Source organism: Homo sapiens, chromosome 2 (assembly GCF_000001405.40).
Source record: "Homo sapiens chromosome 2, GRCh38.p14 Primary Assembly".
Taxonomy (NCBI): Eukaryota; Metazoa; Chordata; class Mammalia; order Primates; family Hominidae; genus Homo; species Homo sapiens.
Genome location: NC_000002.12, coordinates 221,405,524 through 221,635,353, shown reverse-complemented (window position 1 = coordinate 221,635,353; position 229,830 = coordinate 221,405,524). Strand labels below are relative to the sequence as shown.

The 229,830-nt window shown below is 39.7% G+C and overlaps 1 protein-coding gene, 1 long non-coding RNA gene and 2 pseudogenes across 5 annotated transcripts, besides 13 other annotated features; 2 read left to right on the top strand and 2 right to left on the bottom strand.

The window, feature by feature from the left end:
• The first annotated feature begins 24,933 nt into the window (after positions 1 to 24,933).
• On the top strand, positions 24,934 to 47,943 carry LOC105373897 (uncharacterized). Its single transcript, XR_923939.2, has 3 exons — positions 24,934 to 25,073; positions 47,344 to 47,389; positions 47,867 to 47,943. It is a non-coding gene; the product is annotated as an uncharacterized LOC105373897 (long non-coding RNA).
• Positions 35,006 to 35,509: an enhancer, noted in NCBI's record as "H3K27ac-H3K4me1 hESC enhancer chr2:222464565-222465068 (GRCh37/hg19 assembly coordinates)". NCBI's record gives its function as "activates a minimal SCP1, AML or CMV promoter by ChIP-STARR-seq in primed H9 embryonic stem cells {active_cell/tissue: H9 hESC(primed)}" and the evidence as "EXISTENCE:reporter gene assay evidence [ECO:0000049][PMID:30033119]".
• RPL23P5 (ribosomal protein L23 pseudogene 5) lies at positions 42,423 to 42,921 on the bottom strand (annotated as a pseudogene).
• Positions 58,369 to 58,881: an enhancer, noted in NCBI's record as "NANOG hESC enhancer chr2:222441193-222441705 (GRCh37/hg19 assembly coordinates)". NCBI's record gives its function as "activates a minimal SCP1, AML or CMV promoter by ChIP-STARR-seq in naive H9 embryonic stem cells {active_cell/tissue: H9 hESC(naive)}" and the evidence as "EXISTENCE:reporter gene assay evidence [ECO:0000049][PMID:30033119]".
• EPHA4 (EPH receptor A4) lies at positions 61,152 to 217,327 on the top strand. 4 transcript variants are annotated; one of them, NM_001304536.2, is made up of 19 exons: positions 61,152 to 61,393; positions 63,073 to 63,196; positions 66,569 to 66,636; positions 70,960 to 71,623; positions 134,182 to 134,337; positions 152,664 to 153,002; positions 177,364 to 177,488; positions 178,582 to 178,741; positions 179,696 to 179,807; positions 189,173 to 189,231; positions 191,748 to 191,861; positions 192,340 to 192,525; positions 198,232 to 198,293; positions 198,746 to 198,955; positions 201,063 to 201,212; positions 205,203 to 205,396; positions 208,735 to 208,890; positions 209,212 to 210,145; positions 214,802 to 217,327. In NM_001304536.2, the coding sequence occupies exons 2-18, from the start codon at positions 63,106 to 63,108 to the stop codon at positions 209,324 to 209,326; spliced, it is 2,961 nt and encodes a 986-aa protein (NP_001291465.1). In that variant the 5' UTR covers positions 61,152 to 61,393; positions 63,073 to 63,105; the 3' UTR covers positions 209,327 to 210,145; positions 214,802 to 217,327. The 4 variants fall into 4 exon arrangements, with proteins under 4 accessions (NP_001291465.1, NP_004429.1, NP_001350677.1 ...); NM_004438.5 differs by lacking the exon at positions 61,152 to 61,393 and having other exon boundaries at positions 63,050 to 63,196; NM_001363748.2 differs by lacking the exon at positions 61,152 to 61,393 and having other exon boundaries at positions 63,050 to 63,196; positions 208,735 to 208,919.
• Positions 61,585 to 61,744: a silencer, noted in NCBI's record as "silent region_12366". NCBI's record gives its function as "represses an Ori minimal core promoter by ATAC-STARR-seq in GM12878 lymphoblastoid cells {active_cell/tissue: GM12878}" and the evidence as "EXISTENCE:reporter gene assay evidence [ECO:0000049][PMID:35858748]".
• Positions 61,795 to 62,074: a silencer, noted in NCBI's record as "silent region_12365". NCBI's record gives its function as "represses an Ori minimal core promoter by ATAC-STARR-seq in GM12878 lymphoblastoid cells {active_cell/tissue: GM12878}" and the evidence as "EXISTENCE:reporter gene assay evidence [ECO:0000049][PMID:35858748]".
• Positions 62,675 to 63,094: a silencer, noted in NCBI's record as "silent region_12364". NCBI's record gives its function as "represses an Ori minimal core promoter by ATAC-STARR-seq in GM12878 lymphoblastoid cells {active_cell/tissue: GM12878}" and the evidence as "EXISTENCE:reporter gene assay evidence [ECO:0000049][PMID:35858748]".
• TMEM256P2 (transmembrane protein 256 pseudogene 2) lies at positions 102,346 to 102,686 on the bottom strand (annotated as a pseudogene).
• Positions 107,738 to 108,238: an enhancer, noted in NCBI's record as "H3K4me1 hESC enhancer chr2:222391836-222392336 (GRCh37/hg19 assembly coordinates)". NCBI's record gives its function as "activates a minimal SCP1, AML or CMV promoter by ChIP-STARR-seq in naive H9 embryonic stem cells {active_cell/tissue: H9 hESC(naive)}" and the evidence as "EXISTENCE:reporter gene assay evidence [ECO:0000049][PMID:30033119]".
• Positions 116,989 to 118,188: an enhancer, noted in NCBI's record as "P300/CBP strongly-dependent group 1 enhancer chr2:222381886-222383085 (GRCh37/hg19 assembly coordinates)". NCBI's record gives its function as "activates an origin of replication core promoter dependent on BRD2, BRD4, P300/CBP, MED14 and CDK7 cofactors, with strong dependence on P300/CBP, by STARR-seq in HCT116 cells {active_cell/tissue: HCT116}" and the evidence as "EXISTENCE:reporter gene assay evidence [ECO:0000049][PMID:35650434]".
• Positions 117,014 to 117,513: an enhancer, noted in NCBI's record as "H3K4me1 hESC enhancer chr2:222382561-222383060 (GRCh37/hg19 assembly coordinates)". NCBI's record gives its function as "activates a minimal SCP1, AML or CMV promoter by ChIP-STARR-seq in naive H9 embryonic stem cells {active_cell/tissue: H9 hESC(naive)}" and the evidence as "EXISTENCE:reporter gene assay evidence [ECO:0000049][PMID:30033119]".
• Positions 117,371 to 117,665: an enhancer, noted in NCBI's record as "tiled region #1377; K562 Activating non-DNase unmatched - State 24:Quies". NCBI's record gives its function as "activates a minimal TATA promoter and a strong SV40 promoter by Sharpr-MPRA in K562 cells {active_cell/tissue: K562}" and the evidence as "EXISTENCE:reporter gene assay evidence [ECO:0000049][PMID:27701403]".
• Positions 117,514 to 118,015: an enhancer, noted in NCBI's record as "H3K4me1 hESC enhancer chr2:222382059-222382560 (GRCh37/hg19 assembly coordinates)". NCBI's record gives its function as "activates a minimal SCP1, AML or CMV promoter by ChIP-STARR-seq in naive H9 embryonic stem cells {active_cell/tissue: H9 hESC(naive)}" and the evidence as "EXISTENCE:reporter gene assay evidence [ECO:0000049][PMID:30033119]".
• Positions 166,115 to 166,720: an enhancer, noted in NCBI's record as "OCT4-NANOG hESC enhancer chr2:222333354-222333959 (GRCh37/hg19 assembly coordinates)". NCBI's record gives its function as "activates a minimal SCP1, AML or CMV promoter by ChIP-STARR-seq in naive H9 embryonic stem cells {active_cell/tissue: H9 hESC(naive)}" and the evidence as "EXISTENCE:reporter gene assay evidence [ECO:0000049][PMID:30033119]".
• Positions 166,721 to 167,327: an enhancer, noted in NCBI's record as "OCT4-NANOG hESC enhancer chr2:222332747-222333353 (GRCh37/hg19 assembly coordinates)". NCBI's record gives its function as "activates a minimal SCP1, AML or CMV promoter by ChIP-STARR-seq in naive H9 embryonic stem cells {active_cell/tissue: H9 hESC(naive)}" and the evidence as "EXISTENCE:reporter gene assay evidence [ECO:0000049][PMID:30033119]".
• Positions 209,206 to 210,405: an enhancer, noted in NCBI's record as "BRD4-independent group 4 enhancer chr2:222289669-222290868 (GRCh37/hg19 assembly coordinates)". NCBI's record gives its function as "activates an origin of replication core promoter dependent on BRD2, P300/CBP, MED14 and CDK7 cofactors, and independent of BRD4, by STARR-seq in HCT116 cells {active_cell/tissue: HCT116}" and the evidence as "EXISTENCE:reporter gene assay evidence [ECO:0000049][PMID:35650434]".
• Positions 217,328 to 229,830: the final 12,503 nt, after the last annotated feature.

The window sequence follows — 229,830 nt, the reverse complement described above, 5'->3', positions numbered from 1 at the left end:
CTGGGCAACAGAGCAAGACTCCCTCTTGGGAAAAAAAAAAAAAAGAATTTGAATAATGTGAAAATTTCTAGTATATACACACTACCCCATTGCTTAGAAAGCATTGTTGTTCATCTATAAAATTAATTTGCCTTTAAATTAAATTTAACTTTAAAGTACCATTTATTATTCTTCTATTGCATAAATAGTACATATTCATTACAGAAAAATTAAACAATACAGATAAGTAACAAGAATGGAATAAAAAGCATGTGAAATTCCACCACTCAGAGTTATACATACATATATATCAAGTTCTATAAGGTCTCAAAGAAGAAACATCACAGACTACTATCGATAATGAGGATTTATATCAGGAGTGCATAGGAACATGGAAAAATAAGGGAAGCTGTTCTATTAGCTGTATAGTCACTCCAGAACCAAACGCTTCAAAGACAGGGATTTCATTAGGCCAAATGCAGAAGCAGATTGAAATCCTCTCTTTGTACATCTAACCCTAGTTCATCGTGTGTTTTTAGCATTTTTACTTCCCTAAGAAGAGATTGGGTTGGGTTTGTTTGCTATCTTCTACAATATAGAACCTACATGGAACATTCCATATCACTTTTGGGTAGAGTTATCACAAGCCACCTCCAAGGCTGTTGTCCTTCTTTATACTCAGCCATTATATATTTACCTCGTGCCCCTGTTCAAACACCTTCAATCCTCTGTTTTCATTCCTACCAGGCAATTTACAAAGCAAAGATATACTTCAAGCTACTTCAAGACTCTTGAAGTATAAGATCTAAGGAGGATCTATATTTTCAGAATGTCATTCACATTGTGCTATATGATCTATTCAGTATAACATTGTTTTATAATCCACTTTATTCCCTTAATACTGAATCTTCAACACTAACTCTTAACATTCTGCCTTGTGAATGTGCCATAAAATAGCCAGTCTCCTGTAGCTGGATACGAGGTTGCTTTTGATTTAGGGCTATAGATTCTTTTAAATGATGAAGAGAAACTTCACAGACAAATTCTTTTCGGTTTCTTTCTACCCTAACATGTATTTGCCCACCTGTTTTATTTATTTGTTTTTATTTTATTTTATTTGAGACAGAGTCTCACTCTGTCTCCCAGGCTGGAGTGCAGTGGTGCAATCTCAGTTCACTGCAACCTCCGCCTCCCCGGTTCAAGCGATTCTTGTGCCTCAACCTCTCGAGTAGCTGGGATTACAGGCATGCGCCACCACACCCGGCTAATTTTTGTATTTTTAGTAGAGATGAGATTTCACCAGGTTGGCCAGGCTGGTCTTGAACTCCTGGCCCCAAGTTATCCACCCGCCTCCGCCTCCCAAAGTGCTGGGGTTACGGGTGTGAGCCACCTGGCCTATTTTATTTTAACTCTTATAATTAATTTATTTTATTTTAGATGTGTTATCTTAAACCAACCTGAAATCTTTGGTTTTTTTTTAATAGAAAAACTTTATGTATTCACATTAATTTTGATAACCAAATATTCATTGTCAATTTCCCGCCTGCTTTTTTGCTGTTTTCCCTGCTTCCTTGGTTATTATTTTCCCCTTACGCTTATTTGTTTTATCGATCAAGTTTTATTTTGAAGTAATACAATCTCTGATTTGGAAATAATACATTCCAATTTTTTGCTAGTTACCTTTAAAGTAAAAGAAAAAAAAATCTACATTTTTCTAACAAATAAAAGGTAGCATCTTTTGGTGCCCTTCATATGGGCTAATAAATTTAAACAAAAAATTAGTTCTGCTACCCCTGAAACTACCATATTTTATAGAAATAAACTGTTTAAATACAGATCATTATGGATAGACATGCTCTATTCTTCCTTGCTAAAGAATTCCAAGAAAATGCAAAATTGCAAGAATTTTAACATTTCATTGTTTTATAACCACATTTCCAAACGCTATTTATATACAGTTATGATTTACTGATTTTATTTACATCATTTTAGATATCTTCCTTATTTTTAGTGTATTCTTTTTATTGACTTAGTTTTAGTAGCTAAGTCAATTAAGTAGTAATTATCATATAATTTAATTAGAAAAGTATGCAGGTGCTATATTTTCTGAGTGACTCCTTGTTTCAGAATAAAAGAATTTCTTAATTTGATCTTCAAATACCTGAATTGGTTTTCTGCACTACCCAATTGGCTATTCACTATCTCCACTTCATTTTAAAATTCAATAATCATACTTTTACGGAAACCCAGGCTTCTCTGATTTCACTTCTTTCCCCCTTTATTACTCATTATCCTAAAAATTATATTGATAATATACATTTAGTAATTTATAAATACAGTCTTTTGTGTTTTTACAGATTATTTTCATACAAAAGTGAACCATCTTACTTCTCAGATTGGTCTTTTTATTTGGACTTTCAGTCTTTTCAGATGACTCTTGATTTGTTTCTATATTCTTAATTTATGGATGGAAGAGTGTGTATGAGTATGTACATGTGAGTGTGTGGGGGGAGGGTATCTATATATACAGTTCTAGGAGTTTAGATTATTGCTTTCATTGATTTTGTAAGACTATAAAAACCCTGTTTATGCTCAGTTAAGAAGAAAAGGAAACTGCATTTGTATTATGTGCTGTCGTTTGGTTTTGCATTTTTTGTTTACTTGTTTGTTTTTGTATACAATTACTTCCACATATCAGAGTTCAAGTTGTATGTGGGGATTAAATTGCACTAAAGATATAGATAGACATCCTAAGACTTGTACAAAAAAAAAGGTTTTTTTTTTTTTTGCATTGTGAAGTCAACTGGGGCTCTCTTTTGAATATTTTATTACATTCTCTCTTATTATGTTTTATTTATACATTACCTTTATTGTTATGGATTCAAGTCTATAATTTTTTTTTTTTTTTTGAGACGGAGTCTCGCTCTGTCGCCCAGGCTGGAGTGCAGTGGCACGGTCTCTGCTCACTGCAAGCTCCGCCTCCCGGGTTCATGCCATTCTCCTGCCTCAGCCTCTCAAGTAGCTAGGACTACAGGTGCCCACCACCACGCCCGGCTAATTTTTGTATTTTTAGTAGAGACGGGGTTTCACCGTGTTAGCCAGGATGGTCTCGGTCTCTTGACCTTGAGATCTGCCCACCTCGGCCTCCCAAAGTGCTGGGATTACAGGTGTGAGCCACCGCACCTGGCCGACAAGTCTATCAATTTTTTTAATGAAAAAATAATAAATTTCTTGTCTGGCTAAGTAAGGGCCCCCTCTACCTCAAAGTGTAACAAATACTTGCCTGTATATTCCTCTGTTACTTTAAATTTACGTGGATATTCAATCTTTCTGCAAGTTATTGTTGTATATATTATGATATAGTAGTTTTTTATTAGTTTCTCTCAGAGAGCTAGTCAGTCGTTCTGATGTTATAATGAATAATCTATCAATTTTCCATCGGCTTCCAGTGCCACCCCTATCATGTAGGTCTCCATATAAACTTGACTTTATTTCTGTATGTAGATTTCTATGATATCTAATGATATCCAGCCTTCAGCGTTATATTTTGCTAATCTTCTGCCAGCATAAAACTCTTCTAATTATAGTTGCTTTTAATCCAGGGCTTTCTCTAACTTTTTTCTTAAAGCATAGCTATTCTTTTACAAAAATTTGCTTTTAACAAATGTATTAACACACATTTTTCCACATATTATAGCACATATTATAATTTATCACTAACCATTTAAATGTCACTCTACATTTTGTAAGTCATTATTCACCATTGTTTCTTATATTGTCTTTCTCTATCTTGAGTTCTTGATCTGACTTCATTTTTGTTAGTCTGAAGTAATTCCTTAGGGCTTACGAGTGTTTTTGGTGATGTATTTTCTGAACTTCTACATATCTGAACATGTGCTCCTTTTCTCCCACAGGTGAAAGATACCTTCATTGGTTATAGAAATTTGGGATTTACAAGTATGTGCATATTGTTCCACTGTCTTCTTAGCTTTCAGGTTTTCAAAAAGAAAAGAAAACTTAGACTTTTCTGATGTTCTTTTTTACGTAAATAACCATTTTATTGTTGTTTTGCTTTTTCTGCCTTCAAACTACTCCCACAGGCCAAATATAGCTGGCTGCTTCTTTCTGTAAATAAAGTTTTATTGGGCCACAGCCATGGCCATCTTTTACATATTGTGTGACTGCTTCCACCTGCTACCCTGCAGCGTTCTATAGTCACAACAGGGACTGTATGGCCTGCAACATTTACTACCTGGTCCTTTACAGAAAAAGTTTTCGGACCCTGTTCCTAACCTAGCCCACAAGAACAAGGCTCCAGCGAGAGCACTTCAAACCTGGAAGTAGAGCAGAGGAGAAGACACTTGGAGCTTGGTAACCTTTGGATGGTGCTCCTAATACCATGCCATGAATGTGCCTCCAACAAATATGGGAGACCAACTTCGTAAACACTGCTTTAAAACAATGAACATGCCAAACATCTGATACCCTGATAGGTCTGCTATCAATTCTAATTCCAAACAACCTGCTGGTGCCAATTTTGTTTTCTCTAAGGAAGGTAGGAGCCAAGAAGGGAGAAGAGGAAGACCTTTTGGAATGGCTTTGTAAGTTCTGTGGCAGATCCAGATGTCATGTTATTGAAGCTATATATTGCCTGAAAGCAACACTTCTTTTAGGGCAGAACAATCTTGCCAGTGGAAGAGGTTTAATTTATAAGCAGTCTGATTTAATTTTCTCTGTTTGGACAGACTGTAATTTGGTGCTAGAAGGAAACCCTTAGAATAGCTTTGTTGTCTTAGCTGACAATTACACAACTTAAGTTGCTCTACCTCTGAACTTCATTACTCACACATACATGGCAGATTTATATTCTATTTCTCTTTAGCTGCTATTTCAAATCAGCGCTTAGGTGATAACAACTTAGGAAGACAAAGTAGCTCGTCTAATTCTACTTATGCCAAATTACGTTCGGTACAAGAGAGCAGAACATTTTAAATCACAGAATAAAAAAAAACTCAACTTCTTTTAGAGCTCCTAATTGGAAAAGGTAACATATCCAGCAATACCCTAGGACTCTGGAAGATCTAATTCATCTCTTCAGAAGGAACAATTATTCTCAAAGGCCAGCATTCTTAGCTCATACCACACAGGACCAGACACAGAGAGGAGCTGAGCTTTTTAGAATAGTGCATTTAATTGAAACTTGCTTTCTGTTCCATCTAGAAGAATTTAACTTGCAAAAAACCACTGGGCAAGCAATATGACTTTCAAGACCATTCTGTGGTTCACCGTTTTTATATAAGTCTAGAAATAGTCCAACAATCTTAGCAGGAGAAAAAATTAAGCCCATCTGTTTTGGAGACTTGAAAAAGCTTCCTTTACCCTCAAAACACTCCGAGCTTTACATAGAGTTCCAAAAAAACAGGTTCATTTGGTCTCAGATCTTTGTTTTATTTAACAAACACTAGCACAGTGCTTACTAGATGCCAGGCACTGCTCTGAGCACTTGACAAACATTAACATATTTAATTTTCACAATAGTTCTATGTGGGCAGGTGTTATTACTAAAATCCATTTTACAGATGAGAAAACCAAGACACAGAGGGTTAAGTAATTTGCCCAAGATCAGAGAAATAGGAAAAGTCAGAATGGGGATTTGCATTCCAGAGGCCTGAATCAGGGCTCAAACTCTTAACCACTAAGCTTTTCTGCCCGTGTGTCATCTCCACCAGCATGCCTTGCGACGAAAGGGAAATACTGAAGTCTCATGGCCCCCATGAAGCAACCTTGGCTCGCCCTGAGATAGCACCATGAGCTCTTCTAACATGAAACTGCTATAGCATTTATCCAGTCCCCATGACTTGTACTGAGGATTCTCGCATTGTTAAACAGCATTTCAGATGTATGCTATAAATCTACTTACTCTCTAAATTTTGTGGGGAGGGCACAAGCTCAGCACTGTGGTAGGTACCTAGGTACTGACTTCTACATTGATCCTTATCGTTCTTGGAGCTCGACTCTGAATATTTTATTTACTAAAAATAAAGGTGTCTTCTTGAGATGTGTTTTGCCTGGGGCAATTTGCTGGTGCAGCATCACAGGCATCCCCTGGAAAGGTGAACAGACCACAGGCCAAGGTATTTTGAGGGCTTTGGGACCTCTAACTTTAGGACGCCCTGCTATATTTAAGTGGGCATTTGTGGTTCTGATTATCTATTGATGAACCGTATTCCACAGTTTATAATTTATTTTCCCTTAGCATGAAGTAGAGTCCCATGTGTTCCAAGGCTGATATATGAGTGAAAGTCAGTTAACTAGAGAAAGACGTGCTCATCAGCCAACTTTCCTCTTGACGCAGCTTCATTGGTCTCTTTATTCAACATCCGGTCTCATGTAACACCCCCAGCACCATATGATACAAACATTATTATGTCCACTTCCCAGATGAGAAAACTAAGAAAACTAACTGTGTAGTGGTTATTTGCAAATGCTACTTCGGGGAATTGTGAAGGTCTCAGGATATAACCCTGGAGACTATCAAGGTTTTACGATAGTTGACAACTTATAGATTGATTTTATGATAGATCATGAATGTTCAAATACATTTATAGCAGTGGAATTTCTCTACAATTAAATGTTAGAGAAAGCCCCAAAACATAAAGCAAATTAAGGCTCCTTGATCTGGCCTCTATAAAACTTACAGTGCAGTCAGAAATCCACTTCCATAGGTCAGGAAGGGCTACCTGTTTTCAATGTTGTCAGGCAGGGGCCAGGCAGTAGCTGGAGGTGGGCATGTGCTTCATATTTCATGGCTTCATGAGCATGTACCCTTTATTTTCATTGAATATTTTCATACGCAAAGATGCCAAAAGCAGAATTTGTTGAATTTGCTTAGAATGCAACTTAGATTGCCACTTAGGGATTTTATTTTATTTTATTTTTATTTTTATTTTTTGAAACAGAGTCACCCTCCAGTCACCAGGCTGGAGTGCAGTGGTGCCATCTCAGCTCACTGCAACCTCTGCCTCCGGGGTTCAAGTGATTCTCGTGCCTCAGCCTCCCGAATAGCTGGGATTACAGGCGCATGCCACCACACCCAGCTAAATTTTTTTATATTTTTAGTAGATACAGGGTTTTGCCATGTTGGCCAGGCTGGCCCCGAACTCCTGGTCCAAGTGATCTGCCCACCTCGGCCTCTGAAAGAGCTGGGATTACAGGCATGAGCCCCTGTGCCCGGCCTACCACTTAGGCATTTATTTTATTCCTACTCAAATTAGATATTTTTTATAACACAGACATAACTCGTGCTCTCTCATTTCATTGGAAATAAATTTCAAATGTAATTCATTGTAACCCAAGGGACATAGACTCAAGATGGCTCTGTAATTTTATGATCTGTAATACTCCCCAACCCCCTGCTCCAAACACTTTTGAAAAGACTGATGAAAAGCAGACAGAGGGCTGGAGAAACAGAATAGAGCTGAAACCTCTGGTCTGCTGTACTCTGTTGCTGAAAACCAATAGTGATGGCTGAGAGTCCAATTTCTGAAGGATAATGGGAACTAAAATTACAAAATTTCAAAATGGAGTGCCTGAAGATGAGAGCTAAGTAAAGCTTGCTTGCTTGTAAAGAAAGAATGAGGGAAAAGGCTGCCCAACTGAATTGTGGAATTGGGGCTTTCTGAGAAGCTATGCCCTGACGTTCTTATGACCAGGAATCAAGCAGGTCACTGCCCTAGATCTGTGATATTCTCGATATTGCTGCAGAACAGGTATTCTAAAGTTGCATTTTAGGACCTGGTTCTAAATTGGAAGCAAAAGGCCTTGGTGGGGGAAACTCAAAATTCCAAAGCTGCTAGAGACAAAGAAAGAGAAAAACAAAACCTGATCAGAAACGTCTCTCAAAATGAATGTGCAAAGCAAACTTTCAAACAAGAAAAAAACTAAAGCTAAGAAAAGCAGACAATAAAATTAACATAAGTCTCCTATTCTGTTCTGAGTTTCTCAGTCTATACCTTTAATAATACCACACTCACTTATATTATATGCTTTGCCATATATGTTTTACCACATAGAACAAGCTCTCACTCCCTTACTAATTTTCTTCAGAATTGTCTTATTTTCGGCCTTTGGTGATTTCATGATAAACCTAAGATAAGCCTGCCACGTTCTATTAAAAATCTAAGATGAGGTTGCCATATCTGTTAAAAATGTTGGAATATGTATTAGAATTGAATGGAATTTACAAAGAATGTATATTATTGTCATACACATCCAAAGACATGTATGGTTCTACATATCCATGAACACAGACCATCTGTGAGGTTATACGGGTCTTCCTGTAAATGTTTTATAATTTTCTCTACAAAGGTCTTATACATCTTTGTGTTTTGTGGTTTGTAGCTTGTAGTTTTTGTTACCATTGTGAATGAGACATTTAAAATAACATTTTAAATTAATTATAACTGTGGTGTACTTTACCTTAAATGAATGGCAATTATATTGGCAAAGGACTTCTCATGAGCCATAATAGAGGCCAGGAGACAATGAATTCATACTTGTAGAGTGCTGACGTTAAAAAAATGACCAACTTAGAATTTAATATCCTGCTAGACTGTAATTCAAGGGAGAAAGAGAAAGAAAAATAGAGAGAAAAGGAGTAAGAATTTTTAATATACAAAGGCTAAGAGAGTTTACCACCTATAGATTACTAAGTTAATTCTTCGAGGAAAAAAATAAAGCCAGTGCAAGATGTAGGAAGCAAAAACCAATAGGAGATTTGTAGATTGGGGTTTTGTTCCTTGTTCTTCAGTTTTACTACCATGTTTGTAGATGTGGCTTTATCTTTATTTTTCCTACTTAAATATTCAAAGTATACTTTTGTGCTGAGATTTGTTTCTTTTTAAAATTCTGGAAAATTCTTATTTCTTATATTTGTACATTTTCTTCTTTCCGAACTTTTATTAGAGGCATACTAGAAATTTTTAATTTAAAATGTCTTTATTCTGAACTTTTAGTGGACGTCATTTTTTCTGTCTTTGAGTATCTTAAATATACTTTAAAGTCTTTATCAGATAGTTCCTTAAAATTAATTTTATTTGGACTGAATCACAGATAAAGACAAATGACCAGATAGTGAAATGGGCAAAGGTTACATGCAAGGAATCACAGAAGAAATCTAAAAGCCAAATAAACATAAAAATGTTCACTCCCACTAGGGAACAAGAACAAACATTTGTACAGTATTTACTATATGCCAGGTACCACTCTAGCACTCTATTTCATCTGAACTCATAAATTATTTTGAGAAAAAAAACAAAAACAAAAAAAAAACAACTAGTTTACGGGAAATGGAACAGAGGAATGGAGAGATTAAGTAACTTGCCCCGGGTCAAATATCAAATAGCAGAGCTGGGATTTGAATGGCTAGCCTAGAGCTGTGCTATCTAATATGGTAGCCATGAGCTGCATGTGACTATTTAAGTTTACATTTACATTAATTACAATTAAATTAAATAGAAACATTTAGTTCCTCAGTCACATTGGTACATTGGTCGCTGTTCAAGTGTTCAATAGCCATGTCTGGCTTGTGCTTTACCATAGTGGAAAGCACAGATAGAGACCATTTCCATTATGTAGGCAGTTCTGCGTGGCAATGCTGCCCTCAAAGCCTCTGCTCTTGTCGGCAATGCCACAGTCTTATCAAGGTGCTGTTCTTAGATGAACTTTTGTTTTCCCTTGCACTTTTAAAACTCCACTGAAAATTCAAGGTTCTGAGAGAGAATCCTATTGGCTTAGTTAGACAAATACAATTAAGAAAATTTAAATTGAATAAGTAATAAAATTTTTTTTATTTGTCAAGTTAGTAAAAATAAAGAAGTATGGCATTTTAAGTTATAGTAGGAATGTGGGGAAATAGAAATATTCACAAGCTGCTCTAGAAATGTAAATTAGTACAGCCACTTTGAAGAGAAATTTGGCAAAATCTTGTTAAATTGAAAATGTGGCCACGCATGGTGGCTCACGCCTGTAATCCCAATACTTTGGGAGGCTGAGGCAGGAGGATCACCTGAGGTAAGGAGTTCAAGACCAGCCTGGCCAACATGGTTAAACCCCATCTCTTCTAAAAATACAAAAATTAGCTGGGCATGATGGTGCGTGCCTGTAATCCCAGCTACTTGGGGGGCTGAGGCAGAAGAATCGTTTCAACCCAGGTGGCAGAGGTTGCAGTGAGCTGAGATCACAGCACTGCACTCCAGCCTGGGCAACAGAACAAGACTGTGTCTCCAATAATAGCAAAAAAATGCAGTATCCTCCAACCCAGCACCTTTTTTTTTTTTTTTTAAACAGCAGTAGCACTCTACGTTTTCTTACGCAATGACTTGTTGCTTGGGCCTAATGTTCTCACATAACAGTAGAAAACCAAAATTTGTTGTCACCTCTTAAAGAATCAAGAATTGCATACCAAAAAAAAAAACCTTACATAAATTAGAAGGATGAATAAATTTACAGGTGTAAATGCAAACTGTTTCCAACTCAAGGCAAGTAACAGCCCAGGGTGTTCTGGCAGGAAAACACAGGTAAGAAAAAAAGCTGAGTCTTATGGTTTGGACTGACAAGACAGGAACTACAACTGGTTCAGGAGCCCTTGCCAGCCTCTAGAGCATTCCCAGAGCACTCAGTTCTGATACATTAATACCCTGCACAGATCAGAGACAGCTGGTCACACAGGCTCACCAAGCCACAGACTTGTCTTCCACAGGCATGTTCTCACCTCAGCCAAGAAGTGACTGAGCCACACGTACTAAGGGTTTCAATCAAAGATATGTGCAGGGTATTAAACAAATACCAAGAGAACAGTTAACTTGAACACAAGATCACAAACAGCAATAAGCTCTACAATCCAGTCCAGTAAATCTTCTAGATATGTCATGCTTAGAAAAACTTATACAGGTAAGATGACTTGAGTATTTTTATAGGGAGAATTGTTTTCAAGGGTGAAAAATTAAAAACCGTATAAATATTCAAATTTAGGTTAATATATAGTGTAAATAAATGTGATGCATGCACAAAATTAAATGCTAAAAGGAATAAAGTATGCATATATTACATGTCATGTATAACATGTATAAAGTACAACAGAAACGTATAAATTGTTCAGTGAAAAGGTTGCAAAATATGTCTGTGTTAATAGCTAAAGTGTTTGTGTGTGTGTGAGTGTGTGTGTGTGTGTGTGTGTGTGTTGTTGTTTTTTTTTTTTTTCAGGAGATCTCACTGTGTTGCCCAGGCTGGAGTGCAGTGGCGTGATTTTGGCTCACTGTAACACCCACCTCCCTGTTTCAAGCGATTCTCCTGCCTCAGCCTCCTGAGTAGCTGGGACTGACTACAGGCAGATGCCACCACACTTGGCTAAGTTTTTGTATTTTTAGTAGAGAAGGGGTTTCGTCATGTTGGCCAGGCTGGTCTTGAACTCCTGACCTCAGGTGATCCACCTGCCTCTGCCTCCCAAAGTACTGGGATTATAGGCATGAGCCACCACAGCCAGCATTGTGTGTACTTTAACCACAAAAAGCAATACTACATGCTGTTCATGATTCCATATATTTGTATGGAAAAATACAAAGGATAGGCTGGGAGAACATCCACTATTGCAGGGAGAGAAAAGGAATCATGGATGGTGGTTAAGGAGAACTTCAGTTTCTCTGTAATTAATAATGTTCTTTTTAAATATAAGAAGCCAGAGAATTCTGGGAATATAACAGAGTAGAGAGCACCAGAAATCCTTTTCTCTACTCAGACAGCAATACTGGGAAAGGCTTAGAAGGTAAATTGCAGTTAATTTGGGTCAATTCCAGCCAAAGGCAAAATCTGGAAAGCAATTATATAAGTTAGCATTATTATAATTCAGGTTTGTAATTCTACATTTTGTTTTCTATGTAAGTGACTAATGCGTTAACAAATTATTAGTTGCCTGGGTATGGTAGCTCATGCCTGTAATTTCAGCACTTTGGGAGGCCAAGGTGGGAGGATTACTTGATGCCAGGAGTTAGAGGCCAGTGTGGGCTACATAGTGAGAACGCCCCCATCGCTACATAATTTTTTTTTAAAGTTAGCCAGGTGTAGTAGTGTGCACCTGTAGTCCCAACTGCTTTGGAGGCTGAGGTGAGAGGATTGCTTGAGCCCAGGAAGTTGAGGCTGCAGTGAGCCATGATCATGCCACGGTACTCCAGCCTGGATGAGGGTCTCAAAAAGAAAAATTGTTAGTTTATATTATTGGACATAAACTTTAATATCTTTAATGTGATATATTAATGTATCTTAATTTTATGCATGCATCATATTTATTTACACTATACTTTAACCTAAATGTGGATGTTTGCATTAATGTATATAAACTTTAATGTATAACGATATAATTTTGTGACATCAACAACTAAAAGGGATGTGGATGGGGCTGTAAAGGAGCAGTTTTGTGTGTTATTAAAGTTAATATGGTAAAAATTCAACTTAGAGTGCTATAATTCTAGGATGTTAAATGTAATCCCCATGGTAACCACAAAGAAAATAGGTATAGAATATACACAAAAGGAAATATGAAGATAATTAAAATGTTTCACTATTTAAAAATTAACTAAACACAAAAGCAAACAGTAATGCAGGAAGTGAGAGACAAAATTTCTCAGGCATATGGAAAACAAAAACATGATCCAGATGTATGCTTTCTACAAGAGACTTGCTTTAGATCTAAAGACACAAACAGATTGAAAATGAAAGAATGTAAGGAAATTCAAAATAGAACTACCATATGACCTGGTAATTCCTCTTCTGAATATATTATATACAAAGGAAATAAAATCACCACTTCATAAAGGTATCTGAACTACCATGTTGATTGCAGCATTATTCAAAGTGACCAAGATATGGAAACAACCAAAGCCCCAAACTGTCAGTTGACAAATAAATGGATAAAGAAACTATAGCATATGTGTATATGTGTGTATATACATATATATATATACACACAATTTATATATTATTCAGCTTTATAAAAAGAGGGAGCCCTTGTTTGTCACAACATGGATGAATCTGGAGGACATTATGTTAAGTGAAATAAGCCAGACACAGAAAGAAAACTTCTGCATGATCTGGCTTATATGAGGAATCCAAAAGAAAAAAAAGTGTCAAATACACAGAGATAGAGAATAAAACAGTGGTTACCCCAGGTGAGGTGTGGGAATTGTGGGAAGAATGGAGAGATGTAGGTCAAAGGATACAAATTATCAAATATATAGAATGAACAAATTTAGAGATCTAATGTGTAACATTAGGAGTATACTTAATAGTATTTTATTGTACTTGGGAGTTTTGCTAAAAGACTAAATTTTAGGTACTCTTACCACACACACACAAAATGTGTAACTATGTGAGATGATGGACATGTTAATTTGCATGACTATAGTAACCATTTCACTGTGTATATGTATATCAAACATCATTTTATTCAACTTAAAAATATAACAATATTTTTTAAAAAAAAGAAAGTGAAACGATGAAAAAAAGAGTTCCATGCAAACAGTTACTAAAAGAGAGTAGGTTGATTATACTAATATCAGACAATATGTAGTTTGAATTAAAAGGACATTAAATATTAATAAAGAATTTAATACAGCAAGAAAATATAATAGTTATAAACATTACACATTTAATAACAAACCATCAAAATATATGAAACAAAAATTGACAGAACTGAAGAGAGAAATTGAAAGTTCTATGATAATGATTGGAGATCTCAATACCTTTCTTAATAATAAATAGAACAACCAGCCAGGCACAGAGGTTCACGCCTGTAAACCCAGCACTTTGGGAGGCCAAGGTGGTCAGATCACCTGAGGTTAGGAGTTTGAGACCAGCCTGGCCAATATGGTGAAATCTCGTCTCTGTTAGAAAGACAAAAATTAGCCGAGCATGGTGGCAGGCACCTGTAGTCCTAGCTATTTGGGGGGCTGAGGCAGGGAAATTGCCTTAACCCAGGAGGTGAAGGTTGCAGTGAGCTGAGATCACACCACTGCACACCAGCCTGGATGACAGACTAAAACTCTGTCTCAAAAAATAATAATAACAATAATTAATAAAACAAACAGACAGAAGATAAGTTATGAAGTGGATGACTGAAACAACACAATAAACAAATTAAACCTAATAGAAGTCTACCCAATAACAATAGCATACACATTCATCTCAAGAATATTTGGGACATTTTCCAGGATAGACCGTATGTTAAGCCTCAATCAACTTAAAAAAATAGGTATAATATAAAATATCTTCTCTGACCACAACAGGATAAAATTGGAAATCAAAATGGAAAATTCACAAATTTGTGGGTATTAAACAACTTGTAAATAACCAATGACCAAAGAAGAAATCACAGGAAATTAGAAAATACTTAGAGATGAATGGAAACAAACACAATATACCAAAACGTATGGGATGTAGTGAAATTAGTACTAAGGGAGAAATTTGTAGCTACAAATGCATATATTAAAAACCAGGATATATCTCCAATTAAAAACCTAACTTTACAACTTAAGGAACTCCAAAAATAAGAATAAGCACAAAGCTAGCAGAAGGAAGGAAATAACAAAGATTGGAGCTGAGACAAACAAGCTAGAGAATAGGGAGGAAATCCTGACACATGCCACAACATAGATGAACCTTAAAGTCATTTTATTAAATGAAATAAGCTAGTCACAAAAACACAAATACTGTATGATTCCATTTATATGAAGTACTTAGAGTAGCACAAATTATAGAGAGAAAGTAAAGTGGTGTTTGCTAGATGCTGGTGGGAGGAGGGAATGGGGAGTTATTGTTTAATGGGTACAGAGTTTTAGTTTTGCAAGATGAAAAGCATTCTAGAGATGGATGGTAGTGATGGGTGTACAACAATACTAATGTACTTAATACCACTGAACTGTACAGTGAAGATGGTAAGTTTTATGTTGTGTGTATTTTACCACAAAACAGTGGGGAAAAATGATTTACAATTAACCATTTTGCTAATAAATTAAATTTTACTTTTAAAAGGTACTGTATAAAGGAAGAAAAGGAGAAAACCGTGTTCTACCTAGTCTAGGTGCCATGCGCTGGTGATATTGGTCAGTCCTGATTTTGTGAAGGGGCGTTGTTATTATTAGAATCAGCTTGTCCTTCGTCCTCACACTCCGGCTAATTTATAGGAATAGGTAATGGCCAATGCGAGCTAATATTCTATAGGCAGACAGAGATTTTTAAAAATACACAATAAAAAGCTAAAAAGTGGTAAGTGTTATGGGGACAAGAATAAAATCAGGAAAGGAGGGCATGGGTTATTAAAGTATTAAATAATACATCATCCCTGAGAAGATTAAATCTGAACTTCAGTTACTACTCCCCTTGCCCTGCAAAAGACTGGATACAGGCAGGCGTTTCTTTTCTAAAATTCTGTGCTGTACAGCAAACGTTTATATGCTTCTCTGGACCCCATACTTCTTTCTATGCTTCACCCTATAGACTAATGAAATTAACTATGCAACATTTGCATGATTTGATTACAAAGGCCATTTCTCCATGAAGAGACCTGAGCCTGGGGACCCAGAGGGGTTGTGTGGTGGCTAAACTTCTCACTTCCTGTGTTTTAGGATAAAGTATCAGCAACTGATAACCTGAGATATTTCTTACTTTCAACCTGAAAGCACCTAATATACCAACAATAGCTGTTCTCCCATTTTATAGCTGTTGTTTACACACACGACTCATTCATTAGGTTTGAAAAACGTGTTAACGAACACTATTAGAAACAAATATTAGAAAATATAAACTTCTGTAAATTCTGGATATTGAGAACTTAGGTGTCTTATTTTTAGTATTATTCTGTAATTTTTTAATTTCCCCCCTACAAAAGAGGCAAATAAATACTGCATTCCCCATTTTATAGATGAAACTCGTAAGGCTCCAGAGAGGTCAAATGATCTAGCCAAAGTCAGAAAGCAAATTACCGATGGGAGAAACGGACTCTCCTTCCATCCTCATTCAAACAGAACTATCTGGCAACTTAAAGGTAGAAATCTCTTAGAGGCAGCAATTTACTTCTTCCTTGTGTTTTGTTTTGTTTTGTTTTGTTTTGTGACAGTCTTGCTCTGTTGCCCAGGCTGGAGTGCAGTGGCGCGATCTCGGCTCACTGCGACCTCCGCCTCCTGTGTTCAAGAGATTCTTCTGCCTCAGCCTTCTGAGTAGCTGGGACTGCAGGGGTGTACCACCACGCCCAGCTAATGTTTTGTATTTTTAGTAGAGATGGGGTTTTGCCATGTTGGCCAGACTGGTCTTGAACTCCTGACCTCAGATGATGCACCTGCGTTGGCCGCCCAGTGTTTTCGGATTACAGGCATGAGTCACTGCACTGCAAAGTAGCTTGGTTTGACTGCCTTCAGACAGCCTGAATAAAAGGAAATATACAGTTCCCTCTGGGACTGGAAGGTGATGGGCTTCTCTAAGGACTGGTGCCTTAAGATAGACTGGTGCTTTGTAATTGCACAATAAAGGTTGGGTGAATTGCACTAAATCGAACCAAATTCGACGAAGTGGAACTGAGTTGCTGGTAATGAAGAGAATTAGTGCAGGGATTGTCTTTTCTGAACATCACAGAAGAAACAGAAACTGTTCTCCAGGGCTGGTAGAACCCAGGCATCAACAACCCCAATGTAGTTACAGTCTTTTCAGCTGCGATGAATTATGCCTGCTGAATAAAACAATCATCTTTCTAATTTAATGTGGAACAATGAACTCAGAAAAATAAAAGCAGACCATAGTCACTTGAAAATTTATTTTACTCCATCTTCCATACGTTTTTTCTATATCTAGGAGCAAATGTGTCAAAACATTTATTATTATGACTGCTTCCCCATAATAATGATGTTTGTCATACCAAACAAATTGAAGAAATATTTTCCTTCTGGAAAAAACATCTTAGGTAAGTTTTGAATTAGCATTAGTAAATCCTCACTTTTATCAGAATCTTCCAGTATTTTCTGGTTTGCCCTTCACTCCCTATGTACATATTTCCTTTAACATGTCACTTTTCCAGGTGACAACTGCCCTAAAGAGGCCAGTTTCCCACAGCAATATGTCAGAAACGATAAGCTTTCTTTGATTACACACAGCTAAACTTGGCCTTTTAAACACTGGTCTTTCCAGTCTATTACATGCTTACAAACCTTTGTTTTGCTGTCACTTGGGGGAAAAAAAGTATACAAATCAATTGGGTTAGGATTTTTTTTTTCCGTTGAATTAACTAGTGAAACCTTTCTCTTCTCTATTCCTTTTACTTACACAACTCAAAAAGTCCATCTTAATTCCTCCTAATGGTACCAGACAACTGTGTTGCGTGGTCCTTCAAGTTGCAGTAGGCAAAGTGCTTTGGGCCCAGATCAATCATAGCTGTACAAATGGGAACAAGCTACACAACCCATACTAAAACAGCAAAACAAATGGCCCCTACTTTTAATAATGCAGCTTTGCACACAGAGCACATAATGGCCTTTAAATTAAGAAATTAGTTACATTTCCTTGATAGCTCACATTCTTATTAGCACAATTGGCATACTTACTTGGCCACCTTATAATTATTCATAAAATATCATCTTACATGAGATATCTCATTTTCCACTACTTTTTACATTTTAAAAAATATTATTATTATTACCATTATTATTAAATGGCATATACCCAGCTATTTATGTAAAAGGAAGAAAAAAAGAAAAGATATTTGCTATGGGATGGAAGCTGGTAATTATGCTCTGCTAAGCATATCATGGACGTCCAGCTGGCACAATTAAAGAAATAGCTGATCAGTTCCAGTTATTGATTCTGCTAACATGTTTGTTCACGGTTGCTTCTTGTCTAATTAGTTTTTTCTGCTTTCTTAGTCTAAAAGCATACCTTTCCAGACGAGGCTATTTTCAGACAGTAGTGAGCAAGGCTTCCTTTAGTTACCCTCTAGATTTTTTTTTTATGCAATAGTTTGCCTATTCATTTATTCATTTAGCTAGGAGATGGCCTGAAAGCTAGACTTTTCTTTGGATTCCTTATTGAATTTCAAATCTGGATTTTACATGCTTTTCTTTTTAAATGGATGTCTCGGTAGCATTGGTACAGCCACATTTGAAGCTGTTGTCATCAGAGAATGACGTGGTGGTCGCCGTCCCCACAAATTGGAACAAGTTTGAAAATGCCTAAAAGATGCATGCTGCCTGTCCTATTTGGTGAGGCTTGTTAGAAGCCTTCATTCTCCCTCCTGCCAAAAAAGAAAATCTAACTCAACATAATTTCCATTTTCTAAACGTAGATTGTACAAAAAAAGTGAAAATCTTTTTGCTACTAACAAAATCAGGGGCGAAATGCAGCGTTAATTTCCAGAAATAAAAGCGTAGGTTGTGGTCCTAGAAAACCGACCTGCTCTATTGAAGGAGCAAATGCATATGGTATGGAATCTTTGCCTTCGTCAAAGTTTGTGGGATGAAGATTTAAAATACAGCAACAGATGCTAGTGCGAATTGGAGGCAGAGTGTCCGTGGCCCAGCGAGCAGTTTACTAATAAAGCCTGCCCTGGCTCTACGGCTAGGTGCCACGGCAATGGCAGCTGTCACAAAGCTCGGGAATGCCAGTACGCCGTCAACATTTTAATCACTCCTGTACAGGCAAAGAGTAAATGTTGCTCTTTTTTAATACTGCTACTTTTTTTTTCCTAATGCAAGATTTGGAAGCCAGGGTATCTGTTTGCCTAAGCATTAAAAATGAGACAGAAAAGAACCTTTGAGCATTCTAATAGGGATTTCTGTTCTCTCAGTAAAAGAAGATGGGATCGATCCATTTTTATCTGGTGTTTTTACTGTTAATTGCTGATTTAGTTGGTCCTGTTGCTATAAACCTTTCATACCATGGAATATGAGCCAATTTTCTTTCTTCAACAAAAGAGCATCTTGCAGATTATAATATTCCATTAACTTTACAGTTTTACTTTAGCACCATATCGAGGCATTGGGACACTTTGAGTCAAAGGATAGAAAATTAATTTTTACTTTTTTATTACGTTTGCAATAGAAAACTACCGATGACATAGCTGGTGTAGAATTAAAATGACACAAGAAATTATAAATGTTATTTCCTCCAGTGAAAAGAAAGTGGACAATTAAAAGCTTTAACACTGTTTGGATCCGTTATAAATGTCCACAAAAGACTGAAATTTGGGAAAAAAAAAAAAGTAAAAATGTGGAAAGTTTTAACCTTTTAAAACCACTGCTGTTAAAACCACAAGATTTTGGTGTAAAACATGATATACAATAGGAATGATAATGAATTACATCAACTCAACAAAAAAATAGTCACAAGTAAAATAATCTTCAACGAAGGCATATTTCGAAGATGATAATGTAATGGTGAAATTGGCCAACTCTGGCTCAAGGGCCAAATCTGGCCCACAGCCTGTTTTTACAAATAAAGTTTTACTGGAACACAGACACATTCATTCCTTTACACACTGCCTATGGCTGTTTTCATGCTATAGCAGCAGACCTGAGTGGATGCAGCAGGGAATGTATGGCCTGCATAGCCTAAAATGTTTATTTTAGAGATGTTTACAGAAAATGTTTGCAAATCCCTGGTATAAAACATAAAATATTTAGATATTTTCTGCCTTAAAAAAGCAGAAATAAGATGCAATTTCCTTTGCTCTTTTTTTGAAGGGGAGGGGACACAAAAACTAGTCAAATGTTCAAGAACCTAATACTGACTTAAGATAATGGATTGTTCCTAAAAGAACATTCCAAAGAGAATCAAAACCTACAGGAGGCTGGGCAAGGTGGCTCACATCTGTAATCCTAGAACTTTGGGAGGCTGAGGCAAGAGGATCAAGGGTGACTTGAGGCCAGGAGCTTGAGACCAGCCTGGCAACATAGCAAAATCCTGCCTCTACAAAAAGTTAAATAATTAGCTGAGTGGTGATGGTGTGCCCTGTAGTCCCAGCTACTCAGGAGGCTGAGGCAGGAGGATCAACTGAGTCCACGAGTTTGGGGTTGTAGTGGGCCGTGATCATGCCACTGCACATCAGCCTGGGTGACAGAGCAAAACCTTGCCTCAAGAGAAAAAAAAAAAAAAGAAGAAGAAGAAGAAATGGAAAAAAGAAAAAAAAATAAAACCTAAAGAAAAACTGAGACTTTGGAGCATCCCTGAAGAAATTAACTTGCTGATGTGTTCAGTTATTCAGATACTCAGAAAACACTATTAACAGGCTGGGTGTGGTGGCTCACGCCTATAATCCCAGCACTTTGGGAGGCTGAGGAGGGCAGATCACAATGTCAGGAGTTCGAGACCAGCCTGGCCAATATGGTGAAACCCTGTCTCTACTAAAAATACAAAAATTAGCCAGGCAAGGTGGCAGGAACCTATAGTCCTAGCTACTTGGGAGGCTGAGGCAGGAGAATAGCTTGAACCAGAGAGGCAGAGGTTGCAGTGAGCTGAGATCGTGCCACTGCACTCCAGCCTGGGTGACAGAGTGAGACTCCATCTCAAAAAGAAAAAGAAAAAAAAGAAAGAGAAGACAACACTATAAAAAATAAGAGAACCTGTCTTCACATTTTTAATTCAGTTTATTACCAATCAGTAATGCTTTCACTTTAACATATTGCCTAGATTCCCTCATTTCTCTGCCAATTATGTCCATAGCTTTTTGTCACTACCTGGCTGACCTCCTTTACATCTGTTTGACTGGATGAGCTCCACTTGTTCACATAGTCCATGTCCTGCCGCGCTGTCCCTCAGGCTGGGTTTACCTTTGGTGTCACCAACCCTACGATTCTCAGGCACTTCCTCCACCTTTTCCCTCCCCCCATTCCCACCTCAAACATTTAGTCATTTCAGGAGCTCCTCCCTTTTCCACTTCAAAACGTACTGGCAGGAGAGGCTTCAGACTCCTTTCCCGTGGTGTGGTGCCTGATAAGACTGACGCCACACTCCCCTCCTCCAAAAGCATTAGGTATTTTTTTTTAATTATTATTATTTTAATTTTTTGAGACTGAGTCTCTCTCTTTTTGTCCAAGCTAGAGTGCAATGACACAATCTCGGCTCACTGCAACCTCCACTTCCCAGGTTCAAGCGATTCTCCTGTCTCAGACTCCCGAGTAGCTGGGATTACAGGCGCCTGCCACTACGCCCAGCTAATTTTTGTATTTTTAGTAGAGACGGGGTTTCATCATGTTGGCCAGGCTGGTCTCAAACTCCTGACCTCAGGTGATCTGCCTGCCTCGGCCTCCCAAAGTGCTGTGATTACAGGCATCAGCCACAGCACCCGGCCAAGCATTTAATTTTATTTCAGGAGATAGGCACATCAAATGCACCTGTCCACACTTCAGACTTCCGAGAGTGGGAAATCCACCCTGGGGAATGGTGTTTTGCAGAGGTGAGGCTGTAGAGTTGGGGTGGGTCACTGAGGATAAGTCTTGGGTTGCCTTCCTGGTACCAGTCAAAGCATTTGACCAAGTACTGCTCACGTCTTAGACCTAATGGCCAATTGTGTCCTTTCTCTGCTATGCCTGCTCCCAATCTGACACATCCCTTCCTTAGGTGGTCCAGTAAAATAAATCCTCCAGTAAAATAAATTCCTTGAGGGCAAAGGCTGCTTCCACAGTCACCACTATATCCTCAGTACTCAGTACAACATCAGGTCTGAAACACAAGCTCGTGAAATATTGAAATATCTGAGTGTATTTCACCTTGCATAATGCCCCAGTGGCTGCCTTTTTTTTTTTTTTTTTTTTTTTTTGAGATGAAGTCCCACTCTTGTCACCCAGGCTGGAGTGCAATGGCACAATCTCGGCTCACTGCAATCTCCGCTTCCCAGGTTCAAGTGATTCTCCTGCCTCAGCCTCCCGAGTAGCTGGGATTACAGGTGCCTGCCACCATGCCTGGCTAATTTTTGTATTTTTAGTAGAGACGGGGTTTCACCACGTCGGCCAGGCTGGTCTTGAACCCCTGACCTCAGGCGATATACCTGCTTCAGCCTCCCAAAGTGCTGGGATTACAGGAGTGAGCCACCATGCCCCACCTGCTCTCTTAACTAAGAGTAAAAGCCAAAGCTCTCACTAGGGCCCCAAAGGCCCAACATGGTCTGGCTTCCATTTCCTCTCTGCCCTTCTCTCCTCTGCGTCTCCAGTCTCCTATAATCCCAGCACTTTGGGAGGCCCAGGTGGGCGGATCATCTGAGCTCAGGAGTTTGAGACAGCCTGACCTGTGCTCCAGGCCTGCTGGCCTCCTCTCTCACTGCCCTCCTTCTGCCGCCTCAGAGCCTTTGCACTTCCTGTTTCTTCTGCCTCGTGATACCCACGGCCTATGGCACTTGTTTCTTTCAAGCCTCTGCTCAAATGTCCATTCCAAATGTCGCACTTCCTCATAACCCTCCATCCTCTTAAACTTACTTTATTCTTTTCCCATAGCACATCACCTTCTAAGATAATATATGCCATACCTATGTATTTTTCTTGCATTATAGCTGTCTCCATTAGCATATAAACTGCACAAAAGCTGGAAATTTGTTTTCTTAATTGTTGTCTTCCCAGGATGTCAGTCCCTGACTGATACACGTCAAGCACTCCATGAGTATTTCCAGAATGAATGAGTTCCAAAACATATGAGCAAGAAACAGACTCACGATCACTCACTTTCTTTTTCTCATGACTCCACATTGTAAATATGCACAAATAAAGGCTAGTTTATAAAAGGGTGCTTCTTCCCCACCCACTCCTATTGTGCCTCCTGTTCCACCTGCTTCATCTCACCTTCCCTCTGATGTCTTTTCTAATTAAATAGAAAGTCTTCTCCCATCTCAAACTTCATCTGCATTAAGACCCTTGTTACAATGGACTCCTGAAGCCCGTGCGGCATTGCTGTCCAGCTGCCTGAAAAACCACAGGAGCTGAACTATGGGTGGTCCTCTTGGCCTGTGTCCACTAGGTCCCAGATGGCACAGATCTTCCAGACAGCAAATCTAATATATGTAGAGTCTGAACAAGTCACAGCGCTCTGTGATTACCAAGGAGAGAACCTCTTCAGAGTGATCATCATTATATAGCCATACGACAGTCCTCTCTCCTGACATATGGGCTGGGAGTTAGGATGACTGTCACCCCACTTAGTTCCTAAATTGCTGAAGGGCAAAAGAGCATTTCTTCAGACCAAGTAAAACCTCACAGTAGCTAGCATGATGTTTTTCCCCCAGTAAGTGTTCAGTGCAGAGATGTTGACACACAGTGGAAATGAGGAAACAAGAGAGAAATATGGCCATGGCTTAGTTATTTTTCTAGAACTACGTCATTACCAAACACATGTGATGGCTCTAGTAGGGGTGTGGTCCAGGTGCACAGGACCTGTTTTGACAACATATGCAATAAGTATACAGAGAGATGCAGATTCGAAGAAAGGTGTGTGCACAGAAGGAACTCAAAGACTTTTATATCTCTGTGATTTCACGGTCTTTTTTTGTAACATCCAGTATGCACCAAATATTCACAGGGAAACTTATCATCCAATTTTGTAACTTTTTATTTTTATACCAAATGAAAGTATGTACTTTTCCAGATTTAAACATAAGATGTAGAATTTCCAGAAACAGCTTCTTATCTCATAATTTCTAAATAAATTGCAACGTAATTCAACTAATTCACCTGTTATTTATGATTCAGGTATTTATTTTTCAATTGGAGAAAAAAATAGCCATATTACCATGGTTCCTGGTGAAAAACAAAACAAAACACAAAAGTATAAACAATTAAGAGATTCTGTGAGTGTACTATGGCCAGGGTGGGACTAAAACATCCACTCCGGTATAGCTGGGGTCGCAGCCCCTGCCGCATGGCTACAGAAACTCAACAGTTTTCCCTGCTACAATAGCAGCTCCTTTTCCTCCAGCTGCTACAGACCTCACAATTCTCTTTCCTTCTTTCTTTCCCGGTTCTTATATTCCCTCCACTGACCAAATACCCTCCTTATCAATTTGTCAGTGATGGCTGGAGAGGTGAGTCCAAATGACAAAGGCCAGGGAGGGCCACAGCCTGTCCTGTTTCCATGAGCCCGTCCCTCCATCCCAGCCCTCTCTCCCCAGTACTGCAGCTTCTCCTCATCCCATTGCCTGCTCTCTTGCTGTTTCCCTGCGCTGGTCCCAGTGCCTCAACGTGCCCTCATAGGACACTCCTCACTCCAGAGTTCCTATCCTGGTTTCTATACTCACAGCATAAAAAGCCCTAATTCCAAGCCCAGGATCTTCTTTGTCTAGCCGTAGGAAACCCCACCAGCAGCTTCAAGCTGACAACCAACACGGAGCCGGCTGACTGGCATCTCAAAAAAAGAAAGAAAAAAAAAAAACCTCTGCTCTCACTCACGGGCCTGCAGCAACGGGCGTGCATCTTCCTGGTATTGACCTTGGCATTGGCGGTGTACTTCCCCACAAGAACGTGTTGTGCTTGGAGAGTGGAACATGCAGTACCATACATAGAAACACCCTTCATGAATAGGTGGGAGTGGGGGAAGGGAGAATAATCCCTTACAGTCACACCTCAACTTCACAAGGAAAGGAAAAACCTTCACAACTGTGGGAAACCCTCAAAATTGTCAAGAATAAATGTCCCAGGTGAAAACTGCTATGCTGAAATTTCTCACCAAACTTCCTTTTTCTTCATTCAAGGCTCATTCGTGTAGAAACTTACACCAGTACAGTCAACTAATCTGCCTTCTACGTCTGAATTATGTCCTCCTCCCTTGCCCTAAATTCATATGCTGAAATCCTAATCCCCAGTACCTCATAATGTGACTGTATTTGGAGATAGGGTCATTAAAGTGGTAATTAAGTTAAAAGGAGGTCACTAGAGTGAGTCATAATCCAATATGTCTTGTGTTCTTATATGACACAGGCACACAAAGAGGGAAGACCATGTGAAGTTTACAGGGGGAAAGCAACCACTTAGAAATCAGGGAGAGAGACCTCTGAAGAAACCAACCTTCCTGACACCTCCAGAATTGTGAGAATATAAATTTCTGTGGTCTAGGCCACATAGTATGTGATATTTGTTACAGAAGCTCTAAAAAAATAACACAATATCCCTAAACCTTGTCACTGGTGTATAAATAAGATGACCCTCATTGGCAATTTAACTATGCCTGCCTTTGTTTTCATGTGAAAATCTTTTGCAACCTCTTAATTCATTAGAGAAAAAGAAACTTTTGAAATGCCACCCCTGTTGGAGATTGCTATGTAGAAGGGGTTTCAAATATTTTTCAGACACCAGTTTTGTAATCTAACAGAAATACATGGGAGGTACCTACTTGAGAAATCTTTCTAATCTCTAAATTCAGAGTTTAGTCAGGCGTGGCTGTGCACACCTGTAATCCCAGCTACTTGGAAGACTGAGGTGGGAGGGTTGCTTAAGCCCAGGAGTTTGAGGCTACAGTCGCTGCACACCAGCCTGGGTGACAGAGTGAGACCCTCATCTCAAAACAAATAAATAAATAAGTGGTGGGGGGAAATAAATTCAGGGTGTAGAAATCTGACAATTGGGGTGTGGAGTGTAATCCATCGGCAATTTTTTCTTCCCTTCTTCCACTGTAACAGAAGACTTAGCTAAGTAAAATGGGCACCAAATTAACAGCATATTTCCCAGCCTCCCTCTTCAACCTAGTCCTTGCTCCCCTTGCTGTTTCCCTGAACCTCACTAATAGAGGCTCAGCAGTAAGACTAGGATTTAGCTACTGGCAAGTGAGCAGAAGTGTACAACTTTCAAGTCATATCCATGAACAAAAAAAGCATGCCCCTCCCTTCTTTCCTCTTACCCCCGAGTCTGAATGCAGAAATGGTGATGACCTACCTTTAGGACAAGAGTATTGCCTTCAGAATTTCAGATATTGAGAAGGAAGGAGCCTCAGTCCCAGCATAGCTGAGCTTCTAGATATCCAGGCTCCTTAGATTGTTACATGAGAATGACATGAATTTCTTCCTTGTTTAAGTCATTGCATTGTGAGTTTCTTATTATAGCAGACTAGATTGTTTCTTAACTAATACTCGAGTGCTGTGAAATAAAAAAAAATAGATAAGAATCTGGACAGGATAAAAAAGAAAAAGCATGAAACATTTCCTATATATATCATTTATCAATGCACTGATTTATCACTTAAAATCAACGCTTTTTTACAAATAAAGGGAAAGTCAGATGATCAAATAGAAAAATGGGCAAGATACTTAAAAAGGCCCTTCACACACACAAAATATCTACATGAAACTGAAACATAGGAAAAGGTACACAATCTCATTCGTTATCACATGACCACAATACAACCCCAAAACCCCCACGATGGCTAAAATCAAAACCACTGACAACACCAAGTGTTGTCACAAATGTGAAGTGATTGGAGTTTTCCTACACTCTTTGCTGGTGGGAAGGTAAATTATATAATAATGTTTGAAAACTCTTTGGCACTGTCTACTGCCAAGAGCTGATTATATGCAGATCGTCTGCCCTACCAGTTGTGACACCTAAACAAATGTATGCCTATATTTCCTGAAAGGCATACACTAGAATGTTTTAAACAGCATTATTCATACTGACTCTAACTGAGAACATCCAAATGTCCACCAGTAATAGAGTAGGTGAATAGATTGTGCAATGTTCATACAATGGAATACTGTATAGAAACGACACAGCCACACAAAACAATATAGATGAATCTCAAAAGTGGAGTGCTGAGCAACGGAAGCCAGACACAAAAGAGAAGAGAAACTTCCTGAATCATTGTGCCAGGTAGCTCTTCCAGCCTAAGTAACTTCTGGGTTCTAGTAAATCCTGGCCAGTGGCTCCCTTTTGCTGCCTGATCCTTTCATGATAGCAACACACACGTATGCTTCACGAATGAGGACATTCAAGACTCAAAGAAAGATGAATTCTCCTTCCTAATCTATTATAGCCAAATAAAATAGAAGGAAAGGTAGGCCAGGTGCAGTGGCTCACGTCTATAATCCCAGCACTTTGGGAGGCCCAGGCGGGTGGATCATCTGAGCTCGGGAGTTTGAGACCAGCCTTACCAACATGGGGAACATGCTGGTCTCTACTAAAAATACAAAATTAGTCAGGCTTGTTGGCTGGTGCCTGTAATCCCAGCTACTTGGGAGGCCGAGGCAGGAGAATTGCTGGAAACTGGGAGGCTGAGGTTGCAGTGAGCCAAGATCATGCCACTGCACTCCAGCCTGGGCAACAAGAGTGAAACTTGGTCTCAAAAAAAAAAAAAAAAAAAAAAAAGAAGGAAAGACTCAATGACACATTATCATAAGGAAAGAAAACTTTACAATTAGCATATTTATAAGAGGCAAGTTAATGAGTTTTAGCTCAAGTAAGTTTCCAGTGTCTGTGTGTGGCTGGAAGCTGAGACTTAGCAAGAAAAGGCTGCAATGGATTGATAAGAGATGACTTGGGCAGACGAAAGTGTTGGTCATACAAGTAGAGAAGAAAAGTCTTATTTAAAAAGTTATCTGAGTACACAAAGCCAGAAAAAAACATGCTTATGAAAACAAAGCTTTGGAGCCAGATGGCTCTAGGTTCTAATCAGGGCTGTATAATTTACTATCTGTGCAACCTTGGGCAAATTACTTGGCCTCTCTGATCCTCTATCTGCCAAATAGGGAGAATGATTTTTTTCTATCTTGCAGCAATTTTGTGAGGATAAAATGAGGAATAGACATAGTACTCAGTAAATTTCAGCTGTAATCATTTCTATAGTTACTACTAATTTTATTATTCTTCTTATTATTATCATCTGCATAATTTAGCAGGGATATTGCCATTAAGCTACATGATTCATTGTAATTCTATTCAACATGATATATAAAGTACTTGCATGATCAACAGTACTGAATCTTAGGAAGAGATTTAATGTTTAGAAGATTTATTAGCTGAGGCATCGTTGTTCTTATGGCATTTTAAGTAAGTTATATTCTGGTTGTTCTTATTCATTCACATGAAGCGAGTTCTCCTTAGAGGCCTCCTGTCCTACTACGCAAATATAAAACAAAAAAGCCACTTGGCCTTTGTCTATCAGCTCAGAGAGTCATTTGAGCTCCCTTCTGTATGTAATACAAACCAGTTGAAAAAGAAACTAAGGACAATTATTCAGATAATTCAAGGAGCAAAAAAAACAAACAAAAAAACAAAAAAAAGAAATGAAAAACTTTATTGAATTATATTTTGTATGATGAGGCTCACCATGGAACTGTTCAACTACCAATTTCTTATAGTTTTACCACCTTTCTAGGCCTTCTAATTTTGGTTTTCTTGCTATTACAAAATGATATGTAGTGGTTGCCTAAATAGGCTTCTAAAATACAAAAATCTTGTTTATAGACATGGCTTAATACAGAAACACCTGAAATAATGCTCACAGTCTAAGATCATTAGGACAGAGAACCTTCTAGCTTGCTACACACTGGAATTCCCAATTGCATCTTCAAAGAAAGGTCTATGTTAGTGATTGCAGTCTGGATTTATAGACTGTTTTGGATTCTCACATCTCTATAGTCATTTGCATAGTACAAAAAACATGTTACATAAGAAGTCAGTCAAGCTAAATTATAGGCAGTTCTTTTCAATCAGGCCACTGCGGTTCTGTGTTGCTCAGTTCAGCTCCCTGTCTCCAACTGCTCAAATGTTGCCATGGTGACCGATTTTTGTCATGTACATTCCTAGGTCCCATGCAGCCCCCTCCTTCAGAGCACTTTGCCATCACGACAGCGACCGCTAGCTGTTATTATTTAATCTCCCCTTAGTAATACAGGTCACCTTTAAGGTGAATTCTTGAAACCCGAGTATAAATGATATGTTAGACAAATAAAAAAAAGTATACTAAATAAAATGATAATAGGAATGACCAAAAATTAGACTACTTAGCCTTCCATAAGCAGGAGCTCTATGAACTTACTCCCTTACTATTTTATAACTATATCACTATCCAGTTCATTGGAAGACAGATTTGATTCTTTTAAGACAAATGTAATAATGCGATTTAAAAACCATTGCGCTGAATTTGATCCACCATGCTGTAATCCATCTGATTGTTGAATTTTCCACTGTTATGACAGCTAAAAACAAACTCTCAGTATACTGGAAGAAGGAACTGAGGAATATAAAGACAGTCTAATTTATCCATATGCCTAAAAAGACAATGTCATATGGATAAACTAAATGTCACCTTTTTTTCCTTTTTAAATATTGTAGGCTGAACGTCTTTCAAATAAAAACACAACCTTAAGAAAATCACAAGAAACCAGATCAAAGACATAAATAGAACAAAATATGCACAAGAGATCTCATCCAAGATCAAAGATGTGAATGTAATTGCCATGAATAAGAAGTGCAGAGCTCACCAGAACAGAATGTCTTCGGTGCACAGAGAATTATACCCAAAAAAGAAAAAGAATAAAAGGAGGGGAAAAAAAGTATCTGGGAAATCAAACCCTCCACAGAGCAAGTAAAATGTCTTTATTTTCCCCTTAGCAGTAAGCAAAATTTCTATGCCGTCCCACTGAAATTACCAAATATGGGGCAATGCTTACCACATCCAAAAGAGAGAAGCATATCAGAATGCTGCCATTTTGTGGGCTAAGTACCTTTTTATGTTTTTTTCCTGCCAAAAAACCATCCCCAAATTTTTAATTTTTCAAAATCTTCCTCTATAAATCAACCTGGTACAGAGACAGTTTTCAAGAATGTGAAATGTTGAGGCAGCATTTGAGAGAGCAGCTTTGCTTGTTAAAATGAAGTAATTAATGCTTAAGGGAGAAATAAAAAAAAAAGTAGAGGGAGTTTCTTTTATTAAATATTTATCACTGGAGCCTTGGGTGGATGCCACTCAGAGAAGCAGTCGTTAGAGATGGGACATTGATTGAAGTGAATGTTAAGTAGTGCTTTACACTAAATAACGATTGCTGATTTCTTGGGAAAAAAAGTTCTTGAGATTCTTAGACCCTGTTCTTTCATAGTGCCTTACTGCATGTACTTAATTTTAAGTAATTCAGGCTTTTTAAAATGTACCTCTGCCTCTGACCTTATAGAACTTTCATCACATTCAAGTCAATGAACCTAACTCTCTTCTACCCACTCAACAGTAGCAGGATGCAGGAAGGAGGAGAGGGAGAGTGAGCAGGAAACAGAAACAGAGAGACAACTTGTGAGAACAGGTGCTGATCAGAAATGCAAGCTCATTTCTGCAGAAAGAGGAGGAATAGTAAATTAATACTCTATGATTTCACGTAGCCATCTAGGGGAAGACAAACTTATAACTCAGGTAAAGTTTGATCAGATGTCAACTCTGAAAGTAAATTTTCTGAATTTTGTTTTTGAAGCAAAAAACATTTGGGGAACCTAAACAATGCACTTCCTCGTGGTGTTTAGCCTTAAATATCTACATTAACATACACATACATTTTTACCCTTAGAATACAGGTATTACCATTGCAAATGGGTTTTTTAAAAAAAATACAAATTTGGGGCAATCTATCTCTATGAGGGTAATGTCTCCAACAAATGCACTTACATTCATCTTGAGACTATTTCTTATATTGTAGTATTATTATGGAAAGTGGTATTTTTATATCATTTTAGGTCCTGAGTCTTATCTGACTTTTATCTTGACCCAAGATCTTTACATGTTTAATGAGCTAATTTCCTAGACTCACTTCACCTGAAAGCAAAATTCAGCCTTCACTTGCATGAAACAAAGCACTATTCAAGGACACAGGATTCCTTACCACAGCAATTTCCATTGCAGTGTGAAAGCAAAAGAAAACTATTGCTACATCTTACATATTGCAAGAGACAATATAAGGTGGAAGGAGAATAGAAAATGTTATAAATAAACCCAGGATGTTGTAAGCAAGCCCTGAGTGACACTGGGGCTTGTGCCTCCTTAGCCCTAAGCATTTTGAGACAAACACATTTGTCCAGAGGAAGGAAGCCACCTCCCACTGGCAATATCCTTGTAATATTGATTGGAAAAATAAGCGTGGACTACGGATGAAGTGATTGCACCTCCTTCAGCTTCTAGAGTTTCTAAGGGAAACACTCTTTTCTCTAATCCATCTGTTCATGTTAACATTACAATGAGCAGCCTGCTTTGTATTTTCTGGAAGTTTAGAAATGTCAGTATAAGAAAAAAAAAAAGGACACTTTTCCATAGCCAAAAAAAGACAGTGTTTTACTAACATTGATCAGTAACACCTTTGGACCATTTCCTTGACAAACCAGTAAAATAGGTCTGGTAAAATGGAATTGCGTGCCTGTAAGTGATGCTAACACTGGGGTTCTGTTTCTCAACCCGAGGTGAACCTCCCCTCCACGCCCCACCACAGGACTTGTGACAGTGTCTGAAGACATTTTTGATAGACACAACTGGGTAGGGAGCGCTGCTGGCACCTACTAAGTAGAAATGAGAGACGCTGCTCAACATCCTGCAACACAGAGGACAGAGCCGCTACCTCCAAGAAAGAATTATTGTACCCAAAATGTCAGCGGTGTTGAAGTTGAGAATCCCTTCCATTTTCCCACCACTCACTCTTTCATTTCATGGAAGCAGTTTTTTACAAAGATATGAAGTTTTTGTTTACTTGGTCAGGCGCAGTGGTTCATGTCTGTAATCCTAGCACTTTGTGAGGCTGAAGCAGGAGGACTACTTGAGCCCAGTTCGAGACCAGCCTAGGCAACATGGTGAAACCCCATCTCTACAAAAAATACAAAAATGAGCCAGGCGTGGTGGTGTGTGCCTGTAGTTGCAGTTACTTGGGGGGCTGAGGTGGGAGAATTGCTTGAGCCTGGGAGGTCGAGACTGCACTGGGCCATGATTGTGCCACTGCACTCCAGCCTGAGAGACAGAGAGAGACCCTGTCTAAAAAGAACAAAAAACAGAAAACAATTTGAGTTTTCACAACTTTGCTTAGGTGTCTACTACATATTCATAATCCATTCATAGCAATGATGCTTATGATGCCTCTAATTCATGTGTTAAAAAAATTCAAAGTTTTATAAATATTCAGCTTGATTTTTGGACTCATAATTTAGTGACTGGACCTAAGCCCAAACCTTTTGTTGTGATGAGGTAGTTCTCCACACCGCTTTTCTTCTGCATTCCTATCATGAATTGGGATCTGGTGCCCAGAAAGGGCTTGGCAGCTCTGCAGCCCAGACTCCCACATTTTCCTTTGTGTGAGGACTTTTTGAAAGCCATCCTTACTAGAGATAGCATTTTTACTTTGGTAATTATTTGATTTTCACAGATTATGGCTTTTACAAAAAAAAAAAAGAAGAAGTAATTTCAACCACCTTTGTAGCCTATTTTCTGCTATAACACAAAGGCGGACTGGCGATTTTCTCAGAAAGCTCAAATATCTTTTTTGAACAAGACACTCGCTATGGTAGAAATTTCCAAAAAAGAATGTCCTCTTTTGGAGTCTTTTTGACTCATAGAGTTCTGCTAGTTGAGGTCAGAATGCTGCATGATTAGGAACTGACAGAGAAGGAGGCTGTTGAGTTTTGCCTGTGTGGTTTCATAGGGCATCCCATTAGAAGGCAATATCCTCTTTCAGATGTTTATAGTCCAATGAAAGAAATGCACCAGACAGTATCATGGCCACAGAGTCCATCCTTGGTCCACACACTTTGACAAAATTTATTGTGCAGTAAGTCATGAATAATTTAGTAACATGCAATGTACTAATTGTAAGTTATTTACTTCTAAGAATTCTAATTAAGACAAGTTAAGCACTACTTTTACTTGAAAATTTCTCTTATCTATTGTCAAACTACTCTGGAACTTTAGGCTACGTTTCTTTAATAATATTCTATAATCCAAAGTTGTCATGCAGTCATTCAAAATATGTATTGAGTGTACACTGCCTAATATATATATATTTTTTTCCTCTGCTTACTTCTGGATGTGGCAGTATGATCTATAAAGCAAAAATTCTTGGAAGCCTTTTATTTTTTCTTAAGTCAGTGTTTTCCAAAATATCCTGAGCATAAAGAATTATCTGGATGGCTTATTAAAAGAAAAGGCTCTGTAGCCCAAGACCTCTGTGGGAGGGTCTTAGGAATCCGTATTTTTTTTTTTTTTATTTTACTTAAAGTTCTGGGATACATGTGCTGAACGTGCAGGTTTGTTACATAGGTATACATGTGCCATGGTGGTTTGCTGCATGGGACCCAGAGATTCATGTGGCTTGCTAGGTTGAGAATGCCCAGAAAGAATGCATGTATATAGAAGACTTGAACAGACACTATTATAAACAATTAATGGATTGGGTATCTGTTCTTTGAAAAGTTGTTGGATACATATAGAGCACTTAGAAAAGTGTCTGGCACATAGTAAGCTCTTAATAAGTGTTGGATATTATTGTTTTCCCTTGTCATGCCTCAGTGTAGATTAGGGTTGTCATTTCCCTAAGTCAACCTTCAAAAACCATTAGCTCTTCTCAGTCAATGGCCCAGAGGCCTGTGTTTATTGGGTCCATAACTCCTTTTCTCCTTTTCCTCAGGTGCTTTTCCTAATTCCTTTCTGTTTTTCACTAACTCCCCTATTTTTAGTTGCTTTCTTATCTCTCTGTTAACTGAGTGTTCCTCCTGATACTGAGTTTTCCAAGAGTCTTTTCATTCTTCTAATTCCAAGAGTCTTTTAATTCTTTACCTGCACACAAGGAGTCCTTCCTGGGAATTCCAACATTCCGTTGATAATCATCAAGGTATGCGCCTTGATCCTACCTTCTAAGCCCAATTTTTCTGTAACCTGGAGTGTGAGGTTGACTATTTACAATTAATCCGAGACTTCTAAGGATTTGTCTGGCTTTTACCCTCTATAACTAGTGTTGCTTCAATCCATAAATGTTTAAACATTAGCTTGGAGTGTTTCATTTGAGTAGTTTAAAGCACCTACATGCTGCAAATATCATGGAGCATATGTTGAACTGGGAGTACCTGAATGGCATATTGCATTTTCTATAATTCAGAAGAAAATCCCTGTGCCCATTCACTGGCTTATCTATAACTGCAGCTTATGTTCTCTTTGAGCATAATGTTTGGAACAATCATTAGAAAGGAGCAGGAAAGGCTGTGTATAACCAATCTGCTCTTTTCCACATTACTCATCATTGCAGCTCTTCCGAAGAAAAAAACATTTACTTCATAAATCAGACATGTAAAATCTATGTCATTAAGCTAATGGGAGAAAATAAAGGAGAAGCTATAGCTTTGGCTATCAATTCATGTATATTTAACCTCTACACCTAATAGGAATTCTTATATTGTCAGGCTGCATTTTGCAACTGAAACATCACTTCACATTTTGTTAGGAATTCTTGTATGTATGCAAATGGCTTTATTCACAAAAAGAATATTTTTTCTTCGTAAAAATAATTTAATTCTGAAGCAGGTAAAAGAAAACAATTGCCTTTATCTTATTTACTGATTCTATCTTTTCAGATCTTAATGAAATATATTGGGGACACCTCAGGAAATTCCTAAATGTCCAGAGTAGCTACCATTACTGTGTTAAAAGAGGTTAAACTGCCCAAAGCCATAATTTCAAGTCTTAATTGAATGCTAGCAATTCAACCATGAGCAGGATCCCAGAAGAATGGAGAGGTTCTCTGTGAGCTTCACACAATGGGAATGCGTGGGCAGATGCCATCTGCAGCTCAGGGGTGGGGAAACAAAAAGACATTTGAGGAAGAGGGAATTTCTTACAGATATGATATAATGGGAAAGATCTGAAAGTCATCCATCATGTCTGTGACAATCATCACACCCAACAACAGCCAGAAGCCACGACATGTCACGTACCACCTGCGGCGTGTCAGGCCTTCTGCATCAGCACTTCTGTGCATCCTGCCACCTCCCCTTTGTTGCCCACTCCGCTGCACTGCATGGGGGGCTCGAGAATGCCCCCGCCTGACCCTGCCCCCAACATTTGCTAATGCAGGCTTTATTATCACACACCCCAACAGGCACTTAGTACACATTCATCTGGTGACACGGATTGACAATCGGCGCTGAACCAGGATGCCAGTGCCACCAGATGTTGCTGCATCTCATAAATTGAGTTAGCACAACTACACTGGTCCGAGAGGGTCAGAACAATGCAGCCCGGCAAAGGCGATGGTTACTTGGACGCTCTCATGTGGGCAGCTGCTGAGAGACGCAGAGAATGGGCCAAGCCGTCCATCCACTTCCTTTCAGTTTTCCTTAGAAGCCTCCCTTTTAAGTAATTTTCTCAAAAAAATGGGATACAGATTGGGTTAAGAGCAGAGCAAGAACAAAAATACAAGCTATGTTTTTACATCACTATGCATTAACAACCTGTAACTTATACCCAAGTGTTGTTCCTTTGATTTCAGAGAACCCCATGGCACATATACACACACATACACAGGCACTCACCCATTTAATGTGTGATGGTAGGATGTGTTATAGTTAAATTTGGATTCTATTCTCCTGCTTTAACCTCTGCATACTATTTGTCTCTATCTCATCTTCTCAACAAAATGACAATCTCCAAATGCAGGTACCATGGGCAGTGGTTCCCCTTTGGCCCTAATACAATACTAAACACATACTAGTTGCTTAATGACTGATCAGTATATTTTTGTTTAGTCGATTGGTTCTTATTTTTAAAAATATTTTCAAGGCCATGTAAGAAAACTGAAGACAACTTACAGAGTGAGAAAACCAAGGTTTGGAAATTGCTGGCCTGGACCATACTAAAAATGATCAGGCCAAGCAGTTAGATTTTATCACTCGAATTGAGGATATCAGGAGCCTGAAATTCCTATGCAAGTTCAGAATGATTTTTCAAGTTAATATCCTAAAAATTGTGCCAACATTTCATGATCCAGTCTTGTTTATAACCACAGTATAAAGAAACCATTTGCAGGTGCATCTAGGGGTATTGGTTACTAACGCATAGAAATCTATAAAATCTGCAAATAAAAGACACTTCTCCAGAGCAGTAACTTCATTGAGTGTAAAATAATTGGAACTCTTGCTAAATGAATAAATTGTTGTGTTTAGAAACAACCCTAGAAAAATGCCAGCCATATCCTGAAGCTGGCACTTCAAGATGATCAGGGAAAACCCGTCTTACCTAGGTATAGTGTTAATGTCTACACTGATGTCCTTTGAACTTGTCCATATTAATTACTTTTTACATCTTATTATTATTGTTTTTTCTAGCATTTTATGAATCTTAATCATACACATAAAAAGAGTTAAACTATATTTTGGTCAAGTTATTATATCCGTTCCTGAATATATTCTCTTGTTTGAGTTGTATACGTTGCTACAATTTTAACATCATATTGCATTTAAAACAACATTTATTTGGGACATGGATGCAATAAAAATATTTCATATTTACTATGTATACAAATGGTAGAGAGATGTCATGATGGATATAACAGGTTCTTCCTCTTTTTGATGGAAAGTTTACATTTAGTTTGTATATATAAATTGTGGACCAAAGTGTGGGTGGTGAAAGAGAACAAAAACAAAGTCAAGCATATGATTGTTAGTGATTATTAAGAACAAATTTGGAGTTATTTAAGACACAGTAATTATAGTATATCTGAACCTGGTTCTTAAACTGTAAGTCAAACAAAAAATGTAACCTAAGGACAATAAGAATTTATTGAATGTGTGTTTCCAATAAACAAAGTTTACATGTTAGAATTAAACTATGATTTAAATAACTAGATTAAATGCAGGCAAGAAATTATGTTAAAACAAATTAATTTGTGGGGTTTTGTTGTTGTTCTTGTTTGAGACAGAGTCTCGCTCTGTCACCCAGGCAGGAGTGCAGTGGCGTGATCTTGGCTCACTGTAACCTCCACCTCCTGGGGTCAAGCGATTCTCCTACCTCAGCCTCCTGAGTAGCTGGGATTACAGGTGTGTGCCACCATGTCCGGCTAATTGTTGTATTTTCAGTAGAGATGGGGTTTCACCATGCTAGCAAGGCTGCTCTTGAACTCCTGACCTCGTGATCTACCGGCCTCGGCTTCTCAAAGTGCTGGGATTATAGGCATGAGCCACTGCACCTGGCCTTAATTTGTGTTTTGAATATCTGTTCCTTTTTAATAGGGCACTTAGAAACTGACATTCTAATTTTGAAGAGCCAAGTTTTGTTTGAACTCAGGATAAAAATATACATGGCAATGCAATGTATATATTACATATATAAACACCAAGGGTACACCACAGGGCATGTGATGTATATGATATACCACCTCATCCAAGTGGCCTTGTCTGACACCCTATTCCTGTAACAGAAACCACTCATCTTATTTATTACATTATGTGATTTGTTCATTTGTGTTTTCGTCCCTCTCTCACTAAATTTACCTCTAAGAGGACAGAGACTTTGTCGCTCTGGTCCTTACAACATTGTGTTAAGTGCTTTGGACCTTACAGCATTCCTAGCACATAACACAATGCATGGCACTCAAAAGCTACGTATGAATGTTTGAATATATGTGGAATGCACATGCTCTTTTCTGAAAAGATAAAGATCTGTGATCTTATAATGTCAGTAATAATGTAAAATATTTCATTCAAATTAAATGCTTTTCATGAAATATTTTAGTATGCATTTCACAAATAATCTTTTTCAGTGAATCCTTTTCAATAAGTACTTTTCCATAGAGCAACTGAAAAGGGAACATGAAAGGAGGTTTAGATAAACCACAATAAAGCTTTATCATTAAAATTTCTGAAATCCTCAAGGTATTATTCCATGACTCACAAAATAAAGGCCTATAAAATCAATTAAATGAAACCAAGTTCAGCATATTGTATTCAATACTTAGATTTTCTGAATTTTATATGAAGTTCGTTTGCCAACATGGATGTATTATTTATGCCTGTATTAAATTTGCTTATGGTAACAACTACAATAATGAAAGGGGAGATTTTCTTGATTACAGAGAGTAGCATATATACTGTTTTAAAAGTTTCAGTGAATGTGTGTAATTTTAGAATAAAATAATTTTAAAATATTTTAGAATACTTTAGAATAAATTTATACTTTTTTCTAAAATTACACACATTCACTGAAACTTTTCAAACAGTATATAGCCAGGCATGATGGCCCACATCTGTAATTTCAACACTGTGGGAAGTCAAGGTGGGCAGACCACCTGAGGTCGGGAATTTGAGACCAGCCTGACCAACATGGAGAAACCCCATCTCTACTAAAAACAAAAAATTAGCCTGGCGTGGTAGTGCATGCCTGTAATCCCAGCTACTCAGGAGGCTGAGGCAGGAGAACCGCTTGAACCTGGGAGGTGGAGGTTGCAGTGAGCTGAGATAGTGCCATTGCCCTCCAGCCTGGGCAACAAGAGTGAAACTCCATCTCAAAAACAAACCAAAAAAAAAGCAGGATATATGCTACTCTCTGTGATCAAGAGAGTAGCATATAAAACTTTTAGAATAAAAGTTGCAGTGAATATGTGTAATTTTAGAACACAAATTTTAAAAATAAAATTTTATAATAAAATGTAGAATAAATTAACAATCTGAAATTTTTGTACCTGGTAATTATCTCTGATTCTAGTAAACCCTAAATGCATAGACAGATGGACATGTTGATAAAAATGGAAAGTAAATTCAAAAACGAAAGATTTTAGTTGTTGAAAAGTCTTGCCTCTAAGGGACTCAAGATTATACATCAAACAAACTTTTAAAAGTAGATGATTCCATAGACTTTTAGTGTATTAAAATACACTTTTCATACAAATTGTCTAAGATATTCCCCCTCAGCTGCACTTACTTAAGACTATTACAGTCCTCTGGCTTCGACATCCTAACAACTGACTCAGGCAATTGGCAAACAGCCAGTGTTACACAGTCCCACACCCATGAGTGATGCGTTTTAAAAATTGTGCACTATGTAATTCTGGAATTCTCTTTTTGAGAGAAGACCAAAACAGCGTGATATTTTATTTTCCAGATTTTGCCTTTCTTTGGACAAAATTTACTAATTGTTTTGCAAAAAGTAATACATATTTATAGGAGTCAAACATCAAAAAGTACTAAAGGCATATCATGACCCCCTTCTCTTACAAAGTTTTTTGTTTTGTTTTGTTTGTTGAGACGGAGTTTTGCTCTTGTTGCCCAGGCTGGAGTGCAATGGCGTGATCTCAGTTCACCTCAACTTCTGCCTCCCAGGTCCAAGTGATTCTCCTACCTTAGCCTCCCGAGTAGCTGGGATTACAGGCATGCACCACCACGCCCAGCTAATTTTGTATTTTTAGTAGAGACAGAGTTTCACCATGTTGGCCAGGCTAGTCTCGAATTCCCGACCTACGTGATCCAACCGCCTTGGCCTCCCAAAGTGCTGAGATTACAGGCGTGAGCCACCGTGCCCTGCCCAAAGTTTTTTTTTAAGTTGGCTTTCCTGTTTCATGAAGAAGTAAATTGGCATCTTTATTTTCTGTTCCATGTTTTGCTCTTGAGATTTCTAAGAAGAGATGCTTACAGCACTATGTTCATCCCAAAAGTTTGCCTTCTTGTTTGAAGATCAAACCAGGGCCTTTAGCCTGGCGCTGTGGATCATGCCTGTCATCCCAGCACTTTGGGAGGCTGAGGCAGGTAGACTGTTTGAACTCAGGAGTTCAAGACCAGCCTGGCAGCATGGTGAAAACCCATCTCTACAAAAAATACAAAAATTAACCAGGCATGGTGGCATGTGCCTGTAGTCCCAGCTACTAGGGAGGCTGAGGCCGGAAGATCGCTTGAGCCTAGGAGGCAGAGGTTGCAGTGAGCCAAGATGGTGCCACTGCACTCCAGCCTGGGTGACAGAGTGAGACCCTGTCTCAAAAAAACAAAAACAAAAAGACAGGGCCTTTGAACTTTCTTTAAGACCCTGGTTTCTCAGAGATTTCTCCCTGCCTGCTTTTCATAAAACTCCCCGTATCATTCTATATCTTAAAAAGGCAAATTCTTCCTGTTTAATTGACCTTGCCATTTTCTAATTGTCGGTGCCAAACAGCCCCCAAAGAATAATCCAGCCACCCTCTCTTCTTCACCTTCCACTCACTCTTTACATTTTTGAAATCTAGTTCAACACCATCACCCTACCACCACCCACAGAGACCTCAATGTAATTTGTCTTTCCTGGGGACCTGTTCATCATCCTAACCAACAGTTTTGGTTTTGTTGTTGTTGTTTGTTTGTTTTTGTTTTTGTTTTGAGACGGGGTCTCGCTCTGTTGCCCAGGCTGGAGTGCAGTGGCTCAATCTTGACTCACTGCAACCTCTGCTCCCTGGTTCAAGCGATTCTCATGCCTCACACCCCCAGGTAGCTGGGATTACAGGCATGTACCACCAAGCCCAAGTAATTTTCATATTTTTGGTAGAAGCAGAGTTTCACCATTTTGGCCAGGCTATTCTTGAACTCTTGACCTCAAGTGACCTACCTGCCTTGGCTTCCCAAAGTGCTGGGATTACAGGCATGAGCCACTGCGCCTGGCCCTAACCAACAGTGTCTGTCCAAATGACTTCTCTGTCACTCCTGGAGAACTGAAGGTTTCCCTCCTTTGCACGGCTCTCACCTTTGGGATTGATCTCATTGCCAAGCCTTGGCTTCTTCTCACCTCAGGACACTGCCTATGTTTCCTTCATGGGTAGTTTCTCTTCCTTTGAGTTTGTTTATTCCAGAGTTCTACGCTTTTTTTGTTGGTGTTGTTCTAAATCCCCACTTCAGATATCTTATCCACTATTGCTCCTTTGTGAGATAATACAAAACCTTCAAATCTTCCTATTCAGCTCTGGTCTCTGTCTCTGTCTCTCTCTCTCTCTCTCTCTCTAATCTCTGGAATTTCAGTTTTGCCTTTCCCAGGCCTCCTGATGCTCTCACCTGTTTGTCCCACCTAGTGCCTCAAACTCCTCTACTAAACTCACACTCTAATTCCCTAAACCAGTGTTTCTCAATCAAGGGTGATTTTATTGCTTTCCCTCCACAGCCCACCCCCATCCCAGCACACATGTGGCAATGTCTGGAGACACTGTTGCACTGGGAAGGGTGCTACTGGCTTCTAGTGAGTAGAGGCCAAGAGTGTTGCTAAGCACCCTGCAATGCACAGGGAAGTGCCCACAACAAAGAATAATCTGGCCCCAAGAGTCATAGATGTCCACACTGAAATCGTGTCTGAATCCATTTGCCACTGAAACCTCCCCTTATCTTGCCTGGGTGCATTGGCTTACACCTGTAATCCCAGCACTTTGGGAGGCTGAGATAGGTGGATCACTTGAGGTCAGGAGTTCGAGACCAGCCTGGTCAACATAGTGAAACCCCCTCTCTGCTGAAAAATACAAAAAAAAATTAGCCAGATGTGGTGGCACCCACATGGAATCCCAGCTACTCAGGAGGCTGAGACAGGAGAATCACTTGAACCCAAGGCAGAGGTTGCAGTGAGCTGAGATCGTGCCACTACACCACTCCAGCTTGGGTGACAGAGCAAGACTGCATCTCAGGAAAAAAAAAAGGAAAATGAAAGAAAGAAATAAACTTTGGCAGAAAGTCTGAGATTTAATCCTAATTCCTCAATTATCTCACTTTAGCCAATATCCAGAGTTTCATTTGGGTTTTTGCCTTGAAAGTTTCTGTTTGTTAATTATTTTCATCCATACTACTACCATTATTACATTCATGCGCTTGGGTAAAAAATGTAGTTTAACTGATCCCAATAACTCATCTCTTTTCCCTGCTATATTTGCACTCTACTGTTAAATTACATTTCCTCAAATACTGTTTTCCTCACATCAAAAACTTTCAGTGGCATCCTTCTGGAGCCTTTCTTATTCAGTATTCCTTGACAATTGGGCACTTATCAACACCTTCCTCTTATGTCCTAAGTGAACCTTCCATTCCAGGCAAACTGGCCTACTTGTTCCATTTTTTATTCTAAATGTAATAGTCATAATAAATAATTTTACAATACTGTATTAGTAGTTCTACTAGATAGCAAAATAGTTGATTAGTGAAACGTTAACAAAGATTGGTTTATCTTTTTGAAGGATCTATCCTTGATATCTTATGATACACATCTGTGGATTCTGGAGCTAAGCTAACTGGATTCAGTTCTTGGATCTGCCACTTAGGAACCTGGGCAAGTTGCCTTGTTTCCCTATCTGTAAAATGGGCTGACAATAATGCTTATCTCACAGGGTTGCTGTGCAACTTACAATAGTCCCTGGAATATAGTAAGCACTAGGTAATTAGGCGATTATCATTTCCTTTATGAATGCATATTTAAAGGCCATATTTTTGGGGGGTTTTTTGTTTTGTTTTGGGAACAAATACTTTTTAATTGGCTTAAAGTTTTTTATTTTTATTTTTAACAAAAAAATAATCCTGGAGAATCATGCAATGCTTCTAGCATTGGACACAATCTGGGATCACAAGTCTACACGCTTCTTTGCTACTGGTCCTGTAATGGCAGAACCTTTCATCTCACCTTTATTGTTTGCTATGACCCCTGCATTATCTTCAAAATAAGGAAACATGCCACCTTTTCTCCAGTATGACTTCTGTTGTGAAATGACCACTGCTGAAGGTACCCTTTTTCTGAGCTCTGGTTTGCCTTTCTTGACTGTGGTCATCACCATGTCACCCACATCAGCAGCGGGAAGTCTGTTCAGCCGTCCCTTGATCCCCTTCGTGGAGATGATATACAGGCTTTTGGCTCCGGTGTTGTCAGCACAGTTGACCGCAGCTCCTACCGGGAAACTCAAGGACATTCGGAATTTTGCACCAGAGGTCCCACCACGTCCTCGCGTCGCGTCAACATCTTTTTTTTTTTTTTTTTTTTTTTTGAGGCAGAGTTTCACTCTTGTTGCCCAGGCTAGAATGTAATGGCGTGATCTCGGCTCAATGCAACCTCCGCCTCCCCTGTTCAAACAATTCTCCTGCCTCAACCTCCTGAGTAGCTGGGATTATAGGCACCTGCCACCATGACCAACTATTTTTGTGTGTGTGTGCATTTTTAGTAGAGACGGGGTTTCACCACGTAGGCCAGGCTGGTCCTGAACTCCTGACCTTAGGTGGTCCACCCGCCTCAGCCTCCCAAAGTGCTGGGATTACAGGCTTAAGCCATTGCGCCTGGCCCACTTCAACACCTTGAACGATGGAAAGTAAAGGCCATATATTGATGTGTAGTGTAAATAATGTTATCATGTCTATTGGTATGCTAGCCAAAGTGATGTACCCCCAATGCATGTCTAATAGTTTGATCTGAATATTTTCTGAGCATATCATTAACCATTCTTTCTTTACGTAAGCATTATATATATACACACACACACACACACACACACACACACACATATATATTTAATGAGAGACCTAGCATGATTCTGGAAACCTAAAAATTCCTATAAGATGCAAAACTTCAGTATACACACTATTCCCACATCAGTAAAGGTCTCCATGTGGCCAGGGTTATCAAGTTTCTGAAGTTCAGTATTCAACTTATTCTTCATTAATTACAACGTGGCTCTGATCAACTTGGGGAAAACTACAAAAAGCAATTAAGAAAAAATCAGAACCAAGAATTAAAGACAAGCTTTCTTTCTACTTTTTATCTTTTTCCAGAGTTTCGATGTTTTCACTGTAGCTCCGCATGGATGGGTTGGAAGGTAGAGCAAACCATAAGTAATTTCTTTTGAAATGGGAGGACCAAGGAGGGGAGGAAGATGACATTTCTCCCAAAATCTGTGCCTTTCCTATAGAGTTACTGTTGTTTCTCTGTTCTTTCCCCTTTTCCGCCTGGGTGGTCTCTCTCCCATGAGTAATGGTAACAGCAAGAAAAACCACGGAAGTAACAATGTGAATATGTAACCACATGACTTTATTGCCTGTTATATAGGTTCCAGATAACCGTTTTATTTTGTAACTCAAATTCTTTCCTTTCCCAGTCTCCCCTGTGCAGTATCAAACTCTCCCCAACTCCTCTCTCAACCACCACCCTCTTAAGCTGAGCTAGTAGAACAAGTGAGGATCTGCCTGTAATTACTGCTTAATTCATTTGCATGTGGATGTTCTCATTATAATGTCATTAGCATGGGGAGGGAGTCTGGTTGCCAGAGCAACCAGGAGTGGGGCAGGTGCAGTTCAGCCTCAATTGGATTCTCTGCTCAGTTTGGTCAAACTCCACCTGTATTCCTGGCTCTTATCACTCTTGCGGCTGCCAAAATGAAAACATTCCGCAGTTACCCTCTTTATTTTGGCCGTGTCTCCAGAATTTCTTGGTAACCTGTACAGTTCACCTTGATTTTGCTAATAATCCCTTTTATTTTAACTAGCCATGCTCAGAGACTTTTTTCCCTCATCTTTGCTGTCCAATATGGTAGCCACTTACCATATGTGGTTACTGAGCACTCAAAATAAGATTAGTGTGAATTCAGATGTCCTGTAAGTGTAATATAAACAAAGGTCCTCAAATACTTAATATAAAAAATGTAAAATATCTCCTTGATAACTTCATTAATCTTAAGTCTATGTTAAAATGGGAATATTTTGGATATATGGGGTAAAATAAAATATATTATTAAAGTTAATTTCTCCTGGTTCTTTTTACTTTTTAAATATGGGTGCTAAAATGTTTAAGCTTACAAATGTGGCTTACGTATATGTTACACATTATATTCTTACAGACAGCACTGTCCTAGATCATTAATTCCTCTTGCCAATCTCTCCTATGATCAGTACTCCCATCTTAATCCACATAGACATTTTCAATAGCTGTCATCCTCTGCAGAGCCTCCACAGCTCATTCTTTCCAGATTGCCTTGCAATTTGCTTATTTCAGCCATCATTTCATAAAGACTCTTAGAGGTTACGAAATTCAATTTTCCTATCAACACAGGAATTCCCTCGTACAACGGTGCTAATAGATGGTTAACCGGAGCTGGGGGCCACTACTTAACAGAACAGCAGATACAGAAAAACTCAAATTCTAAGACAGTTTTTCCTTATATTGACAAGAAATCTGCTGTTTTTATAAAGTTACCTGCTGGCTGGGTGTAGTGGCGCATGCCTGTAGTCTCAGCTACTCTGGAAGCAAGAGTATCACTTGAGCCCAGGAGTTCAAGACCACCTTGGACCAGAGAGTGAGACCCTGTCTCAAAAAATGAATAAATAAACAAAATTTTTTTAAAAGCTATCTGCTGCTTTTAGTTCTGCCCTTGGAACAAAATTGAGTGAGGGTGCTCCTCTTCCAGATGACAACTCTCCCTTCACTGGGGGACTGCCGTCATGGTCTGCCAAGCTTTGCTTCTCTCTGTTAAATATTACCCACTCCCCTCAACAGTTTCTCATAAGACATGGCCTCGAGGCTCAACCATTCTTGTGGCCCTCCCCCAGATTTTTGTCATTTGTCAATGTCTCTGTAAAAATGTGGACTCCGGAAGTGGAGCCCCAGCTACAGTTGTGGAGCTACCGTGGACCATCCCCTCTCTCCATCTGGACACTAGGGTTTGGTTTAGTGAACCTAAAACTGCATTTGATTTATCATCTTCTCTATCCTGTTGTTGAAACATGTTGAGCTTTTCATCCACTAAACTTAACAGATCTTTTCTCACATCAACTGATATAAAGTCACAGCTTCTTTATCATCGACTTATATAATTGACCTTCTAAAAATATAAACCCAGGACTTTATGTTTATCTTAGTAAAATTTCACTTTGGGGCTTTATTCTACTCTTCCAGTGCATGAAGAGAATTTGAAGTCTGGTTCTTGCTCAGTGAATTAGCTATTCTTCTCAGTTGTGTACCAAAGATATGATAAACATGCTTTTGATGTCCTCTTAGTCACTGATAAGTGTGTTGAACTAGACAGAACCATCTTGCCCATTAAGATATGAGAGATTTTGTCAACTCTTTCTAAAATCAAGATAGATGATGATGTTATCTGATCAACTTATTCCACCAGAAAATAATAGCAGTTAACAACTCTTTATTGGCCTACTATGGGGGCCAATTTTTTGTTTTTTTGTACCAAGGTACGAGTTGAATTTAGTGTGACAATTCTGATGCCTGGACGGGCGCCGTGGCTCACGCCTGTAATTCTGGCACTTTGGGAGGCCAAGGTGGGCAGATAACTTGAAGTCAGGAGTTTGAGACCAGCCTGGCCAACATTGTGAAAACCCATCTCTACTAAAAATACAAAAATTAGCCTGGCGTGGTAGTGCATGCTTGTAATCCCAGCTGCTCCGGAGGCTGAGGCAGGAGAATCACTTGAACCGGGGAGGTGGAGGTTGCAGTGAGCTGAGATCGTGCCACTGCATTCCAGCCTGGGCGACAGAGTGAGACTCCATCTCAAAATTTAAAAAAAAAAAAAATTCTGATGTCTAATAATTACCTTTTCCTTCTCTACATGTTGCCAAGCTGTCTGTTTAATAATCTGTTAGGATTGTCAGGACATTTTCCCAGAGATAATCATTAATCTTACTAGTTTGTAGTTTCTATAGCCTAGCCTTTTCAGTCTTCAAATACCAAGATGCCGTTTGTCACTGGCCAGTTTTTTCATATCTTTTTCATTCTCAATGTGTTTTAAAGACGATCAATCATGATTCCACAATTGCACATGTAAGTTGCCTTATTTTCTCGAGAGAGAGTTGGATTGTACTCAGAGATTTATAATCATTTAAGATTTCTCTTTATTTTCATTTTTTTCCTTTCATCCTGGAGAAATTTTTTCTGCTTTAGTCAACACCATAGCCTGGCATCTAACACACTACCCGATTATTGACTGCTTAAGTTTTCGATCTTTTTTCCTTCCTGTTTCCTTTTTTTTTTTTTTTGAGACAGAGTTTCGCTCTATTGCCCAGGCTGGAGTGCAGTAGCACGATCTCAGCTCACTGCAACCTCCACCTCCCAGGTTCAAGTGATTATCTTGCCTCAGCCTCCTGAGTAGCTGGGATTACAGGCACCCATCACCACGCCCGGCTAATTTTTGTATTTTTAGTATAGACGGGGTTTCACCATGTTGGCCAGGCTGGCCTCAATCTCCCGAACTTGTGATCTGTCCGCCTCAGCCTCCCAAAGTGCTGGGATTACAGGCATGAGCCACTGCGCCCGGCCTCCTTCCTGTTTCTTATCAGTTAGAAAGTCCATCTCTTCATCTCAGTGAAAAAGAAGAAAAATTAAGTTATATAGGTCTTCTGCCTTCTCTCATTTAATATTAACATTAAAGCATCTTTCTCATCTTTCTAGCCATAATCAACAAATCTGTTCCTCCTCCATTTTCTGAAGACAAAAGGTAAATCTAGTTTTATATACATAATTTTCATCAAGGTGATGAAAATAGATTCCAGGAGGCACTTTCAGTTTCTTACAGTGAGTTTACTGATATTAATAGATCATTTGGAGCCTTTGTATAACTGTTTCTCCCCTCTAGTCTGTATTTCCAACTTAAAAAAAATAAAAATGTAGTCGTATTAAATAAAAATTTTAGCAAATTGTTATCAGATTTGCGATAGAAACATCCCATTAAACTTTCAATTTAGGACTGATGGCATTTTTGTAGCTTCTGCAGAAGTATATACTATTTTGATATTAACACATTTTATAAAATGGACTAATTATCGTGGAAAACATTATTCATTTAATTATTTGCTCAGGGTTTGCTCTGCTACCTATATTTCATATATGTATATGCCACAGTAGTTGGCAATAACTGAGTGGTCAGAATGGTCGAGTGTCATACATTGAAATGTTTTCTATGGCACTGCTACAGGGTTCCAGAGGAAAAGTCCTAAGTATGTGCTTTTGAAGAAGAGGATGATAAATTGTGACTACCTATGTTGCCATAAGGTAAGTGATTGTATATAATCGGTTGAATCTTGAAAGGTACTGTAAGCTATGCGTTTAGTGTTCTGCATTTATAAATGTTACAGCCACACTTAGATTGTATCTACTCCTGTAATGAGAAGGCAAACTGTGAAAGAGCAATTTGACTAATTCAGTCAAAATTATCATATCAATCATGTGGATATTTCAGAGAAAAGTTTTAAGTGCCTGGATTATCAAAATAATTACTTTATTTATCCATTCCCTTTTCTCTGTGCATATGAAGAGATAATCTGATAGCCTATTTTTTTTCTTTTTAGGAAAAGATATTCATTTAATATTGGGAACTACCCAATATAATCTCTGAAAACCTTTCACAGTTTTGCATCTGGCTTCTTTTGATAAATATTATCTTCTCACTTTTATAGCAGTTTTTCCAAAGCAAAGAGCATCTTTTTCCGAACTTATTTGTCAGTATAATACAAATTAAAAATTGAAGCATAATATTGTAGATTCTTTTCTCACAATATTTCAAAAACAGCCTTGAATTGAATTGGATCATACTGGCTTACTCAACTCAGTTAAAACAAAAAAGAAACTAGATACTGACGGCAATTTTATTCGTCTCTCAAATTTACAATAACCTTAAATTATTTTGCTTGATTTGTTTTTACACCAATCATTTAGTTTAATTTATCACTATACAAAATCTGAATAGGTTATCAAAGTACTGAAATATATAATTCTCTTAGAAAACATGTGATTCTGAGATTGTACTTCTTTTTCCACCCAGTGAAAGATTTTGTTACAACCTGCAAGAGAATTTTCTTACCAAAAGATAGCAATGGGCTGACTAGTTAAAAATGCATCCATCTGTTGGTTTGCTTATTGCCTTGCTATCTGAAACATGCAGATCTGAGTGGGTTGCTTTATTTATGAAGACCCTCTAGCTGTGAGAGCTATGAATCCATAGCTTGCATTCATAAACATAATAAAGGTTAACATTACAATAAAAGTTACATACACAGAGTAGTCTGTGTTTTTTAATAAATTTGAGTTTTTAAACAAGTAATTTTAGAAAACAGACCTTTTTATATAAAATATAAAATAGGATTCAGCTATTCTCCTTATAGAATTTTTACAGAAAATAAGGGATTTACATACAAAAACATCAAGTTGCATATGACCTGGTTCAATTTTTACTTTCTTTATAAATAGTAGAAAATTACCTTGAAGTGATTGAATTTGAAACTTGATTCTTCCCCAAGGAAAATATGTGGAAATTGATAGAGCTAAGATTATGTTATTTTATTAGAGTTGAAAGGGACAATCAAGATGATCTAGATTAGAACATTAGGCTTAAAGAGATGCATCTACTTGTCCAACATCAAACAATACAGAATCTAGGGCTCTTGCCTTCTAATGTGGTATTCCTTTCATTATTTAACATGCTTTTGTAGTACCCTGAGCTAACTTGTTTGATTTCCATGTTCTGCTTTGTTATATTTTAAGCATAATACACTTTCTGTTAATTAAGATTGTATTGTCTTTGGAAGAGAGCAATTTTGACTGATGTCTGTATTTCAATGTAAATTTCAGATGTGAAAAGATGTGAAAAGAAGCTGTGGCTCACGCTGATAGCCAGGCAAAGAGACAGCTTGCACACATGTACACACATACACCCATGCATTCTGCAACAGGTAAAGTCTAACATAAAATACTAAATATAAAAACAAATTAATCTCTGAAAGAGACAGTGCATGGGAAGGAGATGATTCCCGATGGACTAACATTGCAGCCGTCTCTGGTAAGACTAATAACAATGTTGAGAAGATGGAACCTTTTTACACTGTTGGTGGGAATATAAATTAGTATAGCCATTATAGAAAACCGTATGGAAGTTCCTCACAAACTGCAATTAGAATTACCATGTTATCCAGAAATCCCACTTCTGGGTATTTATCCAAAAGGTTTGAAATCAGTATGTCTGCACTCCTATCTTCATTGCAACATTATTCACAATACCCAAGTTATGGAATCAACCTAAGTGTCCATCAATAGATGAATGGATAAAGAAAATGTGGCATGTATTCAGAATGAAATACTATTCAGCCCTTAAAAAGAAGGAAATTCTGTCATTTGCAACATTGTGGGTGGAATTGGAGAACATTATGCTAAGTAAAATAAGCCAGGCACAGAAAAACAAATACTGAATATTTTCATTCATAGGTGGAATCTAAAACAATCAAACTCATAGAAGCAAAGGGTAGCATGATGGTTACAGAGCCTGGGGGGTGGAGAGAATGAGAAAATGTTGAGACCAGGCGCGGTGGCTCACGCCTGTAATCACAGCACTTTAGGAGGCCAAGGCAGGTGGATCACTTGAGGCCAGGAGATCGAGACCAGCCTGGCCAACATGGTAAAACCCCGTCTCTACTAAAAATACAAAAATTAGCCAGGTGTGGTAGTGTGTGCCTGAGATCCCAGCTACTCTGGAGGTTGAGGCAGGGGAATCGCTTGAACCTGGGAGCCAGAGGTTGCAGTGATCTAAGATCGTGCCACTGCACTCCAGCCTGGGTGACAGAGCAAGACTCTGTATCAAAAAAAAAAAAAGAAAAGAAAGTGCTTGACAAAGGGTACAAAATCTCAGTTAGACAGGAGGAATAAGTGTTTTCTTTAATTGATTGCATAGCATGGTTAATATAATTAATAATAATGTATTGCACATTTTGAAATTACGACAAGAGTAAATTTCAAATGTTTTCATCCCAAAAAATGATAAGCATTTGAGCTGATAGATATGTTAATTAACTTAACTTAATTATTCCACATTGTATTCATAAGTCATAACATCACTTTGTACCCCATAAATATATACAATTATAAATTGTCAATTTATAATAAAAGAACAAAGAAAAAAGACTAATGACAAATGGGAACAGTACTCTTCAGTAGAAAAGTACTTGTGAGACTCTTTTAAAAAACTTTCAATTATATTAAATAATAAAAATGTATGGTTCTTTTTTTTAACGATTTACTGTAATTACCTGTGACTTCACCCATTGAATCACAAATTAAGGTGCAAAAATATTAACAGCAACCAATTATTTTGTGTCAAGCACTCTGTTTATGACTTTATATAGAGTGTCTCACTTAGTTCTTAAAACAGTCCTGAGTTAGTCACTATTGTTAGCCCCATTTTAGAGATGAAGAAACTGAAACTCTCATGTAGACATACATTTCCCTCCTAGAATGTAATAAAAGTAAAGAGAATTACTGTGTGCGAGATGAGAAGCAGAGAACATGAGAGCTGAGAAGAGCTGAATTCAAATGATCAATGAGGGTCTTCCAAATGATTGCCTCCCCTATTTTGGCCTTAAAGCACTGAAATCAAATGTGAGTCTCAATAAAGTTACAAATCACATGTCATGGGCAATCAAGGCTACTCTCAAATGGTCAAAACCGCCAACATTACATCTGTGTGTGAGTCTTCTATGCCATATCCAAGAAGAAATCAATTTTTAGATAATGCTTAATTCTGAGAATATTTTTAAAGTTCAGCCAATTTTAAATTATCTTTGATTCCTGGAAAAAGTGAGAACAAAGGTAAAAATGGAATAGCCCTAGCTTCTCTAAACCTCATTTTAACCACCAATTGGCTATTCAAAACCATCAAACTTTTAAGCACAGTTGCTAACAATCAGCTAAGCTATTTGTGTTTGTTTGGGGATTTATGCCTTTCCTCTCTTTGTTGGGGGCAAATAACCAGCTAGAAGCAGCAGCAAATGTCTGCAGCTTTGGAAAACAGTCCTCAAGCTCCTGAAACCCAAAGTTGACTGCAGAGACAATAGGAAATGTAATGAGATATCCTGTTTACAGAAGTGGGCACATTTGTCCAATATGATATAACACAAGTCCATTCACTTTCGTGTGGCAGCAAGCAAGTAACTTCATGAAAATCTAAATTTGTTCCTTCAATGGCTATAATGATTGGACCCCATAAAGAAAGTCAATGCAAATTCTATGTGAGCACAGAAAAAAAGTAAACCTCCCAAAGTTTTGGGAAATTTTTCACCATCAGCTACTTTAATTTTATTTCATGGATTAGTTACAGACTAATCATTTATGAAAATATATATAGGGAAATATCCCTCTATACTGTATACATTCAGAAACTTATTTTTATGATTATTATTTCCCAAATGAAATACACTGAACATACATTGAAAAAAAATATATGTATTCCACGGTAAAGAAAGAATTAAAGAGAAATTTAATAATATGGATTTAAAAAAGAAAATCAATAACTTATCTTGAGGCTTAAAGAGGCAATTGTATACAGGTGCTGACTTTAATTAAGTCTATTTTTTCTTTAATAACCAACATCCTTCCCCCTCCTTTATATAAATTGCTTTTATTCTGAGTTAGAAGCTAAGAAGTATTACTTAGCAGGCATATTCTTTGGAAATAATGAACCTCTGTGGCTTGCAGAGTATTTCTGGGTTTGTGTGAGTTTGTGCCTGTGTGTGCACATGTGTGATATTTGTACAGATAATCTCCGGGTACACTTTGTATTGAAATACACCAAACCAACCCAAATTGAATTCTAAAGACCAATATTATTCTTGGCTTTATCTTACTAAAGAAGACAACTTACTAAAAGCCAATATCTATCCATAACCAAGTATAATTTATTGGGAGTTTCCAGAGCTTTAAAATACTAATTCCGAGTACTATTTCATTTATTCTCAACAATTTCATCATTTTGAAAATTAATCAACCGTCAAAAAAGTTGAACACTAAATGATACTAGATTTAAATTCTGCATGTGTTTTATCAGAATACGAATAGCAAAACATATTACAGAATTATAAATATGTAAATTATCTTTGAAAAAGAATCTGTGTAAACTGAGTAATCAATAATATGGCTTTAATTTTAAATGTTAAAAGCTTTATCTTTGCCACACTTCAGTCGTGTGTGTGTGTGTGTGTGTGTGCACATAATTTCCCAGCCTTCTTGCCTTCTTTGCATTTCATAGCCTTTTCTATTTTTATACTAAGTATTAAAAAGAAGCACTGTTTTTAGAGATTATGTTCAGAAAAAAAATCACAAAATTATTTTCTTGGTAATTATTAGCTTTATGCTTAACAAGTTTAAGGCATTGGTGAATCAAACATTTGCCAAACATTCCCCATGGATTTGCCAAGCATCTGTGTTAACATCTCAAATAAGCTCCAGGGTTATAAAGTTATTTGCTCAGGTTTATTGGTTATACTCTTGCCCCTGAATAACTACTGCTGCTTGCCTTTTGCCTTGCTAGATGAGAAACTCAATTGTTGTAAGAGACAGACGGCAAAACAGACAATTTATATAGGTAGATAAACCATAATATTCAAATTTATATCATTCACAGTTTTTACTTTCATACCTTCTTATCTCCAATAAAAGAAACCCAGAAATAGAAACACAAGAAAAGTAAAACTTGAGTATGGCTAATGTAAAAAGTTCATTTTAGTATATTATTATCTTATAACGTATTACATATTTCAGGTGACATGTGCCTTAATTGAGACAGAAGCAAATATATTTTATTTCTAATGACAAGGTGAAAATAATCTCTTTATTTTTAGAGAATATCAGGTTGCTGGTAGTTTTAGTGAAAAAACTTGGAACATTTTGTATAAAGATCCTGTAACTTTAGCTGATCAGGAATATGAAGTCAAATTTAAGAGACTCTATAATCAGAATGCAGATGGCACCAACTAAAAACAAAGTAATAAAAATAAGGCCTATGCCTCAATTCAGGCTCTTTTTCTAGAGATCAAAACCTAATTTGTATTAATGACCTATCTGACTTTTCAGGGAAGTAATGCACTGTTACAAATAGAAAGGTCTTAAAAGTGTGGCTTCGTATTATAAGATGCAACCTCCCTTCAATATTAAGACATTAAATTATACAGGGTGAAACCTGTACAAAGTAATAAGCAGAACATTCCTCCTGCTTCTCTCCAATTAGCAAAAACAAATGTTCCCAAGTAATTTTAGGAAGAGATGTTAGTACTTACAGGTCAGCTAAGAGTCAGTCAATCCAAGAAAGGGAAATCTAGACACATCGGATCACTCACATTAGGATAGAAACTAGGGCTATTCTTGGGCTCCAACCCCTGTTAAAGTACAGCAAGGGTGCTTTATTCTTTGCCTCAACAAGTCTTGGAATGGTTGACTTCCAGGATGATTTTACATTACACTGGTGCTAGGCTGCAGATGTGGGGGTTTGGTATATGTGTTTGCATTTTTGTGTGTGTTTGAGAAAGCAGTTTCTGAAGGAGCTATACACCAAAAACCTCCCACTAATAGTCTCCCACCCCCAGCGTTTGAAGAATCCCTTGTGTTTCTGCCACCCCTCGCTTTTTCCATCTAAATGTGGTGCTGGGCCTCAGGAGGTCTTGGCACACAAAGATTCTATCCAAGGCTGTCACTTGACTGACAGCAAAAAGGTTGCAGGAAAATGGACAGTGGTGTGTAGGTGGACATGGAAAAAGCAAAGAACTGAGCAGATTAAGTCAGAATACAGCAAGAGGAAGGTTCTAAATCACAGATTATTCCAGACTTAGAGCTAGCCCACAGTGATTGTTAACCATGTGAGGTACTTATGTATAAGAGCTTTAAAGCCAGCTAATCTTATTCTTAATCTAAATCAGGTTTTTAAAACAAGTACCCTAGTTTATAAATAGATGGCTATCTATTACACATACATACACATATTGTAAAGTGCCAAAAGAAGTGTATTGCTAAAGAAAGCTAGAGGTGGGAAGACCCAAAGCACCCTGAAGATCCTCACTACTTTTGCAATTCATTATGATTTCTACCTGTGCAATGATTTCTGCATTGCAAATTTAGTTCACTCAGTATCTTAACCAGGGTGATCCGTAAATAATACGGACACAACTAGGCATTTATCAGAGTATTTTAAATTGCAACAATCCGAATGAAAACTATACAAGTTTCAGATGAGAACATAATGAGACACGAAGGAAATGGGGCCAGCTTTCCTGAGCTGCAGCAAACTGACCATTTAATGGAACAGAGTTGATTAATTTTCTGCCAATGTTCAATCACCTCTGATGGGTGTCTAATGTAATATAAATAGGCAAGTTGAAGTTGCAGCTGTGGGACCTTACTCTTAAAGTATGTTGGAATCGCTCTCATAATCACCTGGGTATGTTTTGGTTCCAATTTATTTTAAATCAGAGCTGTAGGAGAGAAAGGGGATAGAGATGAAAAGGGTGGTTCTATACATGTTAATCCTGAATGTCAAAGAGAAGCATTAAATTTCAGGAGATAAATCCTGTAATAGTTATCATGTACAAAGAAAGACTTATACTAACCTGGGACAACATAACCTCCAATTCAGCCAGAGATGGCTAAGGGTGTTCTCTCTTAAAAAGCTACTTTTAAACTGGACGCAGTGGCTCACGCCTGTAATCCCAGCACTTTGGGAGGCCGAGGAAGGCAGATCACCTGAAGTCAGGAGTTTGGGACCAGCCTGGCCAACATGGTGAAACCCTGTCTTTACTAAAAATACAAAAATTAGCTGGGCATAGTGGCAGGTGCCTGTAATCCCAGCTACTCGGGAGGCTGTGGCAGGTGCCTGTAATCCCAGCTACTCGGGAGGCTGTGGCAGGTGCCTGTAATCCCAGCTACTCGGAAGGTTGAGGCAGGAAAATTGCTTGAACCTGGGAGGCGCAGGTTGCAGTGAGCTGAGATCGCATCAGTGCACTCCAGCCTGAGGAACAAGAGCGATACTTCATCTCAAAAAAAAAAAAAAAAAAAGCTACTTTTATATAGAGCCACAGATTTAAATAATCAATGGTGTAGAAATATCATCCTCTATATTTTAATGCCTTATTTTTAACTCCTTCTTCTGCAAAAGAAAAACCTGGGGTGCGTATACATACGGAGTTGAATATGAAGAAAAACAAATGGTTGAATTGAGATACCTTAAATGTCAGTTTGAGTCAAATGATCCGTTACTAACTGAATTTCTTTTTACCTTCTTACTTCAAATAACACATTGTTTGCCTGAATTAAGCCCATTTATTTGTGCAGAGATAGCCAAGGTCGAAGAGAAAGTGATTCCACATATCACTTTACATTGTTAAGTTGTATGACATATCTTTGTCTATAGACTCCTGAGTTAACACTTATTTTAGATAAATTCTTCATTGTTTTTAAATGTAATATGTCCAGAAAGTCCCCCAAAAATGTCAGTTTTAACCAAACCATATTTATAAATGTCACTTTGGTATTTCTGTATCTAGAGAGTTTTTGTCCAACTGATTTTAATAAGGTTTCACTAATTTACTGTGGAGCCAAATACTATGTAATTTCGGGAAAAGCCTATACTATGTTTCTTGGAGTTTTCACTGAGTTCCCTCTTTAGTCCATTTGAATAAATGGTCAAAGGCATAATCTTTAGCAGGGAAAAGGCTTTTTCTTATTTACTAACTGGTACAAATGGTTAGATTAAAGAAATAAGATATAAATATGATTTCAAAAGTAACATTTTCTTTATAAGTACACTTATTCCGTTATCTAAGCAAGCATCTAAAGGATTTGTACTGTACATAAAGAAATGCATTATCTGTCATTTTAGACATCTTTAGAATGTTCAGAGATCTTCTGAAATTACAAAATATTTGTTTGGAACATAAGTGCTTTGTAAATGCTTTAGATTATGATGGGGAAAGGAAAAGTTAGGTTTCCAAACTTACGTTGTCATTATGTAGTAAATCATAAATTATGTTCATAACCATATTATTTTCTTTCTTACAACATTGTATCGTAATTACACATTGTTTTTCAGAATACTATTGCAATACCTCTATAAATTGGAGATCTGATCGGACAATTATTTCTCCCTTAAGAGTGGCTAAAATGGCTGGTGGCTTATGCCTGTAATCCCAACACTTTGGGAGACCGAGGCAGGAGGATCACTTGGGACCAGGAGTTGAAGAGTAGCCTGGGCAACACAGTAAGACCATACCTTTACAAAAAAATTTTAAAAATTAGCTGGGCATGGTGGCATGTGCTTGTAGTCCCAGTTACTCAGGAGCCTGAGATGGGAGGAGTGCTTGAGCCCCGGAGGTAGAGGTTGTAGTGAGCCAAGATCCCACCACTGCAATCCAGTCAGCCTGGGTGACACAGTGAGATTCTGTCTCAAAAAAAAAAAAAAAAAAAAAAAGTGGCTAAAAAAATTGTGCCAGCTTAATTTTATTCACACGTATATCACACATGTATCACATATATTATTCATTTTTCATCATAAGACAACTATAATTCCAAAACTCTTCTGATAACCACAAAGTAACATGGCTGTTAAATATTAAAAGTGTTTAATAGCTAAAATATTTAATATCTGGGGCTTGCAGCTTTGTGTTGGCATTTTGAGTTAGAATGAGTGAACCTCAGTTCAGAGGTGTTATATTGAAAGGTTTCAAGTAAAAAGCATTTTACACTTCTTTTGGGGAATGGCTTTCATGCCTAAAACATAAAATTGTTCTGATGTTTTACTTTAACTCATTTTCTCAATGCAGCCAAAAAGAGATGCAAATTATCTCCTCTAATTTCTCCTCCAGAAGGACACATTGTCTCTGCAAAATGTTCCTGAGAGGGATCTAGAGTTATTACAGAACTGAACTGAGCATCTTGGCACATGCCTTCTCTGTCTCTCCTCCTCCTTCTTGGGCCCCTGGTGGTGGAAAGGTCCCTGATGGTTTCTGGCCCCCACAACCCTGTGCGGTGGATATCACATATGGTCATGACTAGGAAGAAATCTCTTTATTTATTGTTTTTTTTTGAGACGGAGTCTCACTCTGTCGCTAGGTTGGAGGGCGGTGGCTCGATCTTGGCTCACTGCAATCTCCGCCTCCCGAGTTCAAGCGATTCTCCTGCCTCAGCCTCCCAAGTAGCTGGGATTACAGGCGCCCGCCACCTTGCCCAGCTAATTTTTGTATTTTTAGTAGAGACGGGGTCTCACCATGTTGGCCAGGATGGTCTTGATCTCCTGACCTCTTCCTCATGTGGGATTTGGTACATTGTAGACACTGAAGAAATGTTTGTTAGAACCGAGTAAAATTCACGGACGGCATCAAATGAAGTTTTAGAAAAGCCTTGCTCCCTTGAGAACTGCAACCTTCCTGTCTGCCCCTCCTCACCTCAGTGATGCAAAAGAGATTATTATTCTAAGTGAAGTAACTCAGGAATGGAACACCAAACATCCTAAGTTCTCACTGATATGTGGGAACTAAGCTATGAGGATGCAAAGGCATAAGAATAATACAGTGGACTTTGGGGACTTGGGGGGAAGATGGGAGGGGGCAAAGGATAAAAGACAACAAATACGGTGCAATGTATACTGCTCGGGTGATGGGGGCACCACGATCTCACAAATCTCCACTGAAGAACTTACTCATGTAGCTAAATACCACCTATACCCCAACAACTTATTAAAAAAATGAAACAAACAAACAAAAAAAGGCCTCTTGCTTTGTCTTGCTCTCTCATCCTCTTGATGCATGAAGACCTGAGCTCTGCAGCCATTTTTTTTCCCACTCAGGTGTAAAGGGCTCATAAGTGTCCTGCTTCTTATTTGCATAACAAACAGCATCAAAGCCTTGACATCAAAGGATGAACTCTGCAGTTAGGTTTCCTGGGGGCTTCCGGAAGCCCACCAATTGTTGTGTCAAATTTGTATATTTAAGATGCAGTAGCTTGTGGTAGAAGCGTTTTCTAACAACGGTGGGAATTTCATTAGGTAGAGCTTTGGTTATTCATTACCACTTGGTTGTGGGACTCTGGATTCCTCACACCTTCTTTCACGTATTTTTTACACTATTCTATTTGAAGACAAGCATAGCCTCTAGGTCCAAATCCAGTGGAATTACCTAGGAATATAAAAGTTGGATGTCAGCTGTCATAAATCAACAATAAAAGAAGAGAAGAATTTAGAATTTATTTCCCTTCCCTACTCTAGGAGTTAATAAAATAAAGCATCTTATTTTCTCATGGAGCACGAAAGGTAAATCACAGTGCTTGGTTTCCTTCTGGAAGGAACAATTCAAGCTGAACAAATGATTTCTCATTTCAAAATGTGAATGCTTATTAATTAAATATTATTTTACAGAAACAATAGCCAGGCATGGTGGCTCATGACTATAATCCCAGCATTTTAGGAGGATGAGGCAGGAGGATTGCTTGAGCCCAGGATTTTGAGACCAGCCTGGGCAACATGGTGAAACCCCATCTTTACTAAAAATACAAAAAATTAGCCAGGTGTGGTGGCACACATCTGTAGTTCTAGGTATCCAGGAGGCTGAGGTGAGAGTATCACGTGAGCCTGGGGAGGGTGAGGCTGTGGTGAGCCATGATCACACCACTGCAATCCAGCCTGGGTGACCTGAGTGAGACCCTGTCTCATAAAATAAAAATAAAAATAAAAATGAGTAATAACAGCTGGCTAACACACGCCAGGTACTATACCAGAAGCTCTATAACATTCATTCAGTATTTAGAAGAACCATATAATGTTAACTATCTACAATTTGTAGATGAGAAAACCATATCTCAGAGAGGTCAAGGAACTTAAAGACACACAGCTAGAAAAAGCCCAGCTAAAGTATCAAATTGGGGTTGTCTGAATTGAAAGTTCTGGTTCTCTAAAAGAGAACTCAGGGAGTCATTGGAGCACTATGGGCAGGTTCCATTTTTTTCACAAAAAATCCACCAGGATGCCTAGAAAAAGCAGAGTGGATTCATCTTCTTATTCTCTCTGTCTCTCCAGTCTTTCATACACCCTCCTTATCATTATTTGTCTACGGGTCAAAGGCTCCTTTCTCTTTACTTTGGTGAAATTGGCCCTCCACATACAGGTGGAAACCCCGGGATGCTTGGTGCTATTTACAAACGTCTTTTACGGATTAAAAACACCTTTGGAATTCAATCTTAATTCAATTCAGCATTTACAAGGTACTTCGTAGCTCAAACGTTTGTGGTAGGCACTGTATAAAAAAAAGTATATCATTGTTTTCAGATTATTCAATTACTATTTTCATTAAGTGTGTAAGCAGATATGTTTTGACATGTTTCTTAGTGTATTCAAAATAACCCCAAATTTTTACTGTAGTAAGACTTGTCTTACTCAAGAGTAAAGCAATTTTATTTTAAAATTAGGTGATTTTAGGTACTTTTTTAAAGGTATGATATTCCATTGTATCCTTATGACTCCGTTGATGTGTTGTAAACAGTCTCCAACATTTGAAAACTCCAGGTTGTCTTCCCATAATGTGGGTGGTTTTCTGCATTGATGGTGGCCTTTGTCCACCATCATTTTTAAAATTTTGCCTTACTCTTCAAGGAATCATATCTGCTAGGTTAGAACACCTTTGTTCTAGGTAGTCACAATGGACAGAGGAATTTTCAGCAGCTCATTTCTGTTCTGCAACCCAGAAATGATTTAAAGAGGAAGTTATAGTTCAGTTTTTCCAAGTTAGCATTTCCTGCTTCTTGGTTCTCCTGATTATCGGGCTGCCTTGGGTCCTGAACTAAAACATAGGAAGAAAAAAGGGAAAGTCAGTGAATGTACTCTAGCAAATGATGCCTTGCTTTCAGGCAGCTGTGTCTGGAAAGACTTTGTTTAATATTCAATGTGCATATCCTGGGGAAAAAAATGGTACATGTTTTAGAAATTTTACTGTTTATAACAATGCAGGCAGTCAGTTTCCCGTTTCAAACACAGATAGATACATGCAACACTCAAGATCCTGCAGAGAGGCAGCCAGCATCTATTGTTTAAAAAGGTTTCAAAAAGAATTCGGATTGCTCTTTTCTCTTTTGAATCTGTGTGCCAAATGACAGGGACCAATATTCGTCTTCTTTTTCTGTAAAACTCAGAAAGACACATGAAAGAACCCAGAAATGCATTTCTTAAAGGGATTTAGTGCAGTTATTTTAAATAATTTATGCACGCACACACACATACATATATCCCCCGAGTACATATTTTTTCCCTTTTTACTTGTGTGCAATCAGTAGCTACAATGACTGAAATCCACTTCTTTGGACTGTGACATTTAAGCAAATCTTGTATCTAGAAACCGAAATGCCCAGAGTCTCGCACAAGCTGTTCGTCTGGGCCACCAACTCACACAGCCGCCGCCCAGCGCCTCGGCACGCGTGCTCATCTTGTGTAAAAGTAAAAGTTGCTCATGTCATTAGCTCGGCTCTGAGTTTGCATGAGAAACCAGCGCAGCTCTCGAGCCACGGGAGAAAACACGATCTGCTGCGGAGCCCAGTGACCTGAAACTGTAGCAGTGACTCGAGACCTGTCCTCTCCTCGACGTCGCCCTATAACCCTCCCGCTTTATTTAGGATCCGCTTTTCCGAGAGCAGCCACTCAGGCAACCCCCGGAAGGTTTGTTAGGAGTTTCTCCTTGAAACGCTTTCCGATTCCATCTTTTGAAATCCAGCAGGCGAGAGTCACGACAGACTCCAGGACCTCTTGAGCGCTGTCCGCAGCCCCACGGTAGGAGTAGCCCTAGTGCACGAGACTTGGCGGTGGCTGAAAAGCTCGCCCAAACGCACGCACCACCTCTCTGCGGGGTTGCGGATTGCGGGTTGCGGTCTTTGTCCGCTCGCCCTTCCTCCGGGGCCGCACACTCCCGCATCTGGCCGGCAGGTGGCGCGGTTGGCTCACGATGAGCTGCGGCCGGGGCTGGAGAGGCTCCTCCACCTCCCAGCGGCCGCCCGGCCGCCGGGACCCAGGCTCCCCAGGAAAACTCGGCCCTGCTCTGGAGGGAGTCAGAGGAGGGGCGGCCTGGGAAGGGGAAGGGAGGCCTCATTGCTAGGAATCAGTGCCCCTGCCAGCGCCTGGGGAAATGCACCGAGTGGCGTTGGGGACCGGTCCCTGGGACACCGGCTGCGCTGCCTTCGCCGGACCGCTCTTAGGTGGCCGCGTCCACGGCTCGGGCATCGGGAAAAGACCACAGCCCGATGGTGCCAGTGCCCCCGGGGCCGGAGCAGCCGGGCGGGGCTCTGCGGGTCCTCCTGCTCGCCGTCTTCTCCCGGGGCAGGGAGGGCTGCCCCGGCTAGGTCGGAGCGGAGAGTCGCAGCAGCCGCTCCGGGCAGCTTCCCAGTCCCGGTCTGCCTTGTCTGTGCGGCTGCAAGTCCCCGCACCCACACTTAAGCCTTTCACTTCTACCCCACCGCTCCCAGACGGGCTAGGCCCGGTTCCAGGGACTGCCCCCAACCCTGCCCCCGGGAAATCCACAACTGGTTCCCTGCCCAAGGCCATCTCGGGGCGTCCTGGGCCCTGGGCGAGGTCCACGGCGTGTGCAGGGGGACGGGGCCAGCGGGGACTTCCTTACTGCTAGAAAGTCATTCGTTCAGTCTCTGGAGACAGTGACGGAGCCCTGCTGCGGACTGGACGTTGGGGACCAAGTAGGTCCCCGCTCTCCAGGCATCTGGGGAGCCAGGGAAGAAGCGAGTGATAGAGCCACAAAACTCCCCGCAAAGAGTATTTCAGAGGGGGAAGCGCCATAAAGACAAAACAGGGCAAGGTGGCAGAGGGTGGCGGTGGCAGGCGCGAGTCTGCAGCTCAGCCCGGGCGCGCTGGACGCAGACACGTCGACTCTCCTAAAGAAGCAACCGCAGGTCAGCTTAGACTTCTTTTATTTCAATAAAAGAGCGTTTTCCTCCATCTTAAACCGCCCGTGGTGGGAGAAAAGGTTTCCAACCTCTTCTCTGGCTCCCCTCGGTCAATTCCGAGCTTTTCCAAAGTCCCTCCGCCGTCCAGGGGCTCGACCTTCGAGGTAACGTGGGGGATCCCGCTGGCTCCCTCCGGCAGGCGGGGGCGGGGACCGGCCGTGCTCGCCCCCTAGAGCCCCGGGAGACCGCGCGCCCCGTGGAGCCCGGAGGGGGCGGAACCCTGGGGCGGGCCCTGCTCGGTGAAGGCGGGGCTCGGCCGCCCTGTCTGCGCCGCCATTGGCCGCGGGCCCCGGACTGGCGGGCTCACGTCACCGGCCGGGCCCGCCCCCTTGGCAATGTCTTCAGCCCGCTGCTCTCCTAACTTAAGCATTTATTCCACTGGGATAGAAGCGGCAGGAGCAGCGTTGGCACCGGCGAACCATGGCTGGGATTTTCTATTTCGCCCTATTTTCGTGTCTCTTCGGGATTTGCGACGCTGTCACAGGTTCCAGGGTATACCCCGCGAATGAAGGTAAGAGCGGGACGGCCTTTCTGTGGTCGGGGACAGCGAGGGGCCATCGCGGGTGAGGGGTCCTCAGGAGCGCAGGGCCAGGTGGTGCGGGGGGAGCCCAGTGTGAATGGTGCGTCCCGATTCGGGAGAAGGGGGCTGAGGCGAGGGGATCGGCGAAGGGGCAGCGGGGAACCGCCGGACAGCCTGCCCCGAGGCGGTGACCCGTGCACGCGGCGGGTCTGTCCAAGTTTGTAACCAAAGGCCAAAGTTTATCAGCATCCGCCAGAGAGGCCCGCTCGAGGCGCCCTGAGGGGATGCACGGGAGACAACGCCGGGATTTAAAAAAAAAATTACAAGAACCACGTCCTCTCCTGAGCCAGCCCGGGGCGAGGGGAAAACGCAGCCTGGAGCACAGTGAAGGCTTGGTGCTCCCGGATTCTAGCGAAAGCCTTTCGAGCTCTGGTTTCTGCAAAGTTTCCCGAGCCCTGCGCTTCTCGGGACCGGGCTGCGGGGCCTGCTCCGCAGCGCAGCGGTCGTGGCGCCGCTCGTCAGGCGCCAGTGACCTGATTTCTAGCACCCGGAGTCAGACACCTTTCTCCTCGCCAAGCCCAGCGCCCCGAGGGTGCGATTGCGGGCCTGAGGGGCCCGAGCTCTTCGCCCCGCAGACTTGGGGAACCCGCCGGCAAGTTGAACGCAGTCGAGTTTTAGCTTTTCGCCCCAGAATTGCACACAGTTTAGAGCTAACGTGCGGGGTCGACGGGACCCGTCTGGGTGCTCAGTTTTCTGTGCATCCGTTCGGACGTGCTGGGAGGATTGTATGTGCCTGTGTGTCTGTGTCGGGAGGTGGGGCGGGGCGGGGGGGCGGTGATCATTTAGTTTCTGAGAAACCCAGGGAGAGGCGAACTGTGTGTGTGTGTGTGTGTATGTGTGGTGTGTGTGTGCATGTCTGCGTGTGTGTGCATGTCTGCATGTGTGGTGTGTGTGCATGTCTGCGTGTGTGTGCATGTCTGCGTGTGTGTGCCTGTGTGTGTGCGCGCGCGTGCAACTGCGTGTATGTAGGTGCGCGAATGCCTGCGTGGAAGCGGACGCGGAGGATTGTATGTCTGTGCGCAGATGTCCTGAGTGTGTGCGCGTGTGTTCGAGTGTATGCTCGTGCTCTGTTCCAGCGTATGCTGGTGCTCTGGCCTGCGTGCATCTAGTCTCACATCCGTCTCTCATTCTTCTCCTTTCCGGCATCCATCTATCTATCCGTCCGTCCATCCGTCTATCTATCCATCCATGCATCCATCCATCTCTCCGTGCATCCGTCCGTCCGTCCATGCATCCATCCATAATGCATCCATCCATATATCTGTCCGTCCGTCCGTCCATCCATCCCTCCATCCATCCACCCATTCATCTATCCATCCATCCACCCATCCATCCATCCATTCATCTTTCCATCTCTCCAGACATCCGTCCATCCATCCCTGTGTAATCTATCGTTTTCTCTGTTCCGAAGGAGGGAGCCAAAAACCAACTTAGCCTTGGCTGGGCAGCCGGTACCCGGAGCCCTCCAGACGGAGGCTCTGAGAGATTTATACACCTGCCCACAGACATCGCTTGGGAGGAAAGGGGCCCTCTCTCGCCCTCTGGATCTCCCATCTCCTTCCGACGTGGCTTCTGGTGGTTCTGGTGCCATCTCGGCCGTCGCCGCCCCTCGGTCCCTAGGGTTATTCATTCCCCTGAGAGGAATCGTGGATCCCGCGTTCTCCTGGCCACTTCACACACTTGTTAGGACGTCCCCTGAGACCTCTCTCGCCCCAGATGTAGAGACTGTTTTCTTTCTTTTTTTTAAACCCCCTCTTTTTTTGGGGGGGGGGGAGAAAAACTTGGGAGCCCAAGACAAAAAGGCTCTGAGAGCCCTAGGCTAATGTTGAAGGGGAGGGAGGGAGGTCTGTTCCCCTCCCCTCCCCCACCTCCCCCTTAAAAATTAATTCACTTTGTTGCTTTCTATTCCCATCACGTTTCCTTTTCTCTCTTTTACCCTCCCTTTCTACTCCCTCCTTTTTTTGTAAATTGGGTCTTATTGTTTCCTTTGTGTCCCTAATCCACCTTACATAAATCCAAATGGATGTAGCGGGCTTTTCTCTAGGGACAGAGAGAAGAGAATGGTTGCGGTGGGGGTTGGCGGTGGGGAGAGGAGAGGAGGGAAGGGGGCGGGAACTCCAGGCGGGAGCGACCCAGGGAAGGCTCTACATTTTAAAATCATTAACAGACCCCAGGAATTCAGACTCCCCGGGAAAAGTAGGGGAAAGAGACTGATTTTTAACTCCATTGACTTTGAGGTGAAATGAGAGGGAAAGTGGGCAGAATCCAGGGGTCTGGGGGTAAGCTTGAGTGTTGGGGTGCGCATGAGCACGGATGGCGGCTTCCCATTCCCACCCCTCCCCCAGCCTGAAGAGCCAGCCTGGCTGATCAAATTAATAACCCAGTGGTTCCTTTGAGGTGGGCCTTTCGACCCCCAGGACTGCAGATCTCGGTGGGAAAGAGAGGTTTTGAATTCATTGCGTCCCTTTGGATGTTCCCCTTACCTAGCGCTCTTCTAGCCTGAGCGGGGTACCGCAGCTCGGTGGGCTGTCCTCCCTTCCCCCCAAGCTTTGACGCACTCAGGTGTAGCACAAGCACACTAAAGCCGTTAGGCAGCACTCCATACCTAAAATTCAAGCCAGTGATTTCCTACGGGTGGAAGACGAGTCTCTGATTGTCCCCCAACACATCTTGAGAAAGAGAGAATACTTTCGGTACGTTTGCATTCTGATTCTGCACGTCTGGCATTCCCTCTTTCTGAAACTTTGATATTTAAAAAAGCAGCGGATACCATATTCAGGGACTATTTACTTGGTTGTGGAAGGGAAAATGTTAGGGAGAGCCTTTTCCTGACCCTTTGGATAGGATACTCTCTGATAGAAGAGAGAATTCACTTGTGGCTCTGTCACCCTGATGAGTTATGTGGTCATCTGAAACTTGCAAAAACAAATAATTCTAGTAGATACCAGACAGAGATGAATGCAGATTTTGCTCTGGAGTGTAACTGCTCTACATAGATGTATTTATCTTTTTGAATTGTACTTCAGATTCTCTATTCATCCTTTTTAGAAAAATGAATCAAGTGAGTCCTAGGATGGAATTTTAAATGTTAAGCAAGTTGAATAAATAAGAACCTGCAGATTTAAAGAGGGGGAGAAGATCAAATGAGTAATGATTATTTACATAAGTGAGCCCAAGTTTAGGTTTTGATCAGTGTTGGATATGCACAGCCTCAGCACATATGGAAACGCTCAGGCAAATGGTTTTTGTGTTATTGGCTTTTTGCAATTGGAAATTCATCTATTTTTCTTTTGTTTTTTGCAGTTACCTTATTGGATTCCAGATCTGTTCAGGGAGAACTTGGGTGGATAGCAAGCCCTCTGGAAGGAGGGGTAAGTCCTGAGTTGCTCTCTGATCCAAAGGGTAAAAAAGGAGTGATTAGCAACTTTCTGAGAGTCCTAATGGCTTGATTCTTGTTGATTGTGGTGAGGGGGTCAGATTTCCGCTGTGGCCTATGAAGTGAATTACGCTTTGTTGGAGAAATCCTATACTCCCTTTGGATAACTCTGTCATGGAAGAACTAGAAACCAAAAGGGCAGAAAGGGGTTTCAAAATTAGGAGACTGGTGGAGGCACAGACTTAGATGCCTATTTAAAACTAAAATACCAACAGGAAATATGATCCGGGGACCAAATTAGAATTTATGCCTATTACTGTGATGGCCATGAAGTCCTGACAAGGTTAATTTAAGAGCAATTGTCCTGCTTCCAGATGAAAAAAAAAGAATAAATAAAGATATGAGAGAGAAGACATTTCTAATTGTACCTGCATGAACTGCAGGAAGGCTCTGTACCTTGCTCTCACTCTTAAATCAGCTGCTGTTCTTTTGCACACTGAGAGACAGTCATGTGAACTTGTGTCCAAAAAACCCTAAGCCTGTGTATTAATGGTGCTAAATATGAAAAGTTTATGTGTCTGTAATCTTGAAGAATCTTTGGGGATTGAGTAGTCTGGATTATAAGGTCTGAAAAAAGCATCACTTCATTTATTCTCAAATTTGTAATACTTGTCATTACTGCCTCCATCTTACTAGGTCAACGGCCACATTCTCCTACTCCCCCTAAATAACCAGTCAGAATGAATCAGCTTTGGAAAGAAAACAGTACAACATGTAACTGACTTCTGCCAAACTGAAATAACTCTCAAATCCTTTTAAAATTAAACAAATCATCCTACCTTCACAGGCTTGATAGTTTATGGCTGAGTCCATTGATTAAAAACAATGGGGGTGAAAGATTAGGAGTTTTTACTAGGCAAAAATTGTAATGCTAGAACCTGGCGTGGGCTCCACACCGGTCCATTGAATAAAGAATGAAGGATTTTAAATTAAAGATTCATAGAGTCTGCTATCAAGGACATATTTCAGAACTAAGACTAAGCAAGAAAATAATCATGAAAATGGAGAATTTTAGGCTGTCTTGTTGCAAACAGATTTTGTAATCCACCTGAAATAAAACAGATTGCCCTGTCTTCCTATTTTTTCTGCCTGAACTTGACTGCCATTGGTTTGTTCTCTCCTGAAAAATTCCAGTCTGCCCTTAAAACCATCTTTTTAAAGGAGGGAGGAGTGATTGGCAGGCCTCTGGCAGTGTAGACAGGCTGTATTCACCACTGATTGCAGGCAATTGCCCTCATCCTTTGAATGTGAAGAAAGGTACGGCTTTATCTTGGTGAGAGTCAGACTCATTGTTAATCCTATACCCTGGAAAGGTCACTGATTCAGGCGAGGCTTTCCCAGGCTACATGTACCAGGGGTATTGCTTGGTAGGTTAAAATGTATTAGAACTGCTGGTAAAATTAAGGATGGAAAGTGTCAGTACTTGTATTAATAAATTCAGTGAGCCTTATTTTTCTTACTGGCTGCTTTTAAGTTTGAAGAGAGTATATACATCTAATCAAATTTTGAACCTGACTTGTTTCACTAAATATATGTGTGAGCTATATGACAGCAAGGACTGACACATTTTAGGGTACAGTCCATAGTCTATCTAGTTTCTGGAAAGCTTTTATTGCAATTTAATATGCTGCAGACATTTTTTTCTTCTTCTTCTTCTTCTTCTTCTTCTTCTTCTTCTTCTTCCTCTTCCTCTTCCCCTTCTCCTTCTCCTTCTCCTTCTCCTTCTCCTTCTCCTTCTCCTTCTCCTTCTCCTTCTCCTTCTCCTTCTCCTTCTCCTTCTTCTTCTTCTTCTTCTTCTCCTTCTCCTTCTCCTTCTTCTCCTTCTCCTTCTTCTCCTTCTTCTTCTTCTCCCTCTTCTTCTTCTCCTTCTTCTTCTTCTCCAGAGCTGCTGAAAGAGCACCTGGTCACTTTTTCTAGACACAAAACTTATCTTGGTTGACTTGAGGTCTATTTAAAACTATGCAGAGCTGACTGTATACGACCCAGTACTTTTAATGGGCTGGATATAAGCAGGTTTTTTTTTCTTTTCCTTAAATATTAGGCATGTAACATTTTAAGCATTATTGTAAGATAAATAATTTTATTTGTATATAAAAGAATTAGTCATTCCAAAATACACAGTAGCCATTGAGAAATTGTGTCAAGTTATAAAGTTTAATTAATTTCTAGATTTTATAATTGACGAGGACTTTTTCAGGATTAGAGCAAAGGAATGAATTGGGTATCTGTCAATGAGGAATGGATTGATTGTCTTTAAAAAGTTCTTTCTAGCTGAGAGTAAAAGCATATTGAGTCTTGATCATTCTAAAATCTCTGCTTGCAGTTAGGACATTTAATGTCTTTATTCACTGTTAACTTGAGATAGTAATTTGGTCTGATAATGACATTTATTTCTTGTTGTTATGTTTAAAAAGAAAAAAAAACAACTTGATTTGACAATACCACCAAGGAAAATATAAATTAGAATCAGAGACAATCCATTGTTTGTCTATAAGAACAACTAAGCAAGACATGAGAATTAGGGAAAGTGATGGCTCCTGATAACATCGTTGTAGCCAAAAGCTACTTTCTTGGTAATATTCACTTAAAAGAGTATATTGAGTTGCTGACACTGACTGTGAAATATAAAACTAAGGGAGGATTTGTCACTGTTCCAGTGAATTGATCAGTGTGGTTAGACAATTACGTTCAGGCTGCAAAGTTCATATTAGACCTGAATTATCCTGCATGAACTCTGTAGAGATACCCTATGTGCCTTCATTGACAAATGTGTTTTTCCAAATTCCCATTGTTCTGAGAAGAGAAGCATGCTGAGTAGGTGTTTTTGAAGATGGGAATCTATTTTTGGATTTACATGAATTTCCTAAAATAAGTAAATTACTGGTGATTTTATTGCTTACTGGATAAAAAGAAATTTTCATCACCACAGGGCACTTACCCCCTCCTAGTTTCAACTTTTATAATGGTGGCAGATGAAAAGGATACAGAATTTTATGGCTTATGGTCCTTCACATAGTAACATTTCCATCCATTAAGAGTTTGCCAGTGCATAGTTGGGAAACCTATTAAAAGATACATTATGATTCTATGCACTTCACTGGACTGCATGGAGCTTTACCTGGAGCTATTACAGAATACAATTTTTTAAAAAAACTATCTCTTGTTCCTTCTAATTATATTCATATGTTTGTTAAATACTTAAGCTGATTTATAACAGATCTGTATCAATGCATTACTGTAGATGTTAATGAAGAATTTGAGGCTGCCTACCAGCTTAGTAGGAGTCCCAAAAGTTTTGCTGCTTTTCGGATTATTTTTAAAAGCTATAATGACAGTGAAACTTTTAGTCACAGTGGTAGACGCAAGTTGTCCTACCATTAGATTCTTTGTGTTAGGAAGTGGAATGCAAAGAAAATGCTACCATCTCCTTTCATTTTCTTGGGCCTTCAGTCATAAACAGCACTTGCTATTTTATTTTTAATGTCCACGGAAGAGTTAGAAGCAAAGCATGTCTGTTTTCTAGTTTTGTTATTTGTCTATGTTTTAAAAATGAGAACATGTACAAATTTTTTAATTGAATACACAGTCTTGAAAAGTTGTCTACTGTTATAAATGATAGCATATTTGAGAAATCCAGCCATAAAATTTACTCCCTGTCTTCCTAGGATTACTGAAACCAGAATGGTGGGATTTTCTTTTCACCTTTAAAGAGTAGTGAGGGTGCCAAAAAAATCAATTGCCTTTTTTTTTTTTTTTTTTTTTTTTGAGGTATTAGAGAGCAAAGTTCTGACAGGAGCACTACTAATTAACTGATAATTGTCTTCCTTTGGCAAGCTCTGCTCTTCCTGCCCTTAATTTGCAGGTCTCTGCTCAGTGGTTGAAACAATACCCATACTAGTTTTTCCTTTATGAGTAAATTTGAACTGTTGCCACTTGAAATTGTAGCTGTTGTAATAGGTGAATTTGAGGTTGTTGGACCACCACAAGGAACTGCCGAGAACTCACAAGCAGTAAATCCACCATTGCCTCTGGATTTCAGGCAAAAGATTGAAACAATTAAACAAACAAAAAAAAAACTTCCTCAATAAAATATTGTCTTATCTCCCATAAGATCCTTTATTAGTGATGATTGGTGCTCAGTAGTTTGCTTCATTATTGAAAGAAAAATAATCAGGTGTCCTATGAGAATAAAATGGGATTGACAAATCACTGCATGATGAAACTTTGTAGTTGATACATCTGCTTTGGATCTTTGCAGTGGGAGGAAGTGAGTATCATGGATGAAAAAAATACACCAATCCGAACCTACCAAGTGTGCAATGTGATGGAACCCAGCCAGAATAACTGGCTACGAACTGATTGGATCACCCGAGAAGGGGCTCAGAGGGTGTATATTGAGATTAAATTCACCTTGAGGGACTGCAATAGTCTTCCGGGCGTCATGGGGACTTGCAAGGAGACGTTTAACCTGTACTACTATGAATCAGACAACGACAAAGAGCGTTTCATCAGAGAGAACCAGTTTGTCAAAATTGACACCATTGCTGCTGATGAGAGCTTCACCCAAGTGGACATTGGTGACAGAATCATGAAGCTGAACACCGAGATCCGGGATGTAGGGCCATTAAGCAAAAAGGGGTTTTACCTGGCTTTTCAGGATGTGGGGGCCTGCATCGCCCTGGTATCAGTCCGTGTGTTCTATAAAAAGTGTCCACTCACAGTCCGCAATCTGGCCCAGTTTCCTGACACCATCACAGGGGCTGATACGTCTTCCCTGGTGGAAGTTCGAGGCTCCTGTGTCAACAACTCAGAAGAGAAAGATGTGCCAAAAATGTACTGTGGGGCAGATGGTGAATGGCTGGTACCCATTGGCAACTGCCTATGCAACGCTGGGCATGAGGAGCGGAGCGGAGAATGCCAAGGTAAGAGGGTCCATATTGCAGTTTTTTCACTGGGGCTTAGTGCGAGTAATTAAATCAGAGATGAGACTAAATGGAGTAAAGCCAGTAATTAGTAGCCCCTGTGGGATGTGGTGGGACACAGGGGTCTAATGAGTAAGTGCTATAGCTCCAGGTGGCAAAGCTAAGACGTTTCTAATACTGACAAAATAAATGATGCTGCTGTAATCAGCAGAAAGCCAAACACATTTGCTAACAGGCACTTATATCTGAACTGGCTTGATGCGCCCTCTGAAATGTAAATGAACAAGCTGAAGAAACAGCCTTGATTGATCCTTACTTAAAGAGGGCGGACACATTTTTGAGCCATAGTTTTCCTGTCTATGGACTTGGTAAAATGACAAAGATTGTTAAATATCTCCCGTCTTCTGCATAAGTGCGTGAATGATCTAAATGTGAAATTAGGATTAAGTTGTTCCAGTTCCCTCCCACTGACTAAAATCGAGTGAAGAAAGTCCATTTTTTCTTTCTGCCTTGTGGACCGGTGGAGATATGACCCAACAAAGTGGAGGGACATTGCTTCAAGTACATTCTGTTCCCTGAACACCCACCGATGGGTTCTCTAAATGAAATTAATCTTGATGAAAGACCTCTTTATTTCTCTTAGGAGGTGGTAATTAAGCAAGCAAGAGTCTTCTTATTTGATCTGTGGTCAGAAGCAATAGCAAATTGTGACCCAATTTGGTATTGATTTCAGTTATTGAGTTTTTGAAGAAATCTATGTATTTTTATCACATTAATTACTACTTACCATATTACTAAGTGGATTTTTTTTTCTCACCTCAGGTTCAGTGTATGCAGTTGATTCTTGCTTTTTTACCCCTTCCTGTCAGAATACTGGGGAGTGTATAAAGTCCTTTGCTTTACAGAAAGTTTATATCTGAGTAAGAGATGAGAGTAATTCCTATTTATACAGATTGTTTGTCATGTGTGAAATAAGGCTCAAAAATATCTTTTATTCCAAGTTTTTGTCTTGCTTGATACTTGTTTTTATAATGTAGTTATCAACAGTCTGCGGCTGCCAATCCATTATGGTTACTACAAAATAGTTAGAATGTAATTCTGGTCTCATCTATGGAACAATCAGATTAATCTTTTCTCTGGGTAATTGTTGAGCTGTAGATGGCATTGCCACATGGTTCATCTGATTTGGTGGTTAAAGGGCCTGAATTAACTGACTGCCAAACAATTTGTCTGGCATTTCAACCATTCTAATGACAGGGTGGGATTAACTATGGGGCAATCCACTTGATTGACTGAAAATCCAGTTAGAACATGAAGAAAATTGCATTTTTTGGTGATTTGGTGTCATAAAGTTACACGTTACTCCATTCATAGTTTACACTTGTCTGAAGTGGCATTCCTGCTTAGCTATAGTTATTTCTAGGAGTAACTAACAGTGAATGTTCTTTCATTTTGTGGTAAATAGAAAAAAGAGTGGCTATCTTTTCTGTTGACTCAGTGTTAAAAATTCAAAAAAAAAAAAAGGAAATGTGTAAATTTAAAAGTTTACAAGTTGGAATTTAAGGATTTTTAAAATAAAGATTAAGGCCTCGATTTTTGGTTTGCTCTTGACTTAGCAACTACTAGATAAGCTGTACTGAATTGGTAACCCAAAGTATATTCTGGTATTAATATAAGAAAATATGTGAGTGCATTGTTACTGGCAACTAAATTACTATGATCATAGCAGGAACAGTGAAATGAGCAGGGCAATGACATGCCATCACATTTTAGAGTAAATTATTCTGCCTTTTCCGTTTTGTAAGACAGGAGCCGCACATCTTCACATGTCAAGATTCTTATATATATTTTTAAAAAAACAACATTGGCTTCCATTTCCTGCTAAAATGTTCACTCTCAGCATTAGCACATCTTCGTGTATCTAATGTCATTGATTTTCAATTGTCACAGAGCCTAGTAACTCATACATTGCTACATTGTGAAACTCCTTGACATTTTTACAACCAAAATTAGAAAGAAAAGAGAAAAAGATGGTGGGCAAAGTGAATATAAAAGCAATCGAACATTTTTCTGGTTTGCTTTATGGAAATAGTCTTGGGGGATCCAGTTAATCACGTGCGTCCTCGAAGGGGAGGAATTTAGGGTTTCAAATCTAGTCCACTTCCGAGCAAGCTGTTCCTAACATGAGGCCAGATATTTCACAGCAGAAGCAGGTGGATTGAGTCGTTTTTGAGAAACTTCAGTGTTTTCAGGTGTGTCAACCAAGTTTGTTTTTGTTTTTTGTTTTTGTTATTTTGCTTTTTTTTCTGCTAATAAAATGATTAACTCTTTCAAGACACTTTTTGCACAAGACCTTGCACTTTGGTTGTTTGTTTCTGTTATTGCCATGTAAAAATTTCTGATGTAGTTAGGTAAGAAAAAACTTGAATGACAAAGGATTCCAAGCTTGAGTGAGACTTTATTTATTTATTTATTTATTTATTTATTTTGAGATGGAGTCTAGCTCCATCGCCCAGGCTGGAGTGCAGTGGCGCGATCTTGGCTCACTGCAAGCTCTGCCTCCCGGGTTCACTCCATTCTCCTGCCTCAGCCTCCCAAGTAGCTGGGACTACAGGCGCCCGCCACCACGCCTGGCTAATTTTTTGTATTTTTAGTAGAGACGGGGTTTCACCGTGTTAGCCAGGATGGTCTCCATCTCCTGACCTCGTGATCCACCCGCCTTGGCCTCCCAAAGTGCTGGGATTACAGGCGTGAGCCACCGCGCCCAGCCAGAGTGAGACTTTTAAAAGATGACTTGAGACTCTAAAAGTCTTAGGAATAATAAAAACAGTTGGCCCTATCCTTGATATCATGATAGGCATCAAGAGTAGCACCCAGGCACAGTGGAAATAATATAGAGACGAGGAAAGATGTATGAATTTGGTCACTTAGCTAGATGACCTTGAGCATGTTTCTTAAGCCCTGTGAGCCTTGGTTTGTTCATCCATAAAATGGGATGATAATAGTTATATTTAGTTTACAGACTTGCAATGAGGACTTGGGGTTGTAAGATTGGTAAAAGTCACCTCAGAGATCATGCAACAACTTGATACTAGCATTTCTGTTGTCATTGTGCTCTTCCCAAGGTCATAGCTATTGACTTTTAAGAGCGTTGAGTTGAAATAGTAGAAGGAAAATCCATCCCCTGACCACTCCTTGATATCAAGGCTAAAGATAGGAAGCATCTCTCTCCTTTGCCCTAACAAATAATAATATACGTTTTCACACTTTGTATTGAAAATATTATATGGAGTATGTCATTTTTTTTTCCTCCTCGATAGGAAAGAGAAACTTCCTTTGAACGAGCAAAAAGTGACTTGTGGGTAGGACAAGAAAGAGGGTGTAAAGAAAGCTTAAGAAGGAATATAAAGGAAAACTGGCCAAGTCTTCAGAACTCTGGCAGCAGTTTCCTCCCCAATTGTCTTTTCAATGGTTCTACTGTGGCAGGACAAATAGAAGAACAGGTGAAAGGTCACCTACTTCCTCATCCATCTTCCTTGGGGTCCGGGAGGTCAGAGGGAAGATTGATTAAGATCTTAAATGTTTGACAAAGGATCCTTGGGCAAAAATGGGCAGGGCGGGCGGGGGCCTGGGGTGTGCTGTTGTTTGACTCTAACCCTGATCATCCACTGAGTCGTCAAAGGACCTTGGGGACAGAACTACACTTCCTCTTGCAGTTCCTACCCCCAGCAGTACATGCTAATGGAGAGGAAGGATGAGGGCAGGGGGATGGTGGCTTTGCCCTCTGAAGCAGAGGCAAGTTCATTCTGCTCTTGAATAACATTTTCTGAAATGATTTGGCTTGGTCTCAGTAGAACAACAATGTGTATGAGCTACTTACCCATCTTCTCAAGGAGAATGTATCGCAGGAGTTAGCAGCCCTTTGAACTTGCCTAGTGATTGGATGCAGAGGATAATATAATGATTCTAGTTAGTCCTGCTTCCAGGCCACATCAGACTGTTGGAAAAAGGAAACAAAATCCACTTCAGACATCTCCTTCCGGACAGACATACCCCTAATGAAGAAATGTTCCAGATGTTTTACAGGACTGTTTTCATTACTTTAGAAATAGTAAGCAGAAGGAAGAGAGGAAAATATTCCATTAAATTTTTTTTTAATTTATTTTTTATTATTTGTTTTTTAACATAAGAGATGAAGTCTCACTCTGTTGCCTAGGCTGGTCTTGAACTCCTGGCCTCAAGTGATCCTACCTCAGCCTCTCAAAGTGCTGGGATTACAGGTGTGAGCCACCTCACCCAGCCAAAAAGATTCGTTATTAGTGTATTTTTTGCTTAATTAAAAAGCTGAAAAATGAAAGGAGAGCTCCAGATTTTCTCTTTGGGAAATACTAATCAGCAGTTTTCAGAGCATACATATAAAAAATAATACCAATAAAAACATTCTTTTGGAGTCACTCTTAAGGCCAAATGATTACAACTATGACAAAATTAAGCTAGGTAAGAATCAAGCCTTGCTGAAGTATACAATTTTGTTGTATATTGAGGTCATCAGTATTAAAATGTACTCATATCAACAAAAGGTATCGTATTAAAAGCTTTTTAAAGAAAGAACAAGATAGAAATGTTCCAATGGTTTTAAAATAAACAGACTTGTGCTCTGAAAAGAGGAAGAGAGCTATGTCAAAAAAAATGATTTCTTTTTTCAACTATACTATAGAAGGAGCTTAGGAGAAAGAAGTAATGGAAAGGAAATATTTAAAATCTACTTCACAGAGATGCTGCTTCCATATCCTTTGCACTGTTGAAATTTTTCCTCTACCTTTGAATCGTATCATTAAGAATCAATTGCTTGAATCACATGGCTGCTTTTATCTCCGGCTTTGAAGCATGGCTGTGATCATTGAAAAAATGTAATTCTTTATCTATAAGAGAGCAGCGTTTAATTATTGTCCTTTTTCTGATATACTTTTTTTTTTCCTCTTTGTGTGACCAGGCTGCCTTTGTGAGTGTGAATCATGCAATAGTCTCTATTTGGGGTTCACCAAAACATCGCATAGAAATCATCTCAGGGATTTTTGAATATGGTATTCAAGATTTGATGACTTATTTTAGTCTAACTGAGCTTCCTTGTATCTTTCAGAAATGAATTAACACATAATTATTCTGTTAAGATCTGAGCCTCTAGGAAAAAGCCTTCTTAAGTGGTTTTTCAGTTACTGCTGTGCAAAGCAGGGGTGGTCATGATATAAGTTTGACTTTCACATAACTGAACTTTACTAGTTAATGGCGGGGGGTGGGGGAACGGGTAATTGGTAAATTTAACATTAGCAAAGGACTGCATGCTTGTCAGATAAATTTCTCATATAGAATTACATAAAGTAAAAATTGTAAGTCTACCATTCCCTGCCCACACACACACACACCCACATCCACCCATACATACACACACACAGTTTTCAAAAGCTTACTCCAACATTTTACAAGTTACCATTTTTCACAATTTGGCAGGCAACTCAAATATAGCCATATACATGTATTTTTAAAATAATAGATGGAATCATCCTTGTAATTGTCATCCTGTTTTTATGATGCTTGACTGTCATAGATATCGCTGTATATTAGAGAATATAGCTTTTCTTAATTCTCCTTCATTGAAGATGAATATTCTGTAGTATAAGTATACCATGCTTTATTTAATGTTTTCGTTATTGGTAGCTATCTAGGTTGTCTCAGTATTTCCTAGTAATACTTTTAAACTAACACATTAATGTGTAATCATACATGTATATTTTTGTTAAAACATTGAATGATTAACCTTGCTTTGCTATTTTTCTGCCTTTATCTTGGACATATGAATTTAGTAGAACTTCCTTATGAGAATGTCAGTGGGGGGAGCATTAGGCATAACCAAAGTAGTAACATCGATTATTTGGTGGAGTTATGTTTCATGGAATCAATATGATATGTTAAAATCTTTGCATGTGACTAATGTATTAATGAGGTCCTTGTTCATGATTTCTACTCAATTGGGTCCTTTTTAAATCGTGTTTATGAATCTTCTTTACATCTGAACCTTCAAAATTCTCTGCAGCACATGAAGTTAACATACAGTTAGCACAAAATGGCCAAGAACTGCCTTTGGAGTTGAGCCACTTAATCAGATGTGCAATTGTAGACACTAACTTAGCTTCCCTAAACTCAAGTTCACGTTTGCAAATTGGTGGCAATAGTATCTTATTATATATGACACACATATATGCATGAATGTATAAAGGGCCTGGCACAGTGCCTAGAATCATTAAAATGCTTAGAAAGTGAAAATTGTTACTCTTATTTTTATTGTTGTTAGATAGAAATATGGTGACAATATGGGCTGTTTGATCAATCCAACAAAGAAACCATTTCATTTAGGTTCCAGAGTAGAGAGTTTTTTGTTTGGTTGGTTTTGATCTTCTGAGGAGGCAATGGTGACAAATACAGGGAAGAGTGAAGCGATGGTACCAAATGGCTGGTCTTGTCTACATTGATCCAATCCTCTGTGCCCCAAGTCACTGTGGTTCTCCATGTGGTCCAGCTATGTTCCCCAAGACCCTTTCATGTGGTCTGCAAGGTCAAAACTTTCTTAATAACACTAAGATGTTATTTGCCTTTTTTTTCTAATTCTCTCATGAGTGAACAGTGGAGTTTTCCAGAAGCTAACTGATGTATGATAATGTTATTAAGTTGAATACAGAAGCAAATACAGTGATCCCCTTTAACTTTGGACGATATGTTCCAAGACCCTCAATAGATGCTGAAAGCTCAAATAGTACCAAACCCTTATACATTATGTTTTTTCTATACATATGTACCTATGCTAAAGTTTAAGTTATAGATTAAGCACAGTAAGAGAATGCCAACAACAATAATAAAATAGAACAATTATAACAATATATCTTAATAAAAATTATGTGAATATAGCCTCTCTCTATCGTTTTTTCTATCCCTTTCTCAAAAATATCTTACTGTACTGTACCTTCGGTAGGCAAAACCACAGAAAGCCAAATCATGGATATGAGGAGACTACTGTAAAAGAATCTGGTTGTCCTCTATTAAGCCAGACATTCAAGAATATGAAAAAAAAAAGTAGTGACTGGGCGCAGTGGCTCACGCCTGTAATCCCAGCACTTTGGGAGGCTGAGGCAGGTGGATCACGAGGTCAGGAGTTTAAGACCAATATGTTGAAACCCCAGCTCTACTAAAAAAAAAAAAAAAAAAAATACAAAAATTAGCTGGGCATGGTGGTGTGAGCCTGTAGTCCCAGCTACTCAGTAGGCTGAGCCAGGAGAATCGTTTGAACCTGGGAGATGGAGGTTGTATTGAACCAAGATCTCACCACTGCACTCCAGCCTGGGCGATACAGCGAGACTCTGTCTCAAAAAAGAAAGAAAGAAAGTAGTAAAACAATGTCACTTTTCTCACTAAGTTTACTTTTGTTTTGGACAACAGTGTTTAAAATATGCTATTTGTGTTAACATGCAATGCGTTAATTGTTATTTTTCAATGAATTAAAAATAATTTAAAAATTTATTTTTCAGTTTCAATTTGTATTGGTAAATATTAGTAGTTATAACTCACACACACGAAAACATTCTCAATAATTTTTGAGAGTATAAAATGTTTGAGAGTTCGGTTCTGAGGCCGAAAATGTTGAGAACTACTGCACCTAGTCCATCACTTTTCAGTTTCTTTGGAAGGTAACACAGACTGCACTTCTGCAGGTCATGGAGAGGCTTTAAAAATGAAAATGAAATCAAGCCCTAAAAACTTTTTCATAATCTGGGAGACTTAGGTAGTTTAGAAGAATGACATTTTATTTACTCAACCCTTTAGACATTTCTATAAAATTAGGCAGCAATTTATAGCTCTTGGCTTTTTAAAAACTGGTTATCTGTGTCCAATAACATGGCTCAGTGCTCCCTTTAGTTTTACTGTGCTCGTGAGAAGGAATGATTAAAGAAGGCCTCAGCTGTCCCCTGTACCCCGAGAGACTGTATCTCACTTAAGGCATAAAAGCTTTCTCCCTGTATCCTGTTACAGCTGGTACCTCTGAGCTGTTTTGGGGAGGAGAACAGGTGAGGTCACTTGGTTCCATGATCTGGAGGGTAATTAAGAATCCCATGACTAAATGAACATTTTATGAATATTCAGGGTCTATTTCTTTTTCCTGGGAAACACACATGTTGGTACTGCTTACAACTCCCTTTGGAGACCTCAGCCTTTTCTGGGTGAATGCAGGTCGTCAGCTGTCTGCCCAGCCCTGCAGTTCCAGGCAGCAGATTCTTCATTTGCATATTCTGTATTCGTCCTCATGCAAAACAGCACACCCATTTCCCCCTTTCACAAAGGCAATGAGGGCTTCCTTTGGAAACCCCAGCCAAAATCTCCTTCTGTTTATGCAGAGCCCAATGATTTAGACACCATGCAAATTAATTCGGTTTTGATTTGAATGCTTCCAGAGATCAGGGGTGGGAGGCAGAGAGGAGACTATTTGCACAGGGCTCTTTTTATGCACCTCTGCCCCCAGTGTGGCTGGTTGTCACTCTCCGGCCCCCCTGCCCCATGCAAAATAACCCAAGTCCCTGCTGCTCATTTCATTTTGACCTTTGGAAAAGGAACCCAGCCTTGGTGAATCCCTTGGCTTGTCTGTTTAGTGACAGCTTCAGCTGGAATCTTGCTGTTCTTTCTGAGGTGGGAGGGGATGGCACTATTCAGATTATGCTAGGAATGTTCAGATGTGTCCCAACAAAGGGCTTTAAAAAATTGTAAAGTAAAAGATACAATTCTTTGAAAAAGAATTGTCAGAGCTCAGGAAGTTCTGAAAATAGGCCTTAGGTCACTAATGGGCTGGAGTCCATTCATGCCATCAGTGAGTAGATATTTAAAGTCTATGATGTACAAATCACCACTGGGATTTTCATCTGTGTTTCTTCATCTATGAACGAATACATCAATCTTCATACCTAGAATCACAATTAAAATTTCATATTTTCACTTATGTCCCCAGATAAAATTCTTTAAAATGTGTATTGACTATAATTCTGTTTCTTATTATATTTGTGGATTCACTTTTTGTTGAATATTGTCTTTTGTTTCTGTCTCCCTCCTCCCCACTCCCCCCAGTGTCTCCAAATTTACTTATTTTTTAACCTTACCTTTATTCCTTCTAGAATGGGAAGGCAAGCGTACTGCATATTTTACCCAACAAACTTAACTCTGGTTGAAACCAGCACTATCTTCTGAAAGGCCACGATCATATATGCATTCTATAAACTAGAAGAAGAGGACTTTGCATGAAATGTTTTTGAAGTTCAATTAGACTTGAGTTCAAACTAATTTCACAGAGCAGAAAATGGGCATAGCTAGACGTTGCAGTCTAATTAAGTAAAAGCAAAGTCAGTTAAAACAACATCTAAATGTGGAAGAGCTTTGGTTTTGCTCCACATGGTCTGACAAAGTTTGATGATGCTGTTCAAAGTCCATTTGGGATGGATTATTAGGATTAAAGAGCAGCAGAATGCTCTCTGTACATGGTGTGTTCCCTGGTGTCATTAGCGGATGAGAAAATTCAGCTGCTTATCTGGCTCTTGTTTCTCAGGATGGATTTAAACAGACCCACACTTCTCAAAGGTGATCTTACTAACCTCTTCTTAATAAGTTACAGATCTCAAATTGCTCAAAATCCTTAAAATACCATTTGAAGTAAGTTGATTGATAATTATCATTTCCCTTCCGTTTACAGATATTTTCTGCACCAGTACAAAGCTGTGGTACAGTTTCTTAATTACCCAGATAATCCTGTTTGCTTGTATTTTTAAACTATGAAGTGCTGGGTAATTATTCAATTCTTAATAGAAGGCAAATGGCAATGTAAACAATAATTAGGATGTTAGACAGACTAATGCGCTTCAAAGCAAATTGGATTTTTTTCATACTGTTCAGCTTGAAGTCCCATAAAGCTAACAATTTAGAAGCAAGGCGAAAAAGGTTCCATGTTGTTCATATTTTATGGCGTTATCTCTTCATGGCTTGTTTCTGTGAATAGCAGTTTGCCCCAATGAAGCTGCCTGTGCCCAAGCCAAATGTTTCTGTAACAATCGCTTCCCTGCTGTTTGACATTTGGCTATGTTCTCCCAGGGCTCCAGATTGGGCCTTTGTCTGCTTCAGATCTGAGGGGTCAGAGGTTAACAGAATACTGATTTCCTCCTATAATACCATGGCAGGTAAATATGGGCCAACCTCATGATCAGTTAAGACTCAGCTCAGTTAGGAATGCTTTTTCTCTTGGGCTTTTGTCCTTAAGAACTTCCCTGATTTAAGACTTCACGTTTCCCAGCTATTGCTTTCCACAGTGGATTCTTCATTAGGATCGCAGCTGTCTCTTTTATGTGACTTCTTCCTTTAATAACCGTTCGCAACTAACTATCCCCAGAAATACCTGAGCTGAAAACTACAAGCAAATTATTGCTTTTGATGAATGAATTTTACAAACTGAATATGGTAATACTTTGCAATCTTTAGGCCCTTAATTATGTCTTGTAGTCTTATCCCTACTGTATGTTTCACTGATGAAATAATAAACTGATAACAAAGGCAGTAAACAAAGATACTTTTATAATGTGGCAATTCCCCAACCCCTCCTTTTTCTTGTCTAGCCTCATGATGTGTTGCCAGTTAGAGGTGCAATTAAATGAACAATCAGTTTTATTTTCCATTTTCATCACTTATGGAGAGGCCCAAGTATTCATCAATATCAATGTTATTAATGTTTTACATCAGTTTAATTATATCAGCCTTAATTTTTCTTCCATAGACTAATGTTACTAAATAGGTTGCATCTTAATTGGTTATGATGCATTCACAGGCTTTAGACATTTAAAATACTCGATCAAATTTCTCGATCAAAATTCATCAATTAATTTTAGGACATCTTTCTACATATTAGCTATCCTGTTTGTGTTTGGCCAACCTCTCTTGCTTTGCACTGTGAACTTGAGGCTTGGATTCATTTGTTTTCAGATTTAAGTGTTTAAAAAAGACATCTCCACTTTGAAAAACAGTTTCCTTTTGAAGTGCCCAGCCTGGCAATGGCTGAAGCAGCCCCAGGCAAATTAACATGTTAAAAGAATGGATCAATACCTTTCTGGCTCCTTTACCCTCCTCGCACTCTTCCAAGGGAGAAGAGTTTTGAAGAACCCTAGGAGGCCCTTGACAGAGGTGCCAGGAGGCTTCAAGAGGACTGTCAGTAGCCCAAGTGGGGAACATTGACAGCTTGATCTAGTGCCCAGATCGCTTCTCCGCTGGCCATTTGAAAATGGATGCAAGAGGAATTGACAGCTTCAGGAAAGCTTTAGCCGTTCATGTAATTATGGAGAGGATTAGAAGAAAAGTGTTGGGTGACATAAGAGATCAATACAAGGGCACTAGTTGACTGAATTCACCTTTAGCTGTTAGGGCACTCCATTTTGTAATATTTAGCCTGTGCTTAGAGAAGAATGTTTGATAGGCTTGTTTATTTTTTTAGGGGTTGTGTAGACCTATGCATAAGAAAAAGAAGACATAAGCAGCCTCTGGTTTTTGAGCGTGGACTTGTAGATAATTAACAATGTAATGCTTCCAGTCCTTAGGGTGCAAAGGTACTAATTAACTAATGGGAGAGATTGAGATTTCATTACTGTGTTCTTTAAGGAGGTGCCAGCAAAGAAGTGCAGTTGAAAGTAATATATGAATATTCAGGTTTCTTTTTCAAACCCTTTCTTTTAGAATTGCCTCTCTGCTTGTATCCTAGAGTTTAAAATTAGCACTGATACACTAAACCAAGGTAAGAGTGTGGTTGTTTTTGTAAGAAAAAAAAACTCATGTTGATGGAGAAGTGAAAACATTATCTTTGCATGAATGAAAAGCGTCTTTAAAAGATTTGGAATCAACCACTGAATGGTCTCAAATGATCTGACTTTTGGAAGTTTTCCTCCATAGGATAAAGAATGGCTAGTGTACTTAACTAAAATAAGCCCAAGTACCTAATTTATTCTAGCCTTCATACATGATTCTGGGATTCTCTTGTACAACATGTTGGAGCTACAACTTTTTCAATAATTTTAAATGGTTACTGAATATGACAAGAATCCTACACTATAATTTCAGCAATTGTACTAAAACTTTTTAAAAAGCATTGTTAGATCTTTCTTCTAGAGAACCATAAAATCTTTTACTGAAGAGAAGTAATGTTTTACCGTATGAAAATCATAACTTTTATTGCAACTTTGAAAACTAGATACACTAAAAAGAACCCCTCCCCAAAAAGGATTGTTGACTTCTACAAGAGATAGTGATTAGAAAACACAACCCATTGAGTTTTTCCAATATTTTCAATTATATCTTCTAGCTGGTTATCACTGATCTACAGGAAAGCTATTGATTTTTGTATGTTTATCTTACATCCAATCTTCTTATTGAACTATCTTGTGAATACTAATAAGTTTTCAGTTAATTCTCCGGAGTTTTCTAGAGAGCAAATAGTTTCCATTGCAAACAATCATATATGTATTTTTCTCTTATTTAAAAAATTAAGCCTCTTATTTCAAACTTTTATATTACAACATTGGTCAGAATTTTCAGACCAATAATAAATAATAGGGTAGATTGTGAACATCCTTATGACCAATTTTAATGGATATAACTTAACTATAATATCAGATCTATTTTCTTAATATCATATTAATTTTAAACACTTCTCAGAGGAGTGAATGTTGAATTTTGTTAAATTTACATATTTATCTTGGTTATGTTGCTTTTTTGGTTTGTTGTATTTTGTATTTATGAGATCTAATATATTAGTAGATTTTTTCTCGTGATAAACCATAAACTCTCTTTGCATTTGTAGAAAAAAAAAAGCCTTATTAGATAGCAGTGAATTTTGACAAATTCTTTTGAATTCAGTTTGTTAATTGAAAACAGTGATTAGGAGCCAGAACTTTGGAATACCAACTGAATTTTAATCTCAGCTCTGCCACTCACTATGTGACTATGGGCTAGTTAGTAAACTTTAGTAATTTGGCTTTCTCTTCTATAAAATGGGAATAATGATACCTATTGCATGGGTATACTTAGTGTTAAATAAGATAATATATCTAAGTCTCAACAAGGAAATGGTGTCTATTAAGTGTTCAGTAAGTGTCACAATTTTTATTGTTTATTTTGAATTTCTAATAAATATCCAGGTGACATTAGTCTACATTCTCTCTCTCTCTCTCTCTCTCTCTCTCTCTCTCTCCCCTTTCCTCATCAGGTTTTGGTACTATAATTGATTTATAAAATTAAAATAGTTTTACATTAAAAAATTAGCACTGTAGAATGTTAATGTGCATGAGAACTATCTTTTCTTTGCAAATTTGAAAGATTCCACCATTAACACTGGCTCTGGACTGTGCACTTTGAATTGGGGCACTTTTCTCTATATTTGCTAGACTTTAATAAAAAGTAAAATAACCACAACAAAGAAACTATCTCTCAGACCTTGTTCAGTTGCTTTTCAAATCACATATGTAGATTTTCCAGCCCAGCGTAGTGGATAAGTTCTTTGATTTGGTATCTTTTTAGCCTCTGTTTCTTTTACGGTGAACAGCAAAGATGACACATTGCTCTCATCCATAATTACATTATTGAAATTTCTCATTACTTGTGTAGTTTTTGTTTGTTTGTTTGTTTGTTTGAGATGGAGTCTCACTCTGCTGCCCAGGCTGGTGCTATCTTGGCTCACTGCAACCTCCCCATCCCTGGTTCAAGCAATTCCCCTGCCTCAGCCTCCCGAGTAGCTGGGATTACAGGCACATGCCACCATGACTGGCTAATTTTTTTTAGTATTTTTAGTAGAGATGGGGTTTCACCATGTTGACCAGGCTAGTCTCGAACTCTTGACCTCAGGCAATCTGCCTGCCTGGGCCCCCCAAAGTGCTGGGATTACAGGCGTGAGCCATGTGAGCCACTGCGCCCGGCTTTGGGCTTTGTGTAGATCTTAAACATGCGAATTAAAGGTAATGGGTTTGTTAAACTCAGTTAGTTCATAGGCATGGTAGAGCTACTCTTTAATCAGGAGCCCTGGCTGCCAATGAGAATTCTGGTTGAGAAAATACTTAATATCCCATTAGGGGAAGCTACTTTTCACTGCAGAGTGAATGTGGATGCAGCCTCTCTGAGCTGTGGTGCTTTACTCTCCTTTTTATTGAGAGACCAACAGCCAGAGAGAGAGGGGAGAGTGAAAGTGAGAGCAAGAATGAGAGAGAGAGACCAAGAAATAACTGTTTGGAGACACATCTGGTGCTCCTTAGATCAGCAACTTTGACACAGCAATTTGTAAATACTTTACATTGGTTTTGAGGATTGGAAAGTTTCATTTTTCACATAACCACACAAATTCTGTGGGCCACAGCAGGCAGGATGAAGACCAGAGGACAAACATTCACTGGCTCAGTATAAAGAAGAACTGTTTAGCATTTTGAACTAGGCAAGAGTAGAGTGTGATGCTTTTTGAGGCATATTTTTTGGATGTGTTCACATTGGCTGCATGACCCCAGGGTACCTAACAGTGAAAGATTGGAGGTCCTGTGTTTCTTAAAAGGAGCACCACTGGCATTTTGGACAGGATGATTCTTCATTCAGTGAAACTCCATGAAGAATGGAGTTTTACAGGACTCCCAAGTGGCTGGGACTACCGGAGTTATAGAGAATTTAGTAGCCCTAGTAGTCCCTGAGCGGTAAATCCTGGTGTCGTCCTCAGTCATTTTGACAGGCCAAAACCTGCCCTTGCATTTTGAAATGTCCTGGGATGGATGCTAATCTCAATTATGAACTTCTAGACTATGAGGTTACTAAGATTCTAAGATAGAATGTTGAGTACTCTGCTTTGGGTATTTCATATATCCTTGGGTAGACAATCTAGGTCTAAGATCTTGTAACATAGAAAAGATGGAGAAGCTCTTCCAACAATCCCAGCTAGCCATCTCTCTTTCTTATTTTTATTTTCCCTAAATCTAAGAGTACGTCATAATATTTCAAAATCAATATCATGTTTCCTCCATGTATTAGTCTGTTCTTGTATTGCTATAAAGAAAGACCTGAGAATGGGTGATTTATTAAAAAAAAAAAGTGGTTTAATTGTCTCATGGTTCTGCAGGCTGTACAGAAAGCATGGCCTCAGCAACTGCTTGGCTTCTGGTGAGGCCTCAGGAAGCTTTTACTCATGTCCCAAGGCAAAGGCGAACAGGCATTCACATGGTGAGAGTGGGAGTGAGAGAGAGAAGGACAACGTCCCAGACTCTTTTTTTTTTTTTGAGACGGACTCTCGCTCTGTCGCCAGGCTGGAGTGCAGTGGTGCGATCTGTGATCTTGGCTCACTGCAACCTTCACCTCCCCAGTTCAAGCGATTCCCCTGCCTCAGCCTCCCAAGTAGCTGGGACTACAGGCATGCGGCGCCACGCCTGGCTAATTTGTCCCAGACCCTTTTAAACAACCAGATCTGTGTGAACTAACTGAGGGAGAACTCAGTCATCACCAAGAGGATGGTGCTAACCCATTCATGAAAGATCTGCCCCCATGATCCGATCACCTCCCACCAGGCCCCACCTCCAACACTGGGAATCACATTTCAACATGAGATTTGGAGGGGAGAAACATCCAAACTATATCACTCAATAAACACAAATTGAAGAAGATAGGAAATATCTTTGGGAAGAAATTATTAACGTTTCACAAAAGTATCTGGAATGATGACCATCAGCCAAGTGCTCTACCAGTTTTAATTTATTTCATCCTTAAACAGCCTTGTAAGTCAGGTACTGTTATTATCCCCATTTTTACACATGGAAAGGCCAGGGCACGAAATGATGGATGTGTTTGGCCATGTATACTGCTTGACAATTTGAACCCAGATAGACTGGCTCCAGCTTACACACTTGAGAACTGTTAGAAAGAAACTTTCCCCCAGTGCCTTGCATTCTTATATAAGGTGAGAAGAGTATTTAAAAATGCCTGAGTGATTGACTTGTTAAGAGTGCCCCGTAATTATTCTAACATTTTTCAGATATTCACCTGCCAATGGGTGGCCCTTGTGTTATTTTGAACGGCCTTACAAAGAGCAAAATGCAGCTGCAAGGCTGGAGACCTTGTCAAAGAGTATATTACTGGGCAAATTATTTTTATTTTGACTCTGTATCACAGCAGAAACAGATGATCCCTTTTCTTTTCAACTTAAGTAATTGGGAAGTTACAAGCATAGACCCAACTTGAGAAAAGACAGAACATCATCTCATCTTAGCAGGAGGACAGCTTAACCAAATGAGAAGTTTTGGATTTCTCTAATGCTTCTGTAATAAATCTAGAGAGATTTAGAAGGAAAATCAATCTTAAAATGAGAATGAACTTTTAATAATCTAAATGTTGGGTATGTGATTTTTAGCTGATTCAGGTAGAATATTTGTTAAACGTTTACAGAATAAAACAATGGCAATGAACCAACCTATTTGGAAAGCAATCCATTTAAGTAATAAGAAGAAAAGGGAAAAAAGATGGAAGAAGCAATTGCTGTTGGAGGTACTTGTCACTTCCTGTAGCATCCACAAGTACTTTCTCACCTTCCCCTGTTGTATTGCTACCTGTGGCTTCAGTGGAAATGACTCACCTTTCAGCTCAGTAGAGCCAGTATATCCTGAATTATGATAGCCACAAAAATTTGTCCCCCCCCTTTTATTTTTTTAGCCTCTTAGCTATTCAGAGTCAGATTTTCTGTTTCTTGTAACACAACCCTAATTAATACAGGAGGCAGCATTATTTTAACAGGCAGACTAGCTATCTATATACAAGTATTTCACATATGAAACACGATGTTTGCCCAGGGTGAGTAGTTGTTTTTCCAAAAGATTTCTTTATAGTACTATAAACAATGGGGACATCTTAAATGGTTCTTTATTGTCTTTTCTCAGCCTTATGGCAAGATAGAACAGTTTGAGTCACTGACAGAGGCAGAGGGAAAGCCTCTTCTAAGCCATAGCTTAGTGAAGCAAAAAAATCTCTCTTTATAGCCTTGGAGAATATTTAAATGGGAAGGACCTTAGAAATCCTTTAGTTAGTTCATGCTTCTCACTTTACAGATGAGGAAACTGAGGCTTAAATTAATAAAATATATAATAAATATCAGATGGGAAGAGGTGGAGGGGAAAAAAGGAAATAAAAGAAAACTGATAAAAATAAAAAAGAAAAAAGTATATAATAAATATTAAAGACTGGTGCTTTAATTCCGGATTTTTTGAGTCTTACTTTCTTGGTAGTGTTAAAGGTAGAATAAGCTCAGAAAACACATGGGCAGCCGAAGGCAAAGTTGCATCTGTGTATCTTTGAAGGAGGCCTTGAGGAGTGAAGTCTCATATACCCAAACCTACTCCCAACTTAAGCCTTCGGAATTAGATCAAACTTGTTCCCTCACCACAATCACTGGGGTTTCAGCTGCCCCCTCCCCCATCCCCATATAGGCTTGAATGCCTGGATATATCGTGTCTATGCCAGTACATTCTGAGGTCTCCATGCCTTTCCCTGAACTGTTGCTTTGCAAGAGTTCACAGTCTAAGGTGATGGGCAGACCTAGAAAAATGATTGTAATATGTTATAACTAAGTTCAGGTAAAGCCCTGGGGGAGGGAGATGCTGAGTCCTGCTGGGGATGAGGTATAAAGGAAGGTTTTTGGAAAATTAAACAATGTTGAACAGCAGTTGACTTTCAACTATAAACCTTTCCTAAGCATCTGCTCAGACAATGGAAAGGCAAAAATGCCTGACATGGCCTTTAAGTGTAGAATCTTGTGGATTAAGCAAGTGCATTCCAGGTCAACAGAAGAGGGACACATTGTGTGCGGGTGGTGTGTGTATGTGAATGTGTGTACTGCCGGGAGCCCACCAATGGATACAGTGGCCATTGGGGTTTAGGGGATGAGTGACAGGGAAAGCTGTAACTTCTAAGTTTTAGGCTTGATCTATTGGTGCATGGTTATTCCATCCTTAGTTTCAGAAAATCCTTGAGGAGGAGGTAATTTTTAAGGGGTAGGGGTTTGGCATGGCAGGATAGAAGGTCAGTTTAATTTATACTTGCTGAAAGTAGAATATATAAACGGCTGAGAGTACTGATCCAGGAAAGGAGGGTGGTCACCTTTTGTTTTGTTTTGTTTTTTGTTTTTTTTAAGATGGAGTCTTGCTCTGTCGCCCAGGCTGGAGTGCAGTGGTGCAGTCTCGGCTCACTGCAACCTCCGCCTCCTGGGTTCACACCATTCTCCTGCCTCAGCCTCCTGAGTAGCTGGGACTATAGGTACCTGCCACCACGCCTGGCTAATTTTTTGTGTTTTTAGTAGAGACGGAGTTTCACCATGTTAGCCAGGAAGGTCTCGATCTCCCGACCTCGTGATCCGCCCACCTCGACCTCGTGATCCGCCCACCTCGGTCTCCCAAAGTGCTGGGATTAAAGGCGTGAGCCACCGCGCCCGGCCATACCTTTTTATTTGCTTTGTAATTCTGAATTTGACTTTGTAGAAAAGCAAGTTTTGAGAGGCTTTATTTAGATTGATACCTTTGGGAGACTTATCAGTCAGTTCAGGCTGGCATAACAAAAAATACAATACTACAGACTGGGAGGCTTAAACAACAGCAATTTATTTTCTCACAGTTCTGGAGGCTGAAGGCTCATGATCAAGGGTTCATCAGGGTTGGTTTTTAGTGAGGCCTCTTTCGTGGCTTGTAGCAGGCTGCCTTCTCACTCTGTCCTCACGTGGTCTTTTTTCTTTAGGGTAGAGTCGAGAGAGCAATCTCTGGGGTCTCTTCCTTTTCTTGTAAGGGTACTAGCCTTATCAGAATAAGATCTCACCTTTATGATTTCATTTAACTTTTATTCACTCCTCATAGGCTCTGTCTCCAAATATAGTCACATTGTGGGGTTAGGGCTTCAACATATACATTTTGGAGGGGGGATACAATTCATTCCCCCCACATTCATGTATTTCTTCTTTTTTCATAAAAGGTTGTGAACAAGCCTGTAGCCTGTAGCGTGGTGGCCTGTAATGGCAGCACTTTGGGAGGCCGATACGCGTGGATCACCTGAGGTCAGGAGTTCGAGACCAGCCTGGCCAAAATGTTGAAACCCCATCTCTACTAAAAATACAAAAATTAGTAGGGCCTGGTGGTGCATGCCTGTAATCCCAGCTACTTGGGAGGCTGAGGCAGGAGAATTGCTTGAATCTGGGAGGTGGAGGTTGCAGTGAGCTGAGATAGTGCCATTGCACTCCAGCCTGGGTGATAGAGTGAGCCTCCATCTCAAAAAAAAGTAAATAAATAAAACATGAAAAAATGAAAGGTTGTGAATATGTGGCAGATCTATAAGACTTAGCCTTTGTATCAAGGTTTCTGTGTTCACACCTGTGTGGGTTTCTTGTGATAACAGTGTAGCTTGGTACGATGATCTGAATATTTATGCCCCCTTCGAATTTATATGTTGAAATCTTAACCACCAAGGTGATGGTATTAGGAAGTAGGGCCTTTGGTTGGCGTTTAGGTCATGAGAGTGGAGCCCTCATGAATATGATTAATGTCCTTATAAAAGGGACCCCAGAGAGCTAGCTAGTCCCCTTTACCATGTCAGGATATAGCAAGAAGGCACTGTCTAGGAGCCAGAAATCGAGCCCTCATCAGACACTGACTTTGCTTTGATCTCGTACTTTCCAGCCTCCAGAACCGTGAAAAATAAATTTCTGTTATTTATAAGTTACCCAGTTTATGATATTTTATTATAGCAGCCCGAACAGATGAAGATACATGGCATCCTAAAGCTTCCACCCCCGTGACCAGGACTTTTCTGGATGTGTGAATCTTGTAGAAGTCACTTTATCCTTCTAAGCCCTGTATTCCTTGTTTGTGAAATGGAGATCATATTATATCTATCAATCATCTATGTGTTTTAGCTGATTAATATTTCACTAGACTTTAACATAATCAGATTTATTATTAATTGTACTGTGGTTTTATTGTGTGCGTAGCTGCTAAGTACAGCATAGAAAGCCTTTCTTAGTAAGGTAACTAAATATGGCTTAGAGCCATGTTGAAGCGAACTTATTTATCATAAGGTTATCAGGTTTAGTAAAAAATCGCAAATTAATTTTGTATGTATAAAAATGCGGAATACAGGCAAGTATAAAGATAGGCAAAATCATCTATAAGCTTACCACATAATGAGAGCCACACTTATTTTGCTTTTTATGCTTCCAGACTTTCTTTGATGTACACATATACACCACAAAATGAGTTAATGATCATGGAGCATGATCATAAAATCTTTTCAGATCAATAAATATAACTTCATAACATTATTTTTAATGGCTACAGAGTTTTCTGTTGCCTGAATGTACCACAGTTTCTTCAACTATCCTCTATTGTTGGACATTTAAGATGCTTTCAGTTTGATGCTTTCAATAATGTTGCCCTTAATATCCTTGGCCAAAGTTTTAAAATGTAGCCTTAATTATTTTCAAATAATTGCCAAGTTGAAAAATATGCATTTTTTAGAAAAGCTTCAGTACATACTGAAAAAGGCTCAGTTTTGAGACACATGCTTCCTGAGCTTGAAACAAACATAACGAGAAAGAGCATACATATAGGATCATTATATGTTAATTTCCATGCAATACTCATTAATGAAATGAACTCCAAAGTGGAGGTAGTTTTACTCATTAGCACTTGCATGTGAGAAAACTTCTTTTAAAGTTTTACTTTCTCAAGGTTTTTTGCCATCAAAGCCTTTCTTTTCATTCTAAAAAATCAATTAATTTTAACACTTGTTTTAAACAAATGTAGGATTCTTTGGCTACATCTGTTGGCAGCTACCCTTTAACATAAAGGGTTATGTATTTTAGTCTCCTGATGCAAATTATCGCCTCTAACTCTACTGCAAGTTTTCCTTCCCACTATTTCAGGAACATCATTGCTTTCGAAACCCAAAGCAAAACTCCCTTTCAAAAAGGCATTGTTAAAGTGAGCTTGATGAGGCTGATTGTTTTTATATAATGGCTTGGACACTGTAGTCTTACAATTTTACAGAATGCCTTTAGGGTTTCACCAACTGGAAAGGAAAATGACTTCATGGATGAAGTATGGACTTTAAAATATTTCCCCATACAGAACCAGGAGTTCAAATCCTTGTAGAGTTGCCTAATTCCCTTTCTTTATGAGTTCAATGCATTGATTGCTGTGTAATCAATTGTTTCTGTGACCTTGAAATTCATCTTGTTAGACTCCTGAGCTCTATCACCTTGAAACTGGGTCATCTAAATGCCTGTACTAGCAGTCCATAAACTTGTTTCCCAGCTGTAACTTATACACCATGGACTATTATTAATAATTATCCAGTTAAGTTTTGCACCTTCTTCTTAAAAAATATTTTTGGCAAGTTATTTTTCCAATTGTTTGCACAGATTGTTGAACAATGCTTCACTCTTTCTTTCTCACCTTTTCCTAGTCCTTTTGCCTCTCCCTTCTCTCCTGCCTACCCTGGCCTCTGGTCTGGAAGACATTGTCATTTAGAAACAGAGTAGACTTTCCAAGGTCAGTGAAACCAGGGATGTATTTTCTTGAAACTAAAGCATTCATTCTGCTTTCTGTAACTCTTCTCTTCAGCAATAAGAGTATAAAATCATATTTTTTTGATTTTTTTCTATTTATTTTATTTATGAAACAAATACTGTTTATTGTAGAACATTTGGAAAATGCAGAGAAAGAAATGCTGCTGCATGCAAAGTAAACCTGAAATCACATTTGGTAACGTCTGGGTGCCTATCCCCTGTCTCATTGCTGTACTTGTAATGTACAAAGTATAAATGCAATGTACAAAATATAAAGAGTATTACTCTGTTTGGGTGGTGGTGCTCCCCTTTTCCTCTCTACTGCTGGTCCAGACCAAGGAAAGTGGTTTGTTGGTAACGTCAGAATCACCTACCTTGCTGGGTAAAGCATTCATTTGCTGTTTTAGATTGCATTTCTGTTTTGCTTGGGTTGAGTACTGTCATCTGTATGCCTGTGGAGTTACAGCTTCCCACACACTTTATTGGCCCACAAACTACAGCTACTTCTGTCCGCCTCCCCGGCTCAACATTCCAGTTCCCCATTAGGACTGGCACCTTCGGCTGTAACTCTGAAATCCTCTATGAATGAGCTCTTGCCATTCCCTTCCCTTAGGGTGCTGCACCCTGTTTCTCAATCCCACAGAATCTTGTTCTGAATCACCAGGAGCTTGAATTTGGCTTACTGATCTGACTCTAATATGGTACCTTCTTAGGGGATCCCCTCGCTGCTTCGGTTCTCTGCCCTCTGCCTAGATGTCCTGAGAGCTTGATGTCATCCCACAGCAAGACTTAGTTCTCAGTCCAGGCAAAGTGGCATATGCCTGTAATCCCAGCACTTTGAGAGGCTGAGATGTGATGATTGCTTAAATCCAGGAGTTCAAGGCCACCCTAAGCAACATAGCAAGACTTTGTCTCTACAGCAAATAAAAAAGTAATTAGTGATGCGTGGTAGTGCATACCTGTGGTCCCAGCTACTCAGGAGGCTGAGGCGGGAGGCTCACCTGAACCCAGGAGTTTGAGGTGGCAGTGAGCTATGATTGTGTCACTGCACTCCAGCCTGGAAGACAGAGTAAGACTCTCTCCCCGCCATACCCTCAAAAAAAAAAAAAAAAAAAAGACAGTTTTCCACAACATTTTGGACACTGAATTGGCCCTACATCAGTTTCTTTTAATGTAATCCCCCGAATTCCAGCTTCTTCCCATCTCCCTCTGTTGCCTATGTCAGTGAGGTTTCGACAAGCCTGTACAGCTCTCCCGTCAAAGATAAACAGTAAGGTCTATGTCATGGAAAGATGAGTCCTTAATAAAAGGGAGTCCTTAGTAGAGGGAATCCTTAATAAAAGAAGCTTCAGCTGTTACCCCTGGCTGGTTATCCAGTTGCAGGGACTGGAATAACTCCTGGTCCCTTATAATTCTGAGGTTATTGCAATTCAACAGTGATTGCCTTTCCTACTTCACAGGCAATGAAAAGTTTCTTACTATGTTCCCAGTCCCGTGCAGAGCATGACTTGGTACAGGTTTTGTGGTGTATTCATCTCTTGAAAAAGGTTGTATCAGTACAGAAAGAGGGGAAAAAATGAGTTGATCAAAACTGGCGTATTTGATCATTTAAGTTGTATTGGCCAAATTATTTGTTACATAGTAATCCTGTTTCCTTCTGTGAGATGTTATGACAACTGAGGACATGCTTTGATTCACTGGCTGCAGTGCAGACTAGTTGGGTGTTCATTTGTTTTGTTTTGCACGTGGAAATTTAAGTAACCACAACAGCAGCAACTGGATATTGTTCTTTGAATAGAGAGAATTCATTGAATTAAATAAGAAAACTGGGCTGGGCGCGGTGGCTCCTGCCTGTAATCTCAGCATTTTGGGAGGACGAGGCGGGCAGATCACTTGAGGTCAGGATTTCGAGACCAGCCTGGCCAACATGGTGAAATTCCATCTCTAGTAAAAATACAAAAAATAGCTGGGCATGGTGGCACACACCTGTAATTCCAGCTACTCAGGAGTCTGTGGTGAGAGGATTGCTTGAACCCAGGAGGCAAAGGTTGCAGTGAGTGGAGATCGTGGTATATTGCACTCCAGCCTGGGCAACAGAGTGAGACTCCATCTCAGAAAAAACAAAAAGAAAAAAGAAAACTGGCTTGTAAAGATGCACAAGTGCCAAGTGCCAATAAATGAGTGTACCAACACATCTTTCTTCTTCTATCTGCTCCCCTCCTCCACACCCTTCCAGCCTTCATTGTATTGGGGGATTACAAGTCTTCCTAAATCTGAGTGTTGATCCTGTGATCACTCCTACTCTGAAACCACCATTGGCTTTTAAATATTAGCTCTTATTTCTACCACTACTACTCCCGTGACTACTCCGCGTTACTGGGGCCCTGTGTCAAAGCTCTAACGTCGGTGAGAGGAGTTTACGCTGTATTTTAGGATAGGTCTCCAAGCTCTTTCTTCAAAGCTCCTTCACTATTCTAAGAATCTAGCTGCTGTGCCTTTTTCTACACAATTTACCCTGCCCCAAAGGCCCTCCTGCTGGTCACAATTTTGCACATTCCACAAGGTTCTACAGAAGCATCATTTTTTTCTTCTCTCTCCTAACTCCCACCAGCATTTTGATTGCGTTCCTTCATGTCACTTATGCTGTGTAATGCCATCTTATCGGACTTGTTAGGGCACAGAGTACAGTATTACTCAGTGAGTAATTGTTCTGCCATTTATTAGCTATTTGACTTCAGGCAAATTAATAATTTTTCTCTGTACTTGGTTTTCTCATATATAAAATGCAAGTAGTAATAGTTCCTACAACATCAGCTTGTCGTCATAAGTAAATACGTGAAACACACATGAACCGTGGCTGGGACGCAGAAATCCTGCAATCAATATTAGCGCTTACTCCTACTCCTGCTACTGCTGCTACTACTCCTGGATTGTCATGGCCCTGTGTCAGGACCTTGAACTTGGTAAAAGGAGTGTAGGCTGGGCTCTAGACCCCACTTTCCCCTTCAGTTGGATACTCTTTTTCAGTGAACAACCTGTACAACTATATATGGCAGTTCTGTACCAGAATCTATGCACTTCCCAGGCTAAGTCTGTATTTATCTTTGCATTCACTATAGCACCTAAAACAATACAGTACATAGAGTCCTATTCAGTCATTGCACGCCACGTGTGATCATTGAAATGAACGAAGAAACAAATGTAAAAAGGAAAATGTAAAAATGTCAATATGGTTTTATTTGTAAGCAGCCCATTGATTTTTGAAGCATACTCACCGAATACATCATGTATTTTCAGTGAGAAAGCAGTATTTGTCACAATACTAGAAATGTCATAAATTTAAAGAGTAATTGAGTCTGAATTTTCTGCAGGTTTATTTACTAGATCAAAGAGTGACTTCAACTTTCAGTGCTTATTTTATTTGCCAGCATAAACTTACAGGTTCAGTCAAATGCCAAGAAAATAAGTTAATAATCTAAATTATGCAGATTCTGGCAAATTCTCTTTCTTTTGGGGGAGAAAAAAAGAGAGAGCTTTGAGTTTTTATCTCACTTCAGCAAATCCAACTGACTATAATAGTAAGAATAAAACTCTAGCAATTAATCTAATAGCTCTAGGCTGCTAGTCATTCCAGAAAAGTGACATTACACAGAATATACTAGTTACTCTCATTGCATGTCATTGATATATAATTCAATTGATTTTCACATTTTTTACACTCCAAAATGAAATACAACTTTTGTCATGTCACCAGATTGGAATTCATTGACAATACATTAACATGCCAAAAATAATATTACACACAAGAATAATGTAGAAATAAATTACAGGTAGAGCAGTATCCCTAAGGAGATTTTCATTTGTGTCCTATAACAGAAGACTTATAACCCTACTCATACATCTGTTTCATCCCACTACGTTTTAGACTCTTCGTTCAATTCAATAAATTACTCATTTTGCCACACACTCAGCACTCTGTCAGTTTTGCTGGGCAGTATACTTACACAAAAGAGTCTGTATAATTCTAAAGTATAACCCCCCCTTTTTTTTTAGCAAACAAATACAGAGACTTTCATGCAAATGAATCCTTGAAAAAGATAGTCTGGATAACTGTAAGGCTGCCACAACTTTTGTGGAAATGTTTTGGAACTGTCTTCTTCAAAATGTCTGGGACCTTCTTTTTATTGATAATCTCCTCCTCCTCCTTCTTCGTCATCGTCATCTTTGTCTTTCTTCTTCCTTCTTTCTTCTTCTTCTTTTCGATGGAATCTCACTCTATTGCCTAGGCTAGAGTGCAATGGCACCATCATAGCTCATTGCAGCCTCCAACTCTTAGGTTCAAATGATCCTCCGGCCTCAGCCTCCTGAGTAGCTAGGGCTACAGGTGTGCACCACTGCACCTTGCTAAATTTTTAATTTTTTGTAGAGATGAGTGGTCTTATTTTGTGGCCCTGGCTAGTCCTAAACTCCTGGCTTCAAGCACTGTTCACCTCCTTGGCCTCCCAAAGTACTTGCATTACAGATGTGAGCCACTGTGCCAGGCCTGGGGCCTTCTTTTTAAATGTGCTTAGTTCTGAACAATTTTGTCCCTTAAGGTGGATTTAATTTTTGGAAATCAAATAATTCACTGACCAGGCTATTGATAAATGAGATCAGCCATACTGGGTAATATTGGGTTTTACTCAAGAACAATGAGTGATTGCAAAGTAACAGACTATTTTTAGGAGTGACTTTTAAATTGCTTTGAGTGTACTTTCAAGAGAAGTATTTGGAGCACTGAGAACATAAGTGGAAGAAGAATGTGGAAGATCTCCAGCATCCTTGGATTTAGCTGTCAATTACAATGCTACTTCCATGAGAGAAGGCTTTGTTTTTTGGGCCTTGCTTGTTTTTTGCAGGACTCTCAGAGCCTAAAACTGAGCCTGACACACAGTTGTTATTGAAAGGAATGAATGAATGGATTAAATGCAACAGTTCACAAATGCATTCAAAGTCCCACGGCATAGAGATTTCTCTCTCTCTCTTTGTTTTAGCCTTTATGGCATTAATTTAAAATAATTTATGTTAAGGTCGCTATGTATTTACCTGATGAGAACTTGGCTTTGTGCTAAGCACTTTATTTTCAGTATTTCATTGTGTCACCATGACTTGGTGAAATAGTGACTGTCATTATCCTCTTTTCATAGATGAGGAAACTAAAGCCCAGAGAAGCTAAGCAGCTTGCCCAAAGTCACACAGCTAATAGGTGAGGAGTCTGGATTCAACCTGCAAAGTCTGGCCACTGACCAAGCCTTCACCCTTAACTACAAATCTGGGCTGCTTTTCAGCACATCTTTGTTGTCCTGATTTGGTCATATTCTCACATTATGTTTCAATCATTCTAAACTGGGTATATAATAACCCCCTTTGAGAGACAAGGGAATTGACCAAAGTACATTGTTTAGAGGGATTTTCTGAAGAATGACTTCATGGATGAAGCATGGACTTATTATTACCTCCTTATGGCCTCTGTCTCCAAATGTAATCACATTGGGGGTTAGGGCTTAATTATTGGGAATTAATGAGGATTTGGGGAAACATCTTTCAAGAATGCCAGGGTCTAGTGCAGAGCATCGTAAGGCCGGTAATCTGGAGGGCAGCCTTCAGTGAGCAGGTTCGCATTCTAGTACAGGGATTAAAAACCATTTCTCATTTAAAGCCCACATTTCCAAAAGGCTTATAATCTTTAGAGGAATACAATACAAGAGGGTGGGAGACTGTTTCTAATTTTTATTCTGAATAATTATCTGATCTGATCATGGACAAGTTCCTTAGGCTGCCACATTAGTTTCCTCATCTAGAAAATAGCTAACTGGACAAGGTCATCCACAGGGTGCCCGGTAGCTCTTAAGTGTCAAAATGAGTGATAAGATAAAGTGCTCTTTTGCCAAAGATAAGAAGGACTATCTTTGTTGACAGTTATCTAGAAAGGCTTCCAAGAATAGGAACTTGGTAAACTGTAGTTAAATAAAGCTGGTAAAAGAGGAATGAATATCCCTTGAGCCAAGAACAGGAGTTAGCTGCCACACCCTGGGGTTGAAGAGACTGGGTAGGTAGGTGGAGCTGAGTTTTGAAAGATTTTTGAAGAGCAGAGGAAGAGTTTGGTCTCTACCCCTGGCTCGTTCATCAGATATTTCTTGATTGCCATCTATCTTCCAGCCATTGAGAGCCATTGATCATGTAAGATTCTTTCCCTACTGGAGTTGGGAAAGATATTTCATCCAACCAAAGGGAATGTGCCCTTGATATGAAGATTTGTAATGTTTACCAAAAAATCTTTGTTCTACCACTTTAGGCATAGAAGAAGAAGATAAGAAAAGCCTCACAGTAAAGTTGACTTGCAGGTTATATTTAAAGGATGATTGTCTTTATTTGAACAAAAGGAGAAAATAACAAATCCGTTGTTTGAAGAGGAAAAAAAACAGAAAAAAAGAAGTGCCTTTGATTTGGCATAATTGATGCTTTATTGCTTTGTAGATAGGTGGTTTAGGGCATTGGACAAAAGACGATAATGTTTATTTAGATTTGGGATTTGGGACTGTTCTAGAAAGTCAATATATGGTTGTTACTTTTAGTAGCTGTAAGAATGGCATAAGATAACTTAGTGGAAGGTAAGTGCTTTCTGAGCTTTTCTGTCTGATGATGAACCCTAGTGGTTGCAAAAATGAGTTTATACCTTAGAATCATTTGAGGTACTGATTACAAATGTACACTTTTAACATCAATCCTCAAGACTTTAGAGTTTGGAGTCTGTGATCTGAATTTTTCACAAGCTCCTAGGTGGTTCTGATTAATTTAGGTTGAGGAACAGCATTTTGGAAGCCACAGGTAAACTTGTGTATTGCCCACACCACTAAGGCTGACTCTGGATGACACCCAGTTGAAAGTGATTTCCAGGTTCCCTTGCTAAGTAAAAGATCCAAGAGAGAGAATAGTGCTGCTTATTTCTTTTTAACTGGATAAGATTGAAAAGGTCTGTGGATCCAATAGCGATGGAGAACGTGCAGAAGCTGCACCCCGAATTGCCGATGAAGTTAATCCCAGACAGCTAGAAATTAGCCAGTATAGCACATATGCTTAGATTGGATGCTGTGAATATATGCTTTCTGGTCAACAAAAAAGTTAAATCATGTAGATGCTCAAGTGAAGAGCACCTCTGTCGACTGGAAAGAGTTGAGTTATTTACCTTTTTTCCCCCAGAAACTGTTTCTTGAGGTGGAAAAGCAACTGGAAGTACAACTACACAGAACTGAAAGGCTATTGAGTTTGATTATGGGCATAAAATTAAATTTTCAGCTAAATGTGACAGCCCTAGTAGAACAAAGAAGAACCAATCAAAAAGTTATTGACTATTGAGACTTTTAGACAGAGCTAACAAATTGACCATGGGTTCCAGGGATAGTCACAGCCTGGAAGTTGCTTATTCTCTTTCTTCTAAAAGGTAGGGAAGTTCACACAACCACAGCCACTGTAGCCAGGCCAGGGAAGAAGGCCAATTTAGGCATTTACCAGCATGTGCAAGATGCAGTTTTTCATCTGAGGGGGTGAGACCTTTTCTAGGTGCCTGTGTTAGAACTTGGAGCACTTGCAGGTAATGAGAACGCATTCCAATACAAGAAAAACCTATTTAGGGCAGTACTGGATATGGATTAGCCAAGAAGATCCACAGATCAAAATAGAATCCAGGGCAGAAACAGAGCAGAGAAATTTCCCAGAGCCACTTATGGGTAAGTGGAACACCAATGATTTACTAATTACAGGCATGTTTTTGCACAAATTCATTTTTTAGTAAACAAGATATGCTTTATGCTACTTGCAGGCCATTCTTAAATCATTCTTTTGGGAATCCTTATAAAGACATCAGTTAAAAATCTCATCTGTTATCCTTCAAGAGAAGTAGTTGGCATGATTTTTGAAATTGAGTCCCTGCCTACCTAGATTCAACAGATTAAATATGAATTATCAGTGGATAATTACCTAGGGCTGTTCTTATATGTATATTTTATTTCCTTAAGTGTGAAGCACATGGAGTGTCACGCAGATGTGGGAAAAGGTAACTCACAAGGATCTTTTGCCCAGAACTCTTCTGGTAGGGCGCTGCTGGCTCTTCCAGTATGCACCCAAGGTGGCAAAGAGTCTGCCTGTCAATGGTATCCAGAAGTGACAGTGGGGATAGCCCTGGAGAAGGTTGTTTGGATTTTCATAAGGGAGAGATTCTCTCTCTGATCTTTATAATCTGAATCCTACCCTCACAGGCTTTTTTTTTTTTTTTTTTTTTTTTTTTGACACTAGTCACAAAATTAACAGTCAGGATGCTTTTGAAATCAGAACAATTTCCCTGGAGGAGGCACAGCCCCCGGTACCATCATTATTATATATGTTTTGAAACTCCATAGACTGGAACTCGTTCAGCGTGCTGTAATCTGTGTGTTTAGAAGCTGTATTGACTTTAGGAGTCACACAGATGGGTGTAGACCCATGTTTCAACATTTTTCTTTCAGGGACACACCTTTGAAATTCTGCTTGGAACATATCAGCTTCCTCCTCCCTCCGAGTCATCAGCCATCTCAGTGAATAGCGCATCTGCATCCTTTATTGATACATACGGGGGCAGGGGTGAGGGCAGTTACTGCCTCTGCCTCTGTTTTCTCATTCAAATATTAGCAAAGGTCCACAAACAGAAATAGAGAAACCAGATTAAAGAGGACAGATTGTATTTATGGTAGGCTGTAACACATTTTGATCAACAACAACAAAAAAGTTTTTGGAGCTATGGGGCTGCCTGATGGTAGGATACATACTGGGTTTATTATAATGCATGTACATTGTTCAATGTAACTTTCCCATCATTTTTATGCCAAGGCCATATGTATGGCTCAGATGAAATGTAACTGGCAATTTTTCATTGTTGTTGTTCTTTATTTACCTTTCTCTTTTAATCATCTCCCTGTTCCAACTAAACAAATCACCCCCAAAAGCCAGTGATTAAACACAAGTGAGTTCAAAGAGCCAAGGCAAGTCTGCCCAAGAGTGGCCGACTCCCCCTACAGAAGGCCAAGTCTGCCAATTGCAGTCTTCACTCAGAGCCTGGTAGTAAAACTGCTGAGAATAAGGTGGTTTCAGAGGCAAACAGTCACCTGGCCCAGAGGGCTTCTGCAATGGAGCCCCCTCAGAAGGGCTAGGCTATGTGAGAAGTGGTGGGTGTTGGCCGTGTCAAACAGCTCCTTCCAGTAGGCATCCAGGAACTGAGTGGTGTGCACCCCTTAGGAGGCCAAGCCTAAGGCACCAGCTACAGACAAGGTGCCCAGGTGGCAGAATGCAGCCCCTGGCCCGGCCAAGGCTGTGTGGATCTATAACAGACAATTTTGGCATGACTGCATTGACTTTCACTCTGGTCTTCTGGGTTCTAAAATGTTGGTTCCTTAAGTAGGAACTAAAAGTTAATATCTGCCCTTGTGATGACTAGGAATTTGGTTAATTCATGTGCCTGCTTAGCAAATTAAAATGGCCAGTAATCAGAACTAGAATGTTAAATCTCAACTGATCTGAGTTTTTCTCATCTTTTGATAGAATAAATTGAACTATCTGGCTGGGCACAGTGGCTCACACCTGTCATCCCAGCAGTTTGGGAGGCTAAGGCAGTCAGATTACCTGAGTTCAGGAGTTTTAGACCAGTCTGGCCATTATGGTGAAACCCCGTCTCTACTAAAAATACAAAAATTAGCCACGCATGGCAGCACGTGCCTATAATCCCAGCTACTCTGGAGGCTGAGGCAGGAGAATTGCTTGAACCCTGGAGGCAGAGCTTGCAGTGAGCCAAGATCATGCCACTGCACTCCAGCCTGGGCGACAGAGTGAGACCCTGTCTCAAAAAAAAAAAAAAGAATAAATTGAAATATCTGTGTGACAATTGCCTGGTGTTTGAAATTCCCCTTTTCAAACATCCCAGCATATTTGGTTTGTCTCAGTGAGCTCTCCTTTGAAAGAGCACTGGCTACTCCCTTGGTAAAAGAAAGGGGTCAGTGATGGGGCTGCAGGTCCTTGTTCCTGACACGTTTTCCTTGGGAAATTCAGTACAAGGTATTTCGTCTCTCATTCAGTCATCCCTTTGCTCAGCAAATATTTGTCTTTAAAGACTCTCACGTTCTCTGAGAAAAAAATCATGGCCTTCGCACAAAAACAAGAAGATTCTATTTAGATTTGAATAACTAATGTAAACAATAAAAATAAAATAGACATTTACATATTTTATCTATATCTAGATACATAGAAATTAGGCCGAATGTATGTGTGAGACAGATAGATGAGTATAACTGTTTTCATCCTATTTATATTGGCTTTGTTCTTCAAAGAAAAAAAAAGCTTTTTAGATACTACACCAATGAAGAAAAAGGTATCATCTAGAATCAGCCCTGAGATGAAAAAGAAGTGTGCTTATTTATATAGGAAGTAGCTTTGCATACTTTTCCTTTCTGTTATTGTTCAATCTTGAATTAAACTGTCTTTTATTTTTCTACTTCCATTTGTGATTACTATGAAATTTCTGCCTAAGGGCTGCCAGGAATTTTGTAAAAATTAAACAATACAAAATTCTTTGAAAGAGGATTTTGAGTCCCAGGCATGCTGACTTTTTAAGCTCAAAAAGTACGCGTGGCTTTTGCAAGCAGAAGCAAGTCCTAATGCTTTGAAGAATGTAAAATATAATCAGTATTTCAGAGGCATTGAGGTGGTTAATCTATTAATCTATACTAGGGTAATAAACCTACCAGTATAAACATCTGCTAACTAGAATTTGGAGCTCTCACCTTACCTTAGAGAGAAAGTTTAACCTAATTCTGCAGTTTCAATACTAATCATGGGTTAGATTTTTTTCATTGTAGATCTCACTTGTCCTTGCTTTCTTGAGTAGTCTTAGAGCGTATTTGTTTGCTGCAATTAAAGCAGCCGTAGTCTGATTATTTTCTTAACTTGATTGTAACTGGGTACACTTGGCTGATCATGTGACTCTCTAAATTAGCTGTTATAAGTTAATTCCCAAGCCTTTGAGGTGTCAACTCTGTCCTCAGCCACTTAGAGCTAATATTTGAAGGACCTCCAGGGTACTTGGAGGGGGAGGTGGTGGTGCTTCAAGAATCCCATTTGCCCACAGCACAGTGGAGGAGTACGATCTGGGCTGTGTAGGAGGTGCTGATTTTTGGACTGAAAAAGCACTGACCCCCTGCAGACCACGATGTCCTGCTGTGATTCTTCCCTTGTTTGAGGCAGGGCTACAGATACACCCCATGGAGCCAGAGAACAGAATTCCATGTGTCCCCCAAACCCAAATCATATACCCAAAGCCCTCAGCCCTCAGATTTAAGAATTCCTAGCCTAGTAGCTTTTTCGGGTGGTTTCTCTGCTCCCAAGAAGGATGTCCAGGAGGTCCATGGGCCCCCAGTCCCCCTACTTCTTGCAGGGTGCTGCCCTGTGGCAGAGCCACCTCTACCTTCATGCCTGCTGCAGGGATTCACCCATCCTTAAGTCCTCCAGCCCGTTGCTGGTTTGCTCCATTCTAGAATTTGCTTCCTACTGCGCGCAAATGTTTCATGTTAGAGAATGGTAACTGCCATCTCTATAATGGTTAATGCCGAACATGACTGCAGATGAAAGTAACAGTGTGATCACATCCTTTCTCTTCCTGTTCTGTGGCATGAGTCAGTCTCTTTGCCTTAATGTTTATACAGATCCTTAATAACAAATAACAGCTGATGGCGACTTGCTGAGACATGTACAATAAGGAAAGAAATTACATCGTAAAAGATTTGGGCTTTGTCCCAATTTTTTTTTTAAGAGAAAAAAAAAAAAGCAGGGAGAGAGAACCTTGTTCTAATAACCAGTTTGTGCAACAATGTTCCTTTTTTCAAATCTAATGAGATCTGATCCCCACAAGTATTATGATTTATTACCTGCCCCTACTGGACTGTTTGCGTTGGGTGTTTATTATTTGGATATTCGGTTAACATAACACTTGAAATAATTTCGCTTTCTGAATCTGCTCTTCTCTCTTTTTCTTGGGTGGTTTTGTGGTAGGTCGGACATCCTCAGATGAAAATAACTCACAAGAGAGCCCTTTTTCTGTTATCAGTGTTCTGTCTTCATGTCCAGGAAAATAGACTCGTGGGTTTCCTCAAATGTAGGGGAAAAACAAAAGTTGTTTGCTTTGTGTCTAAAAGTTCCATGGTGTCACACCTAGAAACCCTCGGTGTTGGAGACTGGTGCTTCATACTCCATTGTCAGCAACTTTGCAGAAAGTGTTGTACTAAAGCTACTACAGTGAGCAAGCTTATGCCCTTCAGCGTTGTCTCAAATTTTGTTTTTAAGTCCAGGCGTAAAGATAACATGTGATAATGACCTCTCCATTTATTTGGAGTCACAGATTTGATACTGGAGGATCTCAAAGCATTAGGTCAAAATAATTAGCTCTGTCTGTAGAATAATCAACTCCCTCTCTGCCTGGATGCAACAGATTTGTAACCTTGTTTTAAAAGCTAGGCGTTTCCATTGGTACAAGTCAGCGTGTTTAGGTGTGGAGAGAGTTGGCAGCCTGCAGGGAGGGGTGGCTGTTTCCCAGAAGTCACAATTCCTGGTGGAGAGAGGAAGCTGTCTACTCAGTTTCCCTCCTGTGCTTTGTGAATGGTGACCGCCCCTTCTCCCAGCCTCTCCAGCCTTCCTCAAGGTGGGGCAAAATCAGCCCCCTGCAGCAAAGTCCCTTTCCTTCCTTCCTGTGGAGACCTGGAATTTTTCAGTGCTTTCACTACTGAACATTTCTGAAATCTTTTTTTTTCTGATGTCAAGCAACAGTGTCATGTATGTAAATTATAGAAAATTTAGAAAGAATAGACTATTGCAGTAAAGGAAACCATGCACAATCCTCTTACTCATGGAAAACATCTATTACTATATTGTATGTACTCTTGGAGTGGTTTTTAAAATTTTTCTTTAAAACTTTTTTTGGCATATACGTAGTTTTTTGTTGTTGTTGTTGTTGTTTTGTTTTGTTTTAATGATCCATGCATTTGATGTATTTGAGACCTGTAAATGCCACTTTGATCTTTATCTGGTTGTGTTAGAGAGTATGTCGGACAGAGGATAAGAGCATGCCTTTAGTTGTGTGGGCCATTTATTTATTTGAAATCTGGAATGTAGCCTATTTGGTGATGGCACAGGAGGGCATGGAACCCAGAAGCCAAGGCTAAAAAATGTATAGAAGTGGCATCAGAGGATGGGGAAATGGTGTCAGGGAAGCAGCACAGGACCTAGAATCAGAAAAGCCAGTTTCTGCTCCTGCTGGCTGGGTAATCTCCCTGAAACTCAGTTTCCTAATCTGGGAAAAAGGAGAACTCCTACCTTACCAGTTGTATTGATGATTCAGTTAATTAAATGAGGTACTGTTTAGGAAAATGCTTTCTAAACAAGCACTGCAAGACTCAGATAATAATATTATAATGAAAAAGTTGTTCAGACTTGGCTGTGGTGATTCAAAGGGAATAAGATTAAGGTGAGCAGTTGGTGGCTGGGATTTATAGTCTTATGTCCATGAGCAGAGAAAACGTTGAATTGGCTGCTCGAATTTTGTTGTTATTGCTGTTGCTGATGCATCTAATGGTTAATATACACTTCCTGTTTAAATGGTTACCGAGCCTGGATTATTACTAGGGAGGCAGCGTAGCAAGGCTAGTATTTGCTATTTTATGCTGGTCACCCTGTCTTCTTGAGTCTGTGTATTTTTTACTCAATGAGTACATTCTCCCACAATGCTAATATGTTTGCTCTTTCACCTAAGAGACGCTTATCAGACTTTTACTATGGATTACAGGCCTTTGTATCAGGAATCTTGCTGCATTTACACAAGAGAGAATGAGACAGGCATAACTCTATGTTTTAAACAACAGATAAGGTTTGTCTGCTGTGTGCACAGAGAAGGAAGGGGAGGGGAAACGGCGGGGTTGGGGGTGGTTAGGTAGGGGTGGGGCCTGGGAAAGATGTATAAACACTTTTAACTTGTGAAAGAATGTCTTTGTCTCTGCTCATGAGCCTCAGAAATTGGCGAAATATTAAAAGGAGGGGTTTGCAGGGCAGCTTGTGAGCTCTGGAGTCAGATTGCCTTGGACTCCACCCTGCTCCGACAGTTCCTTAGCCATGTGACAGATAAGTTCCCTCATCTCTTTGTTCCTCAATTTCCTCTTCTGTAAAATGGTAATAATAATACAATGAACCTCATCGGGCTATTGTGAGATAAATATAAACCGCTGATATCTTCAGAACTGATCCAGGCCAATGTTATGTTGAATCCTTAAGAAGGATTTGAGAAGGTGGCCCTGAGGAAGCACAGACACACGCTCTTGCCCCATTGTCTGTAACTGCCCAGTGTCGGGCAGACCCCGGTGGACCTCCCCGGTTGCTGGGGCTGGGGCCTCCATACTCAGCTGTAAATGACCAGGTGACAATGAGAGTGGACTCTCAGTGGGCCTCACCACAGGAGCCTCTGTCATATGGGGCTGAATCATTGTCCTGTATCTGGAGATTGTGAAGGTCTGTCCAGGGCATCTTTTGAGGAACTGTATCTATTTCAGCTACCTCTTTAGTTTTCTATTTCTCTTTTTCTCTCCCCTTCTTCTTAATATTTTCTGATGAGAGACTCGGCAGGTGAATATGTGCACGTGGACATTAATCAGAGGCACTTGTCATTCTGAAGAGGCCTCAAGAGCCGAACAGGGTTATTAATAAGAATCCTCTAAACCAAGAGAACATGGAGCATGTTGAATTTATCCAATTTCCACAACGTTCTAGTTTATTCCTATGTTGTTGTAAGGACAAAGTAGTAGATTCAGATTCTTTTTTTTCCTTTAGACAGAGTCTCACTCTGTTGCCCAGGATGGAGTGCAGTGGCGCGATCTCGGCTCACTGCAAGCTCCGCCCGGGTTCACGCCATTCTCCTGCCTTAGCCTCCTGAGTAGCTGGGACTACAGGTGCCTACCACCACGCCCGGCTTAATTTTTTTTTTGTATTTTTAGTAGAGACGGGGGTAGATTCAGATTTTAATACTGCTCATTTTAAACGTGTTTGTGTGTCAATTTTTTTTTTTTTTTTTTTTTTTTTTTTTTTTTTTTTTTTTTTTGAGGCCGAGTCTGGCTATATTGCCCAGGCTGGAATGCAATGGCGCGATCTCGATCTCGGCCCACTGCAACCTCTGCCTCCCGGGTTCGAGCAATTCTCCTGCCTCAGCCTCCCGAGTAGCTGGGATTATAGGCCCTCGCCACTGCGCCTGGCTAATTTTTGTATTTCTAGTAGAGAGCGGGTTTCACCAAGTTGGCTAGGCTGGTCTGGAACTCCTGACCTCAAGAGACCCGCCCACCTCGGCCTCCCAAAGTGCTGGGATTACAGGCGTGAACCGCTGCACCCAGCCATGAATTTTTTTTTTTTTTTTTACACTAGATTGTGTTGTTTCCTGAGCACACAGGAGAAAGGTGGAGACCTTTGAGACGTGTATATCAGGCTCATGACCTTCGAGGGACACATGTATCCTGCCTGCAACCTTCGAGGCACACGTGTATTGTGGCTGTGACCTGGAATTACACTGCCTTACTTCAAATCCTGACACTGTCACTTATTAGCCAAATTTACTCAAGCAACTGCTTAACTGTATATGCCCCAGTTTCCGTAGCTTAAAATGGGGATAATGTGTTTCCTTATTCATAAGTGTCTTATATATTTAGTATGATTATGTATATAAAGTGCCGGAATTACACTGCCTTGCTTCAAATCCTGACACTGTCACTTATTAGCCATATTTACTCAAGCAACTGCTTAACTGTATATGCCCCAGTTTCCTTAGCTTAAAATGGGAATAATGTGTTTCCTTATTCATAAGAGTGTCTTATATATTTAGTATGATTATGTATATAAAGTGCTGAGCCATAATTCTTCAATAAATATTAGTTATAATTATTTTTGAAATGTGATAAACCTCAATTGGACTCCTGCTTTGGCTATGTAACCAGTTGGACCTTTGCTAAACCTCAATTTTTTTTATCTAGAAAATAAAATGGGAAACACAGTATCTAATAGAGAGTTATAAAAGAATTATACATTATTTCTATCACTCTGGAGACACAGTCCCTAAAAGTACTTGGTAGACCCTTTCCTATCCTCCCAGCTTCTTTTCTTGGCAACGTTTTATTTTTTTTCAGAGAATCTCAGTTCTTCCCTGTAAGGGATATAGGCTCCAACTTTGTTTCCTGGAGAGGACTCAGGTAGTGGTGTATTGAGTGCTGGTGCCAAGTACTTTGTGGGCAGTTTCTTATTATTATTCCTCACTTAATATCAACCCCATTTTGCTGAGGAAGCCACAGCTGAGAGTTAAGAGCCACATCTCGCCTGCTCTCTCAAGTGGCAGCAACATCATTCAATGTGTTTGTCTGACTGTCGAGCCTGTGTCTAACCACTGAGTCGTTCGTCCTCCATCAGATCAAACCTGGGAAAGGCGTGACAGTGAGCATCCTCACTGCCGGAACTAATGGCACGGAATCAAGGACATATCTCTCTCTCTTTCCCTCATCTTTTTTAACCGAAAGGAAATTTACGGAGCATATGGTAACTCGTTTTCCTCCACAGCTCTACTATCCAGACCACGAGTCAGAAAATTAACCTTTTAACTTAATCTACATGTTGTGCATTGAGTCTCACGCCTGTTTTCATCTGCCTAAATGGGGAGTTCCACGCAGCGTGATGGGTGTCCTCTCTGTGCTCACATTGCCGGGGACAGATGATTTGCAGCTGCTCTGTCCTGAGGCCATTGTGAACACTGAGGTCCCTGACAGGTTGGTCTAGTCTGCATCGTCAATTTTTATCACATTCTTTTATGAAATAGAAATTTCTATCATGGGCATGTAATTTGGTGAGCATTGCAAATAGTAAACTCTTTCAAAAGGCTATAAAATTACATATTTATAGATTTATAAAAATTGCCTCTTTTTTTCTCTCTCCAGCACTCCTTCCAGGTAAATAAGACAATAGGATACTTTTGAGAACTTAGGAGTTATAAAAATATAATTGTTACTTGGAAAACTTCATTTTAAATCTCTGAATTGGGAAACACATACCTTAAGTATGAGCATGTCCATTTTAATTCATGAGCAGTAGCCGTGCCGTAGCCATCACATCAAGCTTTTGGGTGCTAATAAGCATCAATTGTGTGGCAACTAATCCAGCTGGTGTTTAGTAATGTAAATGGAGACGTGAGATGTTTTTATATGTTGTATCTTCCCAGGTTAAGTCAAGCCGTTAAAGCATATTTGCACCTTATGTAGATGATTAAGCATTTGGTAAATTCTGAAAGGTCACTAAGTACAATGTACTTCCTTGTCTTCCCCAATTTGCCTTTTCATTTGACATAGGCTTTGTTAGGAAATTACAGCCGCTTTTCCCAGGTGACATTCATCCCCATGTAACACTGATTGTAAGTCTAACTAGGTGGGTTCTAATGACTTCTACTAAGATGTAACATGGACCAACCACTGCCTACATCCTCATTCTCATTCTCATTTCAGCAAAAAGTCCTGAAAAGATAGGCAAACACTGGAGGAACCATAGAGACGTGTCATTTACCACTTTCCCTCTTGACTGTATATAGGTGATTATGCTTTCTCAAGTTTCACTTGTTCTTTCTTTTACCCCGAAGCCTAGCATTAAAGGGTGCTCAGGCAGTACCTGATGGGTTGGATACTGGTGCTAAGAAGTGGAGTTAGCATCCGGCAGGAGAGGAGGCAGCACACGGACGTGGCTGGACATCTTTGCTCTGGAGTTTTCTCTTGGCATCTGACTTCTGCTCCGCTACTTCATGAACTTTGCATTGCCCTCTGCAAGTCCAGCATGATTTGGGTGCCTCAGTTTTCTCCATTGGAATATATGTCATTTTTTTCCTCTCCTTCAGAACGTTTCTCACCACAAGGCATTTTATATATATATTTGTTTTGCTTTGTTTGTTTCTTTCCACTCCCCTCTTTTTCCATCAATTTAACAAAAGGGGTTTGAATTTATCCCAGCACCTAGGACATACCAGGTGCTCAAAAAATATTCTACTGAGGGCCGGGCACGGTGGCTCATGCCTGTAATCCCAGCACTTTGGGAGGCTGTCATTTGAGTTCAGGAGTTTGAGACCAGCCTGACCAACATGATGAAACCTTGTCTCTCTTAAAAATGCAAAAAATATTAGCCAGGCATGGTGGCACACGTCTGTAATCTCAGCTACCCAGAAGGCTGAAGCAGGAGAATTTCTGGAACCTCAGAGATGGAGGTTGCAGTGAGCCGGGATCACACCACTGCACTCCAGCCTGGGTGACAGAGGGAGGCTCTGTCTCAAAAAAAGTTACTAAAAAATATTCTGGCCAGGCACGGTGGCTCATGCTTGTAATCTCAACAATTTGGGAGGCCGACATGGGCAGATCACCTGAGGTTGGGAGTTCAAGACCAGCCTGACCAACATGGAGAAACCCCATCTCTACTAAAAATACAAAATTAGCTGGGCGTGGTGGCACATGCTTGTAATCCCAGCTACTCGGGAGGCTGAGGCAGGAGAATTGCTTGAACTTGGGAGGCGGAGGTTGTGGTGAGCCGAGATCGTGCCATTGCACTCCAGCCTGGGCAACAAGAGGGAAACTGCGTCTCAAAAAAAAAAAATTATTGACTAAATATATTAGTTAGCCAATTAAAAATAGCCCCTACTTCTTAGCGTTGTTGGGGGTATCAAAGGAATTAATGAAAGTGCACATAGAGAGCCCCAGTAACTACTTGCTATTCTTATTACCCAACTGATCGCCAGTGTTCTCTTTTGTAAGTGAGGAAGGTATATTGGAAGTACTGGGGTTTTCAAATGCTGCATAAGGACAGACAGTTTAAAAAAATCTTTTGGCTGGGCGTGGTGGCTCACACCTGTAATCCCAGCACTTTGGGAGGCCGACGCAGGCGGATCACCTGAGGTCAGGAATTCGAGACCAATTCGAGACCAGCCTGGCGAACATGGTGAAACCCCGTCAAAAATTAGGTGGATGGTGGCACGCACCTGTAATCCCAGCTACTCATGAGGCTGAGGCAAAAGAATCACTTGAACCTGGGAGGCAGAGGTTGGGTTGCAGTGAGCCGAGATTGCACCACTGCACTCCAGCCTGGGCAACTGAGGGAGACTCCGTCTCAAAAAAATAATAATAATAATAATAATAATAATAATAATAATAATAGGATTTTATTTTTATTGTTGCCTTTGATTTATGGCAAGTTGCTTTTGACATATCAAGAACATAATTGAACTCTCAGAAGGTAAAACTCATAAAAATGAAGCATAAGTAAATGAAGTGTGGGAAACCTTGTTTGAAACACATTTTGGGGTGAGAGTGGGAATTTATTAGGTAAGCCAGTTCGGTTTCAGAGACACCAGTTTCACTTAGTGTTCAAATCCCTGTAATAATGAGTGGTGTCGTGTCAAGAATCTGTTACCGTATATCATTTATAGGTTGGTCATTGAACAGGTGTTTTTAGCTAAGTTTTGATTAATTGTGCCTTTATGCACTGGACCAATCCTACAGCTTAACTTCGTCTTTGTCACTTCCCTGTGCAGTTCTCAAAGAATTCAAACGTGTGATATTGACAATCCAAGACTCTTTTTCCAAGCCTCATTTTCCTTGATACCCTATCTGATGGCTGGAAATTCTGCTTTCTCTTGGGTTTCTTCATGCACCTTCCCCGTTCTTCAACGATGAATGTAGCATTATCTGTAACACTGGGCCTCAAATTTATCTGGTGCCTCACATGTATGGGCATAACTGGCAATGTCTATATCAAGGGAAAATGGTGAGAATTAAATGAGAATGCATATTTGAAGTGCCTGGCCTAGTCCCAGGCAGTGCTCAGTAAATGCTAGTTCCCTTTTGCTCTGTATTTCCGGCCTATTTTGGGTTTTTTGTTTATTTGTTTTTTTGTTTGTTTGTTTTTAATTTATTGAGATGGAGTCTTGCTCTGTCACCCAGGCTGGAATGCAGTGGCACAATCTTGGCTCACTGCAACGTCTGCCACCTGGGTTCAAGCGATTCTCATGCCTCAGCCTCCCGAGTAGCTGGGACTACAGGCGTGTGCCATCATGCCCACCTAATTTTTTTCTATTTTTGGTAGAGACTGGGCTTTGCCATGTTGGCCAGGCTGGTCTCAAACTCTTGATCTTAGGTGATCTGCCTGCCTCAGCCTCCCAAAACGCTGAGATTATAGGTGTGAGTCATTGCTCCTGGCTTTGTTTGTTTGTTTTGTTTTTTTAATTCCATATTCTCCAATTACCTCTGACATATGGTATTTACAAGGTTCTTCCTTAAACTTTTTCTGAATCTACAGTTCATGAACTCCTGTGACACTTACGCTTTTGGCAGATATTTTCCAAATCTCTGCCTCTAGTAGTGCTGACCTCCAGACCTGTCTCTCCAATTGCTTCCTGAACATCTCAACTCAAACATATCATGACCCACTAGCTGACCTCATGCCCTTCCTTTTGAAACTGACATGTCTTCCTGTCTTCCCTATTTTGGCTATAGCATCTCTACTGTCTCTGGCATTTGGTCTGGGAAACTTAAGTCCAGTTTCAATTCTACTTTTTAAAATATCCTGTAACATCTAAATGGAAATGAGATCCTCCCGTTGCACTGGTCTTAGATAGAGCTTTCTTCCTTTCCTTACTCAAGGGCAGGTTTGGAATGAAGTTGGATTCTAGAAGTTAGGCCAAGCAATAATTAGTTCATTGACATTCACAACAGTAGGTAATAGAGTCCGAGGGTTGAGAATAGGGAAGAATTCTTACAAGAATTATCCTTGGGTTAACACTATATGGTCCAAGCCTTGTTGTGTATGAAATAATCAGAATTTCATAATTTCTGTTTCTTCAAAAAGTAGTTTTAAATGTTGTTTTCTAAAAAGCGTCAAAGGGGGCGCAATATAACAAAACATAAGTTATAGCCAATTTCAAATGCATGCAGATCCTACCATGGTTAACAAAATGCAAATATATTTTAAAGACTTATTGAATGTGTAGTAGCCTTTTGTCATTCTATACTTTTTCTAAAAATTCATGCTAAAAGTGCAACTGGCAGAGGAGTTTCATGAAACTCTTACGATGTTACCTTATGAAATATGAATTTCAAGAATGATTGATGATTTTCATTTGTTCAGCGTCACCAGCTCATAGAAAACAAAATCAGAGATTACATGAATTTTCAAAAATAGGATGTGGGGGAAGAGAAAGTAAAATTGAAAGTCTCTAAACACTTGGCTACTCAGTTTAAAACTTCTGCTTCCTAAAGATACATCTATTATATTTAAGATAAGATAATAGGCACTGTCTGTGTTTCTCTCTCTCTCTCTCTCCCCCCTCTTGCTCTCTCTCTCTCTCTCTGTGTGTGTGTGTGTGTGTGTGTGTGTGTGTGTGTGTGGTTAGAGGAAATAAGTCTTACACTCTGGGTCTACCAGTTGCCTACTGGATAATAAAGTAAATAAATATATGTTCAAAGACACATATATGTGTTTGTATACAGAAGTGCTGTGTATACAGAAAACATTTGAATTCTGATTCCCCAGTGTAGCAATGCTTGATAGAAAAGGTACTGGCTGATTTTAGGCTGTGAAGAGAAGATAAAATTTCATTATTTGTAGGTGATGGGAAGTGTTTAAAGAACAATCCAAGTGAGAACAACTGGTACTCTGTCTGGTTTGATTGAAGTGCAGGATGTTTGAGGGACAAATTGGGGCTGGCTATGAGAGGCTTTGAGCTTCTCTGTTCTTCTGGTTGAATCCTGTGGTATATACAGTGGGGATCATTGAGAGATTTTCAATACAGGAATGACATGATCAGCATGAACATCATACTTTTTAAAAATTACACAAAATGGGTGTTTAAAAGTTAATTTTAAATTTTGATAATGGTCAGTAAACGAAATGGGAGAGGAAGCAAAAGAGAAAAGAAGAGACACCGAGAAACTACAGAGGAAATAAAGAGGTCTCAGTCCAGAGGGAGAGAAAGGGCGAGGCTAGGACTCTAGGTTGCATTGGAGGTAAACTGCTTTTGTTTATTTGGGCTGTGAGTATAGAATGCTTCTTTGCCTTGCATTTGAAAGGCTGATTTGGTTATTCTACCACTATGTACAGGCCTTTTTAATGTTCTTTGTTTCTAAACCCTGAGTAGCTCCCTTGCTAGGGGATAGTAACTTGTAGGGCTGACTTTGAGTGGCAGAGGCAGAAACATTAATATCATCCATGAGCAGAGTCTCCCAGGTAGCATGTCCTTACATTAGGTTGGTTGTTGCAAAGGTAATTGCGGTTTTTGCCATTGAAAGTAATGGCAAAGATCGCAATGACTTTTGTACCAACCTAATAACTGGAGCAGAGGAAAAGAAGTTCTGTTGGATTCGTCTGAAGAGCTGAAGGAAAGGAACTGGGTTTTCTCACTGTTAATTGCCCCTTTCTCATCTCAACCTGGCTCCTTTCCTCAGATTCTTGCTTTGGAATCACCATCTGTTTTCCACTCCACAGAGCTTTGGGAGGAATGTCAGCTCTGTTGTCTCCGACTTAAGGTCCAAATGCCCCTTTTCAGAAACTGTCCATCATTTAAAGTTCGACGAGAAAACTTGGACTTGCTTTGTGGCCATAAGACCCTATATTTTCAGATTTCCTATAGACGATGTTTTGTTATATCCTGCTTTAAAAAAAAAGTGTTTAAAACTACATTTATAGCCACCCTAGCTGTTGCACTGCACTGTTTTTTGGTTAAAACATGCACCTGCTTTGTTAGTAAAGGAACCTTTGCCAAGTGAATTGTATGTGGGAGGGTGTGACTAACTCTGCAAAGGGACTTATCTCTTATCCTATCTGCCTGAGCTCCCAAGGCTGCCTTTGATAAGATTTATTTCTTCTTGCACCAGCCCCACCCCTCCAACCTTTACTGCTATCTTTCCTCTGAAAATTATTCATATCTAAATATTTTAACTTTTCAAAACTACTCTGCTCTCTGGTTTCATATTTTGTTGAGTGATCTAACCCTTCCTCTGGGAGACAAGTGCTCCCAAGCAAGAGAGCATTACAATTCTGCCTCCCCTGCTCCTCCCACCTTTTAAGTATTATCAGCAGACCTGCTTGCTTACCCGTGTTAGGATTGTGCTGTTTCCTTTTTGGCAAGCTTCAGCCAAGCCCATAATGTTGCAAGGCTGTTTGAAGGGAAATGTAAGTCACAATGGCAAGAAACATAGAAACAGAAAACATAGGAACAGAAAAAGAAAAGTAAATCTGAAATGATCTTCGTACAGCTTGGTTCACAGCAAGGAGTGGTCTGAGTTGCTTTCTGTGTCTAGACATTTAGATGCTAAAGGCAACTGTGTCATCATTCATTCATTCATTCGTATACTTAGTCTACATATTTGTGGTGAGTAGCCATCGTTACAGGTTACAGGTTACCAAATGTTAGAGATGTAATAGTAAACAGGATGGGCGTATTTGCAGCTGCTATGGATCTGAGAGTGTGTTCTGCAAAGGGTGATAGACATGAAACCTCAAAACACACAGTTCATGACTGGATTACAGTTGTGCAGCAGGAGCGGGTAAAGAGCGGGGTCTAGGGAAGAGAGATTTCCTAACCTAGACTACAGGCATCAGGAGAGGATTCTTGTTTCTTACAAGCTGGAGGTGAGGACCATTTTGCATTGGAGGATAAGGACTGAGCTCTTAACCACAGAAGCCATGGAGTGGGGAGGGGGAAGCATGAACAGTTTCAGATCTGAATAAATCCACTCAATTTCTCAGTTTTCCTGAAAACCAGCTACCTATTTTCTGCCTCCCAATTAGATGAAATTCTGTTCTGGGAGGAAACAGGAAAGTAAAGACCTCAGTTGTAAAACAACACTGCGCTGCCCACACCAGCAGCTACCTAATGTCAACCTGAAACCTCATAACTCACTTACTTCAATGGCTGTTGACAAACTCTTGTCAGCTGCACCCTTAGTTCCGGTTTGAATCACGCTCAGGAAGCTGGCCCCTCGGCTGGCTTCCTCAAGTTAGTGGGTGCTGTCATGCAGCTGCTATCAAGGTGTGGCCCACTTGCAAGTGGTCAGGACCCAGGGCCTGGTGGCCAAGCCTCATCAAAGCTGTTGTGATAGCACATGCGGGTGGCATTCTTGAGCTGGGAAGTGGTGTCCCAGTCTGCTTAAGTAGATGCAGACATGACTCATTTGGAAGGATACAGCCAAGGGGAAAATCAAAATTTGCTTTGTATGTCACTTGTTTGGAATCTTAAGTCCACTTAAAAAAAAAAAATGCCCTGCAACTGTGAGGAAGAGCAGAGTTAGTCCTTTATGTCACTTACTTGGAACTCTCGACTCCCGGCTCGCCCTCCTCCACCCTGGTCCAGGTGGCCATGCCCTCTCTGCTGGATCTCAAGGGCCTCCTTACAGGTCCCCTGCTTCTAATCATACTTCCTGTCATCCACGTTCTACCAGCAGCCAAATGAATCTTTTGACAATTTGTATCAAATCATATTGCCAGACTGAGAATAAAAACTAAACTCCTCACTGAGTTAAGGGCCTGTGGGCTCAGGATGACCACTCTGATCTCAATCTTGGCATGCCTCTTGCAACATTTCCTAGCATCAGTAATCTTCTGTCTGTCTAATACATGCCTACTGTAGGCCTTCTGCAACTTTCTCTTCTTCCTGGCATGCTTTCCCATGTAATGTTCACAATTGCTGGCCCTTTATTAATTGAGATCCCCTATGAACCACCTTCCCAGCCCCATCCTCAGTCTCTCATATTACCAGGTTTATTCTCCTGTACAGTTCTATCCCTGCCAGTAGAATATGTGCTCTGTGGAAACACAGGCCGTGCCAGTCATCCCTTCCCTATGTCAGGCACACGTAGGAGCGCTCAGCAATACATGTGGATGAATGAACCTTCACACCATAGAGCAAAGACATTTGTTTCCCTCTTTTTTCTGATCTGATTTTTAATAAGTGACAAAAAGAGCACAGGAGTGCTTGGGAATCTCTGCTAAGACAGGTAAGAGAAATTTCAATAAACAGTTTGGAGGGGTGGATTTATTTGGGGAAAAAAAAGGACCTTGCTCACAGTCCTAGGGCTGAGAAAGTGTTGGAGCTCAGTTCCTGAGCTCCATAAATGAGTCTGCACCAGTCCTGGAAGGAAAGATAAACGTGCTGGACTAATGTGCTCAATGGCATTTGAACTGAATTGTAAGTGACTTTGGGGTTTATCAGAGCATCCTAGGTTATTTGAGAATCACTGAATCTAGGTCGGGCATGGTGGCTCACCCCTGTGATCCCAGCACTTTGGGCCGAGGCGGGCCGATCACCTGAGGTCAGGAGTTCAAGACCAGCCTGACCAACATGGTAAAACCCCATTTCTACTAAAAATACAAATATTAACCAGGGGTCGCGGCGGACGCCTCTAATCCCAGCTACTTGGGAGGCAGAGGCAAGAGAATCACTTGAACCTGAGAGGCGGAGGTTGCAGTGAGCCGAGATCGTGCCTCTGCACTCCAGCCTACAGGACAGAGCAAGACTGCGTCTCAAAAAAAAAAAAAAAAAAAATCATTGAATCTATCAGATCATGGGAACCGTATAGACTTGGAATTTTTGAGGATTAAAAAGAGATATTTTAAATTATTTAGTCTGGTACTCTTAGAGGAAACTGACCCCTAGAAACCTTAAATTGTTAAATGTTAGGAATGGAATCCAGGTCCCCTTTTCACAGAGCCTGGCCTCTTCTCAGTCATTGTATTTCAGCCATTCACTTCCTCCACTTCTACATAGCAGGGAACGGATTCCTGGTTGTGTTTTTGACAGGAGAAATGTAACCTTAACACAGCCTTGAGGAAAACATGAAGGTGATCATCCATCTGCCAAAATTTTTAATGCTATGTTTTGTTTTTCTTTCTTTTCCTGGGGGAAGGATTTATGACTTCATCTTTTTTTTTTTTTTTCCCTTCAAATCTGAGCCTCTTTAGAAATGATCCTGCCTCAAGGCTAGGGGGAAAAAATCCTATTTTAAAAAATAAAATGTAGATCTTCTTATGGTCTGCTTTCCAGACACAAAAGAGATCTATGTCTTTTATTATTATTATTTTTGAGACAGGGTCTTGCTCCGTTGCCCAGGCTGAGTGCAGTGGCACAATCACGGCTCACTGAGGCCTTGACCTCCTGGGCTCAAAGGATCCTCCCACCTCAGCCTCCCCAGTAGCTGGGACTACAGGTGCATGCCACTATGCCCAGCTAATTTTTAAAAACTTCTCGTAGAGACAGAGTCTCACTATGTTGCCCAGGCTGGTCTCAAACTGCTGGATGTAAGCAGTGTTCCTGTCTTAGCCTCCCAAAGTGCTGGGATTACAGGCATGGTAAGCCACCCACCGTGTGTGATGTGGCCAGGATCTAATTTTGATTGTTGATTAAGAGTACTTTTTAAGTAATTTTCAACTGTTTTGTGATATATGAAAAAGAAGACTAATTAATAATGAGATATCAAATAATGTTTCTTAAATTGAGGTAGCTTGGCTGGCCGTGGTGGCTCATGCCTGTAATTCCAGCTCTTTGGGAGGTCGAGGTGGGAAGATCACCTGAGGTTGGGAGTTCGAGACCAGCCTGACCAACATGGAGAAACCCCGTCTCTACTAAAAATACAAAATTAGCCATGCATGGTGGCGCATGCCTGTAGTCCCAGCTACTTGGGAGGCTGAGGGAGGAGAATCGCTTGAACCCAGGAGGCAGAGGTTGCAGTGAGCCAAGATCGTGCCATTGTACTCCAGCCTGGCCAACAAGAGCAAAACTTCGTCTCAAACAAACAAACAAAAATTGAGGTAGCATCTTGTAAATAGAATCCTAGAAAAGGTTTTCAACTTCCCATGCCTTTTATAGTCATTTTTGAATGTTGGTCTAGAGATCTGCTTGGGATGAGTAAGATTTTTTTGTACATCTGAGATAAATTTAGGTTGTTAGTGACATGCTGTTCTTTTGTATTTGATAATAAGCCTGATCTGTTTCTCTTGCTTTCTTTAAATGGGTCAGTTCTGGCTTCCAGCTCATCCATGTTTTACAAAGAACAGTTGTTCCACTTTTTCTTCTCTCATGACCAAACACTTTGGGAGCATGTCAACATCATGGTCTTGTTTTTATTATGATTAATATCAATTTTTCACCCATCGTTTGTGTTTAATATTTGGGATGAGAAACGGACAAACAAATGAGCAGATTCTGACTTGGTATTTCTCCTGCATGCCATTTGTGATTTATAATTTATACATGGAAGGATTTACTGACCTACCTGATAGTCCCTCCCAACAAAGATAAACACACTTACACGTCATCAGGGTAAGTAAGATGCACTTGAAAGGGACAAATAATTCACCTGCAAGCACTTTTGGCTTCATGCCTTTTCCCATGAATTTGAACTGTTGACAGAGAATGCTCAGGCTGCCAAAACACTTCCCACAGAACCTCCCAAAATCCCCGAGGTTGGGACCAGCTCCACTTGCCATGCTGTGAGAAGGACTAAACACTAACCTTTTGTGCCCTACAAGAGTGCATCACACGAAAGCAAGAAAATGGTCCACTTCCTTTGGGATTCAGGTCTGGGGATGTGCTGCTCTCCTCTGTTCCCTTTTGTGGATGTGGTCCTATGAAAGGCTCACCTGTAAGGCTGGACAAACTGCCAAGTCGTCCTTGTCAAACTGGGTGCAGAGGACCTTCCACTGTCACACTGTGTATTTCGGCTGCCGATTCAAACCGATTTCTTGGGACAATGACCCATCAAGCTGAAGAGTTCAAAATGCATTAAGTAGATTTTCAAACCCCCTCCCCCCGGCTTACAGGAGTATAACTGAGTCCGTGGGAAAGGGTGGGTTGTTGCCAGCACCCTTTTGTACTTTTAAGAGGAAGATCATCGTCTGTTATCCCAAGCTTTTGGGGCTCTCATCTTTGCTACCATCCCTGGGACTTCTCTGTACTGTACCAAAAACAGACAGTGCAAATTCTCCATAAATTTCACTTAGTCTAGACTAGGTCTCTTCAGGGAGCTCCTTGAGAATTTTTATTTTGTGCTCCTCAGACATAAGCAATGTTGAAAGAGTCAAACACATATGATATTAAATGCTGGCAGAAAGTTGTGTAAAATCATTAGTCCACTACATGCAATACCAAAAATAGATGTTTAACCTGATCGTATCTGTTAAATATAAAACACTTTTTAAAAATCTTGTGTGCTCAAAAACTTTCAGAAAATTTTTAATATATACACTCATTTTTTTTAAAGGTGACCCATCAGAGGAGCCAGGATTAAAAACCTCAGCAGAGAATCGTAATACGTTGCTAATAACTGTAGCATTGGGGAATTCAGTCTTTTAAAGGTTCTGCTTCTTGTGTGTGTGATTCTCAGGCCCCATCAACATAACAAAAAAGAAGAGGTGCACTGAGCACTTATTACTGCAGTCATTTCAGCTGCATAAATCATGATTCCTGACAACTCAGGCTGTAAAGTCGTTTGGATGACAATGACTAGCAATGCTGCTGCCGGAGTTAATCAAATAATTATTTAACATGTGTTTCTCTTGGTCTGGCCCTGGCTTCAGAACATATTTCATTCGTTCCCAGGCCTCTGTAGTGCCTTTACTTTTAAATAAATGGAGGAGCTGAGCAAGTGTAAGATATGCATAAAGTTAATGACAGAATCACTTATGTCTCCTATTGGACTGTGCTCTCCCTCAAAAGAGGATTCTTGTCTAAATTAGTTTGGGTGATACCCACAGTACCCACCTCAGTGTTTTGTTCCAGGCTAGCAGTCACTATTATTTTAGCTTCTTCTGGGTGAAGCCAGCTTCCTGGTTAAACTCTTTTTCTCCAGGTGATACTCAGGGGGCACCTTTTCTTTCGGGTGGTTTTTCTATTCCATTACCTCTGCAAGCAGACAGCCTGGGTTAGGTGCATGGGTGAGGTCCCCAGGAAAGTCTCAAAGCACCTCTGCCAGAGATCACTCCTTAAAATGTGAGAGGAAGCAGTGGTCTGCTTCCTTCCTGAAGGGAACAGCCTCATATTCCCAGCCTTTTAGCTCTTAGTATGTGCTCAATAAATAGTTGCTCTCATTATTGCCATTACTGTTATTATGTAAAGGCTTAATAAATGTTTGCTAAAACATAAATGGCCCAATGAATGAATAAATGCACATACCTAATAAGGGATGAAATTTCTACATAATGACGCTAATCTGCATAGACCCGTGTATTAAATTCAGACGGGCTAGTGTGAGGAGAGGAAGAAGAAAAGAACAGCTGCTTCCTTTATTCAGTGCCCTGACCTGTTATCTGTAATCAGGGGATGTATAATGAGCCACTCATCTTTATGTACCCCAAATATCAAAGGGTGAAGAAAACAATAGCAACTCATCAAAAAGCTTGATCCTCTGTGAAATGTCCTGGGCAATCAAGTTAGGTGTTAGTGTCTCCTGATTTGCATTTCATGGCTGCGATGTGCTAGCGGTGGTGAGGATTGATAGTTTATATGGCAGCACTTATTTAAATCTTTCAAAAGTATTTTCAGATATTTTCAGTAATTTTAATTCAAATTAATGGCAGGGGTTTTCTTACAAAATATGATTACTTACTTTCTACATTTAGTTCATCTAAAATATACGCTTTTCTTGATTTTTTCTTACATGGTGGTCATTTTAATTTTTAGCATCCATTTGTTTCTATTCCTAATATAAACTTCAGCATATTAGGCAAACAAGTTTACTTGGCTTTTGTGACTTAAAAATATTATTATAGAGTCATTCAATTAAGTTCTGCTTAATCTACTTGAATTTATATCTCCAATAGAATTAATTTATTGAAAATCAAATTAATATTTCTTTAATCTCAAAATTTACTAAAGTCATAATCATTTTTATTTCAGGCATGAGGGGAAAAAAAGGAAAATACCCTAAAAATTTGTAGAGCCCTAGGTATTAGTTTGTTTCCTTCAGCTGTTTTATAAGGCAATATTGAAAACCATATTTTGTTTTTCAGATAGCAAATTTTCAGTGCTCTAATGGAAGAATTAGAACAAAGGTTAGAATAAGAATAAGGGATCTTTAAGGAAATAACATGTTTTTTAAAAAAGGAATTATTGTGATTATAGGTTGCTGTACTGCCTTCTATTTTTAAATTGTCATCTCTTATCAAATTGAAATAACATATTTGTTTGTTTCTAACAATGCTCTATTGTGATTAATCAAAAATTCCTATTAGCAACTTCAGCCAAATTAAATTTAAAGGAGCTTAATTGAGCAATGAATGATATGTGAATTGGCAGCCCCCAGAATCACAGCAGATTCAGACAGACTCCCGCAGACATGTGGTGGAAGAAGATTTATAGACAAAAAAGGGAAGTGACATACAGAAATCGGAAGTGAGGTACAGAAATCGGAAGTGAGGTACAGAAATCGGAAGTGAGGTACAGAAACAGCTGGATTGGTTACAGGTTGGTGTTTGCCTTATTTGAACACAGTTTGAACAGTTAGCAGTGTATGAGAGGTTGAAGCATGGCTGCCGGGATTGGCCAAGACTCAGCCATTGTTATAGGTGCATACTCCTAAATTAGATTGTCAATTTTGTCTACCTACTAAGTTAGGTTACAGTTCTCCCACAAGGACTCAAATATAGAAGTACAGAGTCGTTCTGAGGCCGTTTTTAGTTCACTTTAACAGGGAAAACTGCAATGATCAAACTAAGTAAAAGTTTCTAAGAGTATTTTTATCAAACCTGGCAGCAACATCTACACTTTAAAACAGAATGCATTATGTTTTTTTCCAAAAATACAGAAGCCTATCACTTGTCTTACCAGTTACTTCCATGGAAATTTGGTGGCCTCATTGCTTTTGTATGGAGCCCTGATGAGAGAGAACCCCAGGATTATCAACTAGAGATTGGAGCTAGCAATCTTTATTCCCATTCCCTTTATACATATATGAAGCAGAGCTGTTTTTAAGTAGAGTTTATGACAGTGGAAGTTACTCTTCAGAGAAGTAAATTAGAGAGTTTAGTTGAATGTGTTTAGTTTACTTACTTTGGAACTTTTACTGTTTAAGCTTACTCCTTCCAAACTCACCAAAGAGAAATAGCTCCTCAAATAATCAGATGATCTGTTCTAAAGGCAAGAAGGGAAAATAATAAGTCATCTCCCCCACTGCATTCTTTTTGTTTGTGTTTAATATTTTTTATAGAGTTAATTTAGATTTAGCAGGCTTTATGTAAAGTTTCTTCTGGAAGATTTAGTGAATCTTTTGTGAAAACCATCTTCATCTGACATTTTAGAATTACTCACCTATTTATGGGATTATACTGCATTCTGTTCTTGAAAGAGCAAATCCATTTTCAGCATAGTTTTTTTCTGTCACTTTTTTTCGTTGTCTGTTTTTCTGAAAACTACCTCCAAGGTAAGAGGGGAAAAATGGGAGGAGATGGAACGTAGAAAATAGGATAGAACTGTGTCTTGCCAGAGGAGATGATCTGAATTAGAAACTATTGGTTGAAGGAAGAAACCTCCAAAGCCAATACAATAATTTATTTAACTTTAGGAATGGTGTTTAAATTGTCTAAATAAAAATAAATTTTTACATACTTCCAATCTTGTCTATAGTTACTAAACTGCAGATGCTATGAGTTAGACTTCAATCTTGGGTTTTCTACCCCATGTTAATAACAGAAGAAATAAAAACAATAATGAAGAAGTTATCCCATAGTGTTTTAGAAATTATATCCAATCTTATTTTAAAACAAAACAAAAAACTTGAAGTTTTATGAAAATCCATTGGTCATTTCCATCTTCCCCTCTTGCAGCCATGCACTGTGCTATAGGAATAATGAGTTACTCTTAGTGAGTAGCTTATACACAGAACACACTGTCTTTTATCCTCCTGTGTATTATCTCATTTCATCATCATTTCAGCCCTACAGATGAAAAAATTGAAGTTCAGAGTAGTTACATAGTTTGTTCAAGTTCACACATCTAATAAGGGGCAGAGCTAAAAACCAAGTTCAGGCCTTTCCCGTTATGTCTCCCACTGCCCTTGCTATCAATTATTCTGCAGGGCAAAAAGAGACCACCAGACAGTGAATATGAATGTCAGACAGAAAATCACCTTTGATTTGTTTGTAGTTTATTTTTTGCTTTTGTCATTCTTTACTTACATTCTTGCTGTTGTTGTCTGTGAAACATCTCTGTCCTAAATATTTTAACCTTTCTAAATGGATGTCTGGTATATTCCTTTATACACTTGATTAAGGTAACCAAAATTAAATATTTCAATTTTATTTCAACATTTACATATCTACTATCTCCCCTACAGCCATTTTAAAATAATATTCTAAAGCAACCAAAGACCAGGATTAGGTCAGAGCCAAGCAACTCAGTACATCTTTTCTGAATTCTCAGAGGTTTACTAGAGAAAGTAGAACTTTGTATGAATGAAATAAACTTGAATTTCTGGTGATGCAATCATGTTTTGGAGTTTAGTCTCCTCAGAGTGCACAAAAAAATCTCGAAATAACTAAGTTTAAGTTTTTAGTAATTGTTGTTGTTGTGGTTTTTTGAGGCAGAGTTTTGCTCTTGTTGCCCAGGCTGGAGTGCAATGGCACGATCTCGGCTCACTGCAACCTCCGCCTCCCGGGTTCAAGTGATTCTCCTACCTCAGCCTCCTGAATAGCTGGGATTACAGGCAGGGGCCACCACGCCTGGCTAATTTTGTATTTTTAGTAAAGACAGGTTTTCTCCATGTTGGTCAGGCTGGTCTCAAACTCCTGACCTAAGGTAATCAGTCCACCTAGGCCTCCCAAAGTGGTGGGATTACAGGTGTGAGCCACTGGGCCCAGCCTTAATTCTTTAGTAATTTTTAACAACAATCAGGTTGTACTATTCTGATTTTACTATCCAGAAAACAGAAGAGTATCAAATAAACAAATACTTGAAATAAAATAAGTAAGAATTAACTGTGTTATTTAATACTTGTGAAACAGTATCAAAAAACAACAATGATCAGTTCACAATATTGATGTGAGAGGATAACTACTTACTTGAGACAGTATTAGTTTGGTAAGTTTCCTTTGAATTTCATGGTGTAATTTTTAGCATAACAGAGTTCTGTGTGAGAGCTTCATCTCTTTTCCTTTCTCTTTGGCAGCTACCCATTTCTATAAGGATATTTCACTCCAGGCTCTGTCCCATAATTTGGGGGGCAATACAGGGCACATTCATACTGGTTTGAGAAATAATTTAAATTTTATATTTCAAACATGTCAGATTTCTTTTCTTTCTTACTCTTTTTTTTTTTTTTTCCTGTTTTGAGACAGAGTCTCACTCTGTTGCCCAGGCTGGAGTGCAGTGGCATGATCTTGGCTCCCTGCAACCTCAGTCTCCCGGGTTCAAGTGATTCTCCTGCCTCAGCCTCCAGAATAGCTGGAACTACAGGCATGCACAATGCCTCCTGGCTAATTTTTGTATTTTTCAGCAGAGACAGGGTTCACCATGTTGGAGAGGCTGGTCTCAAGCTTCTGACCTCAGGTGATCAGTCTGCCTTGACCTCCCAAAGTGCTGGGATTACAGGCGTGAGCCACCACGCCCGGCCTCAAACATGTCAGATTTCTGGCATGCCCTCTCCCCACTCCAAAATGAATTCCAAAACCAATTATTCTTCTCCTGATAATGATTTGTCCCTTTAGCATCCGGGTATTAGAGAAAGGATGAGGTGGTTTGAACCTATTTAAGATGAACTGCATTGTTAAGAGTTTACTTAGACACGGGTCTATTTACAGTTAAGCAGTGGTTCTCAAAACATGTCCCTGGACCAGCAATGTTGTCATCGGGTCCAGGGACACATTTTGCCTGGGAGTATATAAGAAATGCAAATTCTCAGGACTCACCAGACCATCATAAACTAGGAGTGAGGACCAGCAATTGGTCTTTTAACAAGTCCTTTGTTAAGGTCATTCTGATACATGCTAGACTCTGAGAAGAAAGATTAGAAACTACTGATCTTCCAAGATTAGAAGCTTCTGAGATGAGAAGTTTGGTATTCTTGCTGAATTTGGATTCAGGTAATCTCCAGTTTAAAAACTTTTTTTTAGTTAGCTAATGTCCAGACTAGAGCTTAGGCCGCACCTGAGAGACCTGTTACATCTTTCAAAGCTCTTGAACACTTTCTGTTGTCTCTGTCTTTATCTCAGTCTTGGGATTGAGAGTAAACCCTTTTCACAGGCAAAAGATTAAGGCATTATTTCTCTACATCAGTCATCAACACAAAGCATTTCAATTGCTATTGTAGTTGTTTCATGAACTTAGTGGCTCAGAAATTAAAAAAAAAAATCAGTATCATTCTTTCATTTCATAGACAAAAACAGTTTAAGCCCAGGATCCTCAGGGAAGAAAAACCCTAAAACAATGTAAATGTAAAATTAATCATAATATATAATTGCAGAAATTTGAACTGATTCAAAGAAATTGTCCCCACAATGGTATAGGAATAGCTTCCAAATCAGGCCATACCATTTAATCAAAAAAAGAAAATCAATTGAAAAGTGGTTTTACTTATAATGATACTGAGTAAAATCAGCTTTTCCAGTAAGACAGTTGATGAAAAGTTTACTCATTTGCAGCGATGACAAGAACATGCACTTTATTATGCTTTGTCATTCAAAACTTGGGGAGGCACTGCAGAGTAACAGACGAACCATGGAGTAGAGGCTCAATCCTAGTATGCTCCAGAAAGGACCCGTGGACAAGTTATTCATCTCAAAAATGAACATGTCCTACAAGATCACTGGTTGGCAAAGTATGACCCATGGGCAAAATCTGGCCTGCCACCAGTTTTTATATGATCTGACAGCTAAGAATGTTTTTTAATAGATGACATTTGGAATTGAATTGGTAATAATGAACATTTTCCTTGAAACCAAATTAAGTGAAATGTTCTCTCTCCAACAAAGAATTCCATTCCCCTCACTAATAACTCTATATTGCAAAAAAGTACTTAATGATTTACTATTATATTTTGAATTCTATCACTAAAAAAATAATTGTAAAAATTTGTTTTCTATCTTATTACATAAATACCTTCATCATATCCTTGGTCTTCCTCTTGGCCTCTGGCTCTTTACAGAAATGTTTGCCCATTCCTGGATGAGATGATTTTGAAGGTCCCTTCAACAATCTAATTTTTAACTATGCTCAACAGATAGCAGTCAAACCACTTGTAGAATGCAGGTGATTTGGACAATATGGATTTGCCAGCGTTTGGCTGTTCATGAATGGAAGAGAGTCAGATGGGTCCAATAACAGTTCCAATTGTCCATCTTCACCCTGCATGTTTGAAAAGAGAAAGCAGAGATCTATAGCGTATTAGTTTAAGCCATATTGTCTGTGTTAGAAAATCCACCCTGCCTTGGGCAAACCCTTAACCTTTGTGCCTTAATATTCCATCTGTACTGTGGGGAATTAATTGGTTAATGTTCACACCTTCCCCAAAGATGGCTGGGGCTTGCACATATTCACAAAAACTTCAAAAGCTGTAATGCTTTTTGACAGATATTTTTTCTTTCCCATCATTTTTTCTTATATTATTAACATAAGAAATAGTTTAACAAATGAAAAATTTATTGAAGAACTAATTTAATAATGGCCATTAAGAGACTTTGATATTTCTAACATAGATGCCTAAGCATACTGGATATATTATGTATCCAGTGCACAAAAGGCAGAGTTCCCATGGAAACTTTTTGGTCATGTGTGCCTAGTATCATGCCCACAAGATAGGGTTGGAGAGACCTATAAGCCTCTCTTTGCCAAATATTGTATGGAGACCAGCGTGCATAAAGGGTTCAGATTCTCCTTAGAATCAGTGTTGGAATTTCTAGACCCTCAAGCGACTCTATATTAAGGTGCAAATTTGTTACCTGGGAAGGTAATTTTTAACCCCCCATTAATGTCCATTTGTTAGTACTTTAGCCCAAATTAGGTTTTTAAAATTACCTAGCTGGTTGAGAGCAGTTCTTCAGGAAGTGTATCAGATTCTTCTAAGTAGGTTCAGGGTAAGTTTTGAAAACAGGTCCTTGGGGGATTGTGATACATCCTCCTTCACTTTCAGCACCCTGCGTTTGCAAGAGTAGCATGTGTGTGCACACGGCAGCACACACGCAATACTTAATACTCTAGCTTCTAGAGCAGCATTGTCTGATAGAGATATAATGCAAGCCACATAGATAATTTTAAGTGTTTCAGTAGCCACATTGAAAAATAAATTTTAGCCCAGGTGTGATGGCTCATTCCTGTAATCCTGGCACTTTGGGAGGCCGAGGCGGGCGGATCACGAGGTCAGGAGTTCAAAACCAGCCTGACTAACATGGTGAAACTCCATCTCTACTAAAAATATAAAAATTAGCCGGGCGTAGTGGCAGGCGCCTGTAATCCCAGCTACTCAGGAGGTTGAGGCAGGGGAATCGCTTGAACCCAGAAGGCGGAGGTTGCAGTGAGCTGAGGCCACACCATTGCACTCCAACCTGAGCAACAAGAGCAAAACTCTTGTCTCAAAAAAATAAATAAATAAATAAATTTTAAAGGTGAAATTAAATTTAATAATTTAAGTATACATTCAAAACATTATTGCTTTCAACATGTAATCCATATACAAATTATTAGTGATGTTTTACTTTTGGGATACTAAGTGTTTGGTATCTGGTGTATATTTTATACTCACAGCCAGTATTCATTGACCGGCCATATCTCAAGTGCTCAGTAACCACATGGGGTGAGCAGTTATTTTAATGGACAGTGTAGCTCTGAGGGACCTTGAACTGGAAAGTGGGTCACAGAGAGCAAAGTGTGGCTGCCTTTGTGGCTGATAAAGGCAGCAAGAGGATGGGCTGGGGGAACAAATAGAAGTTGGGACCAGCCCAGATCCTTACCCCTCCATTATACCCAAGTCATATTTTTGCTGAAGGTCAGACCTAACTCTAGGTAACTTAACCTTTTTCACTAAAAACTTTTAGAAAAACATAAGCACTGGAGTTAAATGCTTGGCCTTACCACTTAACTGTATGACCCTGGACAAGTTACTGAAAACCCTGTTTCTTCATCTGCAAAGTGGGAACAGTGATAATGCCTCAAGCTCACAGAATTATTGTGACAATTAAATGATCAATGAGCATATAAACAATGAATACTCAATGAATACTTGATATTTATTTTCACAATTGCTATTATTAGCTACTCTTAGGCACTAATTTAGTTTTAAAATGAACTATAAAGACAATCAGATACTATCAATTATTCTACATTTCTTAAAAAGCAGAAAAATGACATAGCCATATATATATATATATATATATATAAAATTTTCAAATAGTAGGTGTAATCAGCTCATTAAATTGGGCATTATACTGTCACGTACACACATCAATGCATCAAAAATCCAGAAGATACTACGTTACCAAGACTATCTTAAAATTCGACTTTGTTATGGTAGTGGGTGAGCCAATGAAAGAAGAGTTGGTTCTTCTTTTTCCTCCTCCTCCTTCTCCTCCTCCATCTTTTTTTATTCAAAGCCAGCAGAAAGAGATAATTAAAGCAAAGCTAAAGGAATTGAATGCAAAGTTTGCATCATACGTGTGAACTAATCTTTTCTCCATGGCATATCTAGAAGATCAAGTAAGACACCCATTCAGATGGTTCATTAACTAGTGAAACTTCGGTGGAAATAGGGCAGGAGGAAGTAGTTTCTTGCTCACAAAGTCATTAGTATTCAAAAATACAGCATAGCAGTTCTCACCTAAAATAGAAGGATAAAAAATACTAACAGTCAATGCTTGTTATGCCAAGTACATCTTTCACAGGGGTTTTGTTTAGAATAAAAGAGATAGTGAAAGTTTTCAGATGCTAGTAAGTAGTGAATAAATGCAGAATGTACTTACACATTTATGTACCAAATGCTGGAAGGCTGTGCACCACATAGAGCAAAGAAATGTACTAAACCATCAATTTACTAGGTCATTTTAAATGTAGGCAGCAAAATGGCTATGTGCGTGAAAAGCCACTACTATATTTTGAGAGAGCCTTTCTAAGAATCCTGAAATATTAATAACATGGTCTTAATGTAGTTGGAGACAAAAGAAGGTGTTAAGGGTAGCAAGGCTGCCGAGAATAGCACAATGACAATTTTGTATTTTCTGCCTGTGTTTTATAAAAGCAAAAGGAAAAGAGTGTCTGTTTAAAGAACAGCAGCCTTCAATTTTCCAAACTGGTATAAAATTGGTATTTCCCAAATGAATTCACATATATTTATTCCTGGTGACATATTAATACCAGCTTCGAGGAAAAATAGGAAAAAATGTAAACTTGCAAATGCACTTTTTTCTTAAATTCACATAATATATAAAACAGGTTTTTGCACTGTAAGAAATTTAATGAAATTGAAGGCAACATTTTCCATTTTGATTTTTGCAAAAGATGAGTTTAATTTTTTAGCTGGAAGTAGTCTTATCAGAATAGCTTTTCAAATATGCCATTTGGACTTTGTGATGATCAGTCACTGGACAGTTTCTTGTCCTTGTCGATCTTCCACTCCCACTGTGAGTTTTTCGTTTTTGATGCTTGTTGAAATTGAGGGGTGCATGAGAATCAGTCAGTAATATGCAGTTTTCTGCAAACATTCAGATGTGAAAAAAATGAAAGCATTTTGTGCCTTCTTTGCAGTCCTGAGTTGCCACAAGTTGCTTTTGTCGACTGCGACTGACTGAGTGACAGGCGGGACCCAGTGGGTTTGTGTTCCTGTTCAGAGGCTCATTGTGTTTGATGTGAGAAAGCTGGGCTTGACCCCCAGTCCTTCTTCCTGCTAAAGTCAGGGTTTCTGATTTTAATCAAAACCCTAGGGCCATCTTAAGCATGACCAAAAAAGCACCTTGCAAGTTGAACCTTATCTAATTATGCAATGTGTATAAACTTGAGACACATAAATCTCAGTCATTGGAGCAACTTGTTTTTCTAAGATGCTCCGGTCCAGTGAAAGACGAAAGCAAATAAGGGAGAGATTGATCTCCCAGCACTTTTATTGTCAGTGCTCCACACGTCATAAAGTTTTGGCTTGTTAAAGGAAATTCCATAAACAACTTCAGTTAGTAAGAGTGAAGTAACTGTGTGCCTTCCTGAGCCCCTGCTAAATTCCCTTTCCGCTTGCCATTACAAGAGTATGATTAAGAAAATGCCAACAGGATATGCGAGTGGGTGGAACAGACTTCAGCTGGAAGCCATACAGATGCTTGATGGATGAGTAGTGACAGTGAGATGATGGCCCTATCTCCAGAGAGAATCAAGCAGTTTCATGGATCTCTTTCTAGTACTCATTTCAGTAAGATCTGCTGCGTTGCTGCATGGTTGTTCCGTTTTGGCTGCCAGGCTGATGGAAAATGGCTGATAGGTCCTTCTCCCCACTGCTGTTTCTGATAGTATAGACAAGTCCTAAGGACATGATGAATGAAAAGAAACGAGAGTGAATCATGCTGGAAAGATTGTGGGTTACTGGCACATTTTCTTTGAACCTCTGGTGTTATGAAATAACTTTACTCTTAATGGCCTTGTCTCTGTGGGTTTAATGCTGATGGTGTTGGTCAATTTTTATCTGGGGTTGAGACAGATTTGAGAGGCGATCATGAAAGGCCATGGGGGAAGGAAAAAGAGTGGGGAGCAAGTAGTCATTATTTTTTATTATGAGTTTTCCCAGAATTAGTGAGTTTTTCCACACTACTAAAAGTGGTCCTTAGTGTCAGTATGATGACAGTGTCAGTGTGATGTTTATGAAGATGAAGTCATGGAAAGGATGTCAGGTGTATAAAAAACTATATGGCCCGTGTTCTCTACACCAGGCTCTCGGGAGGTGTGTGCATTGCAGGGGAAGGGTGCTGGAAAAATGGAAAGAGGGAAAAACAGGAGGGTTTTATGAACTTGAAAATAGACACAAAATATTCGCTGATCAAAAAACAAATCTTAGCATACTATATTCCAAAATCTCCAGTTGATAGTTTTTGTTATTTCACCCTGAAACTGTGACCCGTGCCTTACAAGCTCGTCTTTTTTACTTGCTTGCCTTTGTTGATCTTTCGATTTGGTTCTTTCTGTAGTTGTAATTGGGAAATAATCACCACCCGGTTTTTTTGTCAGCACTTGGATACACTTCCCACTGGTTGGCTAAAGGCTACACTCTGAAATTCCATAGCATGTGACTAAGCATACAGGCTTTGAGGGCAGAACACTTGGGGTCAAAGCTGGGTGCTGACACTTAGCAGATGTATGGTCTTGTGCCCTCAATTAACTGCTCAAAGCTGAAATTCCTCACTTCTAAGGTAGAGATAATGCCTGTCGAAAAGGGGTGCTGTAAGAATTAAGCAGCATAATGTGTATAAAGGGTATCTGGCACATAGAAAGGCGTTCGGTAAACTTTGCTGTGCTTTTCCTTGATTCTGCCAGGTTTAAGAAAATTTCTTCCTTTGGACTTCTTGACACCTGACCAGGAATGTTAATGGCCCTTAAAGAGCGACTATACTCAATGAATGCTTTTGGTTGCATGACCTGCATTTCAAGCCACATGATCGCTAATGATTAGCAAGAACGTCTCCCTTCTTCTGAAACAAGGAGGTGGCTTTGCATTTTTGCTTTGGTCTATTTGCAGTGGTTTCTATTTGTTTGTTTTTTTCTTCTTCCCTGCAGCTTGCAAAATTGGATATTACAAGGCTCTCTCCACGGATGCCACCTGTGCCAAGTGCCCACCCCACAGCTACTCTGTCTGGGAAGGAGCCACCTCGTGCACCTGTGACCGAGGCTTTTTCAGAGCTGACAACGATGCTGCCTCTATGCCCTGCACCCGTAAGTTGTATGCTTGTCTCTCATTCCTGTGATGCCAACAGCTTTCATTACCACCTAGCAAGGCACTGCCAGGTCTTCTCCTGGGATAATCATTCAGGGGGCACTTGAGATCAAACATTCATCCTTTCTCAATCATAGCAGGGGAAATGCTTGTAAAAAGAAAGGGTCTTTCCCACTGCTTCTGGTTGCCTTCAGTGTGCACAGCTGCCTACAGACTACTTGGTGGAGAAGAGATTGAGTGTTCAGAGGTTGTCTGACAGTGTAATTAGAGCTGAGATTGGAATTTATTAGTGGCTTTGCCATTGCACTGAGGACTCAGGGAAGCTTGACAACTGGCAGGAGAAACAGGTAGACGGCAGGGTTTGGGAATGTGGTTTCAGTCTGTAAAGGACAGCTCAGTGTGCACTGAGATCATTGCTTAGGTTGTCATTACACCTCTTCCTTCTCTACTCATAGTTTTGTGTTCATAAGACTTAGGCCCCAATCCTAATAAATGCTTGTTTAATGATTGCATTTAATAAATGCTGGGTTAATGAATGGATGAGGCTGGGAAGCTTGGTATGAAGAGCAGGAGTGAAGAAATATTTTCTCACACTTTATATGGACAGTGTTCCTAGGTGTTACCATTCCTTTCATGTACACTTGGGCCTTCACAGACCCTACAATGGCTGTGACCTTGATCGGAATGGGGAGCACTGGGCCCATGAATTTCCATTAGGTGAATCTGTGCTTGGAGGGCTAGCCTCATGGCTCAGGTCAGACACCTTCCACAGATTTTGAGTTTGTTTCCCAGCCTGTTGTGTAGCTGGGTGGCTGTTGAGTCTCTTCAGTCTGTTTCCTCACCTGGAGAATGGAGTTAATAACAGTGCCTCCTAATGGTTGTTGGTATTAAACAGCCTCATGTTGTTTATGTGCTATGTACATCGCATAGGATGATGCCATTTCATATATTTTAGCTTTGGCCGGGAGCGGTGGCTCACGCCTGTAATCCCAGCACTTTGGGAGGCTGAGGTGGACGGATCACCTGAGGTCAGGAGTTCGAGACTAGCCTGGTCAACATGGTGAAACCCCGTCTCTACTAAAAATACAAAAATTAGCTGGCATGGTGGGTGGTGCCTATAATCCCAGCTGCTTGGGAGGCTGAGGCTGGAGAATCACTTGAACCCAGGAGGCAGAGGTTGCAGAGAGGCGAGATCGCACCATTACATTCCAGCCTGGGTGACAATAGCAAAACTCTGTCTCAAAAAAAAAAAAAAAAAATATATATATATATATATATATATATATATATATATATATATTAGTTTTAGTTATCATTATGACTATTATTATTTTGTTTCCTAACTACTATAAATGGTATTTTGGCCAATCTGGAGCTAACAACCCTGCAAATAAAAGGTTTTTGGGTATTTGAGCACTTTGGGCCACTGGGCAATCAAGTCCTGTCTTTAAAATGAGTGGAGTGAGTCTCCAGGTCTCTCTGACTTTATATTCAAATTGCTGTAACCTCCAGAGTTTCTTTCATAATGAGAGATAATAATGATGATGATGACAATTTTATAATTATGCCCAGGTAATGTATTAGGTACTTGAAAAAAATCTTAATACGTGGTTTATAAGAAATCTGTTAGGTAGGTATAATCTTTATTTTATAGAAAAGGTAACTGCAAGCTCAGAGATGTTAAGGAACATGCTCAAGATCACACCCTACCTTGGACAGAGTTGTACAACCTGAAGACTCACCTAGTTTCTATTTTATATTATTATTATATTTATATTATTATATTTATATTTTATATTATTTCTATTTTATATTATTCTATTATAGAGAATCTGGGAGATTCTCTTGCTGGCTCTCCCAAGTCAAGCATAAACATTCAGAGTTAGGGAGAATCCTAGGGTCAGTCTCAGATGTAACTGTTAAAAAGGTTAGATGCAGTAGCTCAGGCCTATAATCCCAGCACTTTGGGAGGCCGAGGCAGGCGGATTATTGAGGTCAGGAGTTCAAGACCAGCCTGGGCAACATAGCAAAACTCCGTCTCCACTAAAAATACAAAAATTAGACAGGCGTGGTGGTGTGAGCCTGTAATCCCAGCTGCTCAGGAGGCTGAAGCAAGAGAATTGCTTGAACCGGAAGGCAGAGGTTGCAGTGAGCCGAGATTGCACCACTGGACTCCACCCTAGATGACAGAGGAAACTCTGTCGTCTCAAAAAAAAAAAAAAAAAGAAAAAAAAAATAGCCAGGACTGGTGCCTTTCACCTGTGGTCCCAGCTACTTGGGAGGCTGAGGCAGGAGGATCACTTGAGCCTGGGAGGTCAAGGCTGCAGTGAGCTGCATTCACATCACTGCACTCCAGCCTGGGTGACAAAAAAAGACCCTGTCTTAGAAAAAAAAAAACGAAAACAGAAAAACTGTAAATAGGCAAGGATTGTTTTTGCTTTCTTTCTTTCCTGTTCCTCCATAGACTAAGAACTTTCTCTGCGTGGCCACTTTTGTTTGAACTCTTCAGTCCCAACCTTTTTCTTTTCCAATGTAAATATTTTCATGCTATGTTCCATTTGTGTGATTAGTTTAATAATAAACTCCCCATCTTTATCCACACCTGCTACCAACAATTTTCTTGTAGGAATCTGGGGCACAATAGTAAACTCAAGGGGAAGTGTTTGAGGCTGACATTTTGAGGATGGCCCTCAATTTGCATCATGTACTCCCCCACTTACTTTCCATGCAGATAAAGCCTTCTCTAGGTTGAGATTTGATTGTATTATGAGTGTCATGAAATGTATCTCTGATGGCAGGAGGTCCTGGCTCTTTCTCCCAGGTATTTTTCAGTCTCATGATGCTGACCTGTTTAGCATTTAAGGGGACCATGTGCCCATCACTTTATTACCAAGTCTTGCTACTTGGGAGTTTAGGAAACCTCCAAAGATGGCCATATGTCTGTGTTGCTGGAACATTTGATGTATGTGTAATAAGGCTGTGGTAGTTGAGCCCTTGGAATTGTATTTTTAACTGTTAGCTTTATCTTAAGGATGCAAAGGGGAAGAAGAGAAAATTTGATTTTAGCATATGGATGGACCAAAAAGTCTAAAAATTAAAGTAACATTTGCATGTTTCAGAAGTCATTTTCCACAAGGTGAAGGGAAGGAAGGCTGGTGGCTTTTTGTGTCATTGTTAAAAGGTCCATGAAAATACCTGCTCTTGGAACTCCTTCTCCTACACTTTACTACTTCAAGGTCTTGTGCATTACTTTACTTACTTATTTTTTCATTTTTTTTTTGAGATGGAGTCTCACTCTGTCACCCAGGCTGGAGTGCAGTGGTGTGATCTCGGCTCACTGCAACCTCCACCTCCCGGGTTTGTGATTCTCCTGCCTCAGCCTCCCGAGTAGCTGGGACTACAGGCGCCCACCACCACACCTGTTTTTGTTTTTGTTTTTAGTAGAGACAGAGTTTCACCCTATCGGCCAGACTGGTCTTGAACTCGTCACCTCATGTGATCCATGGACCTCAGCTTCTCAAAGTGCTGGGATTACAGGCGTGAGCCATTGCACTCAGCCTTGTGCATTACTTTAATGGTTATCACATCCCACTTACTTTATATGCAGCACTTCAGTTAAGAGGAAACAAAGTGCTGATGGCGACGCCATCAACTTGCTGATCGGATCGCCTTGGCTGTAACCACTGACCAACACTGTGATATTCAGAGAGAGTTTACCCTCACCAGGCCCCAATTTCCTCATCTGTAAGTTGGAATTCTCACCATCTACCTCTGGGGCTGTTTTAAGAATGAAATAAAAAAAATTTGCAAAGTTCTGGCACCTGGTAGGGATCTAATCAATGTTTGTTCTCTTCCTCTTTTATTTCCAGCTGGTCACTTCCTTCCCCAAACTGCCTCCACAGCAGGTTGACAGCTATCTCACTGCCTCTCTATCAGTGATTTTTTACCCTTGCGTGCATAATTAAATTACTTGATGGCTGCCCTGTACCCCAGGATTTCTGGTGGGGGGGTAGGACTCAGGCATCAGTATTTTCAAAAATCAGTCTGTTAATTTATTGTACAGTTAAGGTTCAGACCCCTCCAATGGAACTAAATTTTTTTTTTTTGAGACCGAGTTTTGCTCTTGTCACCCTGGCCGGAGTGCAATGACACAATCTTGGCTCACTGCAACCTCTGCCTCCTGGGTTCAAGTGATTCTCCTGCCTCAGCCTCCCAAGTAGCTGGGATTACAGGCACACGCCACCACATCTAGCTAATTTTTTGTATTTTTAGTAGAGATAGGGTTTCACCATGTTGGCCAGGCTGGTCTTGAATTCCGGACCTCAGGTGATCCACCCACCTCGGCCTCCCAAAGTGCTGGGATTACAGGCATGAGCCACCACACCCGGCCAACAGAACTAAACTTGTAAGTATTTTTTTAAACTTAAACATTAACTGCATAAGCCTCTGAAGACTTCCTCTGAGATAGGGATAATCAGGGAAGTGACTATACTTTGCTGATAATAGATATAGTCGTAAGTCAGGCAGCAGAACTGGATTCTAATTCTTAGCCTATGGCTCTTCCTTTCGACATCTCCCTTCCTAGTGAATATAATGGACCTGTATTGTCTAGTACTGTAGACACTTGACACGTGGCTATTTAACCTTAAAGTCATTAAATTGAAATTTAGGTTCTTATTTAAACTTGGCACATTTTGAGTGCTCAATAGCCATATATGGCTAGTGGAGACTATACCGGACGGCAGACCCAGAGAACGTTTCTATCACCACAGAAAGTTCTATTGGACAATACTGTAGTAGACGTTCCAACAGAGAAGACAGTAGGAGTTTCTCAAAGAACCTCTTGTTCAGATGATCCACAGAGTAACTCTCCCCACTCGCACGCTGCCCCCAGCTTTATCGGATTCTCTTGACAAGATGTGGGGATGGGAAGCAGCATAAACATCAGGGGTCCTTTCAAACTGATTCCAGCCTCTAATCAGTTCTTCCCAGTTGGTTAAGCCAGGTGACAAACCCAATTCCCTTGTGCTGACAGCCATGATAATCAGGCACCTTCTTTGTTCATTATGCTGTCTTTAACCCCAGCATTCTTATGCAGCCTCGCATTTAGTGATCGCTCACTGTGACGGCACACTAATGAAGAAATAAAACACACTATCTGAGCCTCATTCTTCTAGCCAAAGAGAGACTGTGCTCCACTGGCTTGTAAAATCAGGTTTTTGTTCACTTGGAGAACAATTAGACCAGGTGAATAAAAGTAGCATTGGCTAATTTAGAAGGAAACTGCCTAGGAAGTTTGCACCATTGACGCTGCTGGAGAGCTTAAGAGAATTTAATCGTAAACAAACTTTACCTTTGGGAATACTTTTGCTGGAGCCTCTGGTTAGGTTAACATAAATGGCTGCCTGTGAGATGTGCTGAGATGTTTCTATGGAAGCACCATCGGAACATTTTCTGGAAAATAGCCCATAACTATTTAGAACAGGGAGTTTAGAACAGAGCTTTTTAAACATCCACATGCACAAAAATCACATGGAAATCACCTGCGGATTAGGAGGAGCGAGGTTAGGCCTGAGAGTCTGTTTCTGACAAGTTCCCAGGTGAGGCTGAAGCTACTGATCTGTAAAACCGTCTTTAGGCAGCAAGGATTTAGATTCCCAGCCCCACGGCTGTCAGGAGACAGGAGATTCTGTTTTGATGCCTGTAACTTTCAGACCTGTTCTTCAGCTCAGTGGTGACTCTAGAAAGGTATTTCATGGATTCTGATCATTCTCCCTTCATGGAAATGGAATACTTCATCTGTCTCCTGTATGAAGAAAATCCAGCCTGGGTAGAATCATACAACCAAATGCACTCACTGTGGAATTATTTTTCTTTTTAATTTTGCTGTTGTTTGTTTGTTTCTTCCAGAATCCTCACCAAGTTATTGCCAGAGAGTAGAAATGTAAATGTTCACCTTAGACACCTGTATCAGTCAAGAGAGGCAAGAAGTTTTTTTTTTTTTTTTTTTTTTTGGCAACATTGCCAGGACAAGCACCATTATTTCTGCACATTCAGGGCTGCCATTAAAGCTGATGTCAGGATTTTGATTTTATGAATCTTTTCTTAACAGGGATTTTGATGTGATTTTTATTAATGAAATTAAAGTCCTTTAACTCTACGAATGACTAGCTCTTTCCCTTCTCCAGATCTGTTTCTCCTTGTTTCCCTGCCCCTTCTGGAATGCAGTCTGGTTATCAGCAGGACTGGGCGTGGTCAACCTCACACCCCTGCAGGAAGACTTCTGATGGTCTTAGTCATGTACTTGCTTGTTCAATGATTGTAGTGAGCAAGATCTTCTTTTCCCCCACTGGGAAGCTAAATCAATGTTATATTTAAAGTAACTTTCTTTTTTTGTTTTCCCTTTTTTGAGATAGAGTCTCACTGTGTTGCCCAGGCTGGAGTACAGTGGCGCTATCTCAGCTCACTGTAACTGCCACCTCCCGAGTTAAAACAATTCTCCTGCCTCAGCCTCCCAAGTAGCTGGGATTTACAGACATGCACCACCATGCCCAGCTAATATTTTTGTATTTTTAGTAGAGCCTGGGTTTCGCTATGTTGACCAGGCTGGTCTCGAACTCCTGACCTCAAGCGATCCGCCCGCCTAGGCCTCCCAGAGTGCTGGGATTACAGGCGTGAGTCACTGCACCCGGCATTAAGGTAACTTTCTTTTCCAACCCCTTATTGTATTTCAAAATGTGCTAGAAAAGTACCTTGTAAAGGTAGTAAATTGGCTTTGCATATCTAGAAAAATGTAGCTCATCTGTCATTTTGCCACCTTGACTTCTGAGCACTGTTACCAGAGTAGTTTTTCGTATTTTTCAATTGGAAATCTGTCCCTGTGCTTTTGGGTGCTCTTTATTTAACTTGTTTGATGAAACTTCTTAGAGCCTGGTGATTGGGAACACTCTGTAAATGAGAGATTATTATTTTAGATTGCCAACTTGAAGGGCCTTTACGAATCTGTCTCCAAGTAAACAGCCTCGAATGTGCCAAACAAACAAAGAGTGATTGATTGATACTTAGACGTGGCCGAAAATATTCCAAAATTGCAGCTTTCAAGACATTTTATACTAGGAGAGCTCAGAGCTAATGAGGGCAGATTTCCTAAGATCTATGACCAGAGGTCCTGATTTGAAAAAACTTTCTCCAGGTTTACGTTATCAAGAAATTGAAACAGCCAAGTTCCAAACAACAAACATCACTTACTTTGTCTCTACATTTGCCTTTTCTAATTGAATTTAGTGCGCTGCTGTATTTCCTCCCAGAAAGTGTATTGTTTTAAAATTACCATTTCAGTTCTATTACTCAAAGCCCTCGCTGCTAATGCTTTCTGACAGTTATCAACATAATGAGCCATAATGAAATGATGAGCAATCTTCGGTGGAAACCCAATGTCGATTCGACCGGTGCTGTGTGACTGTGTTGTGAAAATTTGAATGCAAATTAAAATAACATCGTCCTTACTTGTTTCCAAGGTCAGGAGAAGGGAGGGACTCTTTTCCTTTTTTATTTTTTTATTTTTTATTTTTTTAAGGGCTTTAATTTTGGGAATCTCACATCCATTTTCAAACAAGCTCTTGAAGGTGCCCCTGTTATTCTGTTCAATTCTCTACCCCAAAGATTTACATGCTTAGCAGTCTGGCTAAGGGATTTGGGGAGGGATGTCTAGAGCGAGGCTTTGATGTATAAACCATAGGATAAAATGCAGCCTTCAGTTTCAAGTAAACTATATATTTTTTTATCTACCCGAAAGCATATTTCTTTTTGCTTTAGAGCTGCAAGTAACTAATCATATAATGATGGGGGAGGCATACATTCTGTGAAATAGGTCAGTGAGGGTGCAGTTAGCTCTAGTGAAAGACTAGTTAGAAAAGTGAGAACAAAGGCCAAAGATTCCCAAAGTGTCGTAAATGAAAGTGTTTCAGAAGATTCATTGGTTGATCTCTAGCCATTTTATCATTCATGCAATCAATCATTTTCGTGAACATATTTTTATGAAAAATCTCAAATCCAAGTTTTCCAGGGGAATTTCTCATTCCATGTCATTTATCAAATTTGCAATGTAATAGTATAGTTTCATACTGCATTCCATTTGTCATAGGACAAAAACTCAGATTGAGACACCAACTCCTCCACTGCCAGATTACATAGTTGGTTTTTAGTTCAGAACATATGGTCCTGCTGCCTGTTAGTTGGTAAGCCAGCTAATGTGTCTGTCCCATGGACTGTACAAACTGATCAAAGCAACCAAAGACATTTGGACGATTCAGATGCAGCCGTCAACGTATGCTGCTGCTTCAGTTAGAGCTTAGTAGTTCAACATCTGATGTTAGCTAGTGAGTATACCACATTTTTGTTTCTTCCTTTCGGATTGCCTTTCAGCATTTTAGCTACTAAAAGGAAAAAGTACCTCTAGACAACCAAGTGGATGGTTTTTGTTTGAAGAAAATTAAAGATAAAGGGAGAAAGATCACCAGGTGAGCTTCAACGAAGGCACTAGATAGACCCCAGACTGATCATTTGCCATTTGGTTGTTTGCAAAATTTTAAGAGCCTCATGATATTTCATAAAGATCAGGTATCATCTCACTGAATTCTTTTTAAAAAAATGCTGTTTTAGCTTCCTCTTTTTTTTCCCCACATACTCCCCATTTTATAGTCATAAACAGCCCATTATGGATTCCACTGGAAAATGCAAAGATTCGAGGGACACTAATATATGCCCAAGTGGAAGGCTTGAATAATCTGCCAATGCCATTTAGCCAGGTTATTACAATTTTTCTACCACCCTGAATAATTAAGAGTGGCTTGTCATTGACCGAGTCCTGTCATTTCTGGATGCCATTTTTGACACTATGCATGGAAGTCATACAGTGGTTATTCACAGCATGCTTCTATGAAACAAGGTTAATTACACATTTTTCTGAGATCCCCTGGGGTGAGAACGGGGTATCTTCTTTTTTTCTTTTTTTAAGACAGAGTCTCACTCTGTCTCCCAGTGGTGCAATCTCAGCTCACTGCAACTTCCACCTCCCAGCTCAAGCAGTTCTCCCACCTCAGCCTCCCAGGGTGCTAGGATTACAGAAACGAGCCACCACACTCAGCCCAGGGTATCTTCTTTGCTATCAACATTTAGATTTATGAGAGATTCTGCTATAGAGATATAATTGCCCCTCGCCCTATTCCTATGATCTTCCACCTAGAAAAAGAACCTTTAATAGAAACTCCTAGCCACTCTCTTGCACAGAAGGTAGGAACAAGGCAGAAAAGATAATCCCCATGAAAATGATAAAAGAGGATCATCTGGGAAGTAGTACTAGCTAGCCATCATCATCATGAAGGGCAGGGAAGTGAGGTGAAATTGAACTCTGGGGTGAACTGAGAAAGTTGGAAACTTTCTATCCAATTCTCAAAAAGAATTTGTAATTATGGGTTATTATTTTCTTTATATTATTTGTATCTCTATGAAAGGGAAGCAGGGTTGTTTAGCCTTGGAGTCAGGGTTTCTGATCACAGCTTTGCGCATGTTGGCTGTCTTAATTTTGGCAATTTGCTTAACTTATCTTAGTTTTTGGCGATCAGATTGTTGTGAACAATAAATACTTTTCTGTCAGATTTGATTGCAGCTGTTAAATAAGATACAAAAAAGTGCTTTGCAAGGAAAGTAAATTAATGCACAGGCTAGATAATTTTAAAAATGAAATACTCAATTCTACTTTTCTTGGTCTTTGGCGTGGTAGCTTTCTTGTGTATAACTGAGAATTTATAAGGCACTTCAGCCATAAACAAGTCATCCTAATAAAAAGAAACCAAACCCCTAATTAACCCAGTAAAAAAAAGACAAAGATCACTGGAGAGGAGAATGGGAAAGGAGATAGAACCAGAAAAATAGGTTATGGGAAAGTCTCACAACAAGAAATGAACCTCTATAGGAAGCCAAGAATTTTTCATGACAGCAGCAAGTGATTGATGCATCCAAAAGGTTCTGGTTTAATCATGGACAGCCCTGCTTGGCTGTCTTTGTTGTAAAAACACATAAACCACCATGATAAGAGGTTATGCACTGTTCATATATGTCAGGAGGGATGTCTTTAAAACAGCCATCTTTATGTAAACTAACCCACAGCAGATAGGACTGGGAGAAAGCAATTAGTGGTGGCAACATATACAAATGTCAGGGGAAGCATGGGCTTTATTTCAGAGTCAAAACGTAATGCATCCCAACTGTTGACTCTTCCTTATAACCTGTCTTTCAGCTGGAGAGAGATTAACAACAAAGGCTTATCTGAAGGGTTGAAGGGTTTTACAGCTAAGACGCTGAAGTGCTATTGACAGTCCAAAAGTTGTACATGATTAATGAAGCCTTAGGAAATGGAACTACAGACCCAAGGTGCTGCTTCCTCCAAGATATGTGTTGGACTGGTTGCCTTAGCATTTTAGTGAGGTGACAGCAGTGCTTAAATACATCGATCATGGGAGAGTTACCTTTCTGCCCATGCTCTTGGGGGATGCTCCATTTCCCATCCAGAATGAATTTCATAGCCCAGGCATTGAATTTTAAAATGGCGATTAAAAATCAGTTAAGTATTAGATGTCTGTGATAGCTCTGGAAACTACTCTATCACATGAGACCAGAGACTTTGGTTTTTCTATCAACTGTCTTCTTGCCTTGGTTGCAGACTTGATTTTCTTTCTTTCTTTTCTTTTTTTTTTTTTACATTTTAGCATGTGATTGCCATTTTTTCTCTCTTTATTATTATTATTATTATTTTGCTTAGCTTTTGTGACATACAAAAGTGCTATGGCAGTGGGTTTTTTTTTTTTTTTTTGAGACAGGGTCTCAATTCATCACTCAGGCTAGAGTACAGTGGCATGATCCCAGCTTATTGCAACCTCCACCTGCCAGGTTCAAGCAATCCTCCCACCTCAGCTTCCCAAGTAGCTGGGACTACAGGAACATGCCACTACACCTGGCTAATTTTTATAATTTTTGCAGGGACAGGGTTTCACCATGTTTCCCAGGCTGATCTTGAACTCTTAGGCTTGTCAAGCCTTCCACCTACCATGGCCTCCCAAAGTTCTGGGATTACAGTCATGAGCCACTGTGCTCAGCCATAGTGCTATGGTAGTGATGCTTCTGATTAGTGAGCTGGACTGGGCTAAAGCATCATCATTCATTCATTTGTTCATTTAGCAGATATTTATTGAGTTTCTACCAGATGTCAGGCATTACTCTGAAGGCTGTAGATATTCTCATAAACCTGAAAAAGAGAAGATTCCTTTTCTCCTGGAGCTTATGTTCTAATGGGAATATAAACAAACAAATGAATAAGATAATTGAAGGTTCTCCTAAGAAGGAAATTTTTAAAAATGTGATGCAATTGGGTGCATTGGGACAGGGAAAGGGAGGATTTCAGTTTGTATGGAGTAGTCAGGAATGAGAACTATTCCAGGGATAAGAAGTCAGTCAGTCAAAGGGCCGGGAGTGAGAATTCCAAGCAGAACTACCAGCTCCAAGGTATTTTGAGTTGCATGTGCAAAATTTTGCTAACAATGTGAGTTTTAAAGTTGACTTACTTTTTTCCACAGTTTTGCATTCTGTTGGCACTTTAATTCCAGTCGTTACGAGAAATAGAACTTTTAGGTTTATATGGCACGTTACACCGTATATCCACATATATTTAAGCCCTTTGGCAGAACCCATTTCTGCCAAACCCATTTCAAAACGCAATTATCATAGCAGGTTTTCATCTTTTACTGAAGTTTCAGTTGCTTCCTGTAAGAATAAAGAAATGCATTTTCTCTGACTTTGGGTGTGAGGTAGAGTACATAGGGTACCTGGACTTTCCATGGAATGGTTTATACCAAACTTATAGACACACTGGAGACATTTCTGACTTTAGGTTTAGTGTTGGCTGACGGCTTTTAAATGACATTATTAAGGCTCACACAGATTTCATGTGGATATGTAAATACTGGCTTGTCCTAAAGGGGCTACTTTAAATCTTGACATAAGCCAGCAACTGTGTTCTCTAAACTACTCAAGAATTAAATTTTAGTCTAATCCATGGGAGGAAAGAATTAAGATATGTGGAATTACTGGAATTTTCTTTTATGCTTGGAATATTGCCGTTCTTAAATGTCACATTGACAGTATGTGGTTCATTTCCAGAAGCTTGTTTTTTTCCCCAGAGAAGAGCACATGGTTGGTAAAGGAAGATCAAGATTCCTTTTATAATACAACATGATATGATGTGATATTTTATAATATGATATGATAGCCCTTTGTATCTACTATCATGTGGCTATAGTTTCTTTGGGGCTTAATGCTGTCAAACTCCTGTCAACTGAATGTGAGGTGACATCCCACTAGAAAATAATAATTACCCATTGTAGCACCTTTCTCTGGTACTTGCTGTGTGATGCAGAAAGTATTTCACACCAGTGAAGTGAATGGATGTTCATTAAATGTATCTATAATGGCAAGAAATTCAGTGCCCGTTTCTTTCAGAGCAATGAGAAACTCAAGAAATAAGCCATATGTCTCATTTTATTCCCTCCTTAGTCAATAAAGGTAGGTCTAACTTGGACTTTAGCAGCCAGAGTTGTCACCTGGGCTATATACATAGGTTAATCAGGGGTTCCTGGACTGAGCTTTTTAGATAGGCTTTTTAGTTCCTGGAATTACATGCAGAATTCTGAGGGTGCCAGAGAGCATCTTCCTAAAAAGAAGATGCCTTGCTTTCATCATATTTTCAATAGCACGAAATGGTCTGAAGGTCAATTTTAACGGCCACCTATTTTTGCAAATAAGTTTTCTTGGAGCACAGCCATGATCATTTGTTAAGGTATTGTCTATGGCTTCTTTGGAGATAGAATTACAGAGTTGAGTAGTTGCTGCAGGGAGCAGATGGCCCATAAAGCCTAAAATATTTATTTTCTGGCCAGATCATAAAATTTCTTTACAGAGAAATTATGCCGGCCCCTGTGCAAAAGATTTATAAACTAAAGATTATTGCATTTGACTTCTATTTCTGGGATTACCATTAATATCTGGGCCACTAAGTTATATTACAAATGTAAAGGGCATACTAAATATGAAAACTTTAAAATAGTTGAACATGCTATTTTCATTTTTGGGTGCAGGCACAGAGAGAATCCTGGGCTTATATGTGAATTTCATGGGAAATTTACAAATACAACCAAAAACGTGAAGGAAGGGTGTTTATGTTCCCTTAAATACACCTCAGCATTTGATTAATTTATATGAGGTTGGTACAAAAGTAGTTGCCATTAAAAGTAATGACAAAAACCACCATTACTTTTGTACCAATCTAATATTTTAGAATGTCTTGATTTGGGTGAAAAAATTAAAATTAAAGGCAAAAGCTGTTGTTCCATAAAGACTAATATGGAAAATACCTGTCTACCTTTAGAAATGTTAAAATTAAGCTTCTTCAGAGATAAAGTTTTCCCCAGAGATAAAGCTTTCATGTCTGAGTAAATCACCTCCTGAAATCAAGGTGGAGGAAGAAAAGTGTAATAACCAATCCCAATTTGATAAAACCTTATTTGATAGAACCCACATTTCAAATTCCCAGCCGTCGCTGGTTACACAGCTGTAAAAACAGGACAAGGCAGGTGCTTGCTCTGACATCCACTGCACATATAATCCCTATTTAGTTTCCTTGAGTCTCTGCCTTTTTCCCTAGGTTCCCTATCCATTCCTGCAACTATCTAGGCAACTATCAGGAAGTTATCAAAATGAATAAGAATATTTTTCCTCTCTCCTCTAAAGCAGGTGATAAACACTAGATACACCATAAATGTTTTTTGAATAAATGAATGATTCACAATCTCTCCCAGCAGAAGTAACCACTAATATTTTATATATAGCCCTTTCTACTTTTTCCAAAGTAATTCTAAACCATGAAAAAAAGAGGCAATTGAAACAAACTAGTTACACTGAGTTACTACTTCACAGGTATAAAGCTAATGAATCTGTATGTGAAAAGTTGACTAGTACAGCTTTGGCTCGGAGAAGGCTGCATAGTTCACACACTTCATAACACTGGGTATAAGATGCATTAAAGGACTTCATTAGTTTTTAATTCATTCATTCATTGACTTATCAAACATTTTTTGAAATTTCTGAACGAGGAACCATGGTAGAAAACAGGAAGTGATAAAGACATCAATTATTATTATTATTATTATTATTATTATTATTATTATTATTTTGAGACAGAGTCTCACTCTGTTACCCAGGCTGGAGTGCAATGGCGCGATCTCAGCTCACTGCAACCTCCGCCTCCCAGGTTCAAGAGATTCTCCTGCCTCAGCCTCCCAAGTAGCTGGGACTACAGACGTGTGCCAGCACACCTGGCTAATTTTTTTTTATGTATTTTTAGTAGAGACGGGGGTTTCACCATATTGGCCAGGCTGGTCTTAAACTCCTGACCTCAGGTGATCCACTTTGGCCTCCCAAAGTGCTGGGATTATAGGCGTGAGCCACTGTGCCCGGCCAAGACATCAATTCTTGAGGAGCACATATACTGGTGATAGAAACAGACATGGAATGGTGTCTAAGTAGCAAGACACCATTATATGTTACAAACAAAGCAGGAAAGGAAATAAGGAACTGAAATGTCAAACAATGACATAAGCATAAGGACTGGTGTTATGCCAGTCCTGTATTGAGGCTAGTAGTGGGTAGTTTTGAAAACAAAATCTTGCCATTCACAATGACCCTCAAGCTACCCGATGGGTGTATGTACTCAGTAGGTCGATTCAGATGTGGAGACTAGAAAATTAGAACAAGTACAACAGTTAGCCCTTTTTTGTTATAAACCTCATATTTGTAATTGGAGACTTACTCGCAGGTGGACATATTTCTGATGACAAAGGCAATCACTCTGTCAGAAATTTAATTGCTTCTAAATAGCCAGACACAATACTTACATAAATGAAAGAGAAAATAATCGGAGTTAGGTTTTTTACTTCTGGATGCCTTGTATTTATTAAAAGAGAGCTCAGATTACTCAGAATACCAGTTTTCTCTTCTTTTTAGCCATCTCTGTAGGTAATTGTTTACCAAGATGCTGCAGTTCGGTATTAACTACAGGCCCAGATTGGCTTTTGGCTATATTCAAGCCCATATTTGTTTCTCAATGTCTTGAGAATAGAATACTTTTATTCTCCTCCTCCTAAAGAGGAGATGGGCCCTCCCTTTAAATGAGAAACACACTTATATATTTGTAATCTTTTAATTGGCAGGGAAACAAAAAAAAAGAAACCACAATCCCACAAGCACAGCATACCACATTATGATTTTAATTTGTAAAGCGTGTGTCCTCTCCCAGGTTTTTTTCCAGACCAACATCATAGTCATATTGGATGGATTTTCTATACTTTGTTTTCCCCTCTATCATATGACTTCGTTATACTCCAATTTCGAGGCAGCGACAGTGTCCCCACAAAGCTGTCACTCTCTATGATAGCAAAGCATAAAACATACGCAGTACGATTTACCAGCACTGAACTTGAATTTGCCTAATTCTCAGTCTTGAGCATCCAACCCAGAGCCTTCCTTCAGAATCGCTGCCCACAGGAAGAAGGCTGCCCTAGCTTAGCACGTGTTTTCGTGCCAGCCCTCCATTTTGAAATCCTGCAGCATCTTTGTCATTTTTTTTTCCACGTGGAAGTGCTATATCTCTGAGTCCTGAAACCATTTAGTTTTCTGCTCCATTTCTTCTCTGTTTAGACACTGCCGTGCCCCGTCCTACATACTAATTACTGACTTTTTGCTTCTGTGGTGCTTGATTCATTGTGTCACATTTTCCCATGTGAAAGTGGACCAGGAACCTTGGCAAGGAGGTTAATGGATTTCAGAGTCACTCTTATTTAACCCTGGAAGTCACAGCAAAAGAAGAACCAATGACTGACCCATTTGATAAACCAAGCCCTGGTCAGCTTCAGCTGCAGACTAGTAATGGATTTCACTATGGTGGCAAGCATTACAGAATTAAAACAGGGCTGAAGATAGCTCACTGCCACCTCCATGTTTGCCTTCTCAAACTGGCTGAAATTTTTCCTTTTGTTATCATTATACCTTTAGTGAGGAACACATGGTGGAATAAAAATAACTCCAAATGGCAGATAGTACTTTTGGATTTCAGTCAAATTCTGTCACTAATTAGATTGCATGAACTTTCAGTATTATTAGATTTACTTTCCAGATCTCAGCTTCCTCGTCTTTAAAATAAGGGTATTTGTCCAAATGATTTTAACATCCTATGTAGCTCTTAGAGTCGGTGATTTTATGTACTTCATTTATTCAAAAAGCATTCATTTGTCATTATATTCCAGTTACCATGCTAAAAACTGTAAATGCAGTTTTGAAATCTAAACAAGAAAGAAATTTGTATTTTCTCTCTGAGGACTTATGTGAAGTAATCTTCCCTTTAATACAAATTTTACAATACTTTTGTGAAATGTTTTAAAGGTTTGCATTTTTCTAAGTTTCACAGGATGGGGAGCTGATCTTAATGCTTAAAGAGGTTGTTGGTAATTAGTCCTGAGGGGAGTTTGGGAAGTCCTGCTTACCTTGTTAAAATAAAGTCTTCAATAAGTGGGATAAAGAGAAAAGGAGAGTGAATTACCCTTATTAAATGTTACCACTAAAAAATAATTGGCCATTAATCACTGCAAGCTATGTAATAAATATTGAATATGATTTCTTATTTATAGGTTACCTCTTCCAATTCTATCTCGACAGCCATTTTGAACAGTATGTTTCATTGTGGTAGACTAGGTAAAGCTCATCCAAGTTCATGCAAGCCTCCTGTTAACTTTCTTTTCCTGAGAAACTTGTACTAATTTCCTGCAAAGTAGCCATCTCAATTACATTAGAAGTAGTATAGATAACAGTGATCTAGAAACCTCAAATTTTTCTTAAAACTCATTTTGCTCATCTCTTGGAAGACTGAAATGGGAAAGAAATAGCTTTCCAACTGTCAAACTGAGTAGCTATGTCTCGTTTGAGTGTGGCAGCTACCTTTTAAGCCTTTGGAACTGGTTCAGACCAAGAAAATTCCCTCTCCCTTCTCCCAGCCTGATTCTTCCACTTGAAAGCAGTTTGTGTCACAATTTTTTTGCCCTATTAAGACCAATCATGGCCGGGCATGGTGGCTCACACCTGTAATCCCAGCACTTTGGGAGGCCAAGGTAGGCCGATCACTTGAAATCAGGAGTTCAAGACTGGCCTGGCCAACATGGCCAAACTCCGCCAAAGATAGCAGGTGTGGTGGCACACACCTGTATTTTCAGCTACTTGGGAGGCTGAGGCATGATAATCGCTTGAACCTGGGAGGTGAAAGTTGCAGTGAGCTGAGATCACACCACTGCACTCCAGCCTGGGTGACAGAGCGAGACTCCATCACACACACACACACACACACACACACACACACACAAATCTACATCAAGAAACAAGAGTTTCATCATGATCTATAGTCTTATTTTTTATTATTAATATTATTTTTTAACCAACCAGTATGTTGTCGGTAATCAGTTGTTCTGTTTCATAACAACCACTGCCATCACCCATATTTCAGAAACTCTTTGATGTTGCTGGGAATGCACGAGTTAAAGGGCAGGAGGAGGGGTCTGGGAGCCTTGAACAAAACCCCTGCCATCTCGCCACAGCTGTATCTTCAACATCTCTGCAACCGCGTTAAACCAGTTCGTACTAATTACCCATAAACAGCTTAACCCTCCGCTGCCATGTTGAACTGCAGAGGCACATTTCTACAGTTCTGTTAATTTTATTTGCTATTGATGACATGCTGTACTTAGGAATTATAATTTACCTTCAGAAGTGGTATATAACTATTAATTTATCAGAGTCTCACAACGGCCCTGGGAACTAGAATCACTTTCATTTTTTTAGATGATAAGATGGAACAGATAAATTATGATATTTTTCTGCCACTTCATAGGGAAAGCCTGGGCTTGGAGCCCATTTGCTGGAGAGTTGCTTCACATCTCAAAGTGACAACCGATGCCTTGTTTGTTTGCGTGGGAAAGAGAATGACACTCACGTAACAGCCTTCTATTATATTGTTCTTTTAAAAGATCTTTTATGCTGGCTTGATTTGCTTTTTGCTTTCTTTGCCAAGTGGGTTTGCCTTGCTTTGGAGAGCTGCAGAAAATAATACAAACTCTGAGAGATTCCAAAAGGGTATTTCGGTTCTTGGTGTGATGATGTGGTTTTCTTTCTCCAGGTCCACCATCTGCTCCCCTGAACTTGATTTCAAATGTCAACGAGACATCTGTGAACTTGGAATGGAGTAGCCCTCAGAATACAGGTGGCCGCCAGGACATTTCCTATAATGTGGTATGCAAGAAATGTGGAGCTGGTGACCCCAGCAAGTGCCGACCCTGTGGAAGTGGGGTCCACTACACCCCACAGCAGAATGGCTTGAAGACCACCAAAGTCTCCATCACTGACCTCCTAGCTCATACCAATTACACCTTTGAAATCTGGGCTGTGAATGGAGTGTCCAAATATAACCCTAACCCAGACCAATCAGTTTCTGTCACTGTGACCACCAACCAAGCAGGTAGGAATTGAATCTACTTTATTGTATGATCTGAATGTATACAGAGAAAAGGCTTAAAATAATGAATTATAATAAATTGCTATAATTGAAATAGAATCAATCAAGCCTGGGAGCTGCGTTATAATGTAAAAGATACTTAGGGGCTGGGCACGGTGGCTTACACGTGTAATCCCAGCACTTTGGGAGGCCAGGGCAGGTGGATCACTTGAGCCTGAGAGTTTGATCAAGACCAGACTGGGCAACACGATGACACCCCATCTCTACAAAAAAAATACAAAAATTAGCTAGGCATGGTGGTACAAACCTGTAGTCCCAGCTACTCAGGAGGCTCAGGTGGGAGGATTGCTTGAGCCCAGCAGTCAGAGGTTGCAGTGAGCTGAGTCACTCCATGCTGGATGGGATTCATCTCAGTCATTTGAATTATGATGTCCATGGCTGGACATCAGAGCACTTATAGATTATGTACAATTATAAAATTGATTTTTACCAATGCAGAGTGCTCTTTTGGTATTTGTTATATTTTCTAACAAAAGCATTAGCAGCAATAGTTTTGATCTTATGCTTTAATGTAAAATATTATAAATGATCTAGGTGGACCTATACTAGAACCTCCATGTACATCTTTGTGTCTATAGTTAACGAAGTTTACTTTAAGACACTTAATAGTTTTGCAGCTACTTTTTTCTTTTTTTCTTTTTGAGACAGAGTTTCACTCTGTCGCCCAAGCTGGAATGCAGTGGCGTGATCTCGGCTCACTGCAACCTCCATCTCTGGAGTTCAACCAATTCTTCTGCCTCAGCCTCCCGAGTAGCTGGGACTACAGGCGGGTGCCACCATACCTGGCTAATTTTTATTTGTATTTTTAGTAGAAATGGGGTTTCACCATATTGACCAGGCTGGTCTCGAACTCCTGACCTCGTGATCCGCCCACCTTGGCCTCCCAAAGGGCTGGGATTACAGGCGTGATTGCAGCTACTTTTATAGTTGATTTCTTGATTGACGTGGGGGCTGGGAGGGTGGGGCGGAGGGTGGGGCGGCCAGTCTCCTCCAATTCCTACATCACTTTCTGCTAATACAGATGACTAGAAAACATTTCCTGTTCATGAAGTGTTTCTACTGAGTTAATCGCAGAACTGTCATGAAATCTTGAATATCAAATATTTTGAAAATCTAGGTTTCTAGGCTTTCGCTTCTGACTTACTCATCTGTACTCCTTCCCTGAAAAAGTTACCACCCCTCCAGGAGTTTTACATTGCCGGCTTTTTTATTTCTGGAGAGTTAGAGAGGAGAAGGGAAACAGAGTTAGAGTGGCTTATTCTTTGTGAGGCTCTTGGGATAGAAAACATAGCCAGAAAAGGATTATAAATTGCCAACAATCCTATCGCCTCTAACTGCACTTTTCTTTTAAATGAATGTTTCAGTAAGTGCACTCAATAGTTTAGTAAAATATCTGTACTAATTGATCCTATAAGTGAAAACTATTCCAGTGTCCCAATCCAAAGCCATTATTTTTCCATTTTGCCCTGAACTCTTTGGAATAAATAAAAAGTTAAGACTTGGGGAAGGTTTTGAGCAGGGGCTAGAATGGCAAGTCTTACCGGAATGTATCTTCAGCTCTGCAAATGTGAACAGTCTTTTAAAATATCTAATGTGAACGGGTCATCCAGCTAGGCCTTTGTCTTTTAATTCTGAATTTTTAGGTTGTGAACACTGTTCGCAGTCATTAGTTTTATTTTTCTACAAAGACTAGTATGATTTAGGAGTTTTTGATAGAAACATGAGTACTCTGTGATTGCCAACAGTTTATTAGTTCTCTTTTGGAAGAATGCAATGGAAATATTACATACAGATCCTGGGAACACGCATCGGTGCTGCTGGTCTCTCTGAATTAGGAGCTGATGCAATGCAGAACGATTTCTGCACCATCTGGAGAATCTGGTTGATGATCCAATCAGTATTCTTACATGCAGCCCCCTTCTACCTTTTTGGCTATTCATTCGCAAGCACTACATCATTTTCTTAACCGAATTATAAGTAGGGATGGACTTTTGGAGCCTCATCTGTAAAAGGTGAAGTCATTCTCCTTGGCAGAGAAAAGCCTGTGGGAGATGCGCTGAGGACAGGCTTGGCTCCCACAGATTTTGGGGGAGACTTCTATGACCCCCTGTACACGTAGGGATTTGAGCCAAGAAGTTATGTCAACACCTACTGGGGCAAAAGGTCCAGAGAGCACAAAGAAGACACACTAAAATCCTCCAAAAGAAGAAAATGCAAAAACATTTCCGGGGGTGGGGTGGGGTGGGGTGGGATGAAGTTTTATTTTAAATGTAGGTATAATTCTTCTAGATTTAGGAGAAAAGCAGACAGAGAATTACTCTGACACAATAAGGTTTTCTTTGCCATGGCATGTAGTCCTGCCAAGGAGGTTTGCTGAACAGGACAAAATTCCAGCTCCTTATTTTAATTTTCATGAAGGGTAATGCTGGGAAGCTGTTCAAAATTAAAAATAAATCTTTCAATAAGGAGACCTCCTATGTGGCCAGCCAGAAAGCTTTCACTTAGTAGAGAATTGTATATGTGCAGAGCACTGCTTCATTATCCTATCATAATTTGAAGTTCTCTAATTCAAGTCATCAGGATAGTTTATCTTTGATTAACAAACCCTTTCTTCATAGTAGTGCAAATTAATAATGTAGGCCAAAATTCGGGTGAATGTAGCAACCGTAAACTCTATCGAAGCTCCCCTAAGCATATTTACATACACACAATTATGTTCTAATTGCAATTGCTCCTATCATTTCATTAAATTAAATTCCTTGAGGACCACTATAGGCAATGGTGTCTCACTCTATAAGGAATACATAGAATTAATGAACGTTAGCATTTAGCACCTGGAGGCTACAAAAGTTAGTGGTTCTCCATCTTTGCTCTGTTTTCACAGGGTTCTTTCTCTCATCAGTAATATGTTAGAAATGATAAATCAAATCAATCACGCAAAACCTGCTAGAATTCTTGGGTCCTATGTTCACCACCTTTGAGACTTTAAGAGTTGAGGAGCAGCTCCATGAAGGTGAGGTGACTCACCCATGCTAATGTCAGAGCCAGTACTAAAAAGCAGGGAGAATCCTACTCCTGAAAGTAGAAAGTTGCTTTCCTTTAAAATTAGGAGATAATGAATGGCATTCATGTATTCAGCTTGGCATTCTCCCCATTTATGAGACCAGATTATGTGAGTATCTGGGCATGGACATGGAGATTGAACTGGGCTTTGATCATTTAATTGTAGAATGTGGTGTGAATGGGCCTGTGTTCTCACAAGGTTATTTAAACAATCCTAACCCAAATCTTACTCCTGGGGTCTTAGGGGGTTAATAAACACCCTTTTGCTCCCCTTCTGGGTTGAAAACCAGTTGACACAGAAGACAAAGGAAATCTGAATGTCTGTCAGCTTTTTGCTGATAAGCTGATGGAAGGATGTGAGCTTTATATCTGTGGCCAAAAGGGCTTGCTTCAGTGACACTTGCAGCCCAGCTGGCTACCTGCAGCCTCTCCGCCTGCCCTGCTAAGGTTGTTGGAAGGACACTCTGTGCAGGCAGACAGGTAGGCAGATAGGCAGATAGGCAGATAGACAGGTCTGAGAGTGGGTGGAGCTGAGGACAGAGTACTTTTCCCAAATTCTCTAATGAGATGAGTCACTCCCAGCCTCACCCCCATGCCAGAAACAATGAAGGGAAGAGGTGGGAAAAGAGTAAGGGTGGGGGTGTTACTTTTCCAGCTGAAGTCGTACCCAGTAAAATTGGAGAAGAGGAAGCTCTTGGAGCTCCCCCAATAGTTACTTTTCTACATTACAGGCCAAAAGGAGGAAAATGAGATTCCAGTTTCCTTCATCTTTCATCCTGTAGCGACTGTTTTGTCTTTTGTTTAGAAGCAGGTAGTCCTGATGTTTATGAAAAATGGATAAGCAAACTGCTGGGTGATTTGTTTTCTGGATGGCTTTCCTTTGGTTTACTTTCACTTAAGTGGACCATCTCAGGCAAATGAATACAGGATGTGTCACTAGGAGGGAGAAATACTGTATAAATGAAACAAGGTTTTCTGGCCAAGCAACAGACCTGTGAATATTTTTTTTTTGTTAAAAAGGCTGTGATGGCAGCCAGCAGTAGCTTAATATCTCTGAACGGTTTTTTGCCGTTCATCTCCCATCGCCTTTGCTTGGTTTTCTAGCTGTGAGGCTGGACCATATTCTGGCGTTTTAAATCATTATGGTCCCAACCCCCATGAATGGTGTTCCCTCCTCACCCCAAATTGCACCCAGGGCCGGTGTTGTCCATTTTTTATTTTTACTTTGCATGTGATGCTATTCTAGATACTTCATAATGGAAAGATCTGGTCATCTCTCTCTAGCACAGCTATGGTGTCCTAGTGACAAACAAACATCTGTAGCATGCTTAGTTTGGAGGAGTTAAAATATTTGATGCATTACGTAATTATTTAAACCAGCTAATCTCTAAGATCTTTTCCGTTTCAAAATTCTATGATTCTAAGTATGTAACCCTGAGCTGTGGGCTATGAACCTGAAGAAGTAAGGCTTATTCTTCTAACATGTTTAGAAATGGTCTCTCAATGCAATTCTAAGAGTGGGAAAACATTCTCCAAATGCTTCAGCAGAATTATCACCTGAATTCTGCCTGCCCTCCTTCTCTCTAATTCCTTGCCTTGCCAAGGGATTTACGTTGCGGGGGGAAAACAGTAAGATAGTGAACAGTTGTTCTAAATTGGGGGTGATTTCTGCTCCTACCCCTAATGGGCAATGTTTAGAGGCAATTTTTGGTGCAGTTGCATCTAGTGGGTAGAAGCCAGGCAGGCTGATAAACATCTTATAATTCACAACACAGCATCCCCAATCCTCCGCAATGAAGAATTTTCTGGTCCAAAATGTCCATAGGGCTAAGGCTGAAAAACTCTGTTCTAGCAATAGTTTTTAAGAACAGACTTCATAGCAGTGCCCACCATTTCAGGGTTCCATAGCCATGTGGCCTTTGCTTGAGCTGGCCTGTGGCTGAACACATAGGGAAGATTCCACATTTCTCTGGCTCCATTGCCCCATGCTGAAAGCATGATGCTCCCGTTACTGTTCTCAGAGAACAGGCAGTTGTAAAGGGCCTTTCAAGGCCCCTCATGAATCCTGTTGTAGCTGTTTTGCCATCAGATGAACGGGCGCTGCTTGTTAGGCTGACCTTGTTCTCTAGGGTTGGACAATTAAGCATTAACTGCAAAATAATAATAATAATAATAATAATAATAAAATAAAGTGGCATTACACCTCATTATAATGCCACTGTGCCACATGTAGTCATTGTACAGTTCCATCTGTTTGTTGATTAACATTTATTTACAGTAAAATCAAATCAGTTAACTCTCTTTGTCAAGTAATGATAAATTTAATAAAACCAAAATAATGAATAAAGAAAAGAAATAACTAAGTGTAAGAGGCACACTGTCTTTTATTATTCAACTGGTAAGTTCCCATTCTTTCTCTCTCTGCCATCTTTTAATTAGACATATTATGTTATTTGAGTGGGATAATGGAGAACAGTGGGAATTCTCATCCCCACTGGGTATAATTGCTACCTGTCTTCTAGATAGTAAGAGGAAAGCTTCAAGAAAATGGTGGGAGAAAGGGGAAAATCTTACAGCAATCAATTTAGGTAATATGCTGTAGGCATGGCAGAGCCAGACTTTGTGGAGTTTAAAGCTTAAACAACTATTGTGTGATTAAGGGTGAAAACATAAAACCCTACAAAATTACAAATGTCAGACTAGTAACAGAGCTTCAGAAAGGGTCCATACAAACTTCTTTAGCTTCGGTAAATAAAAATCTGCCTCTGACTATGTTGAGATAAATGCAATTGTCAGACAACAAGACTATTGCATAATCATCCCTAAAAACAGAAAGGACAAGGGAGAAAGATGAGATGTTGGGAAGTCCAGTTTGGCCTGAAATGAAGGTGTTGAAAGACAGGTTGTGACAGTGAGTGGTTCTGGCCCACAGTTAGGTATGAGGGGCACCTCTGGAGTGGACCTGAGTTGTGGTCTGAGATCAAAGGGACAAGCAGAAAGCACATTCCTGCTGATTCTGAGAATTGTTTTGGAATACTAAACCTAAATGAGATGATGTGATCTCGGTTCATGCAACCACTGCCTCCCAGGTTCCAGCGATTCTCATGCCTCAGCTTCCTGAGTAGCTGGGATTACAGGCGGGCGCCACCACATCCAGCTAAGTTTTCTATTTTTTAGTAGAGATGGGGTTTTCCATGTTGCCCAGGCTGGTCTCAAATACCTGGCCTCAAGTGCATCCATCTGCTTCAGCCTCCCAAAGTTCTGGGATTACAGGTGTGAGCCACCTCACCTGGCCAAATGATGATATTTTTAAGACACAAATGTTTGCTTCCTTTAGTGCCCTAAAGCAGGGGTCAGCAAGCTATGGCCCAAGGGCCAAATCGAATCCTCCAGATTGGGACAACCCACGAATATTGGCTTTTATATTTCTAATGGGTTCAACATAATAAAAAACAGAATAATATTTTGTGACATTTGGAAATTATATAAAATTCAAGTATTGGCATTCATAAATAAAGTTTTACTGGAACAAATTCCCACTCATGTGTTTATATATTGTGTAAGAGTGTTTTCACGTGACAATGGCATAGTTGAGTAGCTGCAACAGAGGGCAAATGTCCGGCAAAGCGAACATGGGCACTATCTCACTGCTGACACAAAATGTTTGCTGATCTGCTCTGGAGTACTAAATCAAGAAAGGAGACCAGTAAGAACAAGGTTGAGAAGCTATTGAAATACTGGTATCATTTGTGGAATATTGTTTTGGCAAAGGATGTGATGGGTAACATTTAGGTAAATCTCACATTTGAAACAATCTTCAAGACACCTTATTTTGTAAAGGTTTTGACTCAGAAAAAAAATTAACTAAAATAATTAGGATTTCAGTCATAACTTTGCTTTCTTGAACCACAAATTTTTTCCCATTGGCACTCAGATTTAAATGGATTATGTGAGACATGCTTCACTGATATTCTGGTTCTCTTTAAAGTATGCATTCTTCACACTATTGCCTAGGTCCTATAGTTGCTGACAGCAATTTTCTTTTTAAATAATTCTATGTTAGCCTGGTGCAGCGGCTCACGCCTGTAATCCCAGTACTTTGGGAGGCTAGGGCGAGTGGATCACTTGAGCCCAAGAGTTCAAGACCAGCCTACCCAACATGGCAAAAACCCATCTCTACTAAAAATACCAAAATTAGACGGGTGTTGTGGTGCACGCCTGTAATCCCAGCTACTCAGGAGACTGAGGCACACGAGAATTGCTTGAACCCAGGAGGTGGAGGCTGCAGTGAGCCAAGATCTTGCCACTGCATTCTAGCCTGGATGACAGAGTGAGACTCGATCTCAAAATAATAATAATTCTATGCTCTGCTCCTGTGCCTTATCTTCTCTCCGAGATGATGTCATGCTTGCCTTTGATCTCCAGTAAATCGTGTTATTTTTCCTTACCCCTAAGAAATTTAAAGGAAAAACAAATGATGGTACTAGTGAAATCGAGAAAATGAAGAACTCCTTCTAGAGATTCATTTTAAAATCCTTCAAACAGACAACAAAGCAATTCCACTGAGAGATTTTGCTGAAACGTTGTTTGCGCATCCTCAGTTGTTAGTAGGGAATCGGTAGCTGGTTGGAGAGTCCTTTCTGTGCCTGGTAATTATAGGCCCAAGCAAGCACACAATGAGCTTCAGAGGAGCCAGGCTGTGGTTTTCTCATTAATAGCTCTGGTCTAGCCATGGGATCCTGGTTTACTTCATAAGGCCTATGAAATGCACATTTAAAAACAACATGCGGTACTTTTTTTTTTTTTTTTAAGAAACAGTCTCTTGATTCTAACCTTATACTGAGAAGAATTTCATTTCCAGAATACTGTTGCTACCACTATAATTAATAAGCATACTCACTAATTATGATCGTAATTAAAAATAAAATAAACCAGCAGATATACAATGGCGCAGCCTCTTGTGTGTGGCACCAGTGTCTGTGAATTTGTATTCGGGGTGGGTGCCACAAGTCCTGGTGAGGAGAAAAAAAAATAAAAGCCTGCCAAAAGAGCCTACTAAATTATCCAACTTTTCAAGGTTGACTGAATAGCACAGACAAATAGTATGTCTATAGAACGTAGTGGTAATTATTGCATATAAGCAAAAGTTAGATTGCATTTTTTTAAAAAAGATGTGAATATTCCACTCTAAGAAAATGAAGTCTTTATTTATACACCCAGGACTGAGAACACTATTTTTCCTGAGTCCTTTCCTTTTGCTCCTACAGAAAGATATATGCATGTTCATTTGTAAGAAGAGAAATTCATTCACCAGTAATCACTTGACAGCCTAATTCTGGTTTGTTTCTCATCTCTCAGTGTTGTGCTTGTTCCATCGAACACTAACCACCAACTTTTACACCCTCTGGAGAAGCCATCAAGAGATTTAAAAAATAAGTGCCTGGCTGAGATGAGAAATGGGCAGGGCAGGGCTAGCAAGGGTTTCCAATGGGCTTCTAAATTATCTAGTTGTCACTCCAACTGGCTCAATTAATTACTGTCTCCCCAGAGGAGCCAGATGGGTCTCCAGAAACCAGTCTGCAATTGAACATCAATGAAAAGATCCAGAGAAACTTTATCAAAGCTTCCATTAACCCCCTGCTGATGTCTTTAAATAGTTTTTTTTTTTTTTTTTTTTTTCCTTTAAACACCTTGAAAACCCAAAAGCCATGCACAGGACTTATCTTGCATTAAGAGATCTTAAATCTACAGGGACTAATTGAAATGCCTGTCCATGTCACTCAAATACATAGAGAATTCTTCTGAGTCTCAACATCCCTGTGGCATTTTTGTGATGTGGGTATACAATAAGAGGGTATCCTGTATATTTTCTTCAGGTAAAGACTGGTGAGGATGTTTTTTAGGGTTTACATGTTAATCTGTCAAGATAAGCAAACCTTTGGTCTATCTGTCAGTATTAAAAATATCTCTCTTATTTAATGAACCTTCTTCTGGTGTCCACCTTTCCACCCGCCACCCCCACAACCTGTACTCATGCTTTCTCATTCTTTGCTTCTGCCAAAATTAGAAATGAAAGAGGTTCCCCAGGCTCCCCTGAAACGGCAATGATAAAAACGAGAGATGGTGCCAGTCAGTGTGGTCGCTTGCCTAGTGAACCCCTTGGCTTCCTCATTGGGAAATGTCACTAATGATTGGTTCCATAGGTGAGGGCTGGCACCCAGAGCACTGTGGGAATCTGGCTGAATGGTCATCAAAATGTCCGCCTATATAGACACAGAGTTGAAGAAATCACTCTTAGATTCCATTTCTTCTTTCTCTATTCTGACAAATTGGTAGGCCTGATCTAAACGAACTGTACTGTGGTTCTCCTCTGACCATCTTTTGGGTTTTGTTTTGTTATGAAAAAGTACAGGGACCACTCCCTGAAATCTATCTAAAATACTTTATGTGTAAAATTATAGAGACACGAAATATTTTTTCTATTACTATTCTATTCTTGCTGTTACTCTTGGGAGGGGCAAGGGGAGAAAAGATAAAGAACTATGGTCCATCCCTTTTTGATTCATATCTTCCAGTACACAATTTTTTCAGGCAGTTTGTTTATCACTTTCAAAAAAATCCTTTTAATAAAGGCTGTGGGACAGATAAGTTTTTTAAAAATTCTTGTCTAGGAACCTTTTGTCTGTGACATGTGCATACAAACAAGACTTAAATATGTAGCTTCAACTTCTCAGTGGGTGCTAAATAGTGACCTGCCACCAATAGACTCACAGTGTGTTCCAAGCTTGGGTAAGATCCATCCATTAGCACAAACACTGAAAAGGGGGTAGCTTACAACGGCTCCCTGGAGAATTTGTGTTTTTCTAGATAACATACTGCAAGCTGGAAATCTGCCTCTTGAATCAACCCTAATTTTTTTTTTTTTTTTTTTGTAAAATAAGTGCGTATTTTGAGCATAAACCTGAAGTTAAATAGGAGCACAGTTTCGTTCATGTTTCTTTTTCAAAGCTAGGACCACACATATAAACAAGCCAGGGATTTTTAATATGTAACCAGCAGAAAGCTTGATCAAGTGTTCTCTATACTCTCAAGTGTAATTAAAGACTTCTTTTTATCTAAAGATAAAGAAATAAGATAACCAAAGACTTTTATTTTATCTGAAAATTATTGATGAGGCTCATGTTGAAACCCAATGAATCTAATCCCAATCCTATAGGGTTCCCAGGAGGGTGTGGTTTTAGGAAACTTCTTAGGAGACTTGGAAATCCTTGGAGCTAACATCATCTCATTTCTCTCCATTTACAGTAGGAGTAGGGTTATTATTAAGGTTTGTGATAAAGGTTCTTATTGTTTTGTTTTATATTAGAAGCAAGGAGAACAACTAGCAGAGCCTTACCCCCTCTGAAAGTATCCTTTTGTAGCCATGAACAGTGGACAGAAAATTTAAGAAGCATACACTGTGTTTACAGCCTTCATTGTACACTCCAATACAGAACAGTCAACTAATTCAGGTGCGGCTCCAAGGGGCTGGTAATATATTTAAGAAACCCTTATATTATGTAAAGATGTATTGTTTGGGGAGAAATATCAATGAGAGCCCTTTCTATCTCACTGTAAACTCTTCAAGGATTCACCTTAACTGTACGTGTTTGTTGGAGGGTAGCATTTTCTCTTTCCCTCCACTTCTTTTTCCTCTACCTATTTCAGAAAACACAAAAATAATTTCCATTAACTTCCAATAACTTCCTCCATAGTGTGCAGGAGCTTTCCTCCAGTGTCTTTCTTAGATATCATGCTGTGGAACTATTTCTAGGTAAGATGCAATTCTAATAAACTCCTCCAGTATTTAGGAATGGACTAAATACTGACTTCTTTGGGTGGAGCCAGTTATGCTGAATTTCACACTTCAGCAAATTGAGTTCATGAGAGAGGCCCCTGTGACATGCTGTGAACCCCCTGGTTTTCTTTCTTTCTTCCTTTTTTTAAAAAAATAAAAACAAAAACAAAAAACAAGTCCTAAAACAGTAATAGCTTTCGTAATACATTCTTTATTATTTCTTATGACTACAAAAGTCATCTCAATTCTCAATTCTCAAACACAGATCCAGTTGAAGATATCTACTGACCTTAATAACATTTTAAAATTTAATAGCTCAGTTGTTTCTGCCCCATTCTTATAATGCCTATAGAAATTTAAACTATCTAGCACATAGAACTTAGTTTCTAGCTGATACTCTAAAAATAAAAAATAAAATAAAAATACAATTCTAGGGTTACAGATTTCCAAGCTTAAAACCTCTTCTCCTAAATGATTATCCTGTTCCTAACCTGTACCATAGCTTTTGAGAAAATTGTCAAAAAGACAGATTTTCAAATATGAGGTCTGCAAGAACATAATTGCATGGCCACATTTTCAGAGAGCGTAGCATGTGGTGACCATTTGTGTAAGATGCATTCTCAAAATGTTCTGACTGTAATTTAACCCAAAGGTCTCTATCCCACTTCTTTCCACTCACCAGGTGCTTCCTTACACTTGTCTACATAGCAAGCAAGAAACAGGGCAGGAAAGATTTCTTCTTTATAAAAAAGGTTCCCTAAAGTGATACTTTAGGGAAAAGCAGGTTCCCTAAAGTGATACTTTAGGGAAAAGCAGAGGTTCCCTAAAGTGATACTTTAGGGAAAAGCAGAGGTTCCCTAAAGTGATACTAAAACCCACCTTCTCAGCATTCTATGGGTCATGAATATTGTCCTCAGAATATTTTGATCCCCTGTGTTTGGAACTTCCCTAGACTTCCATCCAGTAGAACCAAACTGGCAATAAGAAACATGAGGAGTCTCAGAACTTCACCCCAATGGCCTTCTTCCTGTTTCTCTCTCTCTCTCTCTCTCTCCCCCCCGCCCTTTCTCTCTCTGTCTCTCTCCCCTATTTGTAACATTCTAGTTTATACTGTCCGTGATCATCACTTCTCAGTCCTTAGACATTGTGCTTTAAGCCAAGCAACACTTGGACTTGGAAAAATTCCAAATAGCACAGAACACATTGATTTACAACTGAATTTTTACCACCATGTTTCCTCTGACTCTCTGGCCTTGTCAGGAATCATTGGTAGCCTATGATTTCATGCTATAATTTATACTTTGTCAATATGTGTCATTTTTTCCTCTGTTCTGCCTGTGTGTTTTAAGTGCAACAAGAGAAAGAAATAGAAGTTGCTAAAAAATAATTTCATAGATCTAAAGGACAGTGGCTGGTAACAATGCTAAAGAGCATCTATCTTCAATTTATGGTCACCATGACATGTTTTGGAGCAGCTCACGTGATCTTTTTAAATGACGATTAAAAAACTAGGTATCCCATTCCAACAGTATATCTGATGGAGAATTGGATGGCTTGGAAGATGACTAATGGGATTCTGGACCTTTCTGTCTTTAGGTCACCTCCTTGAATGGGGACTATATCATAAGTGGTCCAAGGCCCGGCCATTTGGCAGCCGTAGAATGACTATGTTAATGGAATTGGTCTCAGTCCAGGTCTTAGTCGACAGGTGCTCATATCATAAGTGACGTTTATTGACTCCCAACTCTTTCAACTTGGAAGACAGTGGACCATCACTGAGATAGTGATGAAGACGGAGTAATTTATAATATATTCAGGCTCCATTGAAAGCCAAGGAATTCAGCCCCTTGAGCTGGCACCTTGCAAATATTGTACTTGTCTCATGGGTTCTGTTAGTTTGAGAAATAAAAAATAGAAATCTAATTTAAAAGGATTTCTAATAACTCAGAATAGCTAATGTTGGTTTCCTCTGAGGTCATATGAGCCTCTCGTGTTGGTGCTTTTCTCTTCATTGTGTATTATAGTGATTAGATATTGGCTATGAAAATTATTACTTTTCATTTGTTTGTGTGTTTGGAGGTTGATTACCTAGTCACTTGTTTATAACAAAAGCTGTAAATGATACTCTTTGACAGAGTTAAATAAGGCTATCTTCATGCCCTTGTGAAATGGAAATTGATGAAAATGTAACACTGAGTACCTTTTATCAACATAAATTTCAAAACATGGAATTCAGAAGGATTCATCCAACACATACTCTTTTCTATTATCTGGATTAATATACCTCACTTCATTCATTCACTCTAATCAGGTTCATGACCTGAAGATGATTTGGCCCCTGTTGGAAGAGATCGTTAGTATTACTAGTATATTAATGTTTTGCCCATTGATGTTTTCTGGGTTCATCCACTGACTTTTTCTTTAACTTCACAGATGATTTGGATTTCCCTATAGCAAGTGGCAAAGCCACAACACTTCTGAATTAGTTATCACACTTAAAAAGTCAAGATGACAACAACCATAGTGGATCTATTTATTGAAGCAGACAGGCTCTTTTAGCGGAATGATCAATGTCTTACCTCTTTCTGAAAGGCTTTTCAGAGGTAGGAAATCATCAAGCATCTGATATAAAGTAATGAACAAGGCTTTTGATTGGTCAAGTTTCTGGAGCAGGCTTTTAAGTATTTCTGCCTGTAAATGTAGAAATCTGAGTGTGAAAAGTAAAGGCAACAGCAAAGATTTACTGGGTGCATCTATCACCCTGGCTTTTAGAGTCTTTGTGATTAATACCTGTTTAATTGGGGACTGATCTAGATGCTTTGGACGTCAGAAAGCTAAATGTTACAGCATTGTCTCATGGGTTCCTAACACAGCAGGACGATTAGCAGCTGTCTGAGTAACAAAGAGAACCTGAAGCCTACAAGCTTAGCTTTTTATTTTCCAGATTTGGAATGCTTGAAGCTCCCTGGTGGAGTTAACAGCAAAAGGAATAGAAGCCTTGATGCATAGCAGCTAATCCTTTCCTTTCTCTTTTCTGTATTCTGCTCAGTAAAAATGAACCTTTTCCTTACATTGTTCTCCATATTCCAAATTAATTTTGGAGAGCATTTTTTTTGTTGGTTATTTGTTTAAAAAATAATTTTGGGGGGCCTTTTTTTTTTCCTCTGATCTTCCCTAGGAAGTGATTGGAGGGCATTGTAGGTCATGGAGACCCCCATTTGGTGAAGGTTCACCATCCTGTCTAACCAAGTTACACATAAAATAATTTCAACTAAGAGTGGAAACACTAGATAACTGTCAACACTACTTTTAGGCCCAGTGAGAAGATTCATCTCACTAGAAGCATTCAGAGAAAAAAATGTATATTTATTTTTTGTTGTTGTTGCTAGTTTCACCCCATTTTCTTACCTTAAAACAATCATCTTGCTCAGGCAAATTCTTCTAAACTGCCTTCCAGTGGAAAGACTTGTTTTCCTGTTTGCCTCAAACTGGCATTCTTACTTATAACAGGAAACACACACATTGAATCCTGCCATGTTTCTGTTGGCAAGTGTTGAGCTATCCTTGTCAGAACCTGCCAACAAATTTCTTAGTAAGCAAGTAGAAAGTAAAACAAGCAGCTCCCAGACGAAACACAGGACACACTTGAACTGCAGCAAAGACACTTGGGTGCCCCTGAGGTTAGTTCCCTGCTAATTCTGGTGGACATGGGCCTTGGTTTCCAGTTGAGCTGTTACCCACTTATAATTTTATAACCGATCCTATGACTGTACCTGTAATAATGCTAATTCAAGATACTAGCTAACTTGTAAAACAGACATTAAAGTAATGCATTTTATTTACTACAAAGAGTAAGGATTGCTGTATGTTTCAGTATAATGATTAAAAAGTTGCAAAAGCTCTAATTTGCAAAACCTTACATCTTTCATGACATCTTTAGGGCTTAACCCAGGAGGTATACTAAATATTGTGTTTGGATCTTTCTAGTAATAAGTATGATACTTCCTTTTTAATACTCCTAACATTTGTGTTTGTTTTATAACCTTTTTATTGTGAAATATACACGTATGGAAAAGTGGGCAAGATTCGAATGTATAGTCATTGAATTATAGCAAAGTAAACACCTATGTGACCGTCACCCAGGCCAAGGAACAGAACAATAGAACATTGCCAGTCTTCCAGAGGCTTGTCTTGTATCCTTACCCCTTCTCTAATTCCAAAGACTAATTATTTTATTTGGTAATTGAATTTGTTTTGTTTTATTCTTGTCTTAGCTCTTTAGATTAGTTCAAATGTGAGTTCATTCTGCACCAAAAGTTTTAAGGTTTGTCTGTGAGCAGGGATCATATCGAACTTACCCCTGGGTTTCTGACAGCCGACAATGTACACAGATACCCCTGTACCTAACAGAGCAGACTTTAGAAAGATTTACGTTGTTGCTGCTGCCGCTACTGCTGTGGGAAAACAGTCACTTAAACCTTCAAGTCTCCTATTTCTTACCATGGAAAGGAGGGGCAGAGATCAGCCGCTTTCTGTAGATCAGTGGTTGAGAATGAGGGCTCTAGGACCAGATTTTTGAATTATGACCACATATAAGCTATAACTTGGAGCAAGTTATTCAAACTCTCTGTACCTTATCTTCTTGATCTATAAAAATGAGGATAATAATAGTACCTGTCTCATAGAGTTTTTGTGAGGTTTACATGAATTAAGTCCTGCAAGAGATTTAGAACAATGCTCAGCACATCATAATTACTCAATAAATGCTAGTTTCGTGTGTATGTTGTTACAGACATGTGGCATAGAGGGAGGATCACATACTTTTGAGCCAGGTGGACTTGAGTTTTAAATCTCATTTTATGGCTTTGGTCAAATTATTTAATTTCTTTGTACCTGAGTTTCCAAGTCTGAAATGTAAGGGTGATCATTATAACTACTTCAGAGAGTTATAGGGATGAAATGATGTCAGGTGTGCGTGTATGTGCAAGTGCCTTGCCCAGGAGTTTACTGGCATCTGATTTGCTCCTTTCCCCATTCTTTGTTTTGTGGCAATTCACAGGGCCTCAGTTTTCATCTGCTTAAGCAGTTAATAATTCAGTGAAAACTAAATTAACTCTTTTCTACAAAGAAAACTCAACCAAACCATTTTGAGAACCCCAATGTGTTTTCCCATTTAGCATTAGCATAAGATCAGCTGAATCTTTTGGCTCAGTGTTTTGCGATTCTGCCGATTTCATTCACTGTTAGAAGACTAGTGGCCGTGATTGTGGCCGTGATTTTGTCCGTGGGAAGCCACGCGGCCTCTGTCACTGGCTTTGCTGACCTCAGGGCAGCGCATTCCAGTTTCTCACAAATGGGTGGATATCTGCTCATCGTGCATGACCAGCTGGAGTTTCCGGGAGGGAACCCAAAGGCCTTTCAGGAAGCTGCAAAACCACAGACCAATCTTCTGTGGGCCACAGTACTTCTACAGTTTATCTGAGTTAGTTGTGATATGCAAATACCTCTTTTTTGCCAGAAGGCTCCACTTCACTTGAATGAGTACCTGTTTTAACCCCAAATGCCAGTTCAATGGGTTATTGCAATAGAAATTTATTTTCTTGCTGAAATCGCATCCAGTTGGTGGTGATGGGGGTTGTTGGGTGTGGGGCTTCCAAGATGGGCCTGGGTCATTAACCTCCCTCTGGCTTGTGGGTTCAAGAAAATGGAGAGTCACAGGGAGCTATTTATGGGCCAGATCTAGAAGAGGGGAAATCACTTCAACCCACATTCCATTACCCAAAACTCAGTCACATGAACTACCGTAGATACAAAGGAATCTAGGAAGGTAGTCTTTGGCTGGGCAGCTCTATCTAGAAGGGAAGGGATCTCACAGTTTTGGATGCCTTAGCCAAAGAGGCCAACCCAACACCTTCAACTTCCCTATGCAAACAATTAACGTGAAGGCTAAGAATAGCATCACATTCTATCATTTAAAATTTAACCAATAGCTCTCTGTAAAGGATTTGTTGAAAATAATCCGTTGCCCATCTCTCTGGCATAAAGAAAATGACGTGCCCTCCCATCTATCTGGGAAATAAAAAAGGCTTATAAAATTTTCGTCTTCTATTAAACCAAAAGTAAAAACCAAATCACAGACTTTGCAAAGTCTTACTCTGGAATCATTTAGTTCAAGTATTTATAGTGTTCCAAAATCAGACTCTTAAAATCATTGGCAGCATGAGTCAATTGTATCCTTCAGTAAATATTGCTGAAGGATAATGTGGCTGTGCACTGCTTTATTTTATAGTATGTGTTTAAAATAGACTCTGGTCTGACCTTGGAAATCACTTTATGGAAAAAAAAAATGCATCTCTCATACATTCTAAATTTAAGCTTAATAAATATGAATACTTACATATCTAAATATAAATGAACTTCATTTAATTCACAGTCTTCTGAAGATTTTGGCTGAGAATTTGGTTCTATGTTTTTGTGTCAAATAAGGAGAAAAATCAATGTCAATTTCAGAATAATCAAGTTGTTTTTCTGTACCTTTTGCCGGTTTGTTTTAAAAAGTTTCACTTTTTGACTATGAGAAACTGTGCTTGTGTGGATGCATGATGTAGCAACTAAAAGCTGTTGGGGGTGGAGCTGACTTTTTACTTTGATGATGAGTCCAGCGAGGGTGGTTGGGGATTTTAATGATTTTACCTAAAAGATGGCAGAGGAGTTGACCTGGCTGGTCGAATGTACCGCAAACAAAATCATGTGTATGTGAAAGCACTTTATAAACTCTTGTACTATAAAATACTGTAATGATGATAGTAAGAAAAAGGACGTATAAATATTGCTAAGTGATGTTTGATGCCATAGGTATTGCCTAGCTTGAGAGGAGGAATCCTTCTCTCCATCTGGAATGTAGAAGAAAACAATTAATATTAGCACCAGAGCTCTTAGCATCTCAGAGACGCGAAACCCTTAATCACAAGGATATCATTAGTGCTCTGAAGCATTTAATTCTGATGCTTGACAGCATTTTAAAATGCACAAACCTTTGATAAGAAGCAAATCAGAGCTGGGGTATTGAATTGAGAAAGAAATGGGAACAAAAACCACCTTAAGCTCCAAGTAATTAAATTTAAATATGCTATTTGCATTAAGCAGAGATATGTATAAATGGTGGGTTTATATTTTTCTATCAATGAAAGACCCCTTGAGTAAATATCATCTGTTTAAATCCAGATCCTGGGGAGGGGAAAGGTAACCCTGCTGTGGTTAAGAAGCCATCTCTCCTGCAAACACTGGCCATTGTGTACCACTGACATCCATGGCTTCAGGTGTCTTGACTTTCATAAAGGGCTGTTTTCACTCCTCCTTGCCCACAGGCTGGAGACCTTTCATTGCATCTGTTTATTTCCTAGCTCACCTCCTCCACCCTCTAATTTGAACCAGTAATGAAATGCAGTCAGCCTACTTCAGCTGTTTTCTTTTTCCTCCAAAGTTCCCCCCAAACTGTTTTTAATTCACTGCTTGTGATACTGGACTCAAGAAAACAATTTTCTAGCTCAGGAACCATGTGAAGCTTTCCTCTCTTTCTTTTCTCCGTATCTCCTCTTCTCTTCTCCATCCCATTTGGGTGTCACAAGGACCAAACTGCTGCAGTAAAATGACTTGTAGGTGTTTAATGGCAAGTCATTGAGGAAGTGAATAAAAGAAAATTGCAGCATTCACGTCAGTGGGGAGCAAGGAGAACTGCTGAGCTTTGAACCAAAGAAAGTTAAATTTACCATTTTCTTAAAGGGAGCCACCTCTGTTTGACATCAAAGCATCTCCTGTAATTTCTCCTTGTGAAATGCACCACTGTTAGAGAGTCATGATAGAGCCCCCTAATCTGTGCTGTTTCTGTTTATCAAAAACACACACAGAGAGAAAACCCACATGTACCTTCTCAGTGCATTGTGGTCTGCTCTCAAACCAAATGTAACCACAGGTACATAGCAAATGGGGATTCTATTTCGAAAGCATTCTCAGTTTCTCAGGGATTTGTAGAACTGGGAATACAACATTCTTTGGGAGTGAAATTTATCTTGGACCTCTATTGGAAAGCTCAGATCATTCAACTGGAAAGCTTTGGTGAATTTTTTCCTTTCCTCCTCTTTTGGTTTTTGCTTCATCGTTTTTTAAAAATGGTATTTTGCTACAATTTCACTTGTGTCCATTTGGTATGTGGAAAAACAGAGTCTGTTCCTAATAATGCTGCTCGCCCACACTATGACTGCAAAGGGCTCTCCACCCTATTACCCCCATGTTTCAAGTTTATGTCCATTGGTGGCTGTTGCATATGTAGTAACTAATGGCTTCTGCTGGCAGTGACTGGCTTTGCCCTAGTCCATCTTTGGAGGCTTAGGATCCTTTCTGGATTTATCATTATGACTTGGGAGTCTCACCATCACTCCACCTTGGCAGTTAAGAAGTCAGGAGAACTATTTGCATATGCCCTACAGATACAGAGGAGAAATGCAGAGCAAATTGTCAACACCTTCATCAGCCTAAAGAGCAGAAGCTCAAAATGCTGTCTGTAACAGGTGCAGTGATGCCTAGTTTTAATGTTAACTTACATTTGAATGACATTTTACAGCCTGTGTTTGAAAAATGTTCAGAAGCATCACACAGACCTTAGAAACAGAGACTCCATTTATAATTAGAGTTGTCATTTGCTTCACCCCAATTGTCAATATCTCAGTTAACCTAAATAGTAAAACCAACCCCACAAAAGGTCCTTTGAAACAGGTGCAGATGGAAAGTTGTTTTAAGGATGGCTTACTTCTGGTACTTTATGTTTAGAAAATGTTTGATATCTACAGTAAAGATTTTTTAGATAAATTTTAATATGTAAAAACTTTTATTCATTTGACATAATTATTGAGCACCACTGAATGCATGTGTCACCATGATTTGTAGGTTAAAAAGAAGAAGAAATGAGAGACAAGTTTTGGGTTAAAAACTGCTGAAATCTCCTTAGGGGTAATAAAAAATGATGGTCTCGGGGATAGGCACCTTAGACCAGGAAAATTGACATCTATGAGTCATTGGAGATTTTGCTGTAAAGGTTTGAAAATTAAGGACTCCATTGAATTAAATCACACATCTTTTTTAAAGAGCTACCCTTTAGGAGTGCTTGCCTTATGATTTTTACATAGTCATCTTTCTTTAACCATGCTACTGTCAACTAGCATGACCAGCTCTCATTGCTATGTGTCATGTCTGAATTCTAGCCATTAAAGAATGCCTGCATTTGTCTGGAGGCACAAAACTGTCCTTAAAACAAGTATCTCCTCTATGAAAGAAGTCCGTGGGTAGATAGGAATGCTTTTCAATCTATGATGCATCTCTTTCTTGTAGTAAGAATGTAAAAAAAAAAAAAAAAGAATGTGTTCATCAGCCCCCCAGCTTCTTCCTGGCTTTGCTTCTGACACTCAGCAGGTGTATTGAGTGTCTACAGATAGAATGTGTGAGAAAGTGCCCTCTACTTACTCCTCCCCATCACCCATGAGAGAACTTGAATTAGAAGAGGGGCAGTAGGAATCGTCTCCTCTTAAATTCTAGAAAAATGGGCCCTCTGACTTGACATTAGAAAGTGTTTTTTCTTTAAGACTACTATAAAAATTTCCCAATAGTTCTTTTAGTTAAGAAGAGGCTAAAGTATTTGGTGGTACTTAGTCTGATACCAACAATTATTTTCTATCTGGCCATGCTTACCCATTCCCCCTCTCGGCCTTGTTCCATAGGTGCTCATTAAGTATGTGTCTAGTGGCCGAGTTGATGTTGAGGAAGAACCTTGTCTCTATGAGATTTCAGAATGTAAATCAAAGAACTGAGCAGCCACTGAGAATCTTTTTTTCCACTTGGTCTTTTTATGCTGACCAAATTTTCTACTATGATTAGAAACTCTCTTTTGAACTTAGGCATTGATTGGTCAGAGCTCTTATTGAACCATATATTTAAGGGTGGGATGTACAATCTTTTTAAAAAAATTCTATTATCTCCTCTTCTAATTCTGTAAGCAAAAGGCAGAGCCCTGGAATATTGCAAATCAGGATTCAAGACATTTGGGTTAGGCATTGTTTACCAAAGTGTGGAAACATACCAATGGTGGCATCAGAGATGATTTTAGGGAACACACCGATGAGATATTATGTAATATTGAATTGCCCTGTGTACAGTATAGTTCATTTTCAATTCTTTCTCAGTAATTCTGAGTACTCCAAGGTCAGAATCTCAAGCGGGTGCCCATATATCCTTTGTTTCTCTAGCACTGGCTAATCTCCATTTTTAACAATCCTTGGAGAAGTAAGAGTGTCCAGCAAACATTGATAACATTGTTTTATTTACATGCAATGTTCATTTAATTTCAAGTAATTATAGGGTTTCATTGATACCAGTAAATGGGAAATTTCTTTCAAATACAACTGTTGAAGTTAAAGATACTGCATTTATTAAAGAAAATATTACTTAAATCATCTTACAAGCTGCAGAGGGATGTGGCAGCAAATGTGTGGCATGGAAGTCTGATGCTTGGGAAACACTGCGGTAGGGGGAAAATTGCAAAATGTCATTGGCAAATGCCTCATCTAGGGAAATGACCCATAGGCAGGCACACACAGTAGGGTGATGCCTTCTAGATGTAAAGTTGAAGGCTGTTTTGGAAATGGGGTAGAAAGGGTGAGGGAAAAGCCCATATGTGGCTTATGATGTGGAGAACATCCAGGTTGCCTCCTTTCCAAAGTGGCAGTATGGCAAAGCCCAGATTTTCTCAAACTCCTTCTTACTAGAGAAGGTAAGCTCTCCACATACAATGCAGTTGTATGTTTTAGGTACATTTCCCAACCTCACTTGGTCATGGATTGCTTGTGTCATTGTGCCCTGATAACATGCTCTTCTGAAGAACATCTGATCAATAAAGAATTTAGACTTTGCAGCCATACAACACAATACTTTTTGTGAATTAGATCTATGTATTCTACTTTTCCTTGGTTGAATTGATCTCTCCAGTAGGTATGAAAGACAAATGTCAACTCAGCAGTTTTCTGACTGTCCTCAGCCTAGCATTCTATTTTCATTTAATCCTTCGTTCTTGCTTGCATTTCTCTTTCAGTCTCTCCTTATTCTCCATTTTTATGACAGCTGTGTCAAGGTACACTCTGTTGGTTTATTTTCACATTTATGCATATCAGCTTCCCAAGTAGGGCTGCATTAGAAATACTCTATGAGTTAACGTGATTATATTGCTAACTCCCTGCTTGAGATTTTTTGAGCACCTTAGTTGAGTTCATATTCCCTTTAAATGGTCACAGGAACACAGCTACTCAAACTTCTAAAATAGAAATCAAGCTCATTTCCCATATGCAGCAGTTTAATGATAACCCAACCAGAGAGAAGCTGTCTTAGTTCATCAGTGCACTCCAAGGGCAGGCAGGCAATTCTTTCTCAAGGAATCTGTCGATTATCAGGATCTGACCAAGACCATTTCCGAGAGAAAGTTCATTTTATAATTTTATGATTTTTCTCCCTCCTGCTTTCTTTCTAATGACCTCACTTTTCTGTTTCATTTCTCAATCCTGAACATCAGAATTTAAAGAGCTCCTTTTTATGGAGTGTATGCTAAGTGGTCTGTTAGGCAATATATTTATTACCTGGAGTGAAATGACTTTCCACAGCCAGGCAGTTTTCTTAGCCTCCTTGCTACCTCTATATTTTACAAAGTCACTTTTTGCATTTTGTTGGACAATGGCTTTGTGTCAACCAGGAAAGAAAGAGTAAATGTGAGTGTGTGTGTATGTGTGTGTGTGCCTGTGTGTGTGTTGGGAGAAGGGGGCCTTAATGAATGTAATGAGCACATTTCCGTTTTTCATTTTCCTCAGATGTTCAGTGGCTTCCATATGTCTGCCGCATGCAGCTTTGTTCACTGGGGTTGGTATTACTAACCTTGGGATTGCCTTTGATGGAGGACATGTGTATCTACTGTATCTTTCCCTTGTGTTTTTGCCTGAGATCCAATCTGGAATAGCTTTGGGACTGAGAGAGAGGAAAAAAAAATAGAGGGGTGTGTGTGTGTGTGTGTGTGCGCCTGTTACCATCCCTAACAGAGATGCTGGGCTGTCAAATAACCCCCTCCAGGAGACAGTCTCTACCGTACTGGATTTAGCTGGAAGACTCCCTTGTGTGACTATGGTGTGTCTGCTTGGCTTCCCTGCCATCAGTATACTCGTCAGACATGGTCAAGCAGGTTTGAAGCTTTTCCCATACCATTTTCAGTGACAATGTATTTCACTTTTTATCTTTGTTCCTTGGAGTTAGGGGTTGGCATTCATACGCATGTATTGCAAAAGGGCAGGAGGATGACCCAGCACTAATTTATCCTTCCTCAGTGGCCAGTTTTTGACATTTGTTTCCCCAGTTTGGGAATAAAAGAATATATACATTGGAGTTAGGAAGCTCCCTAATCTCTGGTTCTCCAGGGCAGCTTTGTTAGATAAGATTAAGGATTTCATGAATGCTTTCTCTTCTCCCTGGAGATTGTGCATGGGTACCAGCCATTGTCAGTGTCAGCAGAGCCTGATAACAGCTGGCTGGAGATGCGACCACTGCAGCGGAGAAGTGAGCATCGGGCAGCCTGGGTGTATAAATCTAAAGTGTGCCCTCCTTCCACCCCCATAACACACCCACTAGAGGGCTGCCTTTGTGTCCTTCGCAGTGGAAAGAGCAGGCAAAGGCAACATGTCAGCTCTTGTAAAATAGCTGCAAAATGCCACGCATGTTCAGAGAGACCAGCACTGCTTGATTTGTATTCACTATTTACATGGTTGTGTTCAGACTGAACTCTTACTGTGATTAAGCAGTACTTTTATTTATATTGGAAAGTATGTAAATTGTTTCCCTTTTGGCATTCCCTACAGTACTTATTGAAGACTTGTACATTCTCTTGCTTGCATGAAATTAAAGTCCAGTAAGATGGCACTCATAATACTGGGAGGTAGGATTAGATGTAGCTTTACTGAGCTTAAAATGAGGTCTTCCAAAGGCTGTTATGGCTTACAAAAGGTTAAAAACCAGACAGCCTTCTCTGTACCTACAGCCTTTTATGAGAAATGTCTCTACGTGCTGTGGAAATGGTACTACAGGCCTGTGAGCCCACTAGGCTTTTACTTCAGAGATTCTCTTTTTAAGACAAACACATGCAAAAATATACTGGAGAGAAGGATGAAAATGATATGCTTCTATACTGAAGAGTAAAATGGTCAAGGGGGAGACAAGACAATCTTTCACACTTTTCTTAAATAAGATGAAATTATTTCTGGCTACCACCAAAACCATTTATTTTCCTAAAGAAAATATCTTTTGTCTTTTGTTTTTTTCTAACAGCACCATCATCCATTGCTTTGGTCCAGGCTAAAGAAGTCACAAGATACAGTGTGGCACTGGCTTGGCTGGAACCAGATCGGCCCAATGGGGTAATCCTGGAATATGAAGTCAAGTATTATGAGAAGGTATTACTTGAGTGAACAACACTCCTTTCCTTTCTTCCTTCCTTCCTTCCTTCTTTGTTTTCTTCTTTCCTTTCTCCTTCCCTCCCTCCCTCCCTCTCTTCTTTTCTTCCTTCTTTCCTCGACTCCTTCCCATCCTCCTTTGCTCCCTCCCTTCTGTTTAAGGGTTAGCCAGTTGTAAGTCATGGAATACCAGTGAATCCTCAAATCAAATGCATTTTGCTTCCCAATTAAGTATGATTATGAAATTTATCATTTACTTAGTTATCCTGAAAAGTAGAAAATAACAATAATGATAATACATTGTATTGTAATATAACTATATCTTTACTTTCTAGTAATGGAAATCAAGATAGCTAAGAAGTTCTAATCTATGAACCTTCTATCAGGGAGAGTGACTCATAACAGTTGAAATAATGATCTGTTTAAGTAGATCACTGCTATTCAGAATAAAGATGTGGGTTTTGATGACTTTTAATAGAAAGTCAGGGAAGGAAAATCACATTCTTCAGCCTCTTAAAGTTATAGAAAGGCATTATTTTTACAAATAACTTGTCTCTCTTACAGGACAGAATTTTGAAGAGAGCTATTTGCATTCAAGGTTGTCTAGAAAATGAACAGTTGTCTTCTTTTTCTTTTTAAAGATAATCACTTATTGGCTTCCTTATTAAAAGTAGAAAAGGGACAGGATTTTCCCATTGAAACCATGTTACAACACATTTTACATTTTCTAGACAGAAAATAGAAAAAGATAAGGGACCTTCTCACAGTTATTTCTTTTAAATTGCTGGGTGTGGAACTAGAAAAGCCACCAACCATCATTTAATGTTCCTTTCAAAAAAAAAGAGTAGGAGGAAAGATCTGGATATGGTCAGCGTCAATAACAATCATACCTGAATTTGCATTTCTTTCAACAAGTAAGAAGTAACAATAGTACTTATAACATCCAAGAGAATACAGGCTCCAGAGAGTTTATTCATCTCCATTTACTTTCAGTTTCTGAGTTGACTGGCTTGACTCCTTTAATATTGCACCTAGTAAGTAAGCAGGAGATTTATTTTGCCACCTTCCCCAATTTTATCTTGCCATGATGTAGGATCAGAATGAGCGAAGCTATCGTATAGTTCGGACAGCTGCCAGGAACACAGATATCAAAGGCCTGAACCCTCTCACTTCCTATGTTTTCCACGTGCGAGCCAGGACAGCAGCTGGCTATGGAGACTTCAGTGAGCCCTTGGAGGTTACAACCAACACAGGTAACAAGGACCACCCAGACTCAGTCACTTCTGAGGCTATTTTTATAATACAGCTGAATCCCATTACAGTGAAATCTAAGGAGTTGTCTGTAATTTTTGGTTCAGCAGACATTTTGCTGCAATGAATATGTCTTGAAATAAGTTAGCCAATGTCTGTAACTTAGAAAACTTCATGTGATTTAGAGAAAAGCATTTTCGAAATACTGATTTGTCTTTTCCTATGAATGAAAAATGTTGCCTATTTTTCTCTTGTTTTGAGCCTTCTAGAAAGCATGAAAAATGGGATTACTAAACTGACAAATTGAGGGTTACATAGCTACCCTACATTAATATAGGGAATTTTCTCCCTGAGAAGATTAAAGAAGGCGCCAAAAATATTTTTTACCTACTTATTTTTAAGAATCATTTAAATCAAGTTACATAAGCTTTTTTTTTTTTTTAAAGACCCTTTGGACAAACATATCAAATCTTTAAGCATTGCGAGTTGGATTGACTGGTTGACTAAATTTAAAGTGCTTAAGAGGGGTCTACCCATGAACAAGCATTAGTGTCAGATACCTCCATCCCGGTAATCAATGAACCCAAATTGGGCATGTTTGATAAAAAGATGATAGATTTTTGACTTCAAGAAAGAAATTTTGTTCACAAATTATTAAATAAGAATAAAAGGAAAAGCAGAAGAGAAAGTAGAGTTGAATCTGAAGGGGATTGACATCCTTTGAAATTATCCAGCAAGGGTACAAGGAGGAAGTGGCTTTTGAACTAGGCAAAAATAGGCAGGTTTTTGATAGCTCTCGGGGAAGGAGGTACATTCAAAACTGCTGCCCTTTCTGAAATGTTCAAGTGTCTTTCTCTCTCCAAGTGGCTTCAGAACACTGAAAACTGTGACCCATTCAGAAGTTCTACCTCCTAAGACTTTCCCAAAGGTGACCCTTATGCAATTGTCATTCCCAGTGCCTTCCCGGATCATTGGAGATGGGGCTAACTCCACAGTCCTTCTGGTCTCTGTCTCGGGCAGTGTGGTGCTGGTGGTAATTCTCATTGCAGCTTTTGTCATCAGCCGGAGGTAAGCACTGAAGCCACTCACTGTGCAGCCCCCGACCTTCCCAGTGTTTATGATGGTTTTTTTCTCTTCCACACAAAGCTAAGGCTTTTGATTGCGTCATAAACTTGGCATCTGCATCCCAAGTTTCCTCCTTGTTGCTTTGATCTTCCCACACCCCTACCAAAGCTGCTAGCTGTACCCTGGTGGCAGGCTGAGAGGTCCGGAAGGACCCAGCTAATTGTAGGAAACAAAGCTGAAGAGCAAGCCAGTGGGAGATTTCTAGATGCTTTAAGCTGCCAGGTGTTACGTTTATCCCTCTCTTAAGCCTGGACTCACTGCCAAAGGCAAGAAAAAGCCCTATAAAACTTGGGCCCCAATTTTGAGCTCTGCCATTTGCCAGCTACTACTACATAAACCTTTTTGAGTCTTTATTTCTATTCTGTAAAATAGAGATAATTATTATCTGCCTCAAAGGGTTATTGACAGGAGAATTTTGATACACAAAATAGATAATACAGCACACAGGAGGTGCTTCAGCATGATTTTGGTTAACAGTAATGGTCACTAAAGCAAAGAAATGGGTACTTCACACTCAGTCTTCCCCCAGGAAAAGCCATCAGCATTTCCAGACAATCAAGGGATTTCTAGAGATTATCCCTTGAGCAAATCTCGGGCATGGCATTGTCTTGGAAATGAACCTGAAACATCTGAGCCCTTATCCTCTAAGTACTTACAATCTGACTTGATACTTAAAAAATAACCTAAAAAGGAGAGAGAAATAACAACAGATTGGCAGCATCTTCTTTTGAACCAGTTTTTCTTACTGTTTTTGTCTCCATTTACTCACTCCCATCGTCTGCCCAGAGGCTCCAGAGGAGTAGTCATTGATATGTGCCCCACATCTGGGCCTTCTTTGTCTTTGATGTGTAAGAATCTGCCTCTTCCCTGATCGGCATCCCCATATACCATCAACTGTTTCACAAGATGGGGCTGTTGGTGAAAAAAAGGGCTAAGCCTGGGGATGTCAAAAGGATCCTCTTAAATGTAAAGCTTTTCATTCTCTAGAAGAGGGAAGTAGTCCTAGGAAAGAAGTAATTCTTGCCCAAGTTTGTCGCATTGCCATAGTGGTAGGCTGAGCTGCTTCTGGCCCCACCAGTAGCTGTGCTTGGCCCTCAGGCCAGTGTCTGTTGCATTGTCCCTCTCTGCCTACTGATGATCTCACCAATGTCATAGCAATGCCTTTGGCTATTTCCACTGGCCTGGGCAAGCCACTATGCTTTTACTTTCCTCTGATATACATTATAATTAGAGTGGTGACCATATAATCTAGTTTGCCTGGATGGTCCCAGTTGGTACATGTATTTATTTAATTTATTAATTTTTTTCTGAGACGGAGTCTTGCTCTGTCGCCCAGGCTGGAAGTACAGTGGCATGATCTCGGGTCACTACAACGTCTGCCTCCTGGGTTCAAGCAATTCTCCTGTCTCACCCTCCTGAGTAGCTGGGATTACAGGCACACGCCACCACACCTGGCAGCTAATTTTTGTATTTTTAGTAGAGACACGGTTTCACCATGTTGGCCAGGCTGGTCTCAAACTCCTGACCTCAAGTGATCCGCCTGCCTCGGCCTCCCAAAGTGCTGGGATTACAGGCATGAGCCACCATGTCCGGCCATGTATTTCTTAATATCATGCTCCCATCCTCACTCTCTAAAGTGTCCTGGTATACAGGGACCAATTATGTTCACTCTAACATAACACAGTATAGAAAAACACGTTCTGTACAGGCATCTGTTTTACACCGTGTTCATTGCTTTTCATGCACAATCTATGAATAGGTATGTTTGATTAGAGTGATGAGTCAAATCTTGAGATGTTAAATCCACAATAAATTCTCATTTCTGTTTCTTTAATACACACACATACAAAAACATATAGACATTGGCATGCCCTCTATATTCTAAACAGCAGAATATCTCAACCTTTGGAAACTTAAGGTTGACCTGCATAGATTTTGAATTCCCACTGTTCTTTCCTTCCCTGGTATTTGATTTTGAAAGCCAATCAAGATGGCCCTCTTTCTTGTACATTGCCATTTAGTTTTGTATATGTACGCATGCTGTGCATATAACCACCGGGAACTGTAATATCCATCTGATGGTGGGAAGCAAGGAGCATGTGGGGGAGTGTATAGGAATTATATGTGCTTTTTTGATTTTATAATTACATATTTCTATGTCTGAAATGTTCACAGTATACAGAAATAATCTTGGTTGTTAGAAAATAAAGATGTTTAAAGGTTTAAAAACAGATACAATTCATGAAATACCTCCACCTCTAAAAATATTTGATAAAAATTCAGCACCCTAGGATGCTCAGAGCACTTCTCTGCAGAAAGTAGGCCTTGCCTTGTGTCTTGACCATCTCTTTGACTTGACTGGAAACATTCTCTAGTTGTAGTCCAGCTTTGCTTTAGATTTACTTTGCTTTTTTGTTTTTTGGTATAAGTGGCCCTAAATACAGCAGTCAAACTGGAGTAATGAGAAATAAGTTACCTCATTGTAAGTTTCCTTTGGATGTTCTGCTTAAAACATTGGCTTTGATGAAAAGAAAGGAAAAACACATGAAAATGTAATGCGGGGAGACAAGTTTATTAAAAGCCGTGACTACGGAAAATAGCATCCTTAAGCTTGATGACTTAATTTCCTCTCTGCTTTTATTGATCACTTTATTATATAAGGCAGGATTGATAGCAGGATGCATCGGATTTCCAATTATGAGTCCCCACCTTAGAGAATTGAGCCTGTCGAGTTACCTAGCGATGATTCCTGTCCCTTCTCCCCCATTAAAAAAAAAATGTCACTTCCCAAGGCTGATAAACAGTGCTTGGTGATTGGTCCTCAATGGATCACTTTTTAGAAAATGAAATGTCAACCCCTTGCCCTCATATTGATTCTTCTTTAGTGTCGGCCGTAAAGCTGTCATGGGAAAGGCCGCCCGGAGCCAGGTAGCTGACAGGCTTGCAGCGGCTCATGCACACTCAGCCAATTCTTCTCCTCACGCAGGTTGTCTGCTCTGTTATCTTGGACTATAAATGTTTAAATGGGACAAGAACAGGTGAACAGAGAGGAGACAGGTAGTGGGGATGAAAGCCTGGCTGGCCCAGGCTTTTCGTGAGAGGACAAATGAAAGGTGGTACATGGTACTGGCGAAATAATCTTGCCAGACTTCAGCCAGTAGTATGAGAAAGCAACAGATTAAACACCCTAGCCTATGAAATCTGAGTCATGTCCTTTGACGATGGGGCTGCTTTGTGCTTCTTAGAATCACTAAATGTTTATGCTGGAATGGATGCTACAGATAGATCCCTTATGGGGGTCCCCTTGAACTGACTCCCACTCTGCTGATGGCATGCAAGATTCCTAAGGAAGTCAATGGACAGAAACTCACGTAGTGAGAAAGTTTCAGTCCTTCTGATGACCTCAGAGAGAAAATTGTCTTGGTGCTAATTTGTCATTTAAGAAAGAGGAAGCAGCCTCAGGCTCACAGTTGGTATCTTGCTAGATTTTTTTTATAGCAATTGTTTCATTTATTTCATTGTACACATGCAGCTTATAGGGAGAAGCCTGAGCCTAAGGCAAGCCAGAATAATCTACACTTTTTTCAGCGAGATCTACTTTTTTCTTTTGGCCAAATGGAACATGTAAGCATTTAGGGATCGCGGTGAAAGAATCAAACTACTAAATTTATAAAATACCTAAAATGAGATGTTATACTAGGCACATTGATTTAGCTATATTGTATATTTTTACCACCCACATTTATGTTAAGCAACTTAATTTTATATTTTCTGTAGGCATCTTTGATCTGTGTCTTTCTCATCACTCAAGATATAATTTCAGAATTCTTTCAGCTTTCCAGAGCACATAATTGTACTTGTTATCTAGGTTAGTTTAAGGCAGAACACTTCTTGTACCTATATGATGCTGTCCCTATAAATTTTATTTCAAACCACAAACAAATCTCTATTTGTACATTCTCTCCAGCAAATCAACATTTCCACATGTATATATTTATATATTTGTGATCTCCACAACATAACCACTTTTCTATATTGTTTTTTTAAAATGATCTTTAAAAGGACTGTTCACAGTGACATCCTAAAATACAATTATAAGGTCATAACCTCCAAGACTAATGACTGAATCTATGCTAATTTTCTCTGACACCCTCTTCCCTTTTATAGTAATGATTTCATCAGGTTATCTCCAAAAGCATCACAAACTAGTATTAATTCAGATTATTTTAGGGCAGTGTTTTTTCCAAAACAGTATTACCGTATTGATTGATTGATTGAGACAGAGTCTCACTCTGTTGCCCAGGCTGGCATGCAATAACTCAGTCTCAGCTCACTGAGACCTCCGCCTCATGGGTTCAAGTGATTCTCATGCCTCAGCCTCACAAGTAGCTGGGATTACAGGCATGTACTACCACACCCAGCTAATTTTTGTATGTGTAGTAGAGACAGGGTTTCACCATGTTGGCCAGGCTGGTCTCAAACCCCTGACCTCAAGTGAACTGCCCACCTCGGCCTCCCAGAGTGCTGGGATTACAGGCGTGAGCTACCACACCCGGCCCCAAAACAGTATTTTATTATTCAAATGTGAAAAACAATTTTAAGAAAAGTCTAGAATACAAGAATAGCCCCTATTTCTTAAAGGATAACTTGGTAGTGAGGGAAAGTATTACTGATAACCAGGCACATGCTGTTTTTATACGAACCTTCTAATGATTGCTAGTGACAGTGGGTTTCCATTTATGTTAGGGTTATAAAGTACCCCTTTTACCTGGATAAGGAAAAAGAAGTGAATTGATTTTAAGAAAAAAATGAAGTGGTTATGGCAAAATTTATATATATATATTAGGTACTGGAGGCCTAAAGAGATTAAACAAATAAACGAAGGTCACATGGTGAGTTAGTTGCTGATCAGGACAGGAATTCAGCTCTCCTGACTTCCAATACTGGGATAGATATATTATTTTAATATCTTCTTAACTGACAAAGTTGACCTACATAAAAAAGCTGACATTGGCAGTTCTATGGAACCAAAGCTTCAAGACTCTGCTAGTGATGTTGGTAAGATTTGTAATCTGTGAATTAATATGCAAATCTGTTGCACAATATAAAGTCAGAGTTTGCAAGTTAATTTTCTCCTCCTATTGAAGGTTAAGATATTCCACTTTGGAGCTAAGAGTTCACACAATGCTGAAACAGTTATGGTTCAGCCTGTGCTACCACACCTGGTTAATTTTTGTATTTTTAATAGAGATGGGGTTTCACCATGTTGGCCAGGCTGGTCGCGAACCCCTGACCTCAGGTGGTCCGCCTGGGCCCTAATTTCCTTCCCTGGAATATTACAATCATGTGAAAATGAAAACACTTAAATGTTAGCCTAATTCAGCTCTGATGAAGTCATGTAAATTCACACAAGTGGGGGCAGATGATACCTCGGGAACATTTCTAAACAACTTGCGTGCAACCATTTCAACATGCTACTCATGAACACCATTTAGACATCATTCGGTGCAAGAATAATGACAGCTTAAAGAAGGAGAAAAAGAATGGCTGCTGTGAATCTTCATGGGTGATGCCGTTCAGTGCTGGAAAGGGACCTCCTGGAGCCATGCTAGTTACGTTGCTTTATTTTTAATATGCACTTTAGCTGAATAAATTACTTACCTTTTACTAATTAGTTTTGGAACAGTGAACCACATCAATCAAATCTGTCCACTTGACCAGAAAAGTTAGTAATTTAGTAAAAGCATGGTTTATGCTGGGCCCCTGCCTTGCTCCCCGTCTCTATTTTGTTTGTTATATTGAATAGTCAAGGTGCCAGGAACAGCACGTTGGTTGAGAGGGCTCACGCTGTTCTGCAACAATGTCTGCTAATACCCTTATTACCATGTCCCTTGGACTGCAGGAGGGCTTAGTTCACACTCTTTCAAAGTTTCACCTGCAATGTGGGCTCTTTTCTCCAACTCCTGCGGCTGAAAGGGTCCATGTTTCCTTCTGGAGCATTCACTAACAAAACACTCCACTCCTTCCCAGTTTTAATCAGCTTGTCCACATCTCTGTAATTAGAAAACCTTCAACAAAGTTTTCCTTCTGTCATTCAAGTGATCAGCCTGAGATGTCAGTTTTGAGTTAGGACTTCTTCAGGCAGTGTGGCTTCCTGCAGGCTGGCTGCCCCAGTGGTGAACTTCAATGGGCTTTCTTTCCTGGGATGATAATGGGCCACACTGTCCTACACTGAGCCAAGGCAAAAGGGCCATCAGGTGTTAAAGGTAGAACAGGACACAGGCATTTTTGTTTTCCAGGTATTTCTAAAAAGCAAACAGACTACTATTAGCCTTTCAACAGTAATCCTTGTGGTTTTTTTTCAGCCATTTCCTGCAGTCTTAAGGGTCCTCTCCTCCAAATAACACTCCACGTAAAAAAATCTCATTTAAAAACACACCTTCACCACTAATTTAATTCCTCCTTCTATGTTTAGAAGTCTGAGGAAGGGATGGGCGTGTCAACCTTATAATTAATGACCCCTGTCATTTTGTATTTCCTCTGGCTTTGCACATATTTAATGAATGTGCTTGATGTAAAACAGATAAACGCTTTCCCGGGCAGCTTCAGGCCATGGGTTTCTATGGTATATTCCAGGTTTTTGTTTCATTGACAATTTTAAGTTGGTACCAAAGCTTTCTCACTCTATGCATTTGTTTTTCCTTCTTCAAAGGAAAGAAATTCAAATCAGTGTTCGAGATCTTAAGTGGTTTAAAAGAGATACTTGTAATTTTAGATAATGCTTTTAGGAGCTCTGATAAGACACAATGTTTCAGGCTGGCAGGACCCTATCACTCCCTTGGGACCAATCGATGGCATTTTCCTGACATAAAATGTTATTTTAGTAGTCCCTGACCTAACACTCTTATATTCCTTTAAAAGAAGGGAAAGGACGGGGGTGGAGGGAGAGGAAGAAGATTGGAGGAGACTTCATCTTTTATAGAAAGTTGTTTGGCTTCAGGGTATTTAAACCTGTTTAGTTACTTCAATGAAGCAATGGATTTTAAGAGCAATTGAATTCACTTTAAGTGAATGTACTGATATAAAACGTAATACTACTTATAATTAACTCTCACCAGGTATCCTTATGTAACTAATCTCCAGTAAGAGAGGCTCTATGAAGTCGTGGGCTGGATCAGGGCTTTCACAAAGTCCTGTACTTGCTAGGAGAGCACGTGGTGATCCTCTTGCTCCCCACCCCCCACCCCACCCCAGCTCCATGTCCTCATCTACAGGGAATCTGAGCATGTGTGTCTGCCTGGTTGCTTTCAAAGGGTTGTCATGAAGATGCAATTAAATAATAGATTCTGGCTGGGTGCGGTGGTTCATGCCTATAATCCCAGCACTTTGGGAGGCCTATGTGGGCGGATTACTTGAGGTCAAGAGTTTGAGACCAGCTTGGCCAACATGGTGAAACCCTGGCTCTACTAAAAATACAAAATTAGCCGAGCATGGGTGGCGGGTGCCTATAATCCCAGCTACTCAGGAGGCTGAGGCAGGAGGATCGCTTGAGCCCTAGAGGTGGAGGTTGCAGTGAGCTGAGATCATAGCACTGCACTCCGGCCTGAGCAACAGAGTGACACTCTGTCTCAAAAAATAATAAATTAAATAAATAAATAAATAAATAAAAATAGACCCTTTGAAAAGTTAAATGCAAAGGAAAATGCAAGCTTATGATTTGGGACTGAAATACTGTACTTCACAGTTAGCTGTAGTCATTGGGGTCTCTGTTTTGCTAAGTTGGTTCCTGCTTTGCAAACAGTTAGGGAAGGAGATAATATATGAGATGAGAGCACTTTGAAAAGTTAAATGCAGTGTAAAAGTGCAAGGTTTTATTATTTGCCAGGGAATTATCCCCACGGAGAAACATCTGTAGGCTCTGAGGGTCTGATTGCTGAGCTGGTTCTTGCGCTGCTGACAATTAGGAGAGGAATGTGGGAGGGAAGGTTGGAGCATGTGACCGGGATCCGCTGCCTCTCTGGTTGCACTGCCTGGCTCCTTTAGGTTCTCTGTTATTCTCTCTTTTTCGTAATCATCTGCCTTTCTACCTGTTCAAAGTTTAAGAGTTCAGGGTATAGGATTTTGACAGGACCACACTGCCAAGACACCTGGCTTTGCGGGAATTTTTACTTATCTCAGACCGTGTTTCTTTTTCTGTAAGAGTCTTGCCTTACCTTGTCTTTGAAGCTCTAAGAAAACATAGAATGTAAATTCCAGTGTAAATTGTACCTTTCTGACAGAAACATAAATGTATACATTTTATTTACTAATTTGGTCTCAACTTCCCAAGCTTTAGACAGCTGTGATATCAACGGAGTTGACTTTCTGATTCCTTTAAGTGATATATATTCTCCTGACTCACTATGTATATATATTCAAGATTTTTGATTTGCAAGGCTTGAGTTGATTTTCCAGTTTGTATAAGAGAGATATATACATTTCTGATTGAATATTTATGTGTACTGAAGATTTCTAATCCACAAAGCTTTATAACAAAGCCAAATTTAGGCTATTAAAAGTTGTAGGAGCAGAATGCCAGGTTTAAGACAATGCACCATTTTACTGAAAGTGAATTAGGCAAAGCAAAACAAAGCTCATTTTTACCCTTGCTCATTTTTTTACAAATTAGGGAACATAATTCAGTACAAAGCAAATACTTACTTTTAAACATTTTGTTAATAAGTTGGGAATTTGTATGCAGCAACTGAAACCAGTGACCGCAAAAGTATTGTTTCAAGAGTATCATGTAATATGATAATGAAGTTTTGTGGTAGTAGTTATCTGGTTATAGCAATAATATTTACTATTACCTATCACATACTGAACATTACTGCCATTTGATTTACACAGAATTACTCATGGAAATTTAATTTAGAATGTATATATACATATACACACATGTACATATATATACACATGTATATTTATATAAATGGAAAAATAGCCAATAAACTTATCTTCAATAAGATAAATTTTCTCTGAGAGATTTTAAATTATAATTATATTATAAAATATTTGCTTTAACCTATTGTAAGACACCTCAGTTTAAAATTGTGGTTCAGAGGTGTCTGTGACTGCTTGAGCTTAAAACCATGACTCACTACCCAGGTGACAAGTATTTCATCTCTTGTAAGTCTCAGTTTTCTCATCTCTGAAATGTACATAGCATACCTGCCTGACTTACAGTAGCAAAGAATTTGTCTTATGGCATGTGTTAAAGCTTAGGTGTTTGAGGAAAATAATTCTCTTTTTTAAAAAAATTTTAATAGACGGAGTAAATACAGTAAAGCCAAACAAGAAGCGGATGAAGAGAAACATTTGAATCAAGGTACAAAAAATTGGATTAAAAAATTCTATTTTTAGAGCATGTCACACGTTTTCTAGTTTAAACATGTTCAAATAATATTTACGTGGCTATTAATGTTATATAATATAATATATTTATTCCTTATCCCAATAATGTACTTCCTAGGTATCAAACTGAAATGGGTGATTTGGATGGTGAGATTAAAGATGTGGGATGAGGTAGAGAAGTTTCTTTAGATTTTTACTTTTTCTTATTTTATCCTCTACCCTAAGAAAGTTATCAGTCTAGCTGGCTCATTGTTGTAGCTGGGTGGCAAAATTAAATGGGTATTTTTTTTAATCTAAGCTGGAAATTTGAGGAGGAGGAAAAGAATAAGAAATGTAACAGTAATTGCTACTTCCCAGGGAATGGCTATATGTGATATAGAATTAGTGACTGTCAATAAATTTTTAGTGGATTCTAATTTTGATGTTCCAAAGAGGTCAAAGAAGACATTAAAAGTGGCTCTAGAGTGACTTAAGCAAGGTAGAAGACTTTTTTTTTTTTTTTTTTTTCTGACGGAGTCTTGCTCTGTCGGCCAGGCTGGAGTGCACTGGCATGATCTTGGCTCACTGCAAGCTCCGCCTCCCTGGTTCACACCATTCTCCCACCTCAGCCTCCTGAGTAGCTGGGATTACAGGCACCCGCCACGACCCCCGGCTAATTTTTTTGTACTTTTAGTAGAGATGGGATTTCACCGTGTTAGCCAGGATGGTCTCCATCTCCTGACCTCGTGATCCGCCCGCCTCGGCCTCCCAAAGCGCTGGGATTACAGGTGTGAGCCACCGCACCCAGCCAGTAGAAGACTTTTAAATGGACAGTGGTTGGTGACTATCCAGGAGAGCTGTCCACTAGAACTTTCTGAGATAACATTGTTCTATATCTGCACTGTCCAAAATGTAAGCCAATAGCCACACAAGCTATTGAATACTTGAAATGTAGCTAATATGACTGAGAAAGTGATTTTTAAATTTAACTTATTTATATTTAGATAGCCTCATGTAACAAGTCACTCACATATTAGTGCAGAAAGATAGAAGAAAGATTGGCCGGGCACAGTGGCTTATGCCTGTAATCCTAGCACTTTGGGAGGCCAAGGAGGGCAGATCACTTGAGATCTGGAGTTCGAGACCAGCCTAGCCAACATGGCAAAACTCCGTCTCTACAAAAAATAACTAAATTAGCCAGGCATGATAATGCACGCCTGTAATCCCAGATACTCAGGAGGCTGAGGCACGAGAATTGCTTGAACCCAGGAGGCGGAGGTTGCAGTGAACCAAGATCCTACCACTGTACTCCAGCCTGAGCGACACAGCCAGACTCTGTCTCCAGAAAAAAAAAAAAAAAAAAAAAAAAAAAAGATAGAAAAAAAGAGAGGGACTGGGAATAACAAGACTCATCTTGAAGATTTTCTTGGCTATAGCATATAAAGTGATGAGGGATATGAAGTGTCTAACAACTTTCCATTTATTCACCTCGTTTCCTCCTAAAATCATGTTTTTTAAATTTTTACATGGAATATATGTTTTTTTAAAAAGCTGATCTATTAAAAAGAAGTAGCAAGAAATTGCCAATTTAAGGAGCTTATTCCTAACCAATGGTGCTGGGATGAGGACAAGACCTACAGGCTTGGAAAGTCGAAGGGACTGGGCCAACTGGTGTCCTTCATACCCTCTGTGCCCCAGTGCCCCAACAGCTCCAGGAGGGAGAGGTGCAAGTGCCAGGACAAAGCTTTTTACAATGACTTCTGCCTCTTGGCCCAGATATCTGTCACTGGGCTGCCGGCAAACACATCTAAATTTAGTTTATGGGTAGTATGAGATATGGCTGAATCATACTTCCTGATGTCTAGGCTACAATGCTTATCTCCAGCTGAAACTTTCTGGCAAACTTGAATATCTTAGCTTATGACACCTTCTTTCCAAACCAGAAAAGAAGTGAGGTCCACTACAGAGTCTGTATTCTCAAATCAACTAGCTGATATTAACCTTATTGTCTACTTTAACTTAGGTTTAATCTAATTTTGTTAATTGTTGGTCACATATTTAATTCATCCAGATATTGGGCAAAATGTGACACCATGTGGAAAGAGCTGTTTGAAATTAAAATGCTTCTATTTCCTTCCCTAAGGGAGGATAACTGAAAGTAGTGGGTAGGACTTCATGCAAAGGCAAGGGAGCTATGAGCAACTGCTTGGGACAATAGTATTTAGCTAACACAATTCAAATTTCCTCCATGGGATGGGTTGTTTTAAAAATCTTGTCCTTGAAGTGTGAAGACATTCCAGGAAGTCAGTAAAGCTGCAGCCTCTTAAGTAGCTAACAATATTTTGTTTACCCACTAATGAAAACCAGAGCAAGAATTTAACCATTTTCATATGTCAAGACCGTACAGCTAACTTGACTTTTCCTATGTTTGGTAATTTTAGACCCAGACTATTTATGTTTATTAGTGGTTCCTTAGAAGTATTCAGCCAACTTATCATGTTTATCACTCAGGTGTAAGAACATATGTGGACCCCTTTACGTACGAAGATCCCAACCAAGCAGTGCGAGAGTTTGCCAAAGAAATTGACGCATCCTGCATTAAGATTGAAAAAGTTATAGGAGTTGGTAAGTGTCTGAGTGTCCGTCTGCTAATGAGTCTGTTTTCTTGGTGGATGTTAAATATGTGTGTGGATTACATAAATGCTTTTGTGAGTATATTATATGTGTGTATATACATGAAATTTCCTTTTTTGAGTATAAAATATCATGTGTTATAAAGAACTCTAGTACAAATTTTGATTTTATTCTTAGAGAGAAACTTAATGCAATCTGAAATCAGATTGATTGCATTCAAAAGATTTACTCTGTTTCTTACTAACTAAGATTTTGTGTAGGTTTTTTGCATTAAGCCTTAGTTTTCTCTAATAAAATGGGGCTAATAGTAGCATCTACTTCAGGGTTGCATGGAGGATTTTGTGAAATAATCTATGCAAAGCACTAGCAAACAGCCTGGCGTGTAACAAGCACTCAAGGAATGTTAGCTGTTATTCTTTCATCTTGAATGTGTTTCTGGTCCATCGTAGATTCTTTTTCTCTCTCAAAGGTGAATTTGGTGAGGTATGCAGTGGGCGTCTCAAAGTGCCTGGCAAGAGAGAGATCTGTGTGGCTATCAAGACTCTGAAAGCTGGTTATACAGACAAACAGAGGAGAGACTTCCTGAGTGAGGCCAGCATCATGGGACAGTTTGACCATCCGAACATCATTCACTTGGAAGGCGTGGTCACTAAATGTACGTGGGTCACCCCCTTTACAAAGCCAAGCTAGAAGTTACTGGGAAATTAAACACACATTTTCTTTCCAGGGAAATGACAGATGGCGCAGACCCACTGATTGCTAATAGGAGGAAATCAGTGCAGGACAAGTCATTAATCTTGTAGTCAGCTCTAAATGGGTCTTTGGTTTTGGCTGGATACCCTATCTCCAAGGCAGCTTGTGTGAGATTTTAGAGAAATTAATATTGCAGATTTGTGGTATGCCATGCCATCCTTCAGATATTTGCTAGGCCAAACTGATTGTCATAGGGTGGGCTCAAGCAGATGGTAAGCAAAATAAAATTTAAGTACTTTTCCTATAAAGCACAACAAAACCTGGCCACACCTTGTGCTGGAATCTTTGGTTCCAGATGCAGAGAGTGAAGCTTGGGAATCTTGAATATATTGCGGGATTTGCTTGTCTGCTCTGCCTGATTTATGGCTGTTGCAGTTCAGCACCTATTTACAGTAACACCTGGTTGAACTTTCCTTTTTTAGTCCATTAGCATTCGCTGAGCCTATGAACCACGCTTCAGTTAAAATGCGACACAGCTCAACAGATGCATTTTGTGAAGCAAATCCTGAGTAAATCTGTAAGGCTGGCTAAGACCAACTTATAAAGTGCCACATAGACAGCACAGCTGAGGCAGTCCCTGTTTAAGGTGGCTGTGTTCCAAGAGCCCTCATACACACTACAGTTACTACAAGTCAAGGATCTCATAAGCCTGGGGCTGTGTCCCCTGGAAAGCCAAGGCTTTTCTTCTTTGATTCAAGGTGTCTGTGGAAAGCATCTTCAGTCAGCGTGTGCAGAGTAATGGCAATATAGCCACCCCAGTGTGGGGGAGCAGTCGGAGGAGGGTAGGTTAAAGAGAAAAACTGATGCTGGGTGTAATCACTCATACCTGTAGTCTTAGCTACTTAGGAGGCTGAGGCAGGAGGATCACTTGAGCCCAGGAGTTTGAGGCTGCAGTTGAGATGGGTAAGTTTCCTGGACCCCTCGTGGGACTTGTAATGGGGTGTGACTTGTTTTGCTTGGCCACCGAGCTCAAACTTCTTGTAGGAGGGGGAGCACACAGTTTAGCACCTGCAGGAGCCTGGGCGAGTGGTTGCCAGTGACCTCTGGAGCCCCAGGTGTATGTTACAAATAATGCTCTTTTAGCAGTTGTCATCCACGGATGGCTAAGTGTTAACCAGCTCAGTGGAGAGTCGGGGTGACAGCCTTTTTCACCCTCCCGTCTTGGTACCTGGGTTCCTGTCTGGTGTCCAGGAAGAATCAGGTCACATGGACTTGAAGGATGGTGAATGTGTAGGTTTTATTGGGTGATGGAGGTGGCTCTCAGCGGGATGGGGAGCTGGAAAGGGGAAGGAATAGGAAGATAATCTTCCCCTGGAGTTTGACTATTCCTAAGGTAATGCCCACGGTTTCCAGTGTTGAAGGTGGGGCCTTTGCAGGGAACCACCCTCTTCTACCCAGTATTTCCCTGCCGCCTGTCCATATCATTCCTAGTGAGCTACGATAGTACCACTGCACCCCAGTCCAGGTGACAGAGGCACCTGGACTCTATTTTTTTAATAGAAACCTGTCTCTACTTAAAAAAAAAAAAAAAAAGAAAAGAAAAGAAAAAATGAGACATTAGGCCTGGGGCAGGTGGCTAGTAGGACACAAAGTACAAAATCTTTAGGAAGAAGAAATGAGGTGGTTACTAAAATGGGAGAGAAAGTACACACTATACAGTTCAGGGGTCCTCAAACATAAGAATCTTCTGGAAAGCTTGTTAGGACAGTTTCTTGGGCCTCCTGCTCAGAGGTTTGATTCAGCAGGTGGTGTGCGGCCCGTAAGTTTGGAGTGCAAGAGAGCTCACCACAGGTGAAGCCAATGCTGCTGGTATGGGAATCACGCTTTGAGAACCATTGGCCTGGGGACAAACGACCGCATACCACCTCTGCTGCTTCTAAAGCTTGTGACCTTGGACTACTTGTTCAATCTTTCTCTTTCAGTTTTCTCATCTGTAAAATGGAGGTAAAAAGAGCATTTGCCTTATAAGGTTATTTTGGGGATGAAATAGAATACTTAGAGTGGTTACCACAATAGCAAATTTTTTCAGAAAAAACCTCGTACGTGTTCAGTGGTGCTATTATGTCTTAAGAAGTAGGTACATCTTTCCCCATCTTCAGAATCTTTCAAAAAAAAAAAAAAAGGAACCTTGGTGAGAAGGATATATAATTTTCCGCATAAGGTGAAGGCTATAATTAGCATAGAATAGCTCTATTTGCTTTTTGAGATTAGTTTTACAGACAGGATATTTTTCTGTTGCCTGTGGCCTTCAGGGCCGCCCAGAGCCCTTCACTACTTTAATTAAAAGATAACATTCCCTTTAAATACTTTTGCAGGTCCGTTTTCTAAAAAGGAGGCTCTGTTCAGCTTAGGGTGTTTTTCCTGTCGCAGACAGTGATTTTCCTAGCACCTCTGCAGAAGAGAGAAGAAACAGGGGATCTTTGTATTAAAGTCCCACCGCGCCTCTAAAACACGTAGCTATTACAGCTGTAACTGTTATAAACGACTGGATGCATTTGCATAATGCAGTTGTCACTGAATTAAAATGATTTAAAATTTCTATTGGAGAAGCTATTCCCTTCCCCCACCCCTTTCCTCCCCACTGCATCCCTGCCTACTGCAGGGAAGGAGACTCCTCTATCCAAGAGCCCAGCCCAGGCCTATTTTATAAGCCCCTTTGCTTATGGAGACATTCATCTTTGTTTCCCTTGTAGAGCTCATAAAGGATCTGACAAATGGATACTTTTAATAAACAGAAAATGGAATGCAGAAAATTTGTGAAGATGGTGCCAAGAGTCCGACTAGGGAGGTGTGAGGGTGAAAGGGTAGAGTGGAAGCGTGTGAATTCATTACCAGCAGTTACTTGAGTAACTTTTTAAATTGGCAGGAGGACCATAAATTCTCCGCATGACCCTCACTTTTGGATCCTCTCCTGTCGTCTCCACAGCTCCAGAGGGATCTGGTGAAATGCAAGGAGGTGTTAATGCACAGCCATGAGAGGCTGCCCTTTCTCGTTAGTTGACAAAGTATCTTTTGATTGAGGCAGGTTGATTAAAACTCATTTAGGCACATTTGTTCTGTCAGAAGACTATGGTCACAAGCTGGGCTCGGTGGCTAGTGCCTGGAATCCCAGCTACTCAAGAGGCTGAGGCAGGAGGATCCCTTGAGCCCAGGAGTTCAAGGCTGCAGTGAGTTATGATCATGTCACTGTACTCTAGCTTGGGCCACAGAGCCAGACCCTGTCTCTTAAAAAAAAAAAAGAAAAGAAAAGAAATTCACCCAGGCTTGAGTGCAGTGGCACGATCTTGGCTCACTGTAACCTCCGCCTCCTGGGCTCAAGTGATTCTCCTGTCTCAGCCTCCCGAGTAGCTGGGACTACAGGTGTGCACCACTGCATCCGGCAATTTTTTTTTTTTTTTTTGAGTAGAAAACCCTGGTCACATATGTAGAGGGTAAATGAATCTGAGAACTAAGCATTTCCTATTTGTATTGATAGAGAATGTGCAGACACACCCCTGCCAGCGTAGAGAAAAGACTTAAAAGTGGTTTTATGCACCTTTGGTCTGCACCAAGATTCCCACTTTTTCTACCAGCCTTCTTTCCTCACTTGAAAATAAAATGTCCATGGTACCATTTTCTAATGCAAAAGTGTTTGCCTCTGAGTAATTTCTTAGACACAACACCAAAAACTCAAGCAATCAAGAAATATCACAAATTGATATATTGGACTTCATGGAATTAAAAACCCACTCTTCAACACTTTTGCCCCTAAGGTGAAAAATTTCCCCATGCCCTATATGCCAGAAATTATAAGCTGATGGAATCACTGGGTGGAAAATGTATTTCTTTAGAATAATTATGGGTGCTTTTCAGCGGTGAAATAGTTCAGCCCATTTTTCTAGACTGAAGTCTAAATAATCAGCCAATGCAGCAATAAAAAGTGTGATTTTTTTTATTTTTATTTTTTTAGAATGACTCTCACTCTGTCACCCAGGCTTCAGTGCAGTGGCATGATCTCGGCTCACTGCAACCTCTGCCTCCTGGGCTCAAGTGATTCTCTTGTCTCAGCCTCCCGAGAAGCTGGGACTGCAAGTGCGTACTGCACCCGGCAAATTTTTGTATTTTTAGTAGACACGAGGTTTCACCATGTTGGCTAGGCTGGTCTCAAACCCCTTGCCTCAAGTGACCCACCTGCCTCGGCCTCCCAAAGTGCTGGAATTGCAGGTGTGAGCCACCGTGCCCTGCCAGTGTGAATATTTTTGGTATATCAAACTGACATTTTATTTTCTTCCAAAGGAATATTTTAGGGACCTGTTTTATCCTGCTCTTAGAAAAAACAAAACAAAGCAAAAAAAAACACCTCATGATTCCCACCCTCCACTTGCCAACAATAAATACCCTTTAGAAAGAAGGAATTTCAGACCTTGAGCCTATTGCCTGTGATCAAGAAGGTAAAGAATGGTTCTTATGTCCTAAAGTCCTCAGAAAGCGGACTTTTGTGAAAATCTTATTTACACCTCATTCTGCTCAGAGCTTAAAATCATTTTTATTTCTTTGCAGAAAAAAAAAATAGGTAGGGGGAATGGGGGAAATAAGGATGTTCTAGTATTGAATTTAAATTCCTGTCTCAGATGAAATAATTTTCTGAACCTTTCCTGTGACTGTTCTGGGGTTTTTGTTTGTTTGTTTTTTGAGGTAGGCAGTTTAAGGAATCAGACCAAAGCAAGTTTATTCATAGCTAGGGAAAGTGAAGAGAAAGACAGAGGCCCTGAGCTGAGCAAGACAGTGGAGAGAAGTCGCATGCTTGTTTTTTTGTTTGTTTTTTGAGACGGAGTCTCTGTATCGTCGCCCCCCAGGCTGGAGTGTAATGACGCAATCTCGGCTCACTACAACCTTGGCCTCCCGAGTTCAAGCAATTCTCCTGCCTCAGCCTCCTGAGTAGCTGGGATTACAGGCGCCTGCCACCATGCTTGGCAAATTTTTTTTTTTTTTTTGTATTTTTAGTAGAAACGGGGTTTCACCATGTTGGCCAGGCTTGTCTCGAACTCCTGACCTGAGGCAATCCGACTGTCTTGGCCTCCCAAAGTGCTGAGATTACAGGCATGAGCCACCGAACCCGCCTGCGTGCTTGGTTTTAAGGCTTGTCTGGGTAAGGAAGGATTCAACATAGCTACTGCTCCCTGAAACATGGATTTCTCTAAATAAAGAAGTTTATTGCCTATTGACCTCCTTAGCTTCTTACAAGTGGCTCTTCTGAGGACAAAATAAATTAATTATCCTAAAGATTATTTCTGCATTGAAACAGGCCTCCCCATTTATCATTTTCCCCTTTTGCTTGAGAGAGCAATTATCCATTCATATGCTCCCTGGATACCAGAGGCCACTTTAGTTAAAGACCTTGTCAACAAGCCACCCAAAGGTTTAACTATCCAGATGGAATTTAAACCTACTCGTCCTTTTAATATTTCATTCCTAGCTCCCCACAGCTGAGGCATAAGCTTGGCTTGTTTTAATTAAATTAGATCACACAAGACAGGTATCTTGGCAGTAAAATTGTGCGCAGCCCATTTTTATCTCATTAAGTGCAGCGCTCATCAAAGGTTTGTGTTTTTCTTTCTGAAAACTCTAGGTAAACCAGTAATGATCATAACAGAGTACATGGAGAATGGCTCCTTGGATGCATTCCTCAGGGTATGTGACTACTTTATATTAAACCCAAGAATGTTGGTATTTAGAAAACTCCTAACAGAGTCCTTGTGTTTGTTGTGTTCGGTGGTATTCGTGGATTTCTTTTAATGGGCAAAGAAAGAAGAGGAGAAATGGAGAATGATGTGATTTTTAAGGCTATTAAATAATCCATGTTCAACGAGGGTAGTTTTTGATTTATTCCTGTAATGTGGAGCTGTTGGAGCCGTAGATTCATTACAGTTGGATAATTTCCATCTATCACAGGAAGCAAACCCAGCTCCTAGGGTACAGTCTACTAGTGAATTAGCGACTTTGGTCAGAAAGGCCTGGAAATAATGTTGAGTTTCATTGCATACCGGATACAGATACCCAAAAAGATTCAAGTAATAAATGCTTGGTGAGAATTAACTTGGCCTAATGCTAATGAGATTGTTCCTCACTCCTTTTCTATGCAGAAAAATGATGGCAGATTTACAGTCATTCAGCTGGTGGGCATGCTTCGTGGCATTGGGTCTGGGATGAAGTATTTATCTGATATGAGCTATGTGCATCGTGATCTGGCCGCACGGAACATCCTGGTGAACAGCAACTTGGTCTGCAAAGTGTCTGATTTTGGCATGTCCCGAGTGCTTGAGGATGATCCGGAAGCAGCTTACACCACCAGGGTAAGAAAGATCGGTGACATCTGGGCTTTCACTCTGGTGAAACTGTTCCTCTCTTCTCACTTTGAGATTGAAGCCCTTTGTAATTTTTTTATTTTTTAAGTTTTCTCATCCCTTGAAGCCTCCTCATATTCCTGCATCCATTTTTAAACCATGTTTCCAATAAAAGAGGGATTTTGAAGCTGACTGTAGATGTATGACCATATTAACAGCCACAAACTAGAAGCAAAATGAATTATCTTTCCCTCTATGTTTTTTTTTGGGAGGGCAGGGGGAAGAAAGTGCTAATGAACAATAAGACGGTGTCTTAAATAAAAATGAGCTGAGAAGCAAGCATTAAGGATCAGTTTACACAACAAATGATCAATTACTGAGAAAATCAGGAGGTAGCTTCACTTATTTATTTTTTTGCACTTGTATTTGCCTGCCTGTCTTCCTGCCTCTTTCTTCCTTTTTTTTTTTTTGTTGTTGTTTTAGGTTTTGTATTTGCCTTTTTTCTATTCTTTAAAAAAAATCCTTATTCTAAATGAGACAAAGCAATGTTTCTAGTTGGTTGGCTACCAAATCTCAGAATGTATATACAGGATTTATAAAACATTTATACCATGCAAGGTTTTCCAGTATCTAATGGCCTTCATTTTACCACTGGTAGATAAGCGGGGATTAGGACACAGTGAAGAGTTTTAAGTACACAGTTAATGGCTGTGCTATCTTAGCTCGACTATCTGAATATAAAATACTAATGGAATAAACACAGAATCATAAAACAGTTATTGGCCATTAACACTGACACTGTTAAAATCAACACGAAGCTGACAGTTACCAGCCATTTTCCCCTTTTAACACTCTTCATTTTGCATCTGCAATCCCAAGCAATGGGGGTTTTTTGTTGTTGGTTGGTTGGCTGAGCTTTTTTTGGAGGGGGGCAGGGGGGTATAGTATTCTATTTCTTTGGCTCCAGTTTTGATTCTTATGCTTGTCCTCTTTTGAATTCCAAGTCCATTCGTTTAGAAAAGAATAGATCTTTGTGAATGTTGAAGATCTTTTATTTTTTCCCAGTAGTTGGAGAAAGAAAAGTTAAAGGAGGCTTCTAGAATGATACATTTACATAGATAAAACCTTAGCCAAATATTTAAGCAGGGGGGAATGCAGTACAAGTGTCCTTCTGTGCGTAACAAGGATGAATGCAATACACTGGGTTTTCAGAGTTTACTGCAATGTATCAAAGCAATTTCCAGTACAATTTATTGTCCTGTTTCGTAGCCCTACCTAAGAAAGCAAAGAAACCTTTTAAATGATAGCCCTGGGGATACCTCAGGGGTCTGAATTAGACTTGAATTAATTTCCCCAGGTGGAACCCTAGGACATTGAAAACCTGACTGAAAATACCTTATACCTAAGCATAAACAAACAAGACATTTGAGGCAGAAAAAAAAGTGTGTTTTGCAACTTTTCCTGGGTAATATTCACTTGCTTTACCATTTTACAAGTCTTTTTTTTTTAATTTAATAACAACTAATATCCTGCCCTTACTCCATTAAAGTCATTAATAGCTCTAGTATCTGGTATTATTTGGCTTTCTCTAAAGGCCTATTTATCATATCATCCCCTAGCTATTGGACATATTTCTCATGCTGTATAAGGGGAGGTAGACTTGTGTGATGGATAGAAATGTTCATATTTAAATTCCTTCATTCATGATTTTTGAAGCAGTGTAAGCATTGCCTTCCTTTGTGCTCCTGGGTGAGAGAATCCAACAAAAAATCAAACAAATGTCAGCTACATATCACTGATACCCCGTAGATAACACGTATTTTGTAAAACCTGAGATTTCTTTTTTTCTAGAATATTGCCTTAAGCAGAGCTCAGATAATAGGTAGGCTTTAAAAACATAATTAGATTACTTAGTCACTTCCCTGTGAGTAAAGAAAACATAAGAGAACTGTGTTAACCTGGAAGACTTGCGTTAAAATGAACAAGTGTCTTATTGTTTTGAGAGCTATCTCAAGAATGCTGTTGTCCTGCTTGGCTAGCAGGAACTACATTCAGAATCTAAAATGGCACATCAGTGATGTACTTAAGGAATAACTTATGGCTCAAATGTTCACAGGGTGGCAAGATTCCTATCCGGTGGACTGCGCCAGAAGCAATTGCCTATCGTAAATTCACATCAGCAAGTGATGTATGGAGCTATGGAATCGTTATGTGGGAAGTGATGTCGTACGGGGAGAGGCCCTATTGGGATATGTCCAATCAAGATGTAAGTCTCTATGTTCTGAAATATATTTTTTCACATTGAGATTCAGGAAGTTCTGCATTACTGTATGATGGAGTGGGCACGGGGTTTGAAATGATACATTAAACTCAAATTTCTTAATACAGATATATCTAGCAAGCTAGTTCAACATTACAACCAATGACTATTGATTTCAAGGACAAGAATTAAATGGCCTACATGGTACAGTATGGGAGATAGATACATACGCACATAGATTCATGGATAAAAAATATGGGATAGTATTTTTACTTGGTGAACTTTCAAAACCAGAGTAAAACAAAATTAAACTTTGACTTTTAAGAAAATGCAAAGATTATGAAAAAATAAATTTCACATATGATAAAACGGACATGAAAGGCTTATTGAAAGAAAACTAGTGAATATTTTAAAGCTGGCATCGTTGTAATTAGAGCTCACCCCTTGAGGACTCTAAAATAAAGCTTCACTCAATGACCCTTGGTAAATTATGCACATCCCTTTAAATGTACCATCTGGACTACTTCGTAAGGGAGTATCCACAATGACTGCAATTTCAGAAAAGGATTCAATAATGACACTAATAAGATTCCAGAGTAATAGAATTTAATTACAAACATCTCCAGTGAGAAAGAAAGAAAAAAAAATAAAAGAAAGCATTGATCAAGGGGTCTTCCTAGAACACGTTTTAGCTAATTCTGGAAAAGTTTACATTAGTTCTGGTAAGATTGGGAATCATATTAAAATTAAATGGCCACCTATACTTTTCGAACTTTCCTAATTTTTTATGTATGTGGTAGTCCATTATCAGAGAGTGTTTACAAATGCAAGGTATTCAGTTTATCAGTTATAATTATATTTTGGAAACTTCTTTTCAAAAATTCTCTCTGTGGTGGAATGTTACCTATCCATCTGCCTTGTCTTCCTCCAACAACAGGCAGTTGCACAGCCTTGACAGTTAGAGCCACGTGCACTTAAGAAATGGGATGCAGGTTGCCTTATCAATTAAAGAATGTTCAATGCAGGCCGGGCCCTGTGGCTCACGCCTGTAATCCCAGCACTTTGGGAGGCCGAGGCGGGTGGATCACAAGGTCAGGAGTTCGAGACCAGCCTGAGCAACATGGTGAAACCCCGTCTCTACTAAAAATACAAAAAATTAGCCGGGCATAGTGGTGGGTGCCTGGAATCCCAGCTACTCAGGAGGCTGAGGCAGGAGAATCGCTAGAACCTAAGAGGCAGAGATTGCAGTGAGCAGAGATCACGCCACTGCACTCCAGCCTGGGCGAAAGAGTAAGACTCCGTCTCAAAAAAAAAAAAAAAAAAAAAAAATACAAAGATTTGCTGGGCGTGGTGGTGTGCGCCTGTAGTCCCAGCTACTCGGGACGCTGAGGTAGGCTAATCGCTTGAACCTGGGAGGCGGAGGTTGCAGTGAGCCAAGATGACACCACTGTAATTCAGCCTGGGCCACAGAATGAGACTCTGTCTCAAAAAAAAAAAAAAATGTTCGGTGCAATAGAGAAATGCACTCCATGTCTGGTGGGGCAAAAAGAATTCTCTATGCTGACCAACCAGATTAAGGGGAATGGTAGTGTTCACACTGTATTATCTGTGGATTATAACAGAAGATTCATAGCAGATGGGAAGAAAGCAGCTAGCCTAAGTGATAGTAATTACAGGTTGGAAGAAGACTATGGAGGGGAATAGCATGTAATCTATTGTTTATGTGATTATGCTGTGCAGACAGCTTCTAGTAGCTTCTTGTAGCCACATTTGGATTCAGGTTAGAGACTCTCACAGGGACAAAGACAAAAAACCTAAATGAGCAAATAGTAAATGTAGTTACTGTAATTATTCGATACTTAAGCTTTCTTTTTCTTCCGTTGAAATCATGGCCAAATGTTCGTAAGAGCAGAGTATCTAAAGATGTCAGTTTTTCTACCCTAAATATGTTCAGATCTGTAATTTTGGCAGTTTATATATATGTATTTTATATATATATACACACATATATATAAAAAAACAATATATATATATAAAGAATTCTGTTGTTTTGAACTTTCAGTTCTCTGGCTTTATCCACGAAAAGGCATCTGAAGCCATTTCTTGCTCACAAATAATATTGATCTATTATTTGTCTCTGTGTTGGATTCTATGTAGAACAGGAATCAATAGGAAATGTATCTGGGGAATTACTTTGATGCATAGAATTAATTTGGCATATGGTAAATGGAGTGAAAGTAACTGTTGAAAATATGTCAAACTTAGCAAGTTTTTTGTTTAGTTTAATCCTCTGCCCCCCAAAATATTTAGTAGTAAACTGAGAAAATATGCTTTGCTAACCTATGAGCCATCTTCCAAGCTGGCAGTGGATAGGGAGCTTATGAAAGAGCATTAATCAGTCTGAGGGGTTATAACAATTTATGTTCCGCTGGCATCAGCCCAGTGTTGCTTTCATTCTCCTCAATTCAGTGCAAAATGTTCTCATCAAGTCTAGAGTCAACACGATGCACCTGGGAAGATAAAAGAAACCCAGGTGATCAAACTGACGTAGTGTAATTGCTAGAAACAAATAGAATAAGGTTCAATAAGACAGCATAGAGAAGTCTGCTTTACAAAGAAAAGTAGGTGATACTGATACATGATATTGGCAAAATACATAGGAGAAAAAGGATCAGAGGGCTTAATAAATCACAAGATGATTTGTTAAACTGAAACGGTGCTCTTATTAAAAAGATCACAGTCATACTAATCCATGGACCCTGGACCCAACAGACTCTTTTCTTTCGAAGGCCAATTTCTGAGCAGTCAATAGACCCACCACAGGGTGAGTCCAGTGAAGTCATTGGGATGGCTCAACCACTGCTTATTTCTCTGGCAGCTATCATGTTGATAGAAAGAAAAATAAATGGAGTGATTTAAAGCAAATAAAACTTTTAGACTCCCAAACAAATAAAAGCACCTCCAGAATCTCAGAGGATATCCATAAACAAAGGTAATGAGTAGCCAAAAAACTGTGAAGTAGTTCTCCTCTATAAATTTGGCATGTCCTACCATATTATTTTCTTGGAATTTATACCCCAAAGCAGGGGGAGGATGTTAGAGAAAAGGCTATAAGAAAATAATTTAATGCCTGTGAAGACAGATTAGAAAAATTAGAATTAGCAAAGAGACTGTTGAATGAGTTATTTATGACTTACTAGGCAAGGAGACCACTCTGGGCACTCTGGATGGTCTTGGCCAATAAGACAATTATCATGTACCATTATAACTTCCTTCTTTAGATGTGCGAGGGTCTCCTTTAAAATGTAAATGCCCCAAAAGAAGGAATTTTTTTAATTGTTTTTTACTTTTTTAAAAAAAATCTACTTACTAACACCTTTAACAGGGTCGACTGACAGCCAACTGAGACCAAGAAAGAAATTCAGAGTTGGTGTCTAGGGGTAGAGTAATCCAAAAGAAAAAATGGCTGGGCGTCTGGACTTGGACTCTGGTGTTGACACACTGGCTGTCTATGTAAGAGGACAGGGCCTTAAAAGGAGGCAAAGAAAATTCCATTTTGGAGACAGCTATTAATTGCTTCCCAAGGGAGGTCTTTGGCACTAAGTCAGAGTCTCTTTTGCGAAGAGTGTTTAGGTGTGCTAATAGCAGAATGGAGCGGGGCAGGGGACTGGAGGCAGGGGGCAGGGGGCAGGGCCACATGATCTCTGAGGGCCGTCACCAAAACTGACACCACATTGTGGATTTGACTGGGCTCTAGCCACTTGAGAACATTGATGCATCTTCCCTTTAGAGTACACCTCAGTGCAACAGCTGGCTTCCCTCTCCTGTTGCCAGTGATACTCAGGTCTAGCTTTGGCTCATGTGAAGGAGTTGGAGCTGTTCCCAGGCTCCAGCTTGCTGGCAGCTTCATGCACAAGAAACATGCCAGTCGGAAGGGTGAACCTTGAACAGCAGCTTGCCTGGCAGCTTAACATACCATCCTGTTGTCTTCCATAGGTGATTAAAGCCATTGAGGAAGGCTATCGGTTACCCCCTCCAATGGACTGCCCCATTGCGCTCCACCAGCTGATGCTAGACTGCTGGCAGAAGGAGAGGAGCGACAGGCCTAAATTTGGGCAGATTGTCAACATGTTGGACAAACTCATCCGCAACCCCAACAGCTTGAAGAGGACAGGGACGGAGAGCTCCAGGTCAGCCATGCTTACTTAATAGTGATGTATGAAAGAACACATTAGAGGAGGCAGGCAAGTGGTGACTCACTTAAATTCCTGCCTTTTCATCAGAGGCCACTTCATGGCTCTCTGCAACCTGGGTGGCTTCTTTCTCAATTAGTAGAGTATTTCAGGTAGTTCTATTCAGCATTTTGAATAACTAATACCTGTCAGGCATCAAATAGTTATAAGGAAAAAACTTTAAAAAATAATAATAGTAGGAAAGAAATAACTGAAGTGCCTATTTTAGGATGCCAGGCCTGAAATTTAGGAAGAGGGGTGAAATGTACTTTTAGAAGACGTTCAGATCAGTAGGTGCTATATTTTGAAATGGGGCAGGAACACTGGAATAGTAAGAAATAAAGATTAGAAAACAGGTCTTTAAGCACGGCAATTTTAAGTTGATTTATAAAGTGTTAATTGTAAGAAAGAGATTCATTAGGTTTCAGTTCTTCTGGTTTCCCTTTTCTGAGTCTTTCAGAGTAGGAGGAAACAGGGCCAAGATAGGAAATGATTGAGTTATAAAGCATGCAGATGAATGTTTGGGAAGGATTTTAAAGACCAAAATGATTGGACCACCTGAAAGAGGTAGTTATTTTCTTGGAATGAGCAAAATGAAGAAGTATATCAGTCTGTAGAGAACATAAAGATACTATAAGTCCTACAAGTTCAGTGAGAACTTTCTACATGGAGAATGGACTTTACTGGTATAAGACTCAGGATACCTACATATCAGTAGTCTCATCTGAAAGGGTGTGGACCATCTTTATCAGTTAAATTATTTTAGAATACAGGCATAATAGACCAGGTGACTCAGGCCTGCGAGAGGTGAGACACTCACTCATCTCCAAGTCTGAGCTTCTCACAGGCTTCTGTTTCATCATGATCCTGTGTTAAAAATAGGAGGACATTTTCTCCCGTAATATTTAAGCCCTTCCAGTCTTTGCAGGCCCTGTGGTGTTCTCCTCTCATCTTTCTCCTGAAAACTTGGACTAAAGATTCTAGAAAAGAAGGAAAACACATTACATGAAAAAAAAGAGAACTGTGGAATAGATAGTAGAGATACCCTATATTCTCCACCAGGTTTTCAAATCCCTGTCATTAGCCACTACACAAAATGCTCAATGGTCTATCCAGCTCTTTTCAAATAACACTGAAAAGGGCTGAATTAACATTTCACCTCTGCCACTTGGTCACTATGTGAACTAAAAAAAATTAAAAGTCTCCTACTATTGTGAGGCTATTTCTTGTTCTTCTGTTCTCCAGGAGGGTGAAATAGATGACTATAAGGCCTCCTTTCCAGATCTAGCTGACTTCTCTTCCACCTTTTAGATCTTCAGCACCAGAGCCCATGTATTTTGTCTGAGGGTCCATTCAAGGCCAGTTTTTTGGTGTTTGGTACTTCTTCTGTTAGCATAAGTCATTCAACCACTACTATCACATAGCATCTGCTTTGCCCCAAGGTACAGAACAAGTTGAGGTATTAGATACACTATTATCAGTTCTAAATTCTTTTTGCTGATGGTACTTAAATAGCTTTGAAGCTTATTATGGCTTACCTATAATGAGATGTAGTATAACATGGTATGTGATTCAGCACAAAATTAGGCTAACATCATGGTGTGCTACCAAGAGCACAGAGGCTTCCAGAACAAGCTTAAGAACCACCCTTAAAGTTAATTGACATCGAGTGAAGATATTTTCATTGTAAGGTCATTTTGACCTTGTCGGTGCTCAGAGCCTACATCTTCCTCATTAATGCTTTTGGCTTAAAGTCAGAAGTAAATGCAAACTATTGGCTTTTGTCTAATAACAAATATTATTGCTATATATCCACACTCAATTAAATGTCCAAAATTCTATGTGGTAACATTTGTTGTTGACTCAAAATTGAAAGAATAATTATATCTTGATTATTTTTGCTGTAAACATTTACAGAATTGTACTTAGAAAATCAAACTTATATTGAAATAATGGACACAAAAGACAGGTTACAATGGCAAGGTATTATTTGGACACAAAACTGACTGATAAAACAAATCTTTGTTAAAATATTTATATAAAAAAGAAATAATACAAGTCAAGTCAATTTAGATAAAAATGAAAATTTTAAAAATCGAATTGGATTAATTCTGCTATGTAGAAAAGTAAAGCATTATATCGACTTAATTTTGTTTTTACAAGGAAAGAGTTTTTTGGTTGAAAATTTAGTAGTAATGATATAATTGTGATTTAAATGTTTGTACTTAAACATAGTATCACGTTGAAAATCAGGTCAAAATGTTAAGATCAAACACATTCTGTGAGTTTTAGGAAAAACAGAAGTTCAAAAACTATGACTTAACAAGTAGCAGTATTTTTCTACAGGTTATTATAAGTAAAGGTAGTATAAAATAACCCCATGAAGGCCTGCTCTATGGTTATTCAGCAATTGGGTGATGAAGATAACTAACTATAATTCTCTTAATAGTTTTTATTAGTAAATGATTTTTTATATGTCAATATCATTAGGAAAGGCAGAATTCCAGCCTGTAATTGCTTGTGACAGTGACCTAATAGAAAACACCTGGCCTAAGAAATGAGTAAACTAATAAATAAGTTAATAAGAAGTGCTTTGAATTTGTTGAAATCATTATTCAGGAACCCCAGCAAGGGAATACGAGAAGCACATTCCACAATCCAAACAGTGATCAAAGTGGCCGTTCTTCTGCCAGCCTTGGCACTCGTGCTGGTCAGGCATGGATTGATTAAAGAGGGGATTAACTCCCTGCTGTCCCAAGTTTGTTTGAATGCCCCAAGCCTGCCTGTAGACTAGGCTGGAAGCATGCTGGACTTGAATTCTTGCTGTTTTCTCTGCTTCCATCCAGTCTGGCAGGTGGCAAGCTCGCAGTTTTCCTTACTCATCCTTCACTAGGGTTTCCATAGTTGCTGAACGAAAGTCTGTAATATTCAGTACTGGCAGAGACTGGACTCTTTCTGCAAAGATTGAACAGGTTTCGGCCATGAGGGCTCTCCCAGTCTTCACCCCAGGCTAGGGTGTTAAAAGACCTGCTATGAGCATGAATGCCCTCAGAGGGCCACATAAAACAAGCGCAGGAAATAGAATTAAGAAAAAATAGGATGATTGATACATGCTTTAGCAGCTTTGTGAAGTTAAGAGCAAAATATTGCATAGTTACATTTAACAACAATTGTTCCATTTAAAACCTTCCCTTAGCTTTTCAGTTCTCCTTGCCTATTTGAGGCAATCAGATTTCTGAGTCTTCTTGTCTCACTGGTAGCTCCGTTCTGCTTATATTTTCTTGTTCTCTTTCTAGACCTAACACTGCCTTGTTGGATCCAAGCTCCCCTGAATTCTCTGCTGTGGTATCAGTGGGCGATTGGCTCCAGGCCATTAAAATGGACCGGTATAAGGATAACTTCACAGCTGCTGGTTATACCACACTAGAGGCTGTGGTGCACGTGAACCAGGAGTAAGTACTCAACGATGTAACACGAAAGGGTAAATCTAGATTTAATAGTATTTTCTTTTTTTGCTTTGAGCTGCGTAATCATCCTACTCATTTAAAAAAAATCTGGAATGCCTCTCATTTTGATTGAGTATAATTTTACACAGCCTCTATAAAGTATCTACATTCTTGCATTAAATTGCTTAATGAAACATTTTAATACACCTGCCTTGTTGTGCTGTATTAATTGTGGCTGATTCAAACGTGTGTCTGCATGAAGCCCAAGAAAAGAGATTGTCAGTCCCTGTGACTTCTTCTGTCCCTTTTTTGTCGCCCTATGTACAGGGACCTGGCAAGAATTGGTATCACAGCCATCACGCACCAGAATAAGATTTTGAGCAGTGTCCAGGCAATGCGAACCCAAATGCAGCAGATGCACGGCAGAATGGTTCCCGTCTGAGCCAGTACTGAATAAACTCAAAACTCTTGAAATTAGTTTACCTCATCCATGCACTTTAATTGAAGAACTGCACTTTTTTTACTTCGTCTTCGCCCTCTGAAATTAAAGAAATGAAAAAAAAAAACAATATCTGCAGCGTTGCTTGGTGCACAGATTGCTGAAACTGTGGGGCTTACAGAAATGACTGCCGGTCATTTGAATGAGACCTGGAACAAATCGTTTCTCAGAAGTACTTTTCTGTTCATCACCAGTCTGTAAAATACATGTACCTATAGAAATAGAACACTGCCTCTGAGTTTTGATGCTGTATTTGCTGCCAGACACTGAGCTTCTGAGACATCCCTGATTCTCTCTCCATTTGGAATTACAACCATTGTATTTTGTTTGTGGCATAAATTACAGTCATCTGTCTTTCACTGGAATGAAGACCATGCCTAGGAACATTTTTTAAGGACTCAGCTGTGGCTTTTAGGGCTTGGTTCATACCATGGGGGAAAAAAAAGTCCTAGGAGAAAGCGACGTGGCTCATTAGTGTTGCCTCTTCAGTGCTCAAGCCGCCTGGTGGATTCCTATGACACAGGGGGCCTGGAAAGAAAGGGAAAGTGGATTTAAAATATATATATACGTAACCCAAGCCCCATAACCCCTAACTGGACAAATGAGGTCTGTTTCTTTGGGCCTGAGGCTGTGCCATATAAAGTCTTATTTTGGGACTTTACAAACTTGTCCTAACTATCTTGTGGATAGTGGGCTGTGACAATCTGGAATAGAGAACGTTCACACTTCGCTCCTTTAAAGAAGCGACCCCAGATCTGCAAGGTAAGTCCAACAACCAAGAATGATTTTTTCTCCAGTGAAAACTCCTTTTGTGCTTTAAACTTGATCTCATTCGAAATACTGAAAACAGAAAAATACTCTCTCATGTCTCTCAGGTTGTGTTGATGTTTTTCAGGATTTCAGTCCTTTTTTGACAGCGAAAGAGGAGACCAAACACAGTGTGGTTTCCCTGCTATTCTTCCGGGGAGAAGTGACATATGACCCAGATGAGGTCAGGCTCTGAGGGATGGTCCTAGATGCTCACTGGCTGTTGGCTGTGTGCTTTCCATCACGAAGGGCTCCTCCTGTCCTTTGGTGCCATTCATTCATGGTACACATATTTATTATCTTCTGGGCACCAGGCAGCAAGCACAGGAGGCTTTCTCTCTAACCTTGTTAGGTCATGGGTCCCGTCCTTTGGAGAGTTTACCTCAATGGAGAAGTACTGGCGAGACTTTTCCATTAGCCTCATTTTCTGTCCTGCTCCAGGAAACTCCATCCCCAAACAGGGCCAAAGAGGATTCACCAAGATGCCAGTGGTGAGACTTGGAACTCGCCTCGGCTTTCTCATGATCAGAAAGTTGAACTACTGAAAAATGCACTGCTCATCCATAAACCTATTAGCTTTCAATGCTTCTATTTTTATATACCAGCATTGAGTTTGTTCATTCCTAGAAACAAAGGACATAACTTTGGACTGGACACATTTTAACTTTTCATTCTTTTTTTTTTTTTGAGTTATTTCATTTTTATCACTTTTAAACAAGAGTTGCTGATTTTAACGACCTTTCTTTCCCCTTGGTTGTATCCTGAAAGCTATTTCTTATAGAGCAAGGAATGTTAAATTTGATGCTGTCAAATCATGACAGTTTAGTGAAAACCTTTTTTGCAACATAAGTTGTAAAAGCTTTTCTGTTCAGAAGGAATGTGAAATTTGTTTTTAAAACTACTCCAACAATTTTTGTTTTATCACCACTTTTGCAGAAGTCTAGGAGTTCTGGATATTCACGTTAAAAGCTGACAAATGTAGGACTTTTTTGTTTCTTTTGCTTGCTTGGTAAAAAAAAAAAATTATTATTATTATTATTATTACTATTTGAGACAAAGTCTCACTCTGTTGCCCAGGCTGGAGTGCAGTGGTGCAATCTTGGCTCACTGCAACCTTGGCCTCCTGGGCTCAAGCAATTCTGCCTCAGCCTCCCAAGTAGCTGGGATTACAGGCACCCACCACCCAGGCCTGGCTAATTTTTGTATTTTTAGTGGAGACGGGGTTTCACCATGTTGACCAGGCTGGTCTCGAACTCTTGATCTCAGACAGTCCACCTGCCTCAGCCTCCCAAAGTGTTGGGATTACAGGCGTCGGTCACTGCGCCCAGGTGGCATTGTATTTTAACTAACAACAGAATGTTACCTTGTGTACATTGAATAATTAAAAGTTTTTTTTTTTTTTCTTAAAGTCTACAACTTAAGACAAGGTATTTTCTAAACACTGAACATATTAAAAGCAGACCATTTCAACAGAGAACATGTCCATTCTGAAATAGCCTAACAACATTATATACTATGCTGGTGTTGTTTTGTTCCTGCTCAGCAGGTATTTCTGTAAATGAAGTAATCAGGGAAGGATCAAAGGAGAGGTGAAGTATGAAATCTTATTTTATTCAAAGGTCACCGTCTGAATCTTCAAAATTTCAACATATGCATATATTAGAGTCAAGGCTGATGCAAAGGCCAAAAAAGGACTTTCCAAGTGCCTAAAATAATATCCAGCAACAGTAAAAGTGTTAACTCTCTCCACTACCTCCATGAAGTTTTAGAAGAGAAATGTGAGAACAATAGGAATGATGCATTGTTTCCCAGGGCGCAGAGCCAGACTCTGGCATCCGGACAGCTATGGATTCTAAAGCCAACTGAAATGTTGACACTGGGAAATTCACTCCACTTTTCTTTATAACTCAGTTCCTCCACCTGGAAATTAGAGAGATAATGATACCTTAATAATAACACCTTTCCTAATGCATGGTGTTGTTGCAAGTGTGTATGAAATATTCTTAAGTAAAACACGGTGAGCTCCACAGAAGAAAGGTACGCTTCTTCCTCCAACATTGTCCAAGTATTATTCATCTGTCTTTCACTTGTAACCCCAATTGTTTTATTACAACATGCCAGAGTGGGGTGAAATGAAGTTCAGTGGTAGGGGGGTCACACAGTGAAGCTTCTTCACTTAAATGGATTTATGAGAGTTTGGAGGTAAATACATATTTATACAATGGTGGTAGACCTTTCAAGTTATGCTGGCAGGATAAACATGCATTATTTAGCCTTGACATTTATAAAATTATTGTTTTGTAATGGGGAAGACAGTGATACAAAAGTAAAATTCTATTGCAATGAAAAGAACTGGATGGTAAAGACATTTTGATGTCATCACGACTGACTCAAAGGAACAAGCCTTTGTTTATTTAGTCACAATGAATTCTCCTTAACTCATGACCCTACATAGACCACATGCTTTGTCTGGTCTCTGTTTAAGAAATTTCCCATGATAAAGGAGTTGCCTGAATTCAATGGTGAGGAGAAGGCTTATTTCACTCAACTCGTATCCTGGCATTAAGTAGATACAAGTCTTCACATTCCCTTACATCTCAATTCAAATGTCCAATCATTTCTGCATACACACCAAGTCCCCAAATTGCCCACTTAATATTACAAATATATTTATGTAATATCTATTGATATCCAGATGTTAAGTGGAGAAGGAATTGGCAGACTGAAAGGCAACACGTGTTTATGAGACCATTCTTTCTCCTTTAAGAATTTCTAGTAGCAAAAGAAACCATTACCAACCTTGTGTGTCCGCAGGACGTGGAATACACTCTAGCGTTTTAAGATCATATTCATGTTCTCCTCATACTTCACATAAATACCTGCCCACCTGATGAAATCCCTTCACATTCAGGTTTCAAAAACTACATTTGATGGATTTGACCGATTTCCAGAGAGGAAATAGTTAGAAGGTAGATTTGATGACTTTTCTGTCATTTTTACGTAATTGTCAACATAACATTCATGTTCATGTCGACCCAGGGACCACAGGTGTGCACAACCATGCCTGGCTAATTTTTTTTTTTTTTTTTAAAGATGGGGTCTTGCTCTTTTGCCCAGGCTGGTCTCAAACTCTTGGGCTCAAGCAGTCTTCCCTCCTTGGGCTCCCAAAGTGCTGGAATTACAGGTATGAGCTACAAGACCTGGCCAGAAAACGATTTCTCTCTCTTTAAATAGACTAAAGTGTTTTCTACAATTTTAAATATGGTCGTTTACTACAAAAAATTAAATTTTATTCTCTACACGATAAATGTACACATATGCAAAACAGACAAGTGATTTGATAAAATAGGCAAAATAATCTATAAAAGTGCATTTTGGTCTTAATTACTGCCCTTTGCTTGAGGCCACCAGCTGCTAAACATGGTCACCGTGGTGGGAGGCATAGTCCAATAAGTAATCTGGATAGTTGGTTGTTATAAATGAAAGAAGGGAACTTACTTCCTTTGGTTTGAGTTGATTATGTGACAAATATATGGACAATGAGGAGCCATGAGGAGTCCATTGCTGTGTGCCAGCCTTGTTCGATTCCAGGCTGATGTCTAGAATTCCAGCCTGCGGCTGATTAGTTCTTGATATGTGGAAGGAGGCTTGAACCTAGAAGACCTCTGTCGTTCATAGAGCAAGTATCTCCCTGTGTCCCATGTTCCCTCTCTCCTGCCTGTTTACATGTAGAGAGTATGGCTCTTTCGCCATGTTAGATTAGATACTTCTATTTATCAGGAGTTACTCTCTTGTTAAGAAAAACCACCACTTTTTTTCACTTCTTAGTTTGCATTTTTCTTTTTTTTCTTTTCTTTTTTTTTTGAGACAGAGTCTCGCTCTGTCACCCAGGCTGGAGAGCAGTGGCGCTGTCTCGGCTCACTGCAAGCTCCGCCTCCCAGGTTCACGCCATTCTCCTCCTGCCTCAGCCTCCCGAGTAGCCGGGACTACAGGCGCCCGCCACCACGCCTGGCTAATTTTTTGTATTTTTAGTAGAGACGGGGTTTCACCACGTTAGCCAGGATGGTCTCAATCTCCTGACCTCGTGATCCGCCCACCTCGGCTCCCAAAACGCTGGGATTACAGGCGTGAGCCACCGCGCCCGGCCCTTAGTTTGCATTTTTCAATCATTATTGTTGACTATGGGTGGATTGTGAACTGAAACAAGTCAGGATTTTCATTTCATAGACAGGCTGTTCAACACGGTGGTTAAAGCATAAATATCAATTAGAACTTTGTGGGGTCTAATCCCAGCCTTGCCACTCCAGAGGGTATGGCATTGGGCAGGGTACTTAGTCTCCTTATGCTCAATTTCCTCATCCATATAATGGAGATAAGAATAGTACCTATCTCGGAGTTGTAATTAAGCTGTTAGTAAACAGGTTTTTTTTGCTCTTATAATTGCTATTTTTCAGAAAAGGAAAGTATAATTCGTGATCTCACCACTGAACTACTTTTACTGAAGGATACCAACTTCTACGAACCTATATATTCTTTCTTACAATAGTGGTTGACAGTTGGCTCGCAATATGGGTCGACGTTTTGTCTAAAGTCTTGCTCTTTTATCTACAGGGAGTAGATTCTGCTATCTTGGCCTCACAGCCCTTCCTGTTGATTACAAAGCCCGTGGAAGAAAACAGAACACACCCTCCTCAGTTCCGTCTAAATGTGTTTCTTCTGCTTCAATTACACCAGTTCTGGGGCAAAGACACTGATGAAACAACACCCATACCTGAAAAGAATAAATGTGTGACTTTCAAATCCCCTTTCGCAGTGAAAGAAACAGCAAACACTTAAGATTCAGCATCTGTTCTCCAGTTGCACTGAGGAATGCACTGTCTCGCAGCACCAGCTCTGCAGAGCCCTTGCCCCAGACTCTTTGCGGTTTTATTTATATGTATTTCCATATTTCATTCCTGTGTGTCACTGCTGCATTGGTGTGGCAGCAAGTGACCAAATGCTACAGGTCTTACTATGGACACCAGGTCAGGTGCAACCACACAAAACAAAGCCAGTTCCATGAGCTGCCTATGATATGCATTGCGGAAGTAACATTTTACCCAGGGTGTGCCATTGCAGTGATATAAATATATTTTTTTCTTAGACTAAATATGAGCTGACTATCTCTTTTGATGTGTGTACATAGGTGTGAGTGTGTCTGTATGCGTGCCTGTCTGTGTGCGGGTGTGTGTATGTGCGTAGCCTCATGCTTAGGACTACCCATGAATGTTGTGGAATGCTACACCTGGAGAGTTCTGGTTTTCCACCAGTTTCAAGATGAAGAACTACATGATACAGTGGACCTGGAGACCATCCCCTTGGAAAGACAACCCAGAGATGTTCAGCATCCTGTATCTACACGCATCCTGTATCTACACGTGTATTTTGTAGCTGTCACACTAACCTTAATAAGAATTCTACAGCTTTGGACAGAGGCATTTTCACCTTAATGGTGAAGTAATTTAAAATATAAATCCATTCAGGTGACAACCCATCATCAAAATTACAAATTTTCTGATTGAACTCATCTGAATCATCAGTTCCTTGATGGAGAGAGAGAAGGAGATGGAATGTGTCTGGTAACCCCAAATGGAGTACAAGTAGCCTTTGTTTTCCTGCATAAATGGACTTGTTGAATGCGAACGAATATATGCAATTCATATACTTTTGGAGATGAACGTAGATATGTGTGTCAGCTTTGAGATGGTGTGTCCTGGATTAATACTTTGTCTCCCAATATCACAGAAAAATACATGCCAGTGACTCTTGAGGTTAAGGTAGTTGGGATGAAATGGCCTCAGGCAATTTCACATTCCCTAATTACCTGGAAAGTTCTACAGTAATTAATATGCAGCTAACTCCTGTTGCCCTCACAAGAGCATCAGCCTTCTAGAATCGGAGCTCCGGAGTGTGAAGATTCAGTATTGATATGATATGTATACCAAACTCCAGCCAACTTACTGCCATTTTTCATAATCTGAGTGGCTGCCTTGCTTATCCTAAGCTGTGGTTGCAGAAACCGTGGCCATTTATATAAGCTATAACATCAAATCAGGGAAAAATGAGGAAAAAAAATAGATTCTGAACCATTTATTGTTGAATAAGTAGAGAAAATCATCAATAAATATTTATTACATTCTGACAGGGTGTGTGGCATTGTGTTCTATGCCAGAGTGACAAAGTTGATTCACCCCTTTTTGGGGACCTTAATATATTTTTTAAGGGATGTGCCTATGCATTGATGCCTGAAAAATATGTATAAAGAAATGAGGTTGACTCTTCTGAGCAGTTCATCTTTTCCAGAGGTAAGGGTAGGAGGCCAACTTCAGGGTCTGGGTCTGAGCCCGTGGGCAAGCCCTGGCCGAGTGAGCTCCAATGCTAACTCATGTGCCGATCTCTAGAGCAGTGGGAAACTACCCCGCTGCACCAAATCAAGTAGCTTCACCTTGTGTATGCAGGCCCCAAGTTATTTTTTAGCAATCTTACGAGTGAAATGTTCTGGTGGGTTGAAAAACGTTCTTATTTTAAAGAAAGGTTGTGCTCGCTACACTGCTGGTGTGTGCATTCTGAGACCTCTTGTATTCAATCTGTGAAGGATATGTGTATTAATCCGTACACCCGTATAGCCTCAATATTTGTCTGAAGACACTTAAATTCTGACCCATAAAGGAAAGTTCTAGAAGCAATATTTTCACTTATTTAACATTCTCCAAACAACATCAAGCATTGATACACACTGAAGAGTGCGTTTATTTTTTGTATCACTCTAAGTATGTTGGAATATGCAAGGACTGTGGTTCAAATTAGAATGTATAAGGCATATTATAATTTAGTTCATACTGAATAAGAAATTAACAGAACATTGTTCGGTTCACACGTTCCAAACTTTGAGTGATTTCTGGAGTTAGACATAGATTTTCTATTTTGTTTTAATTTGTCAAGGTATTTTTCTTCCCTTCATGAACTTTAGGTACACATAACTTATGTCATTTATTTATGGTCTTTTATACCTAGTTTGTAAAATTGTAAAATAGCAAACTAAATGCAAAGAGTTTGCATTTGAAAATAATAAAGTAGTTGCCGTATACAACCCTGCAATCTGGTTGTCTCTTTCAATAACTTTTGCTATATATATGGTGTGCCTAAATGAATTAATTATTTGTTGTCATTTAATTAAAACAAAAAATCTTAAATTCCAACTGAGCATACTTAGAGGTTAAAAAATTATTATCTTCTAAAGATTCTTCACCCTTCAGAACAATGCATTTGAAAAATCTGACTTAGACCATCGTAATTAAGACTGTAGACTATGGTTGGCATTCAGGCTTCACCACTTACTAATTATACAGTCTAGGGCAAGTCTCTTAACTTCTCTCTGCCCATTTCCTTGCTTGTAGGATAATTACAATGCAAGAGCTTTAAAAAGATTAAATATATTGAAACATTTAGCACAGTGTATAACATCCAGCCAGAACTCAACAAATGGTGGTGATACTCAGTAGCTTTTTTGATGATATAAACTTTCTTCTTCAATACCCCCAGTTCCCTCTCTTACATCCTTGTCACTGATCCAAGCAACCAGCTACCCATCCTTGCCAGGTGCTTTCAACCTAGGATCCACGGATCCTCGAGGGTACATTGGTGCTCCAGCAGGTCCAACAGCATCCCTAAAACTGAACAAATGTCAGTTATTACATTTGTATATGTGTTTTGATGGGGAGGTTTGCAAAATTTCATCAAATTCTAAATTGCTATGGGATATAAAAATATTAAGGATCACTGTTTTAAAGCTGAATGATCTCCTCGTGATGCTATTTCATTAAATTATCAATTGGCAAAGTCCCTATTGATTGAACATCAGATTTAAGTTTTATTTTAGTATCTCAGCTAAAGCCCCTAAGAACAGCTGGCTTCAGAGGGCAGGGGTGTGCCTTTAGTGTTACCGGCAACATTGTAAAACATGGGTCTTGTCTGGTTACTTTGTGTTTATGCCTTACTTAAGCTGCTCTCTAGTGTCAACTATATTAATATGTATGGTAGTTGGCAGCATATTTGTGATTCGAAAGGGATTAGGTTTGGCATTTTCTCCCTCACTTGTTTAGCAAGAGAGAATGTCAACCCACAAAGCATTTTTCCCTAAATGTTCTAAAATGAGCTGGTAGGGTGGTATCAAAATTGCCACTTGTAATTTTTAAATATACTATTATTATTTTTTTTTTTTTTGAGATGGAGTCTCGCTCTCTGGCCCAGGCTGGAGTGCACTGGCATGATCTCAGCTCACTGCAACCTCCACCTCCCGGGTCCAAGCTATTCTCCTGCCTCAGCCTCCCAAGTAGCTGGAACTATAGGCGCATACCACCACGCCCAGCTAATTTTTGTATTTTTAGTAGAGACAGGGTCTCGCCACATTGGCCAGGCTGTTCTTAAGCTCCTGACCTCAGGTGATCCACCCACCTCAGCTTCCCAAAGTGCTGGGATTACAGGCATGAGCTGCCACACCCCGCCTAAATGTACAAATGTAAGGAGTACAAGTGCAGTTTTGTTACATAGATACATTGCATAGTGGTGAAGTTTGAGCTTTTTGTTTAACCATCACCTGAAGAATGTACATTGCACCTGTTAAGTAATTTCTCATCCCTCAGCCCCTTCTCACCCTCCTACCTTTCAAAGTCTCCAATGTCTATTTTTCTGCACTCAATGTCCAGCCACATGTAAACTTAACAGTAATTTTGAGATTGATTTTAGTGTAGTATAACATCACATTTCATAGTATTTGTGCTAATGAATGCAAGCTTCTAATAACTGACCCCACATTCTCAGTGGTTTCACAGACAAAATTTATTTCTAACTTACTTCACAGTGTGATGAAGATCCAGAGGATTTTCCTGGCAACTGTTTTCCATGCAGTGACTCATGGATCCAAGCTCCTTCCCAACTGCGATCTGCCATGTTCATTACGTGACCAAGGGCACCACATAAGGGGAAGAGAATGTGGACAATTCTCTTGAAAGCTTTATGACCAGGCTTAGAAAGGGCTTGTGTTTCAACTCCTTTTATCTCATTGGCCAGAACCCAATCACATGAACCAAACATAACCTCCTGAGGGGTGGGGAATTTGTTTTCTTGTAAGCATTGGAAGAGGAACTGAAAGTGTTGGGTGGCTGGAGAGTCTCTACAAGTACAAAGGAAAATCATGCACCTAGAGAAAGTCAGGGAAAGTGTCTTGGAGAAGTGAATGCATCTGCAAGCTTTGAGTATGATCTCCCACAAGCGTCAAATGGTCATTTCCCCAAGATGCCGAGAAGCACGAACAACATTCAGACTTGCTATAACATTTGCGTTCGCATCCTCATTTATCCAGATGCTTTAGAAATTGCATTTTCCTTTCTGCATTGCAGATCTCTACACTTTCTCTAGGCACAATCTTTTGTTTATACATGAAAGTGCCTGCCTTTCATGGTTTAAATTCCCTTAGCCACTCAGTCTCCCTAGGAGGAAGGAGGTGGTTGGGGAGCATAAATTAAAAACCCTAATGCCAGGCAAGAGATGTAAAACATTCTTTTTCCTTTGAAAAATAAAAATGCAACTAAAATGTGCAAGAACACACCACCCTAGCCCCTTGACATTTATCAGCTGAGCTAGACCTTAAAACCTTGATCTAGGGCTTCATAAGAATTGGAGTTAGTGCCCACACATATAAGATTTCATTTTTTTAACATATTTGAACACTCACTGAATACCAGACATGGTACTAAGCTCTAAATTTTCACAACAGCCTATGTTAAAATTACTCTTATCCCCACTTTATAGGTGAGAACACTAAGGCATACAGCAAGTCCAAAGCTACCCTGCTAATAAGGATTAGAATTTGTGATTTAAACACAAGCTGCTGGACTCCAGCTATTTGCTCCTAACCTCTATACCATCCTGGCGTACTCAGTGATGAGCCCAAGCTGCTCCATCCTATCTCATCAAACAGTTTATCAGGTGGGTATGTTTCAGTTTGATGACAGCGCTATATGCCATTGTTAGCAGGTTTATATGCCATTGCACTCTTCCCTAAACACTGCTTGACTATCCTGTTGCCGAATAGCTTATTGTTTTACTGATTTGTCATGTTGCTTGTTTGTTTTTGGTAAGTTCTAGTGGAAAAGAACTGTAACATAAATACAATGTTCATCTAACACACTGTGTTTTGTAAGAATTGATCTCCATATTCTACTTTTTACTAAAAGCAGAGTATAATCTGTTATCACTAAGATACAGCCATCTGATATATAACTGGGGAGAAGGTAGTGATTTTCCTTAATTATCATTTTTGTGTTCTAAGCATAAAAGCCATGGATAGCACTTGTCAAATGCCATTCTTCGCTTTGATGATGGCCTGTGACAAAGAGAGACTAGTTATTAACTAAATAGAAGCAAAAAATGGATCCCAAGACAAGAGGAAAATTAACTGAGGTACAGACTGAGCAAGATGTAATAAAATACTTCATGTAAATTCCGCTTTGGCTACTTTTTGGTTGTGTGACCTCGGGAAAATCACTTAACCTCCCTGAAATTCTGTTTACTCATTTTTAAAATGTCAGAAAGTGCTCCCTACTTTGTCAGGATGTTCTGAGAACTCAGTTTAATCAATTCTATGGAAAACTACTATAGAAAGCACAACTATACAAACTACTATACAAACACAGATGTCTATATGGACCAGTCAGGCCATGTGAATGAGTCCATTTGCAGGAGATACCGTCCAAATGTAGCACAACAGAGAGTGAGTATTTAGATATGACATTAGGATGATAAGATGTCAATGAGTATTATTCAGCGGAAGATAGGTTAGGGCAGGGAAGTCTCTATGGCCTAATAAGATTGAGTAACAATAATGTATTTCACAACCCTTTTCTGTAGATTCATAAGGCACATTGATATATCATAGACTCTGAGAAGCCCTATAGTAAAGAAACCAATTTTTGCCAATTTACCGTAACCTTTTGCAAATCTATTTGGAAATGAATCCCTTTTAACATCTCCATGGAATAAAAATTCTCTGAAATACATTTTGGAAATCTATTCTTTGGAGTGTCAGATGAAAAATCTGAAAGAGCAGCAATCAGATTCACTCCACGTTGCATAGCTTATGGCTCTACAGTCGATACAAAAGCTCAAGTCTCTTGAATCCTCTACCTCTACACCCCAAGGCATATTCCAAGTATTTAGCTAGGTTTGCAGCTGAGTGGAGTTTGGCTTTTTTACATTGCTGGGCTAGGTGGCTGTAGTACTGGCGGGGATAGGGCATGTATGGTGTAGAGCAAGTGTTGGAGAGATTGTGCTACTGGAAAGTGGGAATGTTGAAGTCCTGCTTTCAGAGCTCACATAGGTGATTTTAAATCATGTAGGGCACAGTGTGCACCAAAATCGTGACCTGGGCTAAGATGTTTGCATTCTTCCAGCTACAGTAAAGAGCCAAATGGGTTTTGACAATGAAAAAATGCATGACACAAATCAACAAGCAAATTAAGACATGGAGCTATAGTGGGCTTTAACCTCAGTTATTTTACCCTTTCCTTTTGGAGGAAGTGCCTTGAGCCACTGATGGCTCCCAGTTGAGTGGGTAATAGACGCCTGACATATCTTATTTCTGGCAATTGCTCTGGACATAATTCTTTGTTTATAGCACTGCTGTAGAAAACTTGATGAATACTCAGAAGAAAATAGAATTAGGACCTACGGACCCCAGTTAAAATCAACTTAGTGGAACATAGGCATTTCTTTGTGTAGAGCTGGAAAAGATAGCCATGAGAGAAAGTGGCTTTAACATACACCCAGAGAAGCTATATATTATACACATAATATGTAAGAGGCAATTATGGCCTAGTAATCTGCAGTGTATCACTACCTAGCAATCAGATTGACATATTCTAATGAGACCCATGTTGTTTGTAATCAGACTGGCACTACGTATTCAGAGCTCTATTCCATAAGATGCACTTTTAAATGGCTCAGATTGCACCAGATGCTATAAGAAATAGCATTCCATTTTATTCCATTACCAGCATTTTCTCCTCTTCCAATTAGCATAATTTAAAATCAGCCAGAGGCAAATGTAAGGGGGCTAAAAAGTTGCAAAGAAGTTCAAGAAATACATGATAAAAAAAGGCAAGAAGACACTCAAGCAACCATTTTTTTTTAAATGGGAAAGAGAATACTGCAATTAATAGAATTCTTCTTTAAATTGCTCAGAATTTATTTCTGTGACTTATCAAAATATTAGAATCTCTCAAGAGGCTAATTGCCCCCAGGTTCTTCTTGCTTATGCATTATCTTGTGGATGACATAATAAAATCACCACCTCATTTACCATTCAGTTAAGGTTTAATTGAGTCCATCTTTTTCCCCCCTCAAAATATGCAGGAACTTAGAGAATCAAAACAAATTTTCATCTGTAAAATAAGAGGATCTTCATAAATTGCCTCTTTATAAGTTAGGTCCTATTTATAAAATTCTTGAAGTTAAAACCTGAGCTAGCATAATAAACATTTTTCCTTGATGTGAACTCTCATGATGTTAGAAATAGTGCTTGTTTTTTTTTGTTTTGTTTTTTGTTTTTGTTTTTGTTTTTGTTTTTTGTTTTTTTTCTTTTTTGAGATGGAGTCTCGCTCTGTTGCCCAGGCTGGAGTGCAGTGGCGCCATCTCGGCTCACTGCAAGCTCTGCCTTCTGGGCTCACGCCATTCTCCTGCCTCAGCCTCCCGAGTAGCTGGGACTACAGGCACCCACCACCACGCCCAGCTAATTTTTTGTGTTTTTAGTAGAGATAGGGTTTCACCATGTTAGCCAGAATGCTCTCGATCTCCTGACCTCGTGATCCACCCACCTCGGCCTCCCAAAGTGCTGGGATTACAGGCTTGAGCCACCATACCCGGCTGAAATAGTGCTTGCTTTTAAAGCAAGGATTGGCATCTGATACAGGGAGAGTAATTTTCCAAGGATGCACATACCCCAAATCCTTATGTTATCTTCCCAGTAAAGCATAAACTCCCTAGGCGGTATCTCAGGCTTTTGCCAGTAGCTCACCTAGTATTCACGCCCCTTTGATTCTCTTCCTAATGGCAGCTAACAGATTTTGAGAACCCATGTTCTCTCTTTATTTCATTTGAGTGAGACTGGCCCATCCCCAGCTATAAGTTACCCTAAAGGGTCTGAACCATAGTAAGCCCTTGATCAAGTGACTGGCTCAGAGGTCCAATCAGAGTGAAACTTGAGTCTTCTTTCCCATGATGTGAGAAGCATTTTTTTTTTTTTTTTGCCCCTTTCCTCATTCCCATAGAAACATGACACCATTTCCTCCAGCAACCATTTTGGGATCATGTGAAAAGCCATTCTCAGGATGAAGGTGACATGGAGGTGAGGAGAAACTCAGGGAAACAGCTGGACCCAGTGGGATACTGGAGCCACCTTGTTCCACCTCATGAGAGCTGAGTATTAAGATTTCAGGAGTTTTATGAGCCCATTAAGGTCATCTTGGCAGCTCAAAATTGGCCATGGTAGGATATTTACACCACAGAATTTTGCAAAAACTAAAAATCAGAGCTGCTATTTCTTTTTCTCCTCTCCTTTCTCCTTCCCTTTTCTCTTCCTCCCTGTCCCCCCAGAGCTGGTTTTTAACAATTTGCCAGCTTACCTCAGGATGTGTCTCTCAGAGAGCCATGCCTGAAGTTTGGCTTATTCATTCACCTTTCACATTAGAAATCCAGAAACCATTGTTTAAGTCAATTTGACTGAGACTTTCTGTATTTCTGTTGCTGTTAACCAAAAGCAAATCCACCATGGCCAACAATGTTCTACATAATTATAACAGTTAACCTTCATGGAGCTTTTTATCAAGGACCAAGAACTGTGCCAAGAACTAAGTCACTTTAGGGAAAACAAACCATTCACCTCTACGAAGAAGGTACTTTACAATGTCTAACTCAAAGATGAGGAAACTAAGCCTTAGAGTGCTGACATGGTTTGGCTCTGTGTCCCCACCCAAACCTCATCTTGAATTGTAATCCCCATGTGTTGAGGGAGGGACCTCACAGGAGGTGATTGGATCATGGCAGTGGTGTCCCCCATGCTTTTCTCATGATAGTGAGGGAGTTCTCACAAGATCTGATGGTTTAAAAGTGGCAGTTTCCCCTGTGTGCGCTCTCTCTCTCCTGCCACCTTGTAAAGAAGGTACTTGCTTCTTCTCCACCTTCTGCCATGATTGGAAGTTTCCTGAGACCTCCCCAGCCATTCAGAACCGTGAGTCGATCAATCCTCTTTCCTGTATAAATTACCCAACCTCAGGCAGTTCTTTACAGCAATGTGAAAACAGACTAATACAAGTGCAAACATTACTTATCCAAGCTTCAAAGAGACCTACTTAGAATTTTCCAAAGGCATAAAGCCTTTTCACACCTCAGTGCCTGACCCATGCTGTTTCCTGTTTTTATAGCCCATGTCCACCTAGTTAGTGCCTATTCCTCCTTCAGGATCCTGAGTCAGTGCCTCGCGGAGGTTTTCTTCATTCTCTGAGCTGGGTGACTACCCACATCACCTTGCCCTTATCTTATTTAGAGTGCTTTCAACAATGTAGAGTACTTAGTGATTTTATTGCTGGCTTCCCCCATTAGACTGCAAGATTAACAAAAGCAAGAGTCTTCTCTTTTGCATATCTTCATGCCTAAGATGATGACTGCCACATGGTAGCTGCTCAATCAGTGTTGGCTGAATTATGTGAATGAATGAATGAATGAATGAATGAATTCATCCTTGTGATTTGTTTCTATTATATTAAAACTCAAGAAAAAAATTAATGCTGAGGCCGGGAATGGTGGGTAACACCTGTAATTCCAACACTTTGGGAGGCCCTGGTGGGTAGATCATTTGAGCTCAGGAGTTCGAGACCAGCCTGGGCAACATAGCATGACCCTATCTCTACGAAAAAACCCACAAAAATTAGCCAGATGGCAGGTGCCTGTAGTCCCAGCTACTCAGAAGGCTGAGGTGGGAGGATCGTTTGGGCCTGGAAAGTGGAGGTTGCAATGAGCTGATACCATGCCACTGCACTCTAGTCTGGGTGACAGAGCAAGATCCTATCTCAAATGATAATAATTTAAAAAAAGAATAAATGCTGTCATTCTGCTTGACAAGTATTCGTACATTAAAGATGTGAATCATCATAAAATATCAAAAGTCCTTGTCTTCTTTCTTTTTATTTCTTATCTTCAACATCACCATCTTCTTCAACATCATGTACTGTTTGTCCAGGTATGACGCAGATGGAAGAATTTATTGAGAGATATTAGGAAGGTCACTGACCTTTGTGTCAAATAGATCAGGCAAGGACTGTAGTTCCACAAATTACTGGCTGGGTCATTTTAGGCAAATTGCTTCATACATAAAATGGGGATAATGCCTAACATTTAAGGTTACTGTGTAAAGTAAATAGTTGGTAAAGTGGCCATGGTATGTAGCAATAAGTAGGTAAGAAATGGTAGCTCTGTATCTTCATGCTCTGCGACTTTAGCCATAGTTTGCTTTTTTTTTTTTTTTTTCTGAGGACTACCACTTAAGATTTAGTATCTGATCTCCATTTACTTAGTTTGGTTATTACAAATTACTACTACTGTGTCCTACTTATCCAAATAATAATAACAAATTACAATAGCCATAAATATTACTAGATGCCTTAGGGGATTGGAGGTCAAAAAAATGTTTTAAGCTGAAACCACATCAACTGTGCATTTCTAGGAAGTTTCTGATTTGCGGGGTTACGTTATCATTTGTCTTTGGACCTCCTCCATTTTTTTCTCTTAGATCTCTCGCATGTGCACATGTTTATGCATGAGTGTTTGTATGTATGCAAATGGGTGTGTGTATGTGTGTATATGTGTGTGTCTGTGTGTCTGTGTGTGGGGGACTGACCCTTTATTCACAGGAGATCAAAATAGGAGACCAGAACAATACAAGAGCAATGCATAATTTTTCATGTTTTTGTATTTCATTCCAGAAGAATCACTTTGAGGAAAAATAAACAAAATATTGGGCTGGTCTTAGTGATGTGGACTGAGCTACCCTTGTCCTACATAAGGCATAATTGAATATTGAATAAACTAGATTTTAGGAAATCTCCCATTGGCTCTGGTAGTTGCTATATTTGAGCCATTGGGCCAGACCATTAGCAATGAGGTATGATTTTGCCCTGAATGGAAGATAAATCACTGTCAATCATCCTAGAAGGAAGGGGCTACACATCTGGCCCTTGGATCACTGAAGAGAAAGAAAATTTTCTTCTCTTGGGCCCCAGGTAGGGAAGAAGAGTTAGTCCTGGACTCTAAGCATGAGAGTGTTAGGAGTACTCTAGAGGTGAGAGTTAGTGGGCCCCCATGCAAGGAGGCAGGCTGGGAGATAGGCAGGGCATTCACCTACTGAGGAGATTTAAGGTAGAATTTGGGTATCTGGGATGGAAGCAGCTATAAAGTACTCTCTGAATTTCTAAGCCTCAGTCAAGTTTGGGGCAAACCACATCCTCCATAGTCATCTCCCAATTATGATTTAGGAAATTGGATTGAGCAGCAAGCTCACAAAAAGCCCAGGGAGAAGGCAGTGGGGTGGGGAAGAGGGGGCTGTTCTAAAAAATAGGTGTTCAGAAGAGCAATGCTATCATGACGATGGTCCACAGCATAGGGGAGGCAAGGGGAAGAATCTGACAGATTTGTTCTGGACTACATGGGAGGCAGGATGCTGGGATGCTGGAATGCTGGAAAACACTTGGAAAACTTTGAGGAGGAGATTCGCCAGAAGTTTGCTGGAAAGAATTTGAATGATGATAGTTTAGACCTGAAAAGAAAATGTAACATTATTTTGTGGCCACAGGCAGGTGAAGTTTGTGATTTACGGGTGACACATAGATTTCTCATCTTATGTCTTATAACAACCAGGTTGTAAGTATTATTAGGCCTATTCTATAAATCTAGGAAATGAGAAATATATAGATTAAGCATTTGCCCAAGTTTTAACTGCTGGCAAAATCTCCAGGCTGAGATTTGTGCCGTATTTGTCTGCTACCAAAGATGACGCACTTTCTAGAATAACACGATGCCTCTTAAAGTGCAGTGAATATAGAACTGGAGAGAAATGTGGTCTGCTAGTTAATTTCCTGTGGCGTTTCCACAAACTAGACCTGTGAAGTTATTGGTTTCCATAAGTTTCAGTAGTCCTTTTTGTATAAGTTGCCTATCATTACTTTCTGTCCAAATGTCTTGATGGAGGAGCGGGATGTAGAGAAGATTTGTGTTTTCATGAGAACCAGTAACATTTAACAACTTAAGTAAGACTTTTAATTCTCTGGTCGATCGCCTGAAATTGATTTTCCTCCAGCTGAAGACCAATGTGATAGAAAATCTACTTAGTGTAATAGGCACTCTCTGCTTGATGTTGTTGAAAAAGAATATGGCACATTTAGAAGACATTGGATCTGGCCTGAACTCTGCTGCACAAAGCTTTGTGAGTGTATGTCACACATGACTCTTTATTCTAAAACAAGGACTTGGGATTTGTAATCTCTAAATATTTTTAGCTCTCAAATTCAACATATACTCTAAATTCTTTGGTTCCTAGGTGTGAGTTTCTGAATGCAAGAATGTTTATACATGGACACAGAAAAGAAAGGCAACACTGATACTTGGCAGACACACACTGGTACTGCTGTAGCTGTTGTTACAATATCTAAGTAATTCCATGATAGCTGGTACATGGCTGTGGTCCTGAAGCATCCTGAGTGGCTCCCATTACCTCACCTGTCCTAACTATTTCTGGATGTGGCCTCACAATCACTAAGTCACGGTATTTGATAGAAGTATATTTATTATTTTTGGAGTGGTTTAAAACTATTTTCACACATATAAAGCAACTATAATCCTGAGTAAAGACTTGATCTGCGAATAAAGAGACATTGAAGATAGAAGTCAGAGAGAGAAAAAAATACAATGAGGCAATGTGTGTGGGGAAGCGGAAGAAAGAAGAAATGACTGCCACTGGAAAGCAGCAAGTCAGCATGAAACCAACACCATATAGATATAGAAAGTCACCTCCTGGTCAGGTGCCATGTCTCATGCCTGTAATCCCAGCACTTTGGGGGGCTGAAGCGGGTGGATCACGAGGTCAAGAGATAGAGGCCATCCTGGCCAACATGGTGAAACCCTGTCTCTACTAAAAATGCAAAAATTAGCTGGGCCTGGTGGTGTGTGGCTGTAGTCCTAGCTACTCGGGAGGCTGAGGCAGGAGAATCACTTGAACCCAGGAGGCAGACTTTGCAGTGAGCCAAGATTGTGCCACTGCACTGCAGCCTGGCAACAGAGCAAGACTACACCTCAAAATGCATAAATGTTATTCTGTATCTTTTCTCTCTTTTTGTCTTCTTCCTCTTCCCCCTCCTCCTCCTCTTCTTCTTCTTCCTCTTCCTCTTCCTCTTCTTCTTCTTCCTCTTCTTCTTGTTTTTATCTAAGGGTTAAAGGAAAGAAAGTTCTGTTTTCAGGTTTTTCTTGAATCTATTACCTAAGACTGTCAGCAGAATAGAGCTTTGAGTAGGTAGATAGATATCTTTCATTAAAAAATTAGACTTCCAGTGAAGAATGTCATTGGTATTTTGATAGGGTTTGCCTTGAATTTGTAGGTCACCTTGGGTAGGATAGACATTTTAACAATATTAAGCTTTGCAATTCATGAGGGTAGGATAGCTCTTCATTTTTTGTGTATTTCTTCTTCAGTTTTTTTTTCATCAGTGTTGTATAGTTTTCCTTGTAGAGATCCGTCATTTCACAAAAATAGGAAAAAAAAATCCTAAAGTTTGTATGGAACCACAAAACACCCAAAATAGCTAAAGAAATCCTGAACAAAAACAGCAAAAGCAGAGGCACCACATTACCTTATTTTGAATTATATTATAAAGTTATAGTAATCAAAACAGCATGGTACTGGTATAAAACAGACATAGTGACATAGAACAATGGCACAGAATAGAGAACCGAGAAATAAATTCATTCACTTACAACGAACTCATTGTTGACCAAGGTGCCAAGAACATACATTGAAGAAAGGACAGTCTCTTTAATAAATGGTGCTGGGAAAACTGGATATCTATATGTAGAAAAATGAAACTAGATTTCTTCTTTCACCATATGCAAAATGAACACAAAATGGAGTGAAGATGTACATGTAAGACCTGAAGCTAGAAAACTACTAAAAGAAAACACTGGAGAAATGTTACAGAACATTGATCTGGGCAAAGATTAGTTGGGTAAGATCTCAAAAGCTCTGGCAACAAAAGTAAAAATAGATAAATGTGATTATGTCAAGCTAAAAAGTGCCTGCACAGCAAAAAAAAAAAAAAAAAACAAAAACAAAAACAAAAATCATCAACAGAGTGAAAAGACAACTTACAGAATGGGAGAAAATATGTGCAAATGTCCCTCTGACAAGACCTTAATAATCAGAATATGTAAGAAACTCAAACAACTCAATAGCAAAAAGAAAGATCCCAATTAAAAAATAAACAAAAGTCCTAAATTGACATTTC

What these genes read in the sequence shown, in the direction of transcription:
- EPHA4 (NM_001304536.2), top strand. Translation starts at nt 63,106, where the DNA reads ATGGCTGGGATTTTCTATTTCGCCCTATTTTCGTGTCTCTTCGGGATT. An exon ending in AAGTCAAGTATTATGAGAAG is followed by an intron (nt 177,489 to 178,581) that starts GTATTACTTGAG and finishes GCCATGATGTAG; the next exon opens with GATCAGAATGAGCGAAGCTA. An exon ending in CCTTGGATGCATTCCTCAGG is followed by an intron (nt 198,294 to 198,745) that starts GTATGTGACTAC and finishes TTTTCTATGCAG; the next exon opens with AAAAATGATGGCAGATTTAC.